This window comes from Anabrus simplex, chromosome 4 (genome assembly GCF_040414725.1).
Source record: "Anabrus simplex isolate iqAnaSimp1 chromosome 4, ASM4041472v1, whole genome shotgun sequence".
In the NCBI taxonomy this organism is placed as follows: domain Eukaryota; kingdom Metazoa; phylum Arthropoda; class Insecta; order Orthoptera; family Tettigoniidae; genus Anabrus; species Anabrus simplex.
The window spans coordinates 103,471,315-103,759,672 of NC_090268.1; the positions used below are offsets into that span (position 1 = coordinate 103,471,315).

At 39.6% G+C, this 288,358-nt stretch overlaps 3 protein-coding genes across 11 annotated transcripts in view; 2 read left to right on the forward strand and 1 right to left on the reverse strand.

Moving 5' to 3' along the window:
• The first annotated feature begins 4,687 nt into the window (after window positions 1-4,687).
• On the forward strand, window positions 4,688-44,827 carry LOC137496873 (protein pellino-like). Its single transcript, XM_067145153.2, has 2 exons — window positions 4,688-4,849; window positions 42,907-44,827. Exons 1-2 carry the CDS (start codon window positions 4,810-4,812, stop codon window positions 44,223-44,225), a joined length of 1,359 nt encoding a protein of 452 aa, XP_067001254.2. The 5' UTR covers window positions 4,688-4,809; the 3' UTR covers window positions 44,226-44,827.
• Window positions 44,828-56,903: 12,076 nt separating this feature from the next.
• Window positions 56,904-193,035, forward strand: LOC136871661 (mucosa-associated lymphoid tissue lymphoma translocation protein 1). Its single transcript, XM_067145152.2, has 13 exons — window positions 56,904-57,006; window positions 78,523-78,665; window positions 98,012-98,189; window positions 106,357-106,624; window positions 122,055-122,147; window positions 124,265-124,295; window positions 124,391-124,594; window positions 135,687-135,870; window positions 150,723-150,928; window positions 160,540-160,635; window positions 171,095-171,288; window positions 178,007-178,078; window positions 191,195-193,035. The coding sequence occupies exons 1-13, from the start codon at window positions 56,963-56,965 to the stop codon at window positions 191,372-191,374; spliced, it is 1,893 nt and encodes a 630-aa protein (XP_067001253.2). The 5' UTR covers window positions 56,904-56,962; the 3' UTR covers window positions 191,375-193,035.
• Window positions 193,036-260,002: 66,967 nt separating this feature from the next.
• Window positions 260,003-288,358, reverse strand: part of LOC136872446 (photoreceptor-specific nuclear receptor) — a 310,883-nt gene continuing 282,527 nt past the window's right edge. For 5 of the 9 annotated variants that reach the window (XM_067146264.2, XM_067146262.2, XM_067146260.2 and 2 more), the window contains 4 exons: window positions 282,183-282,287; window positions 273,265-273,506; window positions 268,772-269,015; window positions 260,003-260,646 (listed from right to left, as the gene is read on the reverse strand). In XM_067146264.2, coding sequence (XP_067002365.1) covers window positions 260,408-260,646; window positions 268,772-269,015; window positions 273,265-273,506; window positions 282,183-282,287 — 830 coding nt within the window. In that variant the 3' untranslated portion in view covers window positions 260,003-260,407. The remainder of the gene's footprint in view (window positions 260,647-268,771; window positions 269,016-273,264; window positions 273,507-282,182; window positions 282,288-288,358) is intronic. The other 4 variants (XM_067146265.2, XM_067146263.2, XM_067146261.2 and 1 more) reach the window with 2 other exon arrangements.

Genomic DNA, 288,358 nt, shown 5'->3' on the forward strand with positions numbered 1-288,358 from the left:
GATATGAAACTTTTATTTACAATCCCAGTAATGTGATTACTCCAATGAAGATCTTTCCATATATAGAAGCTTCTTAGGGGCTACTTCACCGAGGCGGTAAAGGCGTGCTAAGTTCACTTGGACAGACATGGGTTTGATTCCCCATCAGGAAGTTGAAAAATTTAAGAAACAAGATTTCCACTTCCAGAGGTGCATATGGCCCTGAGGTTCAATCAGCCTACACCAAAACTGAGTATCAGGTTAATTCCTGGGGGGCAAATGGAACCGAGTTTAGAGCTCACCACTCTACCCCACCAAGTGCCGAGTTTACAGATAGCAGAAGCCATTACCTCCCACGCTCTCCCAGGGCCTTCATTACCTGTACAAAGATGACTTTGCTTTGCTTTTTACTTACAGTGTTCCCCATTAGGCACTTCCACTTTAACAACATAGTAATTAAAACTGAGAAGACTTTTTCTGTTGGTGAAACTTGCAACTTTGAGTCTTCGCTCTATTAGCTAACATTAAACTGCTGTCCATCCCACAACAACGACGAGGTCACTTTGCAATCCTTAGATGACTTTCTTGCTAAATTTAAATTTTCTAGTAACTTCCTTTACGTCCACGGCCATTTTCTTTCAAATCTGCACCTTTTTCTTAAGCTTCTTCTTGCTCTGTTATAATATAGTGGGCCTTCTTCGTTCCTTACCACCTTTAAAGGTATATACAGTTGAACCTGATTTATACGTATATCAAAGGGAAGAGAAAAAACTACTTGTAACTCAGAATTACTTAGAAATCAGACTTACACAATACATCACATATTTACTGAAAAACCAATGGACTAGACCTAGATGTGTAAATCCTTGCAAGTAATAAATACATTAAGACAGAAAATATTATTTTGAACTTAGTCCAGCCTTAAAGAAATCATATAGTTTGGCTTGTTTCACTTTTCTTGCATTAAGAGTATAAACCTCCTTTAGGAAACTTAGTAATAAATTCAAAGCATTTTCACTACAACTTTTCGCACTGATGTAACGCCTACACACATCGATTGCAGTTAACACTTCACTTAGTTCAGATATCAAGATTCAAGTTGTTATCTCCATCTCTAATGTCACTATCGCCTGTAGCTGGTCCATCACGCCGTGTTGTTGGCATACATCTCTTCATCCGGTAGTTCTCCACATACAGCCAGATTATCATCGAAATGCACAAAAGTATCTAATTCTACACCCTCCGGTAGCATTAGCTCATTGCCAGACAAAACTTCGTCCCCATAATCGTCATTAGAGGCAGCCTCTTCTAATAAGACACCAGCTTTCCACAAACAGTTGCTGCTTGTGGAGGATGACTCCTGCTTCCATGCAGCCGGAATAAAGTCCATGGCTTGTAGCAAATTATTGGAGAGAGGTTCATTTCCTGCATCACTCAGTGTTATAAAATGTTGAACCAGCATTTTTCTATAATGCGTTTTGAAATTTCCAATGATACCCAAATCAAGCGGTTGTAGAACACTGGTACAGTTAGGAGGGAAAAATTCCGCTCGGACATTCTCCAGAACGATCCATAAGAAGAAGGATCTTCTTCTGTTCTTTTTCACTTTAATGTTTTTCAACCACTCTTCCATTGGATTCATATTCCGTAGGTTTTGTTTTCGCACCCTTAAAATACCTCGAAGTCTTCGATTTTCCTATCACAAGTGGAGGAATTTTGTCAGATCCATCTGCACTGGTGGCGAGAAGTACTGTTACACGAATTTTACTTTTCTTCACTCCATGGCATGAGTCACCTTTTCTAGCTAATGTTTTATTAGGAAGGAGATTGTAGAATCGGCCGGTCCCATCACAGTTGTAGACGTTTGAAGGCTGATAATTGCTTACGGTGCCCGGCAGAACTTCTTCTTTCCAGTGTTGCACTGTGACGTTGTCCACAGATTTTGAGTCACCTCAAAGTGTTCTCCCTGTGATTCCATGATGATCTTTAAATCCTTGCAACCATCCTGATGAAGCCTTGATCAGCAGTGATACTCATCATTTTATCTAAATCTATCGCCTTTGCCTTTCAGCATGTCTCCGCTAATTGGTAGAGCTGCAGCCCGCTTTTGCTGGAACCATGTGAAAAGTGCTTCCTCCAAATCTACTTCCCATCATTCTTGCTGACGGCGGTGCTTTGCTGATTTTGAACCCAGTTTTAAGAACTCATACAAAATAGCGTTTCTTTTACTGATGACTGTACATAGCGTGGTATAAGCATCCCTAAGTCTGGAGTGATTTCGGTTTTTGTTTTACATGGATTAGCGTCCACTTCTCGCATAAATTTTCCTTTTTCTGTTCTCCATGGCTAATCAAAAGCAACTGAATGACAAAACTACTGTTCAACAGTAAACACCAGATACCGGCATCATGGACATTTTAATTCTCCGTTGTTCCCACGAAAGAAAATCTCATATTGAAACAAATTTACTGTATTTTCTTTTGTTTCCGCATCGAAACCGCCCACTTTGCTTAAAATATATCTTAATCTTTGACTGCGTGTCAAAAACAACGAAGGTAGAGGAGCAGCGAAGGGGACTCGCCAGTAAGTAAGCTGCAACAATGTCACTCGGCGAAACTCTTTGTGTTCTAGTTTCAGCTCTACTTCTGCCTATGCCAACAAAAGGAAACTTCGTAAATACAGTAGTTTATTTTTAAAAAGCACGTGCTCATTACAATTACGCAAAAATCAGTTATATTTCACTGACACTTAATACGTATAACAGCGAATTACGTATAAACGGATTATGTATAAATAAGGTTTATATAAACACGATTTTAAATTATATTTTGCCAGGACCTGAAGGATATTACGTACAAATACGAATTACGTAGAAAAGAGTTACGTATAAAGCAGGTTCAACTGTACCCCTTTCACACTCCTCAACAATAAAACTTATTTTTAGCCGCGCTGAATGGCTCAGGCGGTTGAGGCGCTGGCCTTCTGATCCCAACATGGCAGGTTCGATCCTGGCTCAGTCCGGTGGTATATGAAGGTGCTCAAATACGTCAGCCTCGTGTCGGTACATTTACCGGCACATAAAAGAACTCCTGCGGGACTAAATTCCGGCACCTCGGAGTCTCAGAAAACCGAAAAAGTAGTTAGTGGGACGTAAAACAAGTAACATTATTATTATTATTAAAACTAATTTAAGCGCATCCCATAGGATGTTTACCCATCAAAATTTTAATATAAATAAGTCATTGAATGTATGTATGTTTGTTCCACATCTCCTCTTAAACCACACAACCAATTTCAACAAAACTTGGTAGCCTACATACATGACTTACTATCTGGAAGAAAAAAAGTACTGTGAGGGTAAGACAGGCCTAGAACCCTAGGGGTGAGGATGGGGAGGGTAAGACTTGCAGTGCATGGCTTTCATCATGAAATTTGCAGTACACCTGAATACCATCGCAGAATTGTATGTGTAAACTGTGTGACAAAGTGTGTGCCAGATATAATTTCAGTGTATGTGTGAACAGAACAAAATCACTATTGGAATACAGCAAAGAGAGCTGACTTAAATCTATTTAATGCATATCTGTGCACACTTATCATATTATTATAAAATAACTACAGTGGGGTACAGTGGTTGGCTCTAAGCCTGGTTGTCTTTGCCCCCAGGAATTATAAAATAACTACAATATTACTTAAGCATATTATTATTTCAACCTACTATGCAATAACAGAAATGAAAAATGTACATGTTGAAAGATCCATAAGGATTACACAAGGTGATAATTTCTTTAAATATATAATACAATAGCATTGTAAATGTTGTTAAAAAAAAAAGAGAGAGATCAAGAGAATAGGGCTATATGGCATTTCATTAGCGAAAAAGTTTACAGTCTACAAACACACAGAGCTTTAACAGCATGTCACTAACGCCTAAATCAAACAATATAGCCTACGGGAGCAACCATAGAATATGCTTACCTATTAACTTTACCAGAACTTTGCCATACTAGGTTTTCCAGAAGGACGTTTTCCTTATTCCGACCTATGCTATAAATTCTTAAACAGCTTTCTTCTGATAATAAAGATATATATTTCAAATTGTACGAAATGCATGCGCTGTGCAGAGTCTGTGTTTCAATTTCTGAGGAGAAATTTATTAGTTTGACAATTTTTTCCATTTTAATTGTTTGTAAGAAACCAAGAATTTGGCTGTGAAAACAACCAACAACCAACTCTCGTCACTTTTACACCACAAAAATACGAATATATGACATAACTGTTTCCGTTCTTCGTCGAATTCACTTGCTTTGTAACACAAAGAAAATAATTTCTTAGGTTATGTTTATTACATGTTTACATTGCATTCACTTGCGTACAAAGTCATGCTAGCTGTCAAACTCGAGAACAAAATAACGTCAATTGCAGGCGTACCATCGGTAATTATTCTTCCAAAGAAAAAGTTATTTCGTAGAAGTATGAAAGGACAATGATTTGAAAATGAATATTTTAGATCTTATGCGACAATGATATGTCTGTAAAAGCTACAAATGGGTAAATGAAATTGAAAGTGAGGGTGATTCCATATAATCTGATGAAATTACGTTTGTTCTTTGTGAGGAATACTAATTTTTTTCATGCTTGTAGTCACTGTGGTTGGTACAGGGAGTTGGTATGAGGAAAGCAAACTAGAGACGGTAATATACGACACATGGGAAGTATTGTAATTGTCTTGTGTTGGAAGGCTTAGTAGCATGGTACCTGATCCTTCGTGTCTGCTCGAGGATTTGGAACCCAGAACTTACGAACAACTGATCTTTCGTTTAAACGAAAATGATAGGTGGAAAGAAGTTGCGAAAGAAATGTTTCTCAGGTGAGTTAATACTTCCTTACAGTGCAAACGCGTATGCTTATCGAATTACGTATTAGGTACGGCACCTTGAAGATTTGTGGTGAATTAATTGGGATGGTGAGTCTAAAAGGGGCGGAATCATACCCCCCTTTAACTGCTATCGCCAACGTTAGTGGTGTTGAGGTTTATAACGGTTTTCCTCTTTGCTATTTTCATTGGGTCCATTTTATTCAATCTGCCCGTCCGTTTTAGGATACTTTTCTTAAACACGAAATTCATGATATAATTTTGACAACAATCTATTTGTTCGAAATAAAGGTTCATATGTGTACATTTATTACCATATGTCAGGTCATTTAGGTTATGATTTATCAATTCCATTTATTTGTTCGCATCTATTGGACATCACTTGTGACAGACATCTGCAGCGACAAGTTCTACCTTGTCTGCCCTAGGTGTGCCCTGGTAGAAGCCCAGGATCCGCCGGCAAGGGCCCGCTCGACTCTAAATCAAGTTCGCCATTTTTTGCGAAATGGGTTCTTTTAAAGAACTTCTTTATTTATTGTTCATTGTAAGATACTTGGGGGGGGGGTTATAAGCTTCTATTCTTCTGGAGAGGAACACACTGGTGTTAGAATAACGGATCAACTAAAGAATTTCTGTGAATGAAAGAGGAGGCGTTTGGGGATAGAATTAACAGTGTAAAATTATGTATTTATAATAATGATAATAATAGAGAAAAGATTCGCGCAATGTGCTATTTGAAAGTGCTTTTTTTTCATTGTGGCTGAATGTTCATTCAGGCCTTGCTGATTTTAGAGCATAGGCCTACTGTGATAGGGCAGTGGTTTCAATCTTCGTCTGCGGACCTCTTGATAAACTTAAAATTTCACAGACCCTCTCTGTTTTGAAATAAAACTAATGGTAAACATGTTACAAACTCGATGTATTTTAATTTAAATATATATTAAAATAGTGCCTTTGCTGGCGAGATGTAGTGTTTACAGTGCACTATGTCTTCTGGTATGGGCTAGAATAAATTTGTTACTTTCATTTACCTGCCTGTCTCACCCTTGGCTTTGACAATATGAAAGTGACTGAGGTATGAGCGATGCTAGTAATATCATTCCATATGCATCCAGTCCTTGTTATGAATGGTATGAAAATATCACTCATAGGGTCGGTCGGTGCGTAAATTTCAGTGGGCTTGTCAGACTGATGTGGGCAACTTTTGGCTCGGTGAGGAAAGCAACGGGAAACTACCTCATTCCTCATTTCCCAAGTACACCTCTTCAGTGATGCCTAGGCCATGTATGATAACTGTTGGCATAGCTGTGGAGGATCAAACCAGCCTTCGGGCTGAATACGCAACATACGTACATATTAAAATCAAAAGAGAGAATATCATCAGCGACAATTCAATGTGAACAGTGAAGTTCCTTTTGAATAATTAGGTCTACATTGTTTGGTATAAAGTCTGATGATTTCAGTATTAAGTTGCTTTTAACTTTAAGTTTATTTCATAATTTTGATCTGAAATATGTGGGGTTGAAGAATGGTGTTTCACACAAATGAGTAATGGGGAACAAACACAATTCAAAGATGATTTTTTTTTTGAGATTTTGGAATTGTCAGTCATGACATATAATCAAAAGTTAGGTAGTTGTAATTGTGAAAATGTAATTTTATTGCACTGTAAGTAGAAAATCCTGTCGAAGAGTCATATATTCCTCTTGTAGCGTATGGGAGAGGTTGGTAAGTTACCCTGTCAGTGAATTAATTCCTTAGCCACACCTCCGTTTCATCCGTCGCAGGGAAATATTCCCTGAGCTTCAGTTGCTCCAAATGAGACTTCAAGATGTTGAGAATCTCCTTTATCACATTTTCTACCGACATCTGGACAAAATCTGCCACTGTATAGGCCAAGAGTATTTATTTATTTATTTATTTATTTATTTATTTATTTATTTATTTATTTATTTATTTATTTATTTATTTATTTAATTCATTAATTTATAATGAATTATTAGATACAGCCTATGGAGGGCCATTTTACACTAATAATGATGATGATGATGATGATGATAATAATAAGTTTAAGTATAAAAGATAACAATCAGTATAAATAACAATATTAAGTATCAGCAGTAAATTATTAACAATAACAATGTTACAACAATGACAACGATAACTGGCAAGTGTAGGTTACAGAAATAGGAAGAAGAAAGGTCGAGGGTTGGATGGACAGAAGAAAATAGAAACCAGGTGAGGACTTCAAAGGTATGTTTTAATTTTCTGTTTGAGGATGCGAAAGGTGTGAATATGTCTATATCGGGTAGTTAGTTACCAAGAGTAGGGAGACGGTGGAATATAGAGCGTTGTTGTAAGGTTAGGCGTGGATGGGACAGGAGTGTATCGGTTGCATGTTGGAATGTGTATAGGGAAGTACGCCGGAAGAGTATTACATTTGGTGTAGCCATTGATTATTTTATGAAGGTAACATAGATCGGAGAACTGTAAAAGGCTTCTCAGGTCAAGTATACCCAGATAGTTCAAAATGTCAGATTTAGTTTTGCTCTTAAAAACAGGATTGCGAGTCTTAACAATGAAAGTGAAAAAGTTAAATATGCTATTTAGTTGAGATACGTTTGTGATAGCAGATGAGGACCTTAGGGGAACTAAAGTCAATAATGGGGAGAACATACAAGACAAAGTATAATTTTAAGGCGTTAATATCATCAATTTCAGTGAACCTGTAAAAAATGCCTAGGGTACGCATAGCACCTAGGTCTCTTATATGAGAAGCCGATTGCAATGTATTTCCCTGGATGGTATAGGTAGTGTTCATTCCTTGCTTTAGCAGTGAAAAGGAGATTGTCTTGCACTTCTTAACATTGGGAGAAAGATTTCTTGAACTAGTTACTGCATGAATTGAGAACAATCTGTAATTCATCACAATCTTCAGGCGTAGGCACTTCCCTTAGGATTTTCAGGTCATCGGCGTACAAGAGGGAACACTATTTTTGGTGCAGAGAATTACGTCATCGATATAGAGAAAGAGTAGGGGTCCCAGAATACTGCCCTGAGATACGCCTGGTAACACCGATAACCATGATGAGGCAGTGAGGCAGATTCAGGGAGTACCACTCTTTGTTTTCTGCCGGAGAGGAAATTTGTTATCAATGACAAGATGGGGCCATGAATATTAAATCTAGTAGCGAGCTTATGAAGAAGTGCGTGATCCACTGAGTCGAGTAAATGGAGCTTTTTGATGATACTTGTTGTTTAAAGGGGCCTAACATCTAGGTCATCGGCAGCTAATGGTACAAAATTAGATGAAATGCAATGACAATTGAATGTCCAAAATCCTGCACTGACCAGAATTCAAAACGTGAGGACGAAGAATGAATGGATGGATATTGTCCCTTTCTCCGGGGTCGCTCAGTCGGCGGAGCGAGAGTCCCAAAAGGGTGGACTGTTCGCAGGGCCAACTTGCTATTACGGGACCGACCTTCAGAAGATTTATATTTGCAGGGCCATTGGTGACTGGATAGGAGACATAATGTGGAATAAACATCAGAACAAAATAACAAACTGGTTTATTAAAATGAAAATAAAATTCAGTCTGGACAATGCTAGGAAAGAAATTACCTTATAACATTTCTTCAACATAATTCAACTGATTATTCTTCTCGTTAACAAAATGACTTGAGTCCTTGGCATGCTTAGCGAATTCATAGGATTCAATTACACCTTCAAAGAACTTCCAACCAAAGCCATTCTCTGAAACATTTGATCAATCACGTAATTAGTGATACTGTCGTTATAATTGCAACAAAACAATGTTACACTGAACATGAAATAACCATATTTCATTACTTCCTTAATCTTTACGGATTACCCATTGATTAATTCTTTCTTTAGCACATCTTTGACAAATTTTTCTGTCTAATTTATATTGGCATATTTTGAGAAAATTTCTTGAGAAACTACTTTGTCATACTTATGAGAAATCCTTCCTAAATCATTTTCTCACACCTTTGAGAAATTCTTTAAAACTTATTCTTGAGAAATTCTATACAACTTACTTCTGAGAAATGCTTTACAATTTTGAGAAATTCCTTGAGAAATTCCTTGGCATACTTCCCCTCTCTCGCAGATTTCGCTCGACTGTATTCCTTTATAAATCATAACGATTTCTAACTGACTAGAATTCTATGGATGGATAGAGCATCACGTAACACCACGCTTGATCAACTACAACAACAAATCATTGACTAATAAATCGCATAAAAACACGAAAAGAATAAGCATTCTTCGAACGACGTGGATGAGCTGCTTCTAGTACACTGCAATTACCATCCCTTCTGATATCAATCATATCACATAAACTAATAGTTCATTAAGCCTTCGATTTATTAGCATTTTACTCCTATATTTAATCTCATCCTCCTCGTCATGATTATTATGACCACATTTTACTCTTCTTCTTCTTCTTCTTATACTTATTTTTAGGTCTTAATTCCCCATAATTCCTTTTGAAGATCTTAATTATTCTTGACCTCGTAAAACTCACTGGCAACTGGGATTACTTATCACCGAATCAAAAACACAAACGTTATTCCAAGAGAATGCAAAGATAGAAAATGTAAAAACCATAAATCAAAGAAAGCATGAATACTCTACCATCGCCATTTAAGTACAACATTTCAAAAGAAACTACACTCCTCTAAGCAAGAATACAATCTTACTAGTCATCTACTGAAAGAAGAAATTTTACAATGGTACTTATGGTTCCGATGGAAGTTCCTGGCGTCGGGATGCAGCTATGGGCGTCGGTGTCCTCTTCTTCCGCTATGGAGGCTTGTAGACGGACAAGTTCATCACGCTGGTGTGCACACTTTGGCTTAACCCATCATGACTATGGCTACGTACAGCAGCGTTGAATCACGGTGTTCCAGAAAATTCCACGATTCTCCTGTCGTTCGTTGCATGCTGTCGGCTAGTCTTCACAGAGGTAGCTGAAACTGAAATTTTGTATCAGAAAATAGGATCCACACTAGTTGTATACCACTAAATTATTTATGACACTTAACTGGCCCAATGATGTACACTCAGGTTTAGTTTTACCCCAAGCTTTGAATTCTGAACACATTCACAAGATTACAGTAAGTCTTGAAGCTGACGGAACATTATTACTGGTACTACGATGTTTTATAGGCCAAGTTTCCTGTCGAATATTCACTTCAGATAGTTCTCTTCCCTTATAATTTAGGCTGGCGAAAAGTTGGACTAGCACTCAAATAAAACAGTGGTGGTGCCATACAAGAAATACAGTTAATAACACTGTCCGCGAACATTCATGTTCTCCGTAGAAGCTAAAATTATACGACGTTCTTCCAGAAGACTGTATTACTTGACTTCCCCTTAGAGACTCTTCTGTTCGATTCTCCCTTAAAAACTGTAATATTCTCTTCAACTTTTCCTTAGAGACTCTTCTTGGACTTCTTTCTAGAAAGATCTCAAGACCTTCCAGCACCTTCCTCGATTTTCATTGGCTGTTGACCTTCTTGTGACATGATTCGTCCTTCACACCGGCAAGTAGATTTCTCCAGAATATCGTTCCCCTCTCGGCTGTAGGCGCGCTAGGTGACGTAACTGCGTGACGTGGCGACCTTCACCGGCCTGTTGACCTAGTTCATATTCGCCCGCAGCGGCATGGCACAGTAACAGCTGATGCATGCTCACTTATAAACCAATGTTCCGTTACAAATATTACTCTAGCTTCCCTAAATTCAATCAGGCACCATTTAAACGGGTACAATATGTATTTAAAACAGTGGATCTCACCCGCAGTGCCTCATATTCACAGAAACTGACATAAAAATAGTATTACTGACCAAGGGACTGCTTCTAAAGCACAATACTGAATCAATGATGCTTGCAGTCTAAAGGGGTCCAAAATTGAAGTCATCGGCCCTTCATAATGGTACTTATTGCTAGGAAAGTAGAACCATGGTATTTGTCATGGTGCGGTACTAATCAAAAGTAGCGTAGACTCGCAGTATTCTGCACATTATGGCAACGCAAACCTATGGTGTTCATCACATAAGTGTACTAATCACAGGGACTCGTATTATCCTGTGGTGTTCCTCGTACAGTGGGAACTAATCATAGGCAAGCCAGAACCGTGGTGTCTCTCACCCTTGGTGTCGCTCATTTAGTGGTACTAAACACAGGTACTGTATAAGCCGACAGTGCACTCGAAGTGGGGGGCTGACCGCCTGGTGCTCCTGCGTGCTACTAATCACAAACCTATTTGGTACCTAACATAGTGGTACTACGCGCAAGTAAAAGTGACCCATGGTGTTCCCCGCGTGATGGTACTAATCACAAGTAGTTTCATGGTTCTAATACAATCTTCCCTTGGTTGCCCCTTTTAGTCACCTTTTACGACAGGGAGGGGATACCGTGGTTGTATTCTTCGTCTGCGCCCCCACCCACATTAGGTAATGGAGCATTTTAACAGTAAAAAGATATGAAAAAGTTTGAATTCAAGGACAAACTAGGGCAAATATTTGCTTATAGGAAGAGGAATTATGGAGTGGAATAATTTGCTAAGGGAGATGTTTGATCAATTACAGAAAACAGATGTTTCAAATGAAAATTTACATTTTAAAAAGTCCTTTCAACAATCTGTCTCAAGGAAGAATGTTTTCATTTAAACAGTCTGCCTCTTAGTGCTCAGGACAGGCCAGGGCTCAGCTATAATATTATTTCTTCTGCATAGAGAACATACGTGCCTTAGTCTTTTATTAGAAGTCAATTGCACCTGACCATCCAAGTCTTCACAAAGCTTATATTGTAGTAGGCTTTACACTTTTAAAAATTTTGGTGGTTTTGCGTCCTGGTAACAGTTTTTACGGTTTTCGGAGTTGTCAAGGCATAGAATTTTGTTCAGAAGTTCTTTAACCCCTCAAGCTGGTAATATTTATTGACGATTCAGTACCCCTGCAGTGGTAATTCTTTCTAGCAAGTTACCAACAATTTAAATGCTAACACAGACATAGTAATATCTTTCAAACTACTCATTCCATCTCGTTCAAATTTTTGTGCAGTTCTTGTCCACATCATGTTCCAGCAATCACAAAATTATAAATATTTTAATGATCGAGCTCGATAGCTGCAGTTGCTTAAGTGCGGCCAGTATCCAGTAATCGGGAGATAGTGGGTTCGAACCCCACTGTCGGCAGCCCTGAAGATTGTTTTCCGTGGTTTCCCATTTTCACACCAGACAAATGCTGCGGCTGTACCTTAAGGCCACGGCCAATTCCTTCCCATTCCTAGGCCTTTTCTATCCCATCGTTGCCATAAGACGGTTCGACATAAAGCAGATAGCAAAAAAAAAAAAAAAAATGATTAGTAGGAAATTAATCAAACTGAATAACTCGCCCTCTTACAAATCTAATTGAGTCTGGAGTATTTTGAAGCAAGTTTCAAACCACAGGCTCATATTGCATTCTGTTCAACAGCAGATGTTTGTTTTTTTAATTTTTTTTTTTTCAGTTGGAATTTTCTTTAATACCGATGAAATGCTTCTCCTAGAGTTGTTCTGCTGGCGGATCGACTGACGGTCTGTCAGCTCATAAAACAGGTAGAAGATGATACTCGGCATCAGGGCTTTTGTCAAATCTAGTCGGTAGATTAGGTGTTCAAGTTAGAATTCTGTGCACTGTAGTATATGGGACATTTTAGTTGGATCACACTCACCATTTTCTTCTTCTTTATAGACACTTATGATTCAACAGGTGTTCATGACCACTCAAGTTGTTCATCACTAACACCTTATCGAGCGAGTTGGCCATGCGGTTAGGGTAGGGTAGCTGCGAGCTTGCATTCTGGAGATTATGGATTCAAATCTCACCGTTGGCATCCCTGAAGGTGGTTTTCTGTAGTTTCCCATTTTCATACTCAGCAAATCCTTGTTGCCAAAAACGTTGTGTGTGCTAGTGCAACATTAAAGCAAAAAATAAAAAAAATAAAAACATGATAACCCTCACTACTATCTTCATTCTTCAAGTGTTAACTGCTTTCAAGCTGTGGATAATCATCTTCACTAACACAGTAATCAGCACTTGACTCAATGTCATCACTACTTTCAGCAAATATCTTCACGAAACTTGTCTAGGATAAATGTAAACCTCACAGTGTGCCTGCCATGCCAGTCACTGTCAGCTGACCATAGGGCAGCAAAGTAAACTTGATGAAATAACTTCTATTATGTGCTACCCAACAACATACCATTAAAAGAAGGTTTACTCCAAGGACACACTCCCTGTGTTTCAGACTTTAACTGCAGTTCTCATGGGCATGCAACAGGAAGCAGGTAGACGTACATATCCTACATAGCTAGTAAAGTCTGTATGCATATGCTTCAAACCACCTCTGAGAAGTGATTGTTGGGTCCATATGCATATACATCTGACTGGTCTAAGAAGCTGCTGTTCATGTGGTATTGACCCTACCATCCTGAATTCAGAAGCCCAGCACTTCTACTAATTGAGCCACTCAGCCCATCTACTTGTCAAAGTAGTATTACAACCTAATTGCATGGAAGATTGACTTCACCTGGTTCTGACAAGACCAAGCAGCGGCACACACAACATGAATATCTGTGGTAACAGTATGACAGTTGTTTGGCAACTGTATAATTTCAAGGAATTTTTACATTGCGTAAAGCCTCTGTGGCTCAGACGGCAGCGCGTCGGCCTCTCACCGCTGGATACCGTGGTTCAAATCCCGGTCACTCCACGTGAGATTTGTGCTGGACAAAGCGGAGGCAGGACAGGTTTCTCTCTGGGTACTCCTGTTTTCCCTGTCATATTTAAGGCGTTCAGAAGCCAAGCCGACTAACTCCATCAAATACAAATGTTCAGTACAAGCAGTTGAAGTTATTGATCTGTAAAAAACTCTATTCATTTTTCAGCATATTTACAATACACTCATTTATATTCTTACAATTAAGGTTATTTATTCAGCACTTTATAAATATATAAAAACATTTCAGTGTGTCTGTCCCACCTGAAGAAGCCACTTTCTATGGAGTTAGTCACATTGTCAACTGAAAGTTTTGACACAGTATTCTGGGTGGTATGTGTAAAAGTTGTTTTATTAAATAAATATGCACAAACAAAAACCCTTTTACATGAACAATGCACTAGTATTATTGTAAGTCATTTAATACTTAAAATACACATAAAAAGTGCCTAAAATACAAATACGTTATTCTTCGCCTCTATTCTGCATACGTGATGCAGTCGTCATTACTGACAGGTTCATCTCTTGCTGTCTTCAAGTTTTTATAATAGTGCTGATGAATAGGAGGTATAAACTTCAAGAGGTCCATTACATCCTTTTTTCTGCCATGGAGGTCAGTCTAGATGTGCTATAAAGGATATAGGTTTCCATTTTTCTTCTGGATATTAAATTTTCCGAAAGGCTTTCCTGTGAAGAAAGTACTTTCAAATTTGATAGTGAATTGTTCAGCCTTCTCCAATCCTGATCCATCTCATTGTCAGCCAGTTAACTGGTTCACCTTTGACATTTTCTTTCCTGTTGGTGATACACTTTTCTAAGTTTTCCGTTGAATACAAGGTCTCATGGTTCATTTCTGAGAGGATATATTTGTTTGTTTTCCTGAAGCCAAAAATATCATACCAATCCCTTGGAGAATAGATATGGCTACAAGTTTTCCTCTTTTTTCAATAAAAGAAAAATCTGTGGAGTTAATGACTTTGGCCACTGAAACCATTGGTAAAATGTTCCGTTGCCAGAGCAGATACTGCATTCTGGCGGCAAAACATTTAACTGTGGAGTTAGTTGTTTTGGCAACTGACAAATATTCAGTGATGCTACCCACCCATGTTATTACTTGCACTTGAATATTTTGGAGTTAGTCGGCTTGGCTTCTGAATGCCTCATTTCATTCCAACAACACTTCCCATTAACATTTCATTTCATTTGTCAGTCATTTATCATTGCCCCAGAGGAGTGCGACAGGCTTCGGCAGCCGGCACATTTCCTATCCTCGCTGCAAGATGGGGGCTTCATTCATTCCATTCCTGACCCGGTCGAATGACTGGAAACAGGCTGTGGATTTTCATGTTCTTAAAGATTACCTGACCTTACAGCATGCAATTTCTTCTTGTGGGTCCACCTTAAAAGTGAGGGTTACGGTACTCAACCTGCTATGACAGAACTGAAGGAAAGGAAGGGAAATTACCATGAGTCCTGTTGAAATTCTATGTTGAATCATGCATGATGTCCGTAAGAGACTGAGATCGACTGCGCTGGGAAGGTGGTCATCTGATTTATTAAAGAACTAAATTCAGCACCGGCATACTCTGTACTGTTAACTAAAATGTTAAGTATATATTTTCTTCCATTAATCTAGATTTTAAAAATGTCCATTCTCTTGAGTCGCTCCGTGGAATAAACTGGGATAAAGTCCAAGGAATGGAGTTTATCCTGTTCCCAGAAGATGGAATAAGGTGTGGAAAGGAAAAAATTACTGGAAGATGGATTTAAAAGACGGTAGATAAAGGAAATGAGCAGGAAAGAAACCCTATAAAATGTTTTAATAATTATATTAAATAACTTACGACAAATATTCTTTAACCTGAGCATGAAAACTTGTTAACAATTGACTTGAAGGTTTTCATAGCAAGGACGATTATAAAACATTTTTAAAATAACAGGAAAAAGTTTGCAGGACCTTAAGTTCTTAAAGTGAAAAGGAATGTTACAAACAATTATGAACTTAGTTGGTTATATTACTTTGAAATTCAAATGTTTGCACATTGATGCAAAAAAGGAAACTCGATGATTCATTGTCTGTGATTTAAATTAAATTGAATGAAACACAGATATAAATGCTGACTCTAAGGAAGAATCAAAGCCTCATTGTCCTTGATTTAACTTGAGTATACTGACACCTCAAAATATCTTGAATTGATCAAGACAGCACTGTTCAATACAAGAAAGAAATTCTTAAACTTTGAATGCTTCATATTGACTGAAAGTGGAAATACTTATCTTCAATTTTGGCCACTCCTGACGGTAGTAAAAACAATTTCAGCCATTAAAAAAAAAAAAGTACATTAAAATCAACTTGTGACACAAAGCTGAACTGATTATGCACGGAGCAGAAGATTTAAGTCCCTAGATTTGAAAAAAAGGAAAATGTTGAGCACACACTGCTGTCTAGGGATCACCATGTTGTGGCGTGCTGAAGTCCTAGTTGAGAAGCGATCTCATGTTAATGTCTTAGGGGTCACTGTGGTGTTGTACTCTTAAGTTCCAAGAAGAGAATGTTGCGATCTTGTACTGCCTTGTAGAGCTTGAGGCCTAACAAGTAGAGTTGTAGTTTAAAGCAGTTTGGTGTTTGTGAAAAATGAAGAGTGCTGGCACGCACCGTCCCAGTGTATAGCTGGCAAGATATCGAAGATCGCTGGCCTGTTCAAGTACATCCAGCCGAGTGAATGACCGCCAGGGAAGGTGACAGCCAAGGTTATAACAAGAATGTGAGCGCTGCCATGGTATTGACAAGAATGAATCAGGACGAATTGGCGTGGCCACTTTACAATAGGGAAAGTGGGTAGTGTTAAGATATTAACCGAGAGCATACAAAGTTAGAAAAAGAGTCATGAGTTGTAAACAGCATAAAAGATAAATTAAATGTAGGAAGCTTAATATGGTTACAGTAGTTACCAAAATTTAATACAGATCAAGTAAGTAAAGGGAAAGAAAATGACGTCAAATGACTTTATGAAGAAACATCACAGTACACAGGTGGTTTGACCAATCAGATTCAAAACATAAAGGTCGAGAACAGAACAAATTTTAAGCAAGAAGGCTATTTAGTATGTTAAATGCTATGCGAAAGTGCAGATGCAAGAAAATACGTAAGCAAAATTGATAGGGAATTTTCATTGTAATGCTAGGCCCGCTTGCCTACCACCAGTCACAATCATGTTGGGGTGTTTTCATTATAATGGCAGACACTCACTCTCCACCTGCTATTTTACATCCTCAGAAAGACCGTCTTAGTGGTTTTCCCTTGTGAAATGAACATAGGTCATTACAATGATGTCAGTGGTAATGGCGCGATTAAAAGCAATATGAAATACATGATCAAATGAAAAACCACGCATTTTCTTACTTATAATGAACAGTACTATGCTGCCGATCTAACAGTCCAAAGTTCCAGAGCTGAAATGACCAAGCCGCAGACAGCAGTGATCCGTGAACACTCTTAGTTTTTTTTTTTTTGAGGGGGGGGAGGGGGTGTCGAATAGTGGAGAGTCCCAGAGCAAATCTATGCCCTTTTACTAATCTGTTTCCTAGGAGTACCCGATGAGTCGGAAAAATCTCATTTCACTACACTGGTGGCGGCAAAATCTACCTGACTTGGAGGCAAATTTTTTCTCCAAGTCAGAGGAGAAAACTCTCTTCACTGCTAATTTGGAATAAAATGAATGTAGAATTTAATAAAAGTGATGAGGAAGACTCTCTTCTTAAGAAACTGCTCTTTTTAGGGTTGAATTTTGTATTATTTAGTGAATTGTGGTGCTATAATTTGGAATAACCTTAACCCTTTCACTCCCACTGGGACATATATGTCCCGCAAGGCTATCAACCAATACTATTGGGATTTAATTCAATTATAATAGCACAGGACCGTGTCCCAATGGTTATATATAGATTTCTTAGCTTGTAGCGATAACAAATACCACTTTCTTGCATCTTACATATTATTATATCAGGTTAGTGCAATGTAATATCTAATTTCTTTACAATGGGACACATATAACCCATTGGTAGTTTTCGTTGGGACATATAGTCCCAGTGGTATTTTATAACCTGGTTTACAAAATAGATTGTGTTTATTGTAGCTAAGATGACTTCAAAAAGACGGCATTGGGAGGATGTCTTTTCGAATGACAACCAACTGGCAAAGTTTTTAGGGACAAATGAAGAAGATTCAGCATCACATTTGGATTTCGGCTCTGATGATGTTGTGGATGTAAATTATGTGCCTAGTGATAATGATTCGGTAGGTCTGGATAGTGATACTGCCTCAGAAGCAGACAAAAACGACAATTGCAGGGAAAGTTAGACAGGAGCCAATGTCAGTATTTGGCTAATGCTTCTGGAACGCTTGCTGCAAGATGGCAGGATTCTAAAGAATTGGTGGTACTTAGCAACTGCCATGTGGCAAACGAAGTCGAAGTGCTAAAAAAAGAAAAAAAGATGGAAGTAGAATAGTAGTAGTAGTAGTGTAGACCTCTCTCAGAAAGTTGGAACATATGATTTTGATAAAAAATCTCAAAAGTGGTGGAGAAAGGTTTTCTGCAAGGTTCTCATGACGGCCGTTGTCAATTCTTGGATTTTGTATCAAGAAACCAAGCATAAAAGGATTCCGTTGCTGGAGTACATTATTCCCCTTGCAGAACAAATGATGGCTGTTGGCAAAGCAAAAGCAACAGTAAAAAGGAAGAGGATATCTGGGCGACCTACCTCGGCATCAAAATTGACGTATGTTGGAGGTCAGTTGCCGGTGGAAGGCAATACCAGAAGGCGATGTGTGAGGTGCTCAAAGCTGAAGAAAGGAACAAGAATCAAAACTCTCTGTACAATGTGTAAGCTCCCTCTGTGCAGGCCTACTTTGCATCTTATCACACTTGATCTGTTGCACGTAATCTAACCTACACGTGAAGTGTTCTAAAACTAATAATTTGATCTTATATATCATCGTTTTAAGTTTGGCTATTTAGTATTCTGTGTACCATATCTTTTATTTCATATTCTTATAAATAATGGTATTATAAATAAGAGTTGGCATCTTTCAAAATATACCAGTGGGACATATATGTCCCACACAGGAATACCAGTGGGACATATATGTCCCACCCCTCTGAGGCACAACGTATCAGATATTAATTAGATATTGAAATTGTATACTAATTAGAAGTTCGTTGACCAGTAAATGCAAAGAAATAACCTAATTTATGAAAAAATAAAATTGGTAGTGAAAGGGTTAAATTGTAATTCTGGACCAGGTTATACTACTATTACTAAGTGAGCCTCTGCCAAATGTGCACACTGCTCATTCAAAACAGCACGTCAGAGTAGGGATCGAATAGCTGGAATACTATGATGAACCAGTGTGTTACGTACCAGCAGTATTAGACAATGTGTGAACCAGAGGAATTGTATGCTAAAGAGTTTTCTAAGTCCCCAGCTATTTCCCACCAATATTCAGTCAGGCTTTTATACTCGGTACGCAACAGTAATCCCATGTATCGGAGTTGACGTCACCATAAGCGGCAAAGAACGTCACAACACACAATGGTCAATGTAATGTTATTGTTGATCAATGTTATGCACTTTCGATATTGTAGGCCTTCACATTTAGTTTTCTTCCGACTCTGAAATGCTACTCTTATCATAGTCGGTACGGTAAAACTGAATAAAACATAAATGATCGGAAATTGTATTCTTTATAACTTCATTATGTACAGTAGTACTTATCTATAGGACCAATAACATACGTATTTAAAAATTAAATTTTAGGCGCCTACCCCTAAACTACCATTTTAGCCAGGGTCAGTAAAATTGTTTATAGCTTAGACTATATTTTCTTCTTTCCTGACTATATACAGATTTTCATTAAATTCTGTTCACCCATTTTCTCGTGGCTTGGCATTGATGTGGACTTAGCAACAAAAATCGAAATTCATGAATATCTGTGTTATCATAGCCGGTACGGTAAAAATGTACAAGATATAAATGATCGGAAAGTTAATTCTATGTAACTTGAGTTATATAGTATTTATAGATAGGACCACTAAATATTTGAGAATTGAATTTTAGGCCTTCCCCTAAACTACCATTTCACTCGGTGTGAGTAAAATAATTTATAGCCTAGATTGTAGTGGTTCATCCCCCGACTGTACATACCGTTTTTCATGAAATTCTCTTCAGCCGTTATCTTGTGATGCATGAACATACATACAGACAGACAGAAATTACGGAAAAGTAAAAAGTGCATTTCCTTGTTACTGTGGACATGACCGATACAGAAATACTGTTTCTTTCAAATTCTGAGCAATGTACAGACAAAACTCTTATTTTATATTTATATAGATTCTTTGTTTGAAACTTGCGTGGAGTGCATGTGAAACTGAACCTAAAAATTGTTCTTGAAAATATCTCATTCTTTGTAATGACATCTGAATCCAAACCTACACATTTCAGTGGATATTCCAACCTGTCATTTTTTGTTAGTGAAAAGATTTTATTTTCTAAAAATAGGCCTAATGCAATGAGTTTCTCTTGACAAGTACCACAGGTGATGAAGGAACTTCATGGCATTTCCAGACAATGATTTATTTACTTGTGCTTCTTTAATCTCTTAGAAGTTGCACCGGTAGGTTATTTCTTTGTGTATAGAATGTTGAGAATGATTTGAGCCAATATTTCGTGTAGGGAGTTACTGTTAAAACACACATTCTCATTTCTTCATCAGCTTGAACTGGCTTTAAAAAGAAAAAAAAAATCTTTAAAGGCACTAGATGTGAGAATTCTCCAAAAATTAATATTCTGGTTTTTCACTTCTTTGATAAGAGTAAGCTTCTCTGTATTCAAAGATATAGAATACTAGCTGTTGTGAGCCTGTTGTTGATGGGTTTAGATTTTGTAATTGCCGCAGTAATAACTTGTAGTGGTGATGAGAAACCGTGAAAGAGAGCACACCTCAGCTAACAGCAACAACATGTTATTGTTGAAACTGTAGGTCGTTGCATTTTTCTTCCACCTTAGGCTTCAAACCTCACTCCCTACGATGATGCCAGTTTTTTCTCATTTTTTGAGCGATCCCTCCTCGGCAGTCCTTTTCGTTATCTTCCTGACCAATAGGAGTAATGACCAATCGGCTTTTCAGCTTATAAAACAGTTACAACCACAGTCACTAGTGAGTTAATTACTCTGACGAATGTACAGAATTTCCACATCACTGAAGCCACAGTGAACAAAATTCTAAATCTGTGAATATCTCTCTAGTTATTGCTCTTACGGTAAAAATGTATCCAATAACTTACGACAGTGAAGTGAAAAAATTAATTTTCCATACATGTTATTTGTAACTGTTTGATAGAACTAATTTCTCCAGAGAGATATTTACAAGTTCTGAAAAATGTAATACTGTAATTGCAAATATCTTCTTCTGCTTCTCTTTTTATGGCCTCATTGGACCACTTCAATCATTTTCTGGTCATCTACTTCAAAAGGTTTTCTTTCCAAATCGCCTAACAGCTTTTCATTCGTTCTGATATTTTCTGTCGTTCCTCATCTGTAAATACCCTTTCATTGAATGTCGTCAGTCTATTTTTGGTTTAAATCTTATTTCTTTGTTTTTCAGTTTCTTTATTCTTTTGTTTTGCAAATCATCAGGAGTTATTTCTAGTTCCATATCCTCTCTAATATCCTTAATCCATCCTACTTTTTGCTTCAGATTCTAGAGCTTCTATATAATTTTTTCTGGTAATCTGGTGTCCTCATAATGTGACTGAAAGAAAGATCCTCTTCTTCTGCATCCGCATATATCTGTTATGGGCTCCAGTTCTTTGTACACCACTTCATTTGGCACTATTCATCATTGTCCATATATTTGATATTTTTTTATTTATGCATGTTTGTAGCTATTCTCTCTACTTTCAGGTTTTTGTCAATTCTGTTTCTCTGAGTGACTTTGAAAAGACTTTCGTTTCTGTATGTCACCTCTGGTTGAACCAACATCTTGTGATATTTAAATATGTTTTGATCAATGGACATTTTTCATTGTATGTAGACCATGATAATTTTTGAGCTTTTATAATTTTATTAGTTTTTCCTTGCAATGTGGGTTTCTCGTCCAAGTTGTATGTTGTAATTTCTCCTAGGTATTTAAATTACTAATTTTACTTTCCTGCTGTTTACTGTTATGTGGTGTTCATAGGTTATAAACTTCATGGTTCTGATCCGTATTGAATTGTAAGTACAATATAATTAGTAGTATAGGTCCACCTTTCAATACTATACATATGTAATATTCTAAATTACATTAATTAGGGACTAGTTTTGGCCGGGGCTGGCCATCTTCAACCTTAATGTAAAACACCTAATAACTAAACAAATGTACATGCACACAGTTGACATAAAACAAATGAAAACAAATATATACAAAGTGACATTAAAAACTGGGATGGAGTTATGAATAAATTTGAAAATAAACTAGGTTCTAACATCTTGAGTATGTTCATCATTGAGAATAATTTCAAGTATTAATTTATATACACAGAACTGTTAGTCCTAATACTGCTGATCATTAATATTTCAGTAGTAAATGGGAACTGGTAAATGTTGATCCTGTAGTTCGTCATCAAATCTATTTGTGTGGTGTTAGCTATATGTAATCCCTTGGACACCACTGTAAATAACCACTAGCTGACGGGGAACTGTTAGATGTTGATTCATCCTCAATCAAAGTAATAAATGAGATGCTCTCGTGGTGCTTGTTAAATCTTGCTGAAATGTTGTTGGACATTGTCAGGACGGCACATGAAGATGTGGTTAACACATATACATTGTGTCGTTGCCAACATTGGCTAGAAGGGATTCGGCCTTAGAGGCGTTCAGGCTTAATCCCACGGATGGTAGCTTCGCACCACCGGCCGCTCGACCGAGTGCGTGAACCAAATGTCCGAACCTGCGGTTCCTCTCGTACTGAGCAGGATTACTATCGCAACGACCAGTCATCAGTAGGGTAAAACTAACCTGTCTCACGACGGTCTAATCCCAGCTCACGTTCCCTATTAGTGGGCGAACAAGAGTAATAAATGAGATGCTCTCGTGGTGCTTGTTAAATCTTGCTGAAATGTTGTTGGACATTGTCAGGACGGCACATGAAGATGTGGTTAACACATATACATTGTGTCTGGTATAAAATTTGCAATTCATTGCGGTGCCCATGAAGTTAACCTGATAAATTAGATAAAATTAAATTAATGAATTGAATGAGAGAATGTGTTAGATGGCATAGGTTATATGAGACTTACCTCTCAATACAGCATGAGGTGTGTGGTCTATTGTTGAGTGTGCTTCATACTAACTATTCTGAGATTCAAATGCAAAGGAACGAGAGGGGAGGGGAAGGTCCTGAAGGAGAGGGGGTTGGGGAAGGGGGAGAGGGGTTAAGGTGGGGCTAAAGGTTGTGGGGGGGGGAAAAAGGATGGCTGTTGAGGAAAGGTGCTGTGAATATTATGAAAAGCTGAATTATGACTTGTTGGTTTGACATTGCTGAAAATGGGAATTAGATGGTCAAAAAGAATATTTGGCTTTTCTGAAATTTCATTAAGGTTATGATTTGGGTTGAAATATTGATCTAAATGTGTGAAGCAGCTTTCGGTAATGTTAAGGAGGGGTCCTTTATTGATGATTTTGAGATTTTCCATATCCTGTTTTATGTCTGTGAATTTGTGCTTATAGTCATGCATGTGCTGTCCTACAGCTGAAAATTTATTGTATTTCAGGGCATTGACATGTTCCGAGTACCTTATCTTAAAAATTTCTCCCGGTCTGTCCGATGTAAGAAGAATTACAACTGTTGCAAGTGATCCTGTATACTCCTGATTTTGAATAACTATTGAACTTGTTTATGGATGTGGCATTATGTAAGATTTGTGCATTCCTATTGTTTGTTTTGAAATCTACTTTTACATCGTGCTTTTTAAAGATGTTGGTGACTTGGTAGATTTGTTCGTTGAAGGTAAAGATGCTTAAAGTAAATACAAAATTTTAATATTCCACCTTCTCAATACTAAAAAATCATGTGATGTTTTTACAAAAACATTACAATGACATTAAAATGGTACTAGTTTCGGTCCACTGTGGACCATCATCAGCCTAGCCAAATTACAACAGTAAAAGACATAGTGATAAAAAATAGTATGGAGAAATGAGAGGATCTAAAAGGATGGGATGGTGGTGGAATAACAGATAAAAGTGAAAAAACCGTATTTGCAAATAATGATAAAAGTAGCAGAAGTGTTCACAATGACAAGTAAAATCTTGTGAAGTCACGTAAAAACCCTTGATGAGATAGTCAGGTTGGCAGTTGCTCCTCTGTTGCATGATTGACATATATAACTACGTATATGCTTCTAGAAAGTTGTAGATGTGAGTTCCACTTTTGCGTAGAGGGAAGAATTGTCCAATGAGACTAGCACCAGATTAAAATTGACAAAGTTGAACCTGTTCTATGGTGGAATTAAAGGCTTTCTATTTAGAACATTTCAATGCAGTCAGATACAACAAATTTTCAGCCATCGGCCAACATATGGTCGACTATAACCACAAATTCACGAATATTGAAACAGACATGGACATTCTCAAAATAGCTAAGAAAGGACCTCTACTCAATATAATAGAGAACTTTTACATTCATTTAGATCAATACTTTAATGCCAACTATAACCTTAACGAAATAACTGAGAAACCCAATATTTTATTTGACCTTTTCATTACTTATTACAGAAAAAACAAATCGGTCGTTCAAAATTCTTTCTTTAAGTCAATCAAGGGTCCCCCGACAGTACAAACACCTTCACTTCCTCTCCCGTCCACCCCGCCTTGAACCTTCCCATCCCTCCCACCCTCCACTACTTACGTCATTCCTCTCCTCCGTATTCACCTACCCCTTTTCTGCTGATCTACTCCGCGCTACGCTCACTCCGTAAGTTGCATTCAATCCAGCAAGTTTGTTCCACGCAGCGCAAGGTGAGTCATCGTTTATATTTTCCGGTGCCTCGCTTCTTCTCTATCCGATTACAGCGTTAATACTATCTTCTCTCCCCAGGTTCATTGGGGTCCCGATTGAACTGAGACTTCTGTTCAACACAGAAAGCCTTTAATTCCACCATAGAACAGGTTCAACTTTGTCAATTTTAATCTGGTGCTAGTCTCATTGGACAATTCTTCCCTCTACGCAAAAGTGGAACTCACATCTACAACTTTCTAGAAGCATATACGTAGTTATATATGTCAATCATGCAACAGAGGAGCAACTGCCAACCTGACTATCTCATCAAGGGTTTTTACGTGACTTCACAAGATTTTACTTGTCATTGTGCACACTTCTGCTACTTTTATCATTATTTGCAAATACGGTTTTTTCACTTTTATCTGTTATTCCACCACCATCCCATCCTTTTAGATCCTCTCATTTCTCCATACTATTTTTTATCACTATGTCTTTTACTGTTGTAATTTGGCTAGGCTGATGATGGTCCACAGTGGACCGAAACTAGTACCATTTTAATGTCATTGTAATGTTTTTGTAAAAACATCACATGATTTTTTAGTATTGAGAAGGTGGAATATTAAAATTTTGTATTTACTTTAAGCATCGTCTCAACTCAATACGGAACCTAACAATGAAGTTTATTACTTTTAAAGAAGGTAAAGATAGAAAGAGAGGAGTTGTTTTTCTTATCTTTTTTCAAGGTGGTAGAAGGGCTGTATTTATATTTATTATTTTTTCTATAAAGAAACTGCTGTATCCATTGGATTTAGCTATATGACGAATAGTGTTCAACTCATTTTCGAGGTTTTTTTTTAGACATTGGAACATTCAAGGCTCGGTATACCATGCTGTTGTATGCTGCTCGTTTGTGAATTTGGGGATGTGAAGAATCGTGACGGATTGTGGTGACTGTTAGGGTGTCTGGTAATAGTTAGGTCTAGAAAATTTATTTTCTATTCAATTTCGGATTCAAGTGTGAATTTTATATGTGGGTCAATGTTATTTAGATTAATGAGAGAGTCAGCTGCGTTTGTAATGCTCATCCATAATTACTATGGTGTCATCTACGAATCTTGCCCAGAAAAGGATGATGTTAAAGTTGTTATTATTATTATTATTATTATTATTATTATTATTATTATTATTATTATTATCATCAATTTTGGTGTGTTCAAAAAATTCCAGGTAGATCTCAGCTAAGATACCAAAGTCCGGTGATCCCATAGCCAATCCTTCTTGTTGATAAATAACATTATCGCAAGTGAAATAGTTGTTGCTAATAACTAACTTAAGCATAGACATAAAATCCTGTATTTCTAGTATTACTTAAGCCGCTGTATTTGCTTAAATTGTTTTGAATGGTGGGGTATATTTTGGAGGTTTGTATGCTAGGATACATGTTTACAATATCGAATGAGTGGAGAGAATGATTGGATTGAATGTTAAATTTTTTCAATTTATTGATCAGTTCTTTAGTGTTTTTGACGGATTTGTTAGATAAGAAATGATAGTTTCTTCTTAAAAATCTTTGAATGAATTGCGATGCCTTGTATAAGGGACTTGGTCTATAGTTAATGATCGGGAACTACAGGATCAACATTTACCAGTTCCCATTTACTACTGAAATATTAATGATCAGCAGTATTAGGACTAACAGTTCTGTGTATATAAATTAATACTTGAAATTATTCTCAATGACGAGCATACTCAGGATGTTAGAACCTAGTCTATTTTCAAATTTATTCATAATTCCATCCCAGTTTTTAATGTCACTTTGTATATATTTGTTTTCATTTGTTTTATGTCAGTTGTGTGCATGATCATTTGTTTAGTTATTAGGTATTATACATTAAGGCTGCAGATGGCCAGCCCTGGCTAAAACTAGTCCCTAATTAATGTAATTTAGAATATTACATATTATGGTATCAAATGTCTTGGAAGTGTTATCTCTGATACTGGTTCTATAGATAAGAATTCAGGCAGGTAGCAACTTTTACAAAATAGTTAGACATAATACGGAACAAGAAAATACCAACAAAATATAAGAGTCATATATGAAACTTATTATGTACCAATCCTGACCTATGGTTGCGAAACATGGACCATGAGAAACAAAGATGTTAGTAGAATCCAGGCAGCAGAAATGAAATTTGTCCGTAGCATGATCGGCAAAACACGGAGGGACAGAGTCCGTAATGAGGAAATCCGCAAGCAGGCTCAAGTTGCAAGACTGCAGGACAAAATAACAGTGCAGTGATTGAATGGTATGGACATATGCGATGCATGGGTGATAACAGATTACCAAAAAAATGTACGATCTAAAACTTGAAGGCAAAAGACCAAGAGGGCGACCAAGACTCAGGTACAAGGACATGGTGAGGATTGACATTCAACAGAGAGGACATACTTTGGAAAGCATTGAAGGAGAGAAGTTCAGGGACCGCAACTGGTGGAGAAGCCTCATTTGCCGACCCATCTCTTAAGATGGAACGACGTGGGATATGTATGTATGTATGTAGTATTGAAAGGTGGACCATTACTACATTACCGAGTACTTACATTTATCGAAAGGAATTTGGAGGCCAGCTTTCTCTGCCTGTTCTTTCAGCATAGTATTACTAGTGTATGTGCTACCATTATCTCAGTCTTTTAGAATGATATCTGGAATCTTATTTTTGTGGTTTATTTTGTAGACTTATTTGATTTCTGGCTTCTTGAATGTTATTAAGCTAGCAACGCTAAGCCATCTGTGAATCCCAGGCAATTAAGTGTATTTGATCTTTCTCAGTTCCAGTTTTTACAAGGATTTTCCTTGTGCCATTTCCTCATCATGTAATAGAACCCATTTGAAAAGTAATGGCAGTAAACCATCTCCCTGTCATAACTTTTTAATCATAAAATGCTCAGATCTTTCTCCTCTGAATTTTACTTTGGATTTGGTGTTTGTTAGGGTTAATGTTATATTTTTTTTATTAATTTGGGATAAAATGCAAAATTCCTTAGATTCTTCATCATTGAAGATCTGTGGATGCAATTATAATTTTTCTGAAGTCTAACAAGGTTACGACTTTGCCTTCCTTTTTATGGACATCCATTACTAATTTTAAAGTTGTGCTCTGTGGTAGCACGGTCCAGCAAATTATTTTCCCAGCGGCTCAATTTCTTCTCAGGGGATCCATCAGTCAAGTAAAATCTGAGATTTTACATTAAGTTGCGTTTTACGTGAATTCAGAAGAATACCGGTCTACCGAAGACGTGTCACCGAAGAATTAATTCACCTAAGAAAGTACAGACTACCGAAAACCTCAAAATTCTTACCATGCATCATTTCAATCAATAAATTACTCAACTTATAAACTAAGCGTAAGAGAGAGAATTCATAACACATTCGTTCTAGAAAAATAATATAATAATATTTATTTAAATAAAATATCGACCTACGAAAAAGTAGTGTGAATTTGGGTAGTATTTTTATGTTATTATACCTGAATAATAGTTCAGAGTCAGCGCTGGCTCAAATAAAAGAAAAGTAATTGCAACGTTAAGCTTTTTACACATATTCATGTTCATATTCATGTTGAGATTCATATCCCTGTTCATGTTAACATTCACATTCCGAAATGAGATCAAAATGAATCTTACTATTCACAATTGATCACTGAGCAATCACAATCCTCCATTGAAATACTTCATTAGGTTGACGTAAATACAGTCATGTTAATTATATTACTTATTCTCATCACATTCAAATCAATTACGTCTTAATAAAACGTTTAGTTCACCAGAATGAAGCGCAAAAATTACTAAATAGATTAAAGTCAAAATGTAAATATAAATTTGAGCATATCTTTGGATATACGTCTCTGAAAATAAACCCTAGCTTAACTTTTAACTCATAAATCTGATCTCATAACTCTGCATTCATAAATCTGAACTCATATTGTTTGGTCCTTCTTAAATACGCTTCAATAACAGCTTAGGGGCTATGGCAATACTTCCCTAGTGCCTGTGACATCTGGCTCCTAGCGTACCATTTACCTATTCATTATATTTTTCAAGAAATGTCAATTCAAATAATCTGTGTCAAAAGAAACAAATTATCTAACTATGTACGCAGTTTCTGATCCACACACACACATCTATTTCAGGCTCTATGTGCTTTCCCTTTCTCATATTACATAGTATTTCTCATCCTTGCAAGCTACTGAGTTCATATGGTCAGTCAGAATGAAAATAATACGCATTCATGTTTGGAAATGTTACCGCATCAAAGAATATCATGATAACATTTGGCCATGAACATAGTTAAATAATATATCAACGTACTCTCGTATTTAACACACTGCATCTACAACTGTCATATGATTCTGTCATGAATCTCAATTCTATTATAGTACATATTAATCTTACCTCAATTAGGTCATCCACGCGATGTGCTCTCTTTCACATACTCTTTTCATTTGACACGAAATCTCACCTCATATAAATGTAACATAGCGTTTCCTCAGCAAATAGCATTCTTATCCACACCGAAGCACATAAATAAACATCCACGTTTCAATATTCATAAATACATTCCGTCGAATAACCATATTACAACTTCATTACAATACACAACTATCACTTCATTTGCATAATCTCTACCACAAACATATCGCCGATTACTCTTATAATGCTATGCTAAGTATCTCAGAATTGCTTTTCTATTAAATGCATTTCAATAACCATGTATATTCAAACCCAAAACAGAGTTCAATGCCCTCATGTTACAGAGCAAAGAGTACGTAACTCAACATTGTGCAAATTAATACGAGATCTATCGAAGTTCCACAATATCTGTTAACTCATTGCTATCAGCTCTTAATACAAATACTTCATTCATTTACTCATGCCTCATTCTACTTATTCTGACCAAGTGCGGTAGCGCGTATATAATGTAATAAAAATCTATTCTACACTGCCATATTATATTATAGCCTTAAATATCTCACACTTCACTTGTATAATTCACTTGCATTCTTAATTAAACGTTTAATATTACCAACTAATCAGCACATGCCGAACTTAGTAGAACGCATGCAGATAAAAAAACTACGCAACTAAAAAAATGTGAAGACTTAGCTCGTTTGATGTTATATCTGGTCCAGTTGTCGCTCCAGTGCTCGGATGTGGTTAGACCCGCGGTTGGAATCCGGCTCTGGTCATCCTCCGTCCTCCCGTTCAGAACCGCCTTCTGGTGGGTTGAGATTCTCCCTCATCATGGTCTGGACATCAGGTTGGACATCGCCTTCCTCATCATGTGCTGGTCATCTAGTTGGGATGTACCTTTCCCCAGTTCGGTCCATCTTGCATTTTTAGCAGGCACACATCATTTCAGTTCTGTAGGCAGCAAAGATATTCATTTTGGAGAAGGAATCTGTCATTATATTTTCCATTTTTACGATGATATCTCTTCAGTTGATATTCTTTTCCTTGTTCTTTGGGATGTAAATTTTTCTTTGGTCGGCATTAAGTTCTCCGTATATAAGAATTTATATATCAGCTTTTTCTGTAGAACTCTAAATTTACTCTCCTCCTTCTTGAATTGAGCTAGGATAGTCTTCTTCCCGTTTGAAATTATTTCTCCTCTGTTACAGTTGGTCCTTCTTTACCAAACGTAAGACGATTGCTCACAGGATCCTGCTAGATCTAGATCACCGTATTTTACTTATTTTTTTATTTCTCGGCTCTTCTTATATCATCCGCTGGTGAATTATTCCATCAGTTTTTGAACGACAATCCTTATTCTTCGATATTTTCTTCTCAGTTCTTATATATTCTTCCGATATGAAGCTTGTTTGGCAGATGCGTCTTCCCTCTTGCGATGCAAATTTTTAAGTGAAGTTTTTTAACAATCCTTTCACTGCTATTTTTTTTAACAATCACCTTGACTCTCTACTGTCCCGTAGTGCCTTCCAAATTGGTTCATTCCGAGACGTGTGGCCTTCTATGACATCGCACTATCTAGAAATTCATAGTATCTCGTAGATCGCATGGGCCATACTGTCCTACGCCGCCATTTTGCAAACGGTCTACGAGATGCGAACGGGCACAAAGTGATTAGGCCTATCTGTTCTGGCTAACTTCTCCAGGGCGTAAATCTCCTTGGTGTCCTCCTAGTTCCAGTTCTAGTTAATCTTTACAACAGTTCTATAGAAATTTTGGCATTAATTTATATATAATTACATCTGGAATTTATATTTCTCTTTTTTTTTACAATAGATGTATTATAGCTGCAGTCCAGTGTTCTGGTAGTTCTTAATTTCAGATTTTCACTACGTTTTGGTGTAATATTTTCACTGGTTCTGCTGCATATTTTTGATCTCCACTTGCTTTGTAGTTTTTGAGCTCTTTCAAAGCTTTGCAGACTTCGTGGATTATTGGTGGGTTTATATTTTCTACTTGTGTTTTAAGCCAATCGCATCATTTGACGACCCTAGCTCGCAAAAGTTATTCATTTAATGTAAAAAACTTCATATTTGGTCCTATTGAAAGACTAACATACAATAAAGAAGAGTACAAATGATTCACCTTATATCAGTACAAAATATGTTGCTAATACAAAATCACAACATTTTTATTGGGTACAGGTTTCGATGTCTTAGGACACCATCAGCCACAATAGGTCAAATGAACAAAGATATGTGTATATATTATAATACAAAATATAGACCATTAGTAATAAAATGACATTAATTGGATGAAATATAAAACGTGATGGTGCTTAAAAGTCACTCTTACAAAATTTACAAGTTAGGGACTTGATGGTCGAATAATAAAATAGAAGTGAAAAAATATTAACAAATGGTTTAAAAAGTATTTGTCACTGTGTAATGCCTAAAAGTCTTGCGCATGGTGTGAATAAACACTGGATGAATGTTGAATGTTGACATCTAAAAGCTGACTTAAAACATTATTCCTCTGTTGATAATAGGTAACTTGGTAGTGGCCTGTATCATCAGTTTTCATTAGGTAAACAATAAATTATAAAGTAATTAAGCAAGTGGATCGTGGCATATGAATCCAATGATGAGCTCAGCTCGCGGCGATGCACTGCTGTATATCAATACATGTAGTTCAGTACTAACTCACAGATGCCATTTTTATGCATTCTGAGCTGAAGTTTAGACATGTGGCTTCGGTTATTTCCCGTGCTCCAGGTTATCACATACTTCTGGAACAAGAGATAAAAGAATCCTTGTTCATATTCTTTCGCTCACGTCAGTTGCATTCATGGCATCAAGCAGATGTGGTCGTGTTGATGAAGATGGAATACGAAGGCTAATAAGATAGTGTTTTAGAGAGTGATTATGAAGACGGTGATGTTTGGATGACGAAATTGACCCTGAAGGTCTTAGAGTGATGCGTGTAGTAGTGGTGATGACACGGAAAGTGATACAAATGATGACGGTGGGCAAGCCTACGGCGAGACCACGTGACCTCCTGAGAGACCATAGTTTTGTGTAGGCTGTGGACATGTCATAGAAGATCTACGTGCTTTTAACTCCTAAAGGGGTAATACCCCTCAGTGTGCTTTTGTGGTGCTGAATTCACCATGGCCTACATCCTCAGCGAGTGCCATACTGCGGGATTTAAATGGGTTTTCTCAGTGAACTGCTACGGAACTTAAATAGGATGTGAATGGGTTAATTGGGTTTTCTGTGTTTATTTAAAGAAGTTCTGGGGGATCTTCTACAATTCAGTAATTTGTTCTATGTTTTTGCTAACATTTCTGTATTTATTTTTACTTTTTTTTTTGCCATGGGCCATCTTTTTTAAAAATATCTTAACATTTATGTTGGAGGATCAAATCTCTGTAGTTGTCTGCTAAATATTTTGTAGTAATCTCTGGAGTTTTTCTCTCTGTTTGTGTATATTATTGGTATTGGCATTTACCCTCCTTATTATTTTCTGTTATCTTTCTTTGATTTGAGAGTTCCAAGTGTGTTTCTTCGGTTTTCTTACTCTAATACCTTAACCAGATTTGGTATCCATCTTCCAATGTTTTATTACATTCATTGTTTCATCATTGGTGTTTTTTCCTGGATCTGCTGGGGCTACTTGTTCAGCTATGTGTTTTAATTAAGGAATTATTTCCTCTAGACCATCTGTTATTCTTATATTCCTTGTTCATTCTTTGTGTTTTCTGTTCTTTATCAGTTTGCAGGACGTAGTTCTCTTCATTTTTGGGTGGAATTTTTTCTTTGTCAATGGGGTGAATTTAATTTTTATAAAGTTATGATCTGATTCAGTATTGTCTCTCTCAGGACTTTCACATTGTAGATTTCCCTGTAGTAACTGTTATTCATACAAACATGATCCAGTTGCCATCCTCCTTTTCTTTCCAGTCTGCAGGTTTTCAAGTTTTGAACTGCTGCTTCTTACTTTTGTCTCATTATTACCCATACAGTAAATTTTCATGACACATGAAAGATTGTACTTTGCACAACTTTTATTGATTTATAACTGTTATGTTCTTCAGTCTGCCAAAACTAATTTTGAATAAATAAATTTATAAACTATGTAAAAATGAAAACATAACAGAATTACACCAAAAAGGAAACAAATTAAGATGGAATAAAGCTCAACAGAATTCACTGTATGGTAACTAAACTAGTAGGAGGCAATTGACCAATCCTCTCTACAGGAGTGCTTCTACCCTACATCAGTGGGGCTGGACGGCTTCTTTGACTGGTACTGATGTGCAGACTTTACTAAATGCCCCTTGTGATCATTCTTAGTCTTTTTGGAGGAACTTCATGAGGCAACCTCAGAGGCAGTTCCAAGAGGATGGACATCCAGTTATAGGACAGCTGCTGACCCATTTGTAATTTTGTTTCATCACAATAAATAAATAAATAAAAAAATAGTAATGGTATAAACTATATTTCAGCTCTTGTGAATCTGAACCTGAATTTCTTAATCCTCCATTGAGAGCCCTGGAGATCGTTTTCCATGATATCCTATTTTCACACCAGGCAGATGCTGCTAGGCCTTTCCCATCCTTGGGTCACCGGAAACCTGTGTGTTAGTGCAATGTCATTTGCCGCTGACTACTTCAAGCATAATTGATCACTCCAATGAACCAGTGCCCATTACTTGACTGAAACATAAGTCCCTGTTTTGTTATTTTCCACTCAGGAGACATTTTGGTCTGTTATGGCCAAAGACAACTCTTTTAGTGTTTTTTGTGTTCCATGGCATGCGCAGAAGTCTCCTCCAGCACCGCAATTCCTTTGAGCTTCCATAATCGTTCACATTTTGCAGCCGTAGATCATAATGGTATGGTGGTGTTGAGTATGTAGGACTTTGTTGTGATGCTAATGTCTCTACTTCGCCATAACTTGTTCAGACTTAGCATTGTACTGTGGCCTGGGACTATCAACATCAAATCAAAATCACCTTATTTGCAAATGAGGTGTCTATCTCAGTGACAAATGATACACTGAAATTTATTATTATTATTATTATTATTATTATTATTATTATTATTATTATTTATTGTGCGTGAATGGTCCCTTTCAGAACACACGAAGCTTTATTTATGATTTTGTTTGCAGAGGATCCAGGATGCTTTCATCTGTTGACTAAAGATCGTCTTCCTTTCTTCCGTCCACTTGGTACCTGCTCTTTTTGGTACTTCATTCTCTGGAGTAACTTCCCGCTTGTCAATTATATATATATATATATTTATTTCGATTCAAAATTTCTTCAGGTTGAGTTTGTGCATTCTTCATGTCCGGTTTTGTTTGTTGTATCCAAGAAAAATTCTTCAGTTTATCAACTCTTTCAAGAACTTGGTGGGTTAGTCTGGTTTTTGACATGACCATAAAATTTTAGCCTTCTTTTCCTGATGTCTGCCGCAATATTACACGATTTTTCTGTGGATTTCCAGGTTTGGAGGCGGTACCCTTCTCCCGTGTGTCTTGGTCCTAAAATTTTCCTAATTATTTTTCGCTCTTCTTTTAGGATATTTTCCAGCTTGCCCTTTCTGTGAAGCGTTAGTTTCCCCTACGTATAAAGCCTCAGGTTTGATTGCAGTATTGTAACGTTTCATCTTAACGTGGAGAGACCTACATTTTTTGTTGTAGATTTCTCTTGTTCTCCCATAAAGTCCTCTTGAGTTTTTTGACACTGTTGTTTTGGGCTGTTTTCTCTTGTCCGGTTAGTTCGAGGATTTCGCCCAGTTATTTGAAATGAGGGACTCTGTTGATGTGTCTGTATTTCGTATTGAGACTATGGATGTCTAGTTTTGCACAGAAAAATTCAGTTTTCTGGAAGGAGATATGAAGTCTGACCTTTCTGGCACATTCTGGGAGAATTTCAACTTGCTTTATTGCTGTGACTTCATCGCTGGACCAAAGGGCCAGGTCATCCGCGAAGGCTAAGCATGGAATTTCGAGCTTGTTTTTTTGTGTCCTAATGTTCACTGGGTTCCAGCTATTTTGTGCTTTTAGTTCTTTTTCCCATTCCCTCATCACTCTATCTAGGACAAGGTTGAAGAGGAGGGATGACAGTCCATCTCCTTGCCAGACCCCAGTTTTTATCAGACATTCGTCTGAGATTTCTCCCTTGAATTTCACTCTTGACTTCGTGTCAGTGAGGGTCTGTTTGGTCAAGTTTAGCGTTTTGGAGTCTAGTCCCTGTTCTTTCAGGATGCTGAACAGAGATTGATGATCAATTGAATCATAAGCCTTCTTGAAATCTACGAAGGTACAGATAATTGGAAGGTTTCTGAGGGCCCTGAATTTTAGAGCGGTTTTGAGGTTGAAGATCTGTTTAGTGCACGATCCGTGAGTACGGAACCCACCTTGATATTCACCAATCTCATGCTCTAGTTGTTCTTGTATTCTTTTCAACAGGCATGCAGAGAAAGTTTTGTAGCAGACTACAATTAGGGAGATTCCCCTATAGTTGTTGACATCAGTTTTGTCTCCTTTTTTTTGTGAAGTGGGTGAATCAAGGCACATTTCCAGTCTTCTGGGAGTTTGTTTTTCCAGATTTTGTGTATGATTTCTGTAAGTTCCTTGAGTGAATTTGGACCAAGATTCTTAAGGAATTCTGCAACAATCCTGTTTCTTTCGGAGGCTTTTGTTCTTTAGTTGTTTAATGTGGTTCTGAATTTCTTCCTGGTTTGGTGGAGGTGATTCTGGGCGAGTGAAACTGGATGCTTCTTCAAGAAATCTTTCAGTGGGTTCGAGGCAGTTAAGAAGTTCTGAGAAGTACCGTGCAAGTTCTTATCAGTTTTCTTTATTATTAAGCGCCAATTTTCCGAATTGTTTCCTGAAATATAAGTTCTGTGGAATGTATTCTCGGATTTTTTCTGTGAATGTTCTGTAGAAATACCTTGTGTTGTGGCTTCTAAAGTTTTCGTCAATTGAGTCCAGTTGTTCTTTCAGGTGCGTTCGTTTTTCTTGCCTGGTGGTTTTGGATACTTGTTTTTCGGTATCATAAAATTCTCATTGAGTTTTCTGAGATTTTCTACTGTTGTATTTCTGAAACTCAGATTTTCTTATCTCTAGGGCTTGATTGCATGTTGAGTTCCACCAGGGGTGTTTTATATTCCTTTTTAAGGGTACCATTTCTCGTACCTTCTGTATGATTTTGGTGTGGAATTCTTCCCATGTTTTCACTGGTTGATTTTCCCATGCTTCTTTTAGATCCATAGCAGGAATCCTTTTTATGTCAAATTTCTGTTGTTGGATTTTCTTGGAGTCAATTTTACTTTAACTCTTGTGAGATAGGGATCAGAGCCGATGTTTGCTCCTCTTCTCATTTGTACATCATGTACCTCGTTCTGTAGCGGATATGAGATAGCTACGTGATCAATCTGAAATTTGCCAATGGATTCAATGGGGGACCTCAGGTTTTTTGTTTCTTGGGATGCTTCCTGAAGGATGTGGACATGATTTTAAGGTTGCACTGTTGACATAATTCAGTGAGTCTTGAACCGTTCTTGTTGGTAAATTTGTGCGCCAGGTAGAGTCCAACAGTTTTCCTTTGTTCCTTTTCTTGGCCGATTCGTGCATTGAAATATCCTAAGAGGATTTTGACGTCATCCTTTGGAATTTTTGATTACCTTTTCAAGTTTGTTCCAAAATTTGTCCACGTTTTGAGGGTTCTTCTTGTTTATATTTGTAGGGGCGTGTGAATTCATTAATGTATATTTTTTATTGGCACACTGAATCCTTATGGTCATTAGGTGATTGTTGATGGAATTAACTTCTTGGATAGAGTTCAGTATACTTTCATGTAGTACAAAGCTCATGCCAAATAAAGGGGTCCTATTTAGAATCTTTTGGTCTGTTTTACTTTTGAATATATGGTAATTTCCATAATCCAAGGTGGCATCATCAGTAAATTGAGTTTCCTGCATGGCAAGGATAAGAATTTTTTGGCGAATAAGTTCTACGACTAAATTTAGTAATTTTCCTGGGTGTATCAAAGTGTTAATATTGAATGTACCAATGTATGTGGGGGGTTTTGTGGGATAGTTTGCCAGAGAGCTCCGACTCTCTCCCATGTTTTCTTGGTTGACCAGGCTCCCCAGAATCCGAAAGCCTGGTTGCCGTCTCAATGCGACTGGTGGATTGGGTACCACCTGGGGTAATGTTGTTACTACGCTCACGAATCATGTTTGGTTTGTAACAGGAGATCCAGCAGTGCTGGGTGCTTAGAACCAGGGATTGTTCGTTTCTGAAGCTTGGTATTGCCGCCGCACCCACTAGGTGTCAGATGCGAGCCAGGAAGCCGGTGGAAACCACTCGGATGCACTTGGATTTTAAACAGGCTTTTTATTACTATCCCAAAAAGCAAGGGTGCCTCTTCCACCAGTTTCGCCATACCAATGATCTTCATCTCCGCCTTCACTCTCCATAGACCAGGGGATGGACTTTATTTATTCACAAAAAAATTTCTATTTGCAATAACCTGCACTGGTCAAATGCCCTCTAACATTTCATTTCTTTTCTCTGTTGCTGTTTATTCTCTTCTTGAATATCTGTACAGATTTTATAAAAGGATCAAACACTACCACTGGTAAACTGTTCCACTCCTTCATGCCCTTCCCATTGAATGAAAATTTACCCCAATCGCTTCTGCTAAAATCCCTTCTAATTTTATACTCATGGTCAGCACTGCTGATTATTTTCCAACTGAAGCCTCTGATGGATTTTTCCCCATGCTTCCTCTCCTGTATAGGCTCTATACATAATATAATCCTTTAAAATTTTCCCACCAAGTGTGTCTTAACATTTCTGATACACTATTTTTTCTCCTGAAATTCCCTGTTACAAATCTTGCTGCTTTCCTCTGCATGCCATCTATTTCTTTTATTAGGTATTCCTGGTGAAGATCCCAATCACTGTTTGCATATTCCAATAATGGACAAGCCATACAGGGTGCGCACAAATGAGTGGAGTGGTTTCAAAAAATTCCTGTTTGTGTATTATTTGTTGTAACATTACAAAATTATGTAGAGAGATGGAAAAACTCAAAGTTTTTATGAACCTACAAGTGCTCGATATATGCTGCACGAGTAACTCTACACACATCAACTCAGTCAAGTTCGTCCCACACCCAACGTAGCATGTCTGTCAGTTTGACCAAAGGCGTTGGTGATGGCAGGCCTGCAGTTCTGTTAGATCAGCCGGTAATGGTGGCATAAAAACTGTCTCTTTCACATAACCCCATACAAAGAAGTCGCAAGGGGTGAGGTCAGGAGAGCGTGGAGGCCATGACATAAGGGTGTGATCTTCATTCCCGATATGACCGTTTCATCTTTCTGGAAGTCTGGTGTTCAGAAAGTCATGAACATCAACATGGAAATGAGGTGGAGCACCCTCCTGTTGGTAGATGAAGTTCATGCTATCAGTCTTCAACTATGGCAGGAGCCAATTCTTCAGCATATACAGGCAGATGTGGCCTGTAATGGATTTTTCAGCAAAGAAGAAGGGACCGTAAACCTTAAATTTCGAGATGGCAGAGAAAACATTGAGCTTGGGAGAGTCACAAACGTGCTGCACACAGGTACGGGGATTTTCAGTCCCCCAAATTCGTACATTGTGCCTGTTAACTTTACCACTCCGAAAAGATGCTGTCTCATCACTAGGGCCAGGATTTTAAAAAATGCATTTGTGCACATGCAAATGCATATTTTGAACATAAGTGCATATACAGATATATTTTTCTGTTATATTGTGATCATCCAAGATTTCTGAACGAAATGAAAAATCTAATGACCTGTATATGTTGTACATCCACTGGAAACACGAGAAGCCTCTCCTGATCAAGGAAAGTGCTTTCAGTGTTGCAATACAAGCAGGTAGGCAGATGACCCTTTTCACAACAGCTATTTCCACCAGAACCTGTTCTCACGAGATGGGGAATTTGGTTATCTGCAGTATCATTCTACCAGGAGAACTTTAATCAAGTAAAAGATGTATTTAAAAGTATTGATGAAAGTCATGCTGCATGTGTTTGTGAAGCAAAGTGCACATTTGAATCTGAAACTGCATATAAAGATATGAGTTTCAGCTGTATGCATTATTCATCACTTTAGATGGCGATTAAGAACCTAGAAATTCGCTGTGCACCCCTACACGAATCCCTTCAGTTAATTCAAAACACCATTAGTTCTTTAAATTGTGTCCCTGGTGAAACTGGAGGAAAAGTTAAAAGGAAACTCATTGTGGTGTTGAACTCAAACCCAGGACTGAAGAATTTAAGCAACAACATAAGTGGAATCGGACAGACTTTGCCAGAATAATTTTCCAAGCAGTCGGTGCCAGTGTAAAAGTGTTGCCCAGTTTTGTCCGTCGGCGTAGAACGATCATTTTCAACCTATAAATTAATTCTGTCCAACAACAGAAAGTCACTGACCCCTAAAAGCATTGAAAAACAGTTGATAACCTACTGGCATACATCATTTTGCAAGTAATTAAACTTTTTTTCAATTTAGCACTGAGTTAATATTAAATAATGCATTTGTAAGTGTATTTTGTTTTATTTTTAGTGCATATTTTCAACATTTTTAGTGCATATGTGCATGCATATTTTTGGAGTTTTTAGTGCATGTGAATCAGGTTCCTACTCATCACTGAAGACAAGGTTGTCACAAAATTCATCATCTTCCATATGCTCCTGAAAGCTTGAACAAAACTCAAAACGGTTCACTTTATCAGCTGGCAACAATGCTTGGAGCAGGTGCAGACGGTAAGGGCTCAACTGCAATCTTCTCTTTACGACTTTCCAAACGGTCGAATGAGGCTTTAAGTAGCCTCATTATGACATGTAACAATTTGTATGCTTTCCCAACGTCATCAACATGATCCTTCCAGTGCAAATTACTTTCAAATCTCACACCTAAGTATTTGCACTTGCCATCTTTTGGGGGTAATTACCTCATCCAAAGTAAATTCAGTTTTAAAGCTCCTGTTTGTAAATGTTGTAACAGTTGATTTGCCTCCATTAACCTTCATATTATTCTCTTCAACCCATTTTTGGATACTGTCAAGATCCCTTTGTAATTCTGAACAATCCTCAATGTTATTTATTTCTTTATAAATAATTATGTCATCTGCATACAATCTTATTTTTGACTAGCTGATGTACCAGTGCTTCGCTACGGGAATCTCAGAAAGACTGACTTTGTGGCTTTCCTAACTGAAGTCAACATAGATCATTACAATGAGTATTCCGATAGCACTCATTGTCTATCCTTATATCCTGTTGATATTGTGCATTTGGGCACCAGATTCATGTGTTTCTAGATGCTTTTGCTTTATGCTTCAAATCTGCAATTTGAATGCTGTTTGCTGATAGCTAGGGGCCTTTGTTGGCTGATTCCTATTTGGTACATGCTCCCTTGCAGTCTCAATAGAGATATTTTTGATTCCTCCCGATAAACATCAGGTTCTTTACCATCCTCATCAGTGTTTAGCAATTCCAATATAATTGGTCTATCTATTCATCGCCATAAGACCTATGTGTCGGTGCAACGTAAAGCAACTAGAAAAAAAAGTCTATTATTGGAAATAATAGATTTTTGGGCTAATTCATTCTTGGTTGCCACAGTTTTACCCACTGTGCTAATTTGGGCTCATCAGTTAGTAACTAGCACACTTACAAAGACGCATGGCCAGTGCATGCAGTGTAGGCCACTACACTGGCTACTTAGACCACGAACCTACTACCCTGGTGTAGCCCCTGTAAACCTGTCCCCTTTAGTTCATAAAAATAATTTGTAGCTTAGTTTCTTCTTCCTTTTGTCTTTGAACTTCAATAATGAATTTCACAAATTTGTGCCACAGTTTTCCCATGATATTGAGCAGAGCTGTTCGATGTGGCAACCCTGTGTCATAAGAGCGATACTGTTTTCTTAACATGGAATGAGCTATACAGCTATATTATTGCCTCCAAGGGGCGATTAGGTGATGAGCTAAAGTTTCAGTGTGAGGCTATTAGACTTTAGGTCGTCTTGCCCGGACTTAGGTTGCTTTCTTTATGATGCAACTCGTGGATGACACATTGGTATGGGAGAACATAGTTAAAAAAATTCACATCAGAGGGCAGATTCATCCAGAATATGCTGCTGGAAAAGAAATAAACCTCTGCAGGCAGGGAACTGAGAAAAAAATTAGAATTGGCAGATACATCAGTGTTCCCTGCTGAGCAAGCGACTTGTAGCTACAGATCTCACTGCATCACCCACCGTACGGGTTAAGGAAGAATAGAGAAAATCTGCACGTGTCTGCTGTAGCCTAGTTAGAAGTTCAGTTCTATCCAGCTTTGTAGGTCTCGCGTACAGATATGATGATCAAGAACATCTGAAAGATAATTATGCTGCAGTTACCGCCAATTTATCTTTTATTGATGTTTTCTGTACACAATTTCCTAAGTTACTGAGATGTCATTTAAAAAAAAAATACATATGAGACCAACACCAAAATGTTTGTGTAATAAAACACCAATCTAATATATTGGGAAATTCACATAGTCGATGTATTAAAATAATGTAACAAATGCTTATATCATTAAAATGCTCAGATCTTATAGACCAGCTGTGAAAATTTAAAAAAACTTTCACCAAGTTCAGTGCCTCTGTTAGGCCATCAACGTCTTATGATGCTGTAAAACTGTGGTGTTTATTTTTTTATGATGCCTATTTTACAAACTTTGAGATGAGTAATGGAGCACCGTTGTCTTATGTTATTTGTCAGAAATATATCGGTGCGGATCCGATAGTCCTGTTGCAATGTATTTTTTTTTAATATGAAGCTGCCATGTTGTGTGACGTTCTTATTTATGTATATCGTAGCGGCGTAATGCGTGTCGCTCTGCGGCTGGACAAGCCCTGAATTAAATCCAGAAAACATCAATGTTAAGAATATATTTTAATGCTAGTCTTTAGACTAGGACCTTTTTAATCGGCCCTGCTGTTTTCACAGACCGCCCGGTTAACATAACCTAGATATGTGCTAGTTATGTAATATTAATACATATTTGAGTCATTAGGTGTTCCAAATGTAAATACTATAAAACTGTAATCTATTAGTTTCATGGTCTGTATTGATAGTTTAAGTACAAAGTATGAAGGCTGAGTTCTCCACCTAATCAATACTTTATTTTACATAGTGTCAATATAATTTTCATAAAAAGACAGTACCGGTTTTGACCTGTAAATAGGTCATCTTCAGCTGCTAGAGAACTTAACTTAATTCTAATTCCATGTGAAGTAGTATGTTTTTAGATAATTACGTTAATCATCCTGTAAAACTAAAAGCCTGTTTTGCAGTTGAAATTGCTTCAAAAACAGCACCTGTTGAGGATGTATTAAACTTTAAACTCTTATTGTAGTAAAGATAACTGAAATTTCATATTTCTATTTGACACTTTTTCTTTTTCTTGTATTTTGTCAATCCATTCTGATTTGTATGAACAGTTTATTTTTCATTTCTACTTTCCAAATAATGTTACTATGGTTTTAGAAGCAATTTTTCTCAGAAGTACTTTCAAGTGCCACTCGGTTTGATCTCAGAGTTCCTTTCTCCTTAAATTGTTTTTTTTAAGAACTTGACCCCCATTATTCCTGTTCTTACTCCAGCCATTAATTATATTTTTTCTTCTTTCTTTCGATTAGATGTGAGCAGTCATTGCTCCCATGCTTCTAAATCAGATGGTAGTGAAATGCCAATTCTGAAAGAACAGAATTCAAATTGTGCTGCCAGTGAGAAGGTGAAATATGGTGAACTAGTCGTCCTTGGCTATAATGGGTTCCTGCCTGAAGTTGATCGTTGGTGCCGGCGTCGGCGAAGCAAATTTGTTCTGTACAAACGAGACAGTGCTAGTGGAATAAAGCCTTCCAGACACCGTGCTGTTCCTTCATCACTTGCATCCAAAGCCATCATGGGCACAAAACGGTTTTCTATATCATATTCATCACCTAAGGATCAAGCTACTGTTGTAGAGTATGTACCAGATGATAATACGGATATGTTTCAGATTGGCCGGTCTGCAAATTCAGCGATTGACTGTGTGGTGTTGGATGTATTTCCAGGTAATCTAAATGTTGGAAAGGAATCAGTTAAAAGTACTGTATCTAGATTTGCATGCCGATTGATAGCAGATCGCACCAGTCCTCACATTGTACGAATTTATGCAGCTGGTTTTGATTCCTCACGAAATATATTTGTTGGTGAAGAAGCTACAACATGGCAAAATGAAAACACTGAGATTGATGGTTTAACAACTAATGGTGTTCTGATCTGGCATCCTCAAGGGACCTTCTTAGGAGGGGAAATAAAACCAGGTTGGTGGCGAGAAGTTTCTATAGGAGGCAAAATCTACTCATTACGGCCATCTCGTTGTGCTCGGGAGAAGGGTAAAATGATTAAGGATGAAAGTAATATTCTGCAGGATGGCACACTCATAGACATCTGTGGTGCAACTTTGTTATGGAGGTCTGATGAAGGTCTTAAGAAGTCTCCTACTAAAAGTGATTTGGAAGAATTGGTAGATGAACTGAACTCAGGAAAACCTGTGTGTCCTGTTGGACTGAACACTTTGGTAATTCCACGAAAGGTAACTCCTGATATGAATGAAGATGTCAGTGAAAAGCAGCAGCCGTATGTTTATCTGAACTGCGGCCATGTTCAGGGATCTCATAATTGGGGTGAGAGGACAAACTCGGAACGTTGTTGTCCTGTGTGTTGGACGATGGGACCTGTGGTTAAGCTCTGTATGGGAATGGAACCTGCATTTTATGTAGATAGTGGCCCTCTAACATTCGCATTTAATCCATGTGGTCACATGGCAAGTGAAAAGACTGTCAAGTATTGGGTGAATATGACAATTCCTCATGGGACAAATGATTTTAAAGTTTTATGTCCATTCTGTGTCACTCCACTTGCTGGTAGCACGGGTTATGTTCGCTTAATTTATCAAGACCATGTAGACTGAAGTTAAAGGATTGTACACCTTCAGAAGAATATCCGTACTGCATAGGAATATTGTGTTTAGGTATTTGGTTGCTGTCTTGTTTTATCATGTACAGTGAAAGATGTAATGTCCCAGAGCAGTATTTTAGGGCTTTTTTTTCAAGACCAAATATGTCAAAGATGAGATAGACTATTAATAGCAAACAAGATATATGAATATTTTAACAATATGTGATATGAGAAGGTTGAGATTGATAGGAAACACTGACTGAATAGGTAAGAGCTTTACAATGTATGATATGAATATTTATGGCAATGAATGAATGAAGATTTGATTGATTGATTGATTGATTGATTGATTGATTGATTGATTGATTGATTGATTGATTGATTGATTGATTGATTGATTGATTGATTGATTGAATGGTAAGGCTAAACCTCTAAGAATTTGGTCGAAATGAAATGAAAATCCTGTGGAATCTCAAGTACTGAAAATCAGTTGAATCATTCACTTCAGATAATTATCAATTGAGAACAATCTTGGAAGGAATATAAAGCAGTCAGTTAAATGGTATACTGTAGTAATTGCATTACGAAAAAGTCCATGATATGAACAGTGGGGGGGGGGGGGGGGGGGGTTGATTCTTGAACAAAGAATTTTATTACTGTATTCAGAGAGTACCTTCATTAGCTGCTTCTGTTTTTCTTCTTTGCAACTCCTGTAATCCTGGTTATACAGTAGGTAATTTACATAGCTACCCTAAAATGCAGAAAATAAATTTGCCTCATAAAATCTTTGAGGGTAATCAGTAGCAGGCAGTGCGATCAGGACTATAATTGTATTTGGAGAACTTTTGTATTTTCACTTGTGGATTGTAGTAGCTTCCAACGATGATTTGTTTTGTTCAAACATTTGAAAAATTAATTTTGATAGGTCTGAATAGAGCTCTGGCTCTTGGTTGCTGGCTTGTACTCAAATACCCAAGTCTCGTCATCGGTAATGACACTTTCCAGTTCAGTTGATTCCAGAAAGTCAATGTACCTGTCCCTCCTCATGTTCTTTTAATCCTTCATCAGGTTTCTCGGAATCATTTTAGCTCGGATTTTTCTCATCTCCAATTCATTGGTCAAAATCTGATCGACGGTAGTGTGACTCTAATTCAACTTGGCCCTGATCATTCCGACTGTCAGCCGATGATCTGAATGCACAAGATCCCGGACTTTGTCGACATTTGCATCGGTGTTTGTAACTGAAGGCTTTCCACTGAGAGATTAATCTTCAGTTACTCTCTTCCTTCAGCAAATCCCTTAAACCACCAAAATACCAGGGCCCTTGAGAAAAAACTGTCTCCATAGGCCTGCCGAAGTTTTACAGAAGTTTCCATTACACTCTGTCCAAGTCTGAAACGAAACTTGATTGCATACTGTTGCTCGAAATTCTTGTCACTCTGCAGTCAACCGGCGTGACTCTAGCGAGTTCCAACTTTCACTGATGGCATATCACATGTTCATCTGGCTCCCCTCCAAGTCCTGTCACCGGTGTTACACGATCAAATGCATTGTCACCAATCTCATTATTTTATTTATACACTTTGTATATCGTAACAATAGTTTTGAAAGCAGTTCTCGGTCACACTTATGTTCCTTCCAGAGCTGATAATTAACTGAAATCTACAGCAGGATCAACATAGATCAGCAACAAATAACTGGGTAGTACATTGGGAATATTATCATATATTAAGATTTGTAGTCATTTATATAGAACAGGATGAACTCAGGTGTCTGTAAAATGGTAGGACATTGCAGGAAATGAAAAATTTTGTCTGAAAACAAGAAGTGATCTGTCTTCATTATTCATTTTTGTATTTCATTATTGTCTCTGTAGAATTCTTACTTTCTATTTATAATCATTGTTATGTAGTGTAATTTTCTAAGATTTAGTATTACAAGAACAGAATCCCAATTTGATATCATGGGTTTACAAACAAAACACATGTAGTTAAAAATCTTGTGAGAAGTTTGAAATTTCATTACTAATATCTTTCATAATAATAATAATCCTCTAAAATTGTACAGAGGGTTTTGTCGAGTATCTGGGATAGATCTCTGTAGCTGAAATTGTACTAATGTATTTTACCTGAATGAAATTCCATTCTCTGGATTTAGCTAAAGAAAGAAAAATTACAAAATACAGTAACTAAAATGACCTTGTACACCGTGAATGATATTCTTAGTGAATAGAGAAGAAAAAATCTCATGGTTTGAGAATGTCAAATTTAGAAACCAATTTAATGTGTTTTGCTTCTAAACCCACAGTTCATGGAAAATGCTGATCATTGGATATAAATAAACATTAACTCTGATGTGCACTTTCTTCACCTCTTTCATCTAAAGACTGAAAGGATGTATTGTCCAATAGTTGAAAATTGATGAATTAGTCTCATGGAACTTTTAAAATCTTGTGAGCACTTAAGACTAGTCAGTGATAGATCTCTGTTGATTTTAAATGTGTTACAAACTAATGTAAGTTTTGGGTGCATTTTTTATGAACTTAAGTGTGAGTGTTATAACTTTTAGCGATATGTTAATTTAAGTAATCTTCTAAATGTCTGAAGACAAGCAACAGGCTATAAAACTTGGACTTTGAATTAGAAAGATATGTTATAAATTGTTCAGATTGTCTTATCAGGTGCTATATTACCTGCCCTTTTTGTTAAGTTAAAAGAATTGTCCTAGGTGATCACAGGCTTATACTTTTTAATCAGTAATTTTTTTTTATATTATGAGAAATTTTAAAGTATCTGATATTTTACAATGTAGTACACTTTATTGATGTTTTAGGCTTTAGATGGGATACACAACTGAGAAGCCTGTGAAATCTTAACACGAAGACATTCTGAAAGATAGGAACATTTCCTGAGGTTATGATTACTACTGCATTGCCTGTCAGAAACTCATAATTATGGAGAAGGGAGATAAGAGAATCTTTGATGCTTAAATCTGTTTATTCCATTAGGAAATGTTTAAAAACACTGGAGTTTCTTCAAAGAACTTAGTACTTCAATCAGAGCAAAATGAATATTCTTAATCTGGATGAGATCATGTTAGTTAATTGTACTGTATGTACACTGAACTGCACCAGTTCTTCCAGTTGGCAACAAATTTTTCAACAGAATGGTTAATGTAACAGTGCAGTTATATAGGGCTCACTAAACATTGTTTCAACTTACACTTGGCACATGAGTATATCCAGTCTTCTTGGACTGTTTTAGTTCTTCATTTTTGATCTTATCTACTATCACCTTCAATATCTTTTGGTAACACCACAGTTTGAAATCACGAGTTAATGTTCACATCTCGCTTGCATACAGTGCCATGTTCGACACATTTGTTCTCAGAAACATCTTCTTTATGTGCTGAGCTATGTTTTAGGGGAAGAAAATTTTTCTTATATTTGGTCAGAAGAAGAAAGAGTGACAGAGCACATATTCAGCCACCGGCTATCTATAGTTCACGAATATCCTCATGTTTTGGGAATGTATAAGATAAATTTTCAACCTAGCTAGCTGTACTATGTTGGGTAATTTTAAAAGGTCTTATGAGTTGGTTGTCTAGTCTGATGACTTTAGCACATCTGAAGTTACATGTCTTATGCACTGTATTTAAGTTCAACATTGTTACCTTGCAAGTGTAGTCGTAGCACTAATTTTATACGTAATTGTCATCTTCATTTTGCACATAGTGTAATTTTGTAAGTCTGTAGTGATTGAATACATTTATCAGTTGACATAAGTCTGATATTTGCAGCATACTACAATAAACATAATCTTTATTGTTAAATCCTTTTGAACATGTTTAGGATGTCTTGAGAGTTTTGCTATCTTTATTTTGCTTTCGAAGAATTTCAAAAAATGCATAACTTCTTTTAACAACATTGAAGCCAGATACTGTTGAAGTTTATAGATATTATTAACAGATTACATTATTATGCATTTATATCTGATTGGAGTGCCATATGACCTATTAAATCAATTTTTCTATGAAATATAAGATTTCCTAACTTTATACAACATATAAAAGTCCATAGTACTGATTTCTTCATAGAAAGCTAATTATAGTCTGTACAAAAGATATTAAGTTAAGTAGAAAAATACTTTTTGATTCCATTTGTTTTATATTAATTAATTAATTCATCCATAATTCATTCATTTTTGTGTTTATATCCTGTTCATTAATTTATGACTAGTGTATGTTGAATATCTGTTCTTTTTTTTACGGTTATGAATTAGTATACTTGTATTAAATAAAAACCAGTTCCATAGTTTTGATGTATTCTCTAAAGTACAATAAAAATACTGCTATTCAAAGTTTGTTGTGATTTGTCATCTTGTTTCTTAGTATCTTTCCTGCAATACTTCAACAAAATTAATAACTTCAACTCTCCCTAGATTTTTCTGTGCAGTATAAAGATCATTGCACATCACATTACTTTTTATTCATATGAATGGTTAACTCCTATTAACTTTTATGACTGAAAAAATAAATAAATTGAATCACCTAGAAACGATCCCCATATTACACCACCTGGCAGTAATTTCAGTTAGCTATGGGCATGCCTTAATAGCCAGTATTAAATCGTGCCTTTTTTTTTTCCCCTGTTATTCTTCAAAGCAAAAATCGGATCCACCTTTTTGTCAGTACTGTCTAAATGTTGTTCGTGTGTGTACCGATGTGCAATCTCCAGTTATAACCCTAGATCATAAAATTTTTTTCCAGTAAAATGGTTAATTGTCCAGTGCAGGTGTAGAGGGCTAATTCAGCATTGTTTCACTTACCACAGTCGTCTTACTTAGCACAGTAGTCTAAAATCCTCAGTTACTGTAAAGTAGTAATCAGAATCTCCTTGCTCAATATATACATATTAGCACTTGCGGTGAAGTGCTGATAGATCTTACATGTTTTATTATTGTAATTTATCGAGACTACAGATTTTAGAAGAAATAAAATGTCACAAGATGTGACACAGAAAATTATCTGGCGGGACCCATCCTCCTGTTCCCCTCTTAACGATGGTCATGACTATTCCACATCCAGAGGTGCAGGATTTTGAAATTCAGCACTGGCAGCAGCTGGATTTCCCCTTCTCTGAAGGTAAATGCAAGAATAATAATTTCTAAGATGTCCTACCCCTATCTTAGATTGTAACTGATACCATCAGGACCAAAAAGAAATATCCATTAAAGAGAGATGTCCACTCCAGAGGTTATATGAAAATTCCGTTAATGTAAAAAGTAAATTAGGAACATATAATGCTGTGAATGCAACACATTTTAAAATTACTCTAAATACTCTTAGTGTGCTATGCTCGCATGATACAGTTGTAGATGCACTGCTGCTGCAGTACAGTAAATGAAAGGAGAAAAAAAAAAAGTACTACTACTGTGATGGAAACCTCAATATTGAGCACAGTATACACTATTACTTGGAGGTACAGTATTAACATTGAAGTTTTTGTAACTTCAGTAGTGTACATTATAACAATCTACAGAAAAAACATTGCCACTTAAAACAATCCTTAGTGTTCATTTGTTTTATAAATTTTGGTTTAGCAATGATCTTTTGCTAACTTATGTCAAATGTACACCTTTTTTTGTTTCAAGCACTATAGAAATCTGTCTTTCAAGTCATTGGTTGTTTGTTCTGTTGTGTGCTCCTTTTCATGTTCCTATCTTTATACGACTTGATCAGGCACTTATTTGTTGCTTTTCAATATCCCATTGTAATCCTTTTCTCCCTTCATATTTATGCTGTGTTCGTAATATTTTAACTCCTGTATTCATCTTTATCTTAAGCTTCTTCAAATTTCCTTTATTTATGAAGGTTTCTTCTCTTACACTCCCCATGTCACCACTGAAGATATGTCAAGATGGCTCCTCAATCATTTCTGTGGTCATGGGCAACACTCGTGCGAGAATCTTGAGACAGATTCTCCTGTGCTGCAATCTGTACAACGTTCCAGTAACTGCGAGTGTAAGCTTGATAGTATATCAGCAGTTATTGTGTGAAATAACTTTCTCGTATGGAAATGTGTATGCTGATAAATTTTGTCAGAAGCCTAGAAAAGTACTGCATGTTCAACTATGAGCCCATTAATAGTATTAGCAAAAGAGAAAACACAATGTCAGTATCTTAAATGGTTCAAGAGTTATCTTAGCTGAATAACTCTGCATAATTTGTGAATAGCTGTAGATAGGAAGTACACCTACCTGGATACCTTGCAGTTGTTGTGGACAGGATAGCTTCTTGTGATGCGGGCCAAGCTGGAGATCTTCCCTGTGGCGATTCTCCTTCAGCGTTATTGTGTGTTTTTAAGTGCTGGATCATACCAGAAGTATTTCTGCAAACGTATTTTAGTTCTTTTCAATAAACAACACAGCGGGCTGTCCTATGTGGCATCCAGTCAAGATAACCTAAATCCATGACTTGTGTTGCGTTTCGGACATTGGTTTAAAGTTGTCACCACCGGGCTGAGTGGCTCAGATGGTTGAGTTGCTGGCCTTCTGACTCCAACTTGGCAGGTTCAATCCTGGCTCAGTCAAATGGTATTTGAAGGTGCTCAGATACGTCAGCCTTATGTCGGTAGATTTACTGGCACATAAAAGAACTTCTGCAGGGCACAATTTTGGCACCTCAGCATCTCCAAAAACTGAAAAAGTAGTTGTGGGATGTAAAGCCAATAACATTTATTATTATTATTATTATTATTATTATTATTATTATTATTATTATTATTTTATTAAAGTTGTCGCATACAATTAGACACAATTACTCATTGCACTGTCATAATACCGAAGTACCTACTTATGTCTCGAATACTGTATAACATTTTAAGGAATTATTTCCTTTGTCACCAAAATATCTGTAAACACAAGCATGGTCATATGATATTGAATGTGGGGTCTGATAATGATGTACACCGGGATTATAGGACCTCTATGCACCTAACTGGGTTTTCAAGTAGTACGTAGGTGGTTTGAAAAGTTCTCGGAATGTACTAGAATTAAATATCTTACCTTGGTGGAACTGCTTTTATTTTTCAACATAGTCTCCCTGTAGACTAATGCATTTGGTCCAGCGATGTTCCAATGCCTTGATCCCATCTCGAAAATGAGATTCCTCCAGGCCTGAAAATACCTCTCCAATTCGGCTGTCAGTTCTTCCCTTGTAGAAAATCTCTGTCCACCAAGGAAAATTTTTCAGCTTGGGGAATAGATGAAAGTCTGATGGTGCCAAATCAGGTGAATAAGGTGGATGTGGCAACAATTCGTACCCCAGTTCATGAAGTTTTGCCATGGCAATAACACTTGTGTGCGGCGAAGCGTTGTCCTGATGAAAGATGTCCTTTTTCCTTGCCAAACCAGGCCTTGTTTTGTGTATCTTTTCCTGTAGTTGTTCTAGGAGGTTTGCATAGTATTGCCCCGTAATGTTTTGGCCAGTAGGAAGATAATCTATCAGCAGAATGCCTTTTGCATCCCGGAAAAGTGAGGCCATGACGTTTCCGGCCGAACACACTGCCTTTGCTTTCTTTGGTGGTGGTGAATCAGCATGTTTCCACTGCTTTGACTGCTGTTTTGTCTCTGGGGTATAGTAGTGGACCCAAGTTTCATCTGTAGTCACAAACCAGCGCAAAAAATCTTGTTGGTTGCACTGAAAACGGGCCAGACTTTGTTCGGACATTTCCAATCTGGTGCGTTCATTGTCCAATGTCAAGAGCCGCGGCACCCATCTTGTGGATAATTTTTTCATACCCAATTCTTCGGTTAAAATATAATATACCCATTCAGAAGACATCCCTACAGCTTCAGCAATCTCCCGCACTTTCAGTCGACGATCCTCCATGACTATTTTATGCACTTTTGCGATAAATTCTGGGGTCGTAACAGTTTTTGGCCATCCACTACGCGGATCATCGTCCAAGCTCTCCCGACCAAATTTTAACTCGCTGGTCCACTTGGCAACAGTTGAAAATGAAGGAGCAGAGTCCCCCAGTGTGTTCTGAAAGTCGGCATGAATTTCCTTTGCTTTCATACCTTTCTTTAATCACTGCTCGAATCTCAGTTTTTTCCATTGTTACAAATCACTACACGGGAACGACAAAGAGTCGTCACTACCACACTCCTGCAGCTAGAGCACTGACGCGCTACGTGTTCACTCACCTCACAAAGGATATGTGATTGTTGTGCGGGAACCTCGTTGCTCTAGCACTGATATCTAGCGGTGATTCCGATAACTTTTCAAACCGCCCTTGTATACCAGGAATAAATTTTCTTTCTCTCTCAGTAATAAATAATGTGGATGTACAGTCCCAAATTCTTCAAGCCCATGTTCTAAAAAGGCACTATCATGCAAGTTAACGTAATATATGCGTCAGAAGAAGTCATATTAATCAATGTGTGTCCAATTACTTGCTATTAATTCCAAAATTTTGCAAATATGCAATATGCATGAATTTTCCCCAAAAAGGCCAAAACATGCAAACATGCACAGAAAAAGTACGGTTATGTGGAATTGATTAGTCATACAACTGAAGTGTGACTCGTCGTTAAAAGCGTACAGTACCATTGTCTTAGCTGCAAGCTACTGTGGTCTCTTGTAAATTGCAGTCTCGTTAATGTAGTCTTCCTGCCAGTCAGGGATCCTTAGCAGATCGCAGAAATCTTAAACCAGCCTCTTGGAGTGTAATTCTGATTGTTTGAACACTTCTATGTACTCTGGAAGCCTGCAGTGTTTGTTTAGTTGTTTGGTGGTTTTGCAAAGCTTGTAGCTACCCAAAATGGTCTTGGGCTGGGCTTGTTCTCCTTTTTTGGCCTGTGTTAGGAAATATAGCAACATTTCCAGTCTCTTGCAAACACTTCCAAAGATGCCGTACTGGACCCTGGGCTACCCATATGTATTATGGCTACGTGCCTGTGAGAATAGCCTTCTTGAAGCAATGGAATAGCACAAGTGGCCTCAATTGACAAGAACTCCCTCTCTCTTTCCCTTCCACGATCCTGACGATCTGGCACTACTCGTATGCATTCAGATGAACCTCCATACAAACGTCATGTTACTAGAAGCTTCCAGTTAGTACAGAAACACTTCAGAGTGACAGTGCTGCCATCTTTTTTTTATAAACTTTATTTTGCTACTATTTTGATCCCGAATCCAATATGTGTAAGTGCACAGCTGTTGAAAAGAAAACATTCATCATGCATACATCTTCATTATATACTGTTATGCCTTTCTGCATTCAGTCTGCAGGCCTCTGTGAATTTACTAAGTGCTGCCACAATCCTGTGTTTGTATACTGAAAGTCAAGTCAAAAGCTTAGGAAAAGTATCCTTCCACATGTGAGCACGTCCCCCGTTTCCCCTACCCATCTCCATTCTCCATCTTCGCCACAAGCAGCTTATTATTAACGTCGTGCATCTATTTGACAAGTACTTCATTTTCAAATAGTGAAGCATCAAAAGAAATCTCTTCCTTTCACATAGGTGTACTTTGATTATGTACCATACCTATTTATTCCTTTATTGACGAGGTATAACCTACAGATTAGTGATGAATACCGAGGCAAGAGAAGCAAGGTTATTTTTATTTCATAAAAAAAATTTGTGTGAGGCACATGGGGACTTAACATAAGTATATTATTCCGCTTTTGTGCTACGACTGTCAGTGGGAGTTTCTCACAGTTCAACAAACTCAAAAACCCACCTTTGAGTGGGATTGAAAAATACAATGTTTCCAGGAATGTTGTTAATATTGTAGTCTCGTCATTCGGAAGGTAAAAACGAACTCACGATCCCCTCACAACAACATTTCTGCAGGTAGAGGGCGGTTACGAATATAAAGTAAAGAAAAAATGGTTATTGTTGTTATTATTATTATTATTATTATTATTGAATACACCAAGGATCCTATTCCCATACCGTGTTAAGGCCCTTCCTGTATTATTTATGGCGAGTGCATAGTTCGAACTGAGCTGACACATAGGCGTACTGACGAACAGCCAAACGAGCAAACGTTTTCTATCACATAAATGTGGCCTGCAGCTTATTGAGTAACATTTTCCTTATCACCTTGATTGCTTGTTTACATATTGAGACACTTTCTTAAAACTAAATGTTCTTCGGGAGATAGAAGGTTTGAGCCCCACTGTCGGCAGTCCTGAAAATGGCTTTCCGTGGTTTCCTGTTTTCACACCAGGCAAGTGCTGGGGCTGTACCTTACTTAAGGCCATGGCCGCTTCCTTCCCACTCCTAGCCCTTCCGTGTCCCATCGTCACCATAAGACCTATCTGTGTCGGTGCGACGTTAAAAAAAAAAAAAAAAAAAAAAAAAAAAGACAAACCACTAAAAGTTCAGCGGCTTTACAGAAACGTGTCATCAGAAAGACTCAGGATATATACAAGCAGCCACAGGAGAGCATACGATATAGTACCACAAGAAAACATAAGAATTCCCTTTCGACCTTTCGCTCGAGACTTGGATTTTCCGTGGAGTTTAAATTCCACGCGAGCAGCGTAAACACTGTACACAGAAACACCGGTCAGCTGCACGGTCTTTTTCACCACGTCTTCCACAGTCCACAGCGGATTCTAATCTCGTAGGCTACTGTAAACGTTTAGAACAATTTGTTTAGATTGCCTACTTAATTTTTCTCCACGTTTGTTAGCTTTAAAATATTTCACAGGGGCTCAAGCGCCACAGCATCACACACGTGTTGCTCACAGCTGGCAGCCATTATGAATACTGATCATTCTGTTACAACCAGTATTGCCAACAGTTTTCTTGGATCAATTTTCAACGTTGCAAATATTATGCGAACTTATCAGCAATGGAATGAACTCGAACAAAGCTTACTAAGTACACAGTGCAATAAGATATCAATCTCATATTAAATTATTATTATTTTGCTACATGCACCACTGAGAACAATAACTATTCATAGCCATCTACATATGAAATATAAGAGTTGGTAACCAACCCGAATAACATACAACCTGTGATATATTTTCCATATTTATACAGGGAAAACATTTTTAATTCATCAAGTCAGTTCACCAGAATTTCTAACCAAACTGAAGGAATCTCCTCACTTCAGGAACAAGTAAAAAACCTAGGGAACTATTTAGTGCTGCGGAAGCCTTTTCACGGACCAGAAGTCTAACATCAAAGGGACCGCTTAAGTCTTGAGTTGACTCAGTACAGCACTATGGAGTCATTTAGTTCTATACCTCCTATCTGTAAATTGTTAGAAAATGAGTAACCATCATCGTCTTGGTCTCCCTCTACTTCTCGTACCCTCCATTACAGAGTCGATTTTTGGAAACTCCTTTACGTCACATCGACACAGGTAGAGGTCTTATGGCAACGATGGGATAGGAAAGGGCTAGGAATGGGAAGGAAGTGTCCATGGCCTTAATTAAGGTACAGCCCCAGTATTTGCCTGTTCTGAAAATGGGAAACCACGGAAAACCATCTTTAGGACTGCCAACAGTGGGGTTCGAACCCACTATCCCGAATACTGGTTACTGGCCGCACTTAAGCAACTGCAGCTATCAAGCTCTGCCCAGAGTCAATCTTCTAGGTAACCTAGAGGCTGTGCAGTTTGCTCTGGGTGACAAAAGAGGAAACTTCCTTGTTTGTACTGCCTTGTTAAGTTTTCTGCAGTCTGTTGACATCTGTTTTCCACAACACCCACTGGTACACGAGATTCATGACCCAGCCAGGTTGTGTGATGCTGGCATCAGAATCACTTCTGCATGGCTCCCGAGCCGTATTGAGATTATGGGAAATCAACTTGTGGATCAAGCTGCAAAAGAAGTGGTACTTTTACCACCTCTACCCGTGAATGTACCAACCAGTGATATTTCTTCTCAGCTACATTGAAGCATCATGTCCTGCGAGTCAGAGTGGCTAGCTCTCTGAACTCCCAACAAGCTGAGAGAAATTAAGAAGACAACTACTGTGTGGCAGTCCTCTTTCTGGTCTTCACTGAGAGGGGCTTTAGTTTTGTGTATGCTGAGGATAGGTCACGGAAGATCTATGCACTCTTACCTCCTAAAGATGGAAGACCTCTCCCCCAGTGTGTTCTTGTGATGCATACTTCACCATGGCCCATGTCGTCATAGTGTGTACCGATCTCTCTGCCCTAAGATGGAATCTTGGCCTACAGGAGACACTCAAATTCATACTAGCCGATGATGCGAATACTTCTTGATACTGCTGATCTATTCATTTTCTTTATGTGTGAAAGCAGACTAATCGAGGGCATATACATTTCAAGTATTCTGTTAAACAGGAAACTAGTGTTCCCTTCTGATGTGTTTGTGACCTTTCAGGCTTGATATTTTTTTGCTTTTTATTTTTAATTGATTTTCAAATTCCTTTGTTGAATGAATGAATGAATGAATAAATAAAAAAATGCATTATATTTCAATTTTTGTCTCCATTTAATTTGATCAGAGAGAATGATTACTCAGTTCTCCTTCCTCTTAAAACAAAAACAACTACCACCACCATTTGCCTCAAATAGTCCCCCTCCCCACTGAAGCCAGTTTATGCGTACAGCTCCATCAATCGACTTCATTCCTAACTTAGCCTTTATCTGTTCATTCTCAGTACACTCCTGACAATTGTTCCTACTTGTTTGTTTGAGCGATCATTCTTGCTGCCTTCATATTCATTACTTCTAAATTATGAATAAGACTAGCTGATGTACCCGTGCTTCGCTATGGAATTCTACACTACAGAATTCTCGTAAGTTGTGTGCACATAGTAAGATTGCATTCAATTGCATAGCTCTTAACGTTACCCCAGAAACGCGATGGGGAGTCACCATACGTATATTCTCATGTGAAGACTGGGTTAGGGAGTTTTCGGTGTAATGGCAGGCCCTCTTGCCTACTATCAGTCTCAAGTTGGGGAGTTTTCATTATGATGGTAGGTCCACTTGCCTACTGCCAGTCAGAATCAAGTAGGGCAGTTGCCATTATAGTGGCAGACGCTCTCTCTCCAACTGCCTTTTTACATCCTCAGAAAGACTGTCTTTGTGGTTTTCCCAACTGAAGTCAACAGAGGTCATAACAATGGCATCACTAAAAAGGTCGTGATTAAAAGCAATGCTATCATATAAATACTTGATCAAATGAAAAACCGCACGTTTTCTCACTTTTAACGACACTGCCGATCTAACAATTCAAAGTTCCAGAGTTTGAATTACCAGGCCGCAGATAGCCGTGAACAGTCCTCCCCCCATTATTTCGTTAAGTGTGTACACTGCTCATTACAATCGGTGCCTCAGCATAGGAATCGAATAACTGGAATATTATGATGAAACTGTATGGAACGTGCCATTAGTTATCAGCAAATTTATGAACCAGAAGAATGTCATGCTAAAGAAGAGAGTATTCTTACTCCCCAGCTACTTCCTGCCAATATTCAAGCAGGAGGTTATACTCAGCATGCAACAGTAACCTCATCTATAGAAGATGAGAGGCAGCAGAAGACACACAGCACCTTACAACAAACAATTGTCAATGTGATGTTAATCGATATTATGAGCTTTATATTGTAGGCTTTCATATTTCATTTTCCTCAGACTCTGTGATATTAGGGCATCGAATGTAAAGCGAGTCCTTCTTTCGAAGTGTCAGGCCCCTTCCACTTTCTTCTCTGATTAGTGTTATATAAGGGATGGTTGCCTAGTTGTACTTCCTGTTAAAACAATCACCAACACCACCAGTCTTATCATAGTTGGTACGGTAAAACAGAATAAGACATAAATAATCGGAAATTGTATTCTCTATGACTCGTGTTATTTAGTACTCTTCGATGCCACTAATAATATAGGTAATTAAAAATCAAAAGTTTAGGTGCTTCCTCCTAAACTACCATTTCAACCAGAGTGGATAACATTATTTATAGCGTAGACTGTAGTTTCGTATTTTACAACTTAACATTCCGATTTTCATTAAATTCTGTTTACCCATTTTTTCATGACTCTGTGTTGATATGGACTTAGGAACAAAAATCCAAATTCGTGAATATCTCTGTTATCATAGTTGATACGTTAAAAATATGACATAAATAATTGAAAATATAATTCTATATATCTCGAGTTATGTAGTATTTATCGACAGGACCACTAATAACATAAATATTTGAGAAATAAATTTTAGGCCTTCCCTAATCCACCATTTCACTAGCGTGAATAAAATTATTTATGGCCTAGACTGTAGCCACTTACATACTGATTTTCATTATATTTCCTTCAGTCATATTCTCGTGATGCAGACAGATAGAAATTGTAGCTACTTACAGACTGTTTTTCATTAAATTTTCTTCAGCCGTTTTCTCGTGATGCAGATAGCCAGAAATTACGGAAAATTAAAATGTGCATTTCTTGGTTACTGTGAACATGACCGATACAGAAATACCATTCTTTTTTAATTCTGAGCAATGTACAAACAAAACTCTTACTTTATATATGTATCCTGAGTCCACCCAGCTTTCAGTCCTGTAAAAAATAAAAATATTGGTCTGAAAAGAGACCAGTGTAAAGATAGTTTTGTCTGGAAGCTGACTTCTTTCTCACAGAACACTCTTAAACAAAACTGCACAGTCACTGCATTATCTTTACTGCACCTTGATTCAATCTCACAATACTACCATTCTGGAAAAAAAAAAAACATCCTAAATACTTGAAATGATCTACCTGTTCCAGCTTTGTATTCCCAGCCTGACATTCAATTTTCTTAGGTTTCTTCCCTTGCAGCATCACTTAAGGCTTGGAAAGGCTAATTTTCATATTATACTCATTGCACCTATTTTCAGGTTCCAAGATCTTGGATAGGCTTTCGAATCTGCTACTAAGACAAAGTTGTCAGTATAGGCCAAATTGCTTATTACATTTCCATCTAACTGAATCCCACCATGCCACTCTACATCTGTTGGTAGGGATCCACGTAAACTATGAACAACAAAGGTGAAAGATTACAACCTTGCCTAACTCCTGTAAGTACTTTGAACCTAGAACTCTTCCTACCATCAGTTCTCACTGCAGCCCAATTGTCAAAATAAATTCCCTTGATTGCTTATAATAATAATAATAATAATAATAATAATAATAATACCTTTAATTACATAGTCCCCCCAGTAGAGCAAACATCTTTTGCCTTGGTACTCTGTCATATGCTTTCTCTAGATACACGAGACATAAACGTAATTGTCTATACCTTTGGTAGCTTTTTTAATCACCTGATGCATACTGAAAATCTGATCCTGACAGCCCCTCTATGATCTGAAATTTCACTGCTTTTCATCTTACTCTCAGCAACTGATCGCACCATCCCTTCCAAAATGCCTGTGAACCCCTTGCATGGTTTACTGATCAGTGAAATACCTTGATAGTTGTTGCAATCGTTCCCATGCTTATAGGTAGATGCAGTTACTGCTCTTGTCCAGTCAGAAGGTACCTTACTAACATTCAATGCTAATTTTATTACTCTACGAGTCTATTTCATCCCTGTCTTCTCAAGAACAGACAGGCTTTTTCTACTTCGAAAGTCAGGTAGGTTCCAAAATCACTGCTTGAACATCAAGCAGGAAGTTGCTGCTAGAATTAACATCATATGGAAGTTGAATGGAACAACTTGGGGTGCATATCATCCAGATGTAGCAAAGACATCTGCCCTTGTGCTGTACTACTGCAGCTGAGTATGCCTGCCCAGTCTGGCATAAATCCTGCCATGTCAAAACTGTGGATGTGGCACTCGAGACATGCCAAATTATCACTGGCTCTGCATCCTGTACCTCCCGGAAAGCTTCACTGTCTTCCCGATAGAGCACCTCCTGACATCCATCGAGAAATAGCTGCCAGGAACGAGAAGAATAAGGCAGTGACATCTCACAGTTTGGTTAAGGCAAGAAGTCAGCATCTAAATGAATGAATAATGCCAAATGAATATTTTCCTCCTGGTCACATACCAGATTGGGTGACTTGGAAGTCACTCAACAGACTACATTCAGGTGTCACGAGATGGAAGTCAAACCTGAAGAAGTGGGGTTTCAGAGCTGATTCCAGTTTGTATGAATGTAGAGAACAGCAGACCACAGCACACTATTGCAATGAGGTGCATGCCCCAGACTGTTAATCCTGCAACCACACAATATAGTTTGTGTGTGTGTTTTTTTTTTTTTCAAAGTATTTTATCTGTTTAATGTAATGATTCTCATTTCTGACAAATAAATAAATCCCTGTCTTCCCACTAGGCCTATGTTTCACCATTCCTGGTCTAATTTACCCAATGACTGACTATACTCATATCCACTGCCTGATCTCCATAGACATATTTTAAGCACCTGTTGATGTAGCCACAAAGACGCACACAAAATGCAGTCAGTTGGTAAAACTTATTTATTTTGAACTTATTTTCACATTTGCCATTAAACACGCACATAACCTAATTAACTGCCATCACAACAAAACACCATTTTTAACAACTGCCTATCACTAAGCACATGGAGATTGCAACCTTGAAACAGTTGACTGCTGACTGCTTACAAACATGTCGGCCACAGCACGAGATCACAAGTATAGCTCCTGTTAAACCATAACTCCAACTAAACAGTAACTCAACTCCGCCATCAAGACCACCTCCGTATATATGCCTGGCCAGGCTTCTAAAAAGATATGCCACAACAGACCTTCTGGTAAATTCTAGAGTGATTAAAGTCCAGATATAATGTAAAGAATATTCTACATAGTTCTCATCTTACCTATTGCCATTCTGGATATTACAGTGTGTTACACAACACTGTAGTGGATTACACATCATATATATACAGATGATGATAATAATAATAATAATAATAATAATAATAATAATAATAATAATAATAATAATAATAAAAAATTGTATACTATTACAGGTTCTTACATTAACTAAACTTATATACACTGACTAAGCAACTGTCATGGGATAGCGGAGCACTGATGCGCAGGTGTGTTGTCAGCACACCACACGCCCCTTGTGTCAGCGGCAGTTGTATAGGAGACCGTGTGAGCAGTGGCTGTGCATGTGACAGGTGTAACATGGAATGTCGTCGTGAGCTGACACCGAACGGGGTATGGTGGTTGGTGCCCGACGGATGGGAAGTGCGATTTCGGAAGTGGTGCGGGAATTCGGCATCATACGATCAACCGAGTCCAGAGTGTATCATGAATGGTTGAATGCGGGTGTCACCATCCACAACAGACGAACAACCGGCCGTCCAACCACCCTCGATGACTGTGACTGGCGACATCTGAGACGGATTGTCAATAGTGACAGACGGGCAACCGTGCAACAAATCACGGTTCAATACAACACAGGGCATGCTAGAGACGTCTTCCAGTGGACAATCCATAGGAACATGGGTTGTATGGGGTATGTGAGCCGGCGCTGCACACTGGTGCCAAACCCAACGTCATCGGGCACAACGACACGCATTTGTCACCAGGGATGGACACTGGAACAATGGCGTAACGTGATATGGTCGGACGAATCACGATTTCAACTGCACCATGCCGATAGGAGGCACCGTGTATGGCGCAGATCACATGAAGCGATTGATCCCGCCTGCCTTGAAGGTGTGGTCCAGGGCGCTGGTGTCTCTATTATGGTCTTTGGTGCATTTTCCTGGTATGGAATGGGCCACCTAGTTGTTCTGGAAGAGACTTTGAATGGTACGCGGTATGTTGAGCTGCTTGGAGACCATCTCAACCCATTTTTGGTCTTCCAGCGCCCGCCCAGCGCGGTGTTTCAAGATGATAACGCGCCGCCACATCGCTCCCACGTCGCCCGGGAATGGTTCCAGGAACATGCAGCAGAGGTCCAACGACTGCCATGGCCACCCAGTAGCCCCGATATGAACCCTATCGAGCATATCTGGGATGTCCTGGAACGCAGGCTCTGTGCCATGGATTCTGCACCCACGAACAGACCAGCGTTGGCGGCCGCTCTGCAAACATATGGTGTCAGCTGCATCCAGAGGACTACCAGGGACTTGTCGATTAACCTCCACGGCGTCTCACTGCAGTTTTGCAGGGCCAGATGAGGCCCCACACGTTATTAGGTGACTGTCCCATGGCATTTGCTAAGTCAGTGTATATACAGCACTTGTTCATGACATAACCTCACAAACAACATGATTGTATCATATGTACATGTAATGTAAATAATAATAATTCGAGCTTGATACTTGTATTATTTACCCATGGGTTAAAGAATATTGTTTTCAAGTTATATCAGTCTTGCACTTGCGTTACTGTGTATATTTGCAGTGGTTTCCTGCTCCACAAAAGGAAATTCAATCACTACTTGGTTTTGTGCATCCTCCATATTCAGGAGCCATTTTACAACAAAACTATTATGTTACAAACTTCAACACAGATAGATCTTATGGTGACGATGGGATAGGAAAGGTCTAGGAGTTGGAAGGAAGCAGCCGTGACCTTAATTAAGGTACAGCCCCAGCATTTGCCTGGTGTGAAAATGGGAAACCACGGAAAACCATCTTCAGGGTTGCCGACAGTGGGATTCGAACCCATGATCTCCCGTATGCAAGCTCACAGCCGCGCGCCCCTAACCGCACAGCCAACGTGCCCGGTTTTACTTTCTCTATCCTAGACCTAGTGATATTTAATTCTCTTTGTATGAGACAGCAGTCTCTATCGTCCAGATATCCCTGTGATACTTGTACAGGGCAGGTGCGAAATCCCTGTACCCCTCTGTCTAGTATCAAATGTTATATAGGTTATGTTTCTTACGTATGAAGTGTCCCATATATCTGTATGTTCCCCATCATGCTGTAAACACAGTTCTGTATGCCTCCATGTTTTTCTTGACATAATTCCAAGCATATCCGGTGTTAAAATGCGAAATGCATCCTGAACAACATTGCAGAATTCTTTGTGTGTAGCATAATGACATGCAGATACATGCGCCTTAATGACTCCCCGTAACGAGTTGTCAGGTGTGGTGAGGTCAGGACTTCTTGGTGGCCATTTCAAGAGAGCTGGTGTTGCTAGTGAACCACAACCATCACCATCCTGGGAAATGTTCGTTTAGGAACTTGCGCACTGCAAGAGCGTATTGAGTGCTCCATCTTGCTGTAGCCATATGCGTTCTGTGAGGCACCTTTCCTCAAGGTAGGGTATTGACCATGTTTGTAACATGTGTAAATAATTTGCGCCATTCACAGCCGTCCAGAAAAGTACGGTCCAAGCAGATGTTGTGATATCACTACCCACTACTACGCGAGGCAGGTTCCTTTCCAGCTCAACTCTATAATGAGGATTCTCTTTGGCCTACATGACAATATTTCTAGCACGTGAGCTGCGATAAATAGCAAATTCATCTGAAAACATAACCTTGACACAATTCACTGTATTTGGGAATTTATTTAACAAAGCATGACATGCTAAAATGCGCTCATTCCGGTCTCTATCCGATAACTCATTTACGAACTTTTGTCGAAAAGGTCTGAACTATGGTCTTTTTTTAATGTAATCACACATTGTTGTCCTCGGTATATCGAATTCAGAAGCATGTTAAATACACATCGACTTCATAGGAGATTGTTCAGTCAAACCACAAACTCCAGCACATGTTTCTTCTCGTGTCTTCTTCCTTCCACTCCGCGGCCTGTCTGTAACACTGCCGGAGACAAAAGCACGTCTGTCCCAATTGATAAAGGTTACCTTTTGCGATGGAGCATTATTAAATCTTTCCTGGAATGCTCCCATAAACTGTCTCATTGTTTGTCCTGTGTTTGTCGTTCGTGCACCCACACACTTGCCACTGACCGCTCCTCAATACTCTTACATCTGTCATGACTTCACACTAACACTCGACTGCAACAATATGTATGCGATCACTTGATTCCAACAATTAATAAGAAGTAATATAGCTACCAACCTGCATAAATATCATTTGATACTAAACAGTTTCAGGGATACAGGGATTTCTTGCCCACCCTGTATATTACAAGTAATGAAAATCATTGTGGTCCGTATTGAAAGTATCATATAATATATGTAGAAAATATTTTATTTTACTGCCACCTCTTCAATACTTTGCAGAATGTTAACATGTGAGTTAAAACATTGTTAAAATACAAAATACATTGTTAAAATACAAATTCCATGTCTCAACTTGTATTTTAACTATGTTTTAACTCACATGTTAACATTCTGCAAAGTTTATGTTCTGCCACTACCCACTACACTGGATGACCTTCAAGAGCGGATAACACGTGTGATCAACTCAGTGGATTGTGATATGCTGCACCAGGAATTGTCCTATCACCTTGATGTGGTCCGTGTTGCTGGTGGTGGTTATATTGAACACTTGTAGGACTAAAGTTGAACATCAGTCAAACACATGTGTCTTAGGTTTAATCTTTTTCTACTGACTGTTTTGAAAATATAGCTTGATGAAATTGGTTCATTCTTTATGAAAGACCCTGTATATTAAACCAAAATATTTGGCCTAGTTTAACAATGTTAAATGAAGTAAAAATGCAACAGTTCCACCTGATAGATACTATTTATTTGCCTAAGGCAAATTAAAAACTGTAGAAGATATGTTTAGGTGTATTGCATAATTAACAAGGACACATTCTTACTATCTTAATGTTAACATACACATTAAAAATGTTTAAAAAAGTTAAACTTAATTATATTAAAAAAGTACGTCATAAAAAAAAGAGGGGGACAGAACGCTCATGGTGAAAAGGGAATATGATACATTCATCCATGAATGGCCTCCTCCCCCCTTCCATGATGCACGTTTTAGTATAATTAAGTTAAAAAAATTGTTTTGATGTTTTCAACATTAATAATAATAATAATAATAATCGTATGGCCTCAGCTACCGTGTGCAGACATTTCAATTTGACGCCATCTGGCTGTCTGCTCGTCAATTTCGACGTTCCGTTTTACTCTAGGCCCACTAGATGGCAGACAGAGTAAACCGGATCTCTCTTGGGCGTCTACCGCTGAGATTTAATGAATTTTGTCGGGTAAACACCAAATGTATCACCAGAGATCTTTTACAGGCCGACATCGTACGACATGGAGTGTCGAATGGACTTTTTTCCGCCCTTCAAAAATCCAACTACCTCTGCCGGGTTTGAACCTGCTATCTTGGGATGTGTCCTTGTTAATTATGCAATTCGCCTAAACATTCGTAGTGCTGAAGATGTCTACACAGTAGACAAAACATGTTGTACAGTTTTTAATTTGCTTTAGGCAAATAAACAGTATCGGTCAGGTGGAACCATTGTTTCTTACTTCATTTAACAGTGTATAACATCGATATGGAAAATGCGGATGATTGCTTGCAAATATCAGCACAAGGAAATATGTTGTTTTACTGTCAGTCTTGCAACGCACAAAAACGAATAATTTTGCACTGCATGAAAAGCAATTATAATTTGAGTGATGTCTTAGACTGATGAATCATACTGCCATACTACCAGATTTCTCTGCAATGATATCACTAGCAGTGCAGCATCAGCCGTCTAGGAGTTACTTCACCGATCGCTGCTTCACAGCCTGTGAAGCAGTGAATACAGCTTCAAGAATCCTGCTGTGGAATGGAGGCATTGGAGATGCAAAAGAGCTAAGAATTTCAACAGCTGAATTTAAGGCAAACTTGAGCAGGTGAAGTGGCATTCGGATCTCTCATTACAGTGTTGCAGTACATTGCACAATGCCTATTATTCTTATTCTTGTCCTAGTTGTTTGGGATCAGAGCTACATGTGGATTTGGCCTGGTTTTTTATGGTCTTCCTTCCTTACGCTAACTCTTTGTGGAGGGATGTATTCACTATTGCAGGCATGTCCAGTGTCAAACCTGACTGATATATTGAATCCCCTATCACCATTCTTTAGTATGAGAGAGAGAGAGAGAGAGAGAGAGAGACAGTATGCGAGTATGACAGAAAATAAACAATTTATAATAAAATCAGCATGCAGTCAATAAGTTGTGCATCTATACGTTGCATTGGTGTGATGTCTCAGTCTGCATGTTGTTCAGCAGCTGCTGGAAGTTATTTTTTACAATTTGTTTTACATTGCACTGACACAAAGAGGTCTTATGGCAATGATAGGATCGGAAAGGGCTAGAAGTGGGAAGGAACCAGCCATGGCATTGATTAGGGTACAGCCCGACCCTGTGAGCTTGCATTCTAGAGATAGTGGGTTCGACTCCCACCGTTGATAGCCCTGAAGATGGGTTTCTGTGGTTTCCCATTTTTACTCCAGGCAAATGCTGGGGCTGTACCTTAATTAAGGCCACAATCACTACCTTTCCCATCTTTGCGTCATAAGAAAACCTTTGATGTGTTAGTGTGATGTTAACCTACTAGCAAAGAAAAAGAATCATTTTCAAGAGATAACTTGCTCGTAGAATAAATTTTACTTATAACAGCAGTTTATTTTGTGTTTATTCTGATCTGAATGGATATTACCTGTTGACACCTGTTCGAATTTATTGAATAGTGCAGAAGCTTTTTTTGAACACACTGATAACAGAATATATTTTGATCACATATATCTGTATATTATTATTATTAATAAGAAACGTGCAGAGAGTTAAGGTTCATTGTTCTTTGCTATATTCCATTAGTGATTTAGTGCGCTTGTGGCACTCGCTGAAGTGGTAGCGCTTGCAGGCCTTCCCGCAGAGGCTGCATACACACTCTGGTGAGGGTTCGTGGAAACAGTTTCTTGTGCATAGCTTGTGGTGGAAACCATGCACCGCGAGCCTAGTTATGGCGCTTCGTAAATTCTTGTTTGGTTCCGTCCAGTTCCGATCTGTATATAAGAGTTAAATTCAGGACACATTTCAAATTTATCTTGCATGTTAAGGAAATGAAACTAAGGTTGAAATAAGAATACCACTTTCTAATACTTAATGTTTTTATAGTTAGTTCATGAAAATACAAACATAATACAGCTTAAAGTTTAATTACTTAACTAAAATATTAGTACACGTTTCGTTCCTAAAATATGGAACATCATCAGCTAAGAAATGTAAATACACTTATAGTTAAAACACTTACAGTGACAATGAGGTTGGAAGTGCTTTTATGTTATGCTACAACACATACAGTATGTCAATGTTCAAGTTCATAATAAAATCTACGTCCATAAGTGAGACATGTTTGTACAAAGTGTCCTTTCTTTCTTCAAAAATGCTGGAACTGTCACTGTTGTTTTAGCATAACATAAAAACATTTCCAACTATATGTGTCAGTTTTTGCATTTACATATTTTAACTGAAGATGTTCAATATTTTAGGAATGAAGGCTGTACTAATCTTTTAGTTAAGTAGTTAGCTGGATTATGTTTGTATTTTCATGAACTAGCTATAAAAACATAAAGTATTGGAAGGTAGGATTCTTCTTTCCTCATTTTCTAGCTGTTTGCAATCATATCCGCTATCCCTTTAAAAAAAAGGAACTTACTTCACTTAGTAAACTTGAAACTTTCAACAACAAAAAGTTTTGTCTGCTGAGCCACTTGACATCTGGGTGTAAAATGAGATTGGGTCTCCCATCCTTAAATGTGAAATTGAAAAGTGGTTTTTGGAGTGATTTCCCAGACATTGAATTTGCAATTTTAAATAATATAATACAAACTTTATGAGAGTAAATCCATTATGCCTTGATATTATGAAAACCACAAAGGTTCAGCCTATTAATTAATCTCTGAAGACAACAGAAATTAAAATATAGTATATTAATTTTCATTGGAATTTAAAGAAAGTTGCAATATTCATTATTTTGGGGCAGCTATCCCGTAATGGATTCTATTTATTCAAATCAAAGTTATACAAACGATTTTGTACAATTTGGAGGGAATCTCTCAAAATTGCAGTTAACATATGTTGCAGAATGTAAGTAGGGATTTTTGTGATTGTTCTGAGCGAACCAAACAACATATCAAAAACTTTTGTTATTAATAGAGTATTATACTTTTATCCTAAGTCGCTAAAGCAAGGCTCATGCCTCATAGTGCATGTTCTTTTCTTTATCAACCTCTTTGGACTGCTTTTCATCTCGCTCACATCTAATTGTTGGATCAATAATGACACTGGACCGATGACCTAGATGTTAGGCCCCTTCAAAGAACAAACATAATCGTCATCAGTAATACCTGTGTTGAATTTCCTATCAATGACTACAATATCTGCTAGTTTAATTGAACCGTCAAGTGACGTACAGGTTACTTTCTCATATACTTCAAACTGGTTTGTATTTCTAAAAGTCGGATATTCTTCTTCTAAGTCTATGGTGCCTGTTGTTTCATAAGAATACACGCCCTGTTTTCACAAAGTACATCATTTTGCAAGTAGAAGCTCACTCCACATAAAGTGGCTGGACACATGAATGGATTGTTGATGGATTTAATGGTGAGGTTTGTGAAAACTGAAAAGATTGGAAAGAAGGTAGAAATAAGTTTGAAATGCATTCGCAATATAACATTCAATAGTGGGAGTTGTCAGAAAGAGGAAAACAATCTTATAACTGATATTACAACAAGACAGCACATTAAGCAAGGAGTGTCTGGAGATGACATGGGACAGTTGTTCAAATTGGTAAGAAATTTCTTCACTTCAGCATGCAACTACTCTTTCGACAAATTCCCTTTTCATGACTATGTGGTGAAGTGTGCAGAAGTAGTGGATATTTCATTGAGAGCAACTACCTGTACTTTGTTTTTGTCAGTGCTTTCTTTTTTTTTTTTTTTTTTTTTAAATTGAGAACCTGTCCAAGACAATCCGCAAGTGGAATTAGTTGATTTCCTACCAGGCAGGTCCATTAAATTAAGACATTTCTAACTGTGAAACATTGGATGTAGCATGGGCTAAAATTTTGAAGCTGAAAGATGCTTCTGGAAACACTAAATATTCAGTTCTTCCTCAAGTGATTCTTGCTGTTTTAGTGATACCTCACAGCAGTGCTTCAACCGAGGAAATGTGCAGTATTATGCACAAGAGTCACGCTGACTTTTGACCAAATGTAAATACTAGGACTTTTCATGTTCATGTGGTTTAAATTTAATAATTTCATTTTTAAGTCCGTATTGAACCAAGAATAATATATAAGTAAAATTAAAAATCCACCTTTTCAATACTAATATTAAATTAAACAAGTTATAACATTTACTTGGAACTACTTTCGACGGTAGTAAGCGTCATCTTCAGCCAAATATGAGAACAGGCAATTGTAAATAAACATATCATTATATCAGTGCACATATAACACTCTTAATATGGGACTTATGATGCCCCTAAAAGTATCTGGAGAAAATTTCAAATAATCACAGTATCAAAATCGTGAAGTCACGATTAGAATGACATTTAACACAACATATTCTTTTCACTCAAGTTAGAACTTTGAAAGTATAGAGTTTGACTTAGAACCATAAGATTTTCAAATAAATAGGCTTGTCATAAAGGAAATGTTATACAAAGCTCGAACCATGTATAGAGTTTCTCTGTAAATATGACAGCCCCAATTAGAATGACACTGTAACACAGGGCCTCTCAGAGTGCATGCACCTGGTGCACTGTGCACGGTGCAAAAGACGACTTCACTTCGTTGACCAGAGTGCAGACCCATACTCCTCGATTTGGAGCAATAGCGCTGTCTCTCTCCTTCCCCCACGCCTGTCTCCCTCTTCCTCACTTGTTCCGTAGTACTCCAAATCCGAGCCGAGCTTAGCCGAGTAGCCCAGAGACGAAGCGTTGGTCTGTGCCGGCCCAAGTGGGTCCGATACACTGTGCACAGGAATCCTGCGCATCAATTTGCACGCGTGAGATTTTGGGCGTTTGAGAGGCCCTGCTTTAACATAACATAATTATTTAACTCAAGATGGAATGTTGAAAGTCCTGAGTTCTACAAAGGTCTTGTCACAATTGATCAGAAGTACAAAGGATGAAACACCGGGCGAGTTGGCCGCGTGCGTAGAGGCGCGCGTCCGTGAGCTTGCATCTGGGAGATCGTGGGTTCGAATCCCATTGTCGGCAGCCCTGAAGATGGTTTTCCGTGGTTTCCCATTTTCACACCAGGCAAATGCTGGGGCTGTACCTTAATTAAGGCCACGGCTGCTTCCTTCCAACTCCTAGGCCTTTCCTATCCCATCGTCACCATAAGACCTATCTGTGTAGGTGCGACGTAAAGCCCGTTGCAAAAAAAAAAAGAAAAAAGAAAAAAAGAAAAGGATGAAACATGTATAAAGTTCCTTTATAAACTTAAAATTATTCTTGAAAAACAAACTGTGAACGGTCGCCTGTTTTAAATGTTGTAAATAATTGTTATGTTAAAGTGTTATTCTAATTGAGACTGTCATATTTACAGAGAAACTCTATATGTGGTTCGAGCTTTGTATAACATTCATTTATGACAAGACTATTTATTTATTTGAGAATCTTATAGTTCTAAGTCAAACTCAATACTTTCAAAGTCCTAACTTGAGTGAAGAAATGATGATGTGTTAAGTGTCGTTCTAATCGTGACTTCAAGATTTTGAAATTATGATTATTTGACGTTTTCTCCAGATACTTTTAGGGACATCATAAGTCCCGTATTAAGAGTGTTTATATGTGCATTGATATAATGATGATATTTTAATGTACGATTGCCTGTTTTCATATTTGGCTGAAGATAATGCTCACCAATGTTGAAACTAGTTCCAAGTAAATGTTATAACTTGTTTAGTTTAATATTAGTATTGAAAAGGTGAATTTTTAATTTTACTTGTATATTGCTCTTCTGGTAAAAAAAAACAAAAATGTTATAATGCTGTAAGACCTACTACCAAATGGAGTTTACTGAGAAGGATCTCTTTGAGTCAAAAGAAACAACTGTGAAGATGCTGCAAGAAAAGTAAGTTATGTTTATGTGTGTGTAATTCTTTTGTTTTTAACTTGTAGGAATAGAAAAATATGTTGATATCATTTGTAATTGCATATTATAATTTTTTTGAGATATCATGTCCCCATCATCTCCTCTGAGATTCACACTACTGATGACTGCTGTTGAAGACTGGCATCTGTGCAGAAGCTATTATGCTATGAAAATGAGAAACCACAGAAAGTCATCTTCAGGGATTCTCATGATGGAGTTCAAATCCACCATCTCCTGAATAGAAACTTCAAACTGAACAACTCATGCCTCGTACTCAGCTCACTCGCTTTAAGAGTATTCAAATACCGGCACCAGAATCCATTGTTGGTATATTTTCTCTCTGACATATTACAGCTTCTCTCTTTCTGGCAGCTTGACAACCTTGGAAGAAAGAGACCTCCTGACTAACTACCAGTGTGGTTTCCACTCTCATTGGCATGCCATCAATCATTTGGTTAGACAGGAGAGTGCTCTTCAGGAGGCCTTGTTCCAGGAGCACCCAGTTGCCTTTTCTTTTCTTCTTACCTGGAAAAGGCTTACATCACTACCTGGTATGGGATTGTCTCCACCCTACACCAGTGGGGATTCCAGGGAAATTTACCAATGTGTATTGAGAACTTCATGTCCTTCTGGCTCTTTTGAGTCCATGTAGGGAATGCATATTCTCAGTATTACATTCAAGAAAATGGAGTTCCTCAGGAATCTGTACTGAGTGTCACACAGTTTGCAAATGCTATTAATGGCATAATTGCTGCTGCTGGGCCTGCAGTTGTTCCATCATTTTCAGTGGCAGAAACCTTAGTTGTACACATCTGTTGACATTGGTTTATGCATCCTGAACTCAAACGCCACTTGCAAAACATTGTCCTACCAGTCATAAACACCTGCAGGTTTCTGGGTCTCCATTTTGATAACAGACTAACTAGGCAGCCCCACATTTCTCAGTTGAAGGTAGAGTGCATGATGATACTTAACATGCTTAAGTTTCTCAGTCATGCTATGTTTGTACATGACTATGGTTCTTTCCCATATAGACTATATTAGTGTGGCTTATGGTTAAGCACAGCTCTGTGCTGAACCTTCTAGACAGTATACACTGCAATGGAGTAAGGCTGGCAACTAGAGCTTTCCATTATAGCCCTATTACCAGCCTACTCACTGGATCAAAAGTTCCATCTTTGCTAAGAAGGTGGCAGCAGATACTCCTCACGTATACTGTCAAAATTTGTGTAATGTTGCAATAACCAAGTTATTAATGCTTCTTTAATATCCAATAACCACATATGACAGTATTTCCAGGAGTTAAGTTTGGGACAGTCTGGTGCAAAATGAAATTGGACAGGGATTAATAAAAATAATCATGGCAATGTACAAGGAATGTTATAGTTGCGTGCAAATATAAGTTGGCAGGACAAGTTGGTTCAAAATCAGTAGTTATGACTAGAGGGGAGAAAGAAGGGAAAGGTCAGATTAGACTTGCAGAAAACCCCTGGAAGTAGTGGAGACGTTCAAATACCTGGGGAATGAATTCGTGGAGAATGGTCGACTGGATGCTGAAATAAGTAAGAGGATTCAAGCTGGAAGCTGTTTCTATCACAGTGTAAGAAACATGTTATGGGACAAAGGTGTGCCAATGGAAGCAAAGGAAACTATGTACAAGATGTATTATGTACCCATAACAACTTATGGAGAAGAAACTTGGACAATGACAAAGAAGGATGAGAGTCGAATACAGGCAGCCAAATGAAGTTCTTGAGGAGTATGATACAAAAGAGTAGAGGAGAGAAAGTAAGGAATGTGAGCATCCAGGAAGAAATTGGAGTGGGAAAAATGAATGATAGAATAGGATAGAGAAGAGCCGATTAAGATGGTTTGTGCACATAAAGTGAATAAGTGATGAAAGAATGCCAAGAAAGGTGATGGAAATGCAAATGTATGGAATGAGAGGTTGCAGACGACCACGATTGAGATGCAAGGACACAATTCAACACAGTATTAGAGAAAGAAACCTGGACTGGGACGGAGTGGTGGAAAAACCGAAGAAAGTGGAAAGGAACCATATTTGCCCATCCCCAGCTACAGCTGGATAATGGAAAATGATGATGATGAAGAACAACAGCAGAGGTACGAAAACTGGCCGAATGCCGCACAAATGTTTGGGATTTGAATTGATAGGTACCAAGCTCAATAGCTGCAGTTGCTTAAGTGCAGCCAGTGTCCATTATTTGGAAGATAGTACGTTCATACCCCATTGTTGACAGCCCTGAAGATGGTTTTCCATGGTTCCCTGTTTTTACTCCAGGCAAATGCTGGCCCTGTACCTTAATTAAGACCATGGATGTTTCGTTCCCACTCCCAGCCCTTTCCTCTCCCATCATCCCCATAAGACCTATCTGTGTTGGTGCAATGTAAGGCGTCATGAGTTGGATGTGGATATCAGTTGTTATCTCTAGCGAAACCCTGGTGATGTACCTCCATGGCTAGTTCCACTATCAGATTCACAGCTAGATCTATTCTGTGGACCTGAGGTGGACGTCTCTATTCATCAGAGGTATTTCCAGGACTTCGTTCACCAGTATATGGACACGTGACTTGTCTTTTCAGATGTTTCTGAGATAGGAGAGTATGTTGGATGCTTGTTCGTCTCCAATGATATCAGCACTCTCATGTGTACAGACACATTAATAGGGCCCGGATGTTGATGCCATAAAAAAGTTTAAAAAATGCACTTAACATTTTCAAAAATGACTTCAATAAATGACCTAAAATTCAAAAAATGCACTAAAAATGGAGAAAATGATCTTATAATAATAAATTCACCAATATTTCTTTTCATTTCTTAAGCTCAAACTGAAAAGCCAATCAAAGTAGATTTCTAGCACTTAACAAAAGGTTTATGTTCACTTAAGTCTGAGTTGCACTGCACTACGAATGTCATTCTGATGTCAAATGTAAATGATCTGCGGTTATCAGCCAACAAGTTTTATATCTCGAAAAGCTGCGTTCAACATCAGCTGATGTGATTGGAGCATACTTGAAGTGAGGAAGGTCGTTTGCTGCTAAATCCTCTTCAATCCCATCCAAGCAGTAGTTTTCACCAGAAGGAATGTCTGATATTTTGCATGTTTTATATCCGGTGTTTTTGTTCAGAAATTATTTCAGTTTTGATGCAATACCCGCAGCAATTTTGCCACGATTGTTGCTAAGACTAGTTTCCACCCAGTTGATTAACCCGGCAGTGGTTGCGTGGTTGGTGGCACATAAATGGTCGTGTCTGAGGGTTTCCCTCACCCGATCATTTTTATGTTTTTGTGATAAGTAGTTTAATTAAATGCATCTGTTGATGATATGGAATTGTTCTCGGACATGTCTCATCACGTAATATGAAAGAAAACAGTCCACAAATTATTTTTCCCATCAACCGTTACGCATTCATGAGGTGTGTAATATTCCTGGCATCGAGCTACAAATTCACCAAACACTTTACGGATCGGGGCCAATTTGTCCTCTTTCACTCTTGCTTATCTTGTACGTATAACATCGAAATGAAGGGCACGAATAAGAAGACGAAAACGCCTCAGGGGCATAGTTTCGCGGAAAATTTCAGATGCAGTGCCCTCTGTTGCCCAGAAATCCTCTGCATTTGTATATGAGCCTTTCAAAATTCCAGTCAAGTAAAGAAGACCAAAAAGAGCCAAGATTTCTTCCTTATCAGTCTCCTTGGCATCTCTTTCACGTTCGTATTTGCTCCTTATCTGTGCCATTTTAATGTTTGTCATCGAGACTATGTCAGGTAACGTTTCAGAGGGAAAGAATAAATTCCAGGACTCAAGTGGTGATCTGACAAACTTGGCATTTCCTTTCACGCTTGGTAACTTACGGATAAGGTTGATGTGTCTTGTCTTTGACGTGCTGAGTGCACAACGGATGTCTCACACCGTGCAGTTGTCCTTTCCAATATTACGAGGTACTGGTACACGCTGCTCCTCTTCCAGCTCTTCTCCCGATACCTCTAAATCAGTATTATGATCACTGTTTTCCACGTGGTCACTCTCACCCTCACTTTCACTGTCATAAGGATCACCAAACTGTGTCAAATCATTTTCACCAACCGTATTTCTTACTTGCTTTAGTTCCTGTTCCACTTCGTCCATCCATTGCAGGATTCGCTGTTCTTGTGGATTAGCCGTTGAATAACTACACAATGTTCACAACTCGGTAAATCACTAATGAAAGAACACCCTAACAAATAAAACAATACACCAGAGATACATTGTCGTGTTATAATTAAACAGTAACACTAGTGGTCGCGTGCTGAGCAAATCCCTCACCGAGCACACTGCATACTAAGAACAAAAATAACTCTTCTCTAGTGAACGGCTGTCTCATACTGAACATCCTGCATGGATGATAAGGGATTGGCCGAGGAATACCTAGAGGAGAGGGGAGCTGCGCACATGGGCTGGGCAATGACAACACTTCATTTCGAGAAGTGAGGGATTCACTCACCACGCGACTACTGCCGGGTTAAGGAAATGGAATCAACCGTTTCTTCGCCCGTTTTCTCCAACGATGTGATTGTTGTTGTCAGTAAAGCAAAATTTGATTTTATGAATGCCAAACTACCTTCAATGTTTGGTTCAGATAGCATGTCCTGGGCAATTTTTATTGCTGCAGCTTCTTCACTGTCAAAACTCTGCACTATTTCCTTCACTAAATTGAAGTTTTTTTGCAATATTACATACACGCTTTTAACCATGTGCCCCAGCGTGTTGCGGTAGGTTGTGGAGGTAATGCATTGTCTGGAGCTTCAGCTCTGGAACGTACGACTCGTGAGGGTGCTTTTAGGAAAACTTTCTTAACGTTCACTATAAGCCTGTCTGCACTGGGGTAAAGAACCCTTACTTCTTCACAAACTCTGTGCAGTCCATGGGCAAGGTGTGTAACATGGACCATTTTAGAATAGAGTGCCTTCAATGAATTAGCTGCTCGTACCATATTCGGTGCAGCATCAGTTAAAAATGAAAGATCATCATCTTTGATACCCTCAGGGCACAGGAGAAACATAGCACTATTAAACAGTTTTGCTGTGGTAGAATAATTGGTCTTTTCTAACACTTCGATAGTCAATAAAAATATTTCACCTGGTGTATGCACTTCTAAAGTTCCGATCACAACGTTGGGTGTATATAACGCCCCATAGCATCTGAAGTTTCATCGATTGACACCCACATCTTCTTTCCGTGAGTTTCAGATCTTATTTTGTTTAATGTGTCTTCATAACACTGCGGCAAATAATTCTTACGTAAAGTTGATTTGTCTGGTATTTCTTGATTCGTACGTTTTTCCAAATATCCACGTAATTTCGGGCTGTTGAGTTTATACAGCAGAATGTTTGCAGATACAAATACATCACAATTTTTTGCTGAACTGTGAGGACTTGCCAGAAGTCGAAGCAACTGAAGACAGTAAGTGCTGAGTTGCAGGTTTATTTGAAACACGCTGAAGAGCACGAATGTTTTTATCGCGACCGATATGTTGCGTTAACAATAAATCTTCTTTCAGCAAGTACTTTAGTTCCACACAGTTTGCAAAACCATATGCTTCCATTGGTAGAAAACACATTGTCACCAAATTCAGATACTAGTTGTTTTAAATGCACTGACACACTTGGTTTTATTTTAGGCATTTTGAAAGCGACAATGAACTAATATCTCTCACCGTGAGCTATGCGGAACTGAGACAAGAATATCCACCCCTTTCCCTTTCTACCCCGCCACAGCTGACCTTGGTCAACAGAGCAGGTAACATTCCATTCCGCTAATAACTGGTTTGCGACGAAAACAAGAGCATCTATATACCTATCCCCATAACCTTCTGCATCCAAGATATATTTTTTACTACTAATAGCAATACTGAAATATTTTATTTTAATATTTTAAATTAGCTTGTATCAGCTACTAGCTTGTTCTTAACTCTGAGAGACGTAACTCCCTCATATAAACCTGTGACGTGACTAAATTGGAATAAAATGATCTTAAAGGGCTGATTTCTCTAAACTATGACAAAAAATCTATCAAACTTAAAAAATGCTCTTAAAATAGAAAAATAGCAAAAATGCAACAAGATGCAAAATAAAAATGGCATATTTGAAGACGGGGTAGCCCGGCCGGAGCATTGTTTTAGACAGCTCAGTAAAAAGATGGCGTCATCAACATCTGGGCCCTACTCATTAAGTTCTCTGCAGTCTGCTGATACCTGTTCCCCCCCCCCGCAAAATCCACTGGTACAGCAGATTCATGACCTAGCCAGGGTATGTGAAGCTGGCGGTGGAATCATTTTTGTGTAGGTTCCAAGGCACATGGGGATTGCAGGGATCAAGCTGCAAAAGAAGCAGTACATTTACCGCCTAGATCTATGAAGATACCTGCTAGGAATATTTGTTCTCACCTGTTTTGAACCATTTTGGCTTCGTAGGAATTGGAGTGGGTAGCTATCCGAATTCCTAACAAGCTGAGAACAAGTAAGAAGACAACTGCCATGTGCTTCTCTTTCCAGCCTTCACGGAAAGAGGCCGTAGTTTTGTGTGGGTTGAGGATACCTACTAAAGAGGGAAGACCCTCAGTGTGTTCTTGTGCAGCCGGATTCAATACGGCCTACATCCTCACAGAGTGCCCCGATATCTAGCCTGCGATGGAACCTCGGCCTGCTGGAGACACTTGAACTCGTACTGCCGGTGATGAGAATACTGCTGATCTCGTCATTTGCTTTGTGTGTAAGAGTGGATTGATCAAGGACATACACATTTCAAATGTTCTGTTACTCCTGGAACTTAAATTCCCTTTTGATGAGTTCATGTTGTTTTTATTTTTTGGCTTAGTAAAATAATATTTGTTTTCTTTTCTAATTTTCAAATTTCCTCAATGAATATATAGTTTTATATTTTAATTTTTGTTTTCACTTAATTTTTTCAGAGAGTATGGTTACCTAGTTGTACTTCCTGCCAACGCTGGAGTTTTTAAGAACACTACCAGTTCAATGACCACCGAATGCAGCATTATATCCATCCTCTCATTACCTTTTTAGCTATATTTGATGATATGCCTATTCATTTAATGTAATTCTTAGAAAAAATGTTTTGTGTCAATATAAATTAAAAACATTAATAGAACTGCTCTACCTCAGTCACCATCTAAAACTGGAGAAAAGAGTAGTCTTTTAATGTCAAAATTCATCTCTGTTTGGTTTACATTTATATTTTATTGATATTTCAACATTTCTAGGTTAACAATTACTTGTATTTCATTACAGCATCAGAGATCTGGAGAAATTCAGCTCACCTGCTACTCGGCTCCTCCTGGAGATGGAGAGACTTGTGTACTCAGTCCAAATGCTGACAGAAATTCTTTCTAGATGTGAGCTCTTGGAAGTGTTGTCATTATTAACACCACACAGTAAGTTTCATCAATCTCTGTGTTAATTGAGTCTTTGGTAGGGGTAGGGAAATTATTTCATGTTTATTTTCTTTTGACTTTACTGCATTTATGGATAGATTTTTGTGACCATTTCATGCAAAATATTTTATTAATGTTTAATGAGTAGACTGCAAGCACAACACAGGCATATTTTAAGAATATACACTGCCTGACAAAAAAAGCTAAACACCCAGAAGGAGTGGTCTAATATTAACCCATTTCGGTATACATGTATACCATTGATGTGTGAGTAAATGATTAGATTTACAAGGTTCTGTAATATGTAGAATGCCCACCAGAGTGCAGTTGTGATATCACAATCCTGTTGTTGTTACCAGCCAACTGATGTGAGTCAGACAGTTAACCAAGACGTGCAGAGAGGACTGCGTAGAGTATGAAACACCCACGATGCCTCGCAGATGCATTACACAGCCAATTGAAAGCATTTGGCAGAGGCCACATTGTGGGACTGCATGGGGCTGGTTGGTCGTATTGTGCAATTGCCAGACATATATAGCCATTCAGATTTTACAGTGGCCCAATGTTGGACTCAATTCTGGGCACCCAGTCACATCGTGCAGATTTGGGTCGACCAAGAAACGCCTCCCCAAAGGAGGACCATCATATGATGCACCAAGCAATGTGGGATCCCATAACTTCGGCACCTGCCTTCTGAGAACATGTACTGGAGACAACTTATAAATCTCATTTTTGTCCTGTTTTGGCATCAACTCAACTAAGGTTAGGGTGAAAGAAGAATCCCACCTTCCAATACTTATTTCCTTTTTTAGTGTTAGTCTATGTAATTATAAAATATATTCCAGCTTAAAATCTAGTTAAATCATTTTAAAAAGTATATGTTTCGTTCCTAATGTGGAACATCTTCAGCTAAAAGAAGAGATACAAAAATTGGCATAAATGAAATAAAAAACACTTATGATGATGAGATAAAATGTTCCTTCATGTTAAGCTAAAACACTCAACAAGTCATTGTTCAAGTTTGGGATAAAATCTGTATATAAGGAATCTTCTTTCTTCAAAGTGCTGGAGAAGTATGTACTTTAAATATCTTGGACACGAGGATGGACTTAAAATTTTTAAAATTTAAAATTTAAAATACAATGACCTTGGTGGAAACTCCTTAAGAATAACCGAAGTTGAGGTTAAATCCTGATATGAAGTTTTAAGATGTGGAAGAGAGTCTGTAACAAAAGGAAAGAAAAAATTGTTTTAGAAAAAAGTAATAGAGAAAAAACCTTTTGAATATACGGTGGTGAAGTGTCGAAGGAACAATCAAAATACTTACCTCCCGGCCGGTCCCGCTCTGTTACTTCTTCCCTTATGTCATCAGGATCTCGGGTGTGGACTAAACTTAGACACATTTCTGGTGTACAAGGACGAATCTTCACAGTGGGAATTTCATTTGCAGGCAGTATTGTCACTAATCCACCCACAGTTGCTAATTATCTAGCAAGTCATTTCACAGATATGTCTGGTTCCAGGAATTGCAATCCTGAATTCCTTCCTCTGAAGTAAAAGGCAGAACACCACCATCAATTTTTGCCTCTTACGCTTCAGAGGATTATAACGTGCTGTTTGTGGAGTGGCAACTGTGGAACGTGGAACATCTTGGTGCTTTGCAAGTACATGTCTCCCAGACGAGATAATGTCCTTAACCAGTTGTTGAAACACCTCAATGAGGATAGCCTGTTATATTTTCTTTGTGTGTTCAACCAAATCTGGATAGAGGGAGAATTTTCATCACAGTGGCTAGAGGAGATAGTAATTCCTGGCCTCAGGCCTGACTAAGACCCTAAATGTGCACAAAGTTACAGACCTAAATAAAATTCAGGAAACTCAATCGTCAAAAATTACCAGTGTTTCGCCCCAGTGCAGCATGGGCTCATCAGTTGGATACCACACCTTCCCAAGACACTGGTCGGCTAGCACGCCACTGCTATAAGTGATATAAGCACAATGCAGTGTCACAAACTAAGGGAGAATTACATTCCCACTCGCTGTATATGCCCTCCCGGGCTAGCACAACCAAAATTATGGCTTCTGATTGAGACAGCTAAATAAAATACAGGAAACTCAATCATCAGCTGATATAACAAGTGGAGATGTAATTCTCCGCTAGTACATTGGCACTGAATTATGCTTATCACATGTCACTACCAGGTGTAGCATCGGCAGTCTAGATAAGTACAGAAGTTTTTTCATTTTGTAAATTCATTGCTTGTTCATATTATCACCTAACTCTCTGTCATCATCAGTCACTACTGATCTACATTTAGGGCAGTTGCCCATGTGGCAGATTCGTTATCAGTTGTTTTTCTAGCTTGTTCTTAAAAGATTGCAAAGAAATTGGAAATTAATTGAATGTCTCTCTTGGTAAGTTATTCCAATCTCTAACTCATCTACCTATAAAGGAATATTTGCCCCAATTTGTCCTCATGAATTCCAACTTTATCTTCATATTGTGATCTTTCTTACTTTGTAATGAGATAAAGTCTCTTATAGTTACAAGATTGTGAGCAACTTCAACATGACCTCGAAAATGTTGTGAGATGGACAGCAGGCAATGGTATGTTGATAAACGGGGTTAAAAGTCAGGTTGTGAGTTTCACAAATAGGAAAAGTCCTCTCAGTTTTAATTACTGCGTTGATGGGGTGAACGTTCTTTTTGGGGATCATTGTAAGTATCTAGGTGTTAATATAAGGAAAGATCTTCATTGGGGTAATCACATAAATGGGATTGTAATTAAAGGGTACAGATCTCTGCACATGGTTATGAGGGTGTTTATGGGTTGTAGTAAGGATGTAAAGGAGAGGGCACATAAGTCTCTGGTAAGACCCCAACTAGAGTATGGTTCCAGTGTATGGGACCCTCACCAGGATTACCTGATTCAAGAACTGGAAAAAATCCAAAGAAAAGCAGCTTGATTTGTTCTGGGAGATTTCCGACAAAAGAGTAGCGTTACAAAAATGTTGCAAAGTTTGGGCTGGGAAGAATTGAGAGAAAGAAGGAGAGCTGCTCGACTAAGTGGCATGTTGATTGAAATAATAACATTAAGTTATTTATTAGACCACCTAATCAATACAAAATCGTCTTGGATGATTTACATAAATTTGTTAGCTAATAGTGGGACATGTTTCGCCTTCTCTGAAGGCATCATCAGCCATAGTCTTAACCTTAAATTAAAAATAAGCGTCTAAATAACATGTAGTGATGAAATGAATTTTAAAATCTTGAAGAGATTTGAAGTAAAATAACATTAAAAATAACAATGATGGTTTGAAAATACAATGTGATGAGATACAATAGTGGAAGTATTAACAAAATTAACCTTAGAAGGCTGCTAAAATAATTACAATGGAATAAAACAACAGATTGTTATACAACAAGTAGTAAGATTGCATAAAAGTAAAGTTGATAGTAATGGCGGTTGATAGTAATGACTTTTACTCTCTCCTCTTTACTTTGATTACATAAGATTTTTCGCCATCGTCTAATTATAACCGCCATTACTATCAACTTTACTTTTATGCAATCTTACTACTTGTTGTATAACAATCTGTTGTTTTATTCCATTGTAATTATTTTAGCAGCCTTCTAAGGTTAATTTTGTTAATACTTCCACTATTGTATCTCATCACATTGTATTTTCAAACCATCATTGTTATTTTTAATGTTATTTTACTTCAAATCTCTTCAAGATTTTAAAATTCATTTCATCACTACATGTTATTTAGACGCTTATTTTTAATTTAAGGTTAAGACTATGGCTGATGATGCCTTCAGAGAAGGCGAAACATGTCCCACTATTAGCTAACAAATTTATGTAAATCATCCAAGACGATTTTGTATTGATTAGGTGGTCTAATAAATAACTTAATGTTATTATTTCAATCTACATCATCAATACGGACCAAAAATGATATTTATTACATTACATGTAAGTGGCATGTTCCGAGCTGTCAGCGGAGAGATGGCGTGGAATGACATTAGTAGACGAATAAGTTTGAGTGGCGTTTATAAAAGTAGGAAAGATCACAATATGAAGATAAAGTTGGAATTCAAGAGGACGAACTGGGGCAAATATTCATTTATAGGAAGGGGAGTTAGGATTGGTATAACTTACCAAGGGAGATGTTCAATAAATTTACAATTTCTTTGAAATCATTTAGGAAAAGGCTAGGAAAACAACAGATAGGGAATCTGCCACCCGGGCAACTGCCCTAAATGCAGATCAGTATTGATTGATTGATTGATTGATTGATTGATTGATTGATTGATTGATTGATTGATTGATTGATTGATTGATTGACTTATAGTGCATTGGCACTGCCGGTGTCTCCAAATAGCCTATGCAGTGGCCTCCACGGTATGTACTAGCCATGCGTCTAGGTGGGTGTGCTATTTACCAATTGATGATTTTATATTGGTATTTTTAAAAAACATACCACTTAGTTGAGCAGCTCGTCTTCTTTTTCCCAAGTATTCCCAGCCCAAACTTTGCAACATTTTTGTAATGCTACTCTTTTGTCGGAAATCAACCAGAACAAATTGAGCTGCTTTTCTTCGGATTTTTTCCAGTTTTTGAATCAAGTAATCCTGGTGAGGGTCCCATACACTGGAACCATGCTCTATTTGGGGTCTTACCAGAGACTTGTATGCCCTCTCCTTTACGTCCTTACTACAACCCCTAAACACCCTCATAACCATGTACAGAGATCTATACCCTTTATTTACAATCCCATTTATGTGATTACCCCAGTGAAGATCTTTCCTTGTATTAACACCTAGATACTTACAGTGACCACCGTAAGGAACTTTCAGCCCATCAATGCAGTAATTAAAACCAAGGGGACTTTTCCTATTTTTGATATTCACAACCAGAATTTTAACCCCAATTATCACCATACCATTGCCTACTGTCCATCTGACAACATTATCGAGGACATTTTGCAGTTGCTCACAATCTTGTAACTTATTTATTACTCTATTCATGCATCAGTTCAAAGTCACTGACAAGTTTATACAACGTATACCATACTGTAGATATATATGCATGTTTTAAGTGATTTGATTGAATCTGAGAATGTTCTTGTAGAATGAAACATTTCATTCTTTGTATAATAGTGTGTGTTTGTTTACAGTTATGTTTATAGTGTTATAATTTATATTGAAATTGTTGTGTGTTTGACAGACTGGAAAGTTTTTGGTACATTTTACTAAGTTAAAACTGGAAAATATGGCTTCATTCTTAACAAAAATAAATGTTTGAGAGGATGGTGATTCGATGGCTTGTGTGGTGTTTGGAGAAATAAGGCTCTTGTCCAAGTACTATGCCTTACAGGGCATAAAACAATAATGGATTACCGAACTTACCTACTTACCTGTCTGTCAATAACTGTACCAGCCTAGCTGCAACCGGCAGATGGGCGTTTTGGGTTCTTGTGACGAGAGTATGAATGGACAGGGATATTACACTATTACTTTAAATTACAAAATGAGGAACTCAGTTGCTATTTCAATATGTAATTTGACCAAGCATAAGTTTTTGTTTTCACAAAACATTTTTTTTTTTTTTACAATAGATTACACTCGTAGTGCAAAAGATAAATGCCATATAAGATTATATCTATAATGTTCAAAGAATAAAATGAATGTCGTTACAAAAACAAAATAACGTGACGATGTCTTGCAGAGGAGTAGATCAGTGAACCAAAAATAGGTCCCTTATATGGAACAGCACCAATAGACCTACAAAATAAAAACATGATGCCAGGATTAAGGACGTTTCACAGAGATAAAGCTATTACTAAAGGTTCCCTCACATTTTGGGGAAATATTTACATATAAATAGCAACTCCGCATGTTACAAACGATGACTAAGATAAACCAAACACTGAAGCTATATGTTACCTGACCACATATAAAAATGCATAGGGATGTGAACCCATATCCTCTGAGTAATCTTTATACACACTAGATAAACTAATAATCCTGATCCTTTTTTTTTTTTTTTTTTTTGCTAGGGGCTTTACGTCGCACCGACACAGATAGGTCTTATGGTGACGATGGGATAGGAAAGGCCTAGGAGTTGGAAGGAATCGGCCGTGGCCTTAATTAAGGTACAGCCCCAGCATTTGCCTGGTGTGAAAATGGGAAACCACGGAAAACCATCTTCAGGGCTGCCGATAGCGGGATTTGAACCTACTATCTCCCGAATGCAAGCTCACAGCCGCACGCCTCTATGCGCACGGCCAACTCGCCCGGTAATCCTGATCCCTTAGTACCAAGATAGCATATATACAAATACACATCAATATTGACAAGTAAGTGGAAAAGAAAAAGAAGAAGAATCGTCACAAATAACTCTCAGCCTGAAAGAAAGAACCCCTTACAACCTTGGCTTTTAAAAATGCTTGCGACTTCTTGGAATGCAGTGCTGGGTCATTGACTGGGCCGTCTAGCCAGTAAAACCTCTCCATCGCACAAAAAAAACCGTAAGCAAGGGGTGCCAGTGACCTAGTTTCTCTGCGTTCTGGACTAACATCACAAGAGGGCTTTCAGTTTCATCTCCACTTGACAAAACTATAAGCCTTAGAATAAATAAGGAGCCACTTCTCATTCTATATATCTGGCTCTAATAACTGACCACCATGGGCCTAATTCATTTCATACAAAGTACTATACCGTACTATGTCTTGTAAAATCACGACCGTCTATACTTATGATGCGCTTGTTACCCTCCAGGTCCACGGTTCAAGTCCATGTTTGGCAGAGTGAAATGGAGTCGAAGATTTTAATGACACAGCATACAACGTGCTTTTAAGTTACCAGGATTCAATCAAATAGATACATGCATATAAATCATATTCAGGCATCGTGCAAACACTACGTTACGCAGATCTATCTATCCTTCCAAATAGAGAGAATGATAAACTCATCCAAATGATCCTTACTTACAAGAAAATTTTATCCAACGACAGGTACTAAAGAATGATCTAATATTCACTAAACAACCTTGAGTAACACTAGGCACTCTTCTTCCCAGCGTGTAACATAACTCACGTCGCTATTCGCTACATAAAAACATCTATACTTTACAATTTTAGTATTTTTCATCTTAATAAATAGCATGATGGGCTATAATCAAGTCGTGTTCTAATCTTACATACTTAATTACTATATTTCTGCGTAATGACCCCCCAATCCTAACACATGCTTACAAAGTATAGTTCACTTATCTGTCATTTGGTGGCCTCCTTATCCCTCCTTCAGGGTTAGGCTGTGCCTTCTTAGCCCATCATGGTAGCGATGTAGTCCTGGGTCGATCCTCTCGGTCCAGTCTCCATGGATAGCTCGTTCATGAGGCCATCTTCTTGAGGGATGGCTCGTTCATGAGGCCGTCTTCTTGAGGGATAGCTCGTTCATGAAGCCGTCTTCTTGAGGTTGTGGTCGGAAGGTCCCGTATCACACGTCTCTTGAAACACAGCACAGGTCTTCACTGGAATGAAATGCTTAATTTATTAACAACACAGCACTCCCAGTACTTTTATTTAATTTTTGAGACAGAAATGAGCACTGGCGATCTGCGACGTTAAAAGTCATTGTTCCCCTCTAGCTGCTTAACTGCGCACAAATGTATATAGGCAATATATCTGTGATCTGAAATCAGCAACTTAATTGGTCGAGTGAATTGTCATTCTCTCATTCTCGACTGATTCAGACTCGTAAGTCTAACGGGAGTAACACAAATGGCTTTAGTTTATACTTGCACTTCTTCCGCACTTCGCAATCTATTTGCGAGGTTACCCGTACCGCTTTGTGATGAAGTCTATATGTACAGCATTGGCTACAGTAGGTTAATTAGGCACTCGTGACCTCACTATAAAGCGTCTAAATACAATCATACGATTGAACAATTACTGCAAAGTTTATGGATCACCGATCCACTGAATAAATGTTAGCGCAACTGCACTAAAGTAATCACAGTCTTTGTCCTATACAAAGGTTTCTGGTGCAAATACAGACAGACACGCACCACGCACTAGCAGCAATCTCACCGTCGAATGAACAACCTCCCCCCACATCTTTTAGCTCTTATAGGGAGCATAAAGCGAAGCGATGCTAGCGAAACTCCCTCGAAACACTCTTGAGTTTGGTATGCAGCCACTAAACAGTTTCCCATGGTGGTCGGATTATTGTGAAGTTATTAATCTCGTTACTTGTTAGCAGCGTTAAACATATCATTGGCTTTTTAAAATTCTGGAGATAATTTCCATCTTTTTATTATTCTGGAAAACCTTCAGATAGAGGAGATATCACTCAATTCCCGTGATGTGGTGAACCTGACTACTCCCGCTTAAAATATTGTTAGGGTGGTATGGTACTTCCTAAAATAAAATTCTTATCTCTCTTTCCTTCTCCAACATATCTTCTGTTTCATTCATGCATAACCACACCCTGCCTAGGGAATCACCTCCTGAGTTCCATATGGCATCACGCCCTTACATTTGGCGTCATGTTGCGCAATATTTCCTCTGCGTTAAATATCGCTTGTTAATGAATGAACAGAATGGTACAGTATCCTTGTGGTTTTCGAGCCACTCACTCCACCACTGACCACTTGGTACACCTGGAAAGTTTAATTCAGGATGCGTTCTTCGAAAACACCATTTGGTGGCTGTATTCTGTGATTTGGAAAAAGCCTATGACACCGCATGACAATATAGCATCCTTTCAGCCCTGTATCAGTGAAAATTCCAAGATAGCTTGCCGGTTTTTATTGCAACTTCTTTGTCCCTCCATCTACTTTGTGTCCAAGTAGAGAATGCAAATTTGTAATATCACATTCAGGAAAATGCCGTCCCACAGGAATTGGTTCTCAGTGGTGATCTATTCACGATTGCCATAAATGGTATTGATTGCTCCTGTGGGTTCGACAGTAATACCATCGCTTTATGTGGACAATTTTGCTCTGCATTGCAGTGCACAAAATATGGCAGTCGCAGAGGGACTGTATTTATAAGCTATTAGGAGAGTGAAACAATGGACCTTAGAACATGGCTTTCAGTTTTCAAGTCCAAAGAATTCTTCATTCTCATCCTGTGCTTTATTTAGGGGATGTCACTCCACCTGTTGTAGACACGTACCAATTTCTTTGACTCCTTTTTGTACAGTAAATTATCGTTGGAGCCAGACGTGCATCAGTTCAAAATCAAATGCACTAAGAAACTCAATATTTTGAAGTTTCTTAGCAGCACTTTGTAGAGGGCTGATCGTATGCTGCTCCTACTCTTTTATAAGGCACATATTTTATCCAGATTAGACTACTGCAGTTTAGCATGTGGATCAGCAAGATAAAATGTTCTCGATCAACTGAATAGTGTCCATCACACCTCTGCCGCACCTCATTACCTCCATATCTTGCTTTTGTATTTTACAGACGTCACATTCTTCATGATATTATAGGTCAGTCTTTTATGGCTGCTTAGTATTCTCTATGCCAGACTTGACGCGTAGTTCATTCCGATTAGACAGATGGTACCTTGTGTAATAGAGATTTGCCAAAGCATTTCTTTCTAGCTTACCTTTGATTCAAGTTATCTCTGGTCTTATGATACATGTAAGAAATTTATTTCTCTTCCACCTATTTAATACAACTCAGTATGTTAAAGTTAGAGTTAAATCCTCATTAAAATAAGAATTGCTACATGTTTTGCCCTTTTCTATGGGGCATCATCAGCTGTACCATTACACATCTGCATTGATCTGCCCAGGTGGCAGATTCCCTATCTGTTGTTTTCCTAGCATTTTCTTGAATGATTTCAAAGTAATTGGAAATTTATTGAACATCTCCTTTGGTAAGTTATTCCAATCCTTGACTCCCCTTCCTATAAATGAATATTTGCCCCAATTTGTCCTTTTGAATTCCAACTTTATCTTCATATTGTGATCTTTCCTACTTTTAAAGACACCACTCAAACTTATTAATTTACTAATGTCATTCCACGCCATCTCTCCACTGTCTGATGACATAGATGTTGATTCTCAGGGGGAATCTGAAATATTTGTCCTGAATAAGTAAATTTATAATGCCAATATAAATGGTCCGTCATTGGACATTATATATTTTCCAGCTAACTCATTCTTGGTTGCCAGCGTTTCACCCTCGTGTGCTAGGGTGGGCTCATCAGTTGGTACCTAGCACACCTACCAATACGCTGGCTAGTGCATACCGTGGAGGCCACTGCATAGGCTAACTGGAGCCACCGGCAGTGCCAATGCACTAAGAGACTTTGTCTCATTATCAAAAATTGATGCCTGCTTGGCCATCAGATGACATAGATGTTGATTCCCATGGGGAATCTGAAATATTTGTCCTGAATGCTCGAAACGTAGCGCTTAAGTTTAGCAGCCGGTCTTCTTTCTCCCAAGTCTTCCCAGCCCAAACTTTGCAACATTTTTGTAACACTACTCTTTTCTCTTTTGTTGGATATCACCCAGAACAAATCAAGTTTTTTTTTTTTTTTTTTTCCTAGATTTTTTTCTAGTTCTTGAGTCAAGTAATCCTGGTGAAGGTTCCATACACTGGAACCATACTCTAGTTGGGGTCTTACCAGAGACTTATATGCCCTCTCCTTTACATCCTTACTACAACCCCTTAACACCCTCATAATCCTGTGCAGAGATCTGTAACCTTTATTTACAATCCCATTTATGTGATTACCCTAATGAAGATCTTTCCATATATTAACACCTAGGTACTTACAGTGACCCCCCCATAAGGAACTTTCACCCCATCAATGCAGTAATTAAAACTGAGAGGACTTTTCCTATTTGTGAAATACACAATCTGACTTTTAACCCCATTTATCACCATACCATTGCCTACTATCCATCTCACAACATAATCGAGGTATTTTGCAGTTGCTCACAGTCTTGTAACTTATTTATTACTCTATACAGAATAACATCATCTGCAAAAATCCTTATCTATGATTCCACTTGTTTACTCATATCATTTATATATGTAAGAAAACATAAAGGTCCAGTAGTACTGCCTTGAGGAATTCCCCTCTTAATTATTACAGGGTCAGATAAAGCTTCACCTACTCTAATTCTCTGAGATCTGTTTTATAGAAATATAGCAACTCATTCAGTCACTCTTTTTGTCTAGTCCAGTTGTACTCATTTTTGCCAGTGGCATCCCATCATCCACCCTATCAAATGACTTAGGCAGGTAAATCGCGTTACTGTCCATTTGACCTCCTGAATCCGAGATATCTGCTATATCTTGCTGGAATCCTACAAGTTGAGCTTCAGTGGAATAACCTTTCCTAAGCTCTATTGAATGAGTTATTCATTTTTCAAACATGTCTAATAAAATCAGAAAGAATGCTTTCCCAAAGCTTACATGCAAAACATGTCAAACTGACTGGCCTGTAATTTTTAGCTTTATGTCTATCATCTTTTCTTTTGTACACAGGGGCTACTATAGCAACTCTCCATTCATTTTGTATAGCTCCTTGATGCAAACAATAATCAAATAAGTACTTCAGATATGGTACTATATCCCAACCCGTTTTCTTTAGTATATCCACAGAAATCTTATCAATTCCAGCTGCTTTTCTAGTTTGTCAACTTTTGTATCTTATTGTAAATGTTATTGTTATCATAGGTAAATTTTAATACTTCTTTTTAGCATTAGTCACCTCCTCTGTCTGGACATTATCCTTATAACCAACAATCCTTACATACTGCTGACTGAATACTTCTGCCTTTTGAAGATCCTCACATACACACTCCCCTTGTTCATTAATGATTCTTGGAATGGCCATTTTGGAAGCTGTTTCTTTCTTAAAGTACCTATACATAGCCTTCCATTTATCACTAAAATTTGTATGACTGCTAATACTTGTTAAACGTACACCTATGCCATAGAACATCATAGATACCACCTGTGACTCGCTGTCGTACTGCTACGCTAAGTTATCACCATATCATCATAGTAATAAAATGTGCATTTTGTCCAGCACCACATTTCAGTGTTATATGAGTCACATGTGACTTGCAAAGCAGTGAACATGTTAAGTAATATATGTGGTTGACAGCCATTAAGGATTTATGCAGGTAGTTCTCTTCCCTGTCCTTTTACGACTGTTATTTTGTTTCATTGTTTTCCAAATTCATACTCTCCTCATCACCAGATGTGTCACTCTATGCTAGTGCTATGGGTCTTACTTTCATACTGTATCCACATGTTGCCTTATTATTCTTACTTCTTTTCACTCCCATATCTTCAACCTCGTTGTAGTACATCCTTCTCCTCTCCCGCCTGACTCACTCATTTTTCTCTTTTTTTCCTGCTACAAGAAAAGAACTAAAAGCAATATGGGTACAACTAAACATGGAAAACTGTTCATTCAAATCGAAAATGTAAGTGACCGATGGAAAGAATACCTTGAAGACTTACTGTATATGATGAAGAAGATATTGTCAATATTGAAGAATATTTGGAGGATGTAGAATCAGTTCAAGAAGTGGACAGAGGACCGCCATCACTACAGCAGTGTTTGATGCAGTACTCTTTAAAACAGAACAAAGCCGGTGGTGTGGATACCATTCCAGCAGAACTCATGAAAAACTGTGGTGATACTATGAAAAATGGTCTGCTTGAAGTGATTACTTAATGCTACAAACATGGAACCTTACCAGCTGATTTTATTAAAAGTAGAACAATTACACTCCCAAAAAAAGGAAATGCATGCGATTGTTCAAATTATGGAATATTAGCGATCCTTTCTCACATTTCTAAGATTTTACTTATCATTATTAAAGACAGAATTAAAAGGAAAATTCAACAACAATTGGATAATGATCAATATGGCTTTAGAATACAGAAAGGAGCTAGGGAGGCTATATTAGCATTACATCAAATTTTGGAGAAGAAGGATAGAAGTCAACAGGGAAACTTATGTAGCATTTATTGACCTGGAAAAATTCTCAATGATGTTGAGTGGAAATTGCTTTTTCAAGTAATGAGGAATATGGGACTTGACTGGAAAGACAGGCACCTTTTCCTGAATCTGCATAAAGCTCAAATCACGGAAGTTAATATTAATGGTTCTACAAGAGAAGCAAAAATTAGAAGAGGAGTACGACAAGGCTGCCCACTGTCACCATCTCTCTTTAACCTGTTCATAGAAAATGCAGTTAGAGAAATGAAAGAGCATACTAATGGGATGAATTTTGATGGTATTCAGATGCACAGTATCTGCTTTGCAGATGATAATGCTATCTTAGCTAATTCTGAAAAGGATCTGAGTAAGATACTAAGAACATTTAACAAATCCTTAGAAAAATTTAAACTAAAAATAAATATAAAGAAAAAAATTCATGATATTAGACAAAATGAAGCCTACAGGTAGAAAACACTTAAAATTAAATAACACACCGATAAAACAAGTCACAGAATTCTCCTATTTGGGTGGTGTAATTACCTCTGATAAAAGATCCCTTCAGAAATCAAGAAAAGAATAGTGGAAGCAAAACAAGCCTTCCAGAATAAGAAAAACTTATTGCTAAACAACCATCTCAGTTTGGAGACCAGAAAATCATTTCTCAATACCTTTGTTTGGAGTGTTCTGCTGTATGGCTGCAAAACCTGGGCATTAGAGAAACAGGAAGAAACAAAACTTTAGGCTGCAGAAATGTGGTTTTGGAGAAGAATTACACAAACAAGTTGGATGGATAAAAAATAAATGGCCTTGTTTTAAATAACGTAAGAAAAGGATCGATGTTTATTAAATATGATAAAGAAGAGGAAAATAAAGTTCCTTGGACACGTACTGAGACATGACTCTCTTCTCCAAACCATAATTGTAGGTAAAGTACTGAGAAAGAAACCCAAGGGACAATCAAGGTTGTCATACATCAGGAATTCTGTTGGTAAACCGGTTTGTGGTTCATACAGCAACATGAAGAGGTTAGCAGAAAATCGTCAGATGTGGCTGCAGCGACAAGGTATTGTCTTTAGCAGGTGGTGATGATGATGACACACTTTTCTTTACTACTACTACTGCTACTACTGCCGAAGTCACCCCTCCTCTGCTCGGTTGGTCAGTTGGAGTGCAGAGCCGTCAAACCATTGACCAGCTGTGGCCATCTGTAGCCGATGCCCACTCTGCATCCGCCAATGTCTTTCCATCTTCAGCGCTATTCTACTCTTCTATCCTATCAGTTTTTTGCTGAAATTTATATAGTTTTTTTATGATATTTATTTCTTCTTAATACCTTGGAGAAATCATTATGCACAACTTAAGCGAGAAAGCAACATGGATAAATAGAACCAACAAAATAAAAAAACACACTTTCTAAGCTGGTCAACTTATAACAAAAAATGCTTGTCAATAGACACTAAGATCCAACAGTACAAAACTGTAACTTTGCCCGAAGCCACATATGCTTGCGAAATGTTGTTCCAAATTTAAAATGAAAGAAGAACTGATCAGCTCCTCAAAACTGAAAGAAGAATTATTAGAACTTGTATAAATAAAAAGTACCAGATTGAAGGACTCTGGAGAACCCTCGCCAATGAAACTGTCTATTGAGAGATTGACCCAGTTACCAGCACGATGAAGAAGAAAAGAATCTCTTATTTCTTTCACATCTTACGATTACCAGAAAACCGGGCGAGTTGGCCATGCGGTCAGGGGCATGCGATTGTGTGCTTGCATCCGGGAGATAGTGGGTTTGAATCCCACTGTCGGCAGCCATGAAGATGGTTTTCCGTGGTTTCCCATTTTCACACCAGGCAAATGCTGGGGCTGTACCTTAATTAAGGTCACGGCTGCTTCCTTCCATCTCCTAGGCCTTTTCTATCCCGTCGTCACCATAAGACCTATCTGTGTCGGTGCGACATAAAGCAACTAGCAAAAAAAGAAAAAAAGGATTACCGAAAACAGGATTTTACAACAACTAGTGATGAGAAATCTGGGAAAGAAGACAGGAAGGCATTGGATCAAAGAAATTCAAGAGGATCTCAAAACATTTGGACTCAAAATTGCAGATGCAGAGAACAAGAATAAAATTACCACCCTTCTTAAGAATCACAAATTTTCAACTGAAATGATGCACAGAAGGCCTGTAGAGATTTCAGACGAATTAAGAACACTGTGATCAGAACTAATGAAGAAGTACTGGGCAGATAAGAAGAATCAAACAGTACAACCTTCACAGAAAAAGTGTACATGGAAGACTCAAGTGGTCCAATGTGGCCAGTAAAGTTAATAATAATAATTTATTTCTTCTACCATGTTCATCCCCGATTCATCTGATGACCTTGATTTGTACTCCACAATACACATGCAGTGGAACAAGAATCATGTTAATTGGAGCTAAGATGGTGTCATTACCTCCCACATCACACAGTCAGCCATCTAGTGATGAACAAAAGTACCACTTACTATAACATTCTTAAATTCAAGAGAATTCTTGCTTGTGAACAGACAAGATTTTCTTCTGAAGATATGGAGCAAAGTTCTCTGCGAAATGTAAAGAATTTCACCTTTCTTTCTGACACAGCAAAAGCCCAAAAGCTTATTATCTTGTCTATTTTATCTGTGCTACTATCAATTTCTTTTGACTATTGCAAGGAGCTTAGCTTGAATTTATTTCTAGATATCACTAATGTTATTGCACAGTTCAGTAAAGATTTTGAGAGTTCTTTATTGACACTATGACTAACACGAGGGGAATTATTACAAGAAATGAACTTCTGTCGCAGCATGCATTACTGGTCCATCCTCCCATCCTTCCACTCACTCTCCCTCCCTTCACCTGCTGTTTTCCCTACCCAGCACAACACTAAGAAGTGTGGGTCAACACCGACCCAACCTGATCTATAAAAGCACAGCCCTGGAGAAAGAGCAAGTGAGTAATATTTTACGACTCTTCATATTAACTTTTACTTCTACTCACACTCGGCTTTTTGGTTTTACTTTTAGATCTTGGCTATACTTGTATTTTCCATGATTATCATGTGCTCCATGGTTACTTCACAAGCCAAAGTACTAAGCTGGGCTACCGCAGTATCGGTAGCGTTGTTACATCTTAGGTAATGAGCCCCAGAGGGCATTTTATACCTTCTGCCAAGATAATGTTCCCCTTACTTGATCAGGGCTGGGAGTAGGGATTTCCTCCATACTCTCCACTAGCTATGGTTTTCCCGCCAATACTCGGGTGGCTGACTGCAGTGGTTTCCCACTGGGCGATAGGGTCGCCACATCCCTATGCTCAACTGCTGCTGAAACTACGATATGCAGCCATGACTACATATGGAAAGAAGAACCTCTCGAGGAACGCCAAACTGCAACACTACATGATAACCATCAGGAATGCTGCATTATATGCAACTGAAACGCTGATATTGGGCAAGAGAGCATGCATACAATTGGAGAAGGAGGAAAGAAGAATCTTGAGACATATATGGGGCACCAAAAAGCAAGGTGAAATCTGGGTACACAGATCAAGGCAGGAGAGAGTATAGAACCAATCTCGAGTGTGATAAGAAAGAGAAGGTTAGGTTTTGTTGGACATCTCATGAGAATGGATGACAATAGGCTGTCATGAAGAATATATGGAATGCAACCTGCTTAACTGGAAATAAGTGGATGAAGGAAGTCAGAGAAGATTGGGAGACTATTGACAGTACAGAATAGGTCCAAATACAGAAAGCTTGTGGAAGGTCACAGATAGCCGAACACCAGGATCCAGATTCAGATCACGGAAGCAGAGAGAAGAAGGAGGAGTGAGAGAATGAAGAGGTATTGGGAAGTAAGAAGTCATGCCGAACAAGTCACTCGTGATCCTCAGGGATCGTAACGAACCGAATAGAATAGAATAGAATAGTATTCTCCATGAAGAAATTTTACGGATTTTAAAACTTCACCCCGTTTCTGGAAGCATGACAAATAGAACAACATTTGACAGTCTTCACAAGTTTAAAGTATTCCTCCAGACAACCAATAGTTGTAACAAATACGGTTGGACCTACACCTCTTACCAATAGATTCATCCCACATTGAAGCTATGAACATTTTGAACATAGATTTTCATTGCATTTATTGATTGTATTTTATCTCAAATTTTTTATATATCACTGTTTTTGTATATGTCTTTCATCTTTGTGTTATTTTATCTGATGATGACCTCTAGGCCATTTATCAAATGGCAAACTTGTGTTGAATAGGTGGACTTTATACAATCAAAATTCTTTTAGAATTTTATCTTAGACAAGAGGGGAATTGTTTAATACATTTCAATTGTTTTTTTGACATCATCTAAGAAAAGACTAGGTAAACCATTGATAGGGAATATACCACCTGAGCAACAGCCCTAAAGACAGATCATTGCTGATTGATCCAAGAAGTAAACAAAAGAAACTTACTCCCTGTCCTTTTATAAATTCAGTCTTAGGACACCTTCCTCCCCCTTTACTTAGCTAACAAATCATTTAAATAAGTTGTATAATTAGGTTATGCATGGAGAGATAAGAACATGAAAAGGAACACATAATAACATAAAAATATATCAGATCAGTGCGAGGAGAGAGAGCAATAGAAAGAGGAGACGAGGACAAATATGAAAACATAAAATGCTATCAACTATCTCCAGATCTTCATACACTGTTGTTGTCAAATAGATAGGCTCTCTCTTCAATCCCAGTTCCTTGACACCCATTTCTTCTCATCCCCTGACAAGTTCTTTTCTGTTTCCCAGCTTTATCAAGAAATCGCTAAATTAATGCCACAGTTGTGGAATTGTCTGTACATAGTCCACCAGAAAAATGCATACACTCCTCATCAGACTGTATCAGGATATTGATATTGCAAATAGGTGTTTTGAAGTACCAGTATGTTGTAGTATGGTCTTTTGCCCAACAGATGTTGGTACTTGCATCACAATAGTAAGAAGAAGGGGGGAAAAAATATATATATGGCTGGAGTATGCTTGACGTTTGAGCAGCGAAAATGCATTTTGAAGCGGTTTATCAGGTTTCATAATGTCGTTGAAGTGCAATGTCAGTGGAGGAGGGAGTTTGAAACAGAACCTTCAACACGCCTAACAATTAAATGCTTTACTGATAAGTTTGAGACGCATGAAATGATTTGTGATTTTCACAAAGGAAGATCGGGAAGAATGCGTACAGCTACTAGTCCTGCTTTGTCGGCTCCTATGTTGGAAAGATTTGCTACTTCCCCACAGAAGTCTGATACACATTGTGCACGGGAGGTGGGGATTAGCAGTACAAGTGTACGACGAATTTTGAAAGCCACTAAGTGGAAAGTTTACATCCCATGATCACTGCACGTGCTTAATGATGACGAATCTGATTGTCGACTGCAATTTTGTGAATGGTATCAACAAATGGTAAGTCAGGATGAACATTTTCTTACGAACATAGTGTGATCTGATGAGGCCCAGTTTAAACTTAATGGAACAGTGAATCGACATAACTGTATCTACTGGGCACCGGAAAATCCGCATGTTCATGTGGACAAGGCGGTCAGTCTACCAGGGATTAATGTCTGGTATGGACTGTCATCTAGGTGCTTAATAGGACCCTTTTTCTTTGATGGTACTGTCACTGGAGAAGTGTGCTTAGAAATGTTACGCACATTCATTTTACCAGCTGTTTGTGCACTTTATGGAGATAATGATAAGGTCTTCCACAAACAGGATGCACCACCACACTACCGTGTAGCAGTACAAACTTTCCTGGATGGCAACGTGCAGGGACATTGCATTGGACGAAGAGGGCCCATTGAGCTCCCCCTCACGGTCGCCAGATCTTACCCCTATGGACTTTAACTTGTGTGGGGAACTGTGAAAGATCAAGTCTATCGACATAAGGCGTGCAGACTGGAGGCCCTTTTCCAGGAGATTACAGTGGTATGTGCAGCGATCTCCATTGCAACATTGACTAACGTAGTTGCAGCGTCCACTCACCATTCTACTATGTGTCTGGCAGCCAACAGGGAACATTTTGAACATCTTATGTAACCATATGCTTAACTGAAGACAGTACGGTACTACATTTGTGATCAATATTTCAAATGAATAAAAAATAATAATAGTAAATAGTTTTTGTTCCATAGTGAGTGTATACATTTTTCTAGCGGACTCTATATAATAATAACTGTTCATTATGTACCTTTACCATAAATGGATTCATTCATTAATTGATTGATTAAGCTTAGCTGTCTTTTTTCCTTGATTTGTGTAACAAGTTATATTCTCTGTCCAGAACCTGTCCGCATTGAAAAACAACCTGCTGAAGATGAAGAAGTGTTTGTTAGCCATGGAGGCCAGTTGAAACTGGAGGTTGTGTTCTCAGGAAATCCTTTACCTCGATGTGTGTGGTTCCACAATAATAATGAACTGGATGACCAGAGATCACCTGTACTCCTGAAGGAGGAGTTTACGTAAGTTATATACTTCTTGAAATACTTTTCTTCATTGCGTATCTTCTTCTTCTTATTATTATTATTATTCTTCATCATCATAATCTTCTTCTTCTTCTTCTTCTTCTTCTTCTTCTTCTTCTTCTTCTTCTTCTTCTTCTTCTTCTTCTTCTTCTTCGTCTCCTTTATGCATGGGGGTCTCTTTAAAAAGTTCCTTTTTTAGCTTCAACCTCAAAGACCTTTTGCTACCATGTGTTCTCCTTCATCCCCACCTAGTTATACCTGTTCCCTTCACAAAGTTGCAGGTCCTCCTTATTGGGTCTTGTCGGATGTTTCTTTTCTCTTCACCAGGTAATCCCAGTGTGGAGATTCTGATTCTCCCCAACACCTCACATTCAAAGAGTATGTGTTCAGCTGATTTCATTGAATATGGTTATACAGTTGAATATTATGCATTAAATACTGAAATCACTTGATTCTTCATCATTGCTACCATGGTGGGAGAAAATCTGGGCAAAAAAAAAAAAAAAGAAACTCTTTCCATTGTTCTTATTTAATCTTTCAACACTGCTGTTCCCGTATATCAGTTAAGAAATAGCTACCTCTGTGGATCAGCATTAGTGTGTCCGACTTATGATCCCAAGTTCGCGACTACCTCAAGTTTTCGAAGTATCGGCCATCTTCCATTTTTCTGATGCTTATTGTTTAATAGAGGATGGTTAGCAAGTTTTTCTTTCTCTTAAAACATACAATTTGGTGCCAGTAGGGGCAAAAGATCCACATGCCCTGAACAAAAAATATTTTAAAAAGTATTACAATTAATCAATGGGAAGACATATATTTTTTTACCTAGCAACCCTCTCTACCATTTGGTTTGTGGAGATTTCAGTAGATTTGTGTAATACGAAAATATAGTTTATGTAAATGTTATTTTTTTATCTGTTAACTATTATCTATTAACTTGGAACTTGAAAATAGGTGCAATGAGTATGGTATGAAAATTAGCCTCTCGAAGACCAAATTGATGTCAGTAGGTAAGAAATTCAACAGAATTGAAAGTCGGATTGGTGATACAAAGCTAGAACAGGTCGATAATTTCAAGTATTTAGGTTGTATGTTCTCCCAGGATGGTAATATAGTAAGAGAGATTGAATCAAGGTGTAGTAAAGCTAATGCAGTGAGCTCGCAGTTGCGATCAGCAGTATTCTGTAAGAAGGAAGTCAGCTCCCAGATGAAACTATTGATTTGTTTTCAGACCAACTTTGCTTTACGGGATCGAAAGCTGGGTGGACTCAGGATATCTTATTCATAAGTTATAAGTAACAGACATGAAAGTAGCAAGAATGATTGCTGGTACAAACAGGTGGGAACAATGGCAGGAGGGTACTCGGAATGAGGAGATAAAGGCTAATTTAGGAATGAACTCGATGGATGAAGCTGTATGCATAAACCGGCTTCGGTGGTGGGGTTATGTGAGGCGAATGGAGGAGGATAGGTTACCTAGGAGAATAATGGACTCTGCTATGGAGGGTAAGAGAAGTAGAGGGAGACCAAGACGACGATGGTTAGACTCAGTTTCTAACGATTTTAAAGATAAGAGGTATAGAACTAAATGAGGCCACAACACTAGTTGCAAATCGAGGATTGTGGCGACGTTTAGTAAATTCTCAGAGGCTTGCAGACTGAACGCTGAAAAACATAATAGTCTATAATGATAATGTATGTTAAAATGACATTTTTCTTTATTATTAATACATTTCATTGGATTTGTATTTTTTTCTTTCCATTGATTAATTGTAATACTTTTTTCTTTTGTTTATGGCATTGGCCCATGTGGATCTTTTGCCCTTATTGGCACCATATTGTATGAACCTGCGTGTTATTGGAATGGTGGTAGTGTGGAATATTGTGTGTGAGGAAAGGAACATTAAGGACGTCACAAACACGCAGTCTGGGGCCGCCGGGTGACAGGCAGATGCGTTGCCTCCTACACTGCGGGGTTGGACATTGCAATACATATATAACAGCAGAAAATATCCACAGCAACTTAAAAGAGGCAAAAAAAAGCATTACTCTATCAAATAGGCTATGAAAGTTAAAGTAGACTAAAAAGGCAAAATAATAACTGGACCTACCGTTCCCAAATTTATGGAAATATGTTTGTCTCTAAGTGACACTTCAGTATATCCACCCAGATAAAAAAGGCATTTTGCCTAAACTTCCGGGCTCTAGTGATTAAACTCCCCAAGTAATTGAAACTTATCACAACTTCTGTTGGTTTTTCATTTTCCTCGATCTACTGCCTTCCTTCCTTCCTTCTGTTTTACTCTTCTTTACACTTATTCTAATTCTAAACTCTTCTATCATCTGATTCTATCTTCATGGCTAAATGGTTAGCATACTACCCTTTGGCCTACCAGGTCCCAGGTTCAATTCCTGCCTGGGTCGGGGATTTCAGTTTTCATTTGTTATTCCCTCTGGCTCAGGCACAGCGTGTTGGTTCCATCTTTAACATTAGATTTCATCCTATGCAGGGTCTCATCCTCACAGATATGTGAGTTGCCCATGGACATCACCTTGAAAGACCTGCACCAGGCCTCCCTGGAGGCCATATTCCATAATTATTATACCTAACTCCATACATGAACTTGTTCTTCCATTCATTTCTTCCCCAGATCACTATGTCATCTCATTGAGCTAGTGGCTTTGCAGTTAGGGTCATGTAGCTATCAGCTTGCATTCGGGAGTTACAGTAGTGGGCAGCCCTGAAGGGATTTTCATTTTCACACCAGAGAAGTGCTGGGACTGTACCTTAATTATGGGGTCAGCCACTTCCTTCCCACTCCTAGCCCATCCCTGTTCCATCATCGCCATAAGACCTATCTGTGTCAGTGCGACGTAAAGCAGACTATTTAAAAAAAAAAAAACTATATCAACTGCAAAACAAACAGTAGACCTTTGCTGTATTTCTTCCTATCTTCCATAATTGAGAATTTTGTTTAACAAAAGCAATTACATACAATAATAATGCAGCACTTATGCAGCTGTCCTTTTACTCTTACTGTAATGAAGTGACGAGACAATATGCAGCCTCCGTAACAAAGTGTTCAAGTAAAAATTTCTGCCTATGAGAAGTTTATTAGCATTAAAAAAAAAAAAAAAAAATCATTGTAAACTAGAGGACCCGTGCTGCTCCACAGCATTCGTTATAAATAGTTCAGATAACTTATCTATGCCTGTCATAATCATATTGTTTTGCCTGCCATTTTCAATGGTTTTATGAACATTTATTATGAAGTGCTTTATGGTATGTCACAGTTCAAATTCATCCATTCTGATGTCATCGTGTTGTCTGTTTGATAAAAATCTATCCAGATATTCGCTTTTCTTATCCTGCAGTTCTTGATGTAAAGCTTGGTATTGTGTCGTAGAAGGCAATGGTATTTTTAATCGCAGTTCTGTATAGAATGGTTGTCTTGTGAGCTCATAGGTTAGTCTCGAAGGAGCATTTTTTGCCAGGAAGAGAACTTTTTTAAAGATACATGGCCTTTACTCTTTCTAGTGTAGCTAAGTTATCCTTCGATAGGTGTTCCCAGATAATGTCTAAGGCGTACGTCATGATGGGGTCTGTCTGTACGTAGATTTTTCTCTTAACAGCAAGTAAGTTATTTTGAATGCTCTGCCATCTGTTGAATATATTTGGAAGCTGGGAAAGGTTAGGGAATCAAAGAGTATCTAGTATGGAGTAGTATTCTTCCGTGATCAGAGGAAGTATATACTCTCTGGCTTGACAGGTAGTAATCAAATATGACTGCATGCAATGACATTACTAAGGATGAAAATCACATGTCACTATCACTATCAGCCATATTCAATCGTTTTTATGATCTGGCCTCTTTAAGTCCAAAGCAAGGTAGGTTTTCATGAGGTCTCTCCATCTGGGATGGTCTTGAGCGATGTTCTGCCAATTGATCCCAGTAATCTTCCGGATGTCTTTATCCCATCTGTCCGGTGGTCTTCCCTTAGGTCTCAGATGATCTTTTGAACTCCACTCAAGCACAAGCTTTGTCCACCTACCATCAGTTCTCTGAGCAACATGGCCTGTCCACTGTCATTTTAGGGTAAACACCCTTTCTAAAATGCCACTGACCTTTGTGACTGACCTGATGTAATCTGCTCTCTTCCTGTCTTTCTTCGTGAAGCCTAGCATAAACCGTTTATAGCTCTTTGGGTAGTTCTGAGTTTTTGCTTAACAAACTTGTTCAATGTCCAGGTTTCACAATCGTAAGTCAGTACAGGGAGAACACACTGGTCAAAGACTATCTTCTTTAGGTGATTTGGCATGTTGGATTTGAAGATTGAAGAATTTTTTTTTCGTAGGCTTGCCATCCTAGTTTGATACGTCGGAAGATTTCCGGTCTTAAGTCCCCTTTCATATTTACAACTGCCTGAGATAGACATACCCATTGACCTGTTGTAATGTAGCTTTTCTGCTGGGGCTCATTTGTTGAGCATTACTTTGGTTTTAGAAAGGTTCATGGATAGTCCCACTTTTTGACAGGCTGAGACAAGACCTTGTATTAGAGTTTGTAGTTCATCGATGTTGTTGGCCAAAAGTGTAATGTTGTCTGCAAAACTTAAATTGTTTAGCCTTATTCCATTGATTTTGATTCCTGTACTTTGCCAGTTGATTTTTGACGTGGCCATTTCTAATACTGCTGAGAATAGCTTGGGAGAAATGGGATCGCCTTGCTTTACACACATGTATCAGAATATTAATGGAAGTGTTGGTCGCTTAGCAACCTGCTAAATACAGAATGTATTCCGGGTTAGGGTGAGCCTTCACCTGCAATTGTTGGAGTGATCATTTAATGATTTGTTTTTTTATTACTCAAAGTTGGCTGAATATAGAGACCTATGAATGTCTCATGATTCATCAGCGGGTAATTCCAGAGATAATAAAATAAAAATGAAGCAAATCGGTCCAGTAGGGCATACGGACAGATTTGCCAAAGCTGTTTTTAGTAAACTCTTTTAATATATAGATTGAAAAATTAAACAGGAGAGAAGAAGCCAGCCGTTGGAAACTGTTGTCCAAGTCAGCTGCTTAGGTTGCCTAGGCCTAAGTCTGGCATTGATTAAACCTGGAAAATCTTAGTAGAAAGTTATTGAACCAATTAATAAAGCACAGAAGTCCACATGTGCAAAGTCCTTATCTCCGAATATAAATCGGCTCCAAAAGGGGCTAATATCTCTTCAAATATGAACTTCATTAAAGATTACAGTAGTTTATAAAGAACAGCCTGGATTGTAATTAGGGATATAGTAGCCAAAAAAAAAAAAAAGGAATAATCCAGAGTAGTTACCTAATCATTTTGTTTACTTGGTAGATGAAATTTGTTAGAAATCCTAAGAATCACCCATTTCAGCAATAGAGAAGTCAGAGAATGCTGAAGAATGAGTATATAGCTAATACTAAAGAAACAAAAAACAAGTGACCACTGATCTGCCTAAATGTATGCAGATTACAAGGTTGCAAGAAATGAAATTCATGTTTCAAGTTCCATATTGACTTATCTAAAAGTATAAAATTTCCACCTATTCAATGCTGCACATTGTAATTTTGTAGATTATTTAATTAACATTACATAACATTATAGGCAGAAATTTTGTACTTTAATTCAGACGCATAGTCAGCACAACGAATGCTCTTAGTAGTTAATGGTTGGATTTCTAGACCATAGCTAATACTAGTAATATTAAATTTAAGTGGAAAGGGTGAGATATTGCTATGTGATCACTACTGTCGTGTATCGACTGTTTTCTTAAGGACACTTCCTCTAAAGCATTGATACTTTGTCATTACATGAATTTTTCATCTAAACAGTCTTATGTAGCTGAAGATGTTAATAATATATGAAACATGTACCACTTTTAACCAATAAGTTGCCTTAAGCAATGTAGTGTATCGACAAGGTGGAAAATAAAAAATACTTAGTTGTGAATCTGTTTGAATAGTCTCAAGAATCTGAGTATGTGATTCTTGCACATGAGTAGAACATTTTGTGTGGTCAGAATCTTACTTGGAGTTAACTCTAACTATAAAAGAAGAGGTAAAGGTACAGCCATTTAAAGAAAGAAGCTATTGGCAAAAGGAAGAAAGGCATAAGAATTAGACTGTTGCATTTATCGAGGAAGGTTTATGTTTATGAAACATTAATCTACGATAAAAGGAAACCAAGCAGAGGCAATTTAAGTGAAGGAAGTCAAGAAAAGGAACAGCCATCCAAGCACTTCCTTGGCCTGCACTACCTAAACCTTCAACAACAAAACCCAGGTGTATGTGAAAGAATTCTTGAGCATAAAAATATCTGCTAAAATGTCGCCAGTGTTATGTACATATCATAAGATGTAGCCTTCAATAAACATTTTTATGTAATAGTTTGCAGTAAAAATTCATCCTTGAAAATTAGAAGCTCTATTTTGAGATAATTCATATAATCCTTATTTATTCACCGCAGTAATCTTATTAAGATCAAAATACCTTTTACAGTATGTAATTTGCATGAATCGTTATTGTTATTGTCGTTTTAGTGAAAGCACAGGAATTGTTTAAGTATCGCTTGTAGTTAGTCAAGACAGTTCAATACAGACCATAAAAATGGTCAAGTTTATAAATTCTGGGGAGAAAGGAGAGACCTAATAGGCAGGCGGTAGAAAGGACCTTGGAAAGACACCTGCACTTAGCGTACCCAATGTACATGTATCAGAAGGAAAGTGATTATTTTCATTTACAAGGAAGTCTACGAAGGTATTCATCATAAATTCAGAATTGCTTTCCTGTGAAGCCAGAACAGTTTGCTAGGTTTAATAATTATGTTTGTAGAAGTAGCCAGATCATTAATCCTTAATAATACATATTCATAATGTTAACACTTTCATCACTATGCCCGCATGGGATACAGGTGAACTGCTTTCCTGGTTGTGGACGGCGCCCGTGTCGTGATTTTTGTGCGTGTTTATAGACAGCTGCACGTATTCCATATGGTTGCAAGTAACTATTCTCATTACTTCCATACGGTTGTCTTCCCTTGCCTAGGGGTAGTAGGTTATCTAGTGTCCACTAGAATGCGGCAGTTATCAGGAAGTTCAATCTGACTCGACAAAGAATAGTTTCTCCTTGCTGTGACCTCTTCTGAAGCACTCGGTGTACTGGGTGCTGAGCCCACCAAATATGTTGCGCTGTCAGCTGTATTACTCTATAAACATGTCCTCATGCCGGCTCAATGATAGTGATATCTTGGATATTTTTAGACGAGAAGCAGATTCAGAAATACTCTAGATGACAGTGATGAGGACTGCTTACAAACCAGATCACATATCAAGTGATAGTTTGGTCAAGATTTTTATTTGTTACATCACTTTGGAATGTAAGCTTTTAGTTGCATTATTTTACTTATAATACAAACGATGGAAATATTTCACCTCTCCAGAAATTTGGGCTAATTTTTTCATTTAGACTAAGAGATGCTGGCTGATGATTCACTTGTTCTGTGAAAAGAAAGTAGATGGTGCAAGGAGTGCAAGGTTGGAAAGTGCATTGCCCATTGTTTTCAGGGCTACTGTACTAAAACAGACTATTCCAAAATAGGTAAATTTTGTGTTTTAAATGTAATTGTGTTTATTTGTGGCTTAAGTAGTCAAAGTAAATGATTCATGGAACAGGCTTATTGGTGTAACTTGAATGTAAAAGTTTTTTTTTTGTGCACATATTTTTATGTTTTTCATAAAACTAGTATAATTAAATTACATTAGATATGTACTTCCTGAATAACATGTTCATCTTGAATGGCTGTCACCTTCATATGGTACAAAAATTCAGGAAAAAGACCCAGTTCACTGCCAGGGTCCATGTTAAAATATGGTAGTGTTAAAAGTGTTAAAGGAGGAGTTCTGCAGCTCTTTTCCTGAATAGAACTGACTGAAAATGTATATGTAAAGTTGGGGAGTAAGGCATTACAATTTAGGCTATAAATAATGTTATTCACACTGAGTTAAATGGTAGTTTAGGGGAAGGCCTAAGATTTAATTCTAAGAATTATCTTATTAGGATTGTTAGTCATCCATACATTTATTGCTACTGACACTTCACTGCATTTGTTCATTTTTGACTCTGCATTTATTGCAGGGAAGAAGACGAAGGAGAGTACACGTGTTTAGTTATACAGGGAGATTCAGAAGATGAGGAAGAGGAAATAGTTGAAGTTGCCACCAGACCAGTGGAAGTAAAATTGTTTCCTGAACCTGTTACAATAATAAGGCAACCAGTTGATGTTGAGTGCAAATTAGGTGGTGATATTGTCCTCTCTTGTTGCTGTGAAGGATTACCTCCTCCCATTTACCAGTGGTATCATGGGAACACTGCTTTAACTGGATGGAATACTGAAAATTTGATAGTAAGTTGCTAAACTAATGTATCTCTGATTGATGTACAATGAACATTTAAATATAATTCAGGTTACAAAGTAATTCATGTAACAATAATTACTATTACAATTACACTGAATCACTGGGATAATAATGGAAGTAACAATAGCTCTGAGAGAATAATTTTAGGTTGTTTTGTTCAAAATTAATTTGGGATTGTCTACAATTTTTGTTTATTGTTTGACCAAGCTTGACGACTGTTTTTCAAGAATAATTTTAATGTCTATAAAGAAACTTTATACATGTTTCATCATTTCTGCTTCTGATCAATTGTGACAAGACCTTTTATTTAAATTGAGAATCTTCCTACTCTAAGTAGAACTCAGGACTTTCAATATTCCATCTTGAGTAAAATAATTCAGTGACGTTCTAATTGTGACTGTTGTATTTACAGAGAAACTCTATATGTGGTTTGACCTTTGTATAACATTTCATTTATGACAAGACTTTTTATTTATTTGAGAATCTTACAGTTCTAAATCGAACTCAGTACTTTCAAAGTCTTAACTTGAGTGAAAAGGAATTATATTGTGTTAAGTGTCATTCTAATCATGACTTCAAGATTGTGGAATTTTGATTATTTGAAGTTTTATTCTCCAGATACTTTTAGGGGCATCATAAGTCCCGTATTAAGTGTTTTTATATGTGCATTGATTTAATGATGATATTTATATTTACAATTGCCTGTTGGCTGAAGATGATGCTCACCAGCGTAAAAACTAGTTCCAAGTAAATGTTATAACTTATTTAGTTTAATATTAGTATTGAAAAGGTGGATTTTTAATTTTACTTATCGATAGTTGTAGCCGCTTAAATGTGGCCAGTATCCAGTATTCAGGAGGTAGTTTGAACTCCACTATTGGCAGTCCTGAAGATGGTTTCCCGTGGTTTCCCATTTTCACACCAGGTAAATGCTTGAACTGTACCTTAATTAAGGCCATGGCCGCTTCCTTCCCACTCCTAGCCACTTCCTATCCTACCATCGCATAAGACCTATCTTTGTCGGTGTGCCCATAAAGCCAGTTGTAAAAAAATATTTATTGTGGGAATGTCTATGTTGAAGTTAAAAAGGAATGCAACATTTCCTTCAGCAGTATATATTTTTTTAAAGTGTAATGGATTATAAAGTTGATGGCTGAAACTCAAATTGCAACTCAAAGAGTTCGATCAAAACTAATGTTTTGTCATTTGTGAGAAAGCTGGAAATAACAAACATTATACTTAGCAAGAATGGTGAACATAGTTTGCAATGCCTGTGTAAATGATATTCAACAATGTTCCATGCTAATTAAGACAGGCTGGTTATCTAAATGTATAAAACAAGGGTTTTGTCTGCACATTGCACAGAATTAAAAAAGAATGGTATGTTTGTGTTGGCTGTGTGCACAGTAAGAATGAAATGCAATTTTAAAAATTTTATGCCATGTCTGTCTGTATGCACATCACGAGAAAATAGATGAATAGAACTGACTGAAAATTTGTATGTAAAGTTGGGGAATAAGGCATTACAACTTAGGCTATAAGTAATGTTATTCATACTGAGTGAAATGGTCGTTTAGGGGAAGGCTTTAAATTTAATTCTAAGAATTATTTTATTAGGGCCTAGTGGTCCTATCAATAAATACTTAATAACAAGAATTATAGAGAATACAATAATTTACGATCGTTTTGTGTCTTAATCCGTTTTATTGTACAGACTATAGGGAGGTAGCAGAGGGGGTAACTACTGCTGAGCTATCGGGAACAAAATGAAGCCTTTTGCCCCTAACGTAGTCGCCAGAAGCAGATGTGAACACTTCTGTAGCAACCAGTGAAGTGAACGTTCCATACCTCTCACTCACACTGCAGCACATGAACTCGTCTGCATACCAACCTCATTTAGTGCACAGATAGTAATTGTGCTTCTACATGCTGCTGCTTGAGTTTCCAGTACTTGCTGTAGTGCTGTATGAATTGGTTAGCTGCATCAAATGATATTTTGTGTGTATATATGCTAAGTAATTTTTCTAATATTTAAAGAAATTAGTGGAAAAGTGATAAGTTAACAGGTTTTGTATACATTGTATACATTGTTTGTTTATAATTCCTGGTTTTCAAAGGCTAAAAATGCATAAAAATTTAACTTTTTTTCCACAAAGTTGGGGTGGAGGGCAGGGGCAAGGGGGTGTAGTCGCCCTCCCCTTCAATAGCCGCCACTGCTTGTAAGAAGGAAGAGAATAGAAAAAGTTTACACAGAGCAAAAAAAAAAAAAAAAAAAAAGAAATAACACATCCAAAGGAGATGAAGAAAAGATGGAAGTATTACTTTGATGATTTCATGAATGTGAGAAGGGGTGTAAATGACATGTTAGAAGTAGAGTGTGAGGAGACAGTATCTGAGAATGGAATCAATGGAAAAGGTGGAAACTGCTATCAAACAAATGAAAGTAATAAAAGCAGAAGGATCCATTGGTTTTCAATGGGTGTATAGGCTGTTTATATGTATTTGGAAAGAATAATCATTACCAAATAGCTGGAGTAAAGGAATAGTAATACCTATATTAAGAAGGGGGACAATAAGATTTGACAAAAATCAAGCACACTCATATTTCAGGCAGCAAAAATATTTGAAAGGGTACTAGAAAATAAAATAAGAAAAGTGGAAGGACAGTACGTCATAAGAAGAGCAATGTGGCTTTTGGAATGCTAGATCAATACTAAACTTCATCTTCAGTTTGAGGCAGTTAATGGAAAAATATTGGGAATACGGAAGAGATACGATAATGATGACATTCCTTGATTTAGAAAAGGCTTGTGATAGTATAGTGTACACAGAGCAAAACTATGGAAAGTAATGCAACACAAAGAATATGGAAAAGAAATTATAGAATATATGCAAGCAATGTACAAAAATTGTTGCAGCAGTCTTCAGGCACATGTGGGCAGGGCAGCGGTTTTGGAATGAAACTGGACTACGACAAGGAAGTGTGCTGTCACCACTGTTGTTCACACTGGTTATGAAGAAAATTGTGAAGGAGACAAAGGTGGTGTAGGGAGCAAACAGAAAGAAATTACGAGGGCAGCTTGATATGTTGAGTGAAATTATTGAAAGTTACAGAATAAAAATCAGTGTGGAAAAGAAAGGGAATTATAATAATAAAGGGTCAAAACCTTAAAATGCAGGATGCAAAGCTGGGCATAGAGATCAATAAAATGATTCAACAGGGGAACGAATTCTACTACAGTGTGACAAACCTGATGTGGGGGAAGGATGTACCTATGATGTGTAAAGAGGTGATGTATTGCCCCCTTTTACCCTGGTTAAACCCAGTTGGTAAGCAAGAGATTCCAAGGGGGAACGTTCGTTCACTGGCTGACATTATTTTAGAGGCATTTAAAAGGCCAAGCAAAAGAAAATTCAAACAACATTTCTGACATTTATTATATATAAGCACTCATAAAACAAACAAAATATTCTTGCTGATACATCAATACTTTCATGAAGTTGATTTTCCTTTCAAACAGACTGTACAAAATCAAATTTATCTTCATCTGAAAAAAAAATTAAATGTAACTGTGCCTTCCCTAACTCATTCTAATATTTACATAATAACTGGCAAATAACTTTCTCCTACTTTCTCAGTAACAAAATAAATTCAAAATTTCCAATTATCTATGTGGTAATTATATGATTGACACTTCTCTTAATGATCCTTTATGTCATTTTATCTAATCACACGATCATTTTAACGTAAATTAATTTGTTCTAATCATTTAATTATTAATTAGTCATGACTTATTTGACCATTAAATTAATTAATAAATCATCAATCATTATCTCCTTGAGTTACTTATTAAGTATTCAACCTACGTTGATCACTGAGTATTAAACCTAATCACAGATTATTATTTTTTAACTGTTCATTATTTCAAATTTTTGTCTTTGCCTTTAAACTAAATGAACTTATTCATAAAAAAATCCAATAAAAGAAGAAAACCTAAATCTTATCATTACATTACTATAACTTCAATAATATTTCATTAAGCACTTCCACAGAACCAACAAATCGACAAAAACAACGCCGAAATAATTTGGATTGCTGTGGTGACCACATGACCAGATTAAAACACAATGTTCACAATTGACATCAGAAAATAATGCTAACTACCATATTCACACAAACATTCACACCTTGGTAACACAAAAATTTATGTACATTATTTACAGTCGAATCCTGGGCATATTTTTATCATTGCATTATTTTTATTCTTGGTCAGGTCAGTGAAATCACCTGGATGAACAGAGGTTAATTAAACACGCTCGACCGGGCGAGTTGGCCGTGCGCGTAGAGGCGCTCGGCTGTGAGCTTGCATCCGGGAGATAGTAGGTTCGAATCCCACTATTGGCAGCCCTGAAGATGGTTTTCCATGGTTTCCCATTTTCACACCAGGCAAATGCTGGGGCTGTACCTTAATTAAGGCCACGGCCGCTTCCTTCCAACTCCTAGGCCTTTCCTATCCCATCGTCGCCATAAGACCTATCTGTGTCGGTGCGACGTAAAGCCCCTAACAAAAAAATAAAATAAAATAAAATAAACACGCTCGACTTTGCATGTGGTATGTGATTGAATTAGAGTATCACTTTTACAGAGTGAATTATTCACGTACGACAACGATTAGTCCTAAGTTAAAAGTATTATTTGAAGATCTGATGGGAAACAATAATCACTACCATCAGGTGGGTCATCTTAAATTACTAGCACATGGTCAGTAAGCCTCAATTAATTATCTTTATTCTTACACATAAGAATTGTGCCCAAAACATGCTCAAAATTCCACTAACATGCTGTGTTCTCATGACTCAAGCTTAAACACATTGTAATCTTATCCCATGGGATTACCAATATTCCAGGCAAATTCATAAATAGAACACATTAAATAATAATAATAATAATAATAATAATAATAATAATAATAATAATAATAATAATAATAATAATAATAATAATTTATTTAATGTGTGCAAGAGAGAGTTAGAAGTTCAATTTATTTTAAGTATTAATATGTTGATAATAATACTACTACTTCTGTAATATATGTGGTTTAGTTATAAGATTAATATTTCTCAAGTAATAATGTTATAAGAAGAGTTATGTATATATCAAACAGAGTCCTGTAAATATGTAAACGACATGATGAATGAATAAAAAATAAAAAAACTTATTCAAAAATAATCCATCGGTTGTATGGCTTACGACCATTAAATCAATGTTTTACTCAATCTTGTAATTTAAAATAATAATAATAATAATAATAATTTTTTTTTTTTACGAGGGATTGTGGAAAATCTTCAAAAAGACACTTGTGAAGGGTCCGCACTCCACAAGTGTGTGGGATTCTTACCCACTAAAAACCACACACCCTTTTCCCACGATGTGTATCATCACCCCGGAACCGCTCTCGCATTACTTCAGGGTGATATCGTGCTTTGTCTTTCAGACGTCTTCTTTCTTCATTTCTCCTTTACGAACGTTCGTATGCTTCCAAATCCTTCTTCTTCTGACGAAGGACATTCTCCACGTACACTGCCACGCGATCCCAGGATTCCTGGTTTCGCAGCATCACCGAAATAATATTATCTGCTGTCAATTCTCCTATTTCAGTTTCCACACATCTTCTCTGAATCGTCCCATGGCCGCATACAAAAAAGGTGTGAAATACGTCATCAATGTCATCACAGTATATGCATGCTGCGTCATTCGCTCTGCCCACTTTATGCAGGAATTTCCGGAAATATCCATGCCCTGTTAGAAGCTGCGTGAGGTAGTAATTTACTTCACCATGGGCCCTTTCAACCCAGATATCCAAGCGTGGTATCAATCGCTTGGTCCATTTGCCTCGAGGGTCACTTTCCCATCTGAGTTGCCATCGCCTCATCCGTTGACTGAAGGCACGCTTCTTTGCACATTTCTTTCCCAGCTCTCCTTGGGTTCGCCAGATTTCATGTCGCTCCAATGCAAGTAGGTCTATTGGGGCTATTGCTGCCACCGTGAGGATTGCAGGCTCGGAGACCGTGCGGTATGCGCATGCAATACGTAAAGCCGCTCTCCGTTGTACGGCAGCTATCCTTCTCCGATACCAAGCGAATCTCAAGGATTCAGCCCAGATTTCAGAGCCATATAAGAGCACTGACTGAACCGTCGACATGAGAAGACGTCGTTTGCTGGATTTCGGACCTTTAATATTTCCCATTAGTCTGCTAAGTGCAGTCATGTATTTTACTGCCTTGTCTGTCGTTCTCTGAATATGATTCCAGAATGTGAGCTTGGAGTCAAGTGTCACTCCTAGATATTTTGTGCTCGCAGATGTTTCAATCACTAACTCTCCAACAGTCATTGGTACAAGAGTTTCAATCCTTTTCCTCGTCAGAAGAACTATCTCCGTTTTGTGTTCGGCTAATGTTAGACTGTGGTTCATCATCCATTCTTTTATGCGCCGCATCACCTGGTTCAGTTTGATTTGAGCCATTTCAACATTACGAGCTACTATCAAGGCGGCCACATCATCGGCGTAGCCCACAAGCTTCGTGTCCTCTGGCATCTCCAAACGTAACAAGCCATCATACATTATGTTCCAAAGATCTGGACCAAGGATCGATCCCTGCGCTGCACCAGCCGTCAGGCGTTTTGTCTTTTCTCCATCTTCCGTATCATACAACAGAGTGCAATCTTTGAAGTAATCTCTCATTATGCGCATAAGATATTGTGGTAGCTTGAAAGTTTCCTCAAGAGCTACCAACATGTCGCTCCATCTTGCCGAATTGAAGGCATTTTTCACATCCAGGGTCACAAGAAGTGTCAATTTACGGGAATGATGATTGCCCATTTGTGCCCTTTCTGCTGTATTCACCACCTCCCACACTGCATCCAGCGTCGAGTGTCCCCTCCGAAATCCATGTTGGCGAACAGATAGATCCCCTGCTAGTTGAACTGCTGAGAGGATTCTGGGCTGCAGAAGTTTCTCCAGGCCTTTTCCGGCTGTGTCCAGCATACATAAAGGTCTATAACCGCCAAGTTTTCCTTTGCTGATCAGAACCAAACGAGCCATTTTCCATCGGGGACTAAAAACACCCGTTTGCAGGCAATGATTGTACATATTCAGCAACAGTTCTGGACATAGTTCTGCTATTATCTTTAACACTTCTGTAGGTATACCATCTGGTCCTGGAGTTTTCTTGTTTCTAAGAGAGCTAATAGCTCTATTCAGCTCTTCTACAGTGAAGAGGGGTATGTCATCCAGTTCTTTTTCGTCATCACAGTCAATCCTCTCTGGGTGGTCTGGGAATAGTGTATCCACAATTTGTTTAATTGTTTGCGGATCCGCACTCGGGGTTGAAAATGTCCCGAGTTTCTTCATTACAATCTTATAACCTTGTCCCCATGGATCATCTTCTACTTCTTTAGCCAGTGCCCACCATTTATCGGCTTTACTTTTTCTGATTGCATTACGGAGTTCCTTCTTCGCTGACTTGTACTCCGCTGAGACTGAGGTATTCTCTTGACTGCCTCTCATCCTCTGAGCCCTGCGTCGAAGTCGCAGACAATTCTTTCTCAGTTCAGCAATCTCTTCGGTCCACCAGTACGCTGGGCGCTTGCTATTTCGCGGCCTCCTTCGGGGCATTGAGGCGTTGCATGCTTGATGGATTAGCTGCATAGTGAGTTCGACACATACACCAGCTGCTTCTTTCCCTCTATGAGTAGAACATTTTTCAGTTATGTTCTCCATTCCATTCCGTATTACATCAATGAACGTTTCCTTGTCAATACCGGCTACGTTCCACCGTGCTGGTCTGCGCAAGATGTTTCTTTCTTGAGGAGATTCTTGAAGAAGTCGAAAGATGATATATTGGTGATCGCTCCCCGTATAGTTCTCAATCACTTGCCATTCAGAAATCTTAGGCGTAATATCCTCTGATGAAAAGGTTACATCCGGTATTGTTCCCTGGCATCCTGGCCGTCGGAATGTTGGCACATTTCCAATGTTGTTGACCACCAAACCCGTTCTGGCTGCCATCTCCATTATACGACGTCCTCTGGAGTCTGTTTGTGGCATGCCCCATTCCAACGCTTGAGCATTTACGTCACCAGCGACCACTAGTTTTTTTTCCATTCTGCGTATTACATCCTCAAGACCATCAGTTTTCATCTGAAAGTTGGAAACAGATTCATTTGGCGTAAAATAACAGCTTACAATAGTGATTCCCCCAGTCTGTACCCAAACAAAACCGTCATCGCATCCATGCTGTGTTACTGGGACTTTTCCTAGATCTGGTATCCAAATTGCAGCTGTTCCGAGGTTATCCACAAACCACCCTGGATGGTCCCTCTCTTGATATGGTTCGCTAATAATAACGATGTCTACTTCCATCTCGTAAATCAGCTGTGTCATAAGATCGTTAGCTGTTTGACTCCTGTGCATGTTTGCTTGAAGTATTCGCATCATTTACTGTGACTTTTTGCTTTCTCCAGAGCTTCACGAAATATTGCACATGCTCCCGATCCAGGAATGTGATTTCGTTTAGCTTCATTAACACCCTTGTCTGTACAAAGCATACATCGTGGATTGTTCTTTTTACAGTCTACTGCCTTGTGGTCAGATTCTCCACACTTAAAACAGAGCTTACTTCTGTCGGGATCTGTGCAGTTTTTTGCCAGATGACCATATGATAGGCATCGGAAGCAGCGAGGTAACATGGTTCTAGCTCTTACTCTGCAGTATAGCCATCCTATCTTAATTCTTCCTGCTTCCAGTAATTTCTGAGCGTCCTCGTCTTTGGTTTCGAAGATGGCAAGTTTCTGTCCCCAGCTGTTTGGTTTCGAGACCGATATTTTAAGTTCTCCATGGGGATTTCCGGAATCTCGTCTTACAGCTTCCTCCACGTCTGCGGCGGTAGTGACGCCATCCATGTCTCGAATCTCCAGTGTAGTTCGGGGGATTAACGCCTTTACATCGCCATCACGTCCGAGGGCATCTCTCAGAGAATTACTGAATACCTCCCTATTTTCAATCTTAGTTGTTTTGTTGAATTTAATAAGGACAGCTCCAGCTCTTGTTTTACGGATGGATCGAATGCCTGTTCCACTGTCTTCAGGCTTCACCCTGTTCCTGATATCCTTCAAAACATCAGCGAAAGTCTTACCGTTCATCGGTTTGATAATTACGGCTTCTGTACGACTCCTAGATTTAGATTGAGGTCGTTTCACACTTTCGCTAAGCACTATAGTTTCAGGATCATTACTGGCCTGTTTCGTTGGAATATCTTCGTGCTTCCTATCCTTGCTCTTCTTCTTTCTTTTCTTCTTTGACAGAAACGTCTCCCATTTTCCTTGATCTTCCTCTTCCGAGTCATTTGTCACTAGTGATGTGTTGGACAATTCCTTATTCTCCATGGTAATTGGTCTCTGCTTTTGTTCTTCTGCAGATTTCTTCCACAACATCCTGCATGCTGCTCCAGCCTCTAAAGCTTCTTCCAGCTTCATGAGGCCATTCTTTATTTCCGTTTTGAGATTTTTGAGAGGAATAGCTATTATGTTCTTTAACAGTGATCTTGCTGTCTCAAGATGCACCTCTTCTTTGTATTGATTATCCATTATCTGCCGACTGATATCATCAATCAGATTTAGGTCAATACTCCTACCATTTCGGCCATTGTGAATACTTTCCCTTGATACACCAGGGAGCTCCACTGCATCACACAGAATGTCTGCTTCTGCCATCATGCCAATGTGAGAGTCTAGCTGGCCGTGTCTAGAGTCAAGGAGATGAAGTTGTGAGTAGGCGGCTGGGAGCGCTTACACTATAAAGCGATCGTCTAATCTACCGCAGTGTACCTTCTACGTGATTTTGATCTTTGGCAAGATGGCTGCTCACAACAGGATTATTTCACCGCAAACTTTTCAATATTTCACTCAATATTCTGTCGTTCCAGTTGTAAACAAACACATCTACTATGCAATGGGGCTTAAAATAACCATACAAGCTCGTTTCGGTGAGTGCCTTCACAATATAAACCCGCTTTCTTGAGCTATTTTGTAGCTGCGAAGTTCATGCGTCCTTTCATGTCCAACAACAATAATAATAATAATAATAATAATAATAATAATAATAATAATAATAATTATAATTATAATTATAATTATAATTATTATTATTATAAATAAATATTATATTATATAATATATTATAAATAATAATATTTATTATTATTATTATTATTATTATTATTATTATTATTATTATTATTATTATTATTATTATTATTATTATTATTATTATTATTATTATTATTATTATTATTTCATTTCGGCCAACTAAGGACCACGTCATTTCAACTGTTTCCCTTGAGCTTTAATGTTGGTCCAGTACTCCTTCATTCGTATACGGTGTTGCTCCTTTCGTTCTTCCGTCCATGCCTTTCCAGTTTTCATATTCGGCTTTGGTAGGAAACTCTGATGTTCTTGGAGTTTTTTCGTAAGTGGGACACGCTCCTGGATATCTTCAAATGAGATCCCAATCTCCTGCAGATCTTTCTGTACCTCACTGAACCATGCCCTCTTTGCCTTTTTCTCTTGGAGGCAAGTGAAAATGAGGTTGGTTAACCGTGTTGAATTCATTCAGGCCATGTGTCCATAAAAAGTAATCCTCCTTTTTTGCATCACATCAGTTATTTTCTCCACATGCGAGTATAACTCCTGGTTGTGCTGTCTCCTAAACTCGCCGTTGTCTTTGACTGGACCTAAGATTTTTCTCAAAATCTTTCTTTCCTTGGCCTCCAATTTCTCCATCATGCCTTTTTTGTTCATGGCGAGACATTCCGCAGCATATAGAACCTCCGTCCGGATAACAGTGCAATAGTGTTTGATTTTTGCATTCAGAGATATAGATCTTTTGTTATAGACATTTTTAGTCAGATGGTAAGCCATTTCCATTTTATTATTATTATTATTATTATTATTATTATTATTATTATTATTATTATTATTATTATTATTATTATTATTATTATTATTATTATTATTATTATTATTATTATTATTATTATTATCATTATTAATGATGATGATTACGTCCATCAGCAATCTCAAAATTAACTTGAAAGCAGATGACACAATTCTAAAGAATTGTCAGACTACGCACAGATGAAATTCAATTCAACTCTAATCACTAGAACTACATTTAATTCCATCTCACTATACCTCAAAATATCACAGTCGTAGTCTAAATCGAATATTAAACATGAGATCAATTATTTTAAGTATAGATCTGCAATTAAAAAATCATTCAGAAGATCAACTATATTAAACTACTCCAATAGAGTTCAAAATCTCGTTCACACATGTAACTAGTCTACCTTGCCACCATCAAGAATGGAGGTGTGGGAATATATCTAAATACTGCAAATTTTAATAGAACTACTTGATAGAGAAGGAAGATCATCTAGCTTCTACACAGATGGATAGATGTATTACAATAAAATGTACTCAAATTTTATGATGAGGTTCGATTCCTGGTCGGCGTCTTTATCAATCCAGCGGCTCCATCGCCTGCATCTTCCCAATGCTAGAATTGCCTTACATGTTTAGCAGTTCATGACGGAACAGAAGTTGACATCCCATGATGAGAATGATGTTCCTCTTGATATCGCTGGATACATTTTGAGGTTGATGACAATAGCCGATGAATTGAGTCTTCTCCTCGATCTTCTCGTGCAGGTTGAATTTTAGCTGTAACTAACACAATCAATATTAGAGAGTGCACGACCCAGTCGAAACTCTAGTGAAGTGTTGAATGTTACACTTAACTTATATTTGAAGCTTGAAAATACTCCTCATGGCAGTGTTCAACTATTGTAAGTTAAAGTAGCAGAGTAAGCTGCTGTCTGTAGAAATTTTGCCTCATTAAATAAGACATAGTCCAGGTTGAAATCAGCTGTCCGGAAGATGAAGTCATAAGAGAATAAGAGCATGTGTGCTCGAAGTCTTATAGTTTTTGGCTCGAGGGTGTGACGTTTTTGAGGAAGATTATTGGTTTGCAAGTGTCACATTTTATTGGCTAAGACTATTCTGGAATTTCATAGAGGTGACCGCTCACCTCTGCACATGCTCTGAGCATGCCTCGAGAAACCTGTCGGCCATGTAACCTTCCCCCTGCTTCGATAGACGTGTGTGGCGATCGATACTTTGCTCTTGCTAGGAACTTGTCAATCCATTTTATACATACTGAAATAACTACTGATGACCAACATCTCACCCTCGTTTTCTAATAAAATATTCAAGACTGGCCTGTGAATTTATGCTTTAAATTCACCAAATTTGATGGGGACAGTATAAGATGTACTACTGCACAACACTAAGATATGCAGTGGAGACCTGGACACTGACAAAAAGACAGGAAAATAAAATCATGGCAAGTGAAATGTAATTTTCAAGAAGTGTGATAGGAAAGACAAGAAAGGTCAGGTTAAGAAATGAGGACATCAGGAAGGAAATTGGAGTGGAAAAGCTTTATGACAAAATGGAGAGGGGTAAACTTAGATGGTTTGGACATGTTAAGAGGATGGAAGAAGGAAGGATGATATAGATGTTGATTCCATATCATCATCATCGTTTGTCCTTCCTGCGAGCTGGGTAGGGTGTTTGAAAACGAGCGTCTTCCAAAGTCGCCTATTCAAAAAGATTTTTTTGTCCATGACAGATTCCTAATTCCATCCTCTTCCCATATAGACCCTGAAATATCTGCCCCGAATGAGCAAATTTATAATACCAATATACAGTAGTTGGTCTGTTATTGGACATCATCAATTTTCCAACTAACTCATTCCTGGTTGCCAGCGTTTTGCTCCAGTGTGCTAAGTTGGGCTCATCAGTTGGTAAATGGCACACCCACCAAGGCGCATGGCTAGTGCATACCGTGGAGGCCACTGCGTAGGCTATTTGGAGCCACTAGCAGTGCCAATACACTATGAGAGACATTGTCTCATTTTCAAAAATTGATGCCTGCCTGGCCATCAGATGATAGCAGTGGTGTCATGAAAAAGAATTAGCCGTGCAATTTTTAGCACTAATAGCATGCCAAACTCCTATTCTAAGTCATGAAATGGGAGTTTCATGACTTATTCTTGGATTCTTCACAAATTTACACGTTCACGCAAATAAAACTACACCTTATCAGAAAAAGCACTCATTCAGGATTAATTCACCACTGTTATTGGACTGAGGAAACCAGTTGCTGTTGTGGCTGGATCTCTTGGATTTATACTTTGCATTTCTGTAACTTTTTAATGCTTAAATTTCAGTTTTCTTGCCGTTTGCCATGCAGATGTGTATGAAAACTCACTTTGCTGAGCTTGTTTCCTGAAAGATTTTGGGGGTGATCGCTCAAGTCTTTCACAAACATCCTGAACTGTTTTTTGTCAGTTAAGACAATGAATTGTTCAGCTGTGCTGCAGTTAATTTTTTCACAGTTTTCTTAATTCTGTAATGTATTGGCACTCGCACTCCTGGAAATTGTTCACAAAATTCGATTGTCACTCTACCAGCATATTCATGCTTTGAAAATCTACAATACACAGAAATACACTGTTCAGCACTTAATTCAGAAGGTGTGAAATCCACTAAACCAGTCAATTGCTGCTGAATAAGAAGCAATCATGCTGTAAGCTGTACAGAAGCTTATTGCAGACTAGCCGAGACCATGACATTATTGGGCCCAGACATGGCACAGTGAATATCTAGCAACTTGCCTGTGGCAATTGTAGTGTTTATAATGGGGAAAAAAGTACAAATTTGTTTAAAAAAATTAAAAGATAAATAATGAAATAACTTATTTTTACAGATAAATACTTTCTTCCTTCTCAATGTGCCCGTCATATTGCTTTAAGAGTGATGTCCAAATTACTTGCTTCAAATTACTTTCTTCAAGGTGTCTGTCCAGTGTATGGGTACTCGTCCACATTCTATCTTTCCAGGGACATTCCCTACAATGAGGAGTCTTTCTAGGCTGCCTTCTCCATGCTGTGTAGTGACAGCTTGAATTTTTTGTATAGCTCCTTCAAAATGCTCTTGTCAGTGTGGAAAAATGTCCTTCCTTCAGCACCATATTCCAATTTTCTGTAGCTCTGAACACCATAGAGGAAAAATGAATGTGCATACATGCTTGTGTACATGAGTGAGTAAACAATTTTTCCATAAATGTGACAACTGTGATGATTCTTTTGGCCATGGCAATTCTCGTGCAGGTGTTCTCATTAATTTGTTGTTCTTGTCAACTACCATCATTTTGATTTTCTTTGTGTTGATTTTCAGTCCCATCTCATTACTTACAGCAGTTAAATGAGCAAGAAGTATTCTCATTTCCATATCGTCCTTAGCAACAAGAGCATTGTTATAAGTGAGCGAGTTGGCAGTGTGGTTAAAGGCACACAGCTAGGAGCTTGCATTTGGGAGATTTCCATTTTCACACCAGGCAAATGCTGTGGCTGTATCTTAATTAAGGCCACAGCTGCTTCCACCCAACTCCTAGCCTTTCCCCATCCCATCGCAGCCATAAAACCTACCTGTGTCGGTGTAACAAAAAGAGCAATGAGCAGCAATGTTACCTGCATATTAGAGGTTTGAAAACAAAAAATCCTCCATCCCATCAATAAAGTGCAGTTTTCATGACAAATTCACTGTGTATGTGACTGGTGACAATATTTGATCCTGATGAACACTTTTTTCTGTCCTGAAATCTTCAGAAATTTTACCATTGATTCTTGCACCAACTACCCACATTGGCTTCATATAGGGGTTTTGTCTGCCAGGGAACACCCATTTTCAAAAGTACTTGATATCTGTAGGAAATTCAAGCTGGCTACAGTCACACAGAAAATGTGTGAATCTCGCCAACGATGATATGAATATGTATTTCGCTGCGCTGACACCTAGGTTGTAAAGACCGTCCATGAATTGAACGTGGAGGGTTGCCATGCTGGCCTCAAGGAGGATCACAAACACGTTGGCTCGACAGCTTGAGAAATGACCTGCACCTTGCAAAACTCAATCCTTGGAATGGTATGGCTCGTCTGAAGTGGACAAAATGATGTACCAATGCAGACCTCACATACGTGGAGAAAATACAAGAAAGATTATCACAGTACTTTGTTAAGTTACAACATTAAAATAGCAAAAGTTTACATTGATCCCTCTATAAGATTACTTTTGCAGTCCTTTTTATAGAGACATTTGTGACAAGCTTTTCTTAGCTTTGTATTTTATTAATTAATTGTGTTTAAAATTGGTTCTTCAGTATGTTGTGGTTTAGTTATCTAACAACATTTATATGGAGATTTAATTGACATTTAAAATTCTTTTTCAAATTTCAGATAAGGAATGCCTCTCCACGTCATGCAGGTGTTTATAAATGTTACATATCCAATGGATATAGTGAAGTTTATTCAGACAAAGTGACAGTTACGGTAAGTTAATTTGTCTTGTGCCAGAAATTTTCATACGAGATGAATTGTTCTTACCAGCATTGAAAATAGCATGCTGTACACAAAACCTTTATTAAATCACCCCTGATTAGTCCATGAAGAAAGAAATTGGTCTTTTTGAGAGATAGTTGCTTAAAATGGGCAAGCCTTTTTTAAATATAGAAACCCTCTTAATATATTAATATAAGGATGTAGCATATGAAAGATAAAAGCAAAGCCAACTCTGTACAAGCTATAGAGGCTCCTGAAGATATAGAAGGTAAGGACTTTCATTATTTGTGTCATCAACTATTAAATGTGATAGAGTGGTTAGCTCTATGCCTAGCCACCTTTGGGCCTGGAAATTAACCTGGTATTCATTTGTGTTGTAGTCTGAGTTGTTGTCAAGGACAAATTTAAGGAAAGTTTAGTAGTTTAATAGATATGATTTTAATTGACTAAGGGCCTGTACTACGACTGTCAGACAAACAGCGAGATACGTAGGCTGCAGTTTTGCAAACTAGAAGTAAAATATTTTCTTGTGTACTACCAATGGATTTCAATGACGGTATTGTTATGCGGAAGATGTTGTAACATTTTTATTGAGTTGGTAATAAGGTTACTAAAAATATGGTGAAATTAAGTGCGGTGGTATACGTGTTCCCTGCTGTTTTCGTTTGTTTATCTCTATTCCTTTTGAAATTGTATTAGTAGAGTCCAATATCAGATTTGTATTAAGCTATAATGTGGAAGTTCAGGTCAAAAACAGAATTAGGACTGAAATCTACACATATGATGAAATGTTAAAATTAATTAATTTTATAGTGAAATGGAAATTGTTATAGAAAATAAAAAGACGTAAAATGTAACCTGAGTGCAAAAGTTAAGATTCAGGTTATGTATCTTTTTTTTTTTCCTAGTACTATTTACAAGGATGCGCGTTACGATAAAAGTAAAGTCTATATTCATAATTAATGCCACTGATGCAGCGTAGGATCATTAATTTTATCATTAAATCAATTTATTGTTTGCTCATTGAATAAGTGTATGTTTCTTTCTTTTCAATACAATGTTAGAATAGTAACTGGCAAGCATTTATCTCACTTTAGTGTAAATACTTAGTAGCAAGTTGTTATGAACTCAAAGAAATATAACCTCCTTAACATCCTCATTCGACGGACAAGTCACCATGAATAACGTCGTATACCTTTACTCCATATGTGCATCGTGGATAGATTTGGAATAGAACCCATGCTTTTAACACGCATTCTAATGATTAGGAAATGTGTACTATCACCTCTAGTACCCTACCAACTAACATTTAGAAGGTAAAAAAATGATAAGACTATTGGGACTTGAACCCACGAATAACTGCATAGCAGTAAATGATGCTGCCCTTACGACCACGGCTACCCGTGAGGCTTGTTGTTGATTTGCATGTGTGCAACTCATATAGTCAGTAGCAACAACTGGCTAGCTTGGGAAATCTTCAAGAATTCTGTTATAGCGGGACAGGAGGCATGACATAATTTATAAATATATGCGTAGATTACATTATAACAATTTAATTTCGTACAGCATCATGCAGATGTAGATTCTTCTTGATGTGTAGCCATCTTGATTCTTACAGTAGTGTCCCTGATAGGAGCAAAGTCCCAGATAAGAACGATAACTTCCTCTACAACTTCAGCATATCTAACCTCGAGAATATTTTCCCAGATTGCACATAAATGAAAGTCGTAGTACACGTTTTCAATCGAACTTCCAGATAAATGTGCAAACTGCCACATAAATTTAAACCGCACTTTTATCTGTCGTAGTACAGGCCCTAAGGTGATTTTTTAATCTTTTCTTTTTTCAAGAGAATTTTTATAAAATTGCTTACTGACCTGGCAACCAATAAACATTTCATGTTTAAGTCACTAAGCTCACTTCCTCCATCCATTCTGCAGGCACATTGCAGCACCGAACAATATCTGGCTATCCCTCAGCTGCCTCTAATAGCTCTAGCTTAGGTGTACAGATACTTCTGATAGGACAGTATGTGTATCTGTTGAACTTGTATTGAAACTAAAGTTAATATTTGTATTTTTAATTTTTAAAATTTTTTTTTTTTTTAGGTCTCACCTTTGGAAAAACAATTTCAGCTAGGTAATATATGCAGATTTTTATAATTATTTTAATTATGACTTGTCACTGATTAGATTTTCACTAAATTTGTTCATTATGGTAATGTTTCATTACAGTTTCGGAGAAGGTTGCTCTTTTAATAGCTAATGAAGAATATGAAAATATGGACAATCTCCTCAAACCAATTACTGATGTTGTAACTCTTACTGAAATTCTCACTAATTTGGGCTTCAAAGTGCTTGCCCTCTGCAATTTAACTTTAATTGAAATGAGAAATGCTGTAAAGAAGATCTGTGAAAAAATACCAGAAGAAGCATATGGTAAGTGCCTGAGTGATCACTGAACTGTGTGCTCCCACGGAATACTTATTAGGTTTTCTTCTTCGTAACACTCATCATATCATCATCATCATCATCATCATCATCATCATCATCATTGCCAAGCTCATACCGTTGAGGAAGCACTGGCCTTCTGATCCCAGCTTGACAGGTTCAATCACGGCTCAGTCCGGTGGTATTTGAAGGTGCTCAAATACGTCAGCCTCATGCCAGTAGATTTACTGGCTCATAAAAGAACTCTTGCGGGTCTAAACCTCGGCACCTCTCCGAAAACCATAAAAGTAGTAAAATAATAATAATAATAATAATAATAATAATAATAATAATAATAATAATAATAATAATAATAATAATTGTTGTTGTTGTTGTTGTTGTTGTTGTTGTTGTTGTTGATGATGATGATGACGATAATGATAATGATGATGGGGTAGTAGATGGAGAAAGGAAAAGACCCTCATACACGGAAGTGTTTCCATCCCCCACATATGAGGGGCTGTTAGATTTGACATTGCTTCAGCATATAATTGATCTTTTTGAGATATGGCCAGCCATTGCTCTGTATAATGGGTTCACTGTAGGTATGGAGAGGGTTGATATATGATGAGGTTTAGATTTGCATTTTTTCTTACTGGAATCATGTTTTTCAGTGAAATTGAATTCGGAAGCTTAAAAATGCTGTGAGTCAGAAAAATATTTTTCTTGATAATTTCTCATGATAATCCCCTGGAAGGCCAGCATCACTATCTGGAAAATAGTACAGCATAACCAGAAGGTAGATAATAATAGTAGGGGTTGCAGTTTACTGAGCAAGTTGGACATGCAGTATGGGTTGTGGAGCTGTAAGCTTGCATTCAGGAGGTGAGGTTGTAAACCCATTTTGTCAGCAATCATGAAGATGATATTTCATGTTGTCATCGGCCAAATGCCAGGGTTATACCTTAATTAGGTCTTGGCTCCTGCCTTACAAGTCTTAGCCCTTTCCTAAAGCAGTTTCACTGAAGACCTATCTGAGATAGTGCAACATTTAAAAAAAGGCAGGCTCTCTGCCACGAGCTGTGAAGGTGGTTTTCAGTTGTTTTATCATTTTCTTACCAGGCAAATGCTGGGGCTGTACACTAATTAAGACCATGATCACTTCATTCCCAGTCCTATCCCATTGTCACCATAAGACCTGTATGAGTCAAGTGTGACATTAATTCATTTTTTAAAAAGAAGAGAAACCTAGACAAAGGAAATTGTGATCAGATGTTCATACTTCAAAAATCGTTTCTCGATTCCTGCCAATTAAATGTGGCTTATATGATGTATGTGAATAATACACGCCATTGAATAATCTGCATATCCTAATTCTAGGAGGAAAAATTCTAATTTTTTAAAAATAAATAGCTTTAATTTGTGTTTTATTTACAAGAAAGGAACCGTGGATAAAATATGTTTGTTTTGAAACAATGCACCATAATCTTTGATTGCTGTTGTAGCAGTGTGACTGAAGATGTCCCATAAGAGGACGAAACATGTATCACGAATATAATCTAATGTAGTCTTTTCAATAAAGACAATTACAGTATTGTAAAGGTAGAATTATAAATTTAAATTTTTACAAGTTGATACATTGACAGTATGGGCTCTAATATGAAATTTATTAGTGCAACCCTGTGAGATGTTGTTCTGAATGTGTTTTTGCATGAACATCCAGGATGTTCGGCTCTGCAAATAACCTCAGCCTTTGTGGGTGGGGTTAACTTCCAGTAAGTAATCAGGGGAACCTGACCCCTACAGAGCACATCCTCAGGTGGTGGATAGGAGGCCCCTACAGTACGTAGGGCTTTTTGAAATACCCAATACGACCCGCAGACCAACAGGTAACCCAATTCCTGAGGGCTTTAAATTACTGGGACATAAATATGGAGGACCTTGCCCTGGGTTATTGGTGAAGATCTCAACGGCATCTAAGGCGGAGAAGATGGACTTCGGTACGGTGGAGATGGCGGAAGGGGCAAACCCGTAGTGTCTATACTCCAGAGGAGCAGCTTACAAAAGGCGTCTGACTCCATGTTAGGGGCAGCCTAATTTGAACCTGGCAGAAGGTAATAAAATGCCTTTGGGAGTGGCGAACCCATCATACAAACATTCTATAAAATTAGTGTGAGTGAATCGAGTTTTTGGAAAATGCTAGGTCATCCCACTGAAGTGATGCACAGTTCCCGGTGCTTTGGGAGAACTGCGAGAAGTGGGCTACCAGACATCACCAAAATCGGTATCATCATTGTCATGACTTTGAATGGCAAGGTAGAAGAACTGATAGAGTATGTGGAGAAGACATAGCAATGATGGGAATGAGTGAGACAATATGGAAGGGGAAAGGTCAAAAAGAATTGGAGAAAGGGTATAGAATATATTGGAGTGGAGGAAAGATGGCAACAAATGGTGCTAGTGTCATATTGAGAGAAGACCTAGCGCAATATGTGGACAAAATTGATCAGATCAGTGACAGGATAACTAAAGTTAGACTTGGACTTGAGAGTGGAATCAAGGATTTTATACAGGTTTATGCACCCCAATCAGGGAATGCAGATGAATGTTTAGAAGAGTTTCTAGAAGAACTGGAAATTCCCAAAGATGATGTAAACAGTGTGGAAGAAGAATGGACATGTTTCAGAAATGGTTTTGTGAAGTATGCAGTAAACACCTGTGGAAGACTGTCAGGGAGGAAAAAGGATAAAGAGACGCCTTGATGGAACAGAAGGGTAAAGGAAGCAGTTAAAGAGAAACAAATGGCTTGGAGGAAGTGGATAGGCAGTAAAAGTACAGAGAATCTGCAGAAATATAAAGAACCCAAACAGGTATGTAAAAAATAGTACAAGAAGAGAAACGGAAGACTTAACAGAAAATTTACAGGAGGATATAAAGGGAAGTAAAAAGGTTTTGTATGGTTTGGTGAAGGATAGTTCAAGATATAGAGAAGATACAAAATTTGTAAAAACTGAAACAGGGCAGATTTTGATGCAAAGAAATGACATGCTAAAAAAATGGGAAGAATATTTCTCAGAACTGTTAAATATTAAATACAGTGAACTGGTAGACGAGAAGGAGCAAGAAGAAACAATGGGAAAAGATGAAGAGCAAGAAAAGGAGATATCGATGTTAGAAATAGAGTAAGCCATACAAAAGATGAAGAGCAGTAAAGCAGCAGGAGTGGATGAGGTAACTACGGAAATGATGAAAGCAGCAGGACCAGTAGGGCTACAGTTGCTGTATAGTTTATTTAGAATAATCTGAAGCAAGGAAGAGATCCAAGAAGAGTGAGGAAGGGGTTTAATTATCCCAATATTTAAAAAAGGTGATAAAAAGGAATGTAATATTAAACCACAGAGGGATCACTCTTATTGCCCATGTAGCTAAGAACTTTGAAAGAGTATTGTAAGGAAGACTGGGGAAGAAGCTAGAAAGCAAAATGGAAGAAGAACAGTATGGTTTTAGGAAAGACAGATCAACATTTGACCTGATCTTCACATTAAGATGGAGAAAAGATGGGAGTTTGGAAAAGGCATAGTGGTGACATTTATTGATATTGAGAAACCTTATGACAATGTGGCCAGACAGTTGGTATGGGGCACATTAAGGAAAAAACAAGTTAACAGAGCGGAAGTGAAAATGATAAAAGCTATGTACAAAAATTATGTTTGTAGCGTGAAGACTAGTATAGGAAAAACAAAATGGTTTTAAGTTGAAACTGGTCTCCGACAGGGAAGTGTTCTATCCCCCATACTATTTATCATAGTCATGGATGAAATTCATAAAAACATTAAACAGAGATTGGGAAGACAGGCAGCAAGATTGGGAAGACGGGTAGCAAAAGCGATGCTGTTTGTAGATGATATAGTGATATGAGAGTGAGGATAAAATGGAAGTGCAAAAACGAGTAGTTGTATGGAATCAAGAGAGAGAAAAATTTGGGATGAAAGTAAGCACAGGGAAAATTAAAACAATAGTGATGACAAGGGGAAGGAAGGAAAGAAGGAAGAGGAAAGATAAAACTGAATGGTAAAATTTTGGAAGTGGTTAAAAGTTTCAAGTACTTGGGAAGTGTGATCACAGAAGATGGAAAGATAACCGAGGAAATTGGGAAAATAATACAACAAGCAAACAGCTTATACCAGAGTGTAAGGGGTATTTTCTGGAGCCATAATGTCTCAAAGAAATGTAAGGAAGTATTATATTTAACCTATTATGAACCCATACTTACTTATGCAGCTGGATCGTGGACTACAACAAAACAAGAGGAGAGTAGAATACAGGCAGGGGAGATGGAATTCCTAAGAGGTATCGAGGGCAAGACCAGAAAGGATAGAATTAGGAATGAAGAGATCAGAAAAAGGACAGGAATCTTGAAACTTCAAGACAGGGTAGAAACAACAAAGCTAAAGTGGTATGGGCACATGATGAGAATGAGAGAAGAGAGAGTGCCAAAGAAAAGTTTCTGCAGGGAAGTTAACACAAAAGAGACCACAAGGAAGACCCTGAAAGAGAATGGACAGGTTCAGTGTGGGAGTGCATAGAGAAGAGGGGAGGAAAACCAGAAGATGTACTGTACTTAAAAAAGGAGAAAAATGGTGGAGAGACCAGCAGCGATGGAGGTCCTTGATTCACAACCCGACCCGAGAAGCTGGAAATGATGATGATGATGATGATGATGATGATGATCCAGGATGTTCAGTGTCAGTTGATGGTATGATGAAAAATGACCAGTGTATCGAAATACTGGAAAGTTAAGTTTTCCATTCTTAGTGACGGAAATTTTCAGCAAGGGTTGGATCTCTGTCACACTTTTTCATTGATAATAATATTTGTGTGCTAGAATGGTTAGGAAACTCCCATAGAAAACATGTAATAATTTGCAGAAGGAAACTTACAATACTGTTTCACAAAATTATGCATGACAGAGTATCTAATTGGAGTGTGGTATCATGATGATGAAACTTTAAAATATATGATTAAATATTATGGAATATATTCCAATTTGTATATTGCAACTTATAAAACAGAAATATGGGCATAGTAGCTACTGTAGGTATTAATATAAGGAATGCTCTTTCTTGGAATATTATAATTTTCACATAAAAATAAGATATCATGTATATATACCTTGTATTAGTTATTAGGAAAACAACATTAAGGTTATGTGTTGGTAACTCAGATAATTGAGTCGGTGGTTTATCTTGGTTTTGCTTTATTCTTTGAACTGCTTGGTTGTGCGATTGGCAGTTGTGGATAACAGCTCGTAATAAAAGGATGTGAGTGATGAAGCTGGTGTTTCTATGGTATAATCTGCTTACCTAAAGTGGTGTAATGAGTAGAAATGAAGATATATCAACAGGTTGTGGGCCCAGGGCTCCAGAGTGCCAGAGATTCAGAACGCCACAGTACATTCCGAACAATATAACTTGAAATGGAGTAAAGAGAATTAACGGACGAAGCAAGTTGTGACATTATTGACGGGAAAAATGGCGATCTCGTGGACCGGAGAAGAAACACTGAATGGGAATATGGCTAAGTTTACAGTGGAGAACTATTTTTCGTGGGCATTGAAGGTGAAACAATAGCTGTTCTTGAAAGATGTGTGGGAATCAGTAATAGGGTATGAGGATACGCCAGGTTATCAACTGCCCCACAAACAAGATGACGAGCGCAAAACAATGTGATCGTGTTAGCAGTTATTTTCAACTATGTGGGAGAAAATTTTGAAAGTGACATTGTAGATATTGAATCAGCGAAAAAGGCATGGGAAAAACTGGATGAGTAGTACAATGATGGAAGGCTAGGGAATGCTGCTATGATCCTGAAACAGTTAACTCTTTTTGTGAAGCCCAAGGATATGAGTGTTCAAGAATACTTTGCGAAAATAAATCAACTGTGGAGGAGAATGAGTAAAACCAGATATAATTTCACAGATCAACAAGTTGCAGGAATGATCATCGGAAATCTTACAGAGGAATATGCAGTTTTTATACCTTCCTTGGAAGCTGATTTGGCGAAACCGACCATTTCGAAGGTGAAGGTGAGATTACTCACTGAGGAAAGCAGAATGAAACTTCAGAAAAGTGGAGGAAAGGGTTACGACACTGGAAAACATGAGGAGGATGAAGCTCAAGCCATGGTTGTTCAACACAAATAAAGAAGACGTGGGATGAGGAAAACAGTATAGTTGCTACAATTGCGATAAACAGGGACATGTATCTAAATATTGTTGCAGTACCCAAAAGTGCTTCAGTTGTGGTAAGTCAGGACATTATTCTAAAGTATGTCGAACAATGAAGAGTGACAAATCATCACAGGAGAGTAAATCAGTGAATGCGAGTGGAAAAGTGGTAAGCTCGGAAATTATACATGTAGTAGATAAAGCAGTGAGTATGATAGTTTCTGTAGGAACTGAGAAAATTAGAGATTGGCTGTTCGATTCTTGTGCGTCCCGTCATATGTGTCAACAAATGTAAATGGGAATGTAGAAATAGGAGATAACAGTAAGCTGGATATTAGAGGCATAAGTAAGGTGAAAGTAAAAAATGTCAACTGGATGGACAATCACATTTACAGATATGTTGTATGTACCAAACTTAGGTGTGAATTTAATATCAGTTGGTAAGTTAACCAGCAAAGGTTTCAAAGTAGAATTTGCAGGTGAGAAAGCAGCGGTTGTAGGTAAGAATGGAGATGAAACCTCGTTTATTGCAAACAGGAGGAATGATGTGTATGTAGTACAGATAGAGGGAATAAATGATATTGTAGCTGTGAGTGATTGTGACCAAATAATAGATCAAGAATGTAATAACAATATAGCATTTAAATGTGTTGGGGAGGTTAGGTTGTGGCATGAGAGATATGGACATGTACATTCTGAAGCTTTGTTTAAATTGCCTATGTTAGAATTCAAAAGAAGTTAATGATATTAATACTTGTTCTCTATGCATTGAAGGGAAACTAAGTAACAAGGGAGTACCTAAGTCTTTTGAGCATAAGGGAGAAAAAACACTTGATGTTGTGCACACTAATGTAATTGGAAAAATTCATCCACCATCACTTGGGAAAGCTCAATATGTTGTAACTATGATTGATGAATACTCCAAATATAATGTGGCTGTATGTGTGAAAAATAAGGATGAAGTGTTGAAGGTGTTTCATAGGTATCAGGCAAAGGCAGAAAAGTTACATGATGTAGGAATTAATGTAGTACAATCTGACCACGGTACAGAGTATACATTTAGCGGGTTTCAAGCACAGTTGCAAAAATGTGGTATTACTCATAGGAGGTCTGTACCGTACGCTCCACAACAAAATGAATTAGCAGAGAGGCAGAATGATGTTTGATACTATTAGATGTCTATTGATCCAGTCAGGGTTACCAAAAGAATTTTGGGGAGAAGGAGTAATGACTGCAGTGTATTTAAGAAATAGGTGCCCATCCTCAGCAATAAATTTTCAGATACCGTATGAACTGTGGTTCAGTAGGAAGTTGGTTGAGGAAGAAATAGGTGGACTGAAAGTATTTGTATGTCAGGCATGGACTGTGAGAGCAGACAGCAGGAAGTTAGATCCCAGAGCAGAGTCATGCATTATAATAGGGTACGAGGCAGGTACTAGAGTTGGATATAAGTTATGGAGTCTTGAAAGGCAAAAAGTGATAGTGAGGAGAAGTGTGGTATTTGAGGAGCAAATATTTTCCTTTAAGGTGAAAAGTTCTGGAATTGGTATCATAGAAAAGATAAATGTACCAAAGGCAGAGGGTAGTGAAACATAGATACTTTGACATATTGTGCATTGAAGATCCAGAGATAAAATTAGGGACTGAGTTAGACACAGGGGAGGACAGAGAGGAAACATTGGCTGTTGAGTCAACGACCGGGGATGAACAACTAGAGGTCGAGTCTGTAGCAATACAAGAGCCAGGGAATAATCTGAGAAGGTCAATAAGACAGAGGAAAGGTAAGACTTGTGCAGATTGTAAGGCAATGATGGAGGTTGGACATGTGAGTGTAGTGGAACCTAGAAAAGTTGAGGAGTCCAAGAGTCTGACAACTGGATGGAAGCCATCAAAGTGGAGATCAATGAGATGAGAAAGAAGGATGTTTTGGAAATTGTAAAAAGACCAGAAAATATCAAGATAATTATTTCTAAGTGGGTGTTTTCATTGAAATATGACTGTAAGGGTAACATTCAGAAATATAAGGCCAAGTTGGTTGCCCAAGGTTTTAAGAGACAGATGAACCTTAGTTATGATGAAACATTTAGACCTGGTATAAAGAGGAAAGCAATGAGACTGTTAATAGGCATTGCAGTACACGAAAGGTTGGACTGTAGAACATCTAGATGTAACTAGTGCTTACTTAAATAGTGAAATCAGTTATACTGTGTGCATGGAACAACCAGAATTGTTCGTAGAGAAAGATGTCCAAAATTATGTATATAAATTGAAGAAAAGCATCTATGGACTACCTAATTCGAGTAAAGATTGAAATGCTTGTGTTGATGCTATAATTAGAAGATTAGATTTTAAGAGATGTGTCAAAGAACCATGTGTGTATGTAAAGAAGAGTTGTATCATTAGCTTGTATGTTGATGACATAATTGTAATAGGTGACAAAGAGGTTGTTAAGTTGAGTAATAAGGTTGGCAGATGAGTTAGAGATCTTTAGATTTAGGGAAAGCAACAAACTTACTGTCAATAAAAATAGAACGGGCAAAAGAAGGGGTTATGTTGAGTCAAAGTTTGTACATTGACAAATTACTTGCTGATTTTTTCATGAGTGACTGTAAACCGAGTAAGACTATTTTACCAAGTGGGTATTCAGCAGCTGAAAATGATGAGCAGGAATTTGATTGTACCATCTATTGCAGTTCAGTAGGAAGTTTGCTATATTTGTCAAATAATACTAGACCTGACATTGTATTTGCGATAAGTAAAGTTAGCCAAAATTGTCAAAAACCAAAGATTAAAGATTGGAAAGAGGTGAAGGATATCATGAGATATCTATGTGGTACTAGAGATTTAAAGTTTGTGTTTCAAAAATTGTGAGGAGTCAATACAAGTGTTCTGTGATGCAGATTGGGGAGGAGATACTGAGTCAAAAAGATCAGTGAGTGGGTATGTAACCACAGTGGCAGGGGGAGCAGTATCTTCTTCGTATAGTAAAAAAAACAGAGTGGCATTGCTTGATCTACCATGGTTGCTGAATACATGGCAATGGTAGAGGTATCTCGAGAAGTAACTTGGATGAAAGATTTGCTATCAGAGCTAGGGCTGGAAAGGTTTATGGATATACCTTGTAAAGTTTTTGCTGACAATGCATCAACGATTAAATTGAGTAAAAATGATAATATGTGTGAAAGGTCAAAACATATTGACATCATGTACCATGTATGTAGAGAACTAGTAGAAAAGGTGCTCATTGAGTTTGTATATGTACCATCAGTGAGAAATGCTGCAGACTTGTTCACAAAGAATTTATCGAGCAACAAGCTTAAGAGTTTCTATAGGCTTATAGGATTGGAATAAGGGGAATAATTGATAGAAGTGTAGTTATTTTTTTACTAATTTTTTGTGAAAAGGTTGGAATATTATAATTTTCACATAAAAATAAACATAAGATGTCATGTATATATCTTGTATTAGTTATAAGGAAAACAACATTAAGGTTACATGTTGGTAATTCAGATAATTGAGTCGAGTGGTTTATCTTGGTTTTGCTTTATTCTTTGAACTGCTTTATGTGTGTGAACTTTTCTTTTTGGCTAGTTGCTTTACGTCGCACCGACACAGATAGGTCTTATGGCGATGATGGGACAGGGAAGGGCTAGGAGTGGGAAGGAAGCGGCCGTGGCCTTAATTAAGGTACAGCCCCAGCATTTGCCTGGTGTGAAAATGAGAAACCACGGAAAACCATTTTCAGGGCTGCCGACAGTGGGATTCAAACCTACTATCTCCCAAATACTGGATACTGGCTGCACTTAAGCGACTGCAGCTATCGAGCTCGGTATGTGTGTGATTAGCAGTTATAGATAACAGCTCGTAATAAAAGGATGTGAGTGATGAAGCTGGTGTTTCTGTGTATAATTTGCTTACCTAAACCAGTGTAAGGAGTAGAAATGAAGATATATCAACCCTCTTCATTGGAGTAATCATATTAATGAGGCAGTTAAGAAAGGTTACAGATCTCTTCACATGGTTATGAGGGTATTTAGGAGTTTTAGTAAGGATGTAAAGAAGAGTGCATATAAGTCTCTGGTTAAGACCACAGTTAGAGTATGGTTCCAGTGTATGGGACCCTTACCAGGACTACTTGATACAAGAACTGGAAGAAAATTCAAAAGAAAGCAGCACTGTTCTGGGTGATTTCCGACAAAAGAGTAGTGTTACAAAATTAGATACACTGATTATTTTAAATTCATATTCATTCTTCCTCATCATTTCTTAAATTCTAGTCTGTGGATACATTTTAAAATTTTAATTATCATTTCATTTTGTTCCACCTCATATCATTAGGGGCCGATGACCTAGATGTTAGGCCCCTTTAAACAACAAGCATCATCATCATCATCATCAGTGTTTTCGATAGACTGAAAAGTTACATTTTGCAGATGATACCATTCTGTTTGCAAGTAAAAAAAATTGAGAAGGAGAGTCAGAAACTTGACATGGAGATCAACCGCAGCAAGATGAAGGTGATGGTCATTGATAAAAACAATAAGTTACAGCTCGGTGGGCAGACTAGGCAGTAAAAAGATATGGAGATTGTGGATGTGTTTGTATATTTAGGCTCATTGCTGAGCAATGCTGGAGATTCAGAAAAGGAGATCAAGAGGAGAATAAGATTGCTCTTGGGTGCACTGCAATGGACAAATTGCAGGAGATAAGGTGTGATAAAGCTATAACACAAAAAACGGAGCAGTGCCATGATAAAATCTTGGTGTTCTCCATATTCTCTGCTCAAAGTGTTTATTTTCCATTAACAATGTTTCCGTGTTTTGAAGTTATCTTCTAGAGTTCCTATAATTCTTACAACTTATTTTCATATTTCAGTTCTTTTTTATTATGCTGGCCATGGATTTGAACTCCACGTTAAAGGCATGCTTCCAGTTGATGCTCCTGAGCAATATAAGTATGAGCATTGTTTAACCGAAGGAGAAGTTCGTAGAGAAATATTGAACAAAAATCCCAAATTATTCCTGCTGATTTTAGATACATGCCGCAGCATCCCAAAGAGGTAAGTTTTGTTCTGACATTTTTATTTTGAGTGGGATAGTGCATTGACATAATTGAAATTGCTAAGCATGGTTGTTGCAGTTTGAACTGAAGTGTTGCATCTCTGTGGTTTGGATTCTATGCAAAACTGTTGATCACAAAATTTAAAGTTGTAAAAGACCACAAGGTTGGTTGAAAAAGGACGACAGAAAGCAACACAAAATTCACTGGGCCCTAATTTACCCTAAATCACTAAGCTCACCTGTCATCTTGCCTGAACATCGCTCAGGAAGATAGCACAAAATTAAACCTTAAGGGCGTGCAAGTTACGTACGGGCGGCGGGTATAATTCACATTTATCCCCTCAGGTACACAAGAAGAGGTAGAAACATGTATACATTTTACCATAGGAATGACATGCAGATAACATCAGAGAAATTCTTAATTTATTGAATAAAATCATAAATTGATTCTCAGGGGAAAAAAAGAGTAGAATGACATCAAATCATGACAAAATCTTACAAGGAATCATATGCTTAGCATATGAGATTGATTATTGTCCACAATAATAACAAGTACGAATGCAAGACTGAGTCATCCATGGCGACTATTGGGTGACAATACCGCCTAGCCAAAGAATCCACCCAGCAACTTCCCAGACAAAACATAGTTTTAATTACAATTAAATATAGTCATTGCAATCTAAAAATCACAAACAAGCAAATACATTCAAATGAAAAGAAAATCTTTAATTTTTACTCGTCGTGATGGATGGAGGTTTGCAAATAAGATTTGTATGCTTGTGATGGTGGCATGGTAAATCATTACTTTCCTTTGACACTCTTCCTATTAAACGTGATGTAAAAGCAGTCAAAATCTACTAATGAATTACTTATAAATTGTACCGGGTGGTACACCTCCACGCCGCTAATTTAAAATGTGCGCCTTTTGAAACTCCTCTGCTGGAGGAACTCTGAACTTTATCTATGCTATTAATTCTCTACCTTCTCAGAAGATGTCACCACGTGGAAAATTTTGAGTTTTAGAACTGTGTCACTTTTGATGTGTTTTTGTTTCGCTTGAAGTAAGAAGTGTGAACCTTCTCTTCTAGAGGACTCTACTGAAGATCAACAATAGTGCAACCTAGTGAGGAGTCAAAGAACTATTTTTTTGGAGAAAATTTAATTTCAAGAGTTTGTTCTTTGTTAAATTTCTTTCTGTCATTGTTTAAGTTGGCAATATTTACCCTTTTCTTCCCCTTGTTATGAATGTAACCAATCCCGAATTTCTTTAATTAATTTCTGACCAATCAGGGGTATCTTCCCCCAACTTGAATCTGTTGCGGGGTCCTATCCAATAAAAACGTTGTGGGCGGGTGTTTTCATTCCCCTAACGCCTAGAACCTTCCACGAGAGGTTATAAACTGCTGATTTTTGGGTCTCCGAGCCACTTTTGTTCCATCTTTCAGTGTGTTAAGTACATAGCAGGGGGCGGGAAGCGCCTCTTTCTTCGGCAGCGGTCAACAACAAGGTAATGGCCGATTAATAACTTCTTTCCTTGCTAGCTCAGCAGTTTAACTTTCGGGGCGGGTTCTAAGCGTTCAACCATGTAACCTTTTCCTAAAATGTAAAAACAACTGGTATCTATTCTATTTTCAAACGACATATCGGGATAGAGAGTGCTTAACCCTCTCGAGCTCCCACTCACATCGTCTTGAGGTGAACTTATTTTTCTCAACCAATTCTTCCGTAATATAATGTAAATTGCTATTAAGTCACCTCTGTAGTATGGGATTAGCCCTTGTATTAACGGCCTAGTGCCAAGTAGGTCTTAAGCAAGTGTATTAGGAGCGCAAGTTCGCCTCCTCTCAAATTGTATTTTAGAGGTCATTTAATTAACCTTCTTTTCATTTAATAGACCTCAGTAGATTGGGTATTTTACCCCTGTGTATATGTCCTTTGAGGACGGCTTAAAGGTGGAGTTCGGAGTGGCCTATGATAGGCTTGTATTTTAGGGGAAAGTTGCCCTTTTTGAAAATTGTGTTTCTGCCTCAAGGAGGCTTTTGGATGTAATTGGAAGCAGATGTTTCTGGCATGTTTGGGGGTTTTCGGCCCCTTTGTTGAATGGTGTTCATTGTAAGGTTGGGCTCATTGCTCAAGAATTATGTTTCTGACTTTTGAAGCCCCAAATGGGGTACCTATGTAAATGTATTTGTAAATCGTGTTTCGGCTACTAAGTACCTGTTCTATTTGTTGTTACCTAATTTTGAAAAGAAAATATAACCTTGTTAGATTTTAAAATTAATTTCACTTCAGTAGCTTGAGACCCGTTCACCACCCCCGCACCTTCTTTCACGCATAACTACCACCCAAAAACACGGTAACAAGTGGTAGCAGAGCGTGGTTGAATGGGTCTCAATTTAGCCCCTTTTGACGGCTACACATTGTTTTGATCCGAACTCTAACCATTTTCTCAGTTGCTGGAATTTTTTGACTTTTTCAAAAGTGTTCTGTCATCATGCCAGGCCCTCGCGATGTTCTCCATCTTAATTATTTGCGCAAAGAGGAGTTGATCTATGAATTAACTATCAGAAATGTACAATCTGGAGGCACGGTTGCAGTAGACACAAACAAGCTTAGAGAGTCCCTAGATTTGCCTATTTCCATCCCCAATTTGGGAGAGAAAGAAATTGATGACTCTCTTTCCACGATCGTCGAGAATATTACTGGGCTAGCTTCTGTAGTTAGTTTTTTTGATGAAAATGATCCGTCTCCTAATCAAATTAAGCGTGTGCAAGGCAGGCTATATCATTTTTCGAATAGGGTTAACGATCTGTTGTCTCTAAAACTGAATGACGTTCAGAGGAAGGAAGCTAGTACGCTGCTTGAAAATATTTCTGATTTGTCTAGCAAGGTCACTCTATTGTTGACTGGGGAAGTTCCTCCCAAATCTGATCAAACCACCATAGTAAATGTAGGTAGTGAGGAAGCGCCTCCCAAGGGAGAAGTTAATAGGAAAACTATCGCTGCTCAAACTATCTCTGCCCCATTGGACAACGAGTCTGAACGCCGTGCATCGCTGAGTAACATTCGTTCTGAATTAACTTCTTTGCCATTGAAACCTTTACCTACTATGTCACCCGGGTTTAGCAGCTTGCCTCATCCATTGGCAATGTTGCTCAGAGGTATTTCTAAGTTTTCTGTTAATACCACCAGTGACGTAATTTCATTTTTAAGATTTCTAGTGGAATTTCAGGATCATGCCCTTGTGTTTTCTCTGTCTCCATGTCAAATTTTGCAAATTATCTATCCATATGCTATTGGTATTCTCTCAGATAAAATTGTAAGAGCCATTGCCGAGCAATCATCTATTGAGGATTTCCATGCCCATTTGCTAGCTAATTTCATCCCGGCTAGGGCCAGGTCCTCCCTTATTCAGAAGTACTATTATCGTGTACAGCGCTTGGACGAAAACTTGGCTGATTTCATACAGGACATTAAGTTTTACACTAGAGTGTTTGCCCTTCATTTTCCTGAAGATCAGATTGTACAGGCTATTGTAGAAGGCATTTCACCATCTTATAGATCATACTTGTGTTTCGCGGCGTGCCCGCAAACCTTCTCGGAACTTGAAGCATTGGCCATCTCAGCGGAAGGAGTTAGATACGCCGATTCTTTGCGTGTCGCGAAAGAACCCCCGCCTTCCTTTAGTAACACTCGGCCGCCACCTCGCCGACCAGTCAATCCCCGTAAATGTTATGCTTGCGGGTCGCCTGACCATCTGCGCAACAAGTGTCCGCTGATCATGTCAAGTGGGACAAGGAATGGAGCCGGGTCATCACAAGGCTGTTTTAAATGTGGGGCTTTCTCACATATTGCCAAGAATTGTCCGAACTCAAATAGCACCCCCTCCTGCTCAACTTCTGGTGCAAATTCCATCTATGCCAATAATAAAAAGTGACTAGTGGCTTCGGCTGAGTCGACTAATCCATCTTCCCGAGACTCAGCCCCTGGTAAACAGGTTGTAAATTCAGAGGACGATCAGCCTTCAAATTCATCTTTTGAATGCCCTAAAGAATGTCTTAGGATTGCGGCGGATACCCCCGCACCTGTTCCTTTTCTTAAGATTGAGTTAAATAACGAGCCTATAACAGCTCTCTTAGATTCAGGCAGTGTTTGTTCGATTATTTCGGCTGAATGGTATACTAAATTGAAAACGGTTTGTAAACTTCCTGACTATGTCTCTTCTCCTGTTCAATATGTTTCGGCTAATTCATCTCCATTAGAAATTCTAGGTTCCTTACTGGTCAAAATTCGTGTTTTTAAGTTTACATGGAAAGTTAAATTGTTTGTGGCCAAGCAATTGTCTAGCCCCATTATATTGGGAGCGGACTTTATTTCTCACACTGGTCTTGTGCTCGATCTCCAGTCTAGGTCGTGCACATTCAAATTTGCTTCTAATTGTAAAATCCCTCTATTAAAGTGTAATTCTGTGTCATGTTCTTCTATTTCGCCTACCCAGGATGAGATGTTGTTAGACCTTAGACATCTACCTGAGGAGCAGGCTGATAGTATTCGCAAACTGTGTCAGTCGTTTCCCGAGGTGTTCTCTGATACTCTTGGTGTTACTGACCTTATTGAATACAAAATTGAGGTCACGGATTCGATTCCTGTCCGTTTTCCACCTTATAGGCTATCTCCACCTAAAATGAAGGCTCTGAAAGAAATTATCGACCAGATGTTGAAGGATGGTATTATTAGGCCCTCTAAGTCGGCGTATTCATCGCCTATTTTTCTAGTCCCGAAACCCCAAGGAGGCTTCAGGCCTGTCATTGATTACAGGGCTCTCAATCGGAAGATGGTGTTGCAATCTGTGCCCCTTCCTGACCTTCATTCTTGTTTTTCATGGTTTCGTAAGGCCAAGTTCTTCACCATCTTGGACTTGAATCAGGCCTATAATCAAATTCCCCTTGCCGAAGAGTCTAAACATCTTACAGCGTTTGCTACGGACTGGAATTTATACGAATACAACCGCGTGCCTTTCGGGCTCTCCACCGGAGCAGCTGTACTCACTAGGCTACTAGATAGGGTCTTCTCCGACATCAAATTCGAGTACTTATATCACTACTTAGATGATGTCGTCGTATTTTCAGAGACTTTTGAAGAACATCTAGATCATCTGCGAGAAGTTCTCGATCGCCTTCGTAAGGCTGGGTTAACTGTTAAGTTGTCCAAAGTTGCCTTTGCTAAGCCCTCTATGTCATTCCTAGGGCATATTGTGTCACCCGATGGGGTAGCAGTCGATCATTCTAGAACACAGGCCATCCGTGATTTTAAACCTCCCAAGGACATTAAAGGTATCGCCAGGTTCATTGGTATGGTGAATTTCTTCAGAAAGTTCATTCCTAACTTTGCTAATAGAGCGGCGCCCTTAAACCTTCTTCGTAGGAAAGGCATCAAATTTGAGTGGGGACCTTCTCAACAAGCCGCTTTTGAAGATCTGAAATTAGCTCTCTGTAATGCCCCTGTCCTTGCTATGCCGGATTTCTCAAAGAAATTCATCGTCCAAACGGACGCGTCATCGTCAGCTGTAGCTGCAGTCCTTCTTCAAGAGACTGAACTAGGGAGGCGACCCATCGCCTATGCATCTAGGACTCTATCGGCTCAAGAAGCCAAGTATTCCATCTATGAGCTCGAAGGGTTGGCAGTCTTATTTGCCTTAGAAAAGTTCCGTCTCTATCTGGAACATGTCAAATTCGACCTGGAAACAGATAATCAAGCATTAAGCTGGGTCTTAGGTAGGCCGCGTCGTACTGGTCGTATAGCCCGCTGGGCTATTCGTATTTCCGCCTTCCAGTTTGATGTTAGACATATCAGAGGTACCGAAAATGTTGTTGCTGATGGACTCAGCCGTATGTTTCATAACGACGTCGAGACCCACGAACCGGTCGACAGTTCATCACCTCCCGAGTCCATACTATCTGGTGTTAATGCCATCTTAACAGATGCTCCCATGCTTTTTAGGGATATTGAGAAATACCAACGTGAAGATCCGACGCTGGCTCCGATAATGGAAACCCTTTCTTCTGGGGAACATGTTGTCCCTTATGTTCTGAGGAATGGTGTTCTATGTTGCCCATCGAGGCATGATAGGATGATGAAAGTTGTCGTTCTAGCTGTTCTTGTACCTATGATCTTCAAGTATTATCATGAGACCCCATTAGGAGGGCATCTTGGAATCTTTAAAACCCGTGAAAAGATTCGTGAAATGTTCATCTGGAAAGGTATGGACGGTGAAATCCGTGAACTAGTAAAGGCTTGTAAATCCTGTTTGATTAGTAAACCCACCATGTCCACCAAGGTAGGCCTCTTGTCTTCGCATCAAGCATCGCGCCCCATGGAACGCCTGTATATTGATTATGTAGGACCCTTCCCCCAGTCGAAGGGAAATGCCAACAAATTCATCTTTGTATGTGTAGATGGTTTTACCAGATTTTCCTGGTTATTTCCGACTAAGCTGGCTACCGCTCAGTCTACCATTACTTGCTTAAATTCTATTTTTGCTTCTTTTGGTCCGTGCCAATATATTGTATCTGATAATGCTAAGGCTTTTACATCTAATTTATTTCGAAAATTCTGTTTTGACTTGTCCATCTCTCATGTAACTACTTCGGCTTATTACCCTCAACCATCTCTGGCTGAACGGGTTAACCGTAATCTCAGGTCCGCACTGATTGCCTATCATCATGAAGATCATTCCAGGTGGGACACGTCCCTGCATTGGATAGCTTTTGCTTTGAATTCGGCGGTTCATGAATCTCACAAGTTTACTCCAGCTTCTTTGATGTTCAAGTTTGTTCCCAACTCGCCGCTCTCTAACCTCTGGTCTCTGAATGACATTCTACCCGAGACAATAGATCCGGATAACATTAAAGATCTTTGGAAGAAGGCTAAAGCTAATCTTAAGGTGTCTCATGAAAAGGTTAGGGAAAAGTATGATCGTGGACGGAGACCCACCACTTTGAAGGTAGGTGACCAGGTGATGGTCAAGAATTTTGTTCCCGCGGGCAAGCTTGCCCCCAGATTTCATGGGCCTTGTATCATTCTCGATTTTCTTACGCCGGTTACGTTGTTATTAAGCAATCCAGCCACCGAGAGGATATTTAGGGTTCACCTGTCACAGGTGAAACCAGTGTAAATTTTGTGTCAACTTGCTTCATATAATTTGATAGGAATATGAAGGTTATATTTTTTTTTTGAGTTCAACTTTTAAGGCTTTCTGCCCCTTCTATAATATTTTGGTCTTATATGTAATCCTCTTGTAAAACCTTCCCCGATCCGTTAAACTGCCATTCTGTCCTTGCCTCGGCCATTACCACGCTCCCGTCTCCTGCTTCAATACACACTGTGGCTTAATTTGAGTAAATGCCATGGATATCTGCACGCCGCTGACCCCTCAACCTCCTCACCAAGCCTGTGCCCTCAAAGAAACATGATGGTCCAACACAATTCTGCCGCCGAGTTTTTATGTTTCAGTGCCCCCGCAGCCGCGCAGCGCCGTGCAGCAACTGGGGAGGGGGATGGGCCCCCTCCTCTCCAGCGAGGACGACATGTGCACGGCGAGCCGGAGCTCTCCTCCCGGCCAAGGCTGATGTGCGGCGCACAACCTGCTACTGGCCCGCAGCCTGTATATGTTCACCGCGGGCGCGGCGTACTTCAACACCTCTGCTCCCCTCATAGTGCGGGCGAGCGGTATCTCAGGGTACTTGAGGGGTCCGAGCGGCCTCCTTTGGACGCAAGCTGCAACGGCCGGTCTGGCCATCCAACTTAGCCTACATCAACTACATGGACAGTCACTATAAGAGATGACTACACTTGGGAATCCAACAACAAATTTGGTGGACATTGCAAAATTTTTCTTCACCTTTTAAAAGATTATCTTCAGAAATTCGCCTTCTACAAACATAAAAACCTTACGTTACCAATTACAACAAAAATTTTGGAACTGAATTAAGAATTTCTCAAATACTTCTGCAATTTATTTTAATATCAACATCAAAACTTGGACTTTGTTTTCAAACTATTTCATGTGTCACCCCTGGTGGAACTTTTGGGGGGGGGAGGTCTGTACCGGGTGGTACACCTCCACGCCGCTAATTTAAAATGTGCGCCTTTTGAAACTCCTCTGCTGGAGGAACTCTGAACTTTATCTACGCTATTAATTCTCTACCTTCTCAGAAGATGTCACCACGTGGAAAATTTTGAGTTTTAGAACTGTGTCACTTTTGATGTGTTTTTGTTTCGCTTGAAGTAAGAAGTGTGAACCTTCTCTTCTAGAGGACTCTACTGAAGATCAACAATAGTGCAACCTAGTGAGGAGTCAAAGAACTATTTTTTTGGAGAAAATTTAATTTCAAGAGTTTGTTCTTTGTTAAATTTCTTTCTGTCATTGTTTAAGTTGGCAATATTTACCCCTTTCTTCCCCTTGTTATGAATGTAACCAATCCCGAATTTCTTTAATTAATTTCTGACCAATCAGGGGTATCTTCCCCCAACTTGAATCTGTTGCGGGGTCCTATCCAATAAAAACGTTGTGGGCGGGTGTTTTCATTCCCCTAACGCCTAGAACCTTCCACGAGAGGTTATAAACTGCTGATTTTTGGGTCTCCGAGCCACTTTTGTTCCATCTTTCAGTGTGTTAAGTACATAGCAGGGGGCGGGAAGCGCCTCTTTCTTCGGCAGCGGTCAACAACAAGGTAATGGCCGATTAATAACTTCTTTCCTTGCTAGCTCAGCAGTTTAACTTTCGGGGCGGGTTCTAAGCGTTCAACCATGTAACCTTTTCCTAAAATGTAAAAACAACTGGTATCTATTCTATTTTCAAACGACATATCGGGATAGAGAGTGCTTAACCCTCTCGAGCTCCCACTCACATCGTCTTGAGGTGAACTTATTTTTCTCAACCAATTCTTCCGTAATATAATGTAAATTGCTATTAAGTCACCTCTGTAGTATGGGATTAGCCCTTGTATTAACGGCCTAGTGCCAAGTAGGTCTTAAGCAAGTGTATTAGGAGCGCAAGTTCGCCTCCTCTCAAATTGTATTTTAGAGGTCATTTAATTAACCTTCTTTTCATTTAATAGACCTCAGTAGATTGGGTATTTTACCCCTGTGTATATGTCCTTTGAGGACGGCTTAAAGGTGGAGTTCGGAGTGGCCTATGATAGGCTTGTATTTTAGGGGAAAGTTGCCCTTTTTGAAAATTGTGTTTCTGCCTCAAGGAGGCTTTTGGATGTAATTGGAAGCAGATGTTTCTGGCATGTTTGGGGGTTTTCGGCCCCTTTGTTGAATGGTGTTCATTGTAAGGTTGGGCTCATTGCTCAAGAATTATGTTTCTGACTTTTGAAGCCCCAAATGGGGTACCTATGTAAATGTATTTGTAAATCGTGTTTCGGCTACTAAGTACCTGTTCTATTTGTTGTTACCTAATTTTGAAAAGAAAATATAACCTTGTTAGATTTTAAAATTAATTTCACTTCAGTAGCTTGAGACCCGTTCACCACCCCCGCACCTTCTTTCACGCATAACTACCACCCAAAAACACGGTAACATAAATAACTATGTGTTTTGAAAGGAAAATGCAACCATTATTAAAGTTTAACATCAAAATCCTGTGGAAAAGGAAAACAAGGAAAACAATCACAGCATAAAAGATGATCTGCTGCTTCAGTGCTTCACTGATCCTCTTAAGTGAATAAAATAATAATGCATACCCAAAGAACGAATCTGCATAATATCCAACAGCTAAGATGACAAGAGGAAAAATAACAGGTCCATAAGTAGTCAATACAACCAACAATAGAATCATGACAGTGCTGTACTGGAAGCTCACTCACAGCAATCAATGAATGTAATCTTCCTCAGGTCAGCTCACAGCATACAATTAGGCTACAGGGGTGATGATATACCAAGCAAGTTGGCCATGTGGTTAGGGGTGCGCAGCCGTGAGCTTTCATCCGGGAGATAGTGGGTTTGAACCCTACTATAGGCAGCCCTGAAGATGGTTTTCCGTCGTTTCCTATTTTCACACCAGGCAAATGCTGGCTGGGGCTGTATCTTAATTAAGGCCATGGCCACTTCTTTCCCATTCCTAGGCCTTTCCTATCCCATCATTGTCATAAGACCTATCTGTGTCTGTGCAACGTAAAGCAAATAGAAAAAACAAAAAGGCTGATGAATAGACTTCAATTCATATGAAGTATCCACTGTAATGACTCATCTCCACGCTGACATAGTAACCTCTCATATATGAGGTTTTTTTCTTTGCTAGTGGTTTAATGTTGCACTAACACATTGAAGATTTTATGACATAAGTATGAGAAAGGACTAGGATTGGGAAGGTAGCGACTGTAGCCTTAATTAAGGGACATCTGCAGCATTTGCCTGGTGAAAAAGTGTGAAACCACGGAAAACTATCTTCAGGGCTGCCAACAGTGGGATTTGAACCCACCATCTCCCAAATGCAAGCTCATAGCTATGGGATCCTAACCACACGGCCAACTCGCTCGGTCATATATGACTTTATGCTTGGTAGGCAGACACTGTTTCTGAAGATAGATGTGTGTGTGTGAGAGAGAGAGACAGATAGACAGACACACGCGTGCACACACACACGCACGCACACATGCACACATGCACACACACACAGTAAATATGAATTGGTAAGAACTGGGGTATCTTTGGTGCATGCATATTATAGATGATTCTCACTCCCACAATCGAACTGGACGCAACAAAGTATTTTCATGCTGATAAACATTCTTCGCTATCCATATAATTTAATGGTAATTTTATTATTCTCAACTAATCCACAACTAGAGGCACCTGTTTGTGGTGAACATTTTTACCTAATTTCATCATTTAAACAACGTTATTTCAGTATATTATTTGCTATTTTTATTTTATTTTGTCAGTAATTTAGTTGAATTTTATTTGAATTTTTCAGCAATATCAGAGAAAGCAAAAAGGAGTTGATAGCATATTTGCTGTAAAACATCATATTTTATGTTTACGTGTGTACAAGAAACATGATAGTTGAGCTTCTGCTGAAAACACATATTACATATATAAAAGCATGGATGTGCGGAAAAATTTTATTGAGCCACTTTAACAACTAGGACCTCGCCTACGTACATAATTTGTTCATCAGTCTGTAAAAGACAGAGATAACATAAGTTTCATATAACTGGGAGTCAGAGCTGTTCTCTTGTCAGACATTATAATGTGTTGAAAATGACCTCTCACTGCCAACACTCCTGACTGGGATTCACTGTAGCTTCAACAAAATGCTCATATTCTGATGTTATTAACACATACTTCCTTGCTCTACATAAACTGCCAACTAGATCCCTAAACACTGTGTATGTTTCAAGATATTCTGATGTTGAAGTTCTCGTAGGATGGGAATTTGCATTATGAGATGAGAGACTTCATCATTTATTAAATCATCTTTCGTAATGTTTTTGGAGCGAAGATTGATTCCGTATAATTTTGTCAATTATTTCACGGTTTTGCAAATGGAGTAAAATTTGTAACATTTTGCAAAAAAAAATTGCAATTTCACACTTTGCAAAAAACAGGTGCCTCTATCCATAACTATTTATGATCCGTAGCATAATTCAGTGTTCATAGACAATTCATATAATCCCATGTCCATTTACTCATATAACATTACAACCAATAACTTACTCCATTATATATTATATGAATCAAAGACTCTGTATTCAACCTTATCATCACGTGCATACATATTCCCAATATCTAATTATAGCTACTGCATACTACCACTTTAACACTGGCATTAATATTTGAAGATGTACATCCTAACTTCCAAATATTCTGTTCAACATTATTTTACGTCTGCCATAGTTACATAGTGAAGTCATATCTTTATTTTCTCTCTAGTTGATCCCTAATCTTGGCCTACTCTAAAATTCGCATGTGATGCAGATAATATGACCATCCTAATGCAAGGCTTTAATCCATAATTGTAATATAAAATTTCAACTGGCTGTAACATATTTGTTGAGATTGAGTTTATTTCAGTTGAAATTCAATACACCGCATTCAATATCCTCATATTACAAAGTATGTTTTTTAAGTAAGGACCATTTTTTAAATAATTCCGTAGTCCGGCGTTCTTTGCGAACAAGCGGGCATCAGTTGCAGCTGTGTAGCTAATCTGTATGCTGAACTGTGCATCTTTAAAATGTTCAAGATTATTGAATCACCCGCCAGGTATGAAATACAATCTGTAACGCACTTTTTGAGTGGAAGAAACATGTTGGCTGCAGACATTCATCGTCAGCTTTGTGAGGTGTATTGTGATAATGCAGTGAGTGAAGGTAATGTGTGAAAATGGGTGAGAGAGTTCAAAAATGGCTGTAAAAGTGTTCATGACGAATGCTCAGGTCGGCCATCTGTGATCACTGAAGATTTGATGAATGCAGTTGACACAAACTTTTATGAGGACAGAAGTTTCACGATAACCACTTTCTCAAGGGTTTTCCTAAAGTGTCTAGGTCTGTACTGTATAAAATTGTCTGAAAACCTAAACTTCAGGAAATTGTGCTCTCGATGGGTACCCAAACTCCTCACAGAAGACTATAAATGAAAAAGATTGGCCAGTCCCCTCACCCTTTTGATTCGCTATGCCCAGGAAGGTGATGAAATGTTGAGCTGAATCATTACATGGTTACCTCATTTCACTCCTGAATTCAAGTAACAGTCAATGGAATTGCAACACTCAAACTCTCCTGACAAGGTTAAATCCAAACAAATGCTGTCACAATGCAAGATCATAGCAACCGTGTTCTGGGACCAAATTACTACGTGTGGTTCAGAACAAAAGACACAGCATGAATTTTGCTCCTTCCAGACTTGGAAACTGATTGACTTTTTCAGGTGGGAAATTTTGGATCACCCTCCATATAGCCCCGGCTCTGAGTGATTTCCACTTTTTTTTTTTGGCAGCTAAAATGTCATCTTGGCGGGAAGCGCTTCAACGATAATGAAGAAGTGAAAATGGCCATGAACTCTTGGCTGTCAGAGCAGGCGGCAGGCTTCTAGTTTTAAGGTATGACAAGCGCCTAAATAAACAAGGCAACTATGTAGAAAAATAAAAAACGTATATAAAACCTAAAAATAAATGTGGTTTTAAAATATAATGTTCGAAGCTGTGAAGAACAATACGGTTTTATCACACTATTTGCAATTGAGCCATATACAGTGACCACAAATCCACTACTTATGCTGAATGCTGAAATGATGTGAGTGTTACTGTATATGTAATGCATTAAGTGATGGGTTAGGTACTAGGTTGGAAATAAAGTAATTATAGGACGTACCAAAGTCCGTAATAACTAGGGCTCGGATGTTGAAGACCTATCAATTGTATGTAAAAAAACATTATAAAACAATAAATTAGATTGTACAAGATCCACGTTTTCAATACAAGGTGTGTTGTTGGTTAAAATTACAACCACATTTATTTATGGTACCGGTTTGAACATCCATGGATGTCATCATCAGCCAATTAGGGTCATTATACAGAGATACATGTTAAAGTTAAAACACACTACCAATGCCACACAAAGCACCCAAATCTATAAATTTTAGGAGTGTCAAAGACTTAGAACTAGTTTTTCTGTGAGGCTTCTCAGCTTCAGTTTTTAATTGTGACTAACAAGTTGTCAAACTTGTACAAATTATATATTCAAACCCGGACATTTAGCATAAATATTCTTTGTATAACTTGTTATAGACAGTTTTAATTATGAGGGTCAATTTTATGTGTTTTAATTTTAATATGTATCTTTGTATAATTACCCTAATTGGCTGATGATGATGTCCATGGATGTTGAAACTGGTACCAGAAATAAATGAGGTAATTTTAACCAACAACACATCTTGTGTTGAAAAGGTGGATCTTATACAGTCTAATTTATTGTTTTGTAATCTCTATTCAATATGGGCCAAACATGACATTCTTGACTTTAAATTTAAAAAACATATAAAAAGACCTAAAATATAAAAAAAAAAAGACCTAAAATTGGCAAAAAGGACGTTTAAATACAATCCAAATTAATTCATAATTAATGTATTTTTAATTAAATATTTAATGAAGGAATGTAATGTTTAAAAATGCAAAATATATTTTCTTCTTGTTTAGTTGTCTGTGGTCTAGCCTGTGTACTTCTGGGCTTTCATTGAGAATCTCGCTGATCATGGTGACTGCTGCAAATTTGGTTTTGTAAAAGGCAAAGCCTGTTTTCAGTAATTCGACTGGGTCTGGAATGGAATTAATAAAGACCCCACCTAGCGGCGAGGATAGGAATTGCGTTAGCTGCCGAAGCTAGGTAAAGGTGACCAGGCGAGTTGACCATGTGGTTAGGGGCGCGCAGCTGTGAGCTTGCATCCGGTAGAACCCCACTGTCGGCAGCCCTGAAGATGGTTTTCCGTGATTTCCCATTTTCACACCAATCAAATGCTGGGTCTGTACCTTATTTGAGGCCATGGCTGCTTCCTTCCCACTCCTAGGCCTTTCCTATCCCATTATCGCTACAAGGTGTGTGACAAGAAACAAATTGTAATAATAATAAATAGGGGAAAAGGTGAAGCAAATACTTTTGCCAGAGGGGGAAGGCAAGTTACTCCTTGTGCCTGCACGTCATTTGGCAGTTGAAAGCTTAGTGATCCAGGGTTAAGACAGACCATATTATGTTAAATTAAATTTATTATGTTGTTTTTAACTAAAATATTGTATTTTTCTTACTCTATGATGAATGTTACTTTGGCTTGATTGTTTGTTGTACAGGGAGGATAACCCAGGAATTTTCACAGCCGAGCTCCCTTTTTTCGATTATCAGATAAAGAGAAATTTTGTTGGAGTTTGTTCCACTGCTAGTTATCAATCAGCTTATGAACGTAAGTCAGAGATCAATGGAATCTACATGAAGCATTTGAAGAAGTTTTTAACTGAAATGATACCAATCACAGAGATTTTGGAGAAAACTCAAAAGAGTACGTATATCAACCCTTTCTTCATTTATCCTTTCCTCAGTGTATATCGCATTTTACCAGTGAATACTTACTAATTTAACTGCTATAAATATGTAATTTATGGGTATGCAGGTATTTTAGGCTGTTAATATATTTCTCCAAACTGAAAATCATCATCATCATCATCATCATCATCATCATCATCATCATCTTCATCTTCTTCTTCTTCTTCTTCTTCTTCTTCTTCTTCGTGTACCATTATGCTATCCCTAAAGTAGGAATGTTAAGGAGATTGGAATAAATACAATGGCCGACGGTGACATCAAACAGAATAAATAGGCATACAATGTCATAGAAATCCAGATTAGCATAATAGCACAATACATAGAATCGTGTTGGCTGTGTAAAAGACAAAGAAATGGGATCTGGATTATTGAAACAAGACATCAGTAGAAAAAAAATTAATGATTCTTTTATCAGCAATCCGAGTATTCAGATGCAATTGAGCCAAGAAGATAAAAATATACTACAGAACTGCAGAAAAGAAAAAGAAATACTGACCTAGAAACGTATAAAGGATTGTAACCTGCCAAATTAGTGATATCCGCTCATAAACAAGAAAAGAGAATACGCAATTTCACGAAAAGTGCAACTTAAAATTGGGAGAAGAGTAGAGCATTATATTATGCCTATACAATTGTTCCGCACGGAGAAGAATTACATATTAGCTATAAAGTAGCCCATATAAGGAGAGTATATCTATGTTGCCATTGATGCTTTCATGGACCTTACTTATAGACATGATACTGTATAGGCTTTTGGGCTTATGCCGTGTCAAGAAAATAAGGTGAAATTCTTTACGTTTTGCAGAGCACGTAAAGAAACGTAAAGAATTTCACCTTATTTTCTTGACATGGCATAAGCCCAAAAGCCTATACAGTATCATGTGTAGAGAGTAAATCTACATCGACATCATTAAATCACGGAACTAGTTGAGGAAATAATTATTTGAAGGAAATTAGAGACCAAAGCAAACTGTACAGGGGCTAACATTTAATCAGTTGAAAGATTGCTAGAGAAAACTTCATCACCATGTATTATCTGACACAATTCATCTGTCATTATTACATGAATGAGCTTGACGTCATGGAGAAATTTTAACAAGATGAGGGAAACGGACTACTCAGAGCTGCCTGATCCAACCTAAGATGATCAGCCGAGATCCCAGATGACAACAGCCATACTGCTGCTAGCTGCAAGATTCGCGGGCAGTAGTCAAGCAGACCAGACCATCCCAAAAAGGCGGATGGATTGAGATAAGTTATTTTAAAATATGTATGTAGTTTGATCAAATATAATGATACGTTGTTTGCATATGATAAATAATCATTGTGCCTGATGTAATCATCGAAATCAACTTCTGTGATACATCAAGCTCTCGCAATTAACTTATGTGCCAATCCATGTATATTGAAGTGAGAAGTGACCGTAGTATAAATGAATCTGAGTCTTACCAATAGTCATAGTCAAGATTAATATAAATGTCAGTGAAAGAATATCGTAGATGTTATACGCTGTATTTTTAGTAAGAGTGTTTATGGAAGAGCAACGTTGTTAGACAAGGTAAAAGCTATAAGAATATAAGAAGAAATGGATCCTATATTTATTATAAGAGAAAATAGAAGCAAGTAATTCATTGAGGGAAGGTATTCCTGTAATGAAGTGTGGATATTGAGAAGAGATGTGATATGAAATGCAGCAGTGATAAGGTGGAAAAGTTGATTGAAGAGAAATATGGAGTATGAAGCACATGGAGATATATACATGAACAAAGAAATGGAATATGTTAGGTAGTAATTAATACAAAATAGGATCATATTTTCCTAATGAGTGTATAAAAATGTTATTGTCTTTGAGAATAGGTATACTGCCATAGTTTCAACATACTGAAGCCGAGATAAGAATTAAGATGTTGGAGTATAGTCACCTGATAACCTCACTAGTATGAACAAAGGATATAATATTAGGCTATGATATTGGTTAATCACCATATATTGAGCTACAGTCTTCAGAATGAACCAAGTCAGGTTTGAAAGCTATGAAATAATTCATGTTAGTGGCACACAAGAGAGTAAGTGATGAAGTAATATGTCTTCGGATATTGAGAGCTTTAATACATTTTAATGGCACACGGGTATTAAATGAGCTAGATGTGACACATTTGATCTTGCTAAGGTAATATATGTATTGAATGTGTGAATCTTAGACATGATATTGAAATTAGGTATAGTAGATTAAGAACAGCGAATTTGAGCTGCATGTTACAAGAAACTTATTGAATATTCCGATGGTTGAATAGTCAACAAACGCAAGATGAAATTCAGATTTAAAAAAGAAGAGGATAAATGAAATTCAGATTAAAAAGAGAAGATACTTAAAATTTAGGTCATTTGTAAAGGACTAATTTAATTATGTGATTGATACTGGAAAATTAAAAATTATAATTCAGTGTAATTATGGTAGGAAATACTTCTAAGATAGAGGATGTATGTTAAAGAGTAGGTTGTGTTTAAAGATACTCATTTGTGAAATGTATAAAGAGCCTAATTCAATTAGCCATGATTGAGAGATGACAGTGAGCAAAATTATGTTATTGTATTATAAAAGATCAGCTGTTCAGCAGCATATTCAATTTAGTAATCATTATGGAAACCTTATCATTATTTTTCTCTTCGGATTTTCTGTTAATTTCTTACTATTTTACTTGTCAATAAATAATGCTAGTTTAGGAAAACTTACTTGAGAACTTATTTATGAATATCATGCTAGAATAAGGTATATTAGTTAAGTTTTTCATCAGTTGAAATGTCACTGCTGATGAGTCAGATGGAGGCGTCCATCATGGAGCTAAAAGGAATTAATGACGCACCAGGTTGAAAATGAGTAACCATGTATTGATGCATCTAAGTCTTCTTTGGATCCCACATTAAAAATAAACTGAAAATTCAAGAACCCCTGAGAAGCTGGTTGGGAAATTCTTTTACATTGACCGACTTGGGCACAGGAAGGGCGTATTAGGATGCCATCTCCCTAGGACGGTTTATGATCCAGTAAGTTATGATTACTTGTGAAACAGCGGCTGGAAAGATTTCAGTAGAAGTTTCTCCATACCAGTGGGGCAAATCTTCAAGCCAGGAAATTCTCCATACCCCCTACAGATCACAGTCCTTCAATTTTCCCCTCGGTGATAAGAAGTTCATATTGTTCACCTCTCATCATATATCCGATATATCTGAGCCTTTTCTCCTTGATGGTTGTTAGAAGTTTCTTTTTCCTATTTGACAAGTTAGGGCTTCCTCATTGGGCTTCCTTTCTGCCCAGGATATTTGAAGCATTCTTCTGTACATTTCAAAAGCTTCAATCTGCCTCTCCAGCAAAGGGCTGAGTGTCCAGCCTTTGAAACCCAGGACAGGAAAAACATAGCATCGCAACATCTGAACTCGGAGCTGAAGGCTGTATATAGCAGTCACCTTTCTTAAAATTATTCGGATTGAAACATGCTGATGACACATTTGTTATTTGGACTCATAGTGAACATGAATTATCCATATTCCAGGATCACTTGAACAGCATACATCCAAACATTAAATTTCCTATGTAGACTGAACGTGGAGGATGTTTGCCATTCTTGGATGTTTTGGTTTCTAGGAAATCAGTTGGAACTTTAGGTCATTTGGTTTACCAAAAACCCACCCATACTAAAAGATATCTTCATGGGTCCTCTTATTACTATCCTTGCCAAAAGCATGCTGTACTTAACACCCTTATCAGCCGAGCAAGGGAGGTTTGTGAGGAGGATAAATTAAACTGTGAACTTGAGTTCCTAACCAAAACATTCCTGAGCAATGGGAACTCAAGGAAACAGATTGACAAAGCGCTACACCCTAAGCCAAAAACCAGATTGTCCTGTGATTCTCATTTGAGTCTGGCTTTCTTGCCATACATACAATCTGTCATGGATAGGATTGGCAATATTCTCAGAAGGCACAATATCAAGGCCATTTTTAAGCCTAATATCATCATAGCCAATTGCTTGCGATATGTTAAAGATCCTATTGGTTTAAACTATGCTTGAGTATATATGATAACTAGCTTTTGTGGTTCAGTTTATGTTGGCCAAATATGTAGGAAGGTAGCAGCAAGGGTTAAGGAACATCGCAGGCACTTATGTCTTTGCCAGCCAGAGAAGTCTGCTGTGACAGAACGTGCCATATATAATGACCATCAAATCAGGGTTTTTTGCAACTTCTGTTATTTGTAAAGAGAATCATTCTTATACCTAGAATCATTCATGAGGCGATAGTAATTGCTAAACACCCGAATAAGTTTAACAAAGGTGATGGCTATATACTGAGTAGATCATGGCTACCATCCATAGTTAACTCATCAACATCTTTCTCCATGCCTCTGGAGGCCCTGGAAGGAACTACATTTCTAACAGGGTCTCTCTGCCGTGAGTCTAGTTACTATGGAACTGAGCTTGATAGCTGCAGTCGCTTAAGCGCGGCCAGTATCCAGTATTCGGGAGATAGTAGGTTCGAACCCCACTGTCGGCAGCCCTGAAAATGGTTTTCCGTGGTTTTCCATTTTCACACCAGGCAAATGCTGGGGCTGTACCTTAATTAAGGCCACGGCCGCTTCCTTCCCACTCCTAGCCCTTTCCTGTCCCATCGTCGCCGTAAGACCTATCTGTGTCGGTGCGACGTAAAACAACTAGCAAAAAAAAAAAAAAAAAAAAAAAAAAGTTACTATGGAGTGACAGTTGCCAATAAAATATTTATTGTTGCTCTGAAGGCGATCCTGGTTGCTGGTTCGAAATGCATCAGCATATTACAAGTATTACACGACCTAATATCCCCAAAATTCAGTATCATAATGTCATTTAGTGGTCATGCATGTCTACATCTTAAGATTAATAAGATTAGCAAGGAATGTTAGTAAGGTTCCCTCTGATTGGACAATAGCAGTAATTACACCTATATATTAGCAAGGGAACAGGAAGGATTAAAACTAGTGAGATATTTCATTGATCAGTATACCAGGCAAGGTGTTCACTGGCAGTTTGGACAGGAGGGTGCAATCAGTGGTTGAGAGCAACTTGGATGTGGTTTCATACCAAGATCAGATTTTCAGTATGTGCCAGGTAATTGAAAAATGCTATGAGAGGAGTAGGAGCAGACATGAACTCTGACCACAATTTGCTGGTCATGCAATGCCATCTGTTGTTGAAGAAAGGAAAGAATGCCAGGAGATGGGATCTAGACAAATTGAAAGAAAGGAGTGTGAGGGATTGTTTCAAGGAACATGTTGCACAAGGACTAAATGAAAAGGCTGAAGGAAACACAATAGAGGAAGAGTGGATAGTCATGAAAAATGAAGTCAGTAGGGCTGCTGAAGAAATGTTAGGAAGGAAGAAAAGATCAACTAAGAACCAGTGGATAACTCAGGAGTTACTAGACATGATTGATGAATGACAAAAATGCAAGAATGCTAGAAATGAAGAGGGAAGAAAAGAATACAGGCGATTAAAGAATGAAGTGGATAGAAAGTGCAAACAGCATGGCAAGGTTATTCCATTTAGTGTGTAAGATGTATGAGACAGGAGAAGTGCCATCCAATTTTCGTTAGAATGTTGTTATACCGATTCCCATGAAAGCTGGTGCTGACAAGTGTGAAAACTACCGCACCATTACCATAGTTTAGTATCTCATACCTGAAAAATTATAACACGTATTATTTACATAAGAATGGAAAGACAAGTTGAAGCTGAGTTGGGAGAAGATCAATTTGGCTTCAGAATAAATGTAGGAACACGTGAAGCAATCCTGACTTTATGTCTGATCTTAGAGGATCGAATTAAGAAGGACAAGCCCATGTACATGGCATTCGTAGATCTAGAAAAGGCATTCGATAATGTTGATTAGATCAAGCTATTTAAGATTCTGAAGGTGATTGGGATCAGATACCGGGAACGAAGAATGATCTACAATCTGTATAAAAACCAGTCTGCAGTGATAAGAATCAAGGGCTTTGAAAAAGTAGCAGCAATCCAGAAAGGAGTGAGGCAAGGCTGCAGTTTGTCACCGCCCCCCCCCCCCCCCCCTCCTTTTCATTGTTTACATAGAATAGGCAGTAAAAGAAATGAAGGAGGAATTTGGAAAGGGAATCATAATTCAAGGAGAGGAAATTAAAACCTTGAGATTTGCTGATGATATTGTTATTTTATCTGTGACAGCAGAAGATCTCTCGAGAAATTGGTGAATGGTATGGACGAAGTCTTGGGTAAGGAGTACAAGATGAACATAAATAAGTCCAAAACAAAAGTAATGGAGTGCAGTCGAATGAGGGCAGGTGATGCAGGAAATATTAGATTAGGAAATGAAGTCTTAAAGGAAGTAGATGAATATTGTTTCTTGGGTAGTAAAATAACTAACAATGGCAGAAGTAAGGAGGACATAAGATGCAGGCTAGCACAAGCGAGGAAGGCCTTTCTTAAGATAATAAATTTGCTCACTTCAGACATTGATATAGGAATCAGAAAGATATTTCTGAAGACTTTCATCTGGAGAGTGGCATTGTATGGAAGTGAAACATGGATGATAACTGGTTCAGAAAGAAAGAGATTAGAAGCTTTTGAAATGTGGTGTTACAGAAGAATGCTGAAGGTGAGATGGATAGATTGAATCCCAAATGAAGAGATACTGAATTGAGTTGGTGAGAGGAGATCGATTTGGCTAAATTTGACGAGAAGAAGAGATAGAATGATAGGACACATCTTAAGACACCCAGGACTTGTTCACTTGGTTTTTGAAGGAAGTGTAGGCGGAGGAAAGGTAGGGGTAGACCAAGGTATGAATATGACAAGCAGATTAGAGCAGATGTAAGATGCAATAGTTACGTAGAAATGAAAAGGTTAGCACAGGATAGGGTGGTGTGGAGAGCTGCATCAAACCAGTCTATGGACTGATGACTCAAACACACAACACATAACATGAGAGGAGTAGACAGTTTTAATTATGTTTTGTAGATCTGTAGAAGGCATATGACAGAGTACTGAGGGAAGACATGTTTGCTGTACCACAGGACTATGAGATTAAAGGTAGATTATTAAAAGCAATCAAAGGTATTTATGTTAACAATTGGGCAGCATTGAGAATTGATGGTTCTTGCAGGGGTTAGACAAGACTGTACATAAACTTTTGCCTTGGTTGTTCATAGTTTACATGGATCATCTACTGAAATGTATAAAGTGGCAGTGAGGGATTCAGTTAGGTGGAAATGTAGTGAACAGTTAGGCTTCTGTGGTTGACTTGGTCTTGATGGCTGATTGTGCTGAAAGCCTGCAGTCTAATATCTAATATACAATGAGTATGATATGAAAATTAGCCTTTCCAAGACTAGATTCAGTAGGTAAGAAAACTAAGAGAATTAAATATCAGGTTGGGAATACAAAGCTGGAAAAAGGGTAGATAATTTCAACTATTTAGGATTTAGGATATGTATTCTCCAAGGATGATAGTAAAGTGGGATTGAATCAAGGTGTAGCAAACCGAATGCAGTGAATTCACAGCTGCAATCTATATTATTCTGTAAGAAGGAAGACTGCTTCTGGACGAAACTATCTTTACACCGGTCTCTTTTCAGACCAACTCTGCTTTCCGGGAGTAAAAGCTGGGTATCTTATTCATAAGCTAGAAGTAACAGACATGAAAGTAGCAAGAATGATCTCTATTAGAAACAGGTGGGAACAATGGTAGGAGGGTAGTTGGAATGAGGAGATAAAGGCTAAGTTAGAAATTAACTTGATTGATGAAAATGTATTCACAAACCGGCTTGTTAGGCGGATGGAGGGGGATAGGTTACCTAGGAGAATAATGGACTCAGTCATGGAGGGTAAGTAGAGGGAGACCAAGACGACGATGGTTAGACTCAATTTCTAATGATTGAAAGATAAGAGGTATATAACTAAACAAGGCTACACACCTAGTTATAAATAGAAAATTGTAGCAGAGTTTAGAAAAATCATAGGGGCTTGTAGACTGAATGCTGAAAGGCATAACAGCCTATAATGAGGATATATGTATATGTATGGAAAGACCATTAACTATCTTGTCAGTGGAATATCATATATTATCTTGAAATCTTTTTATTTTCTTTAACTGCATTTACTATGCTACCAGTAATATAAAATTATTTCTTTCATAATAGGTGCAACAGATCTTAAAGTGCCATACGGTATATTGGATCTAGTATCTGTACGAATGAAAATGTAGGAAGTGTGGAAGGAATAGCTAACTATCCTACTCACAAAGCTATAGATACTTAACAGAAAAATGGAATATTATTTGCTTTTTCTCACAACAAAATACAATCAAAGGAAACCTATCCTGTGTAACTTAGAGTATGTAATCAACCATGCACCAACAGAACTACTCATGGTAAAAAAGACACTAATCTTGATTACTTCCAACAAACACCAAACACAAATTATTTATTCCATTAACTGCATCACCCACACACCAAATGTTTTCGTTATGCTAAGTAATAACTCCTTTATCCCTATGAGAAGACAGAGCACCTTCAACAGCCAGCTGTTTGCTAGCACGTCCAACCCTGAAAATAGTCATTTGAAATCACTCTTCTTCCCTTGTCACTGTCTTCTTCCTGTTCTACATGTATATCATTGAGAGTGTTAGTTATGCTGCACTTCTTGATATATTTAACAAAAATATCATCACTCACTCTAGACCACACCTGTTTTGTACCTGCAGACTCACCAGCTGAATTTTATCTAATAATAAATTATTTAATTGTATGGTGGGGGAAGAGGCCATGAAGCTTGCTTTCATGCCAGACCATACTGTATTCAACCATTATACCATTTAAAAAATTAAGAATGTTGTATATAAATCAATATACACTATCATATCATTAATTTATATGCTAAAATCATCTTATTCTGAATCTTATTATAAAAACTTCATATCAGGCCATTTTAAAGCACTCTTTGGTGTGGATTCATGTTTTTCTGCCATCATCTGTTTGCTCCATTCCTCTCTAATATACTCTATAATGGGTTTGTTTATTGAGACATTAAAAGGTTGCAATTGCAGGCTCTATATTTTCGTGCCTTAGTTTCTCTTTTACAGAATCTTAAGGATGACTACTAACCTGGTCTAGCATAAGCAGTGAGTGAACTCTTCTTCAACAAGTGCCTTTCTTTCTCTTCCACACACTGTTTATCCATAATTTCATGCATCTTGTCATGCATCCAATAGAGTTGTCTAGTATACTTTCTCTTATTACTGACGCTGCCGTCGCCACCACTACCACCACCTCAAATTTTTAAAATTAGTTTTGAGTACATTATAAGATGCACCTGAATCTGGGAGATCATTTTTGGGAAAAGATTGCAGCAGTATTTTTCTTCTTTTTATTTTTTGTTGTACCACTCACTAGCCATCTATTCCCCAGCTCCTACCTCCTCCTGGGTTTTTGCGCACATTGCAGCAAAGCTTGAAGAACCCCAAGTTGTAAGTTAATAACATGGAAGTTTGTTTATTGATTTCAAGGTTTATATAATGAAGACCCAGAGGTTGCAGAAAGACAAATACCCACCTATGAAAACAGTCTTGCAGACTCATATTATCTCACAAATCCTACTGCAGGTAAGTTACTGTCATTTACTGCATAGTTTTTAATGATTAACCCCTTAAGCGGGGAGCTCAGTACACACTGGCTCACTCCCAGGTGGGGAGCTATTTCCCTGATTGAAGAAAATACTTAATTACTTGATTGAAAACAATCATAGACTAAAATGAACTATTGAAGAGCCCTAAGAGAAATATTTACTTGAATATAATGTATTTAATTGGGGAAAAATCCTAATATTTTTCAATACTTTGTGCAAAAACGTAATAAGTGCTTTCATACTGCAAAATCTAGGTTGCTTCTTCCTAATAGCAAAGCTCTGGTTTTCATTTATACAGTAACTTTTACCTGAATATTTTAGGCAGTTTACTAACAATCTCTGCCTGGAAATAAATGTTTCCATATTTGTAAATTGTTGATTTACAAAGTTTACATGCACTTGAATGATTTACATTGGAATAAATTATGATACGCATGAAATTTTCTGTTATGTTGTTTAGCGCTTTTGAGGGATCAAGTTTATATAGCTTACGTACAATTCATAACTGACACACACGGATTATATTGCCCTACAATTCAGGTAATACAGTATTTACAGTATTTACAGTCTTCACAGTGTTATGTCTCTTACAGCTGTTCGTTATGATACACACGGAAGCAGATCATGTTATATAACCTATCTCAGCTTCGCATAATTTATATGATTCCATTCCGAAACGCGGTCATTTTCTTGGTGTGTAAACTTTCCACCTTAGCCACCCTTTTCATACCAAGAGGTTCTCATCAATTGGCACTTTGCTATCAGGGTTATATGCTTCCAAAAATTTTGCTAACAGGTCCACCCTGGCACATTTTGGGTTCAGCCGGGTATTTAAGATGGATACCCTTTCTGACTTTTTAAGGTACAGTCAAAGGTTCCACCTTTACAATACTTTTTTTTTTTTTAAATTAGTATTTAAGTGTCGGGACATGTGAGTAAAAATAGACAAGGCCACAAATACACACCTTTGACTGTTCCTTAAAAAGTATACTATTGACAATACGGGCTTTGCAGTGAAATTCCTTTTATGTAATATACCCTTTCTGACACTGTATGAATTTGCTGGTGAAAATTCCAACCCAAGATTGACCAGGACTCACACCTCGGTTGTCTGTAAATAAAACATCAGCAGATAAGCTACAGTGCTAACTATATCTCTGTCAACATTTCTATTATAAAATTAATAGATTTCAAACAGTATAATCTTATTTTAATTAACATAGCAAAATATGACAAGGACGATGATCTGTGAATACCATTTATTTTAATTATAGGTGCTGCCTCTGTGGATCAGTGGTAGAGTGTCGGCCAACGGATCCCAAGATAGCAGGTTCAAACCTGGCAGAGGTAGTCGGATTTTTGAAGGGTGGAGAAAAGTCCATTCGACACTCTATGTCGTACATGTCGGCATGTAAAAGATCTCTGGTGACACATTTGGTGTTTACCTGACAAAATTCATTACATCTCAGCCATAGACGCCCAAGAGAGTTTCGGTTTACTCGGTCTACCATCTATTGGGCCTAGAGTAAAACGGAACGTCGAAATTGACGAGCAGACAGCCAGATGGCGTCAAATTGAAATATCTGCACATGGTAGCTGAGGCCATGCGATTATTATTATTATTATTACGATTAATTTCACCTCATGTCATTTGTGTTTGTGTTTGCCAGGAATCAGCAGATATTGGCTCTTGATGTGTTCTGTTTGTATGTGCAGCAGCAGCAAGTTGACTAAGTACATGTGAGACATGGTTTAATCCAAACATGCCTACTGAGTAGTTATGTATAGACAAAAAAAGGTTCCACCTTATCAATACAATTTTATTACAATATCAATACAGAAATTAAACTAGTAAATCAAGATACTGAGTAGTTATTCAGTTTTTGAAGGCAGATTGTGTTAGTGGAGTTGAAATTTGTCATCGTATGGAGAAAGGGTATGACAGTAAGTGTCCGTTGGACAGTACAGTGGTCATATGATTGGATAAATTTTGTAAAGTACATAAACATACGAAGGACATGCCCAGAGAACATATCCTTAGCAATCACCATAGTTAAGTACCTTTCGCGTTGTATATGTTAGGTTATAACCAACAGCAGGTTCCTTTTTGACTTTCCTCCAGTGACCCTTATAGTGTATGGAACTGCACCACAGATCTACTTGGTGGGCTGTGTGTCATCTGCAAAAAGCTCTTTCTTGACCTTCGTCTCTTGGGTTGAGTTTCACATCCAAACTTGGGGTGATGAGGATCGTTTTCCTGCTTCTTCTCGCCCCAGGGGCTATTAACTATTGCTTCCACTTACTTGTGCCAGGCTCCTCACTTTCATATATCTTATCCACCCTCCCTTGGTCAAATCTTGTTCTTTTATAACTCTGACAGTATTAGAACATTCGAGACCTAGGAAGGCTTTCATTTTCATGCCCTTTGTGGCCCTTGTCTTTCTTTCATCCTTTGAAGTGTCGAACCTCTTCTGTCTCCCTTCGGATTAGTTTTGATAATATGATATAGTTGATTCCCATAGGGAACCTGAAATATTTGTCCTGAATGTGTAAATTTATAATACCAATATAAATGGTCCGTTATTGGACATTATAAATTTTCCAGCTAACTCATTCCTGGTTGCCAGCGTTTCGCCCCCGTGTGCTAAGTTGGGCTCATCAGTTGGTAAATAGCACACCCACCAAGACGCATGGCTAGTGCATACCGTGGAGGCCACTGCATAGGCTACTTGGAGCCACCAGCAGTGCCAGTGCAGTATGAGAGACTTTTTCTAGCCATGCGTCTTGGTGGGTGTGCTATTTACCAACTGATGAGCCCAACTTAGCACACTGGGGCGAAATGCTGGCAACCAGGAATGAGTTAGCTGGAAAATTTATAATGTCCGATAACAGAGCATTTATGTTGGTATTAGTTTTGATAGACGATGGTTGCCCAGTTGTACTTCCTCATAAAACAGTAATCACCACCACCACCACCACCACCACCACCTGCTTCTTCTTCTTCTTCTTTTTCTTCTCAACTTCTGCTGTTATTATTCATTTAATGTCAAGAGGTGCCCTACCTGGAGAAAACTTATGAAGTAAGGATTCTTAAGTTTTACGGGGAAAGAGAAAAATGCAGGTTGTAAGGGATCAGCAGTTACAAGTTTTATTATATTAATAATGTAATGATGACACTAAAGACTAGAGTGACTTTGAAAACAATTAATGATTGAATTTACACTTATTATGTTGAGCGCATGGCCTTGAGCAAAAAATAGCCACTGGCTGTGCGCATAAAAAAGTTAATATAAGTATGACTGTTGTCTTACAACACCTGGAAAAATTCTGAATATCTGAATGGTTACATTAATCTGAAGGCTGGTCGAAACCAGACCAATAATTAAAGCTAAATGACATGTATAAGTGATAAATATTAAAGTTATCAAGAGAATTACAAAGTTGAATGTACAAAGTTTCAATAGCAAAAGCTTACACAGTAAAGTTACAATTTGGATCAGAAAATCTTAAGTTTAATCTTGCAGCACTCAATTCTCCTCCAAGGAGTTAAAATTAAAAGTTCAAAGAAAATTGTAAAAGACCTTATTCCAGCAACTTCATTGTCTGGTAATGAGCTGCAATTAATAACTTTCATAGACAAACTAGCCAACATATAAAAGAAATATGTCCTTTCCAAGGATTAGACAACTGGTTAAAGTAGTCAATAAAATCTCAGTAGATTAGCACATATCTCGCTACGAAGAAAATCAAAGTCCAGGCTGGCAATCACTTCATATCTGAAGGAAAAAAACAAACGGAAGCTAAGCAAACAATGAGTGCAGCTGCGTTGATTGACGAGTCATGCTGTAGCACTCGACACATGAGCGAAAGGCGAGGTGATTGACCTCGAGCAGATTGTAGTGCAGGACATGTTGGCAAGGAGACAATTGCCAATGGGTGCGGCCAAGTATCTTGCCAAGACAAAGGTGCAGCACAGGAGCTGCCATAGAGTACTGGTGGCGATTCCGTTTAGACCCGGAGAGTGAGCGTAAAGCCTAGGCAAGGCAGGCCTTTTGTAATGCTGCAGAAGTTTCTAGATGCAGCAAAATATAGTGCTGAAAGACTAATGGTAAAAATTACTGCACAGAACATAGAAACCTTACAAAAAGAAATACAAATAGAAGAAAGAGGAGTCCAGAAAGAATATCAATAATTACAATAAATAAATATTACAACAAAGGTGCAAATGAATTACTAAAGATAGCCAATGAGAATGTAGAAAAGTGCAGAGGGATATATTCTCGGCACCAATTGAAAGTGAAGTTGCCGATGACCTAAACAGTCATGTCCAGGTGAATACGACCAATCATAAAACAGGAAATGATTGACGTAGGTTCAACCGAGATAGTGAAAGAGAAAGGCAAACCGCATCCATTAAACCTATGACATGAATGTACACCATGTGTAAATTTATATCTTATCAATAAAGGGCGGTCTAACTGAAGGCAGTTAAGGTAAGGGCAACATAATGAATTCAAACAAGTACTAAAGGTACCTAAAATACTGAAAATTACCAAAAATTTGTACATTCATGGGATGGATGAACCACTACCCATCAGATAGTAAAGTTTATTACAATAATTGAAATTAAGAGGGATCTTCCTGTTCAATACAAAGACATTTATTAAGGTGAATTAATCACATGCCGTTCACATGAGGTACTAGTTTCGGCATTTAATACTGAAGTGCAGTATCATCGTGTACCATAGTTTAGTTAATAATTCATCTATGCAGGTGTTACAGTGTGTTTTAAAGTTGTATTGTGTTTGCCTGATTTGAATCTTTGGCTGATGATGGCACAAGTTTAGTGTCAAAACTAGTACCTCATGTGAACGGCACATGATTAATTCACATTAATAAATGTTTTTGTATGAATAGGAGGACCCCTGTTAATTTCAATTATTGTAATTCCACTTCAGTACGGATCATGAAATTTTTAAATATCAGTAAAGTTTATTGACAGGGCGTTTGACCTCGATCAACCTGTTACAATAAGCCTTGTTTCATTCAGAGCAATATCAACTTGTCTTGTGTGAGTGGAGTTTCGTCATACTGATGCAGAGTATTCAGAAGCGGAGAAACACAATCCAAGAACAGATGTGCGAAGTATGCTTGGCTCTGCCCCCCCCACATAGTACTAGTAAGATTCCGAATTATGATGTTCTGCAGTCCAGTTTTACTCCCAGTTACTTCAGAATATTACAGAGGAACAGATGTAAGCTCACATGGTGGCATGATTGCTAAGGCGTCAAGTCTACATGGTCTGACACCGTGGTTACCCAGTTCAAGTTCTGTTGGTTGAAAAAATTTCACCATTAGAATGTTGGCCAGAAGGGTAGGAAATGTGGTGATACACAATTTCTAATTTCTACATTGCATGCCACAAGCCTGGATTCAATTCCAAACCTATCTGCAGTGTTCATATGAAGTGAAGTCATATCTCTTGATGCTGATTCATCCATTGGATGGGGATGTTAAACCTTGAGCAGGCCGTTTGGTATTGTTCAACAGGAATGGGCAATGTGCCGGCACCAGGTTTTACCCCCTCCCTTTCTACTATCATATACAGTATATCTTGTCATTCATTTCATCGCATTAACTGTTCTGGTGAGGTTGATGTCAGGAAGGGCATCCAGTTGTAAAATCTTGCTACAAAGATTTATCTCACTTCATACCCGAACCAGTAAAGAAACAGAACAAGGGTTGAACACACACAGTGGGATAGATGTTGACCTCACCAAGTTATGCTCAGCTTTGTCCATACATCTCTTTTCCTCAGGTGGAATGCACAGACTTGAGTTTTTTTCCAGTGTTAGGCTAGTGACAATTTTGCTACCTCCTCAAAGGTTTTGGCTGGAATAATAGTGGCTGTATCATCTGTTTAAATGAATGCCTTTGTATCAGATCTTATCAACTGCCATTTGTATAAATGTTATAGAACAACACTGCCTTGATGTTGGCCATTTTTCTGCGTTTTCCAATGGCTCCTCCTGTTGTCCAAGATGTCAAAGAACCATCAGTTTTGAAGTAAACACTAGATTAGCTGCATTAAGCAGTAATATTTTGTGATGGTGTATATTTTTCTAATCAACTTCCTATAATTGACTGTATCATATGTCGTAGTAGGTCAATAAATGCTACATCCATGATCTGTCCAGTTTCATAGCCATTTGTGATGTATTGTTTTATGTTGAGTATTTGGCCACAGTACAATCTTCCTGGATGAAAACCTGACTGTTCATTGATGATTGTTTGGTCAACAGAACCTGATATTCGACAGAGAATCATTCTCTCCAGTAATCTGAATAAAAAGGATAAGATGATTGATTTAGGTAGATAGATTTATTTAGAGAGATTTATTTATCATCACCCAATTGTAGATGATTCAGTAAAACAATATACACAACAAATACACCTTAAATGAATAAAACTAATTTCCAAAAATAATTACTAAGTTAAAACTAAACCTAAAGATATTTATATATATACTGTATATGCGCATTTACAACACTGTAAAGAAATAAAAATGAATCTCTGTGAATAATTGCCCTGATTAATTAAATCTAGAGACATTTACATACACTAATTTATATATTTTACAAAGAGAACCGACCTTACATTCTTGAGGTCATCAGGGCACATTAAAGTTTAGATGGGGGTGAGTGAAAAAGGCCCACTGATTCACCCATCTTATTCAGTGATATTAGTGCCCTCAGCATCTATGAGTTTGCTTGAGTCACAGTTCTCACTTTAGGCAGATGAAAAATATTTGTAGAAAAATGCTTTTGAAAGCTAGTTGTTACAGAGTGAAGGAAGGACTTTTTGTGAGTCCATGGATCAGGAACTGACACTGTGAATTTATTGTTGGCCTTCTGTTACCTGGATGTCTGTTTCGGTACTGAGTGAAGTCATTAGCATGCAAGAGTTTCTTGACTGTGGCAACTCAGTGTCCTTGGCTTTCAGCAAATTAGTGAACATTTTCTGAACCAGGTTTTAGCACTGAATATTTTAAGACCATTAACTGTTTTAAGAACAGATAAATTAAATGTACTAGGGCGTGATTGGAATTATTTCAAAGCAATAACTTTCTGGGAAACATAAAAGTTTCAAACTTCCTCGATATCAGTTATCTCATAGAATGTTACAGAAAATGGATTGTTGCTTGTCTTTGGATGTTTCCTTCATTCACACTCATATTTATCCTCTACCAGTATGGGTGTTGTCAGTGATAAAATAAACCGAGCAAGTGGCTGCACTGTTTTGGTCATGTAGCTGTTGATTTGCATTCAGGAGATAGTATATTCGAACCCCACTGTCGGCAGCCCTGAAGATGGTTTTCTGAGGTTTCCCATTTTCACACCAGGCAAATGCTGGGGCTGTATCTTGATTAAGGTTACGGTTGCTTCCTTCCGCTCCAAGCCCTTTTCTATCCTGTCATCCCCGTAAGACCTCTCTGTGTCAGTGCGACATAAAGCAAGTTGTAAAAAGCAAAAAAGTCAGTGATAAACTGGTAGAATACTAAAACTTCAATGAGAAGATCGCTACACTGATAAGCTGTTACCAAGGAAAGTGGGATCCAACTATCATGAGAGATCATTGCTGGATTACTAATGCATTATTAGTTTAGTCAATTAGTAGTTTGCAATGAATAAATATGAGTTATTTTTTAAATAAGAATTAACTCCTGTGTTGAATATAGCAGCTTATCAAATATAAATACAATGAATGTTGGGTAATATTAAAATGAATAGTATCTGTATTGAAAATGTGGCTACCGGGCGAGTTGGCTGTGCGGTTAGAGGCGCGCGGCTGTGAGCTTGCATCCGGGAGATAGTGGGTTCGAATCCCACTGTTGACAGCCCTGAAGATGGTTTTCTGGGGTTTCCCATTTTCACACCAGGCAAATGCTGGGGCTGTACCTTAATCAAGAACACGGCCGCTTCCTTCCAACTCCTAGGCCTTTCCTATCCCATCGTCGCCATAAGACCTATCTGTGACGGTGCGACGTGAAGCCAATAGAAAAAAAAGTGGCCTGTTGGAGACATTCTAACTCTTTTAATGGATTCATTGGTACAAACTACCTCTTATTCACTTAATTTAAATACATGAAAATAATTTTAAATTTGATGCTTAATCCAGTCAGAATTGAGTAGATATGTATCTACTTATTTTTTTATTTCATATTTTCTTCTGTTAAGTGAACCAATTATGGACTCTGAAAGTTGATCAATGTGTTTTGCAGTTTAGGTTGTTGAGAATGCTAATGTGTTCTTGACAACCTTCTTTCTTTCCCATATCTCTTGGCTTTGTTGTTGTTTCACTTCTTCTGATCTCCTTCATCAGAATCCTCCTCCTCCTTCTTCTTTTACCCCCTGTGGGTGGGGGATGCAGGAGAAAGATACACCCATGGTATCCCCTGCCTGTTGTAAGAGGTGACTAAAAGAGGCCCTAGGAGCTCACAACTTGGGAGCGTGGGTTGGCAATCATGGAGCCCTTAGCTGAGTCCTGGCATTGCTTCCACTTACTTGTACCAGACCCTCACTTTCATCTATCCTGTCCGACCTCCCTTGGTCAATTCTTGTTCTTTTCTGACTCCAACGGTATTAGGTTGTGCGGACTAGGAAATCTTTCATTTTCACGTCCTACATGGCCCTTCTCTTTCTTTGTCCAGTACTTCATTTTTGAAGTGTTGGATCCCTTCCATCTTCTCTCTCTGACCCCCTGTGGATGGGGGACACAGATGAAGAATGCACCCACGGTATCCCTTGCCTTTCATAAGAGGTGACTAAAAGGGGTGATTAAGGGATGATGGAAGAAGTAGAACCATGAGACTACTTGTGATTAGTACTGTACCATAACATGAGAAACACCGTAGGCTGACGTTACTCGCAATTAGTAGCACCATGTGAAGTAACCTGTGGGCCTACATTACCTAGGAGCTGTTGATAAACTTAACCATAATAGGTTAATATGGTTGTTTGATCCTGTATTGACTTGCCTGAATCTATCACAGAACTATTTAAAATAGTTTTACTTGAGTTCCCCTTGTCAATACACCTTATAATGATAGAAAATGATTTATTTTACCATACATGTTTTGAGGCGGACTCAAGTAAAACTATTTTAAATAGTTCTGTAATAGATTGCCTAGGAGCAGTACCATTATGTGAGGAATACCACGGGTTTGGGTGTTGCATGTGATTAGTACCATCGTGTGCATCCCACCGAGGCAGGAGAGTGGGTGCTCGCTGCAAAGACTAGCATCTAGCAGGAATAGGTGCCGAGTGCTGCGTTCGAATGGGTTAGTTCCACTTTGTTCAGAATGGGTCTGTGTTACCTATGAGTAGTCTATTATGTGAGAAACACCGTGGGTCTTTGTTGCCTGTTGGTGATACTATAATGTGTGATACACCATGGGTCTACATTGCCTATGATTATTACCACTATGTGAGCAACACCATGAGTATATGTGGCCTATGATTATTACCACTATATGAGGACCACCATGGATCTAGCTGGCGCCCATGATTGGTCCTGCTATATGAAGAATACCATGGGTCTTCAGTGCTTGCCAGTCATACCCTTAAGTGAGGAATACCATGGGTCTGTGTTACCTGTGAGGGGTGCCACTGTGTGTAACATACCATGGGTCAACATTACCTGTGATTAGAACCACCGTGCGAGGAATACCATGAGTCTACATTACTTGTGATTAGTACCACTGTAGGAGGTTCTGGTTCTGTTTTACCAGTGATTAGTACTATTATGATGGTCCAGTGACCTGAATTATGGACCCCTTTGGAATACAAGCATCATCCCAGAAAATAAGGCATTGTGAATTGGATCCAATGATTGTTTTGGATTCACGGGCATTTTTCATCATCATTTTTTTAAGATTCTAGTCAGTGGATACATTTTGAAAGTTTTTTTTTTTGTTCTTTTGCTATTTGCTTTACGTTGCATCGACACAGATAGGTCTTACGGCGACGATGGGATAGGAAAGGGCTAGGAAGTGGAAGGAAGCAGCCGTGGACTTAATTAAGGTACAGCCCCGGCATTTGCCTGGTGTGAAAATGGGAAACCACGGAAAACCATCTTCAGGGGTGTCGACAGTAGGGCTCGAACCCACTATCTCCCGATTACTGGATACTGGCCGTGCTTAAGCGACTGCAGCTATCGAGCTTGGTAATTTTTAAGTTTTAATGTATCTTTAATTTCGTTGCACCTTGTACCATTAGGGGCTGATGACCTAACTGTTAGGCCCCTTTAAACAACAAAAATCTTCTTCTTCTTTTTATTCTTGTTTATTAATTTAGATCGTCCCAGCCTGACCAGCCTTTGGGCTAGGGAGTCCGCATACTTTGTAATTTAGAGTGGTTTTTTATTTTTTATTACAGGTAATAAGATAACTACAAGTTTCTTTCAGTCGATGAACTCAATTGATGATCCAAAAATCATAATCTTCCCACGTACCCGAACAAAAGGCTTGGTCACTTTTCAGAAATATAGAAATTGTTTTAACAATGTCTTAGAGATGAGGCTAAAGTACCTGCACAAATGGGAGCTGGAATGTGAAATTCTGCCATTTAAGGTAAGTTGTTAATAATTCATCTTCTTTCATGCCTTAGACTACATTTTGCTGACCTTCCATTTTATTCATATGAGAGCATCCTTTTTATATTTTGTATGAAAGCCAATAGCTTGGTTAAAATTATATGAATATTTTGACAGTCTCCTCACTGCTGCCTGGAATCAAACAAAAGACTGAATAGTCGAGAAGAAAAAAAAAAGATTAACAGTTTTATTTCTTTTTTCTTTTGGCAAGACCTCTTTTAGGCTGTCATAGAAATAAATTCACCATTTAAATTTTAGACCATGTTATATACTAACCTGGGACTTGGAAACAATTCAATTTGAATCGTATCAGGAAGTCATCTTTGAAGTTGTTTGCAGTGGTTTCTCAATTCAACATCTGCCAAATGTGCTATCATGCTATTCTCAAGGCTCATGTCCAGCCCTTTTCTCATCCTAGATCCACTTACGTACAAACACAAAATTCAGTACCACTTGCTACCATCTGTACATTGTACACCTGTAAATTCACAGCGTTTATAGCTGGAGTTCGAAAGACGAACTTGCTCATTCACAAAAGGTCATAGAAAAGAGTATGTAATTAGGGCTATTAAACTTGTAGTATGAGGAGACAACTGATGTACTTATTGAACACTCTAGACTAACGAGATTAGTTGTGCAAGATTAAAATCACAGTAAACTGCTTTGCATAAGAAGAAGTCCCTAAAGTTTATAAATACGAAGCTTTAGCCATGTTAGGAATTAATAACCAGTTTATTATTTGATGAGAAATCTCTTCTGTCCCCCTTCAGATTTCATCACTGGCTGTGGGGCATGTTTGTGATTTCCTATTCGCTTATGATCTGCTTGAGCCTGGAAATATTGTTATACGGAAGTTTGACAGCTTTGCTGCTACAGACCAGGAGTATATTTCAACTGCTTCAGCAGGTTTTTTTTTGAGTTAGCAATAGAACTTCTCTAGGATCATACTAGTGGCTTTATGTTGCTTCAACACAGATAGGTCTTATGGCGACGATGGGATAGGAAAGGCCTAGGAGTTGGAAGGAAGCAGCCGTGGCCTTAATTAAGGTACAGCCCTAGCATTTGCCTGGTGTGAAAATGGGAAACCACAAGAAACCATCTTCAGGGCTGCCGACAGTTGGATTTGAACCCACTATCTTCCGGATGCAAGCTCACAGCCGCGCGCCCCTAACCGCGCGGCCAACTCGCCCGGTAACTTCATTTGTACGCTGTCCAGTTCAGATAACTGGGTTACATTGTTTCTTTATATTCTGGTTAGAAGTAAAGCTTTCTTGCCTTGTAATACCATATTTCACCCCATAATCATTGCACTTTTTATACCAAAATTAAAAAAAAAAATTAGTACGGGTATTTGTATTACTGAAAAAAAAAAAAGTTTAAACTAAAGTGTATTTTATACAAGTTTAAGGTGCACGTAATCACGTATATTTATTTATTAACATAGTTTATGCCCACATTGGAGCACTTAAATTAATCCATATACACTACAGTCTTCACAATATTAGTTGAATGTTTTCTCAACTTCCTCTTCTCTTGCCAGAACTACTTCATTTTTTCTGCCCTGGCCGCCCTCTCTTCATCTGTAATGGTGTACTGCTTTTGTTTGACTGTTTTTAATTTTAGTCTTGTATCTCTACTTCTCAAAATCCTCTTCTCTTTTCTCTCTGCAATTTGTTTCATTGTTATATTCAGCTCTTCTATATCATTCTGGACCTCAACAAACCAGTTGTTCGTGGTTTCACTTTTCCAAAAGACATTGAATAATTGTTTCGGAAGTCTGGTCTCTGGTAGTCTTACTATGTGGCTGAAAAAGGCAATTCTCCTTTTTCGCATTGTATCCACAACTGATTCATTTTCCCGATAGACTATTTCATTAGGCAGCAGTCTCCATTGTCCATTTACTTGGTGTTTTTTATTGATGATTGTCCTGATGATCCTTCTGTCTATTTTTTTGATTTTATCCATTGTTGCTTTGGTATTCAACTTAAACAGAGTTTCACTTACATAAGTTGCTTCAGGTTTAACTACTGAACCATAATGTTTGAATTTGGTGTTTATCGAGAGAGATTTCTTATGTGTTGACCATGTGCTTGTCTCAGTTTTGTTGTTCTGTATTCTATTGAGGCTTTCTCATTTAGGTTCCAAATTATAATTTCCCCAAGATACTTGAACTTTTTTACCACCTTAAGTTGTTTGTTATCGTTTAGTTGAATGACACTGGTGTCCACCTCAAAGGTTGGCATAATTTCTGTCTTTTCAAATTAAATTTGCAATCCCACTTTTGATGCAATGTTTTCTAGTTGTTCAATTTGGGCTTTAGCCTCTTCCACATTATTTGCCAATAGTGCAAGATCGTCTGCAAATGCTAAGCAGTTTAGTTTTATATTTCTATCTGAAAATAAAAATGAACTTATTACGTTCGTTGCCATTAATCGCAGCATTAAAGTTAAAATATTACACTAGCAAAAATTGATTGCATTATTGTGAAATACAGACTTCCCAGTAAACAATTTACTCAACATCTTCTGTGTCGCTATCGCTGGTTTCGGTATTTCATCCTCGCCATTGCTCATACTAGCATCAGATTCTTTGTCAGTCTGCCACACAGCGTCATCTTCGGATCCGTTTAGTCCGTTTGAAATCAAAGTCTTTTTGAAGCTCTTGGAGACTAGTTCAGATGGTATAAGATCCCAACTCTTCATTGCCCACGAGCATAAGTCAAAGGATCAACGCCTATTATTTGGAGCAGGCATCGTGCTAGGTCACCAAGAATGACTACCTGTTATTTTATTTTCATTCAGGGCCGATGACCTTCGATGTTAGGCCCCTTAAAACAACAAGCAAGCATATTTTCATTCAGAAGTTGCTTCACTTTGTTCACGAGGTGACCTCAGAATCTATCTAAAATAAGCAGAGTTGGTTGTTTCAGTAGTGCACCGAGTCTTCTATCCCACACAGTTTTAACCCAGTCCAGCATGAGTTCTACAATCATCCAACCCATTGGTTGCACTCATACACTAATTCCACGGGGAAACTGTATTTGCTTAGGCATAGTTTTTCTCTTGAAAATTATGTAAGGTGGCAACTTTCTTCCGTTAGTTGTAACAGCAAGCATTGTTTCTCACTACTGCTGGTTTTTATAAATACACTCGATGATCCTTATAGTACTGCTGCGAGGCATACAGTATCGAAAAAGAGTGGAACCTGATCTGCATTACCGTTTTGAGAAAGTAAGTATAAATTTTTCTGGCGCAAACATTAAAAAAAATTGGTGAAAATTTGCAATCTTGTTCATGTAATCAGCAGGCATTGACACAGTGTTGTTCTCCTTTGCACCAACAGATTGTGTTGTCGCATGAACTACATGACCCACCCACAGCTCACCTTAAACTGAGTTATGGGAATGTTGTGTTCAGCGCTACCTTCCGTGCCTTCATTTGTAACATTTCATTTCATTGACGTACATGAACACTTCGTCAATTTTCGGACACTTTCCTGTTTCCGGACATCTAATCGCGCATCTAGAATAGTTTATAAGTAATAATAATAACAACGTAAACATTTCCACCTTTTCAATACTAAAATATATTCACAAAATTATAAATTACACGGTACTAGTTTCGACCCATCTGGGGGTCATCATCAGCCGTATTGAAGCAAAGATCACTTTTGGCGAAATCCTAAGAAAATGTTATTTTCAAGAATTACAAGTGAATGTGGTAGATGAAATGAGATGTTATTATGGTAATAGTTAATAATACAAGGAATATACATACTAAGAGGTTTTTAACAAAGAATAAAGTCTAAATGGGGTGTTGTAAAAATTATAATCATGGAAATCAGTAAGTTCTTGTATTGAAATGACATATATAAAATTATATATGGCTTAGGAAGAGGGCTTAAGGTGGGGCTGAAGGGTGCGGGAGAAAGTGTAATTGTCTCGGAAAAGTACCTTTGATTAAATTTAGGATTGAGTTTAGGTTGGCTGCATTATTGTTTCTGAGGAAAGTGATAAATAGATCGAAGAGTATGTTGGGTTTCTCTGAGATTTCATTGAGATTGTGACTGGTGTTAAAGTATTGGTCTAGGTGTATGTAGTAATTTTCCATTATGTTGAGTAAAGGGCCCTTGTTTGCTAATACGAGGATGTCCATGTCTTGTTCAATATTGGTGAAATTATGGTTATAATTTTGCATGTGTTGGCCGATGGCTGAAAACCTGTTGTATTTTATTGCGTTAGTGTGCTCGTGGTATCTGATAATGAAGTTTCTTCTGGTTTGCCCGATGTAGGTTTTTTTACAGGTGGTACATTTGATCCTATAAACTCCTGATTTTAAAAAACTGCTGGTCTTGTTGATGTGTGAAGTATTGTATAAAACGTTCATGTTCTTATTGTTGGTTTTGAAGGCTATTTTAACACCTTGTTTCTTAAAGATGTTGGTTAACTTGTAGATATCATTGTTGAATGTGAAGGTGGAAAATGTTAGAGGTTTGGTTATTTCTTTTTTGAGGGTAGTTTTTGGGCGATGTTTGTGTTTATTGATTATCCTTTCTATAAAATGATTGCTGAAGCCGTTGAATTTTGCGATTCCGCGGATTGTGTTGAGTTCGTTTTTTAGATCTTTATTGGACATAGGTATGCTGAAGGCTCGATGAACTAGGCTGTTGTATGTGGCTCGTTTGTGGGACAGGGGGTGCACTGAATCTTGGCGAATGGTGGAGGCTGTTTGAGTGGGTTTTCTGAAAATTTTATAACTGAAAGAATCTGAGTTTCTAGTGATGGTTAAATCTAGAAAGTTGATTTTTTGATTTGATTTCAATACAAAAACTTACTGATTTCCATGATTATAATTTTTACAACACCCCATTTATACTTTATTCTTTGTTAAAAACCTCTTAGTATGTATATTCCTTGTATTATTAACTATTACCATAATAACATCTCATTTCATCTACCACATTCACTTGTTATTCTTGAAAATAACATTTTCTTAGGATTTCGCCAAAAGTGATCTTTGCTTCAATACGGCTGATGATGACCCCTAGATGGGTCGAAACTAGTACCGTGTAATTTATAATTTTGTGAATATATTTTAGTATTGAAAAGGTGGAAACGTTTACGTTGTTATTATTATTACTTATATATTATTCTCAGTTCAATACGGACCAAAAACATGAAATTCATAACCATTAATCTAGAATAGTTTGCGTTTTTTAATTTCCTCCAGTCACCCACCAAGTTTCTACTCACTGAAAATTTTATTTCCACAGCTGTTACCGTGCTGTTCAGCGAAGACAATTACCTTCAGCTTGAAGGCCGCAGAAAGGTTTCTGTAATTATCTATCATTACAAATATATCCTTCATGCGTTAATGTGTTGCTATGTAAATTACTGTCCATAACTGTTCCGTATAATTGTATTCAAAAACAAAATATTTCTACAAACATCCCAAAGACAAAATAAAACTTAAAATCTCATGCACACATGTCTACAGTAATCAAGTCACTTACAAACACACACATGCATCTGTACATTCCAGAGCAGTCGATACTTCCACGAAAGTACCTAATAAACAGTAAATGGGAAAAACCTACATACCCACATAACATGGAAAAGTCCACTAGGGGTGAAGTACAAGGGTTGCAAGCAGAGGTGTGCCTACTCATAAATTTGGCAGTACCGGAACATTCAGTTATGGATTATAGCAGACCACAAGAACGTGACAATGCTTTAAAAAAAGAACATATTCATTCTGATGTTTATCATTGATAAGAGCAAGTATTAACTTTCATTTTTTTCCTTCATAAATTTGATTCTCAGTTACTTATTTTGTCACCATTCACCTGTGCGTTCCAAAACCAGTGGACTCCTGGTTGCAGGGCTTTGAAAGCCATATTAGAAAACAAGTGTGTGCGGTGGCCATATTTCCCGGCAACGTTGCCTATAAGCAATAACTTACAGCCTTACATATTTCAAATGAGAACTCAATATGTCACTGGTGTATAAATTGTACATTGTCTCGCGACCACATCAAACTCCCGGTAATCCATGCATCGAATGTATATCGGTATTTTTATTAATTAATTTATTTATTTATAGATTGTAAAACATCTTGCAAACATGACTGTCTTGCCAAATTGCTGATAAGCCATATACGTATTTAAATTGTGCATCCATGTGCACTTACATTGAAGTTCCATTTACCTTTTAAACAGACTGATGAACAAAATTTGTAATCTATAATCTTCATTTCCATATTGACGAATTACACAATTAAAAATAGGAAATAGGTGGAAATTCTTTCCTATTTTTAATTGAACAAAATTTGGGTGTGCGACAATCATGCGATGAAATTTTAAAATTCGGTTCTTGTATTGAAATTAAAGGTTGCGACGCTTACACGATGGTGACGATATGCGGTGAAATAGGTATTGAACCACGTGTTGAAATTGATTTCATTTGATTTAATTGCAGTGCAATATTTTATGAGTATATCAGATAAACAATTTACTACTGTTGTTCATATTTCAAGTTGTGTGTTGATAATGTAATATGAGGTGTAGCCTAGAAGTCCAAGACAATCTTGGTGATACATTAGGACACTTCAGTATAGGTCATTGATGTTCCTCAGCTTCCTTTTCAAATGTTCGGAACATGCTTGTTCATTGATACTATCTATCTTTGTTTCTTTTAGAAATTAAAACTGAATCTATTCCGTGATGGAAATGATGCTGTGCTTCAAATTTTTGATCTCCAGAAAATCATGGTAAGTTCTTAAATCCCTTGTGGACATTTGTTTATAATTTGGTAGAATCTACTCTCGTGAAAAATGTTTCATAAAAGTAGGGTCATGTGACACTACTAGACTGTCATGCATTCACAAGGGAAATCTTTACATCTTTACCAGTTTTCCAGGAAACAGAGCCTAGCACTACAGAAATACAAGAATAATGAACCACATTTCCATCCCCTCAAGTTCAAATCCCACAAAGAAACTCAAAATATTATCTCCATTTCCTCATATATATATATTTTTTCCTATCAAATGGGGTGTACTGTTTTGCTATGTTTTTGCCTTTTAGCCTAGTCTAGGATGTCTCGAGGGCTGAGGACCACATCACGCATGTCTTCCATAATGTGGTCGACCAACCGTTACAGTGGTCTCTCTTGTGACTGGCGTCCTCCTGGGTCAGGTTGAAGGGCTGCTTGTGGGGTATGGAGTTATCGTTGCTGTTCATGACAGGGTCATACCACCAGAGTCAAGTCTCCCTCATTTTCTTTACAACTGGGGCTACACCGAGTCTACATTGCACGTCTCCACCCTGTCCAAGAGCATCAGTCCCAGTGGCCATTGCAACATTCTCACCTTTATAGCATGGCAATGTGTCTGTATTTCCTCATCAGAGGGCAACATTCTTTCATAGAAAGCAACTGGTCTCATCACTGTCTTACAGTATTTTGCTTTCAGGTATTCAGGCAGCTTTTTATTATAGACGACACCAGTTATCAGTGTCCACTTTGGCCATGCTGCATTCATCTGGGTGTCAGGAGTTACATCAGTATTTGATGTGATCAGTGCCATTGGTTTAACAGCCACATTGTAAATATTCTGAATTTTGGATGTTGAGTCACTGTCGTTTTTTCATCCAGCCCTCCTAGTACTGAAGTTAAAGGCTGCACTCCTGGGGAAATATCACATCATCACATGTAGGAGTGCCCAGAGATGCGGAGGCTGAATGTTAGCTGTTGCTGTACAAAGTATTTTTTTTAAGTAAGGGCCGTTTTCTTTATAATTCCATAGTTAGCATGCGTGCTATCTCCCGGCATCCTTTGCAAATGCAACTCTGTAGCTAACCTGTATGTTGACCTGTGCATCTTTAAAATGTTCAAGATTATTGAATTGCCTGCCATGTGTGAGATATGGCCTGTAATACGTTTTTTGAGTGCAAGAAAGATTAGAAATAGGAAAGGATTTCCACCTGTCAATACTTATTTATTGCACTTATTATGCTGGACAATGTAATCTTAATCATATCTTCATGACATAGATGTGAATGTATTATTCAGTTGAAGATGACCCTATGTAGGGGGTCGAAACTGGTACTGTAGCATAATAAAGGAAATCCTTTCCTATTTCTAATTGTGTAGTTCCTCAGTGCGGAGATGAAGATTATAGATTACGATGCAAAGAAAGATGTCGGCTGCAGACATTTATCGTCTGGTAGAATGCATTGAGCAAAGGTAAAATACAAAAATGGGTAAGAGAGTTTATAAGTGGCCGAAAAAATGTTCATGACAAAGAACGCTCAGGTCGAATATCTGTCATCACAGAAGATTTGGTGACTGCAATTGACACGAAAATTCATGAGGACAGAAAATTCATGATAACCACTCTCTCAATGGATTTTCCTCATGTGTCTAGGTGTGTACTGTATAAATTTGTGTCTGAAAACCTAAACATCAGGAAATTGTGCTCTCGATGGATACCCAAGCTTCTCACAGAAGACCACAAACGAAAGAGATTGGCCAGTTCCCTCACATTTTTGACTCGTTATGCCCAAGAGGAAGATGACATGTTGAGTTGAATTGTTACAGGAGATGAAACATGGGTATCCCATTTCACCCCTGAATCCAAGCAACAGTCAATGGAGTTGTGACACTCAACCTCTCCTGTCAAGAGCATATCCAAACAAACTCTGTCAAAGTGAAAGATCATGGCAGCTGTGTTCTGTGACAGGTATGGTGTTTTGCTGGTGGACGTATGGTTCAGAACAAAAAGACATGGCATGCTGACAAAGGGAATTTTGCTCCTTCACGATAATGAAGGCCTCACACTGCTAACCAGACTCGGGAACTGATTGACTCTTTTAAGTGGGAAGTTTTAGACCACCCACCGTATAGCCGTGACCTTGCTGTAAGCAATTTCCACCTTTTTTGGCAGCCAAAACATCACCTTCACACGATGAAGAAGTGAAAATGGCCGTGAACTCTCGGCTGTCAGAGCAGGCAGAGGACTTCTTTGAAGAGAGGTTTCAGAACTTAGTTTTAAGCTATGACAAGTGCCTCAATAAACAAGACAACTATGTAGAAAAATAAGAAAACGTATGAAAAAACTAAAAATAAATGTAGTTTGGAAATAAAATGTTGAGTTATTTTTATAAAAGAAAACATCCCTTAATTAAAAACAGCCCTCATATATATAGGGTGGGTGAGATTAACTAGACAGCTATGAATGCACGATGCCTCAGGTCATTAAGAGTTGAAAGACGTAAAAATAGTGTAATAAAATATGCGTGGTTTAGGAGTAAATAAGATGAAATGCACATCACACATAGCAATTTTGCTTGCAGTAGTGCATAAGACCAGAACCAGGAAGAGCCTCTTTGAGGATGAGTGAGCGGTAACCTCGTATTGTGGTTAGCACGAGAGGACGAAATGTGACAAACAGGTTTTGTTTATTTTATATATTTATTTAGTCTGATCCAGGACACCCTAGATTTGCCATAAGACACAGAATAATACACAATAACAATTTTGAGGGAAGATAAAGATTAATGTTTAAAAAATGATAGGTTACAATTAACCATGTTAAATGGCATGAACTCCATATAAATGGTGACGAAGAATCGAAATGGAGTATTTGATGAGTGAGACGACTATCTCATCTTGTAGACTTCTCACTAGTTTATATTTTTGTCGCCATGTGACAAAAGATTTGGGAATTGTTCCCCTCGCACCAAAGAAAAGTCCAGTCACCGTAATTTTTTTAAGGTTATACGACTCAAGAAAGAAAGGGATGGTTGGATTATAGATATCCTTTTTCTCATTGTCTACATCAGTCGGCTGAGAGGCTGAAGATTCAAAGCGTACCATAGGATCAATAATTTCTGCTTCGTTCCTCTGTCTGTTAATCGCTATAATATCAATCCTGCGAGTGCTAGCTCCTTCGGCAATGCAGTGTACTTCTTCATACACTTCTAGATTTTTGAGACGAAGAGCATTAGCAAACATACACATCAACAAATCTGAGAAACATAAACAAGGTTACCTATGACAGACATGCAGCCATCAACCTGACACCTGGCCGACGGTCGCTTTCATGAGTACCAGATGAGTTATCAGATGATAAACAGTTCACAGATGTCAAATGTATCTAATAGGATTTGTCACAAGGAGTTCCTACATTTTACTATGATGGCGTTAATAAAGAATTGCAGAAGATTACGTTACCACATGTTAGACAATGCCGGTAGAATACACCTGCAATAAGACATAAGGCTTCAGAAGAGAAGAAGTAGAAATGGTAACAATAGCCCCACAATCAAGCACGATGTAGCCGAAGAAGTCTCACATTAGTCACACAGATATAAGAGTGGCTGGCTGTAGGAACTACAGTCATAATTGTAACACTCTGCTGTAGAAAAAAACGAATTAGCTTACTGTAGGGGCTGAGTAATTCCAGGTGGACAGTACCAAGATTTTCTTGAATAGAAAAGTGCGGACTTACGAAATTACACAAAAAAAGCCTCTGTATACGAAGAATTTACGTATGTTAAACATTACAGCACAGTAGCTTAGAAAACAAAAACATACAGATTGCCTTAGACTAAAAGAAATTTTCAATAATCTTTTGTAAATAAAAAACTACACTACCTACTTAAACATTGTTGCGCCTATTTCAGTAGTGATGAATACAAAAACACACATTTCATTGCAGTTTTTAAACGTGATGTTGATGATGACGATTGCTGTTTTGAGGTAATCAGCCCTTAAAAATGTAAAGTATCTTCTGTTTTAACTCATAGTGAATAAAAAGCAAAACAAACTGCTCGAACAAACAAAATAAACCAGAAGCACATGCAAAGTAGGATTGAAAAACTGCTGAACTGTGTTCAAGGTCAATGAGTAGCGTTTCAATAAGTACATCTCGCTTGTGTTGTGTTCAGTTTTCGCTACATACAAGGTACCCATGCACTGAAACTGATGATTTATAATATTTGTTACTTGATTTGTTTCTGCTTGGGATATTGAACTAGGAGACTCAAAATACTACATCAAGACTCTACTGTACTCCCAAGTCAATACGCTGTAGCAATTGTATGCAGGCTTCACTTCTCCAAATCCAGTTACGATGCTAGCGATGCCAAGACACCAGGGTTGTTCTGAATATCCTCTGCTGCATGAAAAATGCATTTTCAGAGGTTATCTTAAGTGGTTTCTTCCGTTCAATATTCTTGGTTTTTCATGTTTCCTCAAACGTAGAAATCCACTGGTTTAAGGTATGGAGATCTAGGGGAGAGGAATTAATGAGTCCATATCATCCTATCTACTGATGAGGAAATATCTGATCTAAATGATTGCGCACTAAGCAGCTTACATGAGGTGGTACACCATCGTGTAAAAACCACATGGTTCTGCATAGTTAAAGTGATGCACCCTGTAACAGCTCCAGTAACGTACGTACCTGTGAGGAACTCTAGGTAAGCACACCGGTCAGCTGTGCAGGTAAGATGATTGGTCCTAGTAACTGATCTCCTACTACACTTGTTCATACGTTAATTGAGATTCTGTGCTAGAATTTGCCTTGGTGTACTGTGTGGGGCTCTTCCACAGCCCATGAGTGAGTTTTGTGTACATTAAACACTCCTTGGTGTGTTAAAATTGCCTCATCTCTCATTAATACACTCGATAGATAGCCTGGATTGCATGCTTGAGTAGTTAACCAGTGGCAAAAGTACACTCTTGGTTGGTAATCATCTGGTGAGAGACACTGCTTGCGTTGAATGTGGTAAGGGTGCATTCACTCTTCGTGCAGTGTCCTACGCATGGTCCAAGTTGTTACATCAATGGCACGTGCTGTTCTATGCGTAATGCACCTGGGATCATCATCTGCAATTGCCAGGATATCTCCTTCCACATCTGAGATTGCACGTGGCCATTCAGGCCTTCTATTTTCGTAGTGCGATGTAACACAACCAGTATCACGAACGCACTGTACAACAGCAAGTATCATTTCTGGATTTGGCACATGTCTGTTGGAAAGCTTTTCCTGATAGATTTGCATAGTGCGACGCGTATTCTATTGTGCCTCACCATACGCTAGCAGCATATCAGGGTACTCATGGTTTTCAAATACTGGCATCATTCAAATGCTACTACTATGTAACTCAATGTACAACTAGTATGGACGATAATTTGCTACTAGACAGCTGTTATTCAGGTGATGGTGAGGCAGGTAGCTCATAATTCTAGTCCGGTTTCTTGTAGGGGTTGGGAATCCATCTAACCACATCCCCTCTGGCTACCCACTGTGGGTGGGAGCAGTAGATTAACACCCACGGTATCCCCTGCCTGTCATAAGAGGCGACTAAAAGGGCTCCCAGGGGCTCTCAACTTGGGAACGTGGGTTAGCAATCACGGGGCTCTCAGCTGAGTCCTGGCATTGCTTCCAGTTACTTGTGCCAGGCTCCTCACTTTCATCTATCCTATCTGACCTCCCTTTGTCAACTCTTGTTATTTTCCAACCCCGACGGTATTAGAGCATTCAAGGCCAAGATAGTCCTTCATTTTTATGCCCTTCATGGCCCTTGTCTTTCTTTGGCCAATACCTTCATTTTTTGAAGTATCGAATCCCTTCCATATTTTCTCTCTGATTAGTGTTATATTGAGGTTGGTTGCCTAGTTGTACTTCCTTTTAAAACAATAGTCACCACCACCTCCTCGCTGGTCATTAACAGCAGAGCTGTGAACTGGCGCGTGACAATTTTAACGCTGTTGCCCAACTACTTACGTTGAATGTTCTCCCAAAGAGTGATTCCATTAACATGGATATTTTTAGAGAACTACTTGCCATATACAGAAACACCCTGGCCCTTATTTATTAATTTTGTTTTACTGCACAACATAGTGCAAACACATAGCCTATAGAACATCTGGTTATCCTGCTAGACATCTCTAAATACCATAACAAAAACATTTTTTTTTCTTTTTTTTTTTTCCTGGCTAAGCCACGCACATTTTATCATACGATTTGCTTGTATTTCAACTCTTAACTGACGTGGGGCATCGTGTGTTCGCGGCTGCCTAGTTACACCCCATCAACCCTGTATACACACAGATTGAAGAGCAGGGTCATGAGGGGTGAACTTTTTTAAACCGAGTGAGTGGCTGTGTGGTTTGGGTCACGTAGCTGTCTTCTTGCATTCGGGAGATAGTGCGTTCAACCCCCAGTTTTGGCAGCCCTGAAGGTGGTTTTCTGTGGTTTCCCATTTTCACACCAGGCAAATGCTGGGGTTGTACCTTAATTAAGGCCACGAATGCTTCCTTCCCACTCCCAGCACTCTCCTATCCCATCGTCACCGTAAGACCTATCTGTGTTGGTGCAATGTAAAGTAATTTGTAAAAAATTTAGCCTTTTTTGAAAGCCTATGATGATGTTAATATTTTGAAAGCCTATGGTGATGTTAATAGGCAGAAAGAGCCCGTCTAGACATTGAATGTTGCTTGTGATATAGTAAAGAAGTCAGATCCATCGTACATATATCTCTGGAATAATGTGCCTGCAAAAAGCTCACCACATGAGATCATACATAACCCAATGTATAGCCTTTTTCAGGTCTAAAAATAGTGTATGATCTTTTTCTCTGTGCCTCTCCATCACCAAGCGTGTGGCATGGATCACATCTGTGGTACTACATCATCTGAGAAATCCACGCTGATTCCGTCAATATTTCCGAGTCGATTGTCCAGAATTCTTTTGAATAACTTCAGAGTATATTGCAGAATTCAAATTAGCTGGTAACTGCTGCATACTGTTACATCTCCCTTTCCTTTCCAGATTGACACAGTTGTTCTGGCAGTTGATGCACTGGGAAACATGTTCTTGACTATGATGTGATTGAATAGTGTGGTACCAAGCGAGTTGGCTGTGAGGTTGGGGGCACAAAGCTGTGAGCTTGCATTCGGGAAATAATGGGTTCGAGCCCCACTGTCGGCAGCCGTGAAGATGGTTTTCTGTGATTTCCCATCTTCACACCGGGCAAATGCTGGGACTGTACCTCAATTAAGGCCATGGCCGCTGCCTTCCCACTTCTAGCCCTTTCCTATCCCATAGTCACCATAAGACCTAGCAGATTGTGGTAGAATAGTGTGGTAAGGAATTCTGCATGAGACTGCTGAAGGATGACCGGCAAGACACACCAGGAAGAGCTGTCAATATCTATCACCTCACCAAGTCCCGTAATCGTTCCATGGTACCTACTGGCAGTGATATACAAATCAAAGTTTCAAACATCCTCAGAGGTCCACCAATCATCCTCCAGTGATGGGTTGACTATTTGGTGCCATTTGCAATGAGGTGTTTACACACCCACCGTTACTGAACCCTCAACCCACACTTGGACTCAATCGACTACCAGTATTCACAACAGGACAGGTGATGTTAGCCTCAAGAAAATTAAGAATGGGAAGGCAACTGACCTGACAATGTAACAGCTGATATCTAGAAGATGCTGTATTTATGGCCCTTTTCACTGCTAATTTCAGCAAATGGTATCATTCACAATTTGTTTCAAGATGTGTATTCCACCAGGACCTGCAGGCTCACTTCTTTTCCTTAACAGCCCCTTAAACTTCTTCATTGTACCACCACATTTCTTATCAGTAAATTTTTGGCCTTCAAATCTCATCTTCAAATAACCAGTGGTCAATCTGTGTAGCGTGCCATCCACTAGCATAGGTGGCATTGGTCTCTTCTTGAGGAAAGTGTTAGCGACAGCTTCAGCAAAGTCCAATATACAATATTCATCTTCATCACCCACATAGAAGCATTGATGGATATGACTTATTTTCTTAATGAAAGTTTTATTAACAACCTAATCAATACAATGTTTTTTCTTCTTAGGACTACTTTCGGCTGGTGTAAACGGCCATCTTCATCTATTCATAGCAAGATAGTTTAAAGAAGGACATAGTGTCATTGAAATTGAATGTCTTAATACAAACATGAATTAGAACTGAATCTTTAAAAGCTATGACCACAAATATGGTCACAAAAACACATGTATGTACACAATTAAAATATTCAGTATGGTCCATATACAAGGATTTTTTATCTTGATGAGCACTTGTTAATTAAAAATGACATTATTCTATCATCGGTCGAAACTAGTCCTAGTAAAAAATATTGTATTGATTAGGTTGTCAATAAAACTTTCATTACTGGGCGAGTTGGTGATGCAGTTAGCAGCGCACAGCTGTGAGCTTGCATCTGGGAGATAGTGGGTTCGAACCCCACTGTCGACAGCCCTGAAGGTGACTTTCCATGGTTTTCCATTTTCACACCAGGCAAATGCTGGGGGCTGTAGCTTAATTAAGGCCATGGCCGCTTTCTTCCCACTCCTAGGCCTTTGCTATCCCATCATCACCATGAGGCCTGCCTGTGTCGATGCGACATAAGGCACATTGTAAAAAATAACTTTCATTAAGAAAATAACCCACATAGATCCATGTCCCCCATGGAATAATAATGGAGTGGTGTGGCCTCCAGAAAGGCCTGGTGCAGGATTTTCAGGTTGACACTGTATAGGCGACCTGTGTATCTCAGAAGATGGGGCCCTACCTGTGATGAATTCTATTGTTGAAGATGACACAAACACTCAGCCCCTAAGCCAGAGCAATTAACTATTGATTGTTGAAATCCTCGTCCCAGCCGGTAATCAGACGTGGGACCCCTTGGACCTTCTGTTCTTCAGAGTTTCACCTGACTCTCGGTGGCGACCAGTCAGTGTTATGATATCGATTGTAGAGAATCACAAAGGGACTAATTTCTTTGACCTCCCCCATCGTTAAGCAGGTAGCCCTGGGGGATAGCAGGGTAAAAGCCAGGTGGGTGTGGTGCAGGACTCACACTGGGGGATGCCTTGTTGTGAAAATCCACACGCCAGCATCCATATCAACATGAACAACATAACAGTACGTGTGTCATAGCACACTTACAATTAACAACTGGAGTACACAAAAACTACCAAAATCATTGGCCAAAGAGTCCCTAGTTGGACTGGTGGCCTGCTCCCAAACAGGGAGAATGAAATAACTATAAGCAGCAGCAGCAGCCTTATACTTTTATGTTGCCACTTGGGCAAAGGGAGGTGCATGACACCTCAGGGAAACAACCTACCATGATCCAAATTCCTATTTGATCTAGCCGTAGGTGCAACAAAACAGATGTACCCTAGTTGACGTGTCATGCTGCCTCTTAAGGTCATTTTACATCTCCTGCCAGGTTTATATTAGGCCACCCCTAACCTGGAAAACAGATGCTTTGGTAGCTGCTCCTAATCTGGAGTACCAATACTACCGGATAGATTTCAGTGGCATTTCCTTTCCTGAGGGTTTGTTGCTCTCCTAAAGAAAATCATCCGCCCAAAGCTTCTGCTTTTTTTCCTTTTTATCTCTATCCCACCATCCAGCACTCAACGCAGATTTGCTGGCTATATGGTCTATTCTATTACTGTAGCAGGACGAACTTAACTAGACAACTAAACTCAATATACAGAGGGGTCCAGAAAAAGGTAGACACTATTTGATAGTTAATATCTTTGGTACAAAATTACATATCATTGCGATTCTTGCGTAGTAGCATAGTCCATTGTTTTCTCAACAGATGATGAAGGTCACGTGAATGGCGCAACAATCTTGGCATGCTTTTCCCAGAAGATGACAGTGCGGTAATGAATGAAGTAAGATTGTCGTTTGGGCAACGCAAGGCCGTATTGAAGTGGAACTGGAAATACAAAAACATGATGGAGGTACAACAACAATGGCATAATGTGTACGGAACTCAGCCACCAACACGTACAACAATTTATCTTATTCGGGATAAATTTGAAGCCGACAGTACTGTTCAGGACGTGCATAAGAAAAGGTCTGGCCGACCAAAAACATCAAGAAGTCCAGCTTCCAGCGCTGCTGTGTTGCAACATTTTACTACTGCAGGTCACCTCAAAAGTCTGTGAATCAGGGTGCATGTGAAAGCGGGGTAAGCCGATCAAACGTACGACAAATTCTGAAGGCTGCAAAGTGGGAAGTGTACATTCCAAGATCACTGCACGCTATGAACGAGGACAACCCGGATCGAAGGATGGAGTACTGCAAGTGGTTTGAAGGCATGCTTTGCGAGGATGAACGGTTTGCAGGGATGATTATCTGGTCTGACGAGGTGCAGTTCAAACTGAGCGGTACTCTGAACTGCCACAACTGTGTGTACTGGGCTCCTGAAAATCTTCACGTTCACAGGGATAAACATGTTGATCTATCCAGTGTTAATGTGTGGTGTGGTCTGTCATCACGCGGCTTGATTGGCCCATTCTTCTTTGAAGTTGCTGTAACTGGTGAGGTGTATCTTCATATGCTGCAAACATTGATTTTACCTGCCATCCGAGAGGTGTTTAGAAATGAAAGATTGTACCTACAACAAGATGGCGTTCTGCTTCATTACCACAGAGATATCAGAGCCTACTTGGATGAAAACCTACCTGGACAATGAATAGGTTGAAGAGGAGCTGTTGAGTATCCACCACGGTCTCCAGACCTTACACCTCTTGAATTCTACCTATGGGGGGGGGGGGGGCCTGAAAAATAAAGTTTATCGACAGAAGCCAGCTAGACTGAATGAGCTACGAGAAACCATCAAGGCATCACACTGGCAACAACGACAACCATAGTTCGGTCAGCAGTTCAGTGGCATCGACATTGTTAGGCCGCTAACGGGGCTCACTTTGAACACCTAAAATAACCTTCTCACCGTGCAAGAATTGTAATGGTATGTCATTTTGTTCCATTAATATTGACTATCAAAGAATGTCTACATAAATAAAAATTAAGACTAATTTTCACCAATATACATCAAGATCTTTTTACCTTGATTACCAAATTTTATCCAATGTCAGTTAAATCTAAGGGAATTATTAATTAGAAATCTCCGGAGATAAACCAATGTTAGTAAGCAATGAACTTCACTGTTAGGTCCGTATTGATGGATATGACTTACTTTTCCTACTAAAAGCCTTTATTTAACCACCTAATCAATACACAATTTTTCATTGAATAGTACTAGTTTCAGCCAATATGACAGCCATCCCTAGCTATTCACACCAAGACATTGTTAGATAAAGACATAGTAACATTCCAAATATCTTAATAAAACAAGTCGAATGGGGTTAAATCCCAAGAAGCTTGAACCATAGTTGATTGCAAAAACACATACTGTAATGTATGCACATTCAAAATGTTCATTACAGTCTGTATCTAATACTTAACACTTGATCAGATAAAATTACAGTCTAATGGAGTTGGATTCCAATAAATTAGGGACTATAAATGATCATAAAAACCACACACATAAGTTATACAAACAGTTTTTTAAAGATATTCTGTGTAGTCTGTATCCAAAACAGCTTCATAAGGTGCACCACTGGAACCTCGAGGGTTATTCCTACTGATCGCCCTTAGGGACGATGTGACTTGATTTTCTTAAACATTGGCATATCCCTAAGCCAATATAATAGCACGTATAACTTAAAGAAGATCAATCCACCTTTTCAAGCATATGTATAAAAGACAAAACATTTTTTCATGTGTTTCAGCAATTAGAATAGTAACCTGTTTAAGTTCAGCATTGTGATTTTTTAACAAAAACATTTCAACATTCTCGGAAATGAATAAAAAAGCAGTGTAGTTCCTAATATGCATGTTCTCACAACTCACTCTCTTTAGAGTATCAACAGACTATGGTATTAATGTCACCTTTATTTCCGATTAAGTTTTAAATTTTGGATACAGACTACATGGAATGTTATGTTGATTAGGTGGTTAAATAAAGGCTTTTAGTAGAAAAGGTAAGTCAATGTTAGTAAGACGGTGAACCCCCCTTTTGTTCAACCCTGGCTGTGCTCGATCATGTGATCTACTGCCAACTCTTAGGTAATTATTTCCCATCTGATTTTATCTTCTTCACCTAATTTTGTTCATCTCATTTTGATTTCCTGATATTTTTTCTTTGTATTTCTATTCCATACTTACCATGCCTTCATCTAATCACTCACTATTTTCTTTACCCTCTCATTTCCATCAGGAGTCTCCTTATTGTTGACTCTTGTTGATGTTCTACCATATGCGCTCTCTGCCCAGCTTACAAATTCATTCTCGAGCCTGTCCTTTTCCACTTCCACACATTCTACATCTCCACATCTGACTTCAATTTAATCTGTTAATTGATCTACAAACTAGCATACAACACCCTAAGCGCTTAAAAATGATCAGCAATAACATTGCAATGACTGAGTGGCTGTTATTAACTGAGATGTGCTCTGTCTGTTCTGTTGCTACTCATCTCTGCTAGATGGCACTACTGCTGAAGGGATTATGAAGATACATTTTCTCCAATTGTACAAAAACTAACCTTGAATAGTGCGTACAAGAGCGAGTATGGTATATGTATTTGAATAGAGTTGTTAGTGGGAGTAATTACATGTTGAATGTGACCAAACAGCCATTTTACCTTATTGAACAGCTCAAAACCTCTGTTTATTAAGATTCATTTGGATCACTGCTTCCCAGACTTACCAGCCAGGACCTCTTGATTTATATGTAGTTCTTTTATTACCCAGGATACATTATGTAGACATGGGTTATAGGCACTCTGTACCATTAGGTTTTTTTTTTTGTTTTTTTTTTACAGGAAGGATAATCCACAAATGTAAATTCACTTACAGTTGGAAAGAACATCCTGATGTCTTTTTGGAATGAGGGTATTTCTACCTGTTTAGTATAAAATAAAATATGCAGTATGTGTGTGTGTATTTCTTGCCTTTTGTATTTCCAGGTGCAGTTGACAGTACCTATTTCATTGAAGAAAGATCGCAAACTAGTGGACAATTGTCTTTTGGAACTAACTAAACATCCTTTAATAGTATCTGCTGAATTATGGTATAAGAGCCGCCAGTTAGATGAGACACGTAAAGAAGAAGAAGAAAAGAACAACATGCCCATTACTAATGAGTGAATAGGGTACCATTTCCTACATGGAATAGTGATTGAGATTTTTGACAAATTGTCATGCTACATGAAATTCAGTTTTACCAGTGTGCCTTTTGTAGTTAAGAACTGGATCTTTTTCTTTTAAGGTGAAAGTATGTTAGTTTGAAAACATGCATGTTTCCTTGTACGTGCAGGTTTCCTTCTATGTACACAAACTCTGCATGTACTTTTTTTATTTAACTTTCTATGCCAGAGTTCTAATTTATATACAGTATCTGATCAAAAGTATCTGAACACATACTATTTGAAACTGTCCTGTAAGTTTTTAAATTTTTTTTTTAATGTACTGACCAAGTAGTATGGGATGGACCAATCCTTGTCTGTCTTCCATTGTCGGAACATTTTTGGGGAAATGGTTTGTTGATGGGGAACACCTGATTTAAGAAAAAGGAAAGCCGAAGTATAACTTCATAGAGTTCCGACTGCTCTAGAAGGACAGTTACATAGTTTTTGGATAGAGATTTTTGTGCTAAATACCGTATTAAGGTTGTACCACCCAAGCTGCATGTATGATGATGTAACATAGCATAGTAGAGAAGAAGAATGTGGACATGGACATTTAGGACATGATTTTAATGTAGGACTCTGTTGAAAAGGGACAAGGCAAGAATAAGAGCTTTTGAAATGTGGTGTTGGCATCGAATCCTACGAATACCATGGACAAGTAAGGTAACAAATGAAGTTTTGAATAGAGTGGAAGAGAAACGCTCATTGTTACCAACTGTTGAAAATCAACGGAACAGCTGGGTTGGTCATCTGTTGCGTCATTCATCGTGATGCATCTCACTGATCGAAGGAAAAGTGGAAGGGAGACCAAAAAGAAGTTGACCAAGAATAGAATTTCTAGATGGCATAAAAAGAAGGCGCCCCTACCAGTTAATTAAACACCTGGCTCAAGAGCAAAAGTCATTGGGAGAGAAGATCATGCTGCCCATCAACCTTCGGGTTGAGAAGACAAAGATGAAGAAGTTGATGCAAGGGTAGAGTGTAAATCAAGAAAGCAGGAAGTGAAGAATTTAGTAGCAGAAGAGGTAAAGAAATGAATGAAATAATAGGTAAATATGATGGTGGCAGACAGTAAAGAAACAAGAAAGTTCTGCATGGAATGATTAAAAGCAAAAGAAATGGTATATTGGAAAGTTTCAGCATGACTGGAAAGATGGCAAAGTAGTTAAGAATACAGGAGAACTCAAACCAATGTGGAAGCAGTACTTCGAAGAGTTGTTGAATACAATACAACAACAACAATAAGAAGAAGAATAAATGATAGAGATGGAAATGTATTTGACATGAATAGAAGTCTAGAAGATACTGTAAAAAGTATGAAATTGGGCAGAACTCCTGATCTGAAGTGATTGTGGAAATGGCGAGAGCAGCTGATGAAGAAGGAATCCATTGGCTTGTGTTATGACAACAGTGTGGAAGGAAAAAAAGATCCTTGAAGACTGTAAAACCGGAGTAATTACCAGTATTCCTATCTACAAGAAAGGAAGTAGGAGAGAATATAAAAAAATACCAGGGCTTCACATTGATGTGCCACTGTGTTAAGATATTTGAGAAAAACAATGTGACTTGAGATCGGGATAGCCCACAGTTAAAGATTTAAAAATACAGTTCAGTACTGTTGAATTGGGAACATGCATCATTTTCAATTTTTTTTTTTTTTTGAAAAGTACACCAATGAAATAGTACGTAAACGTATTACATTGTGGTAAGTTGCCTTGTTTTCTACCATTAAAAAAATATTTAATAGTGCCTTTCCGCAAGGCGAGTGAAACGGCCTCTGACGTAAGCGGCGCGCTGTGACGTCACGATCCAGTACCGCATGGAGCTCTACCAGCCGTTGTGCATCAGTCGTTGCTAAAAGCCGATTGTTTATTATTCATGATCGCGAATAACTTCGAAATGACAGAAGAAAGGTTCAAAACAGCACAGTCAGACAATCTACCATGTATAGATGTCATCATTCTTGAAAAATGTGACTTTTGTGGCCGCAGAAATTAGCGGATAACAAGCAAGTTTGTAAGTGGCGTCTTTTATATACGTGCAATGTACTGTAACCCATAGTATTAGAATAACAACGAACCTGGATAGATATCACATCACTTTCAACATTTCCTTCTAGACTGATTCCCCTATTAAAGAATACATTTTCGGGCTTTCAGCATTAGTAAAGTAAGAAATTGGATTTCACCACTCACATAAACATATAGGTAGCATTATAGTACTAGTCCGCTTCTGTGGTGTAGTGGTTAAGGTGTGCCACTCCCGGAGGCCCGGTTTCGATTCCCGGCTCTGCCATGAAAGTTGAAAACAAATAGTACGAGGGCTGGAACGGGGTCTACTCAGCCTCGGGAGGTCAACTGAGTAGAAGGGTTTCGAATCCCACCTCAGCCATCCTCGAAGTGGTTTTTCGTATTTTCCTACTTCTCCTCCAGGCACCTAAGGCCACGGCCGTTTCCTTCCCTCTTCCTTGTCTATCCCTTCCGATCCTCCCATCCTCCAACAAGGCCCCTGTTGAGCATAACAGGTGAGGCCGCCTGGGCGAGGTAATGGCCCTCCTCACTAGTTTCATCACTGTACTCAAAGTCTCACGTTCCAGGACACTGCCCTTGAAGTGGTAGAGGTGAAATCCCTCGCTGAGTCCGAGAGAAAACCAACCCTGAAGGATAAACTGATTAAGAAAGAAAGAAAGAAGGAAAGAAAGAAAGATCATAGTACTGTAGGTCTATAACCTATCATTTCTGAAAAAATATATATTTATGGTTGGGGCAACTGGCCTACCCACTTCCAGGGCCCATGAAAGATAATTAAATATCTTTGTGGAGGGAAAAAGTTAAACATGATAAAGATAAATATGACTTCATCTAGTTTTCACAAGTTGGGCTGAGTGGTTCAGACGGTTGAGGTGCTGGCCTTCTGACCCCAACTTGGCAGGTTCGATCCTGGTTCAGTCCGGTGGTAGTTGCTCAAATACGTCAGCCTCGTGTCGGTAGATTTGCTGGCACGTAAAAGAACTCCTGCAGGACTAAATTCCTGCACATCGGCGTCTCCGAAAATCGTAGAAGTAGTTAGCGGGGCGTGAAGCCAATAACATTAATTACATTTGGCTTTTAACAAGCTGAGCATATCAGGAAAGAAAAGTGTCCTGGTGACATTTTAGTCGCTCAATACAGGAATGTCTTTGGGTGCTGTGACTTTTACTTTTTGTTTTTGTTTTGTTTTTTTGTTTTTGCTGTTTGCTTTACGTCACACCATCACATATAGGTCTTATGGCGACGATGGGACAGGAAAGGCCTAGGAATGGGAACAAAGCGGCCGTGGCCTTAGGTACAGCCTCAGCATTTGCCTGGTGTGAAAATGGGAAACCACGGAAAACCATCTTCAGGGCTGCCAGCAGTGGGGTTCAAAACCTTCTGTCTCCCGGATGGGAGCTCACAGCTACGCGCTCCTAACCGCACGGCCAACTCGCTCGGTACTTTTACCCTTCGGTTTATTGACTTGGCTTACACCTACATCACTATTTTCACCTGTGTGCAATTATGTTATTTATTTCATTAATATTATGATAATTATTATAATTGAGCATTGTTAACTTATAAGACCCCAACAGACAAGCATTGGTTTTGTGTAGAGTTATACATTTGTTAAATTCACGTTGTTTCCTTTCATGATGTACACGCCTATTCTTTGTTACATTATAGAATATTTAGATATAGCATAAATTTCTTTACCAGTTAAGCTCTTCAATAAAGACATACATAACTGTCCCATGCCAAGATATATTGGTAGAATTAGAGCTGCCAAAATGGTTCATAACCCCTTTGATTTATTATCTTGACATGGATCACCCAAAACATAGGTTAGGTTTGGAGAATACTTTAATAATCAGCATTATTTAATGCACTGTTTATTACTTTCATATTCCAAGATGTAATAGAAGCATTTAAATAAAGCATCATACATTAAAAGTTTTACCACTAGAACAGCTGACATGGAAAAGTGATTTGAAAATTCAAACAAATTCATCTTACGTTAAAATCTTCAAAAAAATAAACTGTAGACTTTTCCAATATATCACCAGCATTTCTCCGGCTCGCCAAAATCCATTTCTCCCTAGTTTTAGCGTCTTTGGAACATGTATAAACAATTTGTTTGGTATGGTATGCGATGTGCTATTGCACATCGGAACTCTACACCATTTATAAGTTTTCTGCCTCACTGTCTGCGCAGGATTCATTTTAAGTCTAAAATATACCACTCAGATTATTATCCGATGTATAGACCTCGAATTTAACCATACTAGACACTAACGTAAAGTAGAAATGCGAAGTGTATCCTGCTTCTCACAGCACACTATGTGTTATTTCGTCTGCTAATTCAGTCAACCTGTACGATGATGTCAGACCAATGAGATCGCGTACTTGCGTGACGTGACATTTTCGTAGATTTGTACCATGTTTGGAGTTATTATTTGTACATTCTGATCACATTTTTGAATTCTGCATGAAATTTTGAATCAGATCAGCATATTTTTAATTAAAACCCCGGATCACGCATGTTCCCTATTGATAAACGTGTTGTTTTAAATCGTTTAAAACCCTGTAAGAATGGTAGGAATGGTTCTTTTCATCTTGGTTGTCCCGCAATGTGCTATACCATATAGCAACATGTACTGAATAAGCATCAGGGGCTATCGTACTGGAATGAACGGAATTAAACCAGAAACATCTAGAAACAAAGCCACAGGTCTATATAAAGCCAGAGATTGCACACACACCTTAGTTTACGTTATGCTGAGGCTCAGCTATCTTTCGCAAATCAAACCGAATAGTTTAGTTAGTGGAATGTGTCCTCCATCAAGGTGTGGAATCTATTTGATATCGGGTAGTGAAATACCAAAAGAAAGGAGACGGTGGAAGATAGAGCGTTGTAAGGTTAGGCGCAGATGGGACACATGATGAGTATGTCGGTTGCTTGTGGGGGGGGGATGTGTATAGGGAAGTACGTTAGAAGAGTATTGCATTTGGTATAGCCATTTATTATTTTATGTAGGTAACAAAAATCAGAGAACTGCAAACAGCTTCTCAGGTCAAGTATACCCATGTAGTTCAAGATGTTAGATTTAGTTGTGTTGTTAAAAATAGGATTGCAAGGCTTAACAATGAAAGTGAAAAGTTAAAAATCCTATTTAGTTGAGATATGTTTGTGATAGCACATGAGGACCAAATAGGGGAACAAAAGTCAATAATGGGGAGAACATAGGAGACAGAGTATTATTTTAATGCTTTAATATCATTCACTTCAGTGAACATGTAAAGAATGCTCGGGATTTTATTGACTCAATAGGAACAGGGAAAGTCTGTTTACAGTCAATTATAACATCTAGGTCTCTTACCTGAGAAGCCGATTGCAGTGTATTTCCCTGGATGATATAGGCAGTGTTCATTCCTTGCTTTAACTATTTTTTTTTTGCTAGTTGCTTTACGTCGCACCGACACAGATAGGTCTTATGGCGACGATGGGACAGGGAAGGGCTAGGAGTGGGAAGGAAGCGGCCGTGGCCTTAATTAAGGTACAGCCCCAGCATTTGCCTGGTGTGAAAATGGGAAACCACGGAAAACCATTTTCAGGGCTGCCGATAGTGGGGTTCGAACCTACTATCTCCCGAATACTGGATACTGGCCGCACTTTAGCGACTGCAGCTATCGAGCTCGGTCCTTGCTTTAACAGTGAGAAAGATATTATGTTACACTTCTTAACATGAGAGAAAGATTCCATTCTTTTTGTCCCGGGTATTAAATGGTTTAAAACTAAGGTTGTCGTATTTTACCAAATATACCTAACTGGTTTTAAATATCATCACAACTCTACCCACAGTTGACCTAATTTTTGCTGTCAAGCAGTGTCAAGAGCATCAAGGATCAATTAATGATCTTGCTTGATACAGAAAAGGCACACAATAGTATGAGTAGAAATCCTATGTGGTGAGCTCTGGAAAATCAAGAATTCACGAAGCATACTGGAGAGAGAGTGAATGAGGTAGTGAATTATGTGACATTGGTAAGAGATATAACAGGCCAGTTGAAGCAAAGGAATTATTTCAAGCAAGGTAATGCCATTTTCAGAACTACTGTTTTCATTGTTGTAATGGAGGAGAGAATCATGACAGAGGCGGGAATGACTGGGGTGTTTTCAGATGATGTGATGATGGAGATAACAAAGAGGAAGAAGTACAAGAGCAGTTGGATGCATCGGGTAGAAGTAGTGAAACTGTATGGGATGAAGTTCACTGTGCAGAATAGCAAGCAAGTTTCTGGTGACGTCAATGAAGGACGACCAGCCAACGGTAGATATACTGACTGGAGGAGAAGAATTGGAAAGTTTCAAGTATCAGTATAACAGAGGAAGGTGGTGGAAACAACAAAAAATAGAGCCCTGACAGGCATATACGAAGTGTTAGAAGTCTGATCTAGAGCAAAATATGTACCCCCCAGGAAAGCAAACATACTGTGTATCATTCCTTCATGTTCCAGTACTAACGTGTGCATCAGAGACCTGAGAAATTAAAGGAAGCGATATTATGAGTATAGTTCAGGTGAGTGAAAACAAATTCTTGAGACCAGAATAGGGGTAACAAGACGAGACAGAGTGATATATGAGATGGTGAGGAAAGAATAACCAAACAAAACCAAACCCCATGGCACTACAGCCCTTGAAGGGCCTTGGCCTACCAAGTGACCGCTGCTCATCCCGAAGGCCTGCAGATTACGAGGTGTCGTCTGGTCAGCACGACGAATCCTCTCGGCCATTATTCTTGGCTTTCTAGACCGGGAGGAAAGAATAGTAATAATAAATGTATATTATATTTGTCATTTTGGCAGACGTGATCAGAAAATATGCACAGCCATGGTGGTTCTTTGTACCAAAATCTCCATTTCAAAACCTCTGTGTGATTTAGTCTCTAAGTCTTGTAATTCAGGAGTTGGTCTGCTGTTTGAAATAATATTACTTTTCTCACTAAACGTACAGAATATGATCCTAAGGCTCTCTGTAACATGGTCACAAGCACAGGAGCGTACTTCACCAGTCAATTTAAAAACCATTCTTGGGGAATGTAGGGGAAGGAAGAAAAAAACTGCCTTTGTGCTTAACTGACAAATAATGCGTAATGGATTTTCCTCAGAGTTGTTGTAGTTGGGCATTTGTCATGTTTGAAATATCTTAAAGTTTACCCTGGTTTTTCTTGAGTATATTCTTCTGATCCAAAATTATCTGCATTACCGTACTTCAAATTATTTCTCGTTACATATGGTTAAACATACTGTGTATAAAATCAGTGTTTTATGAGACAGTTGGTCAAATTGACCTGTTCTGCATGAGAAAATGGCAGTACTATTAGGGCACCAATTTTGATTCAAAATGTTTCTATGTATAACTCAATAAGGTTCATTTCCATTTCTTTAAAGTTTGATTAAATTTTTGTCAAATGATTTTATAAAATTATTTGAGAGCACTCAACTGTTAGCAAGGGGCTTTAGGTAGGTGGAGTTTGTAAGTGCATAAAACGTATGTTTGTTTAAGGAGAGGATTTTATATGTGAACAATTGGTGCTTTTGTTTATACAGTTTTTATTTTAAAATACTGAAGAACTTTTCTTGATATTCAGGGCATATATATATATATATATACATATATATTGAAACTAATACAACCATTTTTATTTGTTAAAATTTGAAGAGTATATTTTATGACAGAAATTTTATAAATGTATCATATCAATAAACAGATTCATCTGTAAGGATAGTTGCTTATTTCATTTTCGGAGGTGCGTACCCCAATCCTTGGTCCAGATAATTGCAGTAATGTGTAGCAGCTAACGTGGGCTGCTGCAGACCATTCATGATTTCAGCTATCATAATTGAAATCAGACCATTCAGTTTCAGAAAAGGAAGTTGCAGTTTACAAAATATTTTGAAATCATCATTAAAACTACCATGCGACGGGCTTCAGCAGCCGGTATAATTCCTATCCTCGCCGCTAGATGGGGGCTTTATTCAATCCATTCCATTTCATTTCTGACCCGGTTGAAACTTAAAACAGTCTGTGGATTTTCATTTTCTGCATTAAAACTACGAAGTGAGTGACTTCATTTGTTGATTCATGGAGAAATTATCAATATCAGATTAATCGTAACTTAATTAACATTTAATATGATGTCAACAAGAATTGAAAGTGTTCAAGATCTTCAGGCTTTTACAATCTTGAAATTGCCAGCATTTCACCCCAGTGTGGCAGCGGGCTCATCAGTATGCTATTGCAAGTTTTCTTTGAAGCACAATGCAGAAAAACACAATGAATTTATGGATTCTTTAAGACAAATAATCGTAAATGAAGGAATGACTCTTAAGAATTTCTGAATCTGTCTGAGGAGAAATTTAATCTCATGGAGGTCTCGTACAATTTCCTCAGAATCTGTATATTTCAGGCAACTCTAACAGCTTTATTAGGCCTACATACTTGATACATCTCAAATGGCCATAAAATCTCATAAAACTATTACAGAATGATGACAAGGTAAGTTGTGTCTTTAGCATGTATACGTAAGTTAGTTGTAGACCTCGTGAAGTGGGGCAATCTAGGCAGCCTGCCTACCAGTTTGAACATTCTGATTGTGGTGTCATTTAGAAACATAAGCAGAATTCTACTGGATAATTCCTATGACTGAATTCATTTAATTTTGTCGGTGACACGTTGGAAGTAATAATCAGAATAGTAGCAAGAATACTGTTGCTTCAAGCAGATTGGCAACTTTATTTATCATATCAGAAGTGAGAAACATTACATTAAAGAGAGAATAATATGTACTTACTGCATATACATAAAAAGAAACATTGAAAAAAGGAATAAATCATATTGTATGGTCGCAGGATTAGACTGTAGAAGACCAAAAGCTGGCCACTTCAAGAGCATTAGGTGTTGCCTTGAACAGGTCTTCCACTGTACAACGGGCTAGGCACGTACCACATTGCAAAAAGTGTTCTGTGATCTCCTCTTCTCTACATTCACACAAACTGGAATCTGAACTGAAGCCCCACTTCTGCAGGTTTGACCTGCATCTCATGACATCTGAACACAGTCTGTTGAGTGACTTCCGAGTCACCCAGTCTGCTGTGTGACCAGGAAGGAAATGCTGGCATAATCCAGTCATTTAGATGCTGGCTTTTTGCCTGCCACTCTGAAATTCTTGCTTGCCTCGATGTACCTTGAAGATCTTAAGAAGCTGCTTCTTGATCTAAAATGTTAGCAAGCTGGCTGATAGCCAAACAGAGGATGTGCATGAGATGCCATTGACTTATTTTTTCTCTTTACTGGCAGCTATTTCTTGACGGATGTTGGGAGGTCTTATATACCAACAAGACAGTGGAGCTTTTCCAGACGTGTAGGACGCAGACGGCCAGTGATAATTCGGCATGTATCATTGAGTGCCACGTCCATGGTTTTTGGCATGGTAGGACTTATGCCATACTGGACAAGCATATTCAGCTGCAGAATAGCGCAGCACAAGGGAAGATGTCTTCACTACATCTGGATTTGCACCCCAAGAAGCTGTTCCAGGCAACTTCTGTACGATGTCATTTCTAGCAGCCACTTTCTGCTTGATGTTCAGGCAGTGCTTTCGGAACATCAAAGCACGGTCAAGAGTAACTCCCAGATATTTGGCGGCACTGCAGTGTTCCAGTGGAACGCCTCTCTAATTGACTTTCAAAGTATGAAAAGCCTGTCTATTCTTGAGGTCGGCAACTGGGGAATAATCATAATGGACAGAAAAAGACAGGGTAAATATTGAGTAGATAGAAAGAAAGGGGTGTGTATGTGTGTGTCTTTTACACAGGGACTAATGAACTCAACTACTCAACTGAGTTGTAAGAAGCAAGGGAACTAAAAGAGATGATGAAAGGAAACTTTTAATATAAAAAATCAGTCGACCTAAAATGTCCAGTAGATAACGCTAGGTAAGGTCAATTCATCAACGATAAGCATCCTGAAGACAAACTTAGATAATTGAAGGCTAGGTGGAATATAGTCATAAGCCACAATAACATAGTTCTGAGTAAATGACAAATTAAAGTTCAGCTCAAATCTGTAAATCATCCACTACATTTGTAATAACTTTCCTTGTATAAATGAACATCTGTATGTGTTATAAAACATATGGGAGACACTGAAACAACACTTTGCCCTAGTATATGATTTAAGAGCATTTTTGATGAATGAGGTAACTAACATGGGCTTATGACTTTATTTCCCGGAAAGAAATTTAAGTACTTGAGGGCGAATACATTTTTATTTATCAAGAATAGCACAGTGTTAGAGAATTAATAAGCCTACACTTAATTATAAAGACACATATTTGAGAATGTAAACACTTAATTTAAGAAAACACAGTATTTGAGAATGAATACACATACTTTAAAGAAAAATAATGTGTATCTCAAGGGAATTCTTCCACATCATTATCTTCAACATTATATCCTGTAAGGGACATGAAGATGAGTTGATTGGCTACAGGAATGAATGCCATGAGAGACATGGCATCAGTAAATTTCTTCTGGTTGACAGGGAGTTGATTTCTGTTTTTTACTCTGAGCTGAAAAGGATAATCTTCCTTTCTTCTTGGTGCGAATGTTTGCATACTGAACTGGCCCTAATGTAGTATAACAATGCTTAACACCTAGCTGAAAAGCAAACCAAAGTCACCTCCGTACAGGCCATGAAGGCCCTTGGAGGAGTGGAAGGTAAAGGCTTCCACCATTGTTAACCTCGCCACGTGAAGGGGTAGAGTGATTGGCTCTACGCCTCGCCGCCTTTGCCCCCAGGAATTAATCTGGTACTCATTTTTGGTCTAGGCTGAGTGAACCTCAGGGCCATATGCACCTCCGGAAGTGGAAATCTCGTTTCTTAAATTTTACGACTTCCTGACGGGTATTCGAACCCACATCGTTCCGGGCGATCCGAGCACGCCTTTACCGCCTCGGTCAGACAGCCCCTACCTAGCTGAAAATGGTCTTTGAAATACAATTGAAATTGTGTAGCTTCACTGAAGTGAACTGAATCTCTATTTGTGAATTTAGTGGGTACTGATAGCAATGACTTGAGATCATCTAAAGTCTTGAAGTCATCTCTTTTCATTTTTGCCACAGTGAAGTTTTTTGGACTTGCTGACTTCACAACATCTACCCATTCATCTGGGGTATATACTATTGGTGATTCCTCAGGCATTCTACTAACTTCAAGCTCTAAAATTAGGAGTAACAAATTCAGACAATTTCAGATGAACATAGTTATAAGCTACATCAACAGATATTTAACTGCTAATTGCTTTCACATGATATTCTATGTAAATATTATTGTTAATATTAATAGTTCTACTAAATTATTATTGTATGGTTATCAAATCTAACGCTATTGTTCATGCATTTTCATAAGATACGAGTTATTTGTAAAGTAAGTAAAATGAGTAAAATACAGTCACAAGCCACAAACTAGAGGTTATCCATGATAAAATTTGTCTATACTCTTACCAAGTTGTCATTAGAGCTGGAACTGTTGCTTGATGGGTGCCAAGAATCATCACCATCTGTATCAAATGGATCTGACTCTTCACTTTCAGCTTCATTATTCTCAAAAGTCCTCTGAACAGGAGATAAATCTTCATTCACTCTTGATTTCGACGCCATTTTGGTGTGGCTTATGACTGTGTTAGTTCTGAAATTGTCACTAGATGGTAAAGTAAAGAACTTCCACCTAGCATATGCTCCCATCTTTTATAAATACAAGAAACTTCTTAGTGTGATATTAAAGAGGGAAATTTAAAGAATACGATGGCATGAACATCTCAAAAAACACAAAATGGTGGCTCATGACTATATTCCACCGAGCCCTTCAATTGTTAAAGTGGCACTGTCAGATGTCTCTCACTTTCTATGGTGTCTATACTGCAGAAATGGTAGCCTTTATCAATGGGCTGATCAATTTTTGTATTCAGTGGTACACAAGGAGTCACATTTCTTTTCATTCACCGTACTGTTCCACTGTCAGCTATGTCACTAAGTTTCCATAATGTTTTCTCCTTTCAATTGGGATGTACTGCTACCCTGGTGGTGGCCACGGATCATTAAGTCATGGTTATATAATTCCTAATCATTAGATTGCGTGCCAAAAGCTAGGATTCAATCCCAAACCTCCCTGCAGTGATCATATGAAGTGAAATGTTGATTCGTTCATCAGAAGGGGACATTTAAGCCTTGTGAAGACTCCTTGGTGTTATTCAACAGAAGTAGGCAATGTGCTGACACCGGATTTCACCCTCTCCCTACCTCATGACCATCATCCCCACACCCAGATGTGCAGATCTCCCATGGGTGTCAAGTAGGAAGATCTGCACCAGGCAGGCCGAACATGTCCTCAAACACTCCTGGTACTAAAAGCCATACACTAAAGAAATACAAACACTGGTGGAAAGTGAAGTCCCAACACCAACGAGACATTAGTTTAGAGGAATGCATTTTATGATAAGCAGTTGTCTAGGTAACGTGTTTATTTGAATGAGGTTTCCAGCTCACAGGATCAAGTATGCACGAGAAGACATTTGACATAGTGTAATACTGTAGTCACCAAGATTTTGAATGAAAGCATGTATTGTGTCTTACAGGTGCCATATTTCATTTAGTGGGATGGGTCTGTCAAATCAGCAGTGGTTAATGCTGGTATTGGATAACAATGGATTTGTCATCCCGTAATGTCCCGTATGTGCTCAATGGGCAGAAGATCTGGTGATATTGCAGGCCAAGGCAAGTGGTCGACACTCTGTAGAGCATGTTGGGTAAAGCAGCGGTATGAGGACGAGCGTTTATCTTGTTGGAAATCGCCCCATTGAATATTGCAAATTAATGGCAGCACAATCGGTTCAGTCACTAGTCTGATACAAATACCCTGTCAAGGTTCTTGGGATAATGATGAGAATACTCCTGCTGTGAAAGGAAATCGCTCCCTACTTCTGGTGTAGATCTAGTGTGTCGACATTGCAGACAACTTGGTTCCAAGTGCTAACCTGGCCTCCTTACCAACCTACGGCCATCACTTACACCAAGACAGAAACAGCTCTCATCTGACAACACAACAGATCTTCACTCCGCCCTCCAGCGAGCTCTAGTTTGACACCACTGAAGTCGTAGATGGCAGTGATTCGGAGTTAGTGGCATGGACGCTTCAGGCTGTCTCTCAAGTAATCGATTTCTTACAGTTCGCTGTGTCACTGTGGTGCCAATTGAAGCTCTAATGGTTGCTGTAGATGCAGTAGGTCCACCACAGCCATGCGGCGAATACGGCGATCCCTCTTCGTAGTGGCCCGTGTGCGGCCGGACCTCGGTCTTCTTGAGACAGTGGCTTTCCGTGTCCATTGTTGCCAACACTGATGCGCTGTGGATACATACTTCTGCAATATCATGGTAAGAACATCTATCTTCTTGTAGCCCTATTACACGTCCTGTTTCAAATTCAGTAAGCTTCTGATACTGTGTTCTTCGTCTCCTTTAAGGCATGTTCGACTCACACTTACCCTACAACATCCACACTGGACGATGACTAACGATCACGAAGTGTACAGCGCATATTTAAAGCAAACTTGCCCTGCAAGCTATTATTACTACCCCTCACTATCCAGAATTGGCCAGCCCAACCCACCATATACTAAACCAAGTACAAACCAGTCACCCTCCCACACCCCTCCCGCCAAGTCGCCTTACATTCCTCTTGCATACTGTACCTAAGCTTTCGTCTCCTTTAAAACAACACCTAAGCTTTATTCTCCCTTAAAGCACTGGAACAAAAGCTGCTACTGACAGTTAAGCAACATCGGGCGTGGTCACTCATTGGATGGGTGACCGCCGTCCGTATGTCCGCTTCGCCTTCTCCGTGCCGCTATCAAATGCTCAACAAGCAATCTCAGCGCACACAACACACGTCACATTCTGGCCAATGAATGAGCACGAGATACCACATATCCTAGTTCACCAGTTACACTAATGTAATGGGATCAGCGGAGTCTTGGCATTGTTTCTACTTGTGCCAGCCTCCTCACTTTCATCTATCTTATTCTACCTCCCTTGGTCAACTTTTGTTCTTTTCTGATCCCAGCGGTGTTAGGTATCGAGGCCTAAGGAGTTTTTCATTTTCACGCCCTTTGTGGCCCTTGTCTTTCTTTGGCCGATATCTTCATTTTTCGAAGTGTCGGATCCCTTCCATTTTTCTCTCTGATTATTGTTATGTGGATGATGGTTGCCTGGTTGTACAGTACTTCCTTTTAAAACAATAATCACCACCACTACCGCCACCACTTCCTCTTATAACAATAATTACCAGCATCATAACCACTCCAGAGGCACAAATTTGGAAGCGTGTGTTGGCAACCATGGCTCATTTGGCTGAATCTAGATACGTATCCACTAACTTCGTCGACGTTTCACTTTCATCTTCCCTATCCCCCCCCTGTCAACTCTGACCCCGGCGGTATTAGGTTTGCGTGGCCTACGGTGGCCATTTTCAGGCCCTGCGTAACCCGTCCTTTTCTTTGGCTAATACCTTCATTGTTCGGAGGATCGGATCTCATCTTCTTTTTTTTCCCTTTGACTATTGTTAAGAGAGAGCGGTAGCTCAGTTGTCCTTTCTAATAATCACTACAAGCATTACCGGAATTCGAATGACGGGTGTAGAATACATCCATGGTATCCCTTGCCTGTCGTAAGAGGTCACTAAAGGCGACTGAGGGCTCTCAACTTGGGAACATGGGCTTATGCCCACGGTTCCGGTAGCTGAGTCTGGCATTCCTTCAACTTACTTGTGCCAGGCTCCTCACTTGATCGATGATCTTTTCTGACCCTGACGGTAATAGGTTTGCAAGGTATTTGGAGTGTCCCATTTTCACTCCCTTCCTGAACTCTTCCTTTCTCTTACTGACACCTTCATTTATCCAGTGTCAGACCTCTTCTATTTTCCCGTTGATTACTGTTAATAGAGGATGAGTGCCTACTAGTACTTCCCCTTAAAACAAACAATTTATTCGAGCGCTTGAAGTGGTACCTACGGTTTTCAACTAAGGGCTTTGTTAAACAAATATTTGTTAATTATTCGTCTGTTGATATAATGTTTAAATTGTACTTACTGCAGTTAAAATGGCCAAGAATTTTCATTATAACGCATTAACATATAAATTAATATTTTCAAGCCTTGACAGCTCGCAGATGCAGCGTGTTGTACGCTCAGGTTTGAACTGAAACAGATCGGAATATAAAGGGTTAAGACCCGACTTAGGAACTTCATTTCCTTTTTTCGATTTTTGGCTTAATTTTGAATTCCAGACCACTATGACGGCTTCATCAGAATAACATGGTCCTTGGTAGATCCTCATTAGAATACACCCACAATATCCTCTGCCTGTCGTAAGTGGCGACTAAATGGGGGGCGAGGGGCTGTCAACGTGGGAGTGTGCGTTGGTCTTCCATTGAATTGGGTTCCTCTATCATCGAAAACGACCTGAGATCTATTAACGTTAATTGTGACGTATTTCATTTTATCTTTGAATTTATAGTTATTTGGCAATGCATTTTCCTGGCGGCGAACATTGATTTTATAATTTGTACGGTCACAAAACGTAAATCAGGCCCTGGCAACCCAGGGGCACATGCGGCCCGTGAAACCCCTGAGACTGGCTCCCACCCCACTGTGGGTGAGGGGGGTAGAATACATCCACGGTGTCCCTTAGCTGTTGTAAAAGGCGTCTTAAAGTAGCACCAGGTGCTCTTCACTTGGGAGTGGTGGGAAAAGGAGTGATCACGGTTTCCCTATCTGGTTCTGACATTGCGTCCACTTACTTAACCTGTTCAGTCTCTCTTGGTCAACTCTTGTTCTTTTCCGACTCCGACGCTATTAGGTTTGCGAGGCCTAGGGAGTCTTTCATCTTCACACACTTCGTGGCCCTTCCCTTTCTTTTGCCGACACCTTCATTTTCGAACTCGGGCCTCTTCCATTTTTCCTATGATTGGTGTGAAGAGAAGATAACTTCCCAGTTGTACTTCCTCTCAAAACAATGATCATCGCCATCAGCACCACAAGACTGGCCCCGGAACAAAATACTTCATTGCGTATATCGTCGTTGCGCCTGAAATACTGACCCGCAGCACACGTATCACGAATTTTCGTTGATAGAGTTCATGCAATACTGAACCTTAGATAATAGATCCTTTCTGGTCAGAGTTCTAAGCTGAAATATTATCCCAAAAAGCAAACCCCATGGCGTAACAGCCCCGAAGGGTCATGGCCTACCAAGCGACCGCTGCTCAGCCGGAAATCCTGCAGATTATGAGGTGTCGTGTGGTCAGCACGGCGAATCCCATTGGCCGTTATTCTTGGCTTCCTAGACCGGGGCCCCCACCTCACCGTCAGATAGTTCCTCGATTGTAATCACGTAGGTTGAGTTGGCCTCAAACCAGCACTCAGAACCAGGTAAAAATTCCTGAGCTGGTGGAGAATCGAACCCGGTGCCTCCGGGTAAGAGGCAGGCACGCTACTCCTACACCGCGGGTCCGGCCGAATTATTATCACAAAGCGGTTTTTCTAGGCGCAACGACAATATAGGCCTACAGTATTAATTATATTATAGGCTTCGCTACTCGTCCACTGATATTTTGTGTTGAAATCTCTTTTTGCTATTTGCTTTACGTCGCACCGACACAGATATGTCATAGCGACGACGGGATAGGAAAGGCTTAGGAATTGGAAGGAAGCGTCCGTGGCCTTAATTAAGGTACAGCCCCGGCATTTGCCTGGTGTGAAAATGGGAAACCACGGAAAACCATCTTCAGGGCTGCCGACAGTGGGGCTCGAACCCACTATCTCCCGATTACTAGATACTGGCCGCACTTAAGCGACTGCAGCTATCGAGCTCGGTATGTTAAAATCTCTGCTTTCTTGAAGTAGGAGTGATATTAATGCATACTTAGTCCCAAATTCAAGAATGCGCGTTGTTCTTAATGACTATCTTCAGATCCCAAACACGCGGACCTTCCTCGGAAACAAACACTTAGAGAATTGTCTCAGGATTGTTCTGAAGTCATATGAACCTCGGGTTTTTGAAGTTAGAAACCAAAAGGGCCTCTTCTCACAATAGTTGGTTTGAAGATGTCATTATATGCATATTTTGTAATTAGCTGCAGTACCCGTCAGCCGGCCGCGTGGTGTAGGGGTAGCGTGCCTGCCTCTCGCCCGGAGGCCCCCGGGTTCGATTCCCGGCCAGGTCAGGGATTTTTCTCTCGACCTGGGAGCTGGTTCGAGGTCCACTCAGCCTACGTGATTAGAATTGAGGAGCTATCTGACGGTGAGATGGCGGCCCCAGTCTCGAAAGCGCAGAATAACATTATTTTTAGCCTAGATTGTAGTACCTTATTCCCAGACTTTATATACCGATTTTCATTAAATTCTTTTCACCCATTTTCTCGTGGTTCGGCGTTGATATGGACTTAGCAACAGAAATCGAAATTCATTAATATCTCTCTTATCATATCCGGTAAGATGAAAATGTATAAATCATACATGATCGGAAATTTAATTCTATATAACTTTAATTGTGTAGTATTTATCGATAGAACCACGAATAGCACACATATTTGAGAAGTGCATTTTAGGTATTCCCCTTAACTACATTTCACTCAGCGGGAGTAAAATTATTTATAGCCTACATTATACTGCCTCATTCCCCGATTTTACATACCGATTTTCCTTAAATTCTCTTCAACCATTTTCTCGTGATGCCTGTATATACAGACAGACAGACAGACAGACAGACAGACAGACAGACAGACAGACAGACAGAGATGCCGGAAAATCAAAAAGTGCATTTCCTTGTTACTGTGGACACGACCGAGACAGAATACAATTATTTTTTTATTCTAAGCAATGTATCGACAAAACTCTTTTTTTGCTATTTGCTTTACGTCGCACCGACACAGATATGTCTTATGGCGACAACGAGATAGGAAAGGCCTAGGAATGGGAAGGAAGCGGTCGTGGCCTTAATTAAGGTACAGCCCCGGCATTTGCCTGGTGTGAAAATGGGAAACCACGGAAAACCATCTTCAGGGCTGCCGACAGTGGGGCTCGAACCCACTATCTCCCTATTACTGGATACTGGCCGCACTTAAGCGACAAAACTCTTATTCTGCATAATATAGATTATACATTTTACACCACTTCTTCAGGCAAAAGGACGATAAAATTGTTTTCTGTTATTACCATCTAAAGTAAAAGGAGATTCCATATGTAAATACGTAATCAATATCCTTGTAATGCATATAAGTGGCTCGTCTGTCATTATGACTTTTACGAAGCGGCTCGATGGGTAAAACAGATTGAGGAGCCCTGCTGTAAATGAACCTATAGCACTGGTATGGCTGATCAACTTACCTTGCACTTTAACTATGTCGATATTACTTTCCGAATACCGTTCACTTGTGGACTGCTGCTCAAAGATTCTTCTTGGGCGATTTTCTGTGTTCCTCACCTCTCGGCTTAAAATGAGATTTTCTTTTCGATATCAAGAACGTTCCCTCTTTTCTCTTCCCCTCTTCTTGGGATAAGAAGAAGCGAAAACAAAAGCGCTTGGCTTCTTCTTTTTTTTTTTTTTTTTGCAAGCTGGTTACTATCTTCAGCGACCCAGCGAAATGATCCTCCTCTTCTGTGAAGCGTTGCGTGAGACGATGAGGCCACGTCTTTGACATCACAAGATTTCCAAGCTCAAAGGAGGAGAGCAGGCGGACCTGGAGGGGAAGCTGAATGTTTACACGCCAGAAGAAAATAATTGGCAATGCCTGCCCATGTTAAGTCGGGGTTTCTTCCGTCAAAGCTGGAAGTTTCTTTAAGTTTTCCAGGGTGTATCCAAGTAAACGTGCACCTATATTAAGGTCTAAAATGTATGCTTCCAGGTCTTATGACAGTGTGTCGCATTTAAAGATCTGTGCCCTTTATTGAGGTCATAATTCTAATCCATTACATTTTAATGCCGTTGTTAATGCTACTATAAGGGGCTTTTGGTCCATCATGGTCATCAGCTCCATGTAGTTGGTGGTGAGAGTTATTTTAGAGGACATCGAACGAGTTGGCTGCGCGGTTCAAGATGTGTAACTGTTAGGCTACGTCTGCACCGGAGATGGCTTGCATGGGCAGGTGCCTAGAGAGGTACAGTATGTTAATAGGCACTTTGGTAGGATATTTGGTGGCCGCACTGCCGGGAGCTGCGTTAATTGCTCTCAAGACAAGGACGACTTAACAATGTCTGTCAAAATTAGGAAGAAAATTACTTCTTATTGAGAATTCTAATTTAAAGTGAAAACTATTCTTCCTGCGTTCCTCTTCTTATCGGGTGCACGAATTTAATGAGTCCAGGTCTCTGAGTGGAGCCTTTAATCTTCTCTATAAACAGTTACGGAATTATCCGGACAAATTTTATGAATATTTACGAATGACTACAGAAACGTTCAATATTCCGCGGACTAAACTTCAATTATTTATATGTTGCTTTACGTCGCACCGACACAGATAAGTCTTATGACGAAGATTGAATAGGAAAGAACTAGGAGTGGGAAGGAAGCAGCCGTGGCCTTAATTAAGGTACAGCCTGGTGTGAAAATGGAAACCACGGAAAACCATCTTTAGGGTTGCCGACAGTGGGGTTCGAACTCACTGTCTCTCGAATACTGGATACTGGCTGCACTTAAGCAACTGCAGCTATCGAGCTCGGTACTAAAATTCACGAAACACTGTTTAAGCAGGACACCAGCTCTAGAAAATGCATACCACCCAAACAACGATTCGTTGTCACTTTGAGTTAAGTAGAAGACCGGGATATTCTTTAGTTTTTAATACATACGTTACTTTTCATTTCTTTAAAGGCACGCAAGTCGAAGATCCAGTTATTTGAAGTTTTGCTCATAAGTTGCTATTGAACTTGAAAACTCGTCTGATCTTAGAGGATCGAATTAAGAAAAACAGTCCCACGTCCAGACGTGCACATTAATGGTGTCCCGACATAAACAATCAACACTGCCCCACTCCAGTACTGAAAAGAAGGGGGAGAGAGTGAAGGGATAGTGTTGAAGGCCAATCCAGTACAAAACATGGGGGTGAAGGGGTAGTGTCGAAGGTACAATGACTCACCTTCTCGCTTAACGCATTGCTGCATGGACTGCAAGCAGACAGCCCGCTACAAGACTTCGTTGTGATCGAAATGGGCACAGTGGCGGATGTATTGAGGTACAGCATTAGGTTACCTACTCGTCCGGCCGCCCCGGGTTCCATTCCTGGCCGGGTCAGGGGGTTTTAATTGTAAATGATTATATCCCTGGCCTGGGGACTGCGTATTTGTGTCGTCCTTAACGTTTCTCACATTCAACACTCAACACTTCCTCAATTCCAATTACATGCAGGTTCATATATTGTGCAAGTAGGGGCAAAAGAACTCTATAGGTCGACGCCCCGAACTCTGATAATTACAGTACTAAGAGATAAAGGAGGTTTTTAACCGAAAAGTATTTTATACTAGTTAGGAACATTTTGTAACTGCGTTATATCGGGTCTACCAATCCTTCTTCACCTCGTTCCCGCCATATTTCTATCCATCTCCAAACTGTCTTAAGACTGCATGGTATTGCTTGTGCTATTGCTTGGGGGACCATGTGAGCCTTCCACATGCCAATAACACGTCCTCGATTCACCTGTGATAGGATAAGAGTCATCTTATTACAATGTTACAGTATAACGCCAGAATACACACACTGTGTATTCAGCACTACCTGTTCATTCCCTTACCCTCCTTTTCAGTACTGGAGTGGTCTTCAACACTATCCCTTTACTCTCTCCCCTCCTTTTCAGTACTGGAGTGGGGCAGTGTTGATTGTTTATGTCGGGACACCATTAATGTGCGTGCGTGTACATGGCATTCGTAGATCTATAAAACACATTCGATAATGTTGATTACCAAACCAAACCAAACCCCATGGCACTACAGCCCTTGAAGGGCCATGGCCTACCAAGCGACCGCTGCTCAGCCCGAAGGCCTGCAGATTACGAGGTGTCGTGGGGTCAGCACGACGAATCCTCTCGGCCGTTATTCTTGGTTTTCTAGACCGGGGCCGCTATCTCACCGTCAGATAGCTCCTCAATTCTAATCACGTAGGCTGAGTGGACCTCGAACCAGCCCTCAGGTCCAGGTAAAAATCCCTGACCTTGCCGGGAATCGAACCCGGGGCCTCCGGGTGAGAGGCAGACACGCTACCCCTACACCACGGGGCCGGCGATAATGTTGATTGGACCAAGCTATTTGAGATTCTGAAGGTGACCGGGATTAGATACAGAGAAATAAAAATTGTCTACAATCTGTACAAAATCAGTCTGCAGTGATAAGAAGGGAAAGCCATGAAAAAACAGCAACAATCAAGAAGGGAGTTAGGCAAGGCTGTAGTTTATCCCCTCTCCTTTTCAGTGTTTACAAAGATCAGGAAATCAAAGAGGAATTTGGAAAAGAAATCACAATCGAAGAAGAGGAAATCAAAACTCTTCGATTTGCCGATGATATTGTTATTCTATCTGAGTCTGCAGAAGATCTGCAGAATGTTATGGGCACAGTCTTGTTGAAGGAGTACAAGACGAAAATAAATAAATAAATAAATCCAAAACAAAAATAGTGGAGTGCAGTCGAATGAAGTTTGGTGATGCAGGAAATACTAGATTAGGAAATGATGTATTAAAGGAGGTAAGGTAAGGGTGTATTCTGCCCGAAGGCAGGTCCGAACCTCCGCAGAGGTGTGCCTGAGCCGGAGTTTTCGTACGATAGGATGGCCAGTTCCTTTCCGCTCCTCTATACCCTTACGCACCCACCAACAGCGCGTGGCAACCCATCCAAATCTTGACCACGCCCAATGTTGCTTAACTTCGGAGATTTCACAGGATCCGGTGTTTGAACATGGCTACGGCCGTTGGCTCTTAAAGGAAGTAGATGAATATTGTGACTTGGGTAGTAGAATGACTAATGATGGCAGAAATAAGGCCACAAAATGCAGACTAGCACAATCAAGTAAGGCCTTTCTTATGAACAGAAATTTGCTCACTTCGAACATCGATATAGGAATTAGGACTAATTTTTGTGTGGCATTGTATGAAAGTGAAACATGGACGATAATGTGCTCTGAAAGATAGGGAATATAAACTTTTGAAATGTGGTGTTACAGAAGAATCACAAATGAAGAGATACTGAATCGAATTGGGGAGAAGAGAACGATTTGGCGAAGTTTGAGCAGAAGAAGAGACAGGATGATAGGGCACATCTTAAGACACCCATCGCGACACACACACACAAAAAAAAAAAAAAAAAAAAAAAAGACACCCAGGATTTGTTCCGTTACTTTTTGAGGGAAGTGTAAGCAGTAAGAATGTTAGAAGTAGACCAAGGTATGAACAGAAAAACATATTAGAGCAGATGTAGAATATAGTAATTACGTAGAAGTGAAAAGGTTAGCACTGGGCGAATTGGCCGTGTGGTTAGGGGCGCGCAGCTGTGAGCTTGCATCCGGGAGATAGTGGGTTCGAACCGTACTGCCGGCAACACTGAAAATGGTTTTCCGTGGTTTCCCGTTTTAACACCATGCAAATGCTGGGGCTGTACCTTAATTAAGGCCACGGCCGATTCCTTCCCACCCCTAGCTCTTTCCTCTCTCATTGTCGCCATAAGACCTATCTGTGTCGGTGCGACACAAAGCCAATTGTAAAAACCAGTTAGCACTGGATAGGGTAGAATGGAGAACTGCATCAAACCAGTCTATGGACTGTTGACCTCGATGACAACAACAACATAATATTGATTTGTAGCCTATACCATATTTGCCAAATCCCTGCGCTACCTCTTCCCAAAGCTCTTTGAGGACAATGGCAGTTTTATGTATCTCATGTAATGAGTTTTGCAACGCTTCTCTTTTAAATACTGCTGACATAACTAACTCATCGATTTTCCAAACAAGAGTTACGTAAAGGATACATTACGTACAAAAAAAGTTCGCGTTTCTACCTGGATAGAAGCCTGGAAAAACAGCCCAGTTCATTCGCTAAGAAAGTCGGAGCCAAGGCAAGCCAAGGGCTCGGTGCGGCCACTTCCATTCGTTCTCGGAAGTTCGTTTCCTTGGATGAATCATCCTAGCGACTATCTACCTTCTACTTGGACGTAGCCTTAGCTTACAGAGTTGCTTGGGTACGGACCACACTATTGGCAGCCATTTTCACACTAGGGAAATGCTGGGGCTGCACCTTAATTGAGACCACGGCTGCGTCCTTCCCAGTCCTAGCCCTTTCTTAACATTTAGTCTCCAGAAGCCTACCTGAGTTGGTGCGACATTAAAACACAAGAAAACAAAGTATTTTAAGGGACAAAACATCATCATCATCATCATCTGTTTACCCTCCAGGTTCGGCTTTTCCCTCGGACTCAGCGAGGGATCCCACCTCTACCGCCTCAAGGGCAGTGTCCTGGAGCTTCAGACTCTGGATCGGGGGATACAACTGGGGAGTATGACCAGTACCTCGCCCAGGCGGCCTCACCTGCTATGGTGAACAGGGGCCTTGTAGGGGGATGGGAAGATTGGAAGGGATAGGCAAGGATGAGGGAAGGAAGCGGCCGTGGCCTTAAGTGAGGTACCATCCCGGCATTCGCCTGGAGATGAAGTGGAAAACCACGGAAAACCACTTCGAGGATGGCTGAGGTGGGAATCGAACCCACCTCTACTCAGTTGACCTCCCGAGGCTGAGTGGACCCCGTTCCAGCCCTCGTACCACTTTTCAAATTTCGTGGCAGAGCCGGGAATCGAACCCGGACCTCCGGGGGTGGCAGATAATCACGCTAACCACTACACCACAGAGGCGGACTAAGGGACAAAACAATCAGATAATTATGCTTCCATGCATTAATCCAAGAGAAAGAAGAACGGTTCTTGCCTCCCAACGAATGGATATATGAAGTTATCAGTTAGAGAACGAAAGAAAGGTACAAACTCCCTGTGGGTGGGGGATGTATCCATGGTATCCCCTGCCTATAGTAAGAGGTGACAGAAAGATGAACTCTGGGGCTTTAATGTTCACGGCTTTGTTGTTTACGCAGTCTCGTTACGAAGCCCCACTCGACAGCGGCTTGTAGCCCACTGAGCGGTGCTCCCAGCGTGGGAGTGGCCAGATCTCCACGCACCCAGTACAAAGCCGACCGCTCCAAACTTAACGCTTGAAAATGCCCTAAATATCACTTTGGATCAAAACCGTTTCACTTTCTGTGAAGCACACCACTTAAGCCGGATACATGTGCAACCCGCACGAACAGTTTGGATTCCGTTATTTAAACATTTGTACAAGATATGTATATTTTGATAATATTCAGCTACACTCACTTTTCTACAAGCTTTGTTAGGTTATTTGGTAGAAGTCTGCTACAGTTGGAAACTCTGATGGAAAAAAGGTATGATTCTCCCACAGGCTGATACGGGACGTAGTTGGGTACATTAACACATACGTCCAGTAAATAGCCAGTCGACACATTGCAGTGTACCATGACCAGTTTTCTGCCAGCGCACACGAACTGAGTGAATTCTACCTGCCTCAGCTAAACCCTACACTCGAATTGAGCGAACTATTGGTATAGGCTATATCTTGAGAAAATACGACTATTAATCACTTGTATTTATTATTTCAAGTTGCTGTACGTCCCACCAACACAGGTAGGTCTTATGGCGACGATGGGACAGGAAAGGGCTAGGATTGGAAAGGAAGCGGCCGTGGACTTAATTAATGTTTGTCTGGTGTGAAAATGGGAAACCACGGAAAACCATATTCAGGGCTGCCGACGGCGGGGTTCCCGGATGCAAGCCCACAGCTGCGCGCCTCTAACCGCACGACCAACTCGCCCGGTAAAATATTATTAAAGGTTGGTTTGTTACTAGCCTACAAATTGAATAGTAGTTTGTATGAAACACATTTAATAGAAGTCAATCTGCAATATCATCATTTTCACGTTGACGAATTTTGTTTACAATAAAGTCTTGCTTATTTGAAGCGCGAGTGAACTTTCACGAACGTTGGTAGTTCTGTAGGTACATACTGATTTTTATGCCCAAATGGAAGGGGAAATGGGGCTCCCAGATGATTGAACACTTATGAGGTCAGGAAAAGCTTCACCAATGTTTTCAGGGTCAAGATGGAGCCACGTTCGTTTTTCTGATTTTTCTTCTTTATACTTTGTTGACAGGCCCAATGTCCGACTCGTTGGCTGAACGGTCAGCGTACTGGCCTTCGGTTCAGAGGGTCCCGGGTTCGATTCCCTGCCGGGTCGGGGATTTTAACCTTAATTGGTTAATTCCAATGGCACGGGGGCTGGGTGTATGTGTTGTCTTCATCATCATTTCATCATCATCAAGACGCGCAGGTCGCCTACGGGTGTCAAATAGAAAGACCTGCACCTGGCGAGCCGAACCCGTCCTGGGATATCCCGGCACTAAAAGCCATACGACATTTCATTTCATACAGGCCCAATTGCTGTATTTTACGCCACCTACAGAAGACAAAAGTATTTTTATTATGATATGGCTAGTGAGTAAGTGAAACAAGGAAGGAGCGATTTCCCTCGTGATTTATAAATATTTGTACTTGTTATTCCTGGGCAAGATGAAATCAACAACCAGTGAGTTTCACCGCCGGAAAAACGCCACGTTCACCCCCATGGATCGCTCGCTCAAAATATATTATCTGCTCTTGGTTCGAAACTCACTTCCCTCTTGTAACATTCTTCTTTCACCACATGAAGCATGTCAAAATACGATTATTTCTTTTTGTCTCGCAGCAGGCAAAATATCAGTGGAATATATGCTCCTATGCAATATCAATGGATGGTAAATATCGTAGGAAATGTTTGGGTACGCACTCAAAAGTGCCACCCAGTAAAACGTCAAGACCACCGGGCGAGTTGGCCGTGCGTGTAGAGGCGCGCGGCTGTGAGCTTGCATCCGGGAGATAGTAGGTTCGAATCCCACTATCGGCAGCCCTGAAAATGGTTTTCCGTGGTTTCCCATTTTCACACCAGGCAAATGCTGGGGCTGTACCTTAATTAAGGCCACGGCCGCTTCCTTCCAACTCGTAGGCCTTTCCTATCCCATCGTCACTATAAGACCTATCTGTGTCGGTGCGACGTAAAGCCCCTAGCAAAAAAAAAAAAAAACGTCAACACCGGGCGAGTTGGCCGTGCGCGTAGAGGCGCGCGGCTGTGAGCTTGCATCCGGGAGATAGTAGGTTCGAATCCCACTATCGGCAGCCCTGAAGATGGTTTTCCGTGGTTTCCCATTTTCACACCAGGCAAATGCTGGGGCTGTACCTTAATTAAGGCCACGGCCGCTTCCTTCCAACTCCTAGGCCTTTCCTATCCCATCGTCGCCATAAGACCTATCTGCGTCGGTGTGACGTAAAGCCCCTAGCAAAAAAAAAAAAAACGTCAAGAATTTGATGTATGAATTGCAAGAAAATATCACTATACCTTTTTCTACATTCTTGATCAAAAAATGTTCGCCTTTTTTTGTTGCACCGGGCGAGTTGGCCGTGCGGTTAGGGGCGCGCAGCTGTGAGCTTGCATCCGGGAGATAGTGGGTTCGAATCCCACTGTCGGCAGCCCTGAAGATGGTTTTCCGTGCTTTCCCATTATTACACCAGGCAAATGCTGGGCCTGTACCTTAATTAAGGCACGGCCACGGACGCTTCCTTCTCATTCCTAGGCCGGTGTAAAGCAAAAAAAAAAAAAAAATTCTTGTTGTCACTGTCACTTTACTAAGTTCTTCACGGACCTCTTGTGCCAATTTCGGAAGCTTAGGAAAATCTTGTAATCTTGTATGAGTTATATAATTTCTAATAACCGCGCCATTTTTTGTAAGAGTCATCGAACGAGTTGGCCGTGCGGTTAGGGGCCCGCAGCTATGAGCTGGCATCCGGGAGATAGGGGGGGGGGTTGAATCCCACTGTTGGCAGCCCTGAAGATGGTTTTCTGTGGTTTCCCATTTTCACACCAGGCAAATGCTGGGGATGTACCTTAATTAATGTCACGGCCGCTTCCTTCCCACTCATAGGTCTTTCCTATCCCATTGTCGCCATAAGACTTATCCGTGTCGGTGCGACGTAAAGCAAATTGCTGTAAGAGAGTTAACAACTTGAAGTTGTTCAATTTCCCTGTGAATTAGCTTTGATGGCCTCTCGTCTAGGTCTCCCTCTGCTTTTCATTTTATAGCGTTCGAGATTTATTTCCGACAGAGAACCTCGTCAGTAATCTCTGCATGGGTACGGACGCATTCAGCTCGAGAAAATCTATAGTAAAAAGCCTAGCATTGCATTTATTTTTAGTATACCTCCAACTCCGTTTTCATAACACAATAAGACATATTAGTGAAAGTTTTTGGAAACGAGGATTTGTTTACCTCTCTCACCAAACATCCCCCTGTGGGTGGGGGTGGTAGAATAACACCCACGGTATCCCCTGCCTGTTATAAGAGACGACTAAAAGGAGCCCCCGGGGCTCTTCACTTGGGAACTTGGGTTGGCGGCCACGGGGCCCACGGCTGAGTCCTGACTTACTTGTACCAGGCTCCTCACTTTCATCTATCTTCTCCGACCTGCCTTGGTCAATTCTTGTTCTTTTCCGACCCCGACGGTATTAGAGCACTCGAGGCCTAGGGAGTCTTTTATTACCGAGCTCGATAGCTGCAGTCGCTTAAGTGCGGCCAGTATCCAGTATTCGGGAGATAGTAGGTTCGAACCCCACTGTCGGCAGCCCTGAAAATGGTTTTCCGTGGTTTCCCATTTTCACACCAAGCAAATGTTGGGGCTGTACCTTAATTAAGGCCACGGCTGCTTCCTTCCAACTCCTAGCCCTTTCCTCTCCCATCGTCGCCATAAGACCTATCTGTGTCGGTGCGACGTAAAGCAACTAGCAGGAAAAAAAAAAGAGAGTCTTTCACTTTCACGCTCTTCGTGGCCCTTGTATTTCTTTGGCCGATGCCTTCAGTTTTCGATATATCGGATACCTTCCGTTTTTTCTCTCTGATTAGTGTTATAAAGAGGATGACTGCCTAGTTGTACTTCCTCATAAAACAGTAATCACCACCACCTCCCACCAAACATATTCTGGATAACACCACTTGCTTCCGTCATAAGAAATGTTAAAATACACTTCACAAATAACATTAACTGTGATATTGTCGAATTATTTCTTAAAACAAATTTAATTGAATTGAAAGAAACTTCGTTTGTAGTCTAACACTTAAATGACAAGTGTGACCCGATATTACTGACACGTAAGGGAAGGGGAAGAGGGAAGTCCAGGCTAGTCAACGCAACAAGGCCAGTGGCGTGTTGTTTACCTGGAAAGCAAGTCGCTCAATTCGAGTGTTTGCGTTTACGGTCAGTTCGTGTGCGCCGTTAAAATATTTTGCTGAGTTCGAGTGCCCCCGTGTGCTGCAACTCTTCCTCGTCTAACAGTTTCCTCGCTCAGGTAGGACGACTGTACTGCCCAGTTTAGTACGTGACAACATATCGCTCATGGATTACAATGGCACAACTCAAAAAATCAAGTTATGAGATAAATGAGCACAAAGTTTCCCTTAGTAGTGAATTGCGGAAATCATACGATTGATTCATGGAATAAGGAACAAGCGGTACTAAATGGATCGGTGGGAGTTCACTTAGTAAAAGTGTTATTTAAAAGTTGCTCCTTCATTACCGTTGCCGAAGCCATGACCTAGATGTTTTGAGATGTGTCACTATTGCTGCAATGTGTTTGTAGGAGTTAGCGGCTTATAATAATGAAACCAATTTACGGACAATGGTGGAGGCTGCAAAAACTCCGATTGCGTGTCCTTTTTAGTTGTGCCACTATAGCAGCCCACGAGCGATTATGTTGTGGCCGAGGTTGAATTGTTTTTCGACCTCTAAGTTTTCACCATTATTTTAAATGTAATATCATTTTACGCCATAAATATCCATTTTGAACTACTGTATTCTCATGCACTTGTTGAAATGGAAGCTTTACTTTCTTTCCATTATGGTCACTACACCAGCTCTTTCACAGCCTACTGAATTTACTGCCGTCCCCTGTATGACAACTTGGTCTATTCAATATTTTCTGAAGGTTTCTCTGAAGTGTTTCGTGATTCGTTACTTTATATGATTCTCAATTTATTGTAAATTCGTTTATTATTGACGTTTAGGTTTCTTGTCATACCCACATGCAGATTGCTTGTAACTTAATGTTTATTTTAAGGACTTATTTCTTGTTGAAGAGCCCTCGTGGCTCAGACGGCAGCGCGTCGGCCTCTCAGCGCTGGATACCGTGGTTCAAATCCCGGTCACTCCATGTGAGATTTGTGCTGGACAAAGCGGAGGCGGGACAGGTTTTCCTCCGGGCACTCCGGTTTTCCCTGTCATCTTTCATTCCAACACTCTCCATTCTCATTTCATAGCATCTATCAGTCATTAATATATCACTTTGGGAGTGGCGACCCCATCGTACTAACAGCCTATGTATGCTTCATTTATTACATCCCTGACCCGGTCAATGTCTGGAAAACAGGTTGTAGGTTTTCATTTCTTGTTGAGTTCTACATAGATTTAACCCAGAATACCCTCTAACAGTTTAAGAATTAGACAAGCCGGAAGATGTCGGCAGGGTAGAGTTAAATTGGGCCACTTTTGCAAGGTCATTCAGTTAAGTTGTCCACCTCAAATAACTTGTGAACGGATAAAGATAATGGCGTTCTGTTTTTACTTTTAGTAATCGTACCAAGGGGCTGATACTCGGACTTGCAGTACTTTTTATAGCATCAGTAGGCTATCTTCCGAGATAATAGTAACTTACTAACTTTGCTTTCTTAACCCTCAAGCACACGCACCAGATCTTAGGACGCAGACACACGCGTGGGGGTGCTTTCCACCCCACATATCATTGTATTGTAAAATATGAATTACTGTATTAATTGGAGATTTTAAGATGGATTATGTAAGAATGACTCTTTCTGCGGAGATCCAGCCAGAAAGGTACAAGAGCGGGGAGAGCACAGGAAAGTTACTTGTACATTTCACTAGGAAATAAAATGACCTGGGTGGATTCCACCCCATACGGGTGTGTTTGAGGGTTAAACTGAACTACACTGTTTTCTACACATAGCTTTAAACCTACAAACATTACAAATTAATCACCGTGATTATTTTGAAAACTGTACAAGTTCTTCTCGAGTAAATAAACGCATTCAAACGTGCTTCATTTGTCAGCTGGGGACTGCCCTGTTCGATTCGCGCTACGTATGAAACATAAGCTACCTGTTGATGTACAGGGTTGCTTCACCTGCTTCTGACAGATAGATATTCTTTATACTAAACCGGGCTGAGTGGCTCAGCCCGGTTGAGGCGCTGGGTTTCTGAACCCACCTTGGCTGGTTCGATTCTGGCTCAGTCCGGTGGTATTTGAAGGTGCTCAAATACGTCAGCCTCGTGTTGGTAGTTTTACTGGCACGTACAAGAACTCCTGCGGGACTAAATCCCGGCACCTCGGTGTCTCCGAAAACCGTAAAAGTTAGTGAGACGTAAAACCATTATTATTATTATTATTATTATTATTATTATTATTATTATTATTATTATTATTATTATTATTATTATTATTATTATTATTTATGTTGACAATTGGGCTTCAGTGAGAATTGATGGTAGAATGAGTTCTTGGTTCAGGGTACTTACTGGAGTTAGACAAGGCTGTAATCTTTCACCTTTGCTGTTCGTAGTTTACATGGATCATCTGCTGAAAGGTATAAAATGGCAGGGAGGGATTCAGTTAGGTGGAAATGTAGTAAGCAGTTTGGCCTATGCTGACGACTTGGTCTTAATGGCAGACTGTGCCGAAAGCCTGCAGTCTAATATCTTGGAACTTGAAAATAGGTGCAATGAGTATGGTACGAAAATTAGCCTCTCGAAGACTAAATTGATGTCAGTAGGTAAGAAATTCAACAGAATTGAATGTCAGATTGGTGATACAAAGCTAGAACAGGTCGATAATTTCAAGTATTTAGGTTGTGTGTTCTCCCAGGATGGTAATATACTAAGTGAGATTGAATCAAGGTGTAGTAAAGCTAATGCAGTGAGCTCGCAGTTGCGATCAGCAGTATTCTGTAAGAAGGAAGTCAGCTCCCAGACGAAACTATCTTTACATCGGTCTGTTTTCTGACCAACTTTGCTTTACGGGAGCGAAAGCTGGGTGGACTCAGGATATCTTATTCATAAGTTAGAAGTAACAGACATGAAAGTAGCAAGAATGATTGCTGGTACAAACCGGTGGGAACAATGGCAGGAGGGTACTCGGAATGAGGATATAAAGTCTAATTTAGGAATGAACTCGATGGATGAAGCTGTACGCATAAACCGGCTTCGGTGGTGGGGTCATGTGAGGCGAATGGAGGAGGATAGGTTACCTAGGAGAATAATGGACTCTGTTATTGAGGGTAAGAGAAGCAGAGGGAGACCAAGACGACGATGGTTAGACTCTGTTTCTAACGATTTAAAGATAAGAGGTATAGAACTAAATGAGGCCACAACACTAGTTGCAAATCGAGGATTGTGGCGACGTTTAGTAAATTCTCAGAGGCTTGCAGACTGAACGCTGAAAGACATAACAGTCTATAATGATAATGCATGTAATGTATGTATGTATGTATGTGTGTATTATTATTATTATTATTCTTATTATTATTATTATTATTATTATTATTATTATTATTATTATTATTATCTTTATACTATTTTCGTAAATACAGTCTAATAAAATGTATCGCCGTAGGTAACAGGTAGATGAAAAATGGATATGCGACGGGTTCTATGGGACAACATTATTATCTGGATGTGAAATTAAACCACACAAGACCGAACGAGCTAGCCGTGAGGTGTGGACTGGGCTGTTTAGCTGTTGGCTTGCGTTCGGGAGATAGTAGGTTTGAACCCCACTGTGAGGAATCATGATGATGTTTCTCCGTGGTTTGCCATTTTCACATCATTTTCACTTTAATTAAGACCATGACCGCTGCCTTCCCAGTCTTAGCCCTTTCCTAACCCATCGTCACCGTAAACCCACCTGAGTTATTGCTAACACTAGGAAAAAAAGCTTTTTTTTTTTTTGCTATTGGCTTTACGTCGCACCGACACAGATATGTCGTATGGCGACGATGGGATAGGAAAGGCCTAGGAATGGGAAAGAAGCGGCCGTGGCCTTAATTAAGGTACAGCCCCAGCATTTGCCTGAGTGAAAATTGGGAACCACGGAAAACCATCTTCAGGGCTGCCGACAGTTGGGTTCGAACCCACTATCTCCCGATTACTGGATACTGGCCTCACTTAAGCGACTGCAGCTACCGAGCTCGGTAGGAAAAAAATGAAAAGCATACTTAATTAACGTCGGAAAGGACATATGCCCGTAAAACTGGGTCAAATCGACATGCGTGACACGGATCACAACACATCCCCTCCAGTTTGTGGGAAAATTGGCAGAGAAAGAAGGAGAAACTTGAATAAACAAAAGAAAGAAAGGCCTAGTTTGAGAGTTTCGGTTTACTCGGCCTGCCATCTTGTGGGGGCCTAGAGTAAAACGGAACGTCGAAATTGACGAGCAGACAGCCAGATGGCGTCAAATTGAAATGTCTGCACACGGTAGCTGAGGCCATACGATTATTATTATTTATTTATTATAATAATGTTATTGTCTTTACGTCCCACTAACTACTTTTTCGGTCTTCAGAGACGCCGAAGTGCCGGAATTTAGTCCCGCGGGAGTTCTTTTACGTGCCAGTAAATCTACCGACACGAGGCTGACTTATTTGAGCACCTTCAAATACCACCGGACTGAGCCAGGATCGAACCTGCCACGTTGGGGTCAGAAGGCCAGCGCCTTAACCGTCTGAGCCACTCAGCCCGGCAGTTTGAATGTTTTAAAGTAATGGGAGGTAGTGGAAGTGAGTATTATTTGAAGAAGAAGCACAACCAGTACAACTGCGCGACCATCCATTCTTAACACTTTTTAAATTTCGTGTGGCTATTTCTAGCAGAGTGCAGCCCTTGTAAGGCAGACGCTCCGATGAAGGTGGGTGGCATCAGCCATGTGTAGGTAACTGCGTGTTGTTGTGGTGGAGGACAGTGTTATGTGTGGCGTGTGAGTTGCAGGGATGTTGGGGACAGCAAAAACATCCAGCCCCCGAGCCACTGGAATTAACCAATGGAGGTTAAAATCCCCGACCCGGCCGGGAATCGAACCCGGGACCCTCTGACCCGAAGGCCAGTACGCTGACCGTTCAGCCAACGACTCGGACATTCTTAACACTAATCAGCAGGGGAAAAACAATGGTTCGATTCTTCGAAGAATGAACAATAAAAAACCAGCCACGAAGGCCCTTAAAATAAAATACTCCCTAGGCTTCGCAAGCCGAGTACCGTCAGGATTATAAAAAGATAAAGGTGTGACTAAAGAAAGTCGGAGAGGAAAGTAAACCCGTCGCATATCTGCTTTTCCTTTACCTGCTACCAACGGTGATATTGTCACAGTGTATTTATGAGCACAGAAGAAGGAATACCTCCGTGGCTCAGGCGCCTGTGCGTCGGCCTCTCACCACTGAGCTTCGTGGTTCAAATCCCGGTCACTTCATGTGAGATTTGTGCTGGACGAAGCGGAGGCGGGACAGGTTTTTCTCCGGGTACTCCGGTTCTCCCTGTCATTTTTCATTCCAGCAACACTCTCCAATATCATTTCAATTCATCTGTCAGCTATTATTCCTTTCCCAAAAAGGAGTGCACCCGCACAATTCCTATCCTCGCCTCTAGATGAGGGATTCATTCATTTTTTCTATTCCTGAACCGGTCGAGTCATCTTTCATTTTCATTTCAGTAGAAAGAATACCTATCTTTCAGAAGACGATAACAATGAATTGGCGTATGGCTTTGAATGCCGGGAGTGTCCGAGGACAAGTTCGGCTCGCCAGATGCAGGTCTTTTGATTTGACTCCCGTAGGCGACTTGCGCGTCGTGATGAGGATGGATTAATGATGAAGACGACACATGCACTCAGCCCCGTGCCAGCAGAATTAACCAATTATAGTTAAAATTCCCGACCCTGCCGGGAATCGAACCCTGGAACCCTGTGACCAAAGGCCAGCACGTTAACTATTTAGCCATGGAGGCGGACTCAGAAGGCGGTGAAGCAAATCTATACGTCAAGAAGTAGCTGAAGTTTCATACATATCACGAATCGAACAGGACAATCCCCAGCTAACAAATGAAGCACATTTGAGTGCATTCCATTTTATCGATAAGTATTTGTTCAAAATAAACACTGTGCTGAATTTGTAGGGTAAGCTTGGAAAATATGGGCACCAGAAGATGTATCTTAAAAAAAAAGGAGCACTAAAACAATTTCCATTTTCCTGGTAAACAATCCCTGAAAACTTACAACCATTCCCATTCTAATAAAGCTTGAATCAGCCTCCAATTCATAGTGGTTTACGTACTGTGCAGCTTCGCAGCAAATCCTGCAACTGCCCATATTTGCCAAACTCTTAAGGTAATATGGGCACATTTGTCTGGAATATGGGCACAAGTTATCAAATGATAATTGGAGTAACAGACATGATTACATTCCTTTTGTATTATAACAAGGTGGTTACATTGAACATGCACATATGAAAAAAGGGGTAAATATATATTATAATTAAGCACTGGTCACGAACAAATGCTACCAAGGGAGTAGGACTAATACCATTATTAAGTAATCAACTAGGAATCACTTGTAGTATACTAGAAAAGTAAATACCATAAGAGCCTATGTATAGCCGCCATCTTGCGCAAGCGCCCATAGCCTTCATCTTTCTCCATTCGACCCCATGAATAGCCGCCATCTTGTGCAATCGCCCATGGCCGGCATCTTTCTCCAGAAGAGCCTATGTATAGCCGCCATCTTGCGCAATCGCCCATAGCGTCATATTTCCCCATAAGAGCCCATGTATAGCCGCCATCTTGTACAATCGCCCATGGCCGGCATCTTTCTCCATAAGAAGCCGTGTATAGCCACAATCTTAAGTAAGCGCCCTTAGGCCGTCTCATAAAAGCAGCCGCCATCTTGAGCAAGCGCCCCTGGGCCGTCTCATAAGAGCAGCTGCCATCTTGCGCAAGCGCTCTTAGGCCGTCTCATAAGAAGCTGTGTATAGCCGCCATCTTGCGCAAGCGCTCCTAGGCCGTCTCATAAAGAGCTGTGTATAGCCGCCATCTTATGCAATTGGCGTCGGGAAGGGCATCTTGCCGTAATACTAAGGATAGTCCCTTCAAGATGGCGGATGTGAGGATAGGCTCGCTCTCTTATCGAAATCCGCAAATAACATTGCCCTACTACTATACTAGGGGTCAATGACCTCGGGTTAATGACCCCGGACTCGGAACCTGACTAGGTACACTACTAGGAGTCAATGACCTCACGTAGAATTCAAATTTCGTGCGCTGCTGATTCAGCAGTCACGTGACCCGCTCCGCGGCCTCTGATTGGCTCGGGGTTGGGAACCGCTTTGCTCCTCTACTCTCGTGTAACAACCCGGTAATGCACCTTAGAAGATTTAAAAAAAAATGCCCCATCACGGGGTATAGAAATTACCTTCGAGGTACCTTATTACACCAAGCAGTTATTACACTCCAGTAACAAGATTTTGCTTAATAGCAAGCTTACCGTCAAGGGGAAAAGCATATGCAGAGGCCTAATTCCCATACTACTCGGCCACATAAAAACAAAAAAGGTCACACAAAAGGCCGGAAACCCAAACTCGCGAGGAGGCGGAATAGCAAGGACTCTCAAATTTAAAGACAAGAACCCTAAGTGGGCTTAAGGCCCCATGAAACAGTGGGTAAGCCCACGTTAAGGGGGTGACTAAGTGGTAGAACATTTAAGGCCGAAAGCACAAGTTAAATTTATAAGATGAGAAAACTTAGTCTCCCAATTCAAATTGAAGTGGAGAATTACGAGCGTAACCACTTGTGCTCCCTTACACTCAGTCTACTTACCATCAGGGAATATAATTTAAATGCGGAGACTGTCCAGAAGAACCTACATTACAAGTAGAAAAGAAGCTCTAACTATTACGTACTAACGAAGGCCTCTGAAATCTTCCCTACACTTCGCACGCTGGAGTAATCACTTGGTTAATGTTATTCTGTCATACCTTGTTCGTTCGGACTTCCTTCAGGCTCAGTGAGGGATCCCACCTCTACCGACAATGGCAGTGTCCTGGAGCGTGGGACTTTGCTTCGGGGATACAACTTGGAAGGAGGACCAGTACCTCTCCGGCGGCCTCACCTGCTATGCTGAACAGGGGTCTTGTGGCGGGATTGGAAAATCGGAAGGGATAGACAAGGATGAGGGAAGAAAGCGACCATGGCCTTAAGTTAGGTTCCATCTCTGCATTTGCCTGGAGGAGAAGTGGGAAACCACGAAAAACTACTTCGAGGATGGCTGAGGTGGGAATCGAACCCCCCCCCCCTCTACTCAGTTCACCTCCCAAGGCTGAGTAAACCCCGTTCCAGACCTCGTACCACTTTTAAAATTTCGTGGCAGAGCCGGGAATAGAACCCGAGCCACCGGGGTTGGCAGCTAATCACACTAACCACTACACCGCAGAGGCGGACATTATTATTTATAATTATAATTATAATTATTATTATTATTATTAATTAAGTTATATTGGAGTGTTGTTGAAATGAAAGATGACAGGGAAAACCGGAGTACTCGGAGAAAAACCTGTCTCGCCTCCGCTTTGTCCAGCACAAATCTCACAGGGCGTGACCGGGATTTGAATCACGGAACCCAGCGGTGAGAGGCCATCGCGCTGCCGCCTGAGCCACGGTGGCTTTCTTTCTCACTGTTATATTCTTTGAAATTATTTTCTCCAGTATATCTGCGATAAACTCAAGTAGGCTATGACGTCATTTCTTATGACCTACTGAGAGAGTTGGCTGTGTGGAACGGGCCGCGTAGCTATAAGCTTTCATTCGGGAGATGGTGTGTTCGAGCCGGCAGCCGTGAAGATGTTCGTCTGGGGTTCCCATTTTTACACCAGATAAATGCTGGGGATCTACGTTACTTAAGGCCACGGCTTCCTTCCCAATCCTAGATCTTTCCTAACCCATCGCCGCCGAAAATCTGAGTTGGCATGAATTTACAATTCTTCTTCTTGACGTAGATTTGGCACAGTTATACGACCAAATGCTCTTTCTGATGCCTTAACATTCTTGGCCCTGCTAGTGATCGAACTCGGGGCCCTTTGAAGCGAAGACCAGTACGCTGACCACTCAGCTCAGGATTTGGTTTAGTATGACGTTAAACCACTTACAAAAACTGTTATGGCCCGTTTCTTGATACCACCAGAACTGGGACAATATTTCATAAGCAATCCCCCTGTGGGTGGGGGCGGTAGAATAACACCCACGGTAACCCCTGCCTGTCGTAAGAGGTGAATAAGAGGGGCCCCAGGGTCTCTGAACTTTGGGGCGCGAGTTGGCGACCACGGGGCCCTTAGCTGAGTCCTGGCATTGCTTCCACGTTCTTGTGCCAGGCTCCTCACTTTCATCTATCCAGTCCGACATCCCTTGGTCAACTCTTGTTCTTTTCCGACCCCGAAGGTATTAAGTTTCCGAAGCCTAGGGAGTCTTTCATTTTCACGCCCTTCGTGGCCCTTTCTTTGGCCGATGTCGGATCCCTTCCATTTTTTCTCTCTGATTCGTGTTATATAAAGAATCGTTGCCTATTTGTACTTCCTCTTAAAACAATAAATACCACCACCACTTTCATATGCGAGTAAACTGAAAAATAAATCGACTTTGTATGCCAAAAAATTTTGTTTCGAGCTGTACATATTTGAAAGCGTTCTATAAAATGAATGAGGGCAGCTCATGGCGGATGGAGGGACAAATCAAATCAATGTGCACGCTGCCCGCTGAGTCTCAAGGGAACGATTGCGCACGCTCTTGAGCCGACGCCATGATTGATGTTAGGGTCCCTAGCGTCTTAAAGTAGCGAGGGAGGGCGTCTTCATTGTTCGTCACTCGAGATGTGTTGATACGCTGCTGCACCTGATCCTGTCAAAGCTACCCTTGTCCAGTGCCCTCTGCTGACCCACAACATAACACACTGCATATTACAATAAGTTAATACAGGGGCATAGTAATCCGGAGGACTGACAGAATACTAGATTCTAGTTCACACTCTTTAGCGGGGAAAGTTGGACGATTACATTGTGCATGATTTCCTTAGGTTTGATTTCTACATTATAAGGGGATACAATAACACCGTCCCCCTGAGGGTGGGGGCGGTGGAATAACATCCATGGTATCCCCTGCTTGTCGTAAGAGGCGATTAAAGGGCTCTCCAGGGGCTGTGAACCCTGGAGCGTGGGTTGGCGACCCCGAGGACCTTATCTGAGTCCTGGTGTTGCTTCCACTTACTTGTGCCAGGTTCCTCACTTTCATCTATCCTATCCGACCTCCCTTGGTCAACTCTTGTTCTTTTCGAGCCCGACGGTATTAGAACACTCGAGGCCTAGGGTGTTCCATTTTCACACCCTTCGTGGCCCTTGTCTTTCTTTGGCCGATACCTTAATTTTTCGAATTGTAGGATCCCTTCCATATTTTCTCTCTGATTAGTGTTATGTAGAGGATGGTTGGCTAGTTGTACTTCCTCTTAAATCAATAATCACCACCACCACCTGCAATAACACCGTACGATTGGGCGGTGAATGTTGTCCACTTCTGTTTGTACAGGTCATGCAAAACAGACGAGAACACTCGCATGCTCAGGAGGGGAAAAGCACGACCGAGAAGAGCGAAGGTAGAAGGGGACAAGAGTTGTGGTAAGGAGCGTTTTTTTAAATGAGGACAGTATGAAAATCCACAGCCTGTTTCCAGTCATTTGACCGGGTCAGGGATGGAATGAATGAAGCCCCTATCTAGCGGCGAGGATAGGAAATGTGCCGGCTGCCGAAGCTTGTCGCACTCCTCTGGGGCAATGATAAATGACTGATAGATGAAATGAAATGTGAATGGAGAGTGTTGCTGGAATGAAAGATGACAGGGAAAACCGGAGTACCCGGAGAAAAACCTGTCCCGCCTCCGCTTTGTCCAGCACAAATCTCACATGGAGTGACCGGGATTTGAAGCACGGTATCCAGCGGTGAGAGGCCGGCGCGCTGCCGTCTGAGCCACGGAGGCTTCTAAATGAGGACAGTATGAGGTAGTAAATTAGGTATTAATGTCTCCCAGACCCACCTTTCATAATGTATTAAATCTATGCCGTTGTGACAATTGCCCGTTTTCTGGTCACATTTAAATCTTCCGTGGGCATTCAGGACAAAACCGTCGTCCCCGCCAGTACGGATGATAATACAAAATTCAGTTTTCTTTCGAAAAAGGATTTTTGCTATTGCTATTGGCTTTACGTCGCACCGATACAGGTAGGTCTTATGGCGACGATGGGAGAGAAAAGGGCTTGAAGTGCGAAGGAAGCGGCTGTGGCCTTGATTAAGGTACAGCCCCTGAATTTGCTTTGTGTGAAAATGGGAAACCACGGAATCAAGCCCTTTTCTCTCCCATCGTTGCCATAAGGCCTATCTGTGTCGGTGCGACGTAAAGCAACTTGTAAAAAAAGAACTAGCTTATGAAGCATTGATCCACTTACATGTGCCAGTCTCCTCACTTTCCACTTTCTCAACCGACCTGCCTTGATAAACTCTTGTTCACTTCAACCTCGGCGGTGTCTTTCATTTTCACGACCTGCGTGGCCTTTTCCTTCCTTTTACGGATACATTCATTATTCGAATGTTTGACATTTTATCTGTAAAAATGTGAATTCAAGTTCTTGTCCCGAGGTGTTGCGTCTCATTTCAGGCCACATCCTCAATGTGTGTACCTTTTTAACCACCTACCAGTCGTTGTGGCAATCTTAAATTTCTAGCAGTACCTGGAATAAAATCCGGAACTCTGAGGACGGTAGCTTATAGCGCTAACCGTTCCACTATTAGGGCCTAGTAGTTTTTTTAAATTACTGTATATTAACAGTAGATTAAAAAACGGGGCTGTTTACTTATCCCTTGTCAGCCAACGTCTTTGGAGGACCCTGAAATTTACAGTTCGAGCTAATTTTAGACGTCAGGGAAAAACTTTTTTTCTAGTGGTTTTACGTCGCACTGACACAGATAGATCTTATGGCGACGATGGGATAGGAAAGGCCTAGGAGTTGGAAGGAAGCGGCCGTGGCCGTAATTAAGGTTCAGCCCCAGCATTTGCCTGGTGTGAAAATGGGAAACCAAGGAAATCCATCTTCAGGGCTGACAGTGGGATTAGAACCTACTATCTCCCGGATGCCAGCTCACAGCCATGCGCCTCTAACCGCACGGCCAACTCGCCCGGTGAGAAAAACTATCGTAAATAAAAAAACAACAGTTTTGAGATTTTGATCGCATGTGACTTGTTTTGGCTGTGCCTTCTTATGGGTACACTGTTGCATGTTTGGCAGGAATGAAGATAAGCTATGTGATACTATCGCATATGCAAGGAGAACCCAGGGCTAAACAATGGTAAGTGATCATACAACAGGTGAGCCTTATGTCGTCTGCAGCACTCTTCATCGTATTGGCTCTTGCGATAGCTTACTGTGCCCAGAACTGTCGATTCGCGTGCCTTAAAGGCAATGACTAGGGCTCTTAAGTTGAAGATCTATTAATTGCCTAAAATAGACCTGTAAAAAGACCTAAAAATATCCAAAAGGGACCTAAAACTGGCGAAAAGGACGTAATATTGCGATGTTGAATACAAGGAACTTGGTATACAGTGACACAACATAACGTTTATTGTTTCAATGATCTGATACAATATATATAAGAAATAAAACTGAGTTCTTCTTGAAACTTGTTTGAATGCACGCAGTTAATGTTGAAAGTAAATCTTAAATTGAATGCCCCGGGTTCGATTCCCGGCCAGGTTAGAGATTTTACCTGCATCTGAGGGCTGGTTCGAGGTCCACTCAGCCTACGTGATTACAGTTGAGGAGCTATCTGACGCTAAGAAGGCGATTCCGGTCTAGAAAGTGAAGAATATCGGCCGAGAGGATCCGTCGCGCTGACCACACGACACCTCGTAATCTGCAGGCTTTCGGGCTGAGCAGTGGTCGCTTGGTAGGCCATGGCCCTTCGGGGCTGTTGCGCCTATGGGGTTTGGTTTGGTTTGGAAATACTTCTTCTTTCAGACATGTTATATTTTTAGATTAACATAATTAAAAAAAGGAATTCCGTGTTTCTTAAAAAAGTACTTGCAGAATTTAGAATGAAATGTTTTTTTTCTACCTGAAACCAATCCAGTGAATACGCAATGAACATCCTAGAGGAAGAAATTGAAATTGGTGTAACTGGAATCATACTCTCCGTGCTCAGGCGGCAGCGCGCCGGCCTCTCACCGCTGAATACCGTGGTTCAAATCCCGGTCACTCCATGTGACCGGAGGCTGGACAGGTTTTTCTACGGGTACTTCGGTTTTCCCTGTCATCTTTCATTCCAGCAACACTTTCCAGTATCATTTCATTTCATCTGTCAGTCATTAATTAATGCCCCTGAGGAGTGCGACAGGCCTCGGCAGCCGGCACAATTCCGATCCTCGCCGCTAGATGGGGGTTTCATTCATTCCATTCCTGACCCAGTCATTGACTGAAAAACACGTTGTGGGTTTTCATAACTTGAATCATATTTGGCTTAATCACACTAGGGTTACAAAAATTGGAAATCCGGAAACATTACCTCAGTTGGCTATGCAGTATATCACGATAGTCATCTCCAGGTTCTTAGGAGTAAAGGATGGTCGGTTTTCAGACAACACGTTGCAAAACATTGAGACACTTCTCTCCACAATAACGGATGTTAAGGGTTCATACTGAAGCAAGTGAGATCTTCCTCTTCAAAAACACTCGCATCAAAATTTTCTCCTTTCAATATTTCACTTACGGTATCTTGCATATAATTTGATACCACCGCGCGAGCTGGCCGTGCGTTTAGGGCGCGCAACTGTGAGCTCGCATCCAGGAGATAGTGGGTTCGAATCCCACTGTCGGCAGCCCTGAAGATGGTTTTCTGTGGTTTCCCATTTTCACACCAGGCAAATGCTGGGGCTGTATTTTAATGAAGGCCGCGGCCGCTTCCTTCCTATTCGTAGACCGTTCCTGTCCCATTGTCGCCGTAAGACCTATCTGTGTCGGTCCAACGTAAAGCAAATAGAAAAAAAAATCATACCTTTCTTTCAAGCGTTACCATTTTTCATTTCATTTCCATTTCATTTTCATTTCATTTTCATTTCATTTCCTCTGTTATTACAGTAAAGATGTTTAAGAGGTAATGGACGAACTAATGATTCGAACTGAGAATGGGCAGTATAAATGCAGAAGGTGAAGTTGAAAAAAAAAAAAGCAGTTAAGACCTAATAAAAGGATTTACCGGACGGGTTGGCCGTGCGGTTAATGGTGCGCAGCTGTGAGCTTGCATCCAAAAGATAGTGGGTTCGAACCTTACTGTCGGCAGCCCTGAAGATGGTTTTCGGTGGTTTCCTATTTTCACACCAGGCAAATGCCGGGGCTGTAGCCACGGACGCTTCCTTCCTATTTCTAGGCTTTTCTATCCCATCGTCGCCATAAGACCTATCTGTGCCGGTGCGACGTAAAGAACATCGTAGAGAAAAGGATCTGCAACCCAAGATAGACGAAAAAGGCAAAGAACAAATAAAACCCATTTTCTGACCTACAATCACCCAGAATAAACATATATCATTTTGGGCCTCGTCTTCGGATACTCGAGAAAAAAATAACTTTTTCTCACCTTCCGACCCTAGTAAAAACATACGCGCTTCAGCAGCTTCGTTCTGCACACCTGTCAAGTTAGTAAAATGTCACTTACGATAGTTTACCTCTCAAGTCGGGAATTAGTATGAGGAAGAGCACTCTATAAGGCAAAGCCAGCAGGAAACGGTTCGAATCATTATCTAATGGACATTTTCCTATTTTAGTCAAAGATTATGAATATTTTTGTCTCTACTTACGTCCTCGAACAACTTTTTTATTTTCTTATTTTGCTACCAGTTTAACTCCGGAAGGTTTTCGGTGACGGTGGGATAGGGAAGGTCTTTTCTGCTAGTGGCTTTACGTCACACCGACACAGATAGGTCTTATGCTGACGATGGGATAGGAAAGGCCTAGGAGTTGGAAGGAAGCGGCCGTGGCCGTAATTAATGTACAGCCCCAGTATTTGCCTGGTGTAAAAATGGGAAACCACGTAAAATCATCTTCAGTGCCTCTACTTACTAGCACCAGGTACTTCACTTTTCATCTATCCTGTCCGACCTCACTTGGTCAATTCTTATTCTTTCCCGACCCCGATGGTATTAGGTTTCAGTGCCTAGGGAATCTTTCATTTTTATGTCCTTTGTGTTCCTTGTTTCTTTGTCGATGTCGAAGTATCTGACTTCTTCTATTTTTCCCTCTCATTTATGTTAATAGAGGATGGTTGTCCAGTTTTATTTCCTCTTAAAACGATAATCACCACCTCCTTAGCATTCACCTGGTGTGGAAGTGGAAAACTACGTACGGTAAACTATCTTAAGAGACATCTCCCAAATACAAGCTGGCATTAAATAGAAAACCGAGTCTTTTCCAAAATAATGTGCGTCGACGTATATCAGACGATCATATTATGTCAGTTCTGTGTCTACGTACGAGCAGCATTCTTTCTAATATAGTTCATAGTAAAAAATGTAAGCGATCTGCAGGACGTAGCTAACAGCGAACAGGAACTGGAAATCAAGTAGGGATGACATAAAAATGTTAGTGCTCAATTGTAGAAGCATTGTAAACAAAGGAATCGAATGAAGTAATTTAATAGATATATACTTACAAGATACTGTAATAGGAGTCGAATCATGGCTGAGAAATGATATAATGGATGCAGAAATATTCTCACGGAACTGGAGTGTCTATCGTAGAGATAGGATAGGAATGGTAGGAGTGGGAGTATTCATTCTGGTGAAAGAAGAATTTGTAAGCTACGAAAAAGTTAAGGATGAAAAACATGAAATTCTGGGTGTAAGGCTCATCTCTAAAGATAATAGGCAACTTGATGTTTTTGGAGTGTACAGACCGGGAAAGGGTAGCGTTGACGCTGATTCAGAATTATTTGATGGTAACGCGCCTTTCTCTTACCCGGATAAGGATAGGAACGTGATTGTAGCGGGTGATCTCAATTTACCAAATGTCAATTGGGAAGGAAATGCGAACGACAGGAAGCATGAACAACAAATGGTAAATAAGTTAATATGGTAAGGGCAGCTGACTCAGGAAGTGATGGAACCAACTAGAGGGAAGAATATTTTGGATGTGGTGCTGATAAAACCAGATGAGCTCTATAGAGAAACCGAAGTAATAGATGGTATTTGTGAACACGAAGCTGTTTTTGTCGTAGTTAAAAATAAATGTGAAAGAAAGGACGGTATTTTAATTAGGACTATTAGGCAGTACCATATGGCTGATAAAACAGGCATGAGGGAGTTTTTAAAAGGTAACTATGATAGCTGGAAAATGGTAAATAAAAATGTAAACAGACTCTGGGATGGGTTTAAAGCAATTGTTGAGGAATATGAAAATAGTTTTGTACCTTTAAAGGTGGTAAGGAATGGTAAAGATCCACTATATTATAACAGAGAAGTAAAGAGACTAAGAGGGAGGTGCAGGTTGGAACGAAATGGAGTTAGAAATGGTTATGGAAGTAAGGAGAAATTGAAGGAACTTACTAGGAAATTGAATCTAGAAAAGAAGTCAGCTAAGGATAACATGATGGCAAGCATAATTGGTGGTCATACGAATTTTAGTGAAAAATGGAAGGGTATCTATAGGTACTTTAAGGCAGAAACAGGTTTAAAGAAGTACATTCCAGGAATCATTAATGAACAAGGGGAGTGTATATGCGAGGATCTTCAAAAGGCAGAAGTATTCAGTCAGCAGTATGTAAAGAATGTTGGTTACAAGGATAATGTCAAGATAGGGGATCTGAGTAATACTAAAGAAGTATTAAAATTTACCTATGATAACAATGACATTTACAGTAAGATAAAAAAGTTGAAAACTAGAAAAGCAGCTGGAATTGATAAGATTTTTGGGGATATACTAAAGGCAATGGGTTGGGATATAGTACCATATCTGAAATACTTATTTGATTATTGTTTGGTTGAAGGAGCTATACCAAATGAATGGAGAATTGATATAGTAGCCCCTACTATAAAGGAAAGGGTGATAGACATAAAGCTGAAAATGACAGGCCAGTCAGTTTGACATGCATTGCATGTAAGCTTTGGGAAAGCATTCTTTCTGATTATATTAAACATGTTTGCGAAATTAATAACTGGTTTGACAGAAGGCATTTTGGGTTTAGGAAAGGTTATTCCACTGAAGCTCAGCTTGTAGGATTTCAGCAAGATATAGCAGATATCCTGGATTCAGGAGGCCAAATGGACTGTATTGCGATTGACCTATCTAAGGCATTTGATAGGGTGGATAATGGAAGACTACTGGCAAAAATGAGTGCTATTGAACTAGGAAAAAGAGTGACTGAATGGGTGGCTATATTTCTACAAAATAGAACTCAGAGAATTAGAGTAGGCGAAGCTTTATCTGACCCTACAATCATTAAGAGGGGAATTCCTCAAGGCAGTATTATTGGACCTTTATGTTTTCTTATATATATCAATGATACATGTAAAGAAGTGGAATCAGAGATAAGGCTGTTTGCAGATGATGTTATTTTGTACAGAGTAATAAATAAGTTGCAAGATTGTGACCGGCTGCAGGGTGACCTCGGTAGTGTTGTGAGATGGACGGTGGGCAATGGTATGATGATAAACGGGGTTAAAAGTCAGGTTTGAGTTTCACAAATAGGAAAAGTCCTTTCAGTTTTAAATACTGTGTTGATGGGGTGAAAGTTCCTTTTGGGGATCATTGTAAGTACCTAGGTGTTAATGTAAGAAAAGACCTTCATTGGGGTAATCACATAAATATGATTATTAATAAAGGGTACAGATCTCTGCACATGGTTATGGGTATTTAGGGGTTGTAGTAAGGATTTAAAGGAGAGGGCATATAAGTCTCTGGTAAGACCCAAACTAGAGTATGGTTCCAGTGTATGGAACCCTCACCAGGATTACCTGATTCAGGAACTCGGAAAAATCCAAAGAAAAGCAGCTCGATTTGTTCTGGGTGATTTCCGACAAAAGAATAGCGTTACAAAAATGTTGCAAAATTTGGGCTGGTAAGACTTGAGAGAAAGGTGACGAGCTGCTCAACTAAGTGGTATGTTCCGAGCTGTCAGTGGAGAGATGGCGTGGGAGGACATCAGTAGACGAATTTTTAGTGGTGTCTTTAAAAGTAGGAAAGATCACAATATGAAGATAAAGTTGGAATTCAAGAGGACAAATTGGGGCAAATATTCGTTTATAGGAAGGGGAGTTAGAGATTGGAATAACTTACGAAGGGAAATGTTCCATAATTTTCCAATTTCTTTGCAATCATTTAAGAAAAGGCAAGGAAAACAACAGATAGGGAATCTGCCACCTGAGCGACTGCCCCAAATGCAGATCAGTAGTGATTGATTGATTGATTGATTGATTGATTGATTGATTGATGGACGTTTTATTGTAACAATTGCAATATTCCACTGTTGTGCCATTAATAAGTTAAAGAGCATGTGTACAAAATCTGCGATCTTAAACCTTACACATGATTCATGTTTGATGTTTATTCCTAAAAAAAGGGGTGGAAGGTAAAGGCTTTCATTATCCGTAACCGCGCCACTTCGCGGGGTAGAGTGGTTAGCTCTACGCCCGGCCGCCTTTGCCCCCCAAGAATTAACCTGGTACTCATCTTTGGTGTAGGATGAGTGAATCTCAGGGCCATGCGCACCTCCGGAAGTGTGAATTTCTTAATTTTTTCGACTTCCTGAATTGGGGAATCAAACCGACGTTCTTTCGGTTGAACTGGGCACATCTTTACCGCCTCGGTCAGGCAGCCCCTTAGTTATTCCTATATGCATATTTATGACACACATTTTCAATACTATGACATATCAATATTAATTTAAATCACGCACAGTCACAGAAGAGTTCATGCATAAGATCGTTCTCTTGGTGTAAACAACAGCTGTTGCGTCCGAAATACAGTAACTGGAGTGAGTAGATGATGTCATCCTGAGCACGCCGAGCCTGTAATATGACATATTCTTACAGTATTCACTGTCGAATATCGCCCACCTCCTCAGGACGAAAAGTGTTCAACAACATAATACTAAATCTTCATATTCTCGCATCTGTTGAATGCTAGAATTGGCACTCTAGCTGTTACTGATCTATAGTAGATTTCTCTGCATTGGTAATAGCAACTTACAACTCAGAATTGAAATTCTCTATCACTTAAGGTCAGTAGCGTGGGCAGGATAGGCCGATTGGGTGGGTGGGTGGGGGAGGGTTATAGTTAGAAAATGATGACAGAACACAATGAAGGTGTTTGTATGGTGGGCCCATGCGTGACTTGTCACTATAAGGACACTGATACAAGTGAATTGTGTTGATATTCAGATTTCAGTACACTACAACATCTTACAATAAAATGTAGAACAAGAAAAATACGATCGAGGACAACAGTTCTACAGAGGATTGCATGCTCAGTTTACAATATAAAATCCAACTTTCGAGGCTTCTTAGAAAGAAGATTCAACAAATCTGTTGGTTATTTCCGAGTGTTTATTTAGTTTATTGTTAGTTTCTGTTTTTTTTTAATTTCCATGGGGGGCTTCTAATCCCCAGTAACCACCACGGAAACAAGCAATAGTGAATACATCCCTCCATATAGGGTTGCCGTCAGGAAGGGCATCATGCCGTAAATCTGGTCCTGATCCTCATGTTGACAGAGTTCGCACCTGCGATAGTTCCAATTTGTAACAGTAAAGACAAAACCCCTCCCCACAGAAGGAGCGGGATGGTTTGTGTTCGGTGTCCGGTACCGGTGCGCGTAACTGCCGGGTCTGTCAAGAAAATTAAAATAATAATTTTACAAGAAGTCCGCCTCTGTGGTATAGTGGTTAGCGTGATTAGCTGCCACCCTCGGAGGCCCGGGTTCAATCCCTGGCTCTGCCAAAAAATTTTAAAAAGTGGTACGAGGGTTGATACGGGGTCTACTCAGCCTCGGGAGGTCAACTAGGTAGAAGTGGGTTCGATTCCCACCTCAGCCATTCTCGAAGTGGTTTCCTGTGGTTTTCCACTTCTCCTCCAGGCAAATGGCGGGATGGTACCTAACTTACGGCCGCGGTTGCTTCCTTCTAGTCTTCCCATCCCCCCATAGGGCCCCTGTTCACCGTAGCAGGTGAGGTCACCTGGCCGAGGCACTGGACCTCCTCTCCAGTTGTATCCGTGACCCAAAGTCTCATGCTCCAGGACACTGCCCTTGAGGTGGTATAGATGGGATCCCTCGCTGAGTCCGAGGGAAAAACCAACCCTGGAGGACAAACAAATTAAGAAATAGATAAATAAAGAACGTATTTTACAAGATATAATAATAGTAAAGAATGAAATGGCGTATGGCTTTTAGTGCCGGGAGATACCAGGCTCGCCAGGTGCAGGTCTTTTGATTTGTATCCCGTAGGCAACCTGCGCGTCGTGGTGAGGATGAAATGATAATGAAGACAACGCATACACCCAGCCCCGTGCCAGGGAAATTAACCAATGATGGTTAAAATACCCGACCCTGCCGGGAATCGAACCCTGAACCCCTGTGACCAAAGGCCAGCACGCTAACCATTTAGCCATGGAGCCGGACATAATAATACAATCACAGGAATAGAACCAGGTTTTGGGTGGTTAGGCCGTGGAGATACTCTTGCAAAATGCACACGGCCTAACCACCCAAAAGCTGGTTCTATTCCTGTGATTGTAGATCTGCGGCCGTGAAAGCCATTTTTGATGATAATAATAATAATAATAATAATAATAATAATAATAATAATAATAATAATAATAATAATAATAATATTAATAATAATTGGTTTAAGAAATATGTTAAATTATTCTGTTCAGGTGGTATTTTTGGTTGCGACATGCCATTGTTTTAGCACGTAGGGTGACATAGTCATAGCTGACTATAGCTAATCTTAAGGAAGTTGGTTAAAAGAATTTTGAGAATTTACGGAAATTTAGCAGAGTAATTTTGAGGTTTCCTGACGATTGTTGTTGATTAAATTGTTATGTTTGGATTTTGAGTCACGTATAACAGTTTCAAAAAGGTCGGACGTGGCGCCACCCACGTGGTGTCTGCGCCCACTTTTGCTTGACTTTCTTTTAAGCAATGGGATTAATTTAGAGAAGCAGCATTTCGTAGGTGCGCCGCTTCGGGTTCTTCCTTTAATTGCACTGCTTTACTATGAGGTTTACTAACAGTAATTGGAGAAGGCTACTGTTATCTGGGTATGAAGAAGATCTCGTTTGGAGGCTTGGATGATGGTGGTGGTGGTGATTATTGTTTTAAGAGGAAGTACAACTAGGCAACCATCCTCAGGCTTGGATGAAGTAGCTGGGTGGGGTTTATTGGTGATGGGGTTTGAAAGCATACTGATTCGGAGATTAAAGAGCGGGGTGGGCATGTGGGTTGGATTTATGCTTTGTATGCATGTTAGGCTTATGTTTGTGTTTGTTTGTGTAGTGCACTTTAATAGCCTTTCTAATGAATGGACAGTCAGGAAACGAGGTGGCATGATAGCCTTTGCAATTCGCATACCTCGACTTGCCCCGTGGCACCGTACAATCAGTGTGGGGAAGATTAGCTCCACATCTATTGCAGCGCGTGGTTTTCGAGCAGGAAGCTGCAGAATGGTTTCATTGTAAGCAATTAATGTGTTAGATTATGATTGACGTGTTAGCGTGTTGTGTTCATAGCTGGGGGTCTATTCTATTCATTCTATCTATTTTGTGGTGGTTGGCAGTATTGTGTGTATGAATATGTGTGTATTAAGGTAAACACCTCGTCCATGAGCCATAAAATGAATTGGACTCTGATAAAAACCTTGACCCGGTCGAGAATCGGACCCAGGGCCCTCTACTCCGAAGATAACTACGCCGACCATTAGGCCAACGAACCAGACAAGGAATGTTTGGAAAGTGCCAAACAGATGTTGGCCATGATCGTTAAGGCGTAAAATATATGTGGTCCGACACCGCGGATAGCCGGTTCGAGTCCCGTTGGTCGAAAACATTTTCACCATCATAATGTTGGTTGGTAGGGTAAGAGAGGTGGTAGTATACAATTTCTAGTCACTAGATTGTGTGCCAAGAGCCTGGATTCAACTCCAATCCTTCCCACAGGGTTCAAATGGAGTGAGGACATATGACGCTATTGATGGTGTTTCGACCGTCGGATGGGGACGTAAAGATTTGAGCAAACCCGTTTATGTTATTCGACAGGACTAGGCTATGTGCAGACACCGGGTTTCACCCTCCCCCTATAACCAGATGCGCAGGTCACCCGCAGGTGTCAAATATAAACAACTGCACGAGGCGAGCCGAGCATGTCCGTGAGCGCTCCCGACACTGGAAGCCATATGATAAGTATGTATTGGCATAAAATCGAATAAGGCGGAAATTTCTGCTTGTAAACATTTATTGTGCTAATTTTAGTTACCCAAACTGGCGAATATTTTTGAGTTTTGATGAAGAAATCTGTTAAACATAAATGTACACGACTATAAGCAGACTTCCTTCATTCAGTATCATCAATATCGCACAATATCTATCTAGCACTTCGCAAACGTTCCCTGTCAGAGTATTACCAGCCTTTTCAGTGCTCTGCACATAATGCCAACTTCTGAACGATGATGAAAGTCTAATCAAGCTCTAGTTACCGTGATACACTGTTAGTTTATAGTGAAACACAAAGAAGTACACACTGTACTCGCCAAAGAAAGAAAGAAAGTTTTCCCAATGGACGCTTGCCGAAACCCGGAACGTTTCTTTGAGTAGCAGTATTCACCATATAGGATATATGATTCCTTATTCTGAAGAACCAAAAATCTGAAAAGCTTCGGACAATCTTCTATATCAACGACGAATGTTGGTAATGATGGAAGAAATTTCAGGGCACAGTATGCGGAGTATGATACGTAGCGTCGATGTATCAGCCTGAACAATTCGTGGAATTGATTCGTCGCAGTAATACATTGAAAGGTTTCGGTGACGCAAGAATGAGAAGGGTTCGGATTGGGAAGGTAGTGGCCTCGAATTTAATTAAGGTACAGCCATGTACTTATGTGATGTGAAAATAGTAAACCATGGAAAACCATCTTCAGTGCTGCCGACGCTGTTCGTCAGATATTGAAATATTTCCTCCAGGAAGAGATTTCTAGTTACGGCATTTTGTTATCTCGTTAGCCTGATCGCATCGGATAGGAGATGTCAAAAGGATGTTGCGACAATGATTCTTTAAGTGAATCAAGTCTGACATGTAAATCTGTTTTTTAAACTGTGAGATTCTTCAGTCTATCGAAACTAATTCGGGATAAAATGGATTTAAAGATACTCCAACAAGGAAAAACTTAATAACATATTAATACAGGTAATTGATCAAGCACTTAATCCGGAATCTTTGTCGAGTGTGTTCGGGTCGGGTAAGATGAGGGAAATGGGTGGAATGTTAAAAAATGTAAATCTGTATCATTGGTCACAAGAAAAACGACTCATTAAAAGAGTATCTATCACCATGTTATTTTCCAGCGTGAATGAACTTATGGTTTCCGTTAATAATAATAATAATAATAATAATAATAATAATAATAATAATAATAATAATAATAATACATTCGTGTGGCTGTTGTTAGCCAGTTGGCCAAGTATGTTAGTTCGCAGTAAATAATATGATCAATAACATAACAGCCGTAAAAGAAAAATCTGTTAATCGGTTGTTAGGCCTATTTATTTTATTTTATTTATTAACTTGACAAGTGCCCGCCAGCACGACGCAATTCTTATCTTGCTCTATTTGTCATCGGCCTCTTGTAAATGAAATCCGCCTGTGTTTGGAGGCGATAGAATAGCCTACATTTGTGATATATCCTGCCTGTCATAAGACTGAAAGGGGAACCAGGGGCTTGAATTTATGAGAGTAAGCTAGCGACCACGGGTCCTTTTACTGTGTCTGGCATTTCTTCTTCTTCTTCTTCTTCTTCTTCTTCTTCATCGTTTTGCCTCATGACTGAGGCGTCGTGACTATCATAATATTCAGCCCTCTAGCCGATGAACCATACTCCACCATTCTTCTCTATCTAAAGCTTTCAATGTGGTTACTCTGAGAGAACTCTGTAGGGGGCCGTTCACCATGTCAATCCATCGCGTTGGTACTCGTCCTCGTTGTTTGGTTCCCTGGACTTTGCCCTCAACAATCATTATATGTCCAAAGTAGCGTTCGATCCGCTGGGAGACCTTACACGATAGACGAACTTTTATCTGAAGTTGGTTCAGGATTGATGTGTTCGTGCGATGAGCTGTCCAAGGAATTCTCAACATTTTCCTCCAGCACCACATTTCAAAGCTTTCTATCCGTTCACGATCACGTCTGAGGATGGTCCACGTCTCTGCGCCATACAAGAAGACTGAGAAGACTAGAGATTCAACGAGCTTCATTTTTGTCTTAATGGTGATGTTGTTATCTTTCCAGATCTTCCGCAGACGGATCATTGCTACCTTTGCTATTTCAATTCTGCGTTTTATTTCATCTTTGGAACCACCAGAATTGGATAGTAAGGAGCCTAGGTATACATACTGATGTACAACTTCACACCCTCCAATCTGTTTGATATGTGAACTGTTGTTGTTCTTACGATCAACAATCATGACTTTGGTTTTCTGTCGATTTAGGTGTAATCCAATTTGTAGGCTTGCTTCCTCTACTCTCTTGATCAGCTCTGCCAACTCCTCTTCAGATGATGCTATCAAGGTGGTGTCATCAGCAAATCTCAAATTGTTGATCTTGCATCCCTCAATGGAAAACCCTTTGTTCCAGCCATCTAATGCAGTTCTCATTGCATATTCACCATAGATATTGAAAAGTAACGGTGACAGGATACATCCCTGGCGAACTCCAGCCCTTGTACGAAACTGCTGAGACTGTTTTGTTTTGAATCTTCTTCTCCTTACCTGTGTCATAATCTTCACTTTCACCTTTCCTATCTGACCTACCTTGTTCTCTTCCGACCCCGGGGTTATTAGGTTTGCGAGGACTAGGAAATCCATTTTCACGTCCTTTGTGGATCTCAGCGCTACCAATTGAGCGGTCGGTTATACAAGAAATCGATCTCCGCAAAAGAAAAGTAAACCATTATGTTACTGTCCGTTTGCCTTCAAATCGTAAGGTTAAGTCAAGGGAGTTTATGGACGACCTTTGGTAATTATATCCCTAATTAATGGAACTCAAACTTGCAAACTCTGAATTTGTTGTATAGAGCTCTTTAAAATGAAATACGTTACAACTTGATGTTTGATGTTTGAAGTAGAGGACAAAGAAGTAACCGAAGAGTTGAGTAATAGGGTACAATGTTCGCTTCCATCATCATCATCATCATCATCATCATCATCATCATCATCATCATCATCAGGTTTGAAGAAGTCAGAGCCTCTTCCTCCTCACTTTCATCTGTCCTATCCGACTTCCCCTGGTCAACTCTTGTTCTTTTCCGACCCCGACGGTATTAGAGCACTCGAGGCCTAGGGAGTATTTTATTTTCACGCCCTTCGTGGCCCTTGCTTTCTTTGGCCGATACCTTAATTTTTCGAAGTGTCTGATCCCTTTCATTTTTTCTCTCTGATTAGTGTCATATAGATGCTGGTTGCCCAGTTGGTCTTCCTCTTAAAACAATAATCACCCCCACCACCATCTCAGAGCCTCTTTATTTTGTTTCTTAGACTGTCTTGACACGTGCCACTTTGCAACCATACCACAACCACACAACAGTGGTTGGCTGTGGGCGGTCTCCAGCTCTGCAATATTGCTTTCACACGTACCACACACTGCAGTCAAGTTCAACCAATGTCGCAATCTGTGGGCGATATCACCCACAAAAATCGTCGCTGGCAGTGGTCGAACGCAATTCACACGGGCGACACGCCAACCACACGCCAGTGATAGTGCTGAGAACCTCGCATACAGCTACTCATTTCAGTCGTTCCCTTCGTTTACAACCAGTAATACGTATTTTTGCTCTAGTGCTGCTGAAAAATGGCGAACTAAAGTAATACTTTTGGTACCAAACATCCACGAACCTACTACGCTGGCGTAGCAGGGGGAGAGGTGATACTCCCACGTGGCGCGTCCCAGGTGGCGGATAGGGGGGTCCTAACCGGCTTGCTGGCGGGCTTGAGGGAAATAAAATACCTCTCGCGGACCAAACACACTACCCCCTGCGGGTGGGGGACGCACATGTAGAATACACCCGCGGTATCCCCTGCCTGTCGTAAGAGGCGACTAAAAGGGGCGACCAAGGGATGCTGGTATTAGAACCATGAAACTACTATTGATTAGTACCATCACGCGGGGAACACCATGGGTCGCCTTTACTTACGAGTAGTGCCACTATATTTGCTACACAATAGGTTTGTGATTAGTAGCAGCAGAGAGTGGTTCCCCTGTGGGTTTCCAGTGCCCGTGATTAGTACCATTGTGAGAAACACCTCGGGTCTGGGCGTTGCCTGTGAGTTGTACCAGTATATGAGCGACACCGTGGGTCTGCGTTGCCTGTGATTAGTACCCACTATGTGGGGAACATCACGGGGCCCGTGGGACCGGCACCCGTGACTAGTACACCTAGGTATGGAAACTCATCGGTTTGCGTTGGCTATGAGTGGCGCCATTGTGTGAGAAACACCATAGGTCTGCGTTACCCGTACGAAGTACAATACTTGTGATTAGTACCATCTTGTGTGGAACACCGTGAGTCTTCGCAACTTTTGATTAGTACCCCAACATGACAAATACCATGGTTCTACTTTACTAGCGACATGTACCATTCTGTGGGGCCTTAGACGTGGATTTTGCACCCCTTTGGGCATCAAGCATCATTGTGCTTTATGAGTGGTCCCTCCGTCAGTAATACCTTTATTTACGACTTTTTTGAGTCTGATCCACTGTTTTTTGTTTTTTTGTTTTTGTTGGGTCCATGTCCATGTCCATCCATTCATTCTTCATGACATTTTTTATTTTATTTTGGTCAGTGGATTAATTTGAACTTTTTGTTATTTCATTTCGTACCATTAGGGGCCGATGACCTCGATGTTGGGCCCCTTTAAACAACAAGCATCATCATCATCGGTACCAAACATTTGGGACTATAGAACTGCTCTTTATAGCAACCGAATAGAAAAAGTAAAAGCTCCTGTTTTATATAATAGGATGAATCCAATAAACTCTATTTTGACGACGCCGTCTTGATCGACGTAATAAAAACCACAGCTATGCTTCCTCTTCGAAATCCATTTCAGTAGAATGGTTGGAAAGTTAGTGGTCGATACGAACTTCAAATAACCACAAAGAGCCACTCACTTGTGGTTAAGAGAGCTGAACCAGTCAAGAAGCACCGTTTTTTAGTTGCAAAGTGGTACGTAGCGAAGGCAGCCTTAATCCTCACGCCACCGTCTATATCACCTAAACTTTCAGCTTACCTGGCACTTAATTTAGACATCCCACGCGCCGGACAGTTTATACTGGTATAAAGATTATGATTGCTACTAAGGCATAACGTTTACAATGTTCTGAGGTTGTGGGATAGTGGGTTCGAATCCCACTGTCGGCAGCCATGAAGATGGTTTTCCGTGATTTTCCAGTTTCACCCCAGGCACTATCCCATCGTCACCTCTGTCGGCGCGACGTTAAGCAAATTAAAAAATAAAAGCAGTAAGATGTGAGTAGGTGGATTACAGGCTTAGGTAAAACTGAAATATTCATGACAACTCTCTATTTGACAGGCAATCTTTATATAGTTTCACAAACTCTTTCAACATATCATCAATTCTCTTAAGAATGATGTATACATATTGTTTGAAAATGAACTTGCCATGTAGTGAATACTTACAAGATCACGTTTATATAGAATGTACACAAACTACAACAGTAAAAAGAATGTGCATTATAGATTTATACATACTGTACTTATAATCAGTATTATCAGCTTTATCTAACTTTTAGTCAATGTTTTTTACTATCGTTGAACGCACTTATTTACACGCACTATTTACACACATTTAACGTTGTGTTTTGTAAAGTTCATGGAATGAGATATCAATTGCACATCACAACACTTGTTCATCCAATCTTGTCGCTAAATACACACTGAATCATTTCAAAAGTAATGGCTGTTCAATTTACACTGACTGACAGAGCAAATGCAACACCAAGAAGGAGTGGTTCGAAAGGGATGAAAGTTGGGGAAAAAACAGAGACGGCACGGACGAATAATTGATGTTTATTTCAAACCGATATGCAGGTTACACAATGCGCACGACATCGACTCAGTAGGATGTAGGACCACCGCGAGCGGCGATGCACGCAGAAACACGTCGAGGTACAGAGTCAATAAGAGTGCGGATGGTGTTCTGAGGGATGGTTCTCCATTCTCTGTCAACCATTTGCCACAGTTCGTCGTCCGTACGAGGCTGGGGCAGAGTTTGCAAACGGCGTCCAATGAGATCCCACACGTGTTCGATTGGTGAGAGATCCGGAGAGTACGCTGACCACGGAAGCATCTGTACACCTCGTAGAGCCTGTTGGGAGATGCGAGCAGTGTGTGGGCGGGCATTATCCTGCTGAAACAGAGCATTGGGCAGCCCCTGAAGGTACGGGAGTGCCACCGGCCGCAGCACATGCTACACGTAGCGGTGGGCATTTAACGTGCCTTGAATACGCACTAGAGGTGACGTGGAATCATACGCAATAGCGCCCCAAACCATGATGCCGCGTTGTCTAGCGGTAGGGCGCTCCACAGTTACTGCCGGATTTGACCTTTCTCCACGCCGACGCCACACTCGTCTGCGGTGACTATCACTGACAGAACAGAAGCGTGACTCATCGGAGAACACGACGTTCCGCCATTCCCTCATCCAAGTCGCTCTAGCCCGGCACCATGCCAGGCGTGCACGTCTATGCTGTGGAGTCAATGGTAGTCTTCTGAGCACAGCGGCGCATTTCACATCATGAGCATACCTCAGTGACGTCAGTCTACCCTGCAATTGGCATAAAGTTCTGACCACTCCTTCTTGGTGTTGCATTTGCTCTGTCAGTCAGTGTATTTGAAGTCCTTTAGTGCCGGCGTGGCAATACCTTATAATAGCATTTCAGTACATAACAGTGCATTCAGTGAAACTATATTACTAAGTGTTTCCTCACACACTCGGAGCTAAGTAATTATGCTTACGGCTCTTACAAGGCCCATCGTCGATTTCAGCCACATCGAACTCCAGAATACCAGCTCTAGATAAGTTACAAGGGAACTATTTGGGTTGGACGAGACCGGTTGTAATGAAACTTAGTAGGATTTAGTCATTCTGCAGTAAAATTATATTTATGTAGTTAAAAATATAGCAGACGATGGGCTAGGTAAGGGATAGGAGTGGGAAGGAAGGGTCTGTGGCCTTAATTAAGGTACAGCCCCAGCATTTGCCTGGTGTGAAAATGGGAAAACACGGAAAACCATCTTCAGGGCTGCCGACAGTGGGGTTCGAACCCACTATCTCCCAAATACTGAATACTGGCTGCATTTAGGCGACTGCAGCTATCGAGCTCGGGGATGCACTTTTAAATGGAACGCGGTGTATCGAAGGCATCGATTGCAATGAAACTTGTCAGGGTGATAAATTAAGACATCAGTACCTCGCCGTTGTTTTTACGAGAGAATTATTACCATTAAATTTAGGATGTATTAGTTGATCGAACTTGTCATAGAGCTCCTGAAGGAAGAGATTAAAGCCTTGGGCCTACATACAGGGTGTATGAGAACTATAGCGACAAAAAATCAGCGATGATCATCGTGTTACGTTCACGATAGTGCAATCGGATTGGCGGAGAAAATGTTTCTCTTCGAGAAAAGGAGGTTACTTCATACCTTCCGGGTGCGGGATTCAAATTGGCGAACTCGCCGTATTTGCTATGCCAGAGCACAAGCCGCTGCCGAGCTTCAGAGAAGAGAATGGGGTGGGGGAAGTGGCATGCATGATGGAGACAGAGATAATGCTCCGCGCGTATGCACAAGTTTCCTCGTTTGACTCGCACAGGATTATCTTTTTTTTTTTTACGGGCAATATCCACAGTTCAGCCTCCGTGGCTCAGGCGGCAGCACGCCGGCCTCTCACCGCTGGGTTCCGTGGTTCGAATCCCGGTCACTCCATGTGAGATTTGTGCTGGACAAAGCGGAGGCTGGGCAGGTTTTCTCCGGGTTCTCCGGTTTTCCCTGTCATATTTCATTCCAGCAACACTCTCCAGTATAATTTCATTTCAACTTCTTCTTTTTCTTCTTTTCCTACCACTTTTCCCACACGTGTGGGTTCTCAGGTGCAAACTGCGCAACACATGTGGATTTGGCCCTGTTTTACGGCCGGATGCCCTTCCTGACGCCAACCCTATATGGAGGGATGTAATCACTATTGCTTGTTTCTGTGGTGGGTGGTAGTGTGTTGTGTTGTGTGAATATGAAGAGGAAAGTGTTGGGACGGACACAAACCCCCAGTCCCCGAGCCAGAAGAATTAATCAGAAGATATTAAAATCCCCGACCGGTCCGGAAATCGAACCCGCGACCCTCTGAACCGAAGGCCAGTACGCTGACCATTCAGCCAACGAGTAATATAATTTCATTTCATCTGTCATTCATTAATCATTGCGCTAGAGGTGTGCGACAGGCTTCGGCAGCCGGCACAATTCCTATCCTCGCCGCTAGATGGGGGCTTCATTCATTCCATCCCTAACCCAGTCGAATGACTGGAAACAGGCTGTGGATTTTCATTTTCATCCACAGTTCGTTTATTAAACAGCCGTAACTGCACGTACAGTACAAGAACACACTGTAATTAAGATACACTTGCCAGCTAGGGAACGCACCAGATCGTTTCTCCTCTCGTTTTTTTGGTCGCTAGTAACGTTTTTTATTATTTAACCTGCTCGAAGATGCAATGTTGTCATCTCACGATTGTGTATTCCTTCACTCATAATATTATAAATAGAATGAAATACCGAACGAAGTAAACAATACGCCCAGTGGTTTGATTACAGTAGATGTTTAATATGCTGTCCTCCTCCTACTTTGATGCACAGTTTAGAACGGTGTAGTAGTGATCTTTGGACTCTGTTCAGGATGTGTGGTGTGTCGCGAACGACCTAGAAAACTGTCTGTATTCTTGGGACAAGTTTATCTTCATTTTCCATGTGGTTGCCATAGTTGCAGAACAAACTGTATATTGACTACTGGAGCTAGGAAGGGACTATGCGAAACCACGGAAAACCATTTTCAGGGTTGCCCAATAGTAGGATTCGAACCTACTATCTCCCGAATGCAGGTTAACAGCTACATGACGTAAACAGCGTAGACACTTGTGTTTTGAAGTTTGTATACCTAGGATCACTAATATCAACCTTTGGAAGAATTACACTTGAGATATGCCGAAGAATTTAGATGGCAAGGACAACAACAACAACAACAACAACAAAATTTAAACACCCGTAACTGCACCCACAGTACAAGAACACACTGTATTTAAGATACATTTGTCAGTCAAGGAGTGCGCCAGATCGCTTCTCCTCTCGTCTGTTGGTCGTAGTAACGTTCTTTATTATTTAACATGCTCGAAGTTGCACGGCGTCACCAAACGAACAAAATTCCGGCTGCTTTTAAATATTACTGTATGCCTCAGAAACGTGGACAAGTAAAGAAAATCGATGCCTTTGAAATGTTGTGCTATTACAGATGTACGTACTCCAGACACCAAGAAACGTACACATCAAGGAACTGGGAGTTCAGAAGCGAGTGCACGGCAAATATCAGTGCGAGGATCTTGCGTTATTTTTTCCGCGTATAAGGAGAGACAACTTCCAGTTCTTGATGACACAGGGCAAATTAAAATGTAAGAGACCAAGAAGCCGAATTCCTACAGGATGATGAACGCAGATTTTCCGAACAACAGTTTTCAAACTGCAGTCTAAGTAGCAGAATATCGCATGTAGGCAGTCACCACATCCCTGATAAGAGGTACGGAGTAAGAAGGAGGAGGAGGAGGAGGAGGAGGAGGAGGATAGTTGATTATTCACTTAGGTGACCGAACGATTTGGCCACGTGGATAAGAGCTTGCATTCGGGAGATGGTGGGTTCGAAACCCACAGTTGACAGTCCTAAAGGATGATTTTCCATGGTTTCTCATTTTCACACCAGACAAATCTTGAGGCTGTACCTTAATTGAGGCCACGGTCACTACCTTTCTAATAGTCCTTTCCCATCATTCCGCTGCCGAAAACCTCCGATGGGTTAGTGCGACCTTAAACAACTAGGAAAAAACCAGATTGAAATCTGTCTGGTCCAAACCAACAGTTCTCTTATTAGACCAGTGACCGTCAACTGCGGTGTACTGGTGCGCGGGTTAGGTTCCGGGGCAAGTGTCTTACAGCACATCAGTACGCGTCGAAGTTTGTTGCGCTCCAACTGAATTGCAGTTGGAATTCTTGGACATGCTGTGTGATAATGAAATGAAGGAGACATTTTCAACCAAGAGAAGTTTTTGAATTTCGTAAAAATATTTCACAGGTTCGACTTCCACGATTACACAGACCTATTGCTCGAATCTTTTGTTTCTTCGGGTCAATATACATTAGCAAGCAGTTTTCCTTTGATGGGAAATTACAAACGTCGGCATAGAGCTCAGATTTCGGATCATAATTATTTTGCTTGGCTTTGCTTTGCTTTGCTTAGACTAGACTGTGCACCTCTCAAACATTGTTTCAAAATATTGAGAAGAGGACCAAAGAATCCCGAACAATCGCTGTCTTTATTGAGTTGAGTTAACAGTTGCAGTATTTTTATCTCTGATTATTTAAACAAATATCGTTCCTGATTTCAACTGCTTAAGCCACAGAGTTAGATTAATTCAAATGTTGTTTTTAAAACACGATTTTCTTGAGTTCTATTGGTTGAAAGGGTAAAAATTAACTCTTCACAAATATTTATTTATTTATTTATTTATTTATTTATTTATTTATTTATTTATTTTTCTGAAGATCAAAATCCGCTTTGAATTCCTTAATTGTTTCGTACACATACTTTTAACTATATAAGTAGATTTACCTATGGAAAAATAGCAATTGCTAAAAATTGCACCAATTCTGTCATTCGATGCATGAGTAAAAGTTTGCATAATTAATGTACTGCCTTATAAAGTTTATATAACATTGTTCAAAAATGCCACCGTTCGCTTCGATACATTCACCCGCATGCTATAATAATAATAATAATAATAATAATAATAATAATAATAATAATAATAATAATAATAATAATAATAATAATAATAATAATAATAATGAAAACGTACAACCTGTTTTCCAGTCATTGACCGGGTCAGGAATGAAATGAATGAATCATATGTAGGCTATTAGTACGATGGGGTCGCCACTCCCAAAGTTATTTTATTAATGAGTGATAGATGCTATGAAATGAGAATGGAGAGTGTTGCTGGAATGAAAGATGACAGGGAAAACCGGAGTACCCGGAGAAAAACCTGTCCCGCCTCCGCTTTGTCCAGCACAAATCTCACATGGAATGACCGAGATTTGAACCACGGTATCCAGCGGTGAGATGCCGACGCGCTGCCGTCTGAGGCACGGAGGCTCACAATAATAATAATAATAATAATAATAATAATAATAATAATAATAATAATAATAATAATAATAATAATAATAATAATAATAATAATAATAATAATTTCGTGTGGCTATTTCTAGCCGGGTGCAGCCCTTGTAATGCAAACCTTCGATGAGTGTGGGCGGCATTTGCCATGTGTAGGCAACTGCTTGTTATTGTGGCGGAGGATAGTGTTATGTGTTGTGTGTGAGTTGCAGGGATGTTGGGTACAGCACAAACATCCAGCCCCCGAGCCATTTGAATTAACCAATGAAGGTTAAAATCACCGTCCCAGCCGGGAATCGAACCTCGGACCGTCTGGACAAAAGACCAGCACGCTATCCATTTAGCCATGGAGAAGGACACCTGCACGCTGATGAGCCGTGCGCGTCACTCTACGTAGATGCAAGTAAAGAATTCAATAATGATGTTATTTGTTTTACGTCCCACTAACTACTCTTTTACGGTTTTCGGAGACGCCGAGGTGCCGGAATTTATTCCCGCAGGAGTTCTTTTACGTGCCAGTAAATCTACCGACACGAGGCTAACGTATTTAAGCACCTTCAAATACCACCGGACTGAGCCAGGATCGAACCTGCCAAGTTGGGGTCAGAAGGCCAGCGCCTTAACCGTCTGAGCCACTCAGCCCGGCAGTAAAGAATTCAGAACACGAACCGGTTAACTAAAGGATTGTTAATGAAGATTTCATTTAATGTTATTTTCCCCCCTTCGAACGACAGGAACTAAAGACAAATACGGTCGAACCTCCATTACTCGCATTTTCAGTATCTCGAAGTAACTTTAATTTCTCGGTCGTTTGCCTTATTACCGGGCGAGTTGGCCGTGCGGTTAGAGGGACGCGGCTGTGAGCTTGCATCCGGGATATAGTGGGTTCGAACCCCACTGTCGGCAGCCCTGAAGATGGTTTTACGTGGTTTCCATTTTAACACCAGGTAAATGCTGGGGCTATACCTTAAAGAAGGCCACGGCCGCTTCCTTTCCACTCCTAGGCCTTTCCTATCCCACGTCACCATAAGACCTATCTGTGTCGGTGCGACGTAAAGCAAAAAAAAAAAAAAAAAAAAAAAAAAAAAAAAAAAAAAAAAAAAAAAAAAAAGTTTGTCCTATTCTTCACGTGTATTTATTTGTCTATTACTCGCAGTTTGGTTACTCGACTTCTCGAAGCAAAACATTTCCTCCTTTGGAGCAAAAAAAAAATACTCTGTAACTACAATTGTGTGTACCATTAACCGTGCAATACGGCATTTGTGGCATTTGTGGTTTGTAAGGAACAGTTAACAAGTAAAGGAAGGTTCACAGTGATGCTGGGAGGTAAAATGTTGGGAACTGAAAAACTAAGACTTCTAATGATCGGAAAATTATCGAAGTAATTACTGGTCACGTACGAAAGCAATCCCCGAAGTCGCGGATGTCAAGCTCAGTTTACGAATATCGGTTGCGTGGTATTGACGAGAAGTTTCGACGCGAAGGGAGGAAAAGTTAACAGTAACAAACAGAAGAGACTGACGGACTTTTTCCAAAGTTTTAACCGAGGTATATTTCTTGTTTCACTACTGTATTTACTGTATCCTGTCTTCTAAAAAGTTACTGTAATAAGGGTTATAATTACAGTGAAATGAAAAATGAAAATAGCGTGCCTGCCTCTCGCCCGGAAGGTCAGGGAATTTTTTCCCTATCTTAGGGCTGGTTAGAGGTCCACTCAGCCTACGTGATTAGAATTGAGGAGCTACCTCGTATTTGACGGTGAGATGGCTGCCCCAGTCTCGAAAGTCCTGAATAACGGCCAAGTGGATGCGTCGTGCTGACCACACGACACCTCGTAATCTGCAGGCCTTCGGGCTGAGGAGCGGTCGCTGGGCAGGCCAAGGCCCTTTCAAGGGCGTTAAGTGCCGTGGGGTTCGGTTTTTGGCTTGGTTGAAAATAATATGTTATGTATAAACCCGTAGATACATATAATTCCGTTATGTGCTATGGGTGCTCATACACGGTATTCTGTAATAACCTATCCCGAAATTGAGAGCTTACGGCCACAGTTTCAATTCTCCAATGATCCTTGAAGAAAGCCACGTGCAGTTTCTGGTAACGTTAGGAGCTGCCAACTCAATCTAACCACGGCCTACAAGGCCGGAAAAATAATTTCTTATATATTTTCACAACAGGAACGCCCTCAGCTTTTGATGTTGAAATGGCTGTCTTTGGAGACATTGCTGGACAAAGAATCCTATACTGTGGGACCATTTGACAAGAACCAGAGAGATCTAGCGGTTGTAAGCCTGCTTTTTTGCTCGGAATCCTCGAGTTCATTTCCTGACCAGGTCAGGGATCCTGGATCCGGTGGCTGTTTCGAGGTCTACTTAGTATACGTTAAAATAGTTGGGGAACTGTCTGGTCTAGAAACCCATAAATAATGGCCGAGAGAATTCGTCATATTGACCACGCGTCACTTCGTAATCTGCAGGCCTTCGGGCTGAGAGGTGGTCGTTTGGAAGACCAATGTCCAGTTAATGTTCTCCATCTGTCCAAGTCAGAAACTGACTATAATTTAGAAATTTAGAAATGACGGTCACATTGTCAGCTCTCCCCTGTTAGAATTATGTCAGGCATTAAGAGAAGCTACTTTCGAAAATCATTTTAAAGAATATAAGAGTTAATTGATTTTTGGATTAGTTAATGTATTATTGTAGTTCGAGGACACCGTCTTAAAGCGGTCGTTTTTCAACGAGCAAGAAGTTGTTAAGATGTTAATATTATTATACCCTTCCACCGTTCTGATCGTCCGGCTCCATGGCTAAATGATTAGCGTGCTGGCCTTTGGTCACAGGGGTCCCGGGTTCGATTCCCGGCGGGTCGGGAATTTTAACCATCATTGGTTAATTTCGCTGGCACGGAGGCTGGGTGTATGTGTCGCTTCATCGTCATTTCATCCTCATCACGACGCGCAGGTCGCCTACGGGTGTCAAATCAAAAGACCTGCACCTGGCGAGCCGAACTTGTCCTCGGACACTCCCGGCACTAAAAGCCATACGCCATTTCATTTCATTTACCGTTCTGATCAAGTAATATCACGCCTCCTTAGAACACAGTGAGGCTTCAGGTTCGACCATTGAATAGCACTAATATTTGATTTTGCCCTTGTTTAGAAACGATCGCAGTACCCTCTAAAACAAGTCTTGGTGTTCTTAAAAGTATTTGCTTGGAATAAACATAGACTCACAGGGGAATCAAGGAAATTGTAGGATTTCGTCAATATTTATACCATGCCCTGTGGGTGGGGGACGCAGACGAAGAATACACCCATGGTATCCCCTGCCTGTCGTAAGAGGCAACTAAAAGAGGCCCTAGTGGCTCTCAACTTGGGAGCGTGGGTTGGTGACCACGGAGCCCTTAGCTGAGTCTTGGCATTGCTTCCAATTACTTGTGCGAGGCTCATCACTTTCATCTATACTGTCTGATCTGCCTTGGTCAATTCTTGTTCTTTTCCGACCCCGATGGTATTAGAACATTCGAGGCCTAGCGAGTTTTTCATTTTAACGCCCGTCGTGGCCCTTGCCTTTCTTCGTCCTTTATTTCATTTTTCGAAGTGATGGACCGCTTCTTTTTCTTTTTTTCTCTCCCTCTATCCCCTCTGGGTGGAGGGGGGCGACGAAGAATACACCCGCGGTATCCTCTGCCTGTCGTAAGAGGCAACTAAAATGGGCGAGCAAGGGATGATTGAATTAACACCATGAAACTACTTGTGATTTGTATCATCACCGGGGAACACCATGGGTCGTCTTTAGTTGCCCTTAAAATGATAAGTAAGAAAATTCAACCCTAAACCTCCAGGTGAAAAGGAAACATACGCCAATCTTTATGCTTCCTTTTATAGATCAAGATTATATTTTAATAAACGAGTTAACAATCCTCTTGACAGGTCTCAGCCCTATTTCTCAAGCACTTGCTACGCGCTCCTGAACTTTGACAGCATCGTCCACTGGTCCGGCAGCTTCCTTCTCAAGCAGGAAGGAACAGCACGAGCTTGCCTTGCCTGTGAATTGTACCATTATGTGAGAAACACCACGGTTCTGGGAGTTGCCTGTGATTAGTACCACTATGTGAGCGAAAACGTTGGTCTGCGTTGCCTGTAATTAATACCCACTCTATGTCAGGAACACCACGAGATAGTACGAGTCCCTGTGATCAGTAGGCTACATCTATATGAAGAAGACCATGGGTTTGCGTTGCCTACGAATGGCGCCATTATGTGAGAAACACCATAGTTCTGCGTTACCTGTGCGACGTACAATACTTGTGAGTAGTACCATAATGTTTGGAACACCGTGATTCTAGGCTACTTTTGATTAGTACCGCAACTTGAGAAGTACCATGGTCCTAATTTGCTAGCGATAAGTACCATTATGAGGGGCTGTTGACCTGGATTTTGGACCCCTTTAGACAACAGCGTCATCGATTCAGGATTGTGATTTGGAAGCAATCCCTTGGTCAGTAATACTATTTTTTAAGATAGTTTCTGGGAATGTGGGGCATCGGATCCACTGATTGTTTTAAATTTATATTCATACATTTCATTCTTCATCATCACGTTTTGAATTCTGGTCAGTGGATGGATTTTAGACTTTTAAATTGTCACTGCATTTCGTCTAGTTTCGTACCATCAGGTGCCTATGACCTAGATGTTAGGCCCCTTTAAACAACAAGCATCATTATCAATATCTATACCAGCCATCACCAGGGAAGGACCTTAGCCGCGCAGAGAGAGAGAGAGAGAGAGAGGAGGCGACAATGTCGATCTTACTCCTCCCCTGAGTGCGAATTTGCCGGCCCTCCATCCCTCGCCACATGCCGACCGGAGGTGCGTTTCTATTTGTATTCGGTATGCTATGAAATGCTTACATTTGGCATGATTATCGTATTTTAAATCTTAACAAATAAGGACTAACACAAAGCCTGGTAATGCAGTAAGCATGCGTATTCAGTATCAATCACGAGTTTTCTGGAAGGTAAGGTTAAGTGGTTCGAATTCAATCCATGGTGACTTTCAGCGCCCATTCAGTTAGACCTTTCTCAGACTACTTCATGCAAATGCCGAATTTTTGTCTTGTTAAGGCTAACTTTAATAATAGTAATAATAATAATAATAATAATAATAAACTAATGATAATATTAGACGACGGTCGCAAATTTAGGAAAAGATTTAGAGCCTAAGGGGAGAGACAAAAGAGCAAGTGAGATTTTCTCAGCAGAGTCTCTAGTTACACACCCGTTCTTTCCTTGCCCGCTGATGTGTAGGTTACCTATAACAACGTAAACCTTTTATTTAATTTAGGACGAGGTTTACGGGTTCAAATACTGAACGCGGACAAACGTCGAAGACAACGGTATTTTATGCTACGTTTATTCCAGACTGTCGAAAAAATCAAAATGGAAAGATATATACCTAACAGGTAATTCAAGAATCGATTATTACAAATTTTAATAGCAAAAACAATAGTGCGTACTATCTGGATACATTCTGAAGTCCAGTGGCATGCATAGATTAATACTTCGATGTTCACATTTTGATATCCAATACGAGTACAAATAGCGAATCATGGGCTTGTTATCTGGTTTATATGGCCCTTGAATCATAGCATCTGTCACTCATAACTAAGGTGAGGATTTAATGGATCTAAACATCCCCAAAATAGTGATGCGAATTAGCCCTTAAAATGATAAGTAAGAAAATTTAACCTTATACCTCCAGGTTAAAAGGAAACATGCGACAATCTTGATGCTTCCTTTTATAGGTCAAGGTTTTATTTTAATAAAGGAGTTAACATTCCTCTTTAACAGTTCTCAGCCCTATTTCACAAGTACGTGCTACACGCTCCTGAACTTTGGCTGCATGGTCCACTGGTCCTCCAGCTTCCTTCTCAGGCAGAAAGGAGCTATGTGCCATATCAGTTATCTCTCGCGTTTTTCTATGCAATACTGCACGCCTTTTACCTTCTTCTGCCACCTCACAACTGATCAACAATAACATCACAACAATCTAAACATCGAAAAATGCACTTAAAACTGGCAAATTGCAGAAATATCAATGAAACTTGAACCAGCACCTTACAGAGCGGACACCAGGCCAATACTGCACGCCTATTGGTTGAAGGTCACGTGATTTGCCTAGGCGCACACCAAGCCAAGGCCTTCCTAAATGGTGACTGCTATAGTAAGGGTCGCAGACACAGTTATTTCCCTTATGAAATAGGAAGGTGACTCATTATTTCCGTATTCATCCACTGCAACAGTATATCCTGATTTAGATAATTTTAGTGAGTTTTAGGCTACCCTATTATCAGATGCTTCTGTATTTAATAATATCGAATGGGAAAAGAAAGAACATATTTTATTTTACAACATGGATAATATCTTAAAATTTGACCACAAATGTGCTGCGTTTGAATATATATTTGAGATAATACGGATTTCTAACAAACAGATTAAAACTTAATTTACTAATAAACAAAGAACAATGAATATGTCACAAAAGTAATTGGTTATATTGTTAAACCCGAAATTTTGCGATGTGAACTTATACCGTCTAATATCGAAATAACGTGTTATTTATTTGATGAAGAATAGTTTCTGTTTCATTTCTCACTTTGCTCCTTCATGTCTTCAAATTCATAATCGAACAAGGTACGAAGTTGCTTGTCATTTGATGAGTCTTTAATAATTCGATGTGCGTGTTTTTTAACGTCCTGGATGTAGTCGAACCGTGACCTTAGCTTTAATTCTTGTACATATCGCACAACACTTTCTCCATTGGTGTATTGCCGATGGTTCGTTGAAAGAAGATCTGCTCGATCCTCGCCGTGTTGACGTATCTCAGTAGCGGCAACATCAGGAGCAGTCGACCGAACCTTGCCGCTTGGCCCGGGTGCTGACTGCGGGTGTGTTGGCCGAGCATCACTTGCGCCTGGTCCTGGAGATTTTCTACCTGCACCGGATCCTTCAAGCCGCGAGTTTCTGTAACAAAACAACGTTCTCTTTTCAGCTCTTTATTGAATGTTTTCTTCTTTTAAATGTTAATTAGGATATGCTTGACAGTAAACAAGTAATCATTTTAACAGACTATTTAAAATATTCTTATTCTACCGATGCAATTATCAGAATTTTGATTATATCCCTGTAATGATAAGAGAGCTAGCGAATATTTCATGAATTTTCTGAACTTTGATGAATGGCAGTTTTATTCAGTTTGGTCGGAAGACTGGTCATTCTAATAAATCATTTGAAAAAAAATTAATTCGATATCTCGCGTCGTTGTTATTGTATTAGTCAATCAGATCGCTTCGCGGGCGAATTCAAATGTGCTTTACGAGGTAGCGTTGCTAAATCTGCACGTGTTATGAGTGAAATTTCAAACTTCTATAGTTCTCAAGCTATTGTAATAAAATTTATGTCACATGCATAGACTCTTACTAGTAAGCTGTTCACTAAATTTCATTCTTTTGAAGTTATTCTTCTTTGTATACACTATTTTGACGCGCAATACAAAACGCTCCTCGAAATACAATTTTGTGAGAAATGAAACCGAATTTAGTAAAAATGTACCTTATGAATGTACAAATCAAGTTTGCTATACATTTTATAATTCTGTAAGGATTATTGCAGTCAATAGATGTTTTAATACTTAAGATTTGAATTTTATCATTTAGAAGGGTATGGTCCTAATTAAATGTAAGAAATAAGGCTGTTATACATATTAGATATAAAAAATAAATAGCAAGTGGGTAATCGTGACATATAACACAACTTTTAAATACATTTTGTGCACGTGATGAGGAAAACTCTGTCACGAGGAGCGTTTTGTACACAGCAACAACTATTGAAATGTGAAACTGAGAAAACACCACTTAAAAATGACATCCATGTATTCACCTCAAAACTGTACTGTTATGCCTGTTATTAGCATTATCGATGTCAGATTGGATACTAATTTATTATATTTTCTGGTTGGGCTATTTTATTTTGCAAAAAAAGAAGATGTTTTTCGCCAAAATCCTTCAAATTTCAGTCATACCTCCCCCTTAGACCGGCTTGAAAGCCATGCCGAGAAATCAGCGTCAAACAGAAATATACCGTGGTATCAGCCAGTGTCACCGTAATGCAGTAGCTATGGCGCGATTCTATCACCTCGGAGGTCTGTATTTCAATCCCTCCTCGGTTGATTTTTTTTCTTCCATTGGTGTTCTCAAGCCAGTCTTAAGCTACGTTCAGATTTAGCAACACCGCCTCACAAAGCTCATTTGAATTCGCCCGCGAAGCGAACTGATTGGCTAAGTTGAGCTAGCTAATAACATTACAATGGCGTGAGATATCGAATTATTTCCAAATTGTTTATCAGTATGACCAACACTCGAACGCTCATACTCCCGTTTCACGTTGTTTCAGACCGCCGTATAATCATTTAGAAAATAGGCCAACCTGCAAGACGCACATGAACGTATATAGTTCTCGCGCTGTCCTCGTTAACGCCTGGCGCGCCTTTGAAGTTCACACTGGGATCCACGTAGCGTTTGCCATTTACCACGCAAGAATGCTATTGGTCGACAATCTAGTTGGCCCCAGACAACCGTATATGAGCCATCTGCTATTGGTCAACAGTCGAGTCGACGGCCTGTTTGAGTCACCGGTCGGTAACGAGGAAATTGTAAGAACTTAAAAAAAAAATGTTTATGGCCTTCGTCCTAAGGGCATTTGGTCATCAACGATTTAACATTATTAAGATATTACAGCATAAGAGAAAAAGAATTGTATAACAAGGTAAAATACATATAGAATGACAGAAAGGCCATAGAAAAAGGCGAAAAGTAAAACCCACTTGGAATAAACTATTGTTTCTTTACATATTTACTTCAGTTTTCGTCAAGTATTTTGCTATTGCAATGTACACACGCAGATCTCCGGTCGCCAGTAACAGCTGATATATGTTGGATAGGGAATCCGAAGGTACACAAGGGTGTTGAACAAATCTGTGCGATAAAATACTACTGCAGTCAATAAGTTCGTGGAATGGCGCCTGCAATGTCGGCAAGGGAGTGTACATCTACGTACTGCAGTCAGTAAGTTCGTGGACTAGCGCCTAGAGTGTAGGCAACACAGCGTACAATTGCATACTACTGTCGATCAGTTCTTGGACTGGCGCCTGCAATTCAAGCACCACCAAGTCTTTTGACACGACTTTTCGCGACTCTCCCGTCGTGGTGATACGGCCGATTTGTTTATCATCTCAAACGTTTCGCTAGCGGATTTGCCTAATTTTCGGCAGAACTTGAAATTTGCCCATTGTTCAAACAAGGACATTCTTACGTGTAAGTTCCGCCGCTCAGACTGAACTACACTTAATAACGGAAACCACAGTTCCGTTCACACTGTATGTACTCAACTACCCACAACTACCTCCTGCTGGGACTAGCGAAGAGCTGTCACAGTACTATCCTGTGGTGAAACCAGTCCACTGTAGTGCACCACAGGGACACTAGGTGCCCAGTCCACGAATTTAAGTACTGTACTACGTAGTTCTACTGCACTCGAAGATGCGGTGGTTCAAATATCATGTGTTTCTTGTACTACACGGACATTATGCTGATTGCTAGTGGCTTTACGTCGCACGGACACAGAAGGTCTTATGGCGACGATGGGATAGGAAAGACCTAGGAGTGGAACGGAATCGGCCGTGGCCTTAATTAAGGAAAAACCATTTTCAGGGCTGCCGACAGTGGGGTTCGAACCTACTACCTCCCGAATACTGGATACTGGCCGCACTTAAGCGACTGCAGCTATCGAGCTCGGTATGTGCTGATTGGAGGACTCCAATCTTGTTGAGGTGAGCGGGGAATGGATTATGGTTGAATCTCGTCCGGATGATGGTGGATATTTGTAAGGATTTTAACACTGACTTACGTTGACGTAATCTTCATCGGAATTTATCTCACTGCAGCGAAATCAGCTATTCAGTAGCTGACTTTTAGGTCAATTTCGTTTACTACCGGTGCATGTAGCTTCCGAGATATGCTCGTTTTGATTGAGGTGCCAGGGGATTATAAGTACGCGGAGCATATAGATGTCTATGGATGGCAAGTCGCTATTTCCCGCTGGAGTAATTGGATGGTGTCCTGTACTATCCTGACCTTATGATAATTCCATCATTATGCAAGATTATGGCCACTAAAAGCACTTAAAGTCTATCAGACTTCTTGGTAACGCTCAAACAGACGTCTAAACCTGAACTCGGGTGCCATGGAGAGCTCTCATTGATGCCGACCGATTAGAATATTATTAAAATACCATGTGCCCTGAAGTTGGAATTCAAATTTACTGTGTTTGATGTGTTTGTGACATGCCCCCTCACCTGTAATAACTTATTAAATATGCCACGATTGCCGTGATTTATTCGTATTGATGTAAGGATTATTATTTTCAAATAGTGGTGAAAAATACAAATATCGTCATCGACATGTAGCCATTAGTAATAAAAATAAGACTAACATTTAACGAAATTACGGTATATTATATTCAACTGTAAATGTAATTTTATCGGCTTCTTAAGGGGGTAGACCGAGCTTAACACGGGGGAAATAGGCCATTATTCATTCGATTGTTATATAGGCCATGCTACAAAAGTTGTCGACAAATGCTGCACATACCCCAGTATTGGCATGCTTCAGAGCATTCAGAAGCAACTTCAATAATGTCAAAAGTTATAATTATAACACTTTAAAATAAAATGTCCAGAATTTCCCGCCTTTTAAACAACATATTACGGTTTCCTTCATAACTTTCTTACTGTTTCATGGATAATTATGATTTTTTCAGAGTTTCCTCCGATAGTGTTGTACTATAGTCCGTACCTCATTCAGATCAATAGGGTTCAAATTAGATTTTATATAACATATTTATTTACAAAAATATTAATATTTTCTGGTGCTCGGAATAAGAACCCGACAAAAAATCCAAATCACAGTCTATGTTAATGATTGAGGTTCATTTTGTAGCTGGAGGTTTGATGCACACTTTAAAAAAGGAAAAGTACGAAAATTCTTATAAAATTGGGATTTATAAGAGAAACAGTGATATATTGTTAAAAAGGCGGGAAATTTTGAATATTTTATTTTAAAATATTGAAATTATTAAAATTCTGACTTTATTGAAGTTGCTTCTGGTTGCCACGAAGCATGCCAACACTGGGATATGTGCAGCAATTGTCAAAAACAATTGTAGCATATTTAACAATCGAATGAATATTGTTTCCTTTGTTAAGCTGGGTCTCCCCCCTTAATTGGATGAAATATTCTGTTTTCAATGGGGGGAGTATTTTCTTCTGAACTGCTAGTCTCCTGTAGTTGTAGGATGATGGCACCTATTCATTCATCCTCTTAATAATTACTTCCCACACAACGACATGAAGACTGTTAATTTGTACCTCCGACGAGGCCCACGAACGAAATGGAGACATTGGAGCCCCGTAGCGGACCTTGCCCCCAGAGGGAACAGACACACTGATGGCTTATTTCTATTGTCTGTTAAAGGGGCAGTCTGGAGAAAAAAAATCGATATTTTGGTCATTTTGTCGAAAACGTTGTGGCTGAAATTGAAAGGATTGAGTTTCCTCTTTCTTAATGTCACTTAAATAATGCTTTATTTGCCAATATATACGCAGTAGAAATGGGCGTAGCGTCTGCTTTGCTTTCATTCTCCCACCAATTATAACTTTACATATTATTCCCATTTTTCTACTAAAATAGTCTGCCAAATGTAACAAAATTTATGTGGTATACGTAACACAGCTATATTAGAAAACCGATGTATGGAATTTCTAATTACATATTTTTTCCAAGTAGTAGAGATCTTTAAATTTCAAATTTTAGAACAAAAAAATTACACAAATTTGAGTAGAATATATCTCCTTGTATAAATTATGTACAGAAAAATCAACACTCAATGCTTTTAAAAGTATTATCTGTATGTATGTTTAGTCCTCAGCCCGAAGGCTGGTTGGATCCTCGACAGCTCCGCCATCAGCTGCCATAGATGGCCTAGGCATCCCTGAAGAGGCGTACTAGGGAAATGAGGAGTGAAGTAGTTTCCCGTTGCTTTCCTCGCCGAGCCAGAAGTTGCTATTACATATCTGTCTGTCAAGCCCACAGAAATGCATGCACCAACCGACCTTATGAGCAATATTTTCACACCATTCATAGCGGGACTGGCTGCAGAAGGAATGGCATTACTAGCATCACTCATACCTCAGTCACTTTCATTTTGTCAAAGCCAAGGATAAAGCTGAGACAGATCAATGAAAGTAACAAAATTGCTCTAGCCCATACCAGAAGACATAGTGCACTGTAAGCACTAGGTTCCGCCAGCAAAGGCACAAGTATTATCTACCTATTGCTAAGTTGTCAGTATTAGGAAAATTATATTTAATGAAAAACAGGAATTAAAAATTTCAAAAATTATTTCCAATTTTTTTGAAATATTATTAATTTATATGAAATACATTTTCGTGATATCCGTACTTTTTTTTGGGTGACGTTCCCACAAATTTCTTGAAAATCCGTGCATTAAGTAAACATATCTGTTTATGTCAGGACTGTCCCTTAAGTCTTCGTCCGGAGGCTGGTTGGAGCCTCAAAAATCAACCCTGAAATTTATTTGGTTATAGGGAAACAACAAAATCCAATGGCGTCGCCATAATGAGGCGTAAATTTACAAGGCACGATGAGGATTGAAGTAGTTTGCTGTTGCCTTCCTCACTGGGCCAGAGAATGCCATTGCAACATGACCAGTCGTATGAGTGGTACTTTTCACACGGTAGCGTAGCCATGACCGTTGGAGGGGGTGGGGGTATAGTTACAAAATTATGGTAGAACATAATGAAGGTGCTTGTGCTTATGTGGTGTGCGCATGCATGAGTGTCTTTATAAGGACACTGATACAAGTAAATTATGTTGATATTCAGATTGCAGTATGCTACAAAATCTTACATTAAAATACAGAACAAGAATATGATCAAGGTGAACAGTTTTACAGCGAATGGTGTGTTCAGATTACAACCTAAAATCCATCTTTCGAACCTTCTTAGCAAATAGATTCAGCGGATCTGTTGATTTTACAATGATGTATCAGTGAGTGTTCATTTAGTTCATTGTTAATTGTCAGTTTCTGTTTATTTTAAGTAAAAATTCCATAGGTGGTGGGTGGGGAGGGGCGTTCTAACCGCCCAGTAACCGCCCCCTCCACCCCCTCCACTGGCTACACCCCTGCTTTCACAACATTCATATGGGCTAGTTGTGTTCCGAATGTCATTATTTAGCACGCGTCATACCTCAAAAGTTTACCCCCTGTGGGTGGAGGTGGAGGAGGGGGCGGCAGAATAACATCCATGGTATCCCCTACCTGTCGTAAGAGCGACTCAAAGGGGGATCAGGGGCTCTCAATTTCGGAGCGTGGGTTGGCGACCTCGGTTCCCTAGCTGAGTTTGGCATTGCTTCAACTTACTTCCGTCATAATCCTCGCCTTCATCTTTCATATCCGACCTCCCTTTGTAAAGTCCTCTTCTTTTCCGACCCGACGGTATTACGTGTGGAATTCTAGGGAGCCTTTCTTTTTCACGCCTTCGTGGCCCTTCTTTTTCTTTTTGCTGAGACCTTTATTTTTGAACTGACGGACATCTACTCTTCCCCCTTATCAATGTTAATAGAGGATGGTTGTCTAGTTGTACTTCCTCTTAACACAATAATCACCACCACCAGCATCTCAGCAGCTTCCTTACTGTCACACCATAAGTGAGAATAATACTTCTGGTCGGTAGATGCAGAGTGGGTTGTTGTCCCATAAGCTCTGTACTCTGACCGGCCAACCGAGCAGGGGAGAGGTGGTCACGGCTCTACCGTGGCTCTACGCCTCTGCATTCGGGAGACGGGCCTGGGGCACAGTGCTGCATTTCTCGCCCGGCCTCGCCCGTTGGCTGTCTTGAGAATGGTTTTCCGTGGTTTTCCATTCTCCTGCACTAAGGCGAATGCCAGGACAGTTCGTAAGTATAGGCTACGGCCGCCTACCCCCTCACCTTCTCCGCACATCTCCTTCACCGTAACAAATCTCCCGGCCTGAGAGACGGCATAACCGTCTAAGAGGCCCGCCTCCCCCTTCAAGGGAGGAATGAAAACGTTTCGTAGTAGTAATACTTCTGAGGAAGCTACATTCTTATCTGGCCTGTGCCACGAGGCAGATGTAAAAATACTACATTAATCAAGATACAACAGTAGGCTGTTCTTGTTGTTTGAGTCATCAGTCCATACACTGGTTTGATGCAGCCCTCCACGCCACCCTATCTATGCTAACCTTTTCATTTCTAAGTAACTGCTGCTTCCTACATCTGCTGTAATTTGCTTGTCATATTCATACCTTGGTCTACCCCTACCGTTCTTACCGCCTACACTTCTCTCAAAAACCAACTGCACAAGTGTCTTAAGATGTGTCCTATCATTCTATCTCTTCTTCTGGTTTGGGCCGATGACCTCGATGTTAGGCCACTTTAAACAACAACAATCATCATCATCATCAGCAGCAGCAGCAGCATCACCATCATCTTATTCTTCTTATTATTCTTCTTCTGGTCAAATCTAGCCAAATCGATCTCCTATCACCAATTCGATTCAGTATCTCTTCATTAGTCATTCGGTCTATCCATCTCACTTTTAGCATTCTTCTGCAACACCACATTACAAAAGCTTCTATCCTCTTTCTTTCTGAGCTAGTTATCGTCCATGTTCCACTACAATGCCACGCTCCAGACGAAAGTCTTCAAAAACATCTTTCTAATTGCTATATCAATGTTCGAGGTGAGTGAATTTCTTTTCTTAGGAAAGGCCTTCCGTGTTTGTGCTAGCCTGCATTTTATGTCCTACTTAATTCTACCATCATTAGTTATTTTACTACCCAAGGCTGTTCTTACTATTAGAATATGGTAAAGTTTGTACTTATATTCATGACTGTGATGTAATATGGTTTGGGATTTTGCACCGGAAAGGCAGCGAGATAGGACTAAAAGTTTTAAATAACTGAATGTTCTGCAGGTTGAAGAACTTGCCTGCTCGGAAGAGGACGATTGCTTTGAGACAAGCGAACTCCGCAGGGTCGACGCCCACAGCCTTGAACCGCAACAGTGTGTCGTTGAGTACCCTGATGTCAGCGGCCACCTGGCTAGCCTTTCCGTTGGGCGCCCCGGCCGCGTGTTCAGATACAGAGAAGAGAGCGCTGGACTCGAGTGGCATGCACCACTGAACGGCGTTCAGTAGAAACAACTCGGACCATGCCTCCTCCAGCAGGATCACCTGCAAGACATTAACAAGATAGCTTAGGTTCTTGTTTTCTGAGAGATGTGTGTCGAAATTTGAAAGGAAGAGAATAGTGTGTGTATGTCACAGTTTGAAATGTGGTATTCAAATGGATTTTGCACCTTCAGAAGATATTTACATAGCGTGCTACAATTACGGCAATGAATTGTAAAAATAAACAAGGAATAATTTCTGAATGTGACTTAATAGTACAGATGAACGCTGGTGAAAGCATTAATGGGTACAATGGGAACATTTTTAGGTTTTGTTAGGTCATACTTTATCTTTAATTTACCGAGTGAGTTGGCCATGAGATTAGGGGGTGCGCAGCTGTGAGTTTGGATTCTGGAGATAGTGAGTTCGAACCCTACTGTCGGCATCCCTGAAGATGGTATTCTGTGGTTTCCCATTTTCACGCCAGGCAAATGCTGGGGGCTGTAACTTAATTAAGGCCATCGCTGCTTCCTTCCCACTCCTAGCTATTTCCTATACCATCGTCGCCTAAAGATCTATCTGTGTCGATGCGACGTAAAGCCAATTGTAAAAAATAAAAAAATAAAACTTTAATGTTCGATGACATTTCCATAGTAAGAACAGTTGACGTCGTCGGCGCGGGCGATGTATTAATGGAAAGCAATTTGCAAGAAGGATTTATAAATTGAAAACTTCTCCTTCCCCATATAACAAAGTTAGAAAGCACCTAAACAAGCAGTATTCTACTTTGGAAATATACTTTATGGATGATCGAAGTTTCCACTCTATGAAGTAATTTTATGTGTTTTAGAGTTAATGTTATTGTTTTTAATTCCCACTAGCTACTTTTTGACGGTTTTCGGAGACACCGAGGTTACGGAATTTTGTCCTGCAGGAGTTCCTTTACGAGCCAGTAAATCTACCGACACGAGGCTGACGTATTTGAGCACCTTCAAATATCACCGGACTGACCCAGGATCGAACTTGCTAAGTTGGGGTCATAAGGCCAGCGCCTCAACCGTCTGAGCCACTCAGCTCAGCTGTGTGGTTTAGACTCCTGACCTGAAGCCTATCTCACACACCGGCACAGTCTAGCTTATAGGATGAACCAGTCTTCTGGCTTTCGATTTAATTTACTTATGATGGTGGTGGAGTTAGCAGGAAAATTGCGCCATCTATGGACATACAAAAGCATGCAAGACCAAAGCCAGTTCAATGACAGAACATGGATGTCCCGAAGGAGTGGAGGATAAAAGGTTTCCACAGTTTGTAACCTAATCAGTAATGTTAGGTCACACTGAATCTTTAATTTACCGAGCGAGTTTGCCGTGCGAATAGCGGGCGCCCAGCTGTGAACTTGCATTCGGGAGGTAGTGGGTTCGAACCCCACTGTTAGCAGCCCTGAAGATGGTTTTCCGTAGTTTCTCATTTTCACACCAGGCAAATGCTGGGGACTCTACCTTCATTAGGGCCACAACTGCTTTATTCCCGCTTTTAGCGCCTTTCCTATCCCATCGTCGCCATAAGACATATCTGTGTCTGTGCGACGTAATAATTATTATTACCTCTTCGCCCGACCATATTTTGTTTAGCCGCAAGGACCCTGGTATGAATGTTTGTTGCAGGCTGGTTGAACCTCAGAGCCATTTCTTCTGAGGAAGTGTAAATTGGGTTATCTTCGGGTGAATCATGCGTAAGTGTACCACATAGAGCAGAGCTGTTCAAACGGCGCTCCTGGTGCAATAGTGCGTCAGACAGCGTACCGGCGCGCAGGAGTTGTAGGGCCTACAGGTCACTCGTAACTCCCTCTCTCTTTCTCTTGCTTATCGGAACGGTTATCTCCGGAGGAACTATTTCATGCTTTCATTCGATGGTCTCCTATTGGAGGCCGAATTTGCTTTTAGATAACATTACTATTAGGACGTCTGCGTTTCGAAGCTGCCAACAGGATGTTTTTCTTTATAAATGACAACTGGAATTTTTCATTGCTGATAAAAAAGAAAAAAATGTCTGCAATTCTAATCAGTGAAGAAATAAGGTATGCATACTAAGTTTTCCGCGTAATGCAAGAAGTTCCTATACAATGTTGTGTATAAAAATTGTTAAGCTCATAACTTTGGTTCACTTTCTAGTTTCCAGTAATACCATCTATCTCAACATTATTTATCATCACTACCATCATGTATAATTACAGTACTAATACAGGTTTGGAGCCGGTAGTAAATCAATTCAATTGTAATATTTTAAATACCTTGGTACACTATGTGCATATGTAAATGAATATTTGTAATATTATGTTACTGAAGAAAAGTATATTTTTATTTCATTTATGACTTTATTTTACAAGGACTTTCATAGGAGGTAATGTAATTTTAATTTGATATTTGTTTTTATCTAATGTAATAGCATATGTATTTCACATCTTAAATTTACACCTGTCTGAAATGCATGCATGCATAATAAATAAAATAAAATAAATAAATAAATAAATAAATAAATAAATAAATAAATAAATAAATAAATAAATAAATAAATAAATAAATAAATAAATAGGCCCTTTTGCAATGCTGCCAAACAAAATTCTATAATCTTCAGTGGTTTCAAAGAGTTTGCACGTTTTAGCAGTGGATTGGAGTGTATTGCATTATACTCCCATTGAGTTCTTTCGAATTGATAACATTCCCTCTTTTTTGCAGTGGACTAATAATTTATTTTCTTAAATTTGAGAATTACCTCATTTGACTCTTGTAAACTCGTTAATTACTTTGGGCTTACAATTTGAAGCCAAGGCGGTAATTCGAAAGTCAAACACTTATTTTACAATGATATAGAGGCAAGTTTCATTCCTTGGCTGAATGGTCATCGGCCTTCGGTTCACACGGTCCCGGGTTCGATTCCCGGATTGGCAGAGAATTTTAATAGCATCTGGTTAATTCCTTTAGCTCGTCATAATACATATCTAATTTACATAAAAAGGGAAACACACAGTACCGAATACATTTTTACACATAGGGTTGGCTGAGCTAAATATATTCAAACTATTGACCCGATGCAACTGGGAAAAGGCCGAGAAAAAGAATAATATACTGTACTGTACGGGTAGCATGTCTGCCTCTTATGCAGACGCTCCGAGTTTTCTTACTGGCTCGTCTATGGATTTTAATCGAGAACTGTGTGCTGGAACAGAGCTTTTTCAGCCTCGTGAGATCAACTGAGGGGTTATCTAATATAAGAGGCTGTGGGGGCCGGTAAAGGAGGCACTTAATATGGCTGAAGATGCTGTCACGCTGACCACGTGACATCTACAGGCCAAAGCCTTTAATGGGATTCTGTGTGTGCAGCAGAGTTTGTATTTTCTTTTACAACCGGCTTTAATTCGCAATGACACAGATAGGTCTTATGGCGACGATGAGACAGGAAAGGGCCAGGAGTAGGAAGGATACGGCCATGGCTTTAATTAAGGTGCAGTCCCAGCATTTGCCTGGTGTGAGAATGGGAAACCACGGAAACCATCTTCATGGCTGCTGACAGTGTTGTTTGAACCCACTATCTCCCGAATACTCTATACTGGCCGAATCCCCACCTCAGCCATCCTCGAAGTGGTTTTTCGAGGTTTTCCACTTCTTTTCCAGGCAAATTCCGGGATGGTACCTAACTTAAGGCCACGGTCGCTTCCTTCCCTCTTCCTTGCCTATCCCTTCCAATCTTCCAATTCTCCCACACGGACCCTGTTTAGCACAGCAGGTGAGGCCACCTATGTGAAGTACCGGTCCTCTTCTCCAGTTGTATCCAGGACACTGCCCTTGAGGCGGTAGAAGTGGGATCCCTCGCTGTGTCTGAGGTAAAAGCCAACCCTGGACGGTCAACTGTTTCAATAATAATAATAATAATAATAATAATAATAATAATAATAATAATAATAATAATAATAATAATAATAATAATAATAATCTTATTTATCTTGTCCTTCCTTGTCTTGTTTAGGGTTGATACTGCAAGTGGATATGGCCTAGTATTATGGCCGCATGACTTTCCTCACGTGTATTCACTGTTGAATGTTTCTGTGGGGGTTGGTTATATATCAATGAAGATGTAGAACAAAACACTCAGTCCCCGAGCCAGAGGAACTAATCAGATGTGGATAAAATCCCCGGCTTGGCCAGGAATAAAACACGGGGTCTACCGAACTGAAGTCCGCTTCGCTAACTATTCATCCAAGGAGGCGAGCAAGTATTTCTTATATTTTACAGTTTATAAATGGTTATGATATTACCTGATCACGGAACGGAAGACTGGCGAAAGAGGGCAGGTTCTTGGCCCACTTGACGGCCATGAAGAGCAGACGCGCTGACGTTTCGTAGACGGTCTCCTGGACCGGCGGGTAGATGGCTGTAGGCTCGGCGAGACGAGGTTGCGACGCTAGCGAGGACACAGTCGGGGTGGGCACGGTGCATGACAGCGATCGAGGCGGTGGGGGCGGCAAACTCTCCTCATTCGTCACGTCTATGCTGTCCTCTGCGACACATTGAGACACACAGTCAGCTTCAGAGTAATCGCTATATAAGCCCAAAGAGCTGAATACTCAAGGATACTCAAAAGAATGGAATATTTTGGAGTGGAAATTAATGGGGAAAATGTGCAGGTTGAATAAAAAATGGCGCACTCTTGCTATTCTGTATCACCCTGTAAAACAAAGGGAGTTTAACACAATGTTGTCTGGTCCAGAAGTTTAATAGAAGAGAACAACGATTTAAAAAATAAGGCGCTGGCAACACTGTAACTGCGTGTGGCGCGGCTAAGCACGGAGCTGTCTGATTAGCTCAGTGAGACGAGTGAATGACGTGAAAAAACATTTAAGCATAAACGCCAGTATTCGAGTCTCGCTTGCTCGTGGTTTTTGGCGTTGTTTTTCGTTGCTTTCAGCTAATGCATCGAATTATATCTTACTTCATCTGTACAACGCAGTATTTTCACTTATATTTTGCACCTTTACTGTTACCTTTTTTTCATCATTGAAACAGAAGATGAAATGAAATGAAATGTCGTATGGCTTTTATTGCCGGGATATCCCAGGACGAGTTCGGTTCGCCAAGTGCAGGTCTTTCTATTTGACTCCCGTAGGCGACCTGCGCGTCGTGATAAGGATGAAATGATGATGAAGACAACACATACACCCAGCCCCCGTGCCATTGGAATTAACCAATTAAGGTTAAAATCCCCGACCCGGCCGGGAATCGAACCCGGGACCCTCTGAACCGAAGGCCAGTACGCTGACCGTTCAGCCAACGAGTCGGACGAAACAGAAGATCATCTTGTTACAGATGTAAATGATCACACTTTTTCTTCCACAGTACAGGTAAATACAATGGGATATAATAGGAGACACAGTAAAATCAACTGTATAAAATGGGATACAAAGTGAAATACAGTAGCTAGGCTACAGTACATCGCACACATGGAGACATTTCCTTATTTTTGTAGTTCATGTTTCTCTTCAGTGTGATAGTATCTACGCTAATGGACAATGGTCTCTTTAAGGTTCAAAGCGACCTACTTGATCACTCTCTGGATGATACTTTGCTGGACTCTGCTCTGCACGTTTGCATCCACCACTGGCGAAACAGCATATACGTGTGCTATTAGGTGTTGCAAATTCATAACCATAGGAGCATAAACTTGCTCCTTGAAGTGTCCCGTCAAATAACAATCTAGCGGATTAAGGTCCGGGAAACGTGGAGTCTATAACATTGGACCTCTACGACCAATCCATTTCCCTGGAAAGGTTTGATTTTAATATCTGCACACATTAATTCCATAGTATGGGGGTACACTATCATGTTGAAACCATAGTCGTCGCCGAACATCAAGTGGCACGTTTTCTAGTGCGTCAGGAAAATTGTGGCAAAGAGTCGCATGATAAAGTAGCTCATTCAACTTGTCCGGCAATAAGTAAGGGCGCAGAAGCTCTCCTTTCACGATTGCAGCCCACGCGTACAGTATATGCAAAGCCAGTCTGAATACCACGCTCTCGGGAGACATGTGGATTATGTTCAGGCCAACAGTGGTTGTTGTGGAGGTTGAAAATACTCTCATGAATGAAGCTAGATTCGGCAGTTAATATCACGTTATTTATGGAATGTTCGTTAGCTTCTACTAGTTACCGGAATCATTCACAAAACTGTAGATACTCGTCAAATAGACCTTCTGAACGCTGGTGTTGAGCTAACGAATAATGATATGGATGCACTTCTTCATCATGCAAAACATCAACAATCAGTTTGAGATATCTGGAGCTGCCTTGCGATACCACGCGTACCTCACTGAGGTTGTTCGTGAATAACTTCCTTTCGCATCCTTGCGTCGCACTAACACACACCTAGAGGGACATTTCCGAATACATTTTGATGATGATGATGATGATGATGATGATAATGATGATGATGCTTGTTGTTTAAAGGGGCCTAACATCGGGGTCATCGGCCCCACGAAGAAATTTTGGCACACTTAATAGAAAATATACTTGAAGTGTGGGAAGCAGTGATCAAAGTAATGGAAAGTTATTTCGAAGAAGGAAAAGTCTATAAAATATTCTTTGGCAACTTTTAAAATAACTCTTTATGAATAAATACTGAACTATCATTAGCACATTCTCCCAATTAATCATAAATGAGAGCTTTCAAATACTTTTGAGCGGTGGTTTATACATTCTTTGATACCTTACTTGGTTATGTAATGTAATGTAAGAATATTATTGCCCACTCTGGGTGTGGGACTCAGACGAAGAATGCATCCACGGTATCCTCTGTCTGTCATAAGAGGTGACTAAAAGGGGTGACCAAGGGATGATTGAATTAGAACCATGAAACTAATGTGATTAGCACTATCACGCAGGGAAGCCATGGGTTGCTTTAACTTGCGAGTAGTACCACTATGTTAGGTACACAATAGGTTTGTGATTAGTAGTAGCAGAAAGTGGTTCACTGTGGGTTTCCAGTACCTGTGATTAGTACCATTGTGAGAAACACGTCGGGTCTGGGCGTTCTCTGTAATTAGTACCACTATATGAGCGACACTGTTGGTCTGCGTTGCCTATTATTTGTACCCACTATGTGAGGAACACCATGGTATAGTACGAGTCCCTGTGATTAGTACACGTATGTAAGGTGCACCATGGGTTTGCTTTGCCTACCAATGGCGCCATTATATGAGAAACACCATAGGTCTGCGTTGCCTGTACGATGTACAATACTGTGACTAGTACCATAATGTTTGGAACACCGTGAGTTTACGCTGCCTTTGATTAGTACCCCGACGTGAGAAATACCATGGTTCTACTATACTAGCGATAGGTGCCATTGTGAGGGACCGTTGATCTGGATATTGAACCCCTTTAGACAACAAGCATAATTGATTCAGGATTGTGCTTTGAAAGTAGTCCGTTGGTCAGTCATAGAGTTTCTGGGAGTCTGCGGGTCAGTTCCAATGATTGTTTTAAATTCATATTCATCCATTCATTCTTCATCATCACGTTTTGAATTCTGGTCAGTGGATTAATTTTGTACTTTTAAATTGTCATTGCATTTCGTCTCATTTCGCACCATTAGAGGCTGATGACCTAGATGTTAGGCCCCTTTAAACAACAAGCACCATAATCATCAGCAGAATATTATTGTAACCGATATTCTGGGAATGACGACGAGTCTGCATGCTTTGACGAAAAAAAATACGAACGTGTTTAGCCACGGGAGTTGGAGCGAACAGTATGAGTTCTGTTCCTTGTCCCATCACTGCTGCATGTCTTAAGGCTAGAATACACTTGACGAGTATTCGGCCAGAATACTCGCTGTATTTCCCGGCCAAACGCCGGTCTTGACCAAATAAGCGTCTACAAGCATGGAAGATTTTAGAGAAATCACTTTTGACTTCGGGCATTCGGGAATTTAACGCTATTCGATTTACGATGCCTAGGGAGTCTTTCATTTTCACGCTTTTGGGGCTCTTCCATGTCTTTCCCCAATATACACTTTCATCGAAGGGTGGACCAGCTTTTCCTCTCATTAGTGTTAGGAAAGATTGGATGGCCAATTTTACTTTGTCTCTGAACAGTAAACATCAGTTGATAATGTTTGGAAAAATACCAGACGTCATAACATGTTGAGTACGTAGAAAATATCCAATGATTACGCATTTACTGAGCTACTGGAAGATGAGTAGAGGAATGAACAGGCGTGTATGTGGACTAGAAGAGGGATCTCGGGAAGGGATACTTATGGAGCCTCAGTTAGATTTCATAGAGAACTGCAAATTTAAAACATCACAAAGTTATAGAATGTTCACGATATTGAATACGGAACAGTTTGGTAAGTTATGTTATTAACCGGGCTAAGTAGCTGAGGCGGTAGGCTTCTGAGCTCAAGTTAGCGGGTTCGATTCCAGTACACACACCAGGCTCGCCATTCGACAACAAGGAACTGTTGGAACACTCCGAACACACCAACGAGTTTACTACTACAGGTAACGACGGCATCCACTCGCGCAAAAGAGTAGAAACGGTTTCAATTCAAATACTCGTTGCATCACTCGGCGGAGTGGTGTGCTTTACGTTCCCATTAAGGAAACAGACTGTTCGACGTCAGCGGATGCAGAGTGGGTCTCGGCTCACAAGTGTCCACGGCTGGTCCATGGGCCGACAGCTCTGCACTCCGATCGGCCAACCGAGCAAGGGAGCGGTAGCCACGGCTCTACCTCTGTATTCGGGAGGCGGAGAGGTGCTGGACCGTATCATCGGCTGTCCTGAAGATGGTTTTCCGTGGTTTTTCATTCTCCGGCACTAAGGCGAATGCCGGAATAGTTCCTAGTATAGGCGACGGCCACCAACTCCCTCACCTCTAAGCATCTCCTTGACCGTAAGAAATCTCCCGGCCTGAGAGACGGCGTCACCATCTAGGAGGCCCGCCTCACCTCTTCAAGGGAGGAATGAATATATTTAATAGTAGTAAAAGCAAGTATTCGGCACCGAGTAGAGTAGTTTCGGCTGACAGTGACCACGGCTTTACCGTGGATTTACAGTTCTGCATTCGGCTGTGCCCATCGTCGGTTGTCCTGAGAATGCCACATTTCATCTCAGCGACCGCGAAAAGTTTGGATTCGACACTAATATAGGTCGTTGTCGATTTTCACTAAGTCGTATGAATACCAAGTTAGGTTGAGAGCTGTACTGTAACAGAGACTACATACATAATCTCGGTCAGTTTGGACATTTTCTTTTCCAGCCCCTTTTATGCCCCATCCCCAGCGTGCTGATGGAGACTTCGACGGCATTCGGAGTGTCACTTCTGTTCATCTCAGCGATCCCAAAAACCGTGGTTGTCTTCGGTTATTTCTCCATGAGACTCCCTCCCCACACCTCCCGTACGGACGCTAGGGGTGTCTTACCCCCCATATTACTTCTTTCCTAATGGTGTTAAAGCTGATGTGTACCAGGTTTGGCTGAAACCGCAGGTTTGTATATTGATGCCTGTGATTTTTAGTCGTTTAGCTACGCCGATACTCTGCGTAAAATATCGCTGCTTAACTGTGTGCAACCCGCTAAGTACAACCATTTCCTGATTTAATTTTAGGATTACTCAAAGGTGACTGAACTTAGAGACCTATCAATTCCTGATGATTCACCGGCAGATAATACCGGAGAGAATAAAAAGGAATGAAGCAGATCGGTCCAGTAGAACGGCCAGATGTGAAGACAAAGCTGGTTTTTAGTAGACTCCTAAACTTTTTAATGTATAGATCAGGGTGTCTCAAACGCTCAAAATCTCGCGCGTGCAAACTGAGGCGCAGAGGTCCTGTGCACAGTGCATCGGTCCCACTCGGCTCGGCTCGGACAAGTGCGTCATCTCGGGGCGACTCGGCTAAGCTCGGCTCAACTTGACTTGGATTTGGAGCGCTACGGAGCAAGTGAGGAAGAGAGAGACAGGGGTAGCGAGCGAGACAGGCGTGGGGAAAAGAGAGGCAGCGCTATTGCTCCAAATCGAGGAGTGGGGATCTGCACTCTGGTCAAACAAGCGAAGTCGTCTTTTGCACCTTGCGCCGCGGAATGCACCGGTGCATGCACCCTGAGAAGCCCTGATATGGATGATAATAATCGAACTGTATAAATCTAGTACTACTAGTAGTAGTATCTTCAATTTATTTCAGTTATGTCTGAAGTCACTGGAGGGAAGTACGTTCGCTCATTTTCGATTTCAGCCAAATGTCGCGTGGTTTATTCAGGTGCAACATCCAATCCGGGACTGAATACGATTTGAATCTCTGTCATCCTATTAGAAAGTCACCTGATAATTCTGTACGCTAATCAGGCTATTATTTATTTAATTTCTTTCTTTCTTTCTTTCTTTCTTTCTTTCTTTCTTTCTTGCTTTCTTTCTTTCTTGATCTGTTTACTCTCCAGGGTTGGTTTTCCCCTCGGACTCAGCTATGGATCTCACCTCTACCACCTCAAGGGCAGTGTCCTGGAGCGTGCGACTTTAGGTTGGGGATACAACTGGCAGCATCTCACCCAGGCGGCCTCACCTGCTATGCTGAACAGGGTCCTTATGTGGGGGATGGGAAACAAGATGGCGTGTGGCTTTTAGTGCCGGGAGTGTCCGAGACAAGTTCGGCTCGCCAGATGCAGGTCTTTTGATTTGATTCCCGTAGGTGATCTACGCATCGTGATAAGGATGAAATGATGATGAAGACGACACATAAACTGAGCCCCCGTGCCAGCGTAGTTAATCAATTATGATTAAAATTCCCGGGAAAAGGAAGCCAGGATCCCTGTGACCAAAGGCCAGCATACTAAGCATTTAGCCATGAAGCCGGGCGGGGGATGAGAAGATTGAAAGGGATAGACAAGGAAAAGGGAAAGAAGCGGCCGTGGCCTTAAGTTAGGTACCATCCCGGCATTTGCCTGGAGAAGTGGGAAACCACTTCTAGGATGGCTGAGGTAGGAATCGAACCCACCTCTACTCACCTGACCTCCCGAGGCTGAGTGGACCCCCTTCCAGCCCTCGTACAACTTTTCAAATTTCATGGCAGAGCCGGGAATTGAACCCGGGCCTCCACGGGTGGCAGCTAATCACACTAACCACTACACCACAGACCCTCGTTATTTATTTATTGTTTGACAAAATCATATCTCTGATATTTTCTGGCCCGACCAAAATGGGAAGAAATTGGTCAGGGGCGTAACGTTAGGGCCTGCAGGGCATGCAATGCAGGCGGGCCCGGGACTTTAAGGGGTCCCGCAGACTCCTCGCAAAAAATAAATAATATATATCTAGCTTAATGTCACTCTCACGGAAATAATCACGGCGGTTTTTTAGATTCAGTCCAATTATGTTTTTTAATTTTATTATTATTATTTGTTTTTTACAATTTGTACGTAGAGGAATTACCACTTGGTTGCACTTATATAGCAGCAGTTTATCATACTGAGTGCAACACAGCACTGCTATTGCTTGCCCTTGCCGTCTCCTGCAATACCGCCACACGCTCCTCACAAAAGACCTGCATTAATGATCCTTTTTTTTGCTAGTGGTTTTACGTCGCACCGACACCGATAGGTATAATGGCGACGATGGGATAGGAAAGGCCTATGAGTTGGAAGGAAGCGGCCGTGGCCTTAATTAAGGCACAGCCCCAGCATTTGGCTGGTGTGAAAATGGGAAACCACGGAAAACCATCTTCAGGGCTGCCGACATTGGGATTCGAACCCACTATCTCCTGGATGCAAGCTCACAGCCGCGCGATCCTAACCGAACGGGCAACTCGCGCGGTGAAACACAATTAGAACAATGAAAATATTGATTCCATAATATCATATTTTAGTTGTAAAATGACATTTTGTTGATGTGTACTGCACCCGAGATCGTATTATGCACACATTTTGCTGAACATTTAACTTTCGACACTACATTTATTCGAGAAAATGAATTATTTCAATAAGAATTTGGTGTAGTAGCAGTCAGTCAAGTCGGTTTCGACTGAGCTCCCTCGGCGCGAAGTTAATAATCGACTCGGCTTAACAGTTGTGAGGTTTGACATTTCTGGAACTTTATTTGAACAGTTTTTGATTTAATAGTGTTCATCTTTTTTTTTTTTTTTTTTTTTTTTGTAATCGAATGAATTGTTATAACCGATACGTCGGTATCGATTTGCAGAGTTTAGTTCTGTAGTTACTGAAAAATAAATTCAATTTAAGTACGAACATCTAAATGGTTCGTGGTTCGCAGCTCAGAAACTTAGCCATTAAAGCAAGGAGGCACTCAAATAAAACGTATTATACAGTATTTTTTAATAATCTTACGATAACGAATATGAAAATAAAAATCCACAGCTTGTTTGTAGTCATTCGACCGGGTCAGGAATGGAATGAGTGAAGCCCTATCTAGCGGCGAGGATATGAATTGTGCCGGCTGCCGAAGCCTCTCGCTCGCACTCCTGTGGGGCAATGATTAATGCATGAAAGATGAAATGATATTTGAGAGTGTTGCTGGAATGAAAGATGACGGGGAAATCGGAGTACCCGGAGAAAAACCTGTTCCACCTCCGCTTTGTACAGCACAACTCTCACATGGAGTGACCGGGATTTGAACCACGGAACCCAGCGGTGAGAGGCCGGTGCGCTGCCACCTGAGCCACGGAGGCCCACACGATAACAAATAATCCCTCTGTTTATATAACTTGACAATATATTGCATTATTTCTACCTTTCACGTTTTATTTGAGGAGGGCCCGAAATTTTACATCGGCAGACGGGCCCGTGTTGCATTCTTTGCAGCCGTGAATGAGGCTCAGGTTCACTCAATCTGAAATGAACTTTTAGATAAGTTTATATCATTTTGTCTGTGATAAGCAGTTTCAGTTTGCTTCCTACGATGGAATAATCAAGCTGAACTGAACACAGTGTAGTATATTGTAAGCGTCGGGTTGGCGTTAGGAACTTCATGAATATGGAGGAGGAGACATTGGTAAAGGCTTATGAGTTTACTTGGGATAGACCAGTAGACCCTTCATGAAACATGGATGCCAGTATGCGGGCTCTTGGAACGTTTGGGATGGTGGAAGAAGGAAACGTGTGACTGAAATGAGACCTGACAGAAATAAACGAGGGAGAAAATAAGATAAGGAAATAAAAAAAGATAGGCTAACCTGTGGTGCTGGAGGGTGGACTGGACATTCTTGGGACTGCTGGCCAACTGAGACGAAAGGTATCTCTAGTAGGTGGTACCCATGGAAAGTCGTCCCAAGAATTCCCTGAAGGGGAGAAAAAGTTAGTATTAATCCCTAGTATATGACTGACCCGGGACCGACAAATTGCCACAAAATTCGGATCTGTGTCGCTATTTTTAATATTGACATAATTATATGAAATGCCATGAAAGCACTTGTGGAGGAATATGTCAATTCCAAAAACTGCTTCTACCAACATCATGATTCACATACACTGCCGGAAAAGAAAAACATGCAACATCGTCAAGGACAAGGTCATTTTATTCAAAAGCGATCTAACAGGGAGTTCATCATTGCAGAAATATACGATTACAAATGAAACACATATGTTACGATAAAGGGTACCCAAAATGTCGCATCATTACACAGTGTACCCCCTTCTGCGGCAATGCAGGTGTGCAAACGAACATAAAGTTGCCGAATGGTATCCTGCGATAGATTGTCCCAAGCATCTTGCAATGGTTCTTGCAGGCTCTGGAGAACGCGTAAGTTCCCGCTTCATCATGTCTCATACGTGTTCAATTGGCTAGAGATTCGGTGATCTTGCTGGCCAGGGCAGTTGTTGTATACCACGTCGCACCAGCTGTATGTGGACGTGGGTTGTCCTGTTGATAAAACACATAACCTTCCCGTCGAAGAAATGGCAGTAGCACAGCGATAACAACCGGGCATTATTTACGTTACCCTGTAGAACCACCAACTGTGACCGCGAGTTGTAACTGATGGCACCCCTCACCATGAAGCCTGGGGTGTGACTGGGTGTCGCGGACGTATACGTCCATCACTTGCATACTCTCGTTACTGAAGACAGCAGAGCGCCATTCCCCTCTCCAGTTGACTCTTTCACGACACCAGATTAGCCGTGCTTGGCGATGTCGTGGTGTTAGTGTTAGCATGACCAGAGGAACACGCGATCGTAATCCTGCTGCAATCAGACTGTTCCCAATGGTCCTTGGTGATACAGCAGGTGCTACATGTGTTCGGATTTCGTTCCTGGATGATGTTTGATGTCCACCGCTTCTCGCACAATGCGTTGATCTTGACGTGCGTCTGTACTACGCGGACGTCCGGAGCCTGGACTACGGGTGTGTGAACGTTCCACAGACCACTGCTAAGAGCAGCGACACACCACCCATCATGTACAGCAATCCGTCGATACCTCCATCCAGCTTCCCGCAGGCCGACAATGCGACCCCGTTCAAATGGCTGAAGTTGTTCAACAGGAGCACGCTCTCGGCATGGTTATACGCTATAATGAATGTTGCAAACACTGTTCAACTCTAACCGCAGCACAGTTACTGGCTGCAGAGTCAAAAACAAAGTGCGCACGAACAGGCTCCCTGAGCGCCATCTGATCCCCGATGACCGTGACAAGAGAATCACTACCAGAACAACCTCTCAGTATGCACATAATTTATAATACTGTGGTGCCATTGAACACAGTCCTTGAGGATGTTGCATGTTTTTTCTGGCAGCGTATATTCAACTTTCTAGAAGCCTTATAGTCATTTCAGGCGAACTCTTATGCAAAAATACGAAGTGTTACGCAACAAATTTCGTTACTGAAAAAGCACATTTGCCATGCTTAAGTTATTTCAGTGGACAAGCGTTTTGAATGTACTAAATGAAATGTCGTATGGCTTTTAGTGCCGAGATATCCCAGGACGGGTTCGGCTCGCCAGGTGCAGGTCTTTCTATTTGACACCCGTAGGCAACCTGCGCGTCGGGATGAGGATGAAATGATGTTGAAGATAACACATATACCCAGCCCCCGTGCCATTGGAATTAACCAATTAAGGTTAAAATCCCCGACCCGGCCGGGAATCGAACCCGGAACCCTCTGAACCGAAGGCCAGTACGCTGACCGTTCAGCCAACGAGTCGGACTTGAATGTACTAAGAAAGTGTCAGACAGATACAAGGTATTCAACATAAAGTTGAACGTATTATGTTGATAATACTGACAGGACTGCACTCAGAATCTGTCTTGCTGCTTTGGAGATGTACACATTCTAACACTTAATACAAAAATTTTAACCACACCAATCATACTAATTGCACAGTCACAATTCTACATGAAGTGGTAAGGGAATTTTTTATTAACTGTTACTGTATACATTTGTGGCAATTCACGCATGCCAACTCTCATGACACCATGCGCTTATGGCGATTCGTTTATCTGAAACTTACCCAATTACACTTTTGTGGAAATTCACCTGGCACAGGTTGACCTGGGAAGTGGGGGAATAATTAATAAATTATTCAAATGGAAAAGGAAATAAGAAAAGGAAGGTGTAGCCAACTGTAAAATAACAATGAAGCTTCTCCAGATGACCATCCCGTTAATCGACTGTAACCTTTTACACTTTTATCTGGTATGGAATGGTATTTTTGTCTGACCAATGGTTTTTCACCCTCTTTAAGATGACCACGATTTTACCTGGCCAACGACCATGAAGTTTGGTCATAAATCGACAATACATCCCTTTTCAGACGACCAAATATAAATTGTAGTGTGGTATTATACATTATTTGTACGTCCATACATGAATTATTCTTGGAATAGCTGATTCTCATCGTTACTAGAGAGCAGTGAGTGAGTGTGCACAAGAACAAAATAAATGTTCTTTAACCAGAAGAACCAATTTCTGAATTAAAGGAAGACCCCATTGTGGTACGGCAAAATTAATTTTAAGCCCGAAATCCAAAATAGTACTGCAATAAAATATGAATAAAAACGCTAAGAAAAGACAATGACGGCCATACGCAGAAGTGAGTTATTCTGTTTGTTAATAGTTCAGCCGATCCCGTGCTAAGACATTACCCGTACATGGACCAGTGTTACAGAAAAAAGTCCTCAAATTTGCTTCTGACCTGGATGTAGTTCATTTCTCCGCAAGTAATGGACGGTTGGTTAGATTTGATCTCTAACACAACCTCGCTAGTAGTTAATATTTTAATATTCCCTTTAACAAGACCACACCTTTAAAAACCTATTTTGGTTTTTTATAATCTGGTAGGCTTAAATTTTTCATTGTAATCAAATCAAGTGTGTACCATGGTGTACCATAATAGTCTGTCTTAACTTTGCTTGTTCCACTCTAGTTCTTATATCACCGAGCTCGATAGCTGCAGTCGCTTAAGTGCGGCCAGTATCCAGTATTCGGGAGATAGTAGGTTCGAGTCCCACTATCGGCAGCCCTGAAGATGGTTTTCCGTGGTTTCCCATTTTCACACCAGGCAAATGCTGGGGCTGTACCTTAATTAAGGCCACGGCCGCTTCCTTCCAACTCCTAGGCCTTTCCTATCCCATCGTCGCCATAAAACCTATCTGTGTCGGTGCGACGTAAAGCCCATAACAAAAAAAAAACTACTAGCAAAAAATAAAATTATATATATATTGTATAATTCATATCGAAAAATAATTCATGTAATGAATCCTACATTGAAACGAGAGCAAAAATATTAAAGTGTAGTATCACTGAATTATATCACAAATTAGTGAAGCGCCAGAGAACGCTCTGGTCAAACGAATGGAAGGTCTCATCATCACAAAGAAAGCAGCATTCTCCATTTCAGGATTATTATTCTCGTCACAAGTTGAGGCGCTCATTCAAATGAACCTCTTGCTGCGGATTAACCCCCACCCTCTGCCCCGCTTTTAGACTGGAGCCCAAATCCGCTTGTAACGTAGCTGACTCAATTGGTGTGCACCGGCGATGCTATTCGATTGAGAATCTCCAGAGGCTGTGGGGCGGATTTTGACGTCGGGCCCTGGGAATGGAGCAAGTAGACAGCCATCGATCACCTTGCGGGTGAGGCAGCAAACAAGGACACTTTGACAGCAGCTACACGCAATTCATCTTTATGGCTCCATTGTTGACGTTACATTTGTCAACTGAGTAATGTGAATTTCCTGCATTAAACAATGCGTAATCTTATACGATATCTATCAGATTGTTTGCTTGTCAGAAGTCATATGCATAAGATCACTAAATACTATGATTTATTGTTCCTTACGTGAAATATAGAACTTCTGTGTGACAAATTGTGCGTAAGAGTGAGTATATTTGCAGATGAGGAAAGCGATATGCTAGGAAGTACGAGGCGTGTTATTAAAGTAAGGACTGTTTGAAAATAACTACACAACGAAAGACGATTTTTCAAACACCACATTTATTTGCAGATTCTACATACTTTACTCTGTTTTAAACAGAGCCGCCAAGTTTGTTTAAACACTTATCATACCGTACACCTAAATTTTGAATACCCTCTTCATAGACACTTGCCGCCTGCTCCGATAACCAAGAGTTCTTGATCTTGATCTTGCGCTGGTACGGAGTCTATTTGGCCTTCACATTTACAGGCGACTCTTTTGTTTTCGTACAGATTTGAGTGTTCGATGGCGTTTTTGACTCGTTATGCCGAAGAAGGTGACGATATGTTGAGTCATATCGTAACGGGAGACGAAGCATGGGTTTCGCATATCACGCCCGAATCGAAGCAAAAGAGCATGGAATGGGGAAACACACACATTCGCCTGTAAAGGTGAAAGCCGAACAGACTCTGTCCCAGCGCAATATCAAGAACTCTTGGTTATCGGAGCAGGCGGCAAGTTTCAATGAAGAGGGTTTTCAAAACTTAGTTGTAAAGTATGATTTAAACAAACTTGGCGGCTATGTTGAAAAATAAAGTATGTAGAATCTGGAAATAAATGTGGTGTTTGAAAAACGCCTTTCGTTGTGTAGTTATTTTCAAACGGCCCTTACTTAAAAACACGCCTCCTAAGTCTTTTAAAGTATTCTGCAGAATATATACAGGCTGGTCGGAAACAACGTCAATCGGGTGTATGAGCGTTGGAGGGTTGGTCATACTGATTAATAATTTGAAAAAAATGAATATCTCGCGCCGTTTTCATTTTATGAGCTGCTGAATTTAACCAATCAGATCGTTTCGCGGGTGAATTCAAATGGACTTTATGAGGCTGTGTTGCTAAACTTGTACGGGATTAAAACCGGCTTGAAAACATCAGTGAAGAAAATAAGAATATTTCGCCGGAAAGGGATTTGAAACGAACCTCTCAACTGACGTGATCGCAACATAGCAAGTGCGCGACGGTAACACCGACTAAAACCGATGGTGTGATCATATTTGATGTTGATTTCTCGGTATGGCTCTCAAGTCTGCCACGTGCATATTTAACACCACCACCCGCGAAGCGATATGATTGGCTAACTTCAGTAGGGTATAAAATGACAAAGGCGCGAGGTATCGAATTATTTTGTCAAATTATTTATCAGTATGACCTACCCTCTAACGCTCATATACTCGGTTCACGTTGTTTCCGACCACTCTATACAGGGTGTTTGAAAAAGAACTCCGTAGTTTTAATGTGTCCTAGAATCTGTACAAAGTGACATACACTATTCTAGTTTGTGGTGTGTGATTCATCAACTCTCCAAGTTTGGCTTCTCTGCAGTTGGCAGGTCTGCTTGATCTTGAGACGGCGCCAGTGCTGTTTGTTTCCTCCGTTCTACACTGCACTGCACGCACGCATGGACTGAACTGAGGGAACGGAGGAAACAAACAGCACTGGCGCCGTCTCAAGGTCAAGCAGACCTGCCAACTACAGGGGAGCCAAACTTGGAGAGTTGATGAATCACACACCATAAGCTAAAATACTGTATGTCACTTTGTACAGATCCTAGGACACATTAAAGCTAGGGAGTCCTTTTTCAAACACCCCGTACCGAGCTCGATAGTTGCAGTCGCTTAAGTTCGCCCAGTATTCAGTATTCGGGAGATAGTGGGTTCGAGCCCCACTGTCGGCAGCCCTGAAGATGGTTTTCCGTGGTTTCCCCATTTTCACACCAGGCAAATGCTGGGACTGTACCTTAATTAAGGCCACGGCCGCTTCCTTCCCAGTCCTAGCCCTTCCCTGTGCCATCGTTGCCATAAGACCTATCTGTGTCGGTGCGACATAAAGCCACTAGTAAAAAAAACACCCCGTATATATGTTCTTTTTACGTCACACCGACATAGATAGGTTTTACGGAGACAATGGGATAGGAAATGGCAATGAGTGGGAAGGAAGCG

Excerpts from the sequence above, each read along its gene's own strand:
- LOC137496873 (XM_067145153.2), top strand. The coding sequence starts at position 4,810 with ATGATAGGTGGAAAGAAGTTGCGAAAGAAATGTTTCTCAG. Across the intron at positions 4,850-42,906 it reads GCGAAAGAAATGTTTCTCAG|ATGTGAGCAGTCATTGCTCC; the intron begins GTGAGTTAATAC and ends TCTTTCGATTAG.
- LOC136871661 (XM_067145152.2), top strand. The coding sequence starts at position 56,963 with ATGTACCCGTGCTTCGCTATGGAATTCTACACTACAGAATTCTC. Across the intron at positions 122,148-124,264 it reads CAGACAAAGTGACAGTTACG|GTCTCACCTTTGGAAAAACA; the intron begins GTAAGTTAATTT and ends TTTTTTTTTTAG. Across the intron at positions 150,929-160,539 it reads TTTGGAGAAAACTCAAAAGA|GTTTATATAATGAAGACCCA; the intron begins GTACGTATATCA and ends ATTGATTTCAAG.